A 234,175-nucleotide genomic window follows, 5' to 3' on the forward strand; every position below is an offset into this window, starting at 1 on the left:
AGCTGTAATAATGAAAACAGTTTAGTACTAGAGCATCATCTTAGTTTGCTAGGGCAACACAGTACCACAGCCTGGGAGGAACTTACGGTCTGACAGTCCTGGAGGCCAGAAGTCTGAAATCAAGGTGTTGGGGGGGGGGGAGGGGTCATGCTACCTCTGAAGCCTGTTGGGGGAGGATCCTTCCTCGTCTATTCCCGGCTTCTGATGGTTTGCAGGCAATATTTGGCATTCCCTGGCTCATAGATGCCGCCGATCCTTTCTCCATATGGCTGTCTTCCCTCTGTGCACGTCTGCCTGGGTTGAAATTTCCCCTTTTTATAAGGACACAAGTTGTACTGGATTAAGATCCACCTTAATGACCTCATTTTAACCTGACTACCTCTGAAAACCCCTATGTCAAAATAAATGGGATCACATTGGGAGCTCCTGGGGTTAGGACTGTAACATCTTTTTTGTGGTGCAGTAGGTCAACCCGTAACAACCATGAATGACAAATGGCGTAGAATTTTATCAGAAATTGACCCAAACACATGCAAAAAGAAAATAGACTATGATAAATGTGGCATTTCAAACAAGCCGAGAAAAGATGGATTACTTAATATGTGGTGTTTGAACAACCAGGTCTCTGTCTGCTGTATCAATACTTTATACATTGGACCTGATCACTTTCCAGTACCTGGTTATAGTCCCTGGGGAAGTCTTGCTATCTTTTGGAAAGGATACTTCAGTATCCTTTCAAATAAATTCACTTTTCTTTTAAAACAAAGATTGGTTTGAATTGATTTCTGTAGCTTACAATCACTGCAGAGGCGGGGGACCTCCTAACCGGATAGTCTTTCTCACAGTAGTTTATATGTTCTTCATTTAACAAAGTAACTTTTCGCTCTGTCCCCCTGCCTCCTTCCCAATTACATCTGGTTTCTCACCTCCACCTGGAAGTCGGTTATTTGAAGTCAATTGGTTCCTCCTGCATCGTCCATCATTCTGGGACGTCCAGAAGTGATCAGAGCAGAAGCTGTCCTTTGAGGGCCACTAGGAAGTCTGCAAAGCCAGCTAAGATCGCAGCTATTTAAAAACCCAGACATCAAAGTATGTGGATGGTTTCCAGGGTTTCCTGCCTCCCTGCAACCTCCCTTCCAGAAAAGAATCAAATTGTGGGCAGGAGGGAAAACCACCTTAATTGGGCCTCCCCAAATTTGCTATTGGACTCCTTACTCCAGAAAGGGGGCTCCTTGGAAGCTGGCTTAGTAAAATATTTTTCTGAACATTGGTGAACTGGAAGGCAGTGCTAAACCCAGACAAAGCATACCCGAAGCCAGAGGCTCTCTCTCTTCCAGTTTGCTCTTACCTTGCCCAGTTTTGCTTTTCAAATGGTAACGAAAGCTCCCATGTATTAGGCACTTATTATGTGTCCTACATACGAACAAAAAGACACAATTACTGAATTGGCACATCCCCATAAGATGGGTTCTATTATTATTCCCGCTTTTCAAATGAGGAAAGTGAGGCTCAGGGAAGTTAAGTAAATTGCTCAAGAGCACACAGTTGGGAAGTGACTGAGCTCATATTCGAACCCAGGCTTGTCTGACTCCGGAGTCTGCACGCTGGGAATCCTAACATGTCTAAAGCCGATGGGCAAGCACAGAAATGAGCGGCACCGGTCGGGGGTGAGACCTGGGGAGTGCTGGGCGGAACGGTGAGCTGGAGAGCTTGCAGTCCATTTGAAGAAGCACCGACTTGCAGCAACAGCCCATCACAGCTCCATGGGAACAGAGCCCAGTGTGGCCAGATTTTCCAATTTCAAAGAGAAGCTTGAAATCTGGATTTTATATGAACTCCCCCAACTTTTAAATGTAGGGAACTGACTCAAACTTTTAGGAAAACTTTATGATGGCAGAAAAATTGGCATCTGCAGTCCACTCTTAGGCGGGAACTCTTGCTCTCCACTCCCCACGTTTCCTGTGGGAGGAACTTTAGCAGAGGACGCCCAACCTCCTGTCCTTCTCTGATTGGTGAAACCCAACCTCCCGTCCTTCTCTGATGGGTGACGCTCAACCTCGTGTCCTTCTTTGATTGGGCATTTCGGAGAAGGACCTGGGTGTGCTCAGCTAATCGCCTTCCTGCTCAAGAGCCAGTCTGCCCACCTACCGTGGGAAGTGTCCCCTAAGCCGGGTGGGAAAGTCCCTCTATTCAGGGATGAGGCACCCATAACACCTCTTCTTGCAAACAGAAAGCCACCTCGTCCTTGGTGTGTTCCTTTCCTGTGGCTGCCATACCAAGTGCCATAAAATGGTGGCTGAGAGCAATGGAAATGTATTCTCTCCTGGTGCTGGAGGCTGGACATCTAAAATCAAGGTGTCAACAAGGCCATACGTCTTCTGAAGGTTTTAGGGAAGAATCCTCTTGCCTCTCCTCGACTCGTGTGCCTTCCAACAACCTTGGCCTCCCTTGGCTTGTAACTGCATCACCCCAACGGCTGCCCCGTCTTCACACGGCCTTCGCCCTGGGTGCCTGTGTGTGTCTGTTTCTTCTTCTTATAAGGACATCAGTGACGGTGGATTTAGGGCTCACTTAATCCGGTATGGCCTCATATAAATTAATTACATCTGCAAAGACCCCTTTGTCTCCACTTGACAAATTAGGAAACTGAGACACAGAGAAGGACTTCTCAAGATACACAGGTAATAAGTGTGTATACTAATAATTACAATGTAATAAGCCAGTATATAAACTCCCTGCTATTGTGAGGAAACTGCCGAAGAATCCTGGAATCCCTGTATACAGTCAAGAAAGCAAGATAGGGATTACACGCCCCCGCGATCAAGGAGGAAAAATAGAGCTGCTATTAGAAGCTATTTCCACTAGGGGGCAGTAGACGCATGCATTTTACCCGCACATGATGCTAGCCCGAGGAATTTTTTTTTTTTTTTTTTTTTTTTATGATGTTGAACACTGAAAGTTTTGTCGCATGTTTTGTGCGGATTGTTAAGGAAGAAATCAACCCAAACTACTTTTCTATTTTCCTATTACCTTAAAGTGTAGAGGATTGTTGTGAGGATTAAATGTTATATATGTAAAAGTGGTAAACTGTTGAGTAAATGAAAGGACTTCATTCCACCAACATTCAATAAACCCTTGTTATTCCCTCCGGTGAACCAGACACCGCGCTGTTGCAGGGGGTCAGGTGTACCAGGCACGACGTTCACTGAACAGTGAGAGACAAGGACCCACCACACCACTATTCCACTCTGCACTCACCCGTATTCTGTGTGAAATGTCCAGGCACGACGGTGGCTTGGACTGGAGTGGCGGCAATGGGGACAGAGAGAAGCAGGTTTGGGACACAGCTGGAGCGACCGGATGGAAGCAATTGGGAAAGCAATGTGGTAAGTACTGTGTTCGAGCCAGGTGGTGGCGCGGTGCGGGACAGGCAGTGGCCGACTCTGCCTGGAGGTGACATTGGAACTCAGCTTTAAGACCAGAAAGATCTTGCAAGTCAGATGGAGAGAAATGAAAATATATTCCGAAAAGAAGAACTAGTCTGGACTAAGGTTCCAGAGCATGGAGTGTCCTTTTGCCTGTGGAGCAGGAGAAGAGGACCCCCAGAAAGGCCTGTGGGGCGAGACGGAGGAGAAAGAGAAGTATCCATCCCCAACCCCAAGTATTAAACACCAAAGATGGACGGGAGAATAGCTTGTTCCTAAGGGACAAACCACCTTCGACTACTCCTTCTCAACATACCACCCGTGAGTAGGGAATTTGGAAATCCTGAATTTTAGATTCTATTCTTTAGCTCCAAAGGGAACCCACATCGGTTGAACATATACCTAAGCCAAAAACTGTAATAGACCCAAAGAGGTTTTTTATTTCAACAGACCATCTGCCTAAAACAAAATCAGCATCTCTAGGCTCTCTCCTCTGTGCCCATTGGCTTTGTTTCCATGGGAATCTTGTGCTGGTGAGAGTACAGTTATCCTACCCACTTCCTACTGTATGGCACTTCTCATACAGTCCCCCCTTCAGGGCTCTCTTGTGTGGTTTCCAGGACACCAAACCTTCTTGGTTTTCCTTCCTCTCTCTCTCTAGTCTTCTTTCTCTCTGGCTACTCCTTTTCACTCTCCTTCACTGGTCCTTCCTTGTCTTCTGGGCTCCAAACTGAGTGGCCAGGACTCAGCCCTTCAATATCTTCTGCTTCTCACTCTGTTGGTGGTCCCATCACCCTATGGTATAAATACCATCTGTACACCATACACACACACACGCCAGGTTTATATCTTCAGCTCTCACCTCCCTCCTGATATCTTACCTACCTATTCTATGTCTCTGCTTTGAAGCTGAAGAAGCATCACAAAGTTAATGTAGCCAATCACCTGACTACCCATCAAACCTGCTCTTCCCAGTCTCTTCCTTCTCAGCAAGTGGCGACTCCATTCTCCCAGCCAATGTCCTGCGAGTGCTCCTTAGTTCTTTGTTTACTTTCATATCTCATATCAGATGCATCAGCAAGTTCTATTCACTCTGTCTTCAAAAGGTACCCAGAACCCGACCACTTCCAAAGCTCTCACCCTGTTCCAAAGTACCACCTCTCTCCTAGATTACTCTAGCCACCTCCCACTCCATGTCCCTGCTTTCGCCCGCTCCGCACGCCGCACAGCAGCCAGCAATCCTGTTTAACTGAGAGGACGTGACTCCTCTCCTTCAAATCGCCCCAGGGCGTCCCACCTCACAGAGCCAGAGCCAGTGGTCCACGCGCAGGCGCAGAAGCAAAATCAGACAGATGGGACTGCATCACGCTGAGCGGCCTCTGCACAGCAAAGGAGACCATCACTGAGTGCACAGAACACACAGGACGGGAGAAAGTACTTATGAACCACACATCTGATAAGGGGGTTAATATCCAAAATATATGAGGAACTCAAACAACTCAGTGAAACAAATAGCTCAATTTAAAAATGGGCAAAGAACCTTTAGAGACATTTCTCAAAAGGAGACATATGGAAAGATGCTCATCTTCATCAAGGAGATGCAAATCAAAACCACAATGAGATACCACCTCACACGTGTTTAAATGGCTATTTTCAAACAGATCAAAGGTAACAAGTGTTGGAGAGGATGCAGAGAAAAGGGGGCCCTCATACACTGTTGATGGGAATGTAAGTTAGTGGAGCCATTATGGGAAACAGCATGGAGACTCCTTGAAAAACTAAAAATAGAACTCCCATATGATCCAGCATTCCAACTTCTGGGTCTATGGCCAAAGGAAATAAAATCAGAATCTCAAAGAGATATCTGCACCCCTGTGTTCATTACAGCATCACTCACAACAGCCGCGATATGGAAGCAATCCAAATGTCCCTCAATGGGTGAATGCACAAATAAAAAGATACAGAGTAATACACTATATATAGTACAATAGAATATTCCATTATTATGAAAAAGAAGGAAATCCTTCCATTTATGACGACATGAATGAAACTGGAAGACATTTTGCTAAGTAAAATAAGCCAAAGAAAGACAAGTACTGTATGACATCTCAGGTGTGAAATCTTAAAAAATAGTGAGACTCCGAGGAGCAGCATGGAATGGTGATCCCCAGGGGCTGGGAAAGTGGGGGGACGGGGAGATATTGGGCAAAAGATACCAAGTTGCAGTTAGAGAGGCGAATAAGTCTGGAGATCTAATGTACACCATAGGGCTATGGTTAATACTCCTGCACTGGTTACTGGAAATTGCTAAGAGAATAGATGTCAAGTGGTCTCATCATGTAAAAAGGGAACTAGTGAGATGATGTGTCAATTAGCTTTACTGCAGTAATCATGTCACTAGGTACATGTGTGTCAAATCATCATGTTGTTTGTGTACCTTAAATATATAAACATTGATGTTTAAATATAGTAATTAATTAAAAAGTTGGCGGTCGACAACAGACCTAACCCTCCCAGCACACCTCTAGCCTCTCCTGTTACCTGCCATTTGTAACCTTTGCCCAGCCACACTGAATCCTTTGCTCTTCTTCTGTCATATCAGACACACTCCTGCATGGGGCATTTTAACGTGTCCCCTCTCCTTACAATGTTCCTCCGCGGGTACCCACATGGTCCCTTCTTCCTCCAGTCTTCACCTTCAAATGTCATCTTTTCAATGAGTGATTCCCTGACCATCCCGTTTAGGATTAAAATTGTAATACCCACTCGCTCTCTAGTCCTTCTTCTCCGGTATAGTTTTCCCCACAGAACTTAGTACTTTGACAGCTACTCAGGTACTAGTTGTTTAGTGTGACTCTCCTCGGTAAAACGTAGGCCCCATGACGTCGAGGACTCTTTCCTGGTTTGCTCATTGCTACATCTCCAAGCCTAAAGCAATAAGTAGACACTCAGGAAACCATTGTTGGATAATGAGTCAACAAATGAATGATTTCTGCTAACAATCTCAGAAGAGAACTAGATTTTTTCTCATTCATTGAAAATTTCTAAGGTGCACAAAAGCCAAATGACTCACCGAAGGCCTTAAAGGTTGCCCCAAAGATATGACTGCTCCAGAGAAGATACCCCGGTGGCCCCAGAAGCCTGTCCCACTCTGGGAGTCACAGATTTCTTTGCTTTCATAACAACCTAAGGCCACATCTCCGCCGTGGATCCCTGGGACCCAATTCTAAGAATGGAAAAGAATACATAAGACACCTGCCTTGTAAGGAGCCTGCAGGACTTTAGCAGTAAATATTTAGAGAATAAACAAAATGTGTAACTGAGTGCTCAATTAGCTAAGTGTTAGAGACTCCCCTGGAGAAAGAAGTTTGTCTTCATTTAGTGGAATCGTTTTGTGGAGAAAGAAATAGGGGGAACATGGGAAAGCACGGGGGTGCCACAAATCATCACGAACTAATTCCTCAGCTCCCGTCACAGCTGCTCCGGGAGAGGCCGCCCTGGGGGAAGGTTTCTCAGATCCCTAAGGGAATGTTTTGTTTGGAACACCGGTCTCCATTCCTTCCTTTTCCTCGACTCTGTGTCAGTCTCCACGTGTTAGAGAAAACAGACAGCTCTCCCGTCTCGAAGGCATGCTGTCATGGAGATGAACCGGTTGTCATTCGACTCCACCAAAGTTCTGGGCTGTTTCTCCAACCTTTCACAGACGGCACTGTGTCTGAACCCTCCGGAGATTACATGGGAAAGCTACACCTGCAGGAAACACACCTGCACCAGCCGTGCCTCCTCCGGAGGCCCCCACACCAGGAGTCAGGAGAGACCTGCTGGCGGCCCCAGGTGGCGGGTGCACGGGGAGACCCGAGGCTCCACAACGGCGTCTCTCCCCCCTCCCCCCCCCCCCCCCCCCCCGCCCATGGCTCCCACCACCTGCAGGTCAGCAGGCCCATGAAGTTCCTCACAAGCTCACCTTGCCCCCCTCTGACACCCCATTCCCATTGCCTCCGGTCCTGCCTAGATGAATTCCTAAGCTCCCAGGGTATGCCAAGGGCCCGGGCTCTTTGTACCTGCAGTTCTCTGCCCAAAGCTTAGCTCCCCCTGCTGGCGAGCTCACACTCCCCTTTGATTCTGTAGGGACTGCGCTGGGAGTCTTTCCTAACCCGCCGGTAGGTCGTAGGTGCCCGGTTAAGCTCCCAGAGTAATCCATGCCAACCTTGGGCAGTGCCAGGTTCATTTCAGGCTACCCCTGCTGTTCTAAGAGCCTCAAATGCAGGTCTTTCAGGCGTCCCCACAGTCATTAATGCCCATCTGGGCAGAGCAGGAACTCAACTGGTCACGGTGGGAAAATGACCGAAAATCAGAGCTGGGTGTTACCATCTATGGGAAAGCGCCCGTTCTGTACTGGTTATCACACATGTTAAGTTAAAATAACCAAATAAAATGTAAACTATCTTCCTGGGAAGATAGTTTTTCACTCCTGAAATCCTTCCCCTGGGTATGGATACAATATGACTACACAAAGCTCTCCTTTCCAAAAATGAACCTGTTTTCTCTCCCTCCTCAAGCTCTCACCAACTCCAAAGCCCAGAGGGACAACTTCCCCATTGTATTAACTGAGCACCTTCTATCACTCTATCACCCGCCTCTCCACAGCCTACTCCAGACCGCTTTGGGGGAAAACTCAGCTCACTGGGCCAGCCAGTCTTCAATTTGTAAAACCCCAGAGGTTGGTTGTACATGCCAAAACCAGATTTCTACATTTTAGAGATTCCAATATTCTCCCCAAACTAAACTCTAGCAGTATCCTTTAACTAAGTCTAGGAATAAATGTCTCCTAGCTTAGGTTTCTTAAAACCTTTTCTAATAAGGCAATTGTGTTTGTCAGGAAGTCTCTGAAAATCGTCTTTTCCTTATTTACTTTTTAATAATAATCTTGCCTAAGGACCAAAATTTGTTGTCTGAAAATATATTAACTCTGAAATTTCAGGAGTTTTTAAGCCTTCACCCGTCTCTCCCTCTCCTTTCGAAAGATCTTTGTGTTAATAGTTGTTCTGTCTTTCCCTCAAAATTCCGCATTCTTCATAGACTATAATCATTAGTCTTCAGATGGGTGGGTGGTGAGTATGATTAACCTACAATAATCACTAGGTTCTAAATTTAAATAATGTCTAGTTGAAGGAAAACATGAAGGCTTGTCATAATATGGAAAACACTTCATTTATAAAGAGATTTGGTGAAGTTTTAGGAATGTTTCAGTTGACTTTTGAATTGGAATTTTATTCCATAGGCCTGCTTGTTATTAAAAGTCTACCTAAGGGCCCAGCTGGTGTGGCTCAGTAGTTGAGCACCGACCCAAGCACCAAGAGGTCGCTGGCTCAATTCCCAGTCAGGGCACGTGCCCAGGTTGTTGGCCTGATCCCCAGTGGGGGGCATGCGGGAGGCGGCCAATCGATGTTCTCTCTCATCGATGTTTCTATCTCTCTCCCCCTCTCCCTTCCTCTCTAACATCAACAACAACAAAAAATTTTTAATAAAATAAAAGTCGATCTAAGGGTGAAAAAAGGATGGGGTTTGTCAAGAACCAACCTGAAAAAATTACCAATGGTCAGAGCTCTAACAATTTGAACAATAAAATAGTGATAGCGATAAAATGGTGACTACATTTTAACCTAAAAAACAAAATGAATACCTATGAGTTCATACAGATATAAATGATTGACTAAATAAACAAATAGGGAAAAGGAACAAATAAATATTCCCTAGAGAAGAATTCCAAGTCATACGCATGGAAAAGAGGAAAGTACAAAATCACCACTGGAACGCCGCTGTACATTGCTGCACCTGAGGACAAGTGCTAACGTTACCCGGCAAACCTTAAAGAGAAACAGGACGTTTGCAGACTCTCGAAGTATCTCTTCCAAAATACTTGCTAATTACTGATGTGCTTTTAACCAATGTCCACAAATTCCATGATATGCTTTGCTTCAAGAGTGTGGTCTAAACTTAATGACTCGTTCAAAAGGAACAAAGGATGTAAAAAGAAAAACAGAACCTTACAGTAGAGAAACCTGGCAGACGCCCCCTACCCAGTGATCATGTTAATATCACCAGTAAAAGTCATGTTGATATCATATTATGATATAATGTGATGAGAACATTCTTCCCAAAAATCTATAACCCCTGTCCAATCACAAGAAAACATCAGGCAAGTCCAAATTGAGGGAAACACTTCAAAATATCAAGTAGTAGGCTTCGAAAGTGTCAAAGCTATGAAAAAAAAAGACTGAAAAAAATGCTAGGAAGAGGAGACTACAGAGACAGGATGGCCCAATGCAACAGAAAGCAATGGAATCCTGCCCTGGATCCGGGGACAGGAAAAGGATGTCAATGAAAAATCCAACAGAGCCCTGGCTGGTTTGGCTCAGCAGTCAGGGGGTAGGGCAGGGGCCACCCAGTCAATGGGTCTCTCTCGCATCAGTGTTTCTCTCCCTCCCTCCCTCCTTTCCTCTCTCTCTAAAAATCAATGGAAAAATACCTTCGCGTGAGGATGAACAAAGATAAAAAATAACAAAATCCAAGTAAAGGCTGTAGTTTAGTTTATAGCACTATACTAATATCCAATTTCTTACTTTTGACAAATGTACTGTGTTTATGTAAGATGTTAAGATTAGGGGAAGTTGGGTGAAGGGTATACAGGAACTCTCTGTGCTACCTTTTTCCTCGTCTGTAAATCTAAAATTATTTTAAAATTAAAAGTTTTCAAAAAGTGACTCTATCCGATATCCCTAGTGGAATAAACCTGACTACCATTATGGACTTGTGGATATGAGGTAGGCATACATGTATTATAATCATTTCTTAGTGATTCTTACCTTCGATTTTTTTTTTTTTTAGATTTTGTGGGGTTTTTTTATCCTCACCTGAGGACATTTTGCATGTATCTTCAGATAGAGTGAGAGGGAGAGAGGGAAGAAGAAAGAGAGAGAAACATCAATGTGAGAGACACACATTAAGTGGTTGCCACTCACATGACCCCAACCAGGGCCGAAGACAAACTGCAAACGAGGTACATGCCCCTAGCAGGAACCGAACCCGGGACTCTCTGGACCGCGGGCCGACGCTCTAACCGCTGAGCCAAACCGGCCAGGGCACCTTCGATATTTTTTAAAAATCAATTTGATGACCCTATGGTTCTCATGTGGACCAAATATGTAAGATAACGCTTTTCTTCTTGGGAAAAATGTTGGTTTATCATGGTAATCTATTTATACATTATCTATACATATGATATATTGTATCTATATATCACAATGCCATGGATGACTTGCTTGAAAGTGTTCTTTTGAAAATAATTCAGAAATCCAGGTAAAGAGGGATAAAAATGTTTTAATTATTGAAATATACTGGTAAATTGAGTAATGTACACGGCAATACCGAGTGGATATACATGGTCGTTATCAAACTGAAACCTTCTGAAATACCCCACTAACCCAGGTCCCTGACACAGTATAGAATTAACAGGACGAGACGCCGACATGGCTCGAAGGTCCAGCAGGAGCCCAGAGGCTCTGCGTTCGCAGGTTCGAAGCCCTGGACTACAGGAAACAGGGAGGTAATAAAAATGTGCATAAGACATGCCAGTTTCCGTCATTTATTCTCAAATACCGCCATGTCATACATTGTTCCTCATAAAGGACATTTTCTGACATTTAAATAAAGCTCAACACCAAAGAGTAAAAAAGGGAGTAAGAATCCATAACACTACAGCTAAAAAGGAATGCGAAGTAGAAATAGTGAAAGAGAACAAACAAATATATTACTTTGGAGAGTTCATTTAGAGTGCCTTGTTATCTTAACTTACAAATAGGATAAGGATTTCCTTATATAAAAACTATCAAAAGAGCATCCGCGAAAAGACGTCATCCCGGGAACGGCGTGGAGGGCGGGTCGCGTGCTGGAGCAAGCAGGCTGGCGGGGGACAGCAGCCCGCCGGCCTCTCGTCGCTGGACCACGGCGAGTCCCACACAGGCGTGCGGTTAACCACTTCCTCTCTAGGACGTCGTTCACTAGGCACCACGGTTTTAACCATCGGCCTAAGAACTGTGGGGAGGCGGGGGGGCAGGTGACTGTTAAGAATTTCCTTGGAAACGTCTGTGCACATTATGACGTCTCTAAATCTTGATGAGCAAGCTACGAAGGTAACAGACAAAGGGAAAATAATTAGCAAGCTGGAAAGCTCACATGTCAATAAAAGTCTATCAGCTTTAAGCCTATACATTATTTACTGATCTTGTTTTAAGGAAAACACACATTCCACATTCACTTACTATTTATTTAAGACTTCATGCGTGGCCAGCCCAGCGCTCACCACTGACTTTTATAAAAAGACAAAGTCAGGGAGAAAAAGAGACATACAAACTTGTAGTTAAAAGGCAACATAATGATGCATGTCAGCGTCACCCAAGTGAAAGGTACAGACTGCTCAGCCACAGCTCCATCCCCTCCCTACTTGGGCGACTCTCCCGGGAGGGGTCTAGCCATCACACCATGTCGCGGGGGATTCTGATGTAGCTAGTCCATCCACTGGCATGTGAGAGCCACCCCTTAAGCCCCTCCATGCTGACAGTACTCCTCACATCTAAATAAGCATAACTTTCACCCTCGAGTCATCAGTAGAAGAACTACACATTCGTATTGTGATATAAGTGATTTTAAAAGATTCTGAAATCAGCCCTGGGTGGTTTAGCTCAGTGGTGAGCACGCTGGCCCGAGGACCAAGGGTTTGGGGTTCAATTCCTGGTCAAGGGCATGGACTTGGGATGCAGGCTGATTGATTCCTTGGCCCCAGTCAGGGTCAGGCGGGAGGCAACCAATCGATGTGTCTCTCTCACGTTGATGTTTCTCTCTCTCTCTCCCCCCCCCCTCTCTTTCCATCCCTCCCTTCCACTCAGGTGAGGATTAACAACCAAAAAAAAGATTCTGAAATCATTCCCCAATTTACTTCAAAAAGTACCCAAGTCAACCTTGAACTCTGGTCATCAGTAACATGGCTAAATTATCATCAGGGAATTTTAGATCCACATACAAAATCTAGCAATCATCTTTTCTCCCACGAGAAAACTAAAACCGAGAGAAGGTCAAGAATTCATCTAAGGCCCCACGTCAATAGGACTACCAAGCCTCCTGACAGCTGTCCATGTGGCACTGTTTTCCACACCATTCCCATACTTTTTTGGAACACCTGTTTTCAGGAAGGTAAACAGTAACATATGCTCTCTCTTCAACTACATTATCTTTTTGATGTGATGTGAATAATAAACGTACTACTGCAACAGGGGAAAACTGGCAGGGACTTTAGAAATCTCCATGGAGGGGCAGAACTCTATTAAAAATACTAGAGACTGGCCCTGGCCAGTTTGGCTCAGCAGTTAGAGCGTCGGCCCGCAGACCAGAGAGTCCTGGGTTCAGTTCCCACTAAGGGCACGTACCTCAGTTGCAGTTTGTCCCCGGCTCCGGATGGGGTCGTGTGGGTGGCAGCCAGTCGATGTGTCTCTCTCATATTGATGTTTTTCTCTCTTCCTCCCTGTCTCCCTCCTGCTCTATCTGAAGATAAATGCAAAAATGTCCTCGGGGTGAGGATAAAATAAATAAAATTACAAGAAATCGGAAATCTCCATCAAACTCCCAGAGAAACTCAGCACCCTAATGGGGTCATGGGCACTAGGGAACAAATCCCCATGATGCTGTTGCCTTGATGAAAAAAATCTTCAAAGAAGTGGCTGCCCAGGACTGTTGCGTTTCTTATAGAAAGAAACTGGTTACAGCTTCTGTGTGCACGTCCCCCAGGGGGGAAGCTTATCTGTCTCCACTGTGAGCTTATCCTGCGACCCCCCAAACACCAAACCCAGTCCTGTCCTTCAGCAAGAAGTTGGTTCGCTATCAAATCGGTCTTGCTCTGGGTGTGCCAATGGCTGGTGCTGGTTCAAAAGGGGTATTATAATAACAATAACAGTGACGATGATGATGATGACAATGATGACAGCAGAAACCATTTATTTCCCAGTTAATACTAACAACAACCCTTCCAGCTAAGCATTCGTTCCATTTCATAGTTTAAAAAAAGGAGGCAACAAAGGGGAAGTAGCCCTGGTCGGGTGGCTCAGTTGGTTGGAGTGTCGTCCCATACACCAAAAGGTTGTGGGTTCGATTCCCAGTCAGGGCACATACTTAGATTACAGGTTGGATCCCCAGTCAGGGTACATATGGGAGGCAACCCATCGATGTTTCTCTCACATCAATATTTTTTTCTCTCTCCCTCCCTCCCTCCCTCCCTCCATCTCTCTAAAAATCAATAAAAACATATTTTTGGGTGTGGATTTTTAAAAAGTTGGTGGGGGGTGATAATTTGCCCAGCTCATCGGTGAAAGAGCCTGCAAATCCAAGTCTGCAAGGCTCCTGAAGGAGAGTGGGCGGGCTGTCTCGGGAATCTCGGGCGACAGCATTCCTGATCGCTGCCGGTTCCAACGAGGCAACACGTCATTCAGCAGGACTGGAAGACAGGGGGATCCAAGCATCAAACGTGCTCCGGACCAGGGGAACCGAGGCTCTTGGCCTCTACAAAAACGCTACTTAGTATCTTCTAGAGACCCGGGGTAGGTGATAAATGAAAGCTATTTTCACCTGTTCTTGTTCATCTTCTTATAACTCTAACTCCAAGCTCTTCACCGGGATCCCAGGTCCACAGTGCATCTTTTAGACAATGTTTTCTTCTGTCCATGTTTACATCCAACCAGCAAACCGGGCCTATGAGTTGACTATTCCTTCCTGCACAACTGGGCACTAATGTATTGCCCATTCCCATGGGAGTTTGGTGCTGATACATCTCCTCCATGTGTATTAACTAATTCCTGCTGCTGTCAAACAGCGTTGATCCTAATCTAATCCCAGCCCCAGCCTCTCTCGTCTCTCCTTGTTATCTCCAAGGTCCCAGCCCCTTGAAGAGTTTGGAAATAAAGAGTGAAACCTCATTGTTTTTGGTAAACATTCAGCTTGCTCTTATTAAATGAATGATCTGATCATTAAAGATCTCTTTATAATAAAACATGTTCGGTTTCCATAGGTATAAGCACAAAATGAAACCCCCTCCTAATCTTGAAGTCCAAGATTTCTTAAAAATACATAGCAAAATAATATCTACAGTTCATTCATCATCAAGGCTAAACAAATCCAAATATTTAGAAAAATATACAGTACCTCTTGATTATTGAGTCATGGCACTTTCTTCTAATCTTAAAGAAAAAAGAAAAGTGAAATGTTCAGATTGTAAAGAACCTATTCTAGTTGCTTATACAACCACAAATAGTTAGGACATACATTATTTGCTCATTCAAACCATGAAGTAGAGAAATAGCAATGAGGAACAAATAAGTAAAGTATGCTAAAAGTAATGTCACACAGCCCTGTGGGCACATTAGACACAGTAACAGTTCTTTAGAACTATACATGAGACAACTGTACAGAGCTCAGTAAACCAGCATTCTCTACCAAGCCCTCACTTACAAACTTACCTAAGCCAGAAGCTATCTATAAGGTTGCAGTCACACCTGTTATCGAAAGGACTTCATTCACCCCCAGTTACTGTTAAAACGCAGAAAAAGGAGCCTCACCTCATTTAATTATACAATAGGCAGTTGCCTTTCTGCTCCTCACCCGACTGATGATCAGCCAGTCATCTTTATGACGTACTACAGAAACTTACCTTTATGTTCTATAAAACCCCGTAAACTGACCGACACATTAGCTTCCGTTTCCACACTGATCACCACTGAACTTAATAAAACATTTTAAATACCAATACCCATGGAGCATAATCACAAACTGAAGCTAAATTACGACTCTCATCATATGGGGGGTAATTTCAACAAATGATGACAAAGAACAGATACATGTTCCCTACTACTCAGTAACATGTAGGTTCAGTCAAGCAAGCTGAAATATAAATTTCGTATTTTTTCACAACACATAAAATAGATCCTTAGAGAAAATACAAAGCGCATGATTTTACTTACTTTTTCGAACAGTCTTTGTTTGACTGGATACCATACTGACAGCTTCGGATGGGAGACCCACGTACACTCCTCCGTAGTTTCTTCAAGAAGCAGACACAGAAAATCAGAGCAGTTTCCATGGTGCCATATATTCGAAGAAAGCAATGGAAGCACGGAGTACTCCAGACAATTACAGAATTATTCATTCTAATTATAATTAATGCCAATTCATGATTTTTCAAAAGTAGAATTCAGAATAGTATTGCCCTTGGAAATTTACGTTTTTTTCTGTTAAAAAGAAGATATATATGAAAACTATATTGAGGTAGTAGAAATTTAGATATTTTACTTACAATAAGAAAGAAGAAGTTAGAATTTAGTATGGACATAAATATCAGTGACGTGACATGCAACATTAATCAAGAATTCAGAGTGGCCAGAGTCAAGGTCAATGCTAGGGACACACAGACACATCTCATCCATAGTTCATATAAATATAAAGTTCAGAGCGAGCGAGCTAAGGAGTAAGGGGAGCGGGGAGCAGGACCCAGAGGAGCAATGGGGGTGGACAAGGCTGAGAGAAAGGAGGGATGTCACCCAGTGAGGGAGAACAGCACCCTCAAAGGCCACAGGAGGAAAACTTCCAACGGCCACATGCACAGGACAGAGACCAAACTTGCTTGAAAGAACAAACATAATGAACCCTGGGCAAGTTCTTTTTCAGATCACATACTCCACGCCCGAAGTTTGGCTGGTGTTGTCTCTATTGAATTGGTAGTGTGCTACAGTGTTCAATTGAATTTGTGGGTTAGATTAAGCCGTGTTAAATTAAATCCATGAGATGTGGCAAAAAAAAAAGTATTCAAATTAAAGCCAGCTTCAATATCAAACATACCTCCTCTTGTCATCTTCTGTTAACGAGTCTTCTGTTCTGAAAGGTCAAAAACATTTGCAATGACCCGTTTGGTGACACAGTCAGAGACTTCATTTTTGGTTATGGGACAAGGTCTATTTTATTTCACGTTCTTCCATCGAGTATTTCTGTAACACTGTTCTGTCTCTACCTCAATCATTCATACACTAAAAAACTGGTAATTTTCTTACTTAACAAAATATGCAAACACAGCAAATGCTAAAAGGCCCACCTACAAACAAGATTAAAGATTGCGGGCGACCAAAATTAGGCAGAACACGGAAATCAGGAGTCAGGGAGCCCGGGTTTTTCTCGCGGCTGTGCCACCACCTCCCTGTGTGACAGACAAGCTGTGGGCAAATGGCCCACCTGTATCTCATTTGTAAAGTCAGGGGGTCGACCAGATGACTTTGAAGGTCCTCTCCAGGGTCTAATGCACTATGTATGCTCTTGTGTCTCATCAGTTCAGTGGCACAACTCCATGTATGAACGATTTCTTTAGTGCGAAAATAACTTAATGTCAATTAGATTTTTTTTCATCTAAAAAAAAAAAAAAAACTCCAACCATTTCATACATGATCTACTGCAAAGAGAAGGAGGAGATGTTTAAAGGGCAGTCTGTGGAGGGAACCACTAGTGTAAAATGCACAACCCTTTCCTTGTAAGAGGAGCCCACATACTGCTAGGACTCGGGGCGCGTTTCTGAGACGGTCCAAGCTTCCTTCTAGCACTCGTCAGCACACATAAGTTACTTTTCCGAAAGAAAATACAAGCTCAACGAGATCCCAATAGATCTGGCTGAACTCAACTTGCACTTTTTCAGTCAAGAAGAAAAACAACTTGAAAACAGCTCCAGCTTCACCGCATCGTCTCATCGTAGGGACTATGTGTGGGTTCGCCCATTTCAAAGCTGTCAATATTTCAAATGTACATATGATTTTTGCCTCATCGCCACACCCAGGAAGTCCCAAGTCTATGAAGGAGGGGAGAACAAAGGTGGGGGCCACCTGCTGAACCCTGGCCTTGCGCACGGCTAATACTCCAATAGCGGGCGAAACCCCCTGGAGATCTAATTGATCCAGCTGAGCACATAACTGACACTGGCCAGATCATTATCAACTTCATTTCTCTCTTGCTAACGTCGGGTCGTTTTTTAATTCATAGGTGTCAAAGTCATACTCTATTAAAAATGGTGTTATGCTTACTGAAGTGGTATAACAAAGTGTTGTTTACGCCTTGTAATTAAAATGGATTATAACCTGTTAGTAGGTAACAGGAAAATGATGGTGACAACTCGTTCAAGATTATCAGGTGGGTTTGCTTCGGTCATGAGTGACTAACGTTATCATGAAATTGTTTTTGAAGCTGTAAATAACTAGCAGATTTGGACATATACAAAGTCTCATGTTTTCTGCCACAGCTAATCTTTTCATACCCAATTACATATCTGTTTATTTTCATTCCTTCCCTTTTTAATTCTGCTTAAGGATATAGTCAAGGTTTTATTTATTTATTTATTTTTATTATCCTCAACCGAGGACATTTTTGCATTTATCTTCAGATAGAGCGGGAGGGAGAAAGGGGGGAAGAGAGAGAAACATCGATGTGAGAGAGACAAATCAACTGGCTGCCACCCACACGACTCCAACCAGGGCCAGGGACAAACCGCAACCGAGGTACGTGCCCTTAGTGGGAACCGAACCCACAGTCTCTGGTCCGCAGGCCAACGCTCCAACCACTGAGCCAAACCGGCCAGGGCAACATAGTCAAGGTTTTAAAATATATTTTAACTTTCCCAAACATAAGAAAACCGTAAGTTATTTTAATCTATTATAAATCTTATTAATTATTCAATATCCTAGAACCCAATCTGTGTTCATAAGTGTCAACAGTTTGTAATAGTATTCAAATAAAAGTTTTATTCATTCTAAAAAAAAAAGTAATCAACAATCTTACACATCTACCTGGTAGGAAATGATAATGTAGCTGCTGCCATATTTACTAGATAATAAGCTAAGCTTCAGATATAATACAAAATGTTAAACATGCCATTTATATAGACTTATAAGCCTGGCTGGTGTGGCTCAGTGGACTGAGCATCGTCCCATGGACTGAGAGGTTCGATTTCCAGTCAGGGCTCATGCCCAGGTTGCGGGCTCAAGGCAGCTGATCGATGTCTCTCACATCAATGTTTCTCTCTCTCTCTCTCCCTTCCTCTCTCTCTAAAAAAAAATCAATAAAAACATATTTTTTTTAAAAAAGACTTATGTCTATTCTTTTAAACCTTCACATCATTTATAGTGCCTGCCTTTGCACATATGCCCCACGTATGAGACTGCTGCTTCCACAATTGATTACTCTGTAACACGACTGGAGATTGAAGACGTGGGTACAAACGGTGTCATCAGTGAGTCCCTCTGGTGTGTCAGGTACAGTGCGGGGTTGGGGGAGGGGCACTTCACACCATCAGTGCTATTCTGGAGTACAGAGCCTTCCTTGTCACCAGACTATAATTTCCTGTTTTGTTGCCTTTTACTTTTTTAATGATTTTTTCTTTTTCAATTACAGTTGACACATATTATTTTCATTTCAGACGTACAAGCCTGTGATTCAGACATCTATGTAATTTATGAAGTGATCACATCAATAAATCTAGTACCCACCTGACACCGTACAAAGGTATTACAGTATTATTGACTATATTCCCTGTGCTGTACCTTACATCTTTTTTTTTTTAATCCTCATCCAAGGACATTTTTGCATTCATCTTCAGATAGAGCAGGAAGGAGGAAGAGAGAGAGAGAAACATCGATGTGAGTGACACATCGACTGGCTGCCACCCACACGACCCAACCGGGGCTGGGAACAAACTGCAACCGAGGTACGTGCTCTTAGCAGGAACCGAACCCGGGTCTCTCTGGTCCACAGGCCGATGCTCTAACCACTGAGAAAAGCTGGCCAGGGCTGTACCTTACATCTTTGTGATGATTTTGTAACCACCAATCTCAATCCCTTTCCCCAAAAGATTATTTCTTGTTGATAAGAGACATTACCTTGGAGCAGTGGACAAAACTGGGGTGTGAAGTTCATCTGACCACTAAGCAACTTAGCAAGAAACCTAAGTCTTTGGGATTCTAATCCCTCGGAGAGTCTCCCGTTTGGAAGGATGCCCTGGCGGTCCGGACACTGGGGCTGCCCGTCTGGACACCACCTTAAGATATCATCGCTCTTGTTTCCTCACACAAAACGCATTTGAAAGATTTTGTTATCAACCGGCCTTAACAGCTAATTTGCTGATAGTTTCTTAGACATACAGGTGCCACCAGGAGCTCCTGATGCGCATGGCAGAGCCAAGGTCCCCTGATGTCACCGGAACTGGAGGCCAATCAGTTCTGCCTTTGGGGTGCCAGCGCGGCCTCACTGTGGGCACATGCAGATCCCCACCCAGTTTCTGAAGGAATGAAATTAGTCCCTGGTCCTTCTTCTGCCCCACAGACCCGGGACGTCCAGGTGAGAACCACGGAGCCCTGGGGTGACCAGTCTGTGTTTCACTGAGGACTTGATTATTTTTCTTTTCTGGTCGCTACTGCTTAAGTGGCAGAAAAGAGGCTACTGGGTGGCCTGCAGCTGTGGCAGCTGATGTGTGCATGATAACGTGTGTCCCCCGGCACCAGTGAAGGGGGGGGACAGAACGCAAGGCCACACCTCCCCGCTCGGGGAGAACAGTGGTCAGAGACCGTCTAGAAGGCCCATCGGTCCTCTATGTTCTGCTGGTGCTGAGACAGAGAGTGAGATGGCTTCACCCTCGAGTCTCCCCTAGAGAGGAGAGCCCGGAGACTGGATTATTCCGCGTGGAAAACAGAACGTGAGAACGGGGCCAGCTCACAGCGGAGGAACTAGAGAAGAGGCCAGACTGCTCTGCTGTTCTTGATAACACTGCTCGGGGCTCCACGGGTCCCAGTGCCGCTAGGACAGCCAGCCCACGGCCCTGCCTCGGGAAAGGAGCACGCGGCCACCGTCAGCCAGGACGGGGTCCCCGGGCGGCCCGCCCCTACACAACAGTTCTGGAACCGGGTTCGGGAGTCAAGCCCCCGACACCTGCAAGCAGAGGTGCTGAGAAGTGGGAAATGCGAGAGAAATTCGGGGACAACCTGAGCACCCCTTAACCTACCATACACGGGGGAGACACCCTGAGAATAAGGCTTTTACCAAGAGAACTAAAAACACAGGGTTATAGGCAGTAAGAGACCTGGTACCGTAAACCAAACAACCTCAAGACAAAAAGCGAAGGTAGCTTTTACCAGTTTCCCTCCCTGCCCCCCCTGCCGTGGCCTCAGTGTCACCATTAGGGAGCCAAAGGCCAGGTTCAGTGAGGGGAAAGGGACTTGGCACCAAATACCAAAGGGCCACGGGCGATCCAGGAACAACACGTGGCGAATCTTGCTGGGGGACCTTGAGTTCCTGTCCCTCCTCCAAATCCCGCCCTGCTCCGTGCTGCTGGGGCCAGGACTGAACACACGTTCTCCTTTGACACCTGGCTCCCTGTCGGGTCTCCCAACAAGATGCCAGAGACAAAGCGCCGAAGGAGGAGAAGAGCTCCCCTTTCCATGTGTGGGCACCCCAGCAGCTGGTCCCGGTGTCCAGAACAGGACCCATTACTCTCCTTTCCTGGTCACCACAGCTCAAGTGGGCGGCCAGGGGCAGTGGCTACTGAGTGGCCTGCAGCTGTATCACTGATGGGCTTCAAAAGTCAGATGTGCCGGTTCCAGCCTGGTAGTGCCGTCTTCCAAAACCCTGGGATACCAGCAGCTGCCAGGCAACACGCTCCCCTCAGAAGTCTGGGCCCCAGCCCCACAGAACCCCTCTTCCTCCAGCTCGTAGATTTTGATAACCCCAACCTCTTTCCTTGGTCACTCTGCCCAGGTGGCCACTTCCCACTATTACCAGTTCTGTCCATCCCTGCCTTCCCTTTTCACATTCTCAATCCTCCAACACCTGCTTAACCGAGTCCTAAGGGTAAATTCTCTCTGCTGAAATAGTTCGTGTGCGTTCCTTCACCCTGACTGGACGTTAACTGCACACTGCCTGGCAGCAAGAATGGGGTTTATCTCACCCCTGAACACGTCTTTCTGAAGTACTTGTTTTCCGTTCAGCAGGTCCAACCACTACAATGTCATCAACACACTGGACCAGGGTGATGTGCTGTGGGATAGCGACAAGATCAAGATACTGCAGAACAGAGGACACGAGAAAGCGGGGCATCTATACGACACGGAGGCAGGGCTGCGAGGTATTACTGCCGGCCTTGCCAGGACCAGTCACAGCCCCTTGTAATCCCTGCAAACTGGCCCAGGGGTGAGGTGGGGCGAGGGTTACGTTGCTTATTGTCAATAAAGAGAATACGTCTTGAACCGCGGCTAAAATTGGAATCACCTTTTCGTGAGGTTTACAATAATCCAAAGTCACTCTCTAAAATAAATCTGCCTTCTGCCAGGCCAAACAGGCAAGTGCAAGAGGACATGAGAGGTATTCGCATGTCTTCATCTTCTCAAGTCTTTTGTGAGGACACTGATTTCTGAAATTCCCCCAGGGATGCAATATTCTTTTGTTCATTATCCTGGTAGGGAGGGGAAATTCCATTGGCTTCCGCTTGGCCCTTCCTCCCAAGATGGCCTTACTTCACAGGTCAGAGGGCCAGCCTGGGAACCCAGCCAGCTGCCAAATGTCTACTCCAATTACAAATTCAAGAACCAAGAAAGCAACCAGAGCACGGGTCTGCAGACGACCGGACCCACAGGAATTCTGAACATTAGTCAAAATTCCATTTTTACCTGACTACCAGAAGCCCACACATGGACTGGCGGACCACAGTGGCATTTCTGGGTCCTCAGGTACTAGCATCAACCCAGAGCCAGCGTCTAGAAATCTCTAAGAAGTCCAGGCTCTTCCTTTAGCTCTGGGCACAGCTCTGGGGAAGACCTGGAGGATGACCTGCAGCACACGCCTGTGGCCACGTTGAATGTTCCCTCGGGGAGCATGGCCTCCCCTTCAATCAAGGGGCTCGCAAACTAACTTGGGTCTGGAAACGGAGTTTTCCACTGTGATGACTATTACCAGTTCTGTCCAGCCCTGCCTTCCTTTTTCACATTCTCAATCCTCCAACACCTGCTTAACCGAGTCCTAAGGGTAAATTCTCTCTGCTAAAATAGTTCGTGTGAGTTCCTTCACCCTGACTGGACGTTAACTGGCACACTACCTGGCAGCAAGAGTCCCAGACCAGAAGTCTTCCTCTTGTAGAAATATACAGAGGGAGAATATGAACCTTTAGAAGCCTGTCCATCAATCAGATTCATCCCTGGGGAGGCTGTGATCAACCAGCCATGATCAAAGATCCTTCCGGGATAAAACGTTTCATTTGCCCCTTCGCCTCGCTGTCCATGATGGTAAGTGTGCCCACCTTGTCTCGGGGGCTAGGTTCTGGGTCTCTGCCCGGAGGAGCCATCTCAGGGACAGTTCCTCTTGCTGCCTCCTGGAGCTCGTGGGGATACTCCCCGCACTGTCAGTTGCGTTGACAGCTCAGTGGAGGGGCATCCTCTGAGGTGCGGAGCAGGTCACGCTTCAGAAATGCACAGCGACATCTCTGTCCTTAAGCCTTTGGAGTCTTTCCTCTCTGCCGTACCAGGGAAGTTCCAGCATCCCCTCCCCTGGCTGGAGGGCAAGCTCATCCTGTTTCATCAGCCAAGTTAACTGAACCGCTGGAGTCCCGGCCACGCACCTAAATGATCAAATCTAGAATCTCTGTGAACTGTAACAACGAATTCAGTCTAACTCGATATATCCTCCTTCCTCCTTGGTCTCACACCCGTAGAATCAATTCCCACACACGCTCCCTAGGTGTCTGGTAATACAAACTACAAAGTCCTGCGATCACTTTGTAGTATACGCTCTCTCCTCCCAGGTCAGGTGTACACTTGTCCCTTTGGGACACACTGGGATCTGACCCAATCTCTGGGTCTAGCAGCAATCAGGGGTGGCTAGAGCAGGTCCTGAGGAGGACAACCATCCCCTAGCAAGGCAACCACCGTCCATCAAGTAGCTTCATCCCTGAGGAGGCTGCGATCAACCAGCCATGATCAGAGATCCTGCCGGGATAGAGCATTTTCATTGCCCCGTCGCCCCATTACAGGAGGGGTGCCCACCCCGCTTCCGTGCCTCCCACCCAGCGGGCCCCCTCCTTTCTCAACGGCACCGCCAGGAAAACAGAGGGCACCTGGCTGGCAAAGCAAGTCCGCTCTCCGTCACTGGTTTCCCCTCAGTCCGATTCGGGCCAGTCTAGTGCTCTTGAGAGAGGAAATGGGAAACAGCAGAGGCAACAACAGCTGTCCCTGCGCTACCCAGGGACCAACAGCCACAAAACTCTCCCTGCAACGTGGGGCTGAAGCTAAAACTAGCAGAGACCGCGCCTCCATTCACCGCCGTTAACGCGCGGACAGCAGAAGTCACGGCCCACCTCGACCTCTGGCCTCCCCGGTGAATCCAGGAAAGAGTAAAGGGAGGTAAGGACGGTGTGAAGAGGCAGGTAGGTTGGCTTTTTGAATTCAAAGTTATAAGCAACCAAGTAGATGAGTAATTTTAAGGGTCTGGAAAGGACACGATTTAAGTCTAGTTTAACCGTACCTGCTGGCTAAAGTCACAAATTCAATTTCTCTGTTATCAGTCATGTGTGCCTCAGTGCCGAAGTGGGGACCCCAGGGAAGGGGCTAGAACTAAGGCTGTGGCCAGGATCAAGCTCAGAAGGAAGACTTACTTCTGAAGTCCAGAAAGCACAGGAGCAAAGCATCACTGAAGGACTTAGGTTAGTGTTCCCGCGTAGTTATTCCGTTTTCTGGTTGTGTGTGATCCACTGCTCTGCAGAGTAGGCACGTGTGACGGGTATGTTTGGACCAGAGGGCACACGACCGACAGTCTGGTGGTAGTCTGCTTTCTCTGAAATCAAGGCAGTGTTTTCCTTCTGACCATACACATCATTTGAAAAGTTGTGGAAAGTGATGTAGTATTTGAAAAAAAAAAAAAAAAAAGTGTAATGGTGCAGTTACTTTTTAATCATAAGCTCACATCCCATCTTACAAAGAAAACCTTTGAAACCAAAGGAACATTTCCTAAGAACCATGAAACATGTATTAACTATTTTGGACCAGGTTTAAAAAATACACTGGGCATTTAATTAAAAGTGGGTCTCTTTCTGTTAGCAAAGAAATTAGCTTCTTTTATCAAAGAACGGGTGTTCAAGGAGAAAGACTGTGTCAAGGTTAAAGCCGCCCACTGTTTACCACCTTCTAGAGGAAGAGCCCATGCTCACGGCTCTGACTCAAGTTCGCGGTCACAGCATCAATAAAATGTTTGACAGTGGACCGCCAGTCATTAATATTTTCCTCACTTTAGAGATTGTTAAAAAGATAAGTCATCAGTTGACATTTTACAAATGACACACCCTTGCAGACTGATATACTGGTGAGTGATATCTATCTTAGCCAAAATGGCCCAACACTTGGCCCTCACACACACGTCAGAAGAAGAAAAAAGAAACCAACCATCGGCAACCATAACAAAGCTTACAGACAGATAGCTTCAAGTTTCCAAGCTGCTTTCTTGTATCTCAGTTCCCACCAAGTGCCCGGAGCCTACTTCCTGGAACTTGCTATTGATCAGCATGGGGCTCTTCTCAACCCTTCTCAGACTGCACATGGGCACTGACCCAGATTCCCAGGTACCTGCGCTCCATCTGCTCCACACCAGCTTTGCAGACCTTTCCAAACGAACCAGAGACTGAATCTCTCTCTAACCATGACTCTGCCGTTTTATTTTTTTAATTTAATTCTCACCCGAGGACATTTTTGCATTTATCATCAGAGAGAGCTCGAAGGAGAGAGGGAGGAAGAGAGAGACATCAATGTGAGAGAGGCACATCGACTGGTTGCCACCCACACAACACCATGGGGCCGGGGACTAACTGCAACAGAGGTATGTGCCCTTAGCGGGACCCGAACCTGGGACTCTCTGGTCCGCGGGCCGACGCTCTAACCGCTGAGCCAAACCGGCCAGGGCAACTCTGACTTCTTTTAAGTCAAGGTTCCAGGAGGTAGGCTGCCTCAGAACCAGTTATGTGTCTGTGGTTGCCCGTTGGGGTAGGATGGCTTTCCTTTGCCTATCCTATTTATCACCATATTGTGTACATGCCGATTTAAAACCAAATATCCATACAGAACACCTAAGCTTTTCAATCGGTTTATACCGCTAGGATCTCTGTTATCAATAACTATCACCTTAATTGAAAGAAATCTATCCAGCCCTGGCAGGGTGGCTCGGTTGGTTGGAGCATCGTCCTGAACACCAAAATGGTTGCAGGTTCAATTCCCCAGTCAGGGCATTAACCTAGGTTGTGGGTTCAATCCCCTGTTAGAGTGAGTATGGGAGGCAACCAATCGATGTTCCTCTTTCACACTGATGTTTATCTCTCTGTATCGCTCCCTCTCTCTAGAATCAATGAAAACAAATCCTTAGGTGAGGATTTAAAAAAATAACATAGCCCTGCTGGTGTGGCTCAGTGGTTGAGCGCTATCCCATGCACCAAGAGGTCACCGGTTCAACTCCCGTCAGGGCACATGCTCAGGTTGCAAGCTCAATCCCAGTAGGGGGCGTGCAGGAGGCAGCTAACAGAAGTTTCTATCTCTCCCCCTCCCTCCCTCTTACTCTAAAAATCAGTAAAAACATATTTTAAAAGAATATCCTTGGGTTGGGGTTTAAACAAATGAAAAGAAACCTTATCCAGAGTTACTGTATCAAATACAAACCACTATGTTTTTTCTTCCTCAGTAATACATGGTGGTCAAAATAGTTTCATCACTATATTTGCTTAGTTTCTGGGTTGTATAAAATAGCTATCTGAAGTGACCCACACAAGGGTTTTGAAGGTAAAATAACGGAACCACAGCATGGATACATTATGTGCACTCTCAGGAACAAAGATAGAGGCCAAATGTTAGACACTGGCCACCCCGCCCCCAGTTACCATCTCCTAACTCATCCTGGCTGTAGCCTGCCCTGAAATGCACAAGGTCCTCACTCCCCTAGCTTTCCAGACTAACATAGTTATGTGGCAAAAAAAAAAAAAAAAAAAAAGGAGAGAGATTTATTTTTCACTTATTCATCAAGAAAAATGTCCTAACTCTAGAACTATTCTTATTAGTGATGATCTAAGAGGCTGAAAAACAGACTGCAGTCTTTTCTTTTTCCATATTTGCAGTGCCACGAACTTAATTTGATTTGTAAAAGTAAAAATTTAATACGGAAGCCTCTGGAGACCTTTCATGGAGCTGACTAGCTACTTTTACCATTCACCGTCATCTTTCGGAATAAGTTTATTGTATTGACAATGTTGACTTCCGGTCACACCGCATTCTCCAGAGAAAGTATAATTATTTAATTTTCTTTACAATGTCTTTACGATGGCTCCTGCTTTTTAGGGTGGCTCCAGCAAAGTCTACCAAACAATTACATTTGATGTAGGGCAAAATTAATGTTTTGCCATGGCCTGTTTGGGCCTATGGGCAATCTCATTCATTTCTTCCTGATTTCAAAACGTCTTTGGCCCTGGCTGGTTTGGCTCAGCGGTTACAGCGTTGGCCTGGGGTCCAGAGAGACCTGGGTTCGGTCCCCGCTAAGGGCACATACCTCGGTTGCAGTTTGTCCCTGGCCCTGGTTGGGTCGTGCAGGAGGCAGCCACTCGATGTGTCCCTTCACATCAATGTTTCTCTCTCTCTCTCTCCCCCCCCCCTCCCTCCCACTGTATCTGAACAAAAAATAGAAAAATGTCCTCGGATGAGGATTAAAAAAAAAAACAAAAACGTCTTTGGACAGTTATCTTTAAATCTCCCTCCTTGGAAGAGCCCTTTGGCCAATATCGGTCCCTTTCTTTCTCCCAGAATGTATTACTGGAGAACCTGAGTAACATTCACTCTTTGCATGGGGCTAATGGATCAAGAGCTAGATTATAATTTCACTACCTCTCTACTGTTCTAAGAAGCACATGCTATTGGGGGTTACTGCATCATTGGCTGCAAAAGTTAGCAGTTTCCTTAAGTCAGAAATGTTCTTTCCACCTCCTTACCTAAAGAAATCTTGCTTTTCCCTGATGGTATCACTTTTCCAAAACCAGCAGCAGATGCAGCTTGTCTTCTCTTATCCCAGAGACTCCAAACAGGAGATGGAGCCAGCATGCTCCCAACCTCCCCACTGAGCTTCCACGCAGGCCAAGTCCACCTCCACCCAAACCCTGCCCTCTGGCGTCAGAGCCCTGCTATGCAGGCCCCATGCACTGAAGATGCTGGCTTGCTTTCTTAAGCATCACGATCTCGGATGATTTTAAAATCCACAAGAATCACCTGACCAACCTCTTGCTTCACATTTCGCTGACTTCCTCTATCCCAACAATGTTAAATGCTGCTCTGATAACTCACTCCCACGGCTGCTCAGTGGAGCTTAGTTCCTGGAACTACTTCACCTCTGACATTTCGGAGCAGAAAACCCCACTCCCTAAGAGGGGAAAAGTCTTCCTTCCGCCGTTCCCATTCCCAAGACGCCTGCTTTCTTGTTGCGCCTTCACCTCCAGTCCATCCACCCCCACCCCACCATCAGCCCTGTGAGATTCCCTCCCCCTCTCTTAGCATGTGCCTTGCAGTCAAGCATCTCAGCAACACTTGCGGGTCACCACCTCTCCCGCTCTACCCCTGAGGAACCCACCATCTACTTTCTCTCTTCCTGCTCTGAAAATCTAACCATGCGTTGATGGGCACTCACCCGGACTATGTGACTTCTGTGAAGGCAAAGCCCTCAATGCAGCAGGTCTTTGCCATCAGGTATTCACGACAGAGGCTCTGCTAAATCTTTTCAACAACCCTTAAACCACCTAATAATCCCATGGCGTTTACAAGGGGCAGCAGAGCATATACCAGGTACTATCCTAGGATACTGAAGCTATTGTACCAATAACCACCGTAAGCCTTGAGCAGTTACTCAAGCACTCTATGCCTCATTTCTCACGTGTAAAACGAAACAGCATTACGGTCCCCATCAGACTGTCACGGGTCCAGAATGAGATAATGCACCTGAAATGCCAGAATCACTATATAGCTGGATCCTCAATCAAGAGGAGCCACTAACTCAGAATGATGATGATGATGAAGGTGGTCACCCTGCACAGTTACCACTATCCCAGTTTTGCAGATAAGAATACTAAGGACAGATATCACACAGCTCGTAAATGGTGGCAGGTCTCTGCTTCCAAAATGCATGCCACCCCCACCCCATCCTCCGCCCTACCCGCTACTTCACAGAGGAGAAATGAGTCCCTCAGACACCCTCAGGTTTGACACAAGGAAGGGAGGGCTCAGAGAAAACATGTGCTTTAGCCACGAAAACTGATAAAGGACTGCAAGGAAACTCAAGTTTAGAGATTCGTAATTTCTTTTTATTTTAAAGAAAGAGCTTCACCGCCATCAACAAATCATCAAACAACAAGTGTTGGCGAGGGTGTGGAGAAAAGGGGACTCTAGTACACTGCTGGTGGGAATGCAGACTGGTGCAGCCACTATGGAAAACAATATGGTGTTACCTCAAAAAGTTAAAAATTGAACTTCCATTTGACCCAGTGATCCCACTTCTAGGAATATACCCTAAGAAGCTTGAAACACCAACCAGAAAGAATACATGTACCCCCATGTTTGTAGCAGCACTATTTACAATAGCTAAGATCTGGAAATAGCCCCAGTTAGACGAATGGATAAAAAAGCTGTGGTACATATACACAATGGAGTACTACGCAGCTGTAAGAAGGAAAGACCTCTGATCCTTTGAGACTACATGGAGGGACCTGGAAAGTATCATCCTAAGTGAAACAAGCCAAACAGAGAAAGACAAGTATCATATGATCTCACTTATTTGTGGAATATAATGAACATAACAGTCTGAGGAAGGGGGTAGTCCCAGAGACGCGGAAATGGGATACAGACTGACAATCCCCTAAATAGGGGTGGGGTGGGGAAGAGATAAACCACAGAACTTATATGCATGTGTGCATGAACAGTGGACATGGACAACAAACTGGGGAAAGGGCAGGGAGGGGGGGAGGGAGAAATCAGTGGGGGGAAAAGGAGAAACATCTGTAACAAAAATTAATTAATAAAAAAATAAAAAGAAAAAGAAAAAAAAGAAAAATTGTGGGCAAAATAAAAACTAAAGAATAATCAACTAAAAAAAAAAAAAGAGCTTCAACGTGTTTTATGTTACCTCATTCCAAGATAATGTTTTCTCTAGCTGCCACCTTCCATAACAATAAAAGTGCTTTGTCAATTTACAGGTTTTATTTATTTATTTTTTTATTTATTTATTTTTTTGGTATGTGCCCCTAGCGGGAACCAAACCCAGGACCCTCTGGTCCACAGACCGATGCTCCAACCACTAAGCCAAACTGGCCAGGGCTCACTTTACAGGTTTTAAATGAAAGAAGTACTTGAATTATCTTGCTTACATTGAGTGCCTATGGTCTTTTATTTTTAACAGCAAATATTCAATTTGAGCCCTGGTCAGTTTGGCTCACCAGTTAGAGCAACAGTCTAGGGACCAAAGGGCCTCGGGTTCAATTGCTGGTCAAGGGCATGTACCTGGGTAGCAGGTTCAATCCCGGGCCCTAGTGGGAGTTGTACAGGAGGCAACAGATCAATGTGTCTCTCTTGCATCAATGTTTCTATCTCTTCCTCCCTCCCTCCCTCCCATCCAGTCTATCTAAAAAACTAAATGGATAAGTATCTTCGGGTGAGGATTAACCAAAAAAAATAATTTTTTTGAGTCAAATTGTTTAATGTTTCTCATTTGAAACATATTTATAATATTCATATAAATATTGCTTAAAATTTTAAGTTGAGATTTTTTTTTTTCTTTTTTTTTTTTTTATCCTCACCCGAGGACATTTTTCCATTTTTTGTTCAGGTAGAGTGGGAGGGAGAGAGAGGAAGAGAGAGAGAGAGAAACATCGATGTGAAGAACACATCGAGTGGCTGCCACCCGCACGACCAACCAGGGCCGGGGACAAACCGCAACCGAGGTACACGCCCTTAGCGGGAACCGAACCCGGGTCTCTCCGGACCGCAGGCCGACACTCTAACCGCTGAACCAAACCGGCCAGGGCAAGAGATTTTTTTTTTTAATAATGTGAAAATTGACCTCCACAGGGAGAACACGCTTTGAGTCTGCCTGCCCAGTTATAACTGCCCCTGTTCTGGTAAGTGCATCCCAATTTTTCTTTGGTGTGGAAACCAGCCCCTCCCACCTTTTGGCCATATGATCATGTGGAGCTAATGGTACCGATTGGCTCCAGCAGTGAGCACATGACCTAGGCCTGGCCAATGAGACGCTCACGGTTCCCCCTGCCCACTGGCTAATCCAGAAAGAGGCATAAGAGCCCATGTCCTGGCCAGGGAGAGCCTCACACTAGGACTTTTAATCAAACCTTCTGGAAAAAAAGCCCTCCCCCCACAGGAATGATTAAGCTGATAAGATACAAACTGGCATTTGCTTCACCACTTGGGGAAAGTTGCCTACGAATGGAGCCAACAGCAGGAAGGCAGAGATGAGAGCTTCTTCCTGTCATTTGATTACCTGGACCCGGCCAAGCTGAGGCCCAAGCCCCCGAGCTTTTCCGTTACACGTGCCAGTAAATTCCTTCTCGTTTGTTTGTTTAAGCCACTTTAAGCTGGACTTCTGCCATTTCCAACCAAAAATATCCCAACACAACCTACTTGTGCCAAAGAGCTAAGATCATTCACTGAAATTAAAAATAAAAAAAGCATGGCTGATCTTTGCAAGTTTGTGAAAGCAGCCAAATGTCATCACGTGGAAGCCACATCTAGCTTGTTCTGCATGTCCCTGCGCTGGGATTTCATTTCGAAGAGACAGGGAGCGAGAGAAAAAGAAAGGTGCACCCCCTGATATGCACACGAGTCTGTCTTGATGCCACTGAACTTCTACATATCCTCACCCATGCGTTCCTCCTTATCTCAAGTTTCTAAGGTTAATCTACATTTTTAATCTTTGTCGCCTGTTCTAATATCTATTTCCATCAGTAGTTTCTCCCTCACCACAGGTAACTCCTTCCCCAAACCACCCTCAGCTTTTCCGACTCTACTGGCTTCTACCCTTTATCCTGTAAGTACATCTACATCTCCTCTGTGCAAAAATTAAATAAAAGAGTAACAGACTTCAATGCACACAATCAGGCAGAAGTAATCAGAAAAAAATGGAATAGGGTAATCGATCAATGATGGCTGCTGCTGGCAGGATAACAGCTGCTTTTTTCTCTTTTATAAAAAAAAATACTTTTCTGTACTTTCCAAATTTTTTTGGTATCCCTTTTATAAAAGAAGTATATATGTTTTTAAAAGATGCTTCCTCTTTCAGCTACCAACACCTTTCCATCCCTTCCCGCCAGACATGAAATGAAAGACCACACACAGTTCCCGGCCCCTCGCTCGCTTCCACTTTGGCTCATGCCACTCAACTGAAGGTACAGCTCCCCGGTGACCAGTGTGGCCATCATGCCACATCCAATGGCTTCTCTTTTCCCTTTAGCCTACTTCATCTCTATGGATTATCAGCCATCCCTTCCCCTGGCTCAAGTCTGAAACTGCGGAGTCATCCTCAGATGTTCCTTTCCTTTCCTCATTCAGTCATTCAACAGATCTTGTCAATTCTATTTCCAAGTGCACCTTGACCACATCTCCTCCTTTCCCATGGTGACTGTCTCCTGTCTGACCCTCCTGTGGCCTCACCCCCGTCACTCTGTGCCTCCAACCCTCCAAGACCCAGACTAGCATTAAAGTCTTACTATTTTAGCCCTGGCTGGTTTGGCTCAGCGGTTAGAGTGTCAGCCTGTGGTCCAGAGAGACTGGGGTTCGGTTCCCGCTAAGGGCATGTACCTCAGTTGCAGTTTGTCCCCGGCCCTGGTTGGGTTGTGTGGGTGGCAGCCACTTGATGTGTCTCTTTCACGTCAATGTTTCTCTCTCTCTCTCTCCCTCCCACTCTATCTGAGCAAAAAATGGAAAAGTGTCCTCGGATGAGGATTAAAAAAAAAAAAAGTCTTACTATTTTAATAATTAGCATTTATCACAGTGCACTTTAGTCCCCAGGAGACAACAGCCTACTTAAGGGAAGAAATATCACTTTATTTGTTATTATATCCTGGCTTCTTGCCTATGAATAAATAGAAAAGGGGAGATATAGTAAAAATTGCAGACTTTTCTAAAGAATTGATTTTTTAAAATTATTATTAAGGGAGTAATTCTAGTCTTTCTGACTCCTAAAAATAACCATAATTATTCTAAAAGCCCTTCTGTGGTCTGTTTAACCTGGCGGGTGCCCTGTTGGAAGTTCTGTGCCCTTCGCACCCGCTGTTGTGACTTTGGTTACTCCTGTTGGTTTGAGATCAAGCTCTATTTTTTAATCTTCATAATAAAAAGTTTAAATTGTCTCACTTTCTCAGCTCCTGATTCATTCATGGCATCACCTGTTATAGTCAAGATGCATAAATCTGTAGTTTCTACTTTTAGAAACAGAACGTGTTTGAATATAACTTTGTGCATGGAAAAGTAATACTATAATACTCTAACTTTTTCCAATTAAATTTACTACATTTATTTTTAAAAGGGTCATTTATTCAATAAAATTATATCTAGATCTAGATGTTACAGGACATACAATGAGCTACATATAGCCACAGGAAAATTATATCTGGGGAATTCAGACTTTTTTTTAAAGAGAATTCAGGATTTTAAAAAGTAGTTAAATGGCATCTCACATCCTGGAATAGTGAAATTTTGTTGACAAAAAGTCCACAAGGCATCCATGAATTTTATTAGAAATTTCCGTGCCTCTAAAAGAAAGAGGAAGTCATGAAATCAGTCTCTGCTTAGAGAGAATTGATGCAATTCATTCTCTGTGTATTCAATCAGCACTGCGTTCAAAGCACAATACTAATAACTACAGGGGACGCTGAGATGGGCAAGACATTTCCCTTCCCTCGATTTCCAAGGGGACAAGATAAATAACAATATAAGCCCAACATGATGTATCATAAGAGAGGCCCAAACTGCTATAAAAGTTCAGAAGAGAACTTCTATCCAGTTGATTATATGAAATTCTTTTCACATGAAAGCCCTGAAAAACAGACAGAATTTTTACAAACAGAACTGGGGGAAATGCAAGTCCATGAAGAGGAAATGGCAAAAAACTAAGAACCGAGACAGAAAGCGTGAGGCCAGTCGGGCCCCTGAGGGTCTCACTGAGCGAATGTCAGTACATCCCTCTGACCTTGACCTTGCTCAGTCCCTGGGTGCCGTGTTCCCTTCCACCTCGTGCAGTCGGTCAGCTAAAGCATAAGTGGACTTCCTATTCCCAAAGGACTCTGTGCTGAATCCAGCGAGCCATGAAAAATAATTGCGAGTTTCTGAGCAGGGGTCCTAAAAGAGCAGGAGAGTGTTTGAGAAAATTAATCTGGCAACAACATATAAACATGGAAAGGAGAGACCAAGACACTGCACTAGCAAGAATAAGGTAAGGATGCTGAACTCACTGTGGCTAAAGGTTTTCATAACACACCCAAACACGGCAACCAGGAGTTCGAGGCCACCTATATTGCTTCCTTTGCACCGTATAAAATGCAGTTACTTCCCAAGAAACTATACAACCCCATTCTAATCTCTGAATTTTTCCTTATAACTAAAGAAGTCTATGTCTGGTGTCTGACCACTGACGGCTCTCAAGCCCCCCACTCCCCTTATGCCCCACGTGTGTGCACACTGGCAGAGGGCCGGGCACGCCTTCCTCGTGCTGGCAGGGAGAGCACACCGTGCGAACCTCTGCCCACACACAGGAGCCCGCATCCCAGCTCCGCACCCCAACCCCCAAAACCAAAGCCGCGCAGCCCTTCTTCCTTCACCCGAGCTGAATGGACCAGTTTGGGTGCCTATCCTGCCCACACCCCCGAAAAGCCTCATTACGTAATAAATCTTCCCATATCCTCTTGGTGTACGTGTGGCACCATCAGCCTTGAAATCAGACCAGTTTGGGGTGAGTGGGACAGGGGTTGATCCCGCCCTCCATGGAGTACAACTAATGCAAAGGCCTCACTATACTTAGACTGGAGATAGGAAGGTGTGAAAAGGGGCATATGGAGGACCGAATGGGTTCCTGAGCTCCGGATGCCTCTCAAAAAGGGAAGCTCATATATATAATTTTTAGAGAGAGGGAGAGGGAGAGGGAGAGGGAGAGGGAGAGGGAGAGGGAGACATCGATGTGAGAATGAGACCATCACCTGCCTCCTGCACGCCCCCTACAGGGGATCGAACCTGAAACCCGGTATGTGCCCTGATCAGGAATTGAACCAGCAACTTTTCAGCGCACTGGACAACACCCAACCAACTGAGCCACGCCGGCCAGGGCAAGAGAAGCTTTTTTATTAACTGTTCTGTGGTCTAAAGATCAACTCAGCATTGACTGGCTGGGCTGATATACACTCATTCAAATATTTTCAACGTTACCACCATTCACTGTGCACATGGCAGTGCTGGGCCCAGCCTCTCCCCACGGCTGCCTGCACGACCCTGCACAGTCCCAGGAGCTAGGAGGCTCACAGTCACTTGCTTTTAACTACAAGAAATCTCTACAGAAGTTGGGATGGAGACACAGCATTTCCCTTTAAATTCCGAGTTAAAGGCCTAGGGCCACTGAAAGGCTAAAGTCAAGTCACAAATAATCACATTCTTCAAATAGCACTTTAGTCATAAACCAAATGATAATGTCGATTTGTACATAGTACAGAAAGTATTTCCATGTTTCTGGCCATACCTACATATATCTAAAGATCATAATCATGAAAAATAGTGTCTTCCTCCGAAAGTTCAGCAAATCATATTAACACATCTTTAATACTTACACATCTTTAGCTGCTCCTGCCGGGCCTAAGAAAAAAGAAAAATAGGTTTGTATTAGTGTGATAGTATTGCTACAAAATGTTAAGCCCCTTTCCTCCCAAATACCCAAATAATATCGTTCAAGACAACTTGACAATATGTTGTTTTAAAAGATTATTTCAGAAAAAGGAAAGCAAAACAATCATAAAATTCGAATCTTGAATTTACAATTTCTTCTGCCCATTTTTAAAATTCCCACATAATACAAGGGGCTTTTTCAGATCATCTGATCCAACGTTCTCATTTTACAGATAAAAGAACTGATGTATTTGAGAAATATTTTCTTTTCCAAGCCACACCCCTCCTAAGCTGCACCGTCGCAAAGCAAAGTCACAACACAGAAAGGTGATGTCCTAGGTGAATGAGGAAGTGTCAAGGATGCCAGCCTAGCTCTAAAAGGAGTTACACACATCTATGACCGTGCTCCTATGTGCGGTGGAACCCTCTCCTTTCTGCTTCCCACTCACGTGCCAGAAACAACCCCTCTCTTCTGGACCCCGACTTGTCACCCATCACAGGCTCTCTGCCCTCACACAGCCGATCCCCACCCTGCTCTCAACCAGCATCCTCAGCTGGCGACACGGAGCTGGTTCCAAACTGACCATCCACATCACATTAAGTGTCCTTGAACCTCTTAAAACCTCACTTCCCTCCTGTGTCAAATGAGGGTAATGAAAGTCACTTTCTCAAAGGTAAGGATCTTTTTTGAAACCATACATGTAAACAGAGCACAAAGTCTGGTTATAAAAATAGCTCAGCTGTTACTATCAACTGTCACATTTAACTTAGTATCTTGATTTCCAGACCTACGAAATTAAAACAACTTCTGCACACGTCCCAGAAGTGGGAAAATAAAGGAGGGTGTGCTGTAAAGCAAGCAAGTCTGCAGGCAGCGTGCTGGTCACGACGGCAGAGCGCTGCCCCGGCGACACTAATTTAGGGTCTGCCGTACTGCAACTTCACAGCAGAGCACACGGATCATCAAGACTGTCTCTCAAACAAATACTTGGAAGGACAGGACCAAACCTGAATTTTGTAACAGATGTAGTTCCTGTCTTCAGGGAAGAGTAATATTTCTGTGCCAACCAGCATTTCTATTATATAAATAAAAACGGCTTTGGAATCTGAGATCATAAAACCAAAAAATCCTTAGACGAAAAAAAACCTTAACATAAAAACTGCCCACAGGGCAGTATCTTCATAGAAAAAATAAACAAAAGATTAGTGCCACCAAAAACCCATGAAAATGAACATTTCAAAGTCAAAACAATTAAGAGAAGACGGTCTAGAATGAAAAGAATACTCTCTTTTTCTCGGGAAAGGATAGAGAACGTTTGAGGACTTTGTGGTGGGCAGGGGAGGAAAGAACCACGCGGATCAGAAACTTGGATTCTGTGACACGTTACAGGGAAAGAAAGCGGAGACCACAGTGTGGATCATGAGTCCTCTCAGCATTGAAGGGCCACCCAGGAGCCCCCACAGAGAGCAGAGGGGACAGAAGCCAGCCCACTCCATCTCAGGACGGCAGCAGGGTGGAGGGAAATGACACCGTGGACTTGGAAGGCAGAAGGCCCCAGTCTAGTCCTGGCTTGGATATTTGTCCAACAGCTCATAAATCAGTGCTTCAGTTTCTAACACGGGGCCAATTAAGGCAGCTGAGAAGACAAAACACAATAATGTGTGTGAAATTAGTTTCAAAACAGCACCATGTTGTCTAATCAGTACTTATTTTAATCAGCCGGAACCCTCCATCCACTTTACCTAGATTGCACCAGGCCCGGCACCCACGGGGACTCTCGCCAGCTGGCTTTACCATCTAACATCCCAGCAGGCCCTAGGCAGAGGGCTGGCGTTACCTCCCAGAAAGAGGTCAGAGATTATTTCTTTGTTCTCAAATGCCCCTTATTTATGTCCCCATCCATTTAACAATGGAGAGGACCACAAAGAAGTCAGAAACACTACATCAAGCGCATACATACGATTGTAATATGTGCTCTATTGTTTTTAAGGGAAGAAAATATGCATCTTTGAAACAAGGTAATACAGTATCAGTGATAAGTTACATGGGCAGGTGGAACATGACTCTCAACATAAAATTTCTCAGAGTAAAAAAAAAAAAAATTGTAATTGTTGGAAACCCTCAGAATAACTAGGCATATAAACTGTAAACCATCTTTGTTCAGCAAAAGTGTAAAATCATAAAACTATTATAAAGAGAGGAAAAACATTACCTTCACTGCAACATTTTAATCACACTTCACCTAAATATTGATCATAATTAACTAGATAAAGGTCTCTAATTTATGCAAAAAATACTTTGTTTACAGCTATTCAGATGGTGGCAAAATCCCATTTGCATGGAATTGTGTTTATGGTTCCCGTGATTTGTCATTTATTAAACAAATATTTATAGTGGTGTATCTACCTCTTTCCAGGCCCTGGGGACAGAGCAGTCATCCCTGTCGCACCAGTTCATTTCCTGCCAAAAGGACTACTTTTTTGTTGTTGTTCAGTTAGAGTGGGAGGGGGAGAGAGAGAGAAACATCGAACAGCTGCCACCCACACGACCCCAACCTGGCCAGGGACAAACTGCAACCGAGGTACGTGCCCTTAGCGGGAACCGAACCCGGGTCTCTCTGGACCGCAGGCCAACGCTCTAACCTCTGAGCCAAACTGGCCAGGGCCAAAAGGACTACTTTTTAAACAGAGCCTTGGTGCATTAACATGATGGCCTTAGAAGAAATAGAGAGGACAAAAAGGTAACAATGTTTCTTGTAAAATAAAAGCACCACAAAATACACAAACCATTAGAATTTTTGTGGATCAAAAGAATTAATGACTATTTTCCAACTGTATAAATGATCATCGTAATTTTAAATTATCTTCCTAAAAAGTAGAAAAGGGGGAGGGGTTTGCTTTCATAAAAGTAGCAGTGACCCGGAAGCAGTTCTAGGGACAACAAGTAATTGAAAAGGGTTAGGGTATGTAAGGAAGAACATCTCCTTCCAAGAGTGAGGAAATGTTCCGCTTCTTGAACAAGTGTGTGTGTAAACACGGCTGGTTGTTCACAGTATCACTCCATTTCACCGTGACTGTGTTCACCCTTTACAACTTCAAAAGACTTTCATATTTTATTCATGAGTCTCAAAGTCATGGTCTCAGTTACTTAAAAACACATAGCAAATCCAATGTATTCAAACATTCAAAAAACTTAATCTGATATTGTGGAATCATACAAAGACATTTGGTCTTTATCCCCCATTCCCGGCTCAGAGCTTCTAAAACTCTTAGAATTTCCTGAATGATAAGAGTGACAGGAGCCTTTTTCCTTATAATGAGGTGAGTCTTGGCAAGAACTCAAATAGCTTTAGGATGGGGGGTGGTCATCAGAAAAGCCAACACTCTATTAGAAGCTTGGAACTTTCAGCCCCACTCCCCAACCTCCAGGGAGGAGATGGGCTGAAGACTGAATGAATTACCAGTGACCACTGATTTAATTAATCAGCTGTGCCTACCTAATAAAACTTCCATAAAAACCACTAGCTGACAGGGTCTGGATTGCTTCAGAGGGTGGCACCTATCAGCTCATGGGAACAAACTCCAGCACTCGGGATCCTTCCAGACCTCACTCTGAACTCTCCATCGGATGTTCGTTTGTGTCCTTTACAGTAAACCATTCGTTTTAAACTAGAAAGTAAAATACCTTTCTGAGTGCAGTGAGCCTTTCTAGTAAATTATGAAATCTGGGGAAGGGGGCTGTGGAAACCCCCCAAAAGAGCAAGTAACCTGGACACCTAACACTTGTGTCTGAAGTATGGGTGTCCTGTGGCACTGAGCCCCCCCTGTGGGACGGACATGGCATGGAGTCGGTGTCAGACCTGAGCGGAACTGCAGGACACCCAGCCGGCGCCGGAGAAGCGGAGAACTGGCCGGTATCAGGAGGAAAAAACCTCTGGGATATTCACGTTTTATGAAAATGTCGTATCCTAATAAGCGAGGCTCTGAACCACCTTGAAGCACTGAATGAATCACACCAAGATGGAACTGTGTTGTATGTACTTCAACAAATAACTATTTACATTCCAGGTACAGAGTTTTTAACGACATTTTCTTATTTTCTATTTTGTCTCTGGTCCCATTCCCAAACAACGGCAGAAAAACCTCCTGTATTCGCTTCCGATAGTTGCTGTCACAAACCGCCACAGACCGGGTGGTCACAGTTATGTTCTCGAAGTTCTGGAGGCCAGCGGGTCAAAGCCAAGGCATCGGTGGGCCCACACTCCCTCCGGAGGTGTAGGGAAGGCTCCAGTCCCGCCCCGAGGCGGTGGGCACCCGGCCCCCCCTCCCCCCCCCCCGTAGGCGCCCCGCCCCGAGGCGGTGGGCACCCCTGGCAGGTGCCCCATCCCAAGGCAGTGGGCACCCCCGGCAGTCTTTCCGGACACCTCACTCTGCTCCTCCTCACACCACCTTCTCCTGTTTCTATCTCCTCTTCGGTTTCTCGGTTTCTCGTAAGAACACTTATCAATGGATGTAGGGCCTACCCAGACCATCTAAGATGACTCCTCATCTCAAAATCGTGAACCTAATTACACCTCAAAGGCCCTTTTTCCAAATAAGGTAACATTCACACATTCGAAGATTAGGACATGGGTGTAACTTTTTAGAGGTTCTCATTCAACCCCCTGTGCCTTCTTAGCCCTGTCCACCCCACCATCCCCAGACAGAAATTCTCTTCTGAACAGAAATATGTAGCAAAGTTAATGGGGGGGGGGGGGGTTAAATTCTACATAACTTATCATACACTCCACAGAGACAAATTTATATTCCTAATGTAAGGTAAAGCAAGCCAGCTATAAGATAATACATCAATTCAGTAATATTATCCATGATTTCTATCTAATCTAATCTAATCTAATCTATAAATTAAGAAGAGTGAGCCATACTTCCCAGTATATTTTTAATATTTTCCAGATTCATATACTTATTGTTATGAGTTCTTCACACATGCCAAGTTCTAATATAAAGAAAATATTAAGCTTATTTTAAAAATATGTTTTTATTGGTTTTTTAGAGACAGAGGAAGGGAGAGAGAGAAACATCAATATGAGAAACACTGTTCGGTTGCCTCCTGCACACCCCCTAGTGGGATTCAAGCCCATGACCCAGGCGTGTGTGTCCTGACCTGGAATCGAACTGGGACCTCTCGGTCCATGGGATGACTCTCAATCCACTGAGCCACACTGGCTGGGAATATTTACCTTTTTTAAAGAAAGATCATATACATATTTACTTACATTTGAAAAAATAGTCTATTGATGTCTTTTTTCATCACTACTCTATATGGATTTTATAGCGTTGATGTAATATACTAGAAATAGTCACATAAGTAAATGAACTGTTAAATTACATATTAAATCATATTTCTTTCTTCAGACTATGTGGTGATCATTTAAACACACACAACAAAAAAATAAAATTAGATACATAAAGAATTTCTAAAATGTACTAAAGACTTATAAATCAGCCTTCTCTCACCATAAATGATAAGAAACAAGTGATTATGGTTCTTATGGGAAATAATAAAAATTCGCAGAAATGTTTTACTCTTTATTTGCTTTAAAAGAGCCCCCCTGAGAACTGCAGAAGCATGACTACAGAAAAATAAACAAAATTCTCTTTAATTCTGATGGCTTGCTAGGTGTCCTCTGACCCATAATAGTTCTAAAACTATGTCACAGTCTCAGTTTGGTCCAAAGAAGTAAAACAACAGCTCTTCACTTCATCCAAGGCAATGTTTACTTTTCAAGAAGCCAACAAAAGACACAGATGCATAAGTCATTTCTTCAATAGTGGAGAAAAAACATTCAGGTCACCGTGTCCTAGAAATACGACATTATGTTAATGAATGTGGAAGCTCTTACAGAAAATCTCTTGCTTACAGGTTTTCCTGGTTGAGTAGCTACACCTTAGGTAGATAAAAATAAAGAAAGAAAGGCAGCCATATCATTGAAGTCATGTCTATATTGAGCTATAAGTGGCTCATGGCAGAACTGAATACTTTACTGAAGTCACCTTGTGAGCCAGTCACGTGGTTGCAAGGTCAATGCTGGGAGTTGGAACAAGTGAACTTCCTGATCTGTCGGACCAGTGGTGATGCCTGAGCGAGGTATTTCCACATCTCTTAGCGTTCACCATCACTTCAAAGGAGGTACATCCAAGAGGATACTGATCGCCTGCATCTTCCTACCTCCCCTTTAGAGGTAGTAGCATCTCCTTCCACTTACCCAGGCGTTAAGAGCTTGGGTTCATTTTCACTTCCTCGTCTCCATCCTCCCTGACATGAAGTCCACCCTCAGCCTGGCTGTCTTCCAGGCGTCCTGACACCAACCCTCCACCCTCCAGCCCTCGTCACTTCACTGACCCCAGACAGCAGCGTTCATTTGTCACCCTATATGCTCGCTCTCTCCTTCTACACCAGCTCTGAATGTCTTCCCCTATATTCATAATTAGTATTATTAGTTATACAAAGCACTCTTCTAAGCACTTCACATACATGAACTCAGTTCATCTTGAGTCTGTTCTATAATTACTGCCCCATTTTATAGTTGAGGAAAGTAAGGTACTGACAGTTTAAGCGAGTTGCCCAAGTCATGCTGCTGATCAATGATAAAGGCAGGATTTGCTAGGACAAAATGACAAAAGCCTCTCAGTCCTCCTCGCCCCCATCCTGACCTCCTTCCGAACACCCTGGAACCAGGGAGCCCTGCTAAAACCAGGAGACCAGATTTCTCACTGCTTGGAAGTGCCCCAGGCCCTTTTCCGTCCCTCTGATTTCACAGAGCGCTAAAAATGCCCCTACTTCTGGTTCTGCTTATCCAAGGCTTACCTTTTCTTCAAAGTCAAATCAAGTCCAACTTCTTCCAAGGAGGTTTCCCAGACTGCCCGAGGTTTTATTTTGTTCTCTCAATTGCTACATGAGTCAGCATCCCCACGCAATTTAGGACTTAATTTTTGTATCCTCTCCCCCCCACCCCCAATATACTCACTCATTCAACAAAATGTTTATTTCCGAGGGTCAAAAAATTCCTTTGAAAATGTGGATGCTGGTCTAGAGGCTGAGGGTACGGCTGTGAACACGAGGCATGAGGCCCTCAGAAGGCCTACATTTGGCGGAGGGGAGCGAGAGAGACAATAAATCTCAGCTCTCCAGTACAGCCTTTCAGAGAGGAAACGAGAGTTCAGCAGGTTTACAGACAAGAAAGGAAGACGGTGGGGCTGGGGCCTAAGTGAGCTGAGCAGCACAAGATAGCAGGACTTCTTGATGATATCAACAAAAACATATAGTATTTCCAGCACTCTTCGCCTGGGCTGATGCTAACCAAGCACAGTTGGCAGCATTTCGGCCCTAGATGTAAATTAAGGCTGGACCATACAGCTACACCACAAGAAAATGCAATTAGCTATCTAATTAGGGGTGAGGATAACTAATCTAAATCACTGGACCCAAGAGAATGATAGTAACTCCCTGGGTACAATGATAAAATGGAATAAATAAGTATTAAATGCCTCCTCCTCAGACCATTGTTAGAACCATGATAGAAACATTCTGGTAGTAAACTGCCCACAAAGTTATGGTTACATAGTTACCAGTTACATCCTTCTGGTAGAAAAATGACAGCTAATCGATTCAATCAACTATCATGAGCAGAAAACTTCTGAATTAAGTGCTGCTGCAAATAATTTCTACAGCCTTCGCCTGCACTGAAATAGGCTACTGCAGATACCTGGAACCATCCAAGCTTATAAGGGGCTTTCTGGTTTACATTACAGACTCACTTAACAATCTATATGTATAATTGTATAAGAGGGAAGGACTGACCTTATAAATCATTAGCTCAAATGCAGGCTTGCTCATTTCTCTGCCTGGTTAGGGACCATATTGAAAGGAAAACAAAGGGATAGAGAATCTGATGGCTGAGACAGAGAGGTGGGGCTGGGAGACAGAGAAACAGAGCAGAAGCTACCTGCCTTATAGTAAAGGCAACCCCTCAGAAATGGACTATTTAATCCAAACACCAGCTCAAAAAAGGTGTCTCTCTCTACTTTAGGGTCTAGACTCTAGACCAGGGGTGGGGAACACCTGGCCTGCCGGTTGTATAAGGCCTGCAAAATCAATACCAGTTAACATCACAGGCCTCACCAAAGTACCCTGACCAAATAAGGCAGGCTAATTGTTAAGCTGATAATTTTGTCTGGCCCTCGAATGGTGTTTTCTGGCCCTTGGTAGAAAAAGGTTCCCCACCCCTGCTCTGGACGATGCGGGAAAATGTCCTGAATCCTCACTGACTGGAAAATACAAGAAGTCTTCCCACTATAGCTCTTGGTAGGGAAAAATCAAAGTTCTCCATTGAGAGAATGATCTTACTAAATAATTAAAATGGAGAGAACTCTTGTGTAATCAAAATGGCTCTCATGATCCCATCTAGACTGACAGCTGAACCCCTCCCAGAAGCCTTCTCTGATGGAACTATATTATTCAACATCTCCTGGCCACATGGATGTCCAACGTGTATTCTATTTGCTTTACAAGTGGTCTCTAATGGTTAATCTTCCTACCTGGACTATTAATTTCTCAAGAGCAAGAATTGATTTCATTCTACAACCATCATTGCCCTGACCCTCGCCCTAAATTCCTAGTAGAGTACAGTGCTCTGCACATAGAGGGTGGGTTTAGGTTTAGGGTTAGAAATCTCCTGTAAAGAACATCTAACCTGGATGGTCTAGAGCCTGCCTGATCTAGGGGCTGATTTCTTCTGGCCATTGACCCTTTTACTGCATATCCATTTCTCCACAGTGGACATACAGAATCAAATTTACTCAAGTACACTACTAAATACCGATGTGTCATATTAACCAATTCCACCAGATAAAAGCCAAGAAAGGAAGTTGTCCAGATAGCTCAGGGAAAGGAGAAACAATGACCTGGTTTTCCCTGAATTACTTACGGAGTAAAATAGGGCTTATAATGGAGATTTCAGGTTCGGGAGCATTATTATAATGTGCTAATGCTTCCTTTGAAAGTAGATTTCCCATGTTCTGACAGAAAAATTTCAGGGAAAGCCATTTCACCTTCAATGGGGTACTTACTATTCCACTGCTCTATAATAATTACAGGACAGAGTGCTTTCAATCTGGAGCTCAAAAAAGGTGAAATGAAATGGCCATAGTAACACAACCAGCACAGTGACAAAGTCAAGCTTAACCCTCACTCTCCAGGCTCAAGTTCAGCATCCTTTCCACCATCTCTCTATACTTTTTTTTTTTTTTTTTGGCTGAAAAACTGAAGTGTGGCTATTGAATTGCACGATCCTGGGACATTTCAGAAGTTGTACATTGTAAGGACCACATCTATTTAATGCATTTCATTGTGCATGGGTTCAGTGCTACAAGTCTGCAGCTAGGTCAACAGCATATTTGATAATGATGTCGAAATTCACAACTGAAGGAAATGTAAATACCTTTGCACTCTGGTCTATTTTTTTTTAACCTGACATCTCTCACTCTGATGCATTTCCTTTCTGAAACTCGAGTCTTACCACCAGCTAACAGAAATATTTAAAATAACAATGAGCAAATCCCCAAGCAAGCCAGCTGGATTCACCAGCGGGGAACTGTTTGGGGAATGACTTCTCAAAGACAAGGGCAGATCCCTCGAAGAGGTGATGCAATAACTCCCTTTCACGATGTTTTCTTCTCCTTCATGTTTCACAGTCTGCACTCATTATCTTGCCTTCTCTGAACATAGAGTAATTTTTAGCAAAGACCAAGCTAGAGGAGAGAATAACATGCTCTTGCATGAGCTGTCCATCATAAACAAAAGTAAAGCTACTCATCAAGAAGACATGAGTTTTTCCAACATAACTAGATGACACTTTATATAATAAGGAACGTACTCCTAGTGGGGGAAAATTTCAACCAGATATGTATAAGGAGGGTCATATTTTCCCATATTCTTACATTATTATTGCAAAGCTACCTTATCATTATTCTGTCTTAGCCATGGAACTCCTGCCTCTATCCTCACACCTGATAAGCAGTTTAGTAATAAAAATGTAAATGAACTAAGCTGGCTCCACTTTAAAGGAAATCTGTTACAAATCCTTCTGCGATGTTTTTTTTTTTTTAATGTGGCTAAAACTACGGTGGGTGCACATGCAGTGGATAGCATTGGGCCACAGGGCATGCTGGACTGAGAGACGGTGAGGGATGAGGCCCTGACACTGTTCCAGGTCTCCATGCAGAGTTCTCTGGCCACTCTCAGGTCAGAATCCTGTTCTTGCGTCCTTAGCACAAGGCGCTAACCTATGCCACTGACACATGAATCAAAAATGTGTTCCCTGATGGCTCGCTCTGCATGTCACAAGGATAGCAACTTAATTCAAGATAATAAAGGTTACCTGTAACAGAGAAACTTTTCAGTAAATCATTACCTGGGTTCATTCACAGCTCCAGGACTAGAATTCCACGTTTTAGCAACTTCTCTTAAAATATTCCACATGTGTGGTCACAGACAACAAACAGGAAAAACTAAGGGGCCAATTAACTGAGCAGACTTCCATATCGATCCCAGTACATAAGCCTCAAAATAAACTTTAAAATAAATAAACAAATAAGGCTTGGATTTTAAACTGCATCTTCCACCAAGTTCTGAGTTAAGGGAAGTGACAGACCCAAGGTCACAAAGTCATTGACAGGACATCCACATAGGCGCACACACCCGAGGAAATACTGCAGCATCAGACCGCTGTTTACATTTGCTGGTTGGGAGAGGATGTGGCATCTGATTGATCTCAGTTGGAGGAGATACAAGTTCTTTATCCTAACGGACACTAAAATAAGTCAGTAATTATTACTCAAAACAGATCCAGACTCTTAAATCGGGAGGCACTAGCTGGATTAAAGGGAAGAGCTGAATTAACAGAACCTGGTGATTGGGGGAATCTAGGAGACCTCGCATGCCAATCAACAAAACGAAGTGTGTAAAAAGAAGTTTCAGGATGTTTTTACTTTTTAATGAAAAACACAGGAACAGATCACTGCTAATATTAAAACTGTCACGTATCTAAAGCTTCCTTTGTACTGCAGTCTCTCAGAGAAATCTTACAAAGAGTAGGTCTTCAGCATCAAGACCGACTCGGGTGAATTTTTGAGACCTGCTTGCAGTTCTCAAACCCACTCGCATCCCCCCAGCACCACCACCAGGAAAGTCCTGAATTGGTCCGCACACTTTTCCAGGTGCAGCTTCTGGGTTCCGAGGGCCAGGGGCGAGGCCTGGGAGGCCGATTGCTGGAGCGCAGGGCAAGGTCACAGACCACCACTAGGATCCGTGCCCCCGGAGAACGCCCAGCCCACCCACCGCGGGGAGCCCCGCCGCCGGTCCTCCCGCGCGCCCTCCGCAGGATCCCCTGCAGGCTCTCCTCGTCCAGGCGTGACCGCCCCCGCGCGGGGGAAATGCTCTGCTTTCAGCGGTTCCGAAAGCGGGCGGTCTGCTCCTGTCCGGAAAATGGGGACGGGCACCGGGGGCTGCACGACCTCCCTCCCCGGCTCCCTGCACCCTCCCTCCCCGCTGCCTTTCTCCCGGCCAGAGGCCGAGGTGGCCCCCTGCCCGCAGTGTCGCGGTCCCCACGCCCTCGGCCGCCCGCTGCGCTCACCTCGGCCCGCGCCCGCGCTGGTGGCGGTGGAGTTCCCGCAGCCCATCGCGCCGCCGGCCGGAGAAGCGGCGCGCTCAGCGGTCGGCCGCAGGTCCTGGGGGCGGAGACGGAGGCGGAGGGCGGCGCGTCCCGAGCGAGAGGACGGCGGGGGGCGCGCGGGGCCGGGGGGCGCGCGGGGGCCGCTCCCTCCCGCCGCCGGACGCGAGCCAGGGCGCGGCGGAAACCGCGGGGCAACCTGCCCCAGCCCGGCTCGGGGACCCCGCCGAGCCCACCCCTCACCTCGGCAACCGCGGCGCCGGCCAATCCACAGCCTCCGGCAGGCTCCCCGGCCGGGCACTGGTCGTCAGTAAGAGGGGGCGGGAGTTTAAAGTGGGTTTGGGGGCGAGGGCGAGGCTGAGGGGCGTGGCCGCCGCGGGCTCCGGCTGTGGGGAAGGAGCCAGGGATGCTCACCTGCCCACCTTGCACAACCTCTTTACCTTCTCTTTTCCTCCCCCATTTCCCCTCCCTCCTCCGGGCTGTGGGGAGCAGAGGAAGTGGCAGGGAACACCTGTTTTGCTCACAGTGGGAGCCCAATAAAATGTTATTGACTGAATGATGCTCAGATCTGAAGCCAAACCGAAATTCATTTCTGCTTTAACAGAAAGCTAATGCATTTCTGTTCCCCCCATCCACACTGGCTAATAAAGAACATAAATATTTCCCAAGTTGGTCATACTAATTTATTTCACTTTAAAATAAAGGCCATGATTTCGATAACCTGGATACAGGGCCTCCACTCTGAGTAAAAGACAGAACTGTGGATTTATGTGGCACATTTCAACCTAACAGTTGAGCAAGTGTTGCTGGAGTTGGGTTGTCTGAGCTAAACCGCCCCCCCCCCCCCTTCACTTCAGCAAAGTTACTTAACTCATTAGTGTATTGTTGTTGTACCTGTAAAATTGCAATAATAACTCATGTACACTTGTAAAGCACCTAACACAGTGCCTGATCCTAAAAATAAAAGAGGTTTTAACTCCAGCTGGTCTTCTTTTCCTTAAATCTCTTAGAAGTGAATACTAATTCTCTGAAGGTAAGGACTGGCTGATTTATCATAATGTCCTGGCTCATAGTACAGACTCGGTAAATGTTTTGTGAGATGAATTCAAGCCAGGAATTAAATCTCCATTTTAAACCCATTTAATATTTATAGAGAGCCTCGCCTGTGCCAAGTCTTTCGCTAAAATTAAGGATACAAACATGTGGGAGCCAGTCTAACCAGGCAGACTGATTATAAACAAATTAATTGCAATATAGCAGGGATGCTACCAGAGGAATACGGAGTGCTAAGGGAGCCCAGAAGGGATACTGGTTAAAAGACTTTCCTAAAACCATCTAGTTGTGTTTAGAGAAAACCTTGAAGCAGAACCGAGACCCTAGTGGATCGTTCAACATGGCCTTCAAGGCAATGGTGAGGACTGGGTAATCCTATCACTCGGGACACAAAAGAACACCATCCACCATTTGAAAATTAGATATACTTGGGCATGTGCTAAGATGGTAATTAATTCTTGGACAAATAAGGGTGTTTTGAGTTGTTTGATTTCTAGAAGCAGTTTCTCTACCTTGGCCTCCACTATATTGGTTCAGTGGGTACCCCCATGCAAAACCAGAATTAGCAGGGAGGAAGGAGGGGACTATCAAATGGCCAAAATAGATACTTTTGCTTATTTCTGGACTGTTCGACACTGGACTGCAGCCCTAGGACACATAAGAAAGAGGAAAACAGACTCTGACATCCAGAAACTGGCCTCATACAACTAGGTCTTCCTGCTCTCCCGCTAAACACAGTTGCACAGATACCAATATCAGACAAAGCCCCTCTATAATCGGGCTGAAGTGAGTTCAAAAATAAAATGACTCGGTAATCTTGTCTAAGTATGACAAAAACAAGGTCACTGGTAAACCGCAAAAAACACCAAACATCCAAACTTCATCCAATCCTGGCTAATATGAGTGACGGCTACTTGCTTACCAGCTACACTTTTAGGCCCATTCCAGTCTTCCTACCATAGAGATAAGATTTATTAAGAATACTCCATCACAGAATTGCCCCTGCTTCCAAAAAAACAAGACCTGCTTTCTTAAACCCCAACCAAAATCACCACACTCGAACCCCAAACTAAAAGTTCCTTTCTAACACCCTGTAACTGAAATACCTCATGGTCCCCCATGGTGTGCCTTCTCTTTTACTGCAATGAGGAATACACCCGACTTGTTCAACTACTAATATGTTCTTAGTGGGCCCAGCTAGTGTGGCTCAGTGGCTGAGCATTGACCCATGCACCAAGAGGTCACCGATCTCCAGTGGTGGGGCATGCAGGAGGTGGCCAATGGATGTTCTCTCGCATCGATGTTTCTGTCTCTCTCTCTCCCTCTCCCTTTCTCTTGCTCTAAAAATCAATAAAGGAAAAATAAATTTTTTTAATGATAATAATATGTTCTTGGTGGTCTTTGCCTGGAGGACGTTGACCCTTGTAAATAAGGTTACAGTGTTATCTCTCCATTCTTCCAACACTGTTGATCACCTCCTTTGTGCCAGCCACTTGTCCAAATGTTTGCAATATTGCAGTGAACAAGCCACAGGGGGGAAGTCAAGTGGGAGCAGACAGATCAAAATCAAACAGAAGATAATTTCAGACACTATAAGCTCAATGGGAAGAAGAAGAAAAAAAAACTAAGGTAGGGCACTACAATAGGTGACTGGGGTAGAGGGAGAGATGCTATTTTAGGCAAGATGGTCAAGGAAGGCTTCTCAGAGGAAGGGGCATCTTAGCTGAGATCGGATTGATGAGAACAAATCAGACACGTGAAAACCAAGGAAAGAGCATTTCAAGCAGAGGTAATGGCAAGTGCAAGAGCCCCGAGGCAGGAACGTTCCGGGTATGTTTCCTAAACAGGAAAAGGTCAGGATGGCTAGGCTAACGCAGAGATGGAGAGGGGTAGTTAGAGAGGCAGGCCTGATCACACTGCATATGATGGACTTTGTAAGAAGTTAAATTTTCATTCAAAAGACATTGCAAAGTCATTTGATGAGACACTATATAATAAGTTTCAAATAAAGTCAGGCATAGAGTAAGTGCCCCATAAATGTCAGTCCTCTCCCCCATGGGGAGTGAAAGCATAGTCCAGTGTTTCCTTTTTCCTTTTTAGGAATTTGTTTTATTTTATAGACAACAGTTAATTGCATTTGGATGTTTTCAAAACCAGTGATGTAAAAGAAAATTATTAATGCGTGCCTCATTTCCTGACTGGTCAATTTTAGTTCCTTTCTCTGTGCCAGTTGAATCATACTGTTCAGCTATTGTTTTCATTCTTCAAACGAAAGCCGACGTGGTGTGAAGGAGAGAGAAGAGGTGTGTGGCTGAACCGGGTCTGATAAGAAAAAGAACGCAAGAGGCAGGAGAACAAGGGGCTGAATAAATCTCCATTTTCATGGTGTTTCTTTCCATGAAAGGCTCCCCACAAAAGTTTGCCAGCCTGAGTTTTATTTTTCTTTTACTCTTTTTCCCTGTTGACAGACAGAGTTGATTGCCTCAGCTCTGAGTAACATATCCACACTTAACAATCTCAGGGACAAAAGCCCCCCCCCCCACACACACACACACACACATCCTGTTCCTTTTTAAAGCCAGGACACTTCTTCTTTCATTTCATTGGCCAGAATTGGGTCACACCCCCCATCCTGATCCAACCACTGAGCAGGTAAATAGGATGGTTGTAATTGGCTGTGGTAGCTACAATTTACCCCAAGTCATGAGAGGGAGTGCAGGATAGACTCCTGAACAAAACTGGGGCTTTGCTCAAAAAGAGAGAAGACAAGAAGGAGGGGGAGGAAGAGGAATTAATATCTGTTTAATCAGTAGTTTAATAGATATACAAATGTATTGCAATATCTAGTTGTGTTCTGGATTAGGCTTTCTAACCCCTTGAAGATAGGCATGGACATTCGTATGACTTGCTTTGGCCAATGAAATGTGAGTAAAAGTGAAATATGACAGAGTCTCTGGGAGTCAGGAGTTGGGAATGCAAGGGATTTATTGTGGTGGATGCTTGAAAGATGCAGGGAAAGGGATCAGAAGCAGGCAGGGAAAGCCTTCAGGCTGCATTGCAGGTCTGACACCCTTGGGGCAAATAGGAAGAGAAATACACAAGGAGGACCCGATAGGAAGAAGCCCTGACCAGGGTGCAGCTCTGAGAAAGTCTTGGCCAAGGCCAATGGGAACTTCAAATGCAGATTGCCTGCAAGGGTAAGGGTAGTCCCCGGTTGGGCAGAGGTAGCCAAGCCCTAGGAACCACTCTGGGCTGCTGGCTGCCCAGAGAGATCTTGACCTGGATTAAACACAGCAGCAGATCCTGCAAGTTCCAATAGCTGGGGGCTGCCAGCCAACTCCACTGCTCTCAGCAGGTTCTGTCCTGAAGGGAGATCTGAGCAGCACATCTCCCAGCCAGCTGTGATAACCCTGGAAGCACATGTGCGGAGTTGCGTCCTCCTTCAGCCTGAATTCCGAAATCACTACATCAGGCAGGTCCCCACCCACACCCACACTGGTCCTGCAACATGAGCAAGAAGAAACTTTGGTTGTGGTTAAGCCACTGGATGTTAAGATTGTGTTATCATACCATACCATATCCTGTCGAATCAGAACACAACATGTCATAATGTATCATAACACAGATACGGCATCCACCTGTATCTGCTACAGTCGGTCTTTATGTACAAATGCATGGGTATAAAATCGACCACGGTATTATCTTGTGGCAGTTTTTATCTCTTTAATCTGGGACTGTGCCCCGTCTCGTCTTCCCAGAGTGTTTATCTGCACTTTTTCTTTCTTTATTTCTTGGTTAGTCTTGCTATAGATTTGGCCATTTCATTGGAGTTTTCAGAGTCCAATTTTAATTTTTTTACTATCTTTTTTTGTTTTGATTTCAATTCATGTATTTCCAGGCCTCATCTTCATTTTCTTCTTTCTAATGTCTTTGCGTTTACTCTATTATTTTTATAATTTCTTGAGTTAAACACCAAACTCATTTAAATCTTTCTTTCTTCTAAATATCATTTGTACTGCATCCCAAAAGTTTTGATATTTTATATTTTCCCTGTTGCTCAGTTATACTTTGTAACGTCCGTTACCTATTAGTACAGGAACCATTGAGAACGTTTTTGTTTCCAAATGCCGTTCTTTTAAAAATGTATTAATATTTTTTGTTACTGATTTTTTTTTATCCTCACCTGAGGACATTTTTCCATTTTTTGTTTAGACAGAGTGGGAGGGAGAGAGAGGAAGAGAGAGAGAGAGAGAGAGAGAGAGAGAGAGAGAGAAACATTGATGTGAAAGGGACACATCGAGTGGCTGCCACCCGCTCAACCAACCAGGGCCAGGGACAAACTGCAACCAAAATACACACCCTTAGCAGGAACTAAACCTGGGTCTCTCTGGACTGCAGGCTGATGCTCTAACAGCTGAACCAAACCGGCCAGGGCTATTTTTTGTTATTGATTTTAATTTGTCTTAAAAGTAGTGATTTGAAATATATAAGGACTTCCTTATAATTCTCCTTATTTAATATTTGAACCTGTTTCAAAACATGTTCTTATGGAATATGCTACTTATTAAGCCCATAAATGGCATTTTTAAAGTGTTGAATATATATTTCATATCTGTGTAATTAAACTGTTAGCTCCTTGAGGACAGAGATGATGTCTCAGACTTTTTATTTCCTCACTGCACTATGAGAAAAGGTAAAATGTCTCTGTGTGAGCGTAAATGGAAGGGGGTGAGGGGAAGAGAAAGAAAATTGTTGTAAAAACATTTCTAAAGTTCAACTGCCATTATTAACCCTAGGGCTGGTTTTTCAAAACAACTTACATCATCTTTCTGAAAACAGTAATAATAAATGGCTTAGTTCTTACTGTGAGTCAGGCACAATGCCAAGTACTTTGCACGGATTATCTCATTTAACCCTCATGAAAACCTTAAGGGGCAGATTCTGTTGGGTGGTTCACAGACTTAATAGGAAGGCTGGGAACCCAACCTGGGAAGCAGTCAAGAAGCAAGGGAGGCTGGGCAGTGAGGACCGATGCAGCCACGGTGCACTGTGCCTGTCCACCTGTCCCTATCTACCCACTGCTGCTGCCATCGCAAACCCAACCCTACCCTCTCCTGCCTACGCGCCACTCTGTCTACATGCAAAGCCCCAGGAGGGACTACCCAAGGTCAAACGCTCTGCAGGCTCAGAGAGAGAAAGAAGCTGTCTCCTCTTCAGTTGAGAGAGGGGTGGGGGACCTCCCAGCATGACTTAAACAGCAGGTGATTTTCCCAAAACTTGAGAGACGGTTCATTTTCCAAGTAGTTTAAAGAGACAGTTATCCTCTATAACATGTGTAGCATTTGATTTAAGGACACCGAATCCAATGCTCTCGCCTGAGAGCGAGGAACAGAGCAGAGGGGTCTAGCTCACCGTTGCTTTATTAGTTAGCAGAGCAAGAACTGAACCCACCGCTTCTCATTTCCTGTCCAACCCTCTCGATGACACTGTTCTGCCTCTGTCATCCTGAAAGACAGACTGGAGAGATGGCACCTCTCTGGCAGATCCTCCTTTGTGGATATTATTCCTCCTCTGGGAGAACGAGAAGTGTCAACTTTGGGGGCCTCAAATAATCATCAGATTTGGAGAGGCGGCTTTGGGTCTGAAAACAGAGTGTTTGCTGAGGCTCCCAGAGTTGCTGGCTGGGGAGGCTGGGTTGGATGGGACTTAGCAGGGACTCATCGTGGGTAGGAGAGGACAGTCACATGTTTTTCTGGCACCTGGCCATAGGCACACTCCCTGGAGCTGAAGCTTGGCCTCAGTGGTTGCCACCACCCCCCTTCTCCACCCTACAGCTTCCAGAACATTCTGACCTCTCTGGCCCCCTGGTTCTCTCCCTTTCTTGTTCAGAGCAACCAAGAGCAGACCTAAGCTTCCAAGAGGAACTTGAGTAGGAAACCAAGAGACAATAGCACCCACACAGTCATTTTTCAGCATAGACAAAGATAACTTTACACAAGCTATTCTAAGTAGATGAGATTACCAGAACCCAAAACTACATCTTCCCAGGCCGATGGCCATTTCCCTCCTGCACCCCTACCCTCACCCCACCCCTGGTGCCCTTCTGCTGGGCAGGAGTAGCTGAAACAGGAGTCCCTGTCCTCCGCTACCCTAATGCAGTAGATGGGCATACCCAGATGGAGGCTTTTTCCAGGCTCTCCCGTTGCCCATCAGCCCTCCCACTATTGGGTGAGATTTGGCAAAAGCAAAACAAAAGCATGGACTCACAGGGCTGAAAGGTACATAAGCCAGGACTGCGCTTCGACAAGATACTGAATGGCATCAGGACTCAGCTTTGCACCATCCCTCAGCTCAGCCCTGTTTTGGGGCCCCACTTGCTGACTCCTGGAGCATCAGACTCTCCTCATCATGGAGGCAAGACGGCTACAGCAGCTCCTCGTGTGTGCTCAAGTTCAAAGCCAAAGAGAAAGCCCATGCATCTTTTCTAGCAACTGCTGCTGAATTCTCAAGAGTCACTCGGACAGAGCCAGCTTTCCATCACGTGCTCATCAAGGAACCAGTCACGGAGGACGAGAGGGTGCAGCAATATGACGGGCCAGGCGTGGTCCACCCGATCGCTCCGTCCACACCGCAGGGACTACGAGAGGAAGGGGGAGAGCAGAGTTTGGTGAGGCATCGAGGCCAGATTCCCTTTCCATTCCCTGCACCAAAGAGTGCCTTTTCAGAATGTAGATCTGATCAGATCACCCCGCTCACCTCCCCGAGGATCTTCAATAGCTTTCCATTACTCCCACAACAAAGACAAAAGCCCCAACCTCGGCTGGCATGGTCTGACCTCCATCCACCTCTCTTCTGGTCTCTCGTTCCTGTCGGGTCCCTCCCACCATGACACCGTTGCACTAGCTGCCCTCCGCCTGGAACACGCTGTGCTCTCCTCTTTGCCTAATTAATCCCTGCTTGGCTTTCCAACTTGACAAAGCATTTATTACTTCTTCAGAGAAGCCTTGTCTCACCTCCCTGACGAGGTAAATTTCCCTATTACACAGCCTCTCGGTCCTCAAAGCCGTTGTCACGGTTGCAGTTCTGGGTTTCTGTGTGATTCTTAGCTTAACATCTGTCTCTCCTACTGGACGACCCGCTCATTAACACAGAGATCAGGCCTGGTTTGGCTTCATCGATGTTTGTCTGGCCCCTGGCTCCGTGTTTGGACCAGAGCAGGAGCCCAGGAATGTGCATGGCATCCATCTGTGCCACTGTGTTGCTGACCTTCTAGAGAAGGAGACAGCCAAAAAAAAAAAAAAGCCCCAAAACACCAGTTTGGGTAAGTGCAATGAAGGTAGATAGTCAACCAACATAACAGGTTGAGATCAAAAACACGAGTGGAGAAACTACTTAGCTGGTGATGGACATTTTGGGTAACACTGGGTAGGAAGATGCTGGGCTCCTAACGCTTCTTGGCTTTGTGTTTCAGACTCAGCCACTTCGGGGCACCAAGACCCAGGACCTAAAACGATGAACAAGTGGAGCCCCAAGAGTGGAGAGAGAAGTTTACTAAGCAAATTTCCTAGGATTTCAGAGCAAGAAGGGGTCCCAGGAAATGTGGTCTAGTGCCCCGCCATCAGGCATCTGGTGGGACCCCACTGTAGAGCTCCTACGATGTATCTATTTTATTTCCTCTAGGCTGATGTCTAATTAGTTTGCCATTTTTAAAGAGGGAGTCAGGCCAAGGCCAAAAAGAGGCACATGACTTCAACCTCCTCCTCAAGCCTCCTTTTCCCTCACCACTGCCAGCCCTCACCATTTGATGTTCTTACATTTTTTAAATTGACATAAAATTCACATAACATAAACATGCAATTTTAAACTGCATGATCCAGTGGCACTGAGTGTTCACAGTGTGGTGCGGCCGCCTCCACCATCTAGATCCAAATCATTTTCATCAGTCAGAGGAAACTTCCCAGTCACTCCCCTTCCCCAGCCTCGTTCTCAGTCCCTGCCGACCACTACTCGGCCTTCTGTCTCCACGGGTTTGCCTATTCTGGGCAGTTCATATAAATGGAGATATTGGTACATTTTATGTGACTTATTATTATTTGTTGCCGTTAGGATAAAATATCACCCAAGGATATTTTCCCACTGATTTTTTTTAGAGTGGAAGAAAGAAAGGGAAGGAGAGAGAGAGAGAGAGAGGGAGAGAGAGAGAGAGAGAGAGAGAGAGAGGTGAGAGACACACATCAATTGGTCGCCTCCTGCAGGACCCCACCTGGGGCTGGGGATTGAACCTCCAACCCAGGTACATCCCCTTGATCAGGAATCAAACCCAAGACCCCTGACACTCTAACCACTGATCCAAACCAGCCAGGGTGATATTGGTGCATTTTAAATTGAGGTCTATTCCACTCTCGAAGTCGTACATTGTTTTGTGCTCCCATGAATTTATGTACTGAATAGGTCCCACTGAGATTCAGAAGGAAAGGTTTCACTCAGAGTCAGCAGTTATTTACAACAACGCGGAGAAACTAGGGACAGATTTCCAGCAGGTGACAATCTGCTGCAGGGACGATGAACATTTGATGCACAGGTAAAACAATAATGTCATGTCCTTTTCTCTGAAGCAAGCTATTAAGTAAATATCCTCATTTCCTTCAGGGAACTGTGAGCATTTTCCTTGGGTAGCTGAACATTCAGAAGCTGAAAAACATCTATTATCCTGAGCAGAGTGGACAAGCTGGCCCTGATGAATTAAAAGAGAGATCAAGCTAGAATTCTAACCATAAGCAGGAAGTAACTTGCCTGAAATTCTTTTTTGTTTATGTGGGTTATTTCACATATTATTTTTGACGATTTGAAACATGGTTGAATCATCTTTGATGGTTTCAAAAAAACACACAGACTCTTTCAATGTGGCATATTCATTTAAAATTTTAATGTTAAACTTGTAAATGCCCTTTTACTTGAATCACATTTAAGATCACATATTTTAAATTATAAAACATGGCCTTGGCCAGGTAGCTCAGTTGGTTAGAGCGTCATCCCAATATGCCAAGGTTGTTTAGTCTCCAGTCAAGGCACAAACAAGAATCAACCAATGAACATATAAATAAATGGAACAACAAATCAAATTTTTCTCTCTCTCTCTCTCTCAAATCCATCAATAAATTTTTTAAAAAATTATAAAACACTATCAAACCTTAGGGAAAACTGGGAGTGGCGATTCAGATGTATATATTTGAAGTCTTCATTGCAATAGACTTTTATTCTATAAATTTATTTTATTTATTTATTTATTTATTTTTGTGGTACGTGCCCCTAGTAGGAACCAAACCCAGGACTCTCTGGTCCACAGGCTGACGCTCAACCGCTGAGCCAAACTAGCCAGGGCTATAAAGTTAATTTTTAAAGATGTAATTTTAATAATTACATACTTGTTTCTCTAAACAGGAAAACAAAAGGAAGCTTGATAGTGAAATTCTGAAATCCACATTTCTCCCCCAAAAGTCCTTTTCCTCCAAAGGAATTCCTCTCCCACTGGATTATAGTTTTTTGTAGGCTGCTTTAAATGAAACAAAATGAGCCAAATTCTCACCCTCATGATAGCTTTGCAAATGTATCTGAAAGCCAAAACAATATATTCTAACATGCTAAGGAAACTTTTTCTTTAGTTACACCAACATTTCCAATTTATGGAGATCAGTCGAGCCTTTATGCTAGAATCTCAAAAATTTGGCTAATACAGCTGGACTGTCAATAGCGTGTCTAAATTTAGTTGCTAATTGGCCTATCAATGGCTTCGTTGCCATGACTAACTAAACAATATACAGAACTGGTTAAGATTAAATTGCTTGGAAAAGAGGGAGGAAACTGGAAGGTGAAAAGGAGACATTTAATCATTAGCTAAAGCACAAGGAATTTGGGCACTCTCTCTGGACTCAACGGGATTTCTAAAGGAAGTGATTTCCAAATTCAAGCCCTTTAATAGAGAAAAATCTGCCAGGATTCAAGGAGATAACGAGGGATATCATTTTCTGATTTTAAATGTTTTAATAGGTGACAAAATAAAATGGTGTATAAAATTACCACTGTGGTTCCTGGCTTGAAGATCTTACAATATAATTTTAGATACAGTGTCTCAGGCTGGAAATCATAGATTAAGGCTGCATTGTGAATCCCAATCTCTTACACATTCTCAATCACCCACCTTGAGTTTCTCCAGCCTCCCCCATAACTGACTGCCTCTAACCCCACCAGGAATCAGAGGTCTCTCTCCTATGCTTTGTTTAACTCTGTAGAAGTTCAGTTTTCTGAATGTCTTCATGATAACCCTGGCGAACACTCATATTATATTTAAGATGGAACAGGGCAGGAAAGGGAAGGTTTAGGACTTTGGAGACAGGCAGATATGGTGTCAACTCCTGACATTTATAACTGAATATTCTAAAGCCCCCCTAACCTCTTCAAAGTTATGATATGGGCAAAATCTAACCTCTTCAAAGTTATGATATGGGCAAAATCTAAACACCAGACAGCATAGATTCTAGAGCTAGATAGCCTGGGTGCAAATCTGAATTTACCACTTACTACCAAGTTACTTAGTCACTCTCTCTGTCTCAGTTTCCTTAATAGTACTGTAACCAGAACCAAGGTTTGGCTGTCTGCCATCACAAAAGCCAAACTTGTGAGATAAATGCTGGTGAAAAGGAAAGAGATTTATTCAAGTGCCAGACACCCATGAAGATGGGGAACTCTTGTTGCAAAGCCCATCTCCACATCTCAGTGCAGGCAGAGGTTTTTATAAGGAGGGAGAGGGAAAACAGAACAAAGAGATCAAGGGGAGGGGGTTGAAAAGTTCTCTACATACAGGCCAGCACAGTCCATTCCAATAAGGATCTCAAAACTGGTCAAGTGGTGGTCTGGTGTGCATCACCCTGGTCTTCATCATCTTGGTTCTGTGTCATCCTGGTTCTGTGGTTGAAAGTCAGCCAATTTCCCAGAACTGGGATAAATGGAAGTGAGAATATGTATCTTCTGAATTAGTTCCTAGGATTCTTACACAAACATGCTGTTTATCTACAGGCTACATTTTAGTCAGAGTCAGCATTTATGAAAACAATGTCAAAAGAATGGTGCAGTGGTTTATAATTCCCCACTGTTACAGTACCTACATCAGAAGGTTGCCATGAGAATTAAATGAGTTAATATATGTAAATCACTTCAGTGACAACAGGACACAGAGAAGACTGATCTCCAGGCTCTGTCTAGCTCCCCCAGCCCATACTCTTAGTAGTTATCTCTGGTGACAGTTTTCTTCCTGGGCCAGGCCCTCTATCTGAATTATTTTAGACAGTTAAAGGGGAGGTAATAAGCTCTTCCTGAGTTTTTTGGGGGGTCTTGATGATCTTCAGCTCAAAACAGTCAGCAAGCCAAAGTGACACCTTCTGGGGAGGCTTGTTCTGAACCCCGTCACCTCCTTGGCAAGTCTTCTCTCTTATGGGGAAAAAATAATTCCTCCTCCCTCTATACTTTAGACACATTTTTTACCACATTGAATCATCATATCTTGTTTATCTCCCTGCTCCACCCCCAACACCACGACCACTAAAATACAAATACCACAAGGTCAAGGTTTTATTCAACTTTGCATTCCCAGAGCTTAGCCTAACACCTGGTAAGCTCTCAGTAAACTTGAGCTATTCTTTCCCTGAGGGATGCTGAGCAAATGTTCACTGAGTCATAGAGTTGGTGTAACTTAAAGGAGTCAACCAGCTAGATCAGAGAGTAATCCCAGCAATTTTGTGCAGGGAAAATCAAGCAGCATTTCCTGACGTTCTCAATCCTCAGTCTCCCGAGGACTTGCTTTTGAAATGTGCAGCCAACAAGAAAAAGTCATTGGAAGAAATTACAGCTTTGGAGTCCCAGTTCCCCGCGAAACACACAGCCTTGGTATTTGAGTTTCTCTTGCCACCCAGTACGTTCTCATCAGCCACGAGAGACCATGACCCAGATGTCCCTGCACAATAAATTGGAAGTAATTCCCACCTATTGGCCTAGAATTAAATTCTAATCCTCCATAGCTTGCCAGGGACATACATGAAACCAATTCAGGCTCTGCAAATAGAAGAAGAGACTGCCCTGGTCAGGCAGCTCCATTGGTTAGAGCATCATCCTGATATGCAAAGGTTGAGGGTTCAATCCTTGGTGAGGGCACATACAAAAATCAACCAATAAATACATAAATAAGTGAAACAACAAATCAGTCTCTTTTCTCTCTGATAGATAGATAGATAGATAGATAGATAGATAGATAGATAAAAAAAATTTAAGTGGGGACTTGGCCCTCAGATTCACCCACTGAATGTGCTGAGAAGAGCTTCACTAGCATCACTGGGAATGAACCACAGTTAACAGGAGAAGGCCAAATATGGGCATGTAAAATCAGCAAATCTCTTAATTTGCCATGTCAACAGAGTTGGGCTGCTGGGGTAGTCACAAAATGTAGCCTGCTCATCAAAAATTGAGATAGACCCTGGCTGGTTTGGGTCAGTAGTTAGAGCATTGGCCTGTGGACTGAAGGGTCAAGGGTTCGATTCCTAGTCAAGGGCCAGTATCTGGGTTGCAGCTTTGAACCCTGGCTCTGGTCAGGTTCCTGAAAGAGGCAACCAATTGATGTGTCTCTCTCACATCGATGTTTCTCTCTCTCCCTTCCAGTCTACCTAAAAATCAATGGGAAAATATCCTCAAGTGAGGATTAACCAAAGACAAAGTTTGTCATTTTAATGACTTTGCCATTCTATATTTATCTGTGACAAATTTCTCCTTTGATTGTGTAAAATTGTTATTTTTCTTTCAACCCATCCCATTTTTTCTTAAGTTAACCTGATTTGGTTTTTAACTGTAACCAAAGGGCTATAAGTGATATAGTGACTAATAAATAGTTTAACCAATAAATGTGTCTTCAGAAACCAATCTAGGACAAGCTAAAACATGCTTCCATAATTTTCATAGTTATAATACAAATTCTCATTCTGTTTTGACTTTTTCAAGTGGTAATTTCAAAAATGAGATAGTCCTGTGGCTGATAAAATCCAATATGGAATCTCTGAGAATGTTCTTTGAAAGTGTTCAGCTTCTGCCCTGGCCGGTTTGGCTCGGCGGTTAGAGCATTGGCCTGCGGTCCAGAGAGACCCGGGTTTGGTTCCCGCTAAGGGCACGTACCTCAGTTGCAGTTTGTCCCTGGCCCTGGTTGGGTCATGTGGGTGGCGACCACTCATTGTGTCCCTTTCACATCGATGTTTCTCTCTCTCTCTCTCCCTCCCTCTCTATCTGAACAAAATATCAAAAACTGTCCTCGGGTGAGGATAAAAAAAAAAGTATTCAGCTTCTATTCCCATTTTTCCTGTACACACACACACATACACACAAACACACACACACGGCCAAAAAAATCATGCTTAAAAGATCTTTTGAGTTTTGTTCTTTTGGCGTGGGTTTTTTTTGTTTGTTTGTTTTTTGTTTTTTTTTTTAAATAAAATATGATTTGGTTAAAATAAAGCTTGATCTTTATGCCTTGGAAACATCATTTCTGCTACTTGTCACAAGCTGGGGAGATGTTCACATTGCAGGGGCAGGTGTCTTCCTCTAAGCTAAGAAATTTAATAGAGTCAATATTTTCAAGTCCCTTCCCCCACACCATTTATTTTCCTAAGGGAGAAAATGGACTCCAACTTATACTACTTTAATTAGGGTTCTTGGAAAGTCTTAATTTGACCAGCTATGACTCACCCCACAGAAAGTCACATTTCATTGCTGGTGGATGACAAGCTTCCAATACTGGGGAGCCCAAGAAAAGCTCCTTGGCAGGCTTATTGACTTCCACTTGTTTTTTAGAAGACTATTCAAAAGCCCCACCCATGGCTTTGGATAGCATTTTTCAAAAGTGAAGTCTGTATCTCTTGATAGGGGAAAGTAGTTAAGGCAATTCACCAGGACCCAAGTTCAAGGTAAAGATGATTTTGAAACACACTGTATACTTTTAGCTTTAAAAATGGGGGAGAGGGTATAAAATAAAAATTTTTTTAATTAAAAAGAAAACAAAATGGGGAAGTAGCCTAGCCAGTGTGTCTCAGTGGTTGAGTGTCGACCCACGCATCAGGAGGTCACCAGATTGATTCCCAGTCAGGGCACAAGTCCAGTTTGTGGACCAAATTCCCAGTGAGGGGCATGCAGGAGGTGGCTGAGCGATATTCTCTCTCATCGATGTTTCTATCTTTCTCTTCCTCTCCCTTCCTCTCTCTCTAGAATCAATAAAGAAAAAAATATTTTTTTTAATGGGGGGGTATTTAATTTTAACTACTTTGCCATTGTCATCTATTTATCTATGAACATCAGGAGTTTATTCTCCTCTCTGCAGCAGACTGGTGAGCAGCACACTTAGATTGCTTCTCTCCAACACTCTCTCAGTAGAAATGGTGCCTTATTCTTATAATAAATTCTACCTATTATCTTCCATACTTGCTACTAGTTGCCAAGGAAACTTTTCTTCCTTGTGTGTATAGGAGAATTTTATTGTCATTTTAAAAAATATCTCTTTGGGGGCAGTTATATATTGCATTTCTTCTTCTTATCAAGCAACAAGAAGGAAAATATAGTGTCTAACCCTGATGAAGAGAAGTTTCAGCCAAACATGGAAATGATATGTCTTCAAACACGTTTTGCCCCATGAGCTAAGACAGTGGTTTCAAAATGTTAGTTTGTGGACTGGCTTACATCAGAAATAATGGAGGAGCTTCTTTGAAAATCTTAACTTCCTGGGCCTCACCTGATCCAATGAATCAGAACCATTTTAATGAAAAACATGCATTTGAAAAGTTGAAGTGGGGTTGCATATGCTCCATAAAAAAGGTGTTCATGAGCCCTGGGGGTTTTGCTCAGTGGTTAGAGCATCGGCCCGTGGACCAAAGAGTCCCAGGTTCAATTCCGGCCAAGGGCACATACCTCGGGTGCAGTTTGTACCCAGCCCGGTTGGGGCTGTGCAGGTGGCAACCACTCGATGTGTTTCTCTCACATCAATGTTTCTCTCTCTCTCTTCTTTCCTCTGTCCCTCCCCTTCTATCTGAAGATAAATGTAAAAATTTCCTCCGGTGAGGATAAAAAAAAATTTTTCATGAGACAGGGGCCTGGAAAAGCAAGTTATGGAATGCAGATGTAGAATGATCACATTTGGGGAGCAGGGAATGTAAATGAGCATATGATTGTATTATGTACAAAAAGTTTTTGGAAGGCAATACCCAGTGGAGTTATTCTAGGAAGTACAAAGTGGAGGAGAGGGCATTTACTTTTTTTTTTAGGTTTCATGGTATTTTTAAATTTTTTTCAACTACAGTTTACAGTCAGTATTATTCTGTATTAGTTTCATGTGTATAGCATAGTGATTAGAAAATCATGTACTTTACAGAGTGATCCCTTGATGTTTCAAGTACCCACCTGGCCCCAAACATAGTTATTACAATATAATTGACTGTATTCCCTATGCTGTAATCTTCCTCTCTGTGACTACTCTGTAACTGTTAGTGGCGATGTTGGACCTCAGTTCTTGAGTTTGGCAAAGAAAGAATTCAGAGCCCAGAACTCTATCAGAAGAGCAAGTCTATTTAGCATGCAAAGCGAAAGTACGCTCAACGGGAAGATTCAAGTTGGCTGCTCAGAGAGCTGTCTTGACCTTTTAGAAAGAAAGACACAGGTTCAAGTGGGCTGCATGGACTCAGGAAACAAGCTACAGAGGCAAAAGAAGGGCCCTTGGAGACAGGTTCAGGGGGTTAGCCCAGGACGAGCTGCTGCTGCCCGCTGCTCCCCTGGTTGCCAGTCTCATGGGGACCCTTAGAGCTTAAGAGAAAGCAAAGACACAAGCCGGAAGAAAGAAGATGCAGGCATACTCTATGAGAGCATGCACACTGGGTCCTTTGTTGTAAGGGTCTTTATCTGTTTTCTAAAGTTGGAAAATTTAAGGGAGATCTCAGTGTCTCTTCCATTTGGCTATTCTTGAGTTATATCCTTTTACAATAAACCAGTGATCTAGCAAATAAACTGTTTCTCTGAGTTCTATAAGCTGGTCTAGCAAATTAATCAAACCCAATGAGGAGATTGTGGGAACCTCTGATGTTTAGTCAATCTTGGTCAGAAGTACGGGTAATAACCTGGACTCGAACTGGTGTCTGAAGTCCAAGGAGGGGTCGTTGGAACCTCCAATCTATAGCTGGTCAGTCAGAAGTACAGGTGATAACTGGCATCTGAAGTTGGGGGTGGAGTACTCTTGTAGGATTGAATGATTAACCTGTGGGATCTGATGCTATTTCCAGGTAGATAGCGTCAGAACTGAGTTGAACACTCCGCTGGCGTCTGAAGGATTACTTGGTACTGCATGAGAATCCCCTACACACACCACACACACACACACGCACACACACACACACACACACACACACACACTGGAAGTTGAGTCTCAGATCCCTATTACCCCTTTACCTTCGTGCAAATGTCATGACTGATCATCACCAGCCTCTCTAAAAAAACTTCCTTTTCTTTTTTTTCCACCCTTATTCCCAAAGATTCTTCACATTATCACACTTTTCACTTTGGGGACCATCTCTCCCTCGCCCCAGATATTTGTCCTGCCCTTTTCTGTTATCAATGATGACATTTGGGGATCATTTCAAAATGTAAATGTGCCTAAAGATGAGAAGCCTACTTATAGATCGCTTTATTATAAAACAAACTATAATATAATCCACAATATATTGAAAAGGAGGCTTACAGACAGCTTCAAAATCGTTACGCTTTTAGTAGTCATTAATTCATCCACTTATTCACTCATTTAGCTAACGCTTGTTGCATATATATTATATATGTGCTCAGCATTGAAGGATATGCAAAAAGAATAAAACCCACCTTTACCTCTGGAGTTAGGAGATAAAAGATATAATAAACCTGAAACAGTTATGTAATAACACAAAGACAGCAGGTGATCAAGTGGTGAAAAGGAGGTTTTGCCGAAACTTTATCATTTAGAGAGGATGAAAACTACACTGGCTGGAACAATTTTCTAGACAATTTTTTTTTCTAAAGAAAATGTTTGCTTCTGCAAATCAAGTTTTACAGACAAAATATTTTTTTTCAAGGGCAAAACAGTGTCTGTTTTGAAACAAGAAGAGTTACTTATTTTTTTTTAAAGGAGAGTCAGAAAGTATTTGTAGAAGAAAGCAGTATTTCCATGGCCATTCCTCAGTTCCAAAAGTCTCCTTATTTTTCTCAAGGGACCCATTAAACTCTCAAGTAAATATGAAGCTGGGTTCCAAATTGTTTCTGCAAACTAGAATACCAAAATGGTGATGTAAATGATTTCCTTATCATGACCGCTTTGTGTATGCACAGTGTCCCCTCACCAATGAGACTGACCACATCGAATGCAGACTGGACCAGTCCCCACAGGGTAAGCACTATGTTAGCCTCCTCCAGTCTGGAACAAGAGAAAACCTTTCGGGTTTTCTTTTAATCCTCACCTTACATTTATCTTCAGACAGAGTGGGAGGGAGAGAGAGAAACATCGATGTGAGAGAGACACATCTACTCGATGCCACCCGCACGACCCCAACTGAGTAGAGGACAAACCGCAACCAAAGTATGTGCCCTTGACCAGAATCGAACCTGGGATTCTTTGGTCTGCAGGCCAATGCTCTAACCGCTGAGCCAAACTAGCCAGGGTGAGAAAACCTTTTGAATTAAATTACCAAGAAATAATGTATGTAAAACCATGTTAAAGGCAGAGAAGTTAATATAGAAATAAAACTGCAATTTATCAGATAAATAAGGAAATAGAACCCAGTAAAAAAGTTTCATGAGGCCCTGGCCAGTTTGGCTCAGCGGTTAGAGCGTTGGCCTGCGGTCCGGAGAGACCCGGGTTCGGTTCCCGCTAAGGGCACGTACTTCGGTTGCAGTTTGTCCCCGGCCCTGGTTGGTCGTGCGGGTGGCAGCCACTCGATGTGTCCCTTCACGTCGATGTTTCTCTCTCTCTCTCTCCCTTCCTCTCTCTCCCTCCCACTCTATCTGTACAAAAAATGGAAAAATATCCTCGGGTGAGGATTAAAAAAAAAAAAAAAAGTTTCATGAGCATGTATTCCCTTCAATGTGTCATGGAAACCAAACCTAGAAGTTATAGGCTGAGAGGGAAATATGAAATAATCAAGTATCCAAGAACTCTACTTTGCAAAAGGTCACTTTCCTTGAGTAGTAGAAAACATTGTCTTTTGTTAAATAAATGAACAAATGTATATTAAAAAAAAAACAAAAACATTAGCTTTATCAAATGTTCTTCTTTATTTAATAGCCATAATTCTATCATAAAATAAGTTGGTTTGTCCACAATAAATAAATAAATAAATAAGCTGATTTTAGAGTTGAAATTGACAGCTTCACAAATGTGTTTATTTCTTCCACAAATGCCAATAATAAACACCTTTGAGAGCAGGAAGGAAAAGCTGATGTACAGATTTGCTTGAGGTGACCCCTGGACTTCCCAGAACATCCTAATGCTCATTATTCTGTACCACGTCTCTGTTTATATCCTTGGGCTGATGAAACTGAGCATCTTCTTAATGAGCATTTGCCCTTGTTGCTCCTTAGGTCTCCTGCTTTGAAGACCTGCTTCCACCCCTATTCCAACCAGGTTGCTTTGTTGGTGGCTCCCAATTAGAATATCAGGAACAGGCATATGACCCTTAAAAACATGTAAGATTATTATGTCCTCTTGATTAATTAACCTCTTTATTATAAAATGACCTTTAGCTTTCCCTATCCCTGGTAATACAATCTTTGATCAGAAGTCTACTTGGTTGGGTATCCATAACAAAATCTTATATGAAGTTTTGCACATCAGAGCTTATCTGGCTTACTTATTTCAGGATTCTGATGGAGAACAATGTTAAGGAACAACAGATTCTAGATATGTTCTTTCTATATCCTAAAACTTTGGTCAATATCAAAAGGCATTTTCATGGAAAAAGACCATATTTATTTCCACTGGTTCTCACTTTGCTTCATTGAGAAGTAGAAGGTTTAAAATTTTCAGATGATCATTTCGGAGGGCCTTACCACACATGGTCATTAAATATTAGGAAGGCTTTTTATCTAAATTTTGGCTTCATTCCAATGGTGAGTTAAATTCTGCCTCTTGAAATGTCAAAAAAAAAAAATTCCTTTACGGTACCTTTTTTAAATTTGTGGTAAAATACACATAACATAAAATTTACCATATTAACTATTTTCAAGTGTCCAGTTCAGTAGAATTAAGTATATTCACAACCATTCTCCAAAACTTTTCTTCTTACAAAACTCTATACCCATTAAACAACTGCCCCCCCCCCCTGCCCTTGGCAGCCACCATTCTACTTTCTGTCTCTATAAATTTACCTTCCCTTTACTTTTGAAACCGTGTTTTACCTCATCAGTATCAAAGCATTAAATGTTTTGGAAGAAAAAAAAAATGTGAACAATTTAGAAATGTACCAAAGTAGAAAATTAAATTCTTTCCTTTCCCAGTCTCACAGCCCAGAGGTAACGACTATTAAAAGTTCCGTGTAGATGAAGCTGACCTTTTTTCTATGCGGCTATGTAGAAAGGGGTGGGGGAGAAGAGGTGAATCACACCCCCTCCAAGGGAATCTGATGCCCGTGTCTCCATTTCACGGCCCTCTTCTGCCCATGTCCCACTGGCCAGAACTCAGTCACCAGGCCCTAAGAACTAGACAGGGAGGGTGGCAAATTTAGCATAGCTGTGTCCCCGGAGGTCAAGGAAATGGGTTTTGTGGAAACACGGCAGGCTCTGCCACAACTCCACCCTCTCAGTGTGAGCACTCCGCCCTTTCCCTGATGACCACTTCCCATTTCCAGCTCGTTTTCCCAAGCACAGCAACGCTGTCTCCCCCAGTCATGGACCCCATCATCTCTTCCCCCTCTCTTGTCCCACTTCCCGTATCTTTATTTACCTTTTCACTGGGCTTGGATGCAAAGTCCCGCTATTGTAAGCACCCGTCTTGTAGACTTTAGCTCTTCCTCTCTCTGTCTCTGTCTCTTTTTCTCTGTGTCTTAGAATGTCTATTGGTTGCCGAAAATCACCTCAGTGAGCTTGAGCCCATGTGACTAGGGATGTGCAACATACCAAGAGCAACTACGCAGAAACCTCTACCACAATACCTGGTCCGGGGCCTTGTTCTCCGCTCATTGGTGTTACGGCCTCCTTTCTCTTCTGGTTCTTAGAGAGGCTAACTCTCAACTCTGTGAGCATTTGACTTGGGACTGATTAGTGATAGTTTGCTAAGTACAAAACAATCTTCAGAAGTCGAGAAAAGGTTAGTAAATTTTATGTTTTAAAATATGTGTTTTGCCCTGGCTGGTTTGGCTCAGCGGTTAGAGCGTCCACCCAAGGACCAAAGAGTCCCAGGTTCGATTCTGGTCAAGGGCACATACCTTGGTTGCAGTTCGTCTCTGGCCCTGGTCCGGGTTGTGCAGGAGACAACCAGTCAATGTGTCCCTCTCACTTCGATGTTTCCCTCTCTCTCCCACTCTGTCTGAAGATAAATAGAAAAGTATCCTCAGGTGAGGATTAAAATAAATAAATTAATAAAATGTTTTTATTGATATTTTTAGAGAGAGAGGAAGGGAGAGAAAGAGATAGAAACATCGATATGAGAGAGAAATATTGATTGAGTGCCTCCTGCATGTTCCCCACTGGGGACCGAGCCCAAAACCTGGGCATGTGCCCTGACCAGGGATCACACCAGGACCACTCAGTCCATGGGACAACGCTCAATCCTCTGAGCTACACTGGCCGGGCGTAAATTTCATTTTTAAAAAAAGACAAACAACAAGTTAGTGAGAAATATTTGAAACTTTAGAGTGAAAGCTAATTTTCCTAAATATAAATATCTCCTCAAATCTATAAGAACAATCTCATGACTCAATGGAACACATGAGACATTGCCAAAAAGAAAATGCAAATGGCCCTTAAACATATAAAAATAGGCTCAATCGTATTTGTAACAAGAAAAATGTAAAATTATATCCACACTGAGATATACTGTTCCCTCTATCAGATTAGTAAACTATGTTAGTGAGGGTTTGAGGGAATAGGAATTTTCTCACACAACACTGGGGAGAATATAAATTGATAAATCTTTCTGGAAGTTGATCTGGCAATATCAAAATGACCAGTCCAGCCTGGCCGGTTTGGCTCAGCGGTTGGAGCGTCGGCCTGCGGTACAGAGAGACCCGGGTTCGGTTCCCGCTAAGGGCACATACCTCGGTTGCAGTTTGTCCCCGGCCCTGGTTGGTCGTGCGGGTGGCAGCCACTCGATGTGTCCCTTCACATCGACGTTTCTCTTTCTCTCACTTCCTCTCTCTCCCTCCCGCTCTATCTGAACAAAAAATGGAAAAATGTCCTCGGGTGAGGATTAAAAAAAAAAAAAAAAAATGACCAGTCCACATAGCCTTTGACTATCTCACTTCTAAGCCCAGGCATCTCACGTCTAAGGAGTCTTCCTACAGACACACTCACAAGTGTAAAATAACCTATGTAGAGAATGATTCATTATAGAATTGTCAGTAATCGCAAAAGATTGAGAACCACCTCAAAGCCTAGCAACATAGATCTGGTTAAATTGATTTTCCATTCAGGTACCCTACAATCTTCTTCTTCTTTTTTTTTTTTTTTAATGTTTTTATTGATATTTTAGAGAGAAGGGAAGGGAGACAGAGAGAGAAACATCGATGTGAGAGAGAAACACCATCAGCGGCTTCCTGCACGCCCCCTACTGGGAATCAAGCCTGCAACCCGGACACGTGCCCTGGCCGGGAATCAAACCAGGACCTCTCAGTCCGTAGGACGATGCTCAACCCACTGAGCCACACTGGCTGGGACCCTACAATCTTTTTTTTTTTTTAATGAAGAAGAGCTTTATGTGTTGATATGAGATGATTTCCAAGTTATATTGTTAAATGGGGAAAAAAAGCAAGGCGCTGAACAGAAGTTAATGTGCTATAATGCTAATATGCTATATTGTAAAACGCTATCATAATATGCTATTATATAAAATTAGGATGAATAAAAACGAATGGATGGAATAAGATCTGTGTTTGAGTTGGTAGTATACCAGTGATGCTAATGTCATTTTCCTTGGTTTTGAGAATGTGCTATGCTTATGCAAGATGTTATCTTCGGGGGAAGCTATATAAAGGGTACACAGAAACTCTCTGCAATGTTTTTACAGCTTCTTATGATTCATAAACTAGTTCAAAATATAAAGTTATTTTTAAAAGTTGATAAATGTACACATGTGTAACGTAATTGCATGTGAATTTATAAAATCTCTGAAGGGAGGGCTCTACAACCAACTAAACACATTGATCGACTCCAGGAAGGGGAATTAAGTGTCTGGGGACCGAGGAGAGGGCATTTCTCAGTATACCCTTTTGTTCTTTATAAATTTTAAATCTTGGTTTAAAAAAAAAAAAAATACAGCTTTTCAAGCAAGGTTTTGGGCAGGGAAGATACATGATGAAAATGAAGGAAGACAAGTAGAAATCACAAATGAACAGTAGGTTACAGCCCTGGGTTTCTCAGGATAGGATCACCCACAGTGAGAAGACTCTTCCTCTTTAGTTTCAGGAAAGAAATGCCCACCTTTTCCAGTGTTTGCTTTGCTCCTTCTTTAAAAATCGATGTACTGAAGTGAGCGCTTTTATCACAGCTTAGTAAAAACAAGTAACACCTAGAACCAGAATGTTAGAGAAATTTGCAGTCATCAATTTCATCAGCAAAGTCTAATTTTATTTTCCTTTCCAGGGATAATGATAATTTCTTAAAATAATTCTTTTTAAAAATATATATTTTTATTGATTGTTTTAGAGAGAGAGGAAGAGAGAAGGAGAGAGAGAAATGTTGATGTGAGACAAAAACAACCATCAATCCGCTGCCTCCCACACGTCCCATAGTGGGGATCAAGCCTACAACCCGGGCATGCGCCCTGATGAGGACTTGAACCGGTGACCTCTTGGTGTATGAGTCGACACTCAACCACTGAGCCACACTGGCCAGACTTAAAATATTCTTTCTACTTTATAACATTATGCAGAGAAAGCATTGATGATTATTTTTAAATTGTTTCCTAGCTTTTTAAACAAAGTCAGTTCATATTCATCTCCTTTATTATATAGACTAATGTGTTTTAAACGCAAGAAATCTGTAGTATTTAGAAGCAGGGAATATGAAATTGGTAAAGTAATCTCAAAATTTTGGGGAAAGGGTGTTCTTCATATGTATTTTTCCAATTAAAAATGATCATAGAAGTGAATTTTTCTTTTTTCTGGCTGAAGTTTTAAAAATCAACTTCTATTTCATGACTTCACTATCTTTAATACCTTATTTGGATTAGTAAGTGATCCTGGAATAATTCCCACAACTGAGTGTATAAACAGAGGCTAATTTGTTTGAACACTGAAAGCAGCATATGCTAATTGCTATTTTCTAAATAAAATCAAAAGAAAGCTGCTGGCAGTAGAGAGTATTTGCTAATAAATAAGAAATGGCTTCTCCAGACGCCAGAAGAGATCTACAGCACAGCAGATCTGAGAGCCAATGTTTCCTCTCTTAGATTTTAAAGACACACAGCTAGTTAAAAACCTGTGTGTACGTTATTGGGCATGTAAGTGGGTTTCTAGTGAAATTAATCTTGGTTAGTTAATGACCAAGTACCTTAGCTCACCCACAGGAAGGAGCCTTCAGTTCAGGCACATTCCAAACAGCCTGTGCCGATGTGGAGTTGAAGAACAGCACCCATCCCTCCCACTCCCCCACCCCTGTCTCCCAACATCCTGAACCAACAATCCAGCTTCTGAGACCGGCACCTCCATCCACCCAGTTGTACAGCCATAGCCATGGGAGTCGCTTTTGGTATCTCTCTTCTTTTTACCCTCCATTCAATCAAGCACAAAACCCCTCTCAGTAAAGTTTCTATACAGACCTGTTCATATTCTATGTCCTCACTTGCTCTCCTTCTTTGATCCATCCAGGCCGGTTGGGCTGTCATCTCTACCACTCCTGCAGTATCAAGGTCACGGGTGCTCTCCGCCTAGCCAAAGCCAGTGGTCCCTTGTCCATTTCCCTCTTACTCAACCTCCTGGAAACATTTACAACAGCTGACCGTGCCCTCATTCCCCAAGTCTTCTCAGAGCTCCTCGTGAGAGCGGAGCCCCCTGGATTTTCTCCTAACTCAGGGGCCACTCTTTCTCAGTCTTGTTCTATTGCTTCTCCCCTCTACATCTTAGGTGGCCCAAGGCTCTGTCTGTGGCCTTCTCTCTTTTCTACTTCCTCTCCAATCTCTTGACTTCAGATACAATCTCTATGTGTATGATTCTCAACTCCCACCCCACCCCCCAAGCTCCAGAATCAGATATCAACTTGGAATTTCAACAGGCATCCCAAATTTTACAGTCATTACCTTGCTGCACACACCCCCCCCCCCAGCCCCTACCTGCCTCCTCACTAAACTTTCTCCCTTTCAGTAAATTGCACCATCACACTCTCAGTTGCTCAGACCAAAAGCCTAGGGGTTGGTTATTCTCATTTTCCTCTCCCTGAAATGTTTTATTCAGGCCAGCAGTGGATATTGCCAATTCTACCTCCAAAATATAACCACGGCTGTGTGTCCTACCACCTCCCACTTGTACCGCCCCAGTTGAAGCCAAAATGTCTGGCCTGGTTGGTCCAACTGGTCCCCCTGCCTCCTCTCTCACCTGCACACCGTCCGTCCTGCACACAGCACCCGGAGCAAAGATCAGACTCCTTCGCTCCTCTTCCTGGAAACTGTGCTTTAACACTACCCTAGGATCAAAAAAAACCCTAACCAAGGCCTACAAGGCCCTACAAGATCTCCAACCTCACCTCTGACCACCTCCACCCTCACCCCCCGCATCCGCCTTCCTGCCACCCCTCAAACACTCCAAGCTCGTCTACACCTTGGAGCTGTGTGCTTGCTGTCCGTCTGCCTGGAGCAATCATTCAGCTGGTCTGTGCAGGACTCCTTCTCATCGTCCCAGCCCCTACCTGGATGTCTTAAAGAGTTCCTCCCAGTCTGCTCTACCTAAAAACAACCTTTCCACTCACTCTCTGTCATACTGTGTTATTTTGTTCTCATTACCCAAAATCATCTTATTGTTCAGTCACATGATTATTTCTCATCTAGAAACTCAATTCCTGGAGGGCAGTCTGTCTTATTCTCTCCTGTATTCCCACATGGAAGGTGGTCAAAGGCAATGTGCCCCTTGATTGACTCAAGGTCAGAATCAGTCCTCCTCTGGCCAGGAAGAGAAATCTGGAACCAGGGCCCTGGACCATAGATTGGGGTTCTGAGGGGTGCCTATGAGGATAACTTCTCTGAGAATGGGGAACTCCTCCAAGCAAAGCTTGTTATCATTGGTTCAGGGACAAGAAGGGGCTTAGCCTGGGAATGCTAGGACTTCAGTCCTCAATGCTGGAAGGGCGGGACACAGAAGGGCAGGATACTTAGGGACAAGTTACAAGGACTGTAATGATAATATTAATAACAGCATGGGTTGAGTGTGGCCTGCACGTTAAGCACTAGGCCTAGTGCTTTATGGGAGTTACCTCATTTAATGCTCACAACTTCCCTGAGGGACTGGTACTATTTTTTAAATTGTGAGTTAGCCCTGGCCAGTTTGGCTCAGCGGTTAGAGCGTCGGCCCATGGACCAGAGAGTCCTGGGTTTGGTTCCTGCTAAGGGCACGTGCTTGGTTGCGGTTTGTCCCTGGCCCTGGTTGGGGTCGTGTGGGTGGCAACCAGTATAATGTGTCTCTCTCACATCAATGTTTCTCTCTCTGTCTTCCTCCCTCTGTCCCTCCTGCTCTATCTGAAGATAAATGCAAAAATGTCCTCTGATGAGGATAAAAAAATAAAAATAAATAAATTGCGAGTGAATTTTTGCATATGGTATAAAGAAAGGATATACCTTCATCCTTTTGCACTTGGATATCTGGTTTTCCCAGCACTTATTGTTGACAAGTTTATCCTTTCTCTATGGATTGGTCTTGGCATCCTTATCAAAAATTATTTGACCATATATGTGAGAGTTTGTTTTTGGGCTCAATACTCGATTCCATGGGTCTATATCTTTGTCTTTATGTGAGTACTACACTGTTTTGATTACTATACTTTGTAGTAAGTTTTTAAATTAGGAAGTGTCAGACTTCCAGCTTTCTTCTTGCTCAAGATTGTTCTATTTGGGGTCCCTTGAAATTCCATATGAATTGTAGAACGGAATTTACTATTTTTGCAAAAAAAAACTGTCATTGGGAGTTTGGTAGGGATTGACTGTATCTGTAGATTGCCTTGGGTAGTATTAACATCTTAACAATATTAAGTCTTCTAATCCTAGAATACAGGATGTCTTTCCATTTATTTAGGTGTTCTTTAATTTCTTTCAGCAATGTTTTATAGTGTCAGTGTACAAGTATTTCACCTCTTTGGATAAGCTTAGCCCTAACTATTTTATTCTTTTTGATGCTATTATAAATAAAATTGTTTTGTTAGTACCGTTTTCAAATTGCTCATTGTTAATGTAAAGAAGCATAACTAATTTGTGTGTATTGACTTTGTTTCCTGAGACTTTGCTGAATTTGTTTATTAGTTCTAACAGATTTTTTTCAAGGAATTTTTAGGATTTTCTACATATAAGACCATGTTATGGACAAACAGAGATAACTTTATTTCTTTCTTTTCAGTTGGTTTTATTTTTATCCTTGCTTTATAAGTTAGAAACTGAGTATATCAGATAAGAATGCATTCTGAAAGTCACATAATCTACTGGGGCTTGACAAATGAATTGTTTGTTTTTCTCACTGAATAAGAAGTCCAAAGTCCAGAGCTGGTGCAGAGACTCCATAACACAATTAAACTACTAATCTCTTTCTGTTTTTCACTTCTCTCTTCTTAACATGTTGACTCTCCTTTCCAAGCCACAGGATATTTGCTTCACCTCGAGGATCATGTCAGGACCCAGGCAAGAAGGGCAAGGAAGAATTTTCTCCTCTCAAGGATGTGTCTTATATTTGGGATGGATTCTGCCCCCACCTCACCCATCAGCTGATTTGCCTTTACATCTCTCTAGCCATAACTGGGTCACAGTCCACCTTTAAATCAATCCCTGGCCAAAGGGAAGAGATTTCTATGACCATTTTTGACCAATCATGATTCATACCCTGGGGCTGGGATAGGACATGGGCCTACCTGAGGTCAGGGATGTCTGAATAGATTCATGTTCTATCGGCAGACAGAAAGGAAGAGATGGCTCTTGGCAGCCGATGGTATCAGTGAAACTGAGGTTAAGTGGCAGAACCAAGATTTTAATCCCGACAGTCTAACCCTGAAGACTGCTCTCCTAACCAAACAAACAGAGGAACGGGAGGTCTGGTGCTCAGTAAGCCAAACCAAGTCAATGACTGAGTAGACCTTTATATCTTAGAGCACAAATGAGAACACAGCGAGAGGTAATGGTACCAGAATCCACTGAAGGGCTTTCTCTGAACGATAGCTCTCCCCAGACATTCTACTGTGACCTCCAAGTACACACGTGGCCCGTGGCCATCTTCCATGGGCATCAGTGTGTTTGTGCACCATTGTTACCAATAGCTTAGTTGAATCAGGGAAAAGGTTAAGAACCACTGTGATAAGGAATATGCAAACTATGCATACGTTCAGTGTTACGCTTTTTGGTTGATTTTGAGAGATTTGCTTTTGCTTTTTCACATCGGGTCCTGATAATATTTCTTTATTTTTTTAATCCTCACCCAAGGACATTTTTGCATTTATCTTCAAATAGAGAGGGAGGGAGAGAGGGAGGAAGAGAGAGAGAAACATCGACATGAGAGAGACACATCGAGTGGTTGCCACTCACACAACCCCATCCGGGGCTGGGGACAAACTGCAACACAGGTATGTGCCCTTAGTGAGAACCGAACCCGGGACTCTCTGATCTGTGGGCCAGTGCTCTAACCACTGAGCAAAACTGGCCAGAGCTAATAGTATTTCTTTTTAAAAATTCAGAAACCTTGTTGAATTAAGTGAGAAAAAGATTTGTCTTTACAGAGGCCAACGAACTAAGGAAAATGCTTTAAAGAAGCAAATGTCTAAACTTTAACCACTTAAGAGCCTTTTTTGGAACAAATATATAAACCTAACTGTTTCTGCATTTTAAATTATTAAATTGATACTTAGTTCATGTAATTCAGTTCAACAAATATTTACTGAGCACCACATAGGAGCTACTATACTGCATACAAAAATGAGTTGTTCTGTAAAAAAAAAAAAAAAAAATACTTCAGGGCCCTGGCCGGTTTGGTTCAGCAGTTAGAGCACCAGCCCTCGGACCAATGTGTCTCGGGTTCAATTGCAGTCAAGGGCACGTACCTCGGTTGCAGTTCCTCCTGTCCTTGGTCAGGGTCGTGCAGGAGGCAGCCAGTAGATGTTTCTCTCTCACATCAACGTTTCTCTCTTTCTCCCTCCTTCCCACTCTATCTGAACAAAAATGGAAAAATATCCTTGGGTGAGGATTTGAAAATACTTCAGGGAAATCTGCAGACTCCTAAAATCCTTCCAAAATTTAAGGATATTTACTTAAGTGACACATGTTTTTGTAAAGATTTTTTCAAATTAAAGTATAGTTGACATACAATATTATATTAGTTTCAGGTGTGCAGCATAATACCTTATGATGTGATCACAATAAGTCCAGTAAGCATCTGTCATCAACGTATGAAGTTATTATGATATTATTGACTATATTTCTTGTGCTTTATATTCTTTTTATATCCGTGCCCGAGGACATCTTTTCATTTTTTGCACAGATAGAGTGGGAGGGAGAGAGAGAAAGAGAGAGAAACATCGACGTGAAAGGGACACATCGAGTAGTTGCCACCCGCAGTTGACCCAACCGGGGCCAAGGACAAACTGCAACCAAGGTACATGCCCTTAGCGGGAACCGAACCCTGGTCTCTCTGGACTGCAGGCTGACATTCTAACCGCTGAGCCAAACTGGCCAGGGCTATATTCTTTATATTGTGTCCCCATGACATTTATTTTATAACTGGAAGTTTGTACCTTTTATTCCCCCTTACCTTTTTCACCCATCTCTCCAGCCCTCTCTTTTCTAGCAATCAGCAATTTGTTCCCTGTATCTATTGATCTGTTCCTGTTTTGTTTGTTGGTTTGTTTTGTTTTAAGAGTCCACATATAAGTGAAATCATACAGTATTTGTCTTTCTTGGTAACTTATTTTACTTAACAGGATATCATCTCGGTCCATCGATGTTGTTGCAAATGGCAGGATTTCTTTATTATTATTATTATTATTATTATTATTATTATTGCAGAGTAATATTCCATTGTGTATATGTACCACGTCTTCTTTATCCACTCATCTATTGATGGATACCTAGGTTGCTTTTATATCTTGGCTGTTGTATAAAGAGGTACTTTTAACCTTCATCAGATTCTCAAGTGTGTCCATGACACAAAAAGTTGATTCCCTGATCAGAGCAGCCCATGCTCATAGGTAGGGTGTGACCACAGTGTTCTTTAGGCAGACATAAGATGCATCACAAGGTGGGTGACTTTATTTTGTTTCCAGGAGAAACTACACCAGGGATGGAGGAAAATTCCAGCCAGTGGACAGAGATGAGAACATGGTTTAGTCCCCGGAAATAGAAGGCTGGCAAGAGTCCTAGCCATACAAGTCATGATTTAGCTCTGCCAATCAGACCAGACACAGTGTGGGTGAGAGAGGAAGGCTGGAGTTAGTGGCTCCATTGGTATCAGATTCAATAAATACCCATCTTGGGGAGTGGCAGAAATTCCAAATTCCTACTTGCTGTGCATATGGGGAATTTTACATGCTCTCAGGCTTGGTAAACATTGACTTAGGAGCTGAGCCTATAAGTTGAAAATCTTAGATAGAATATACCCTTGGCATTCATGGATTTTTAGAGGTGGTTAGCTTGTAGTACAGGGAAATGCAAAGAAAATCAAATAACTCAGTTACAAATAACAATAGCTTTATCTTCCTGATAAGAGCAAGGAAGAGGTCAGGTAAGTACAGAGAAATTTGGGGTAAAAAGGATAGGAGTTGATGAAACTAGTTTTGGGAGTAAAGAGTTCCTTACAGGCACTGATCCAAGCAGGTTTATAAAATATTCTGTAACCATAGTCATCAGTGAAGAAGAGATGGCTGTAGCCTGGCCGATGTAGCTCAGTGGTTGAGAGTCAACCCATGCACCAAGAGGTTACTGGTTCAACTCCTGCTCAGGGCATATGCCCAGGTTGTGGGCCAAATCCCCAGTGGGGGGCATGCAGGAGGCGGCCAATTGATGTTCTCTCTTATCAATGTTTCTAACTCTCCCTTCCTCTCTCTCTCTAAAAACCAATAAAGAAAAAAATTTTTTTTTTAAAGAAGAGATGGCTGTCAGCAGAGCACAATAGTTAAGACAGTTCCGCATAAATGATCACCAGCATGAACTCTGCAACAAGACAACCTGGGTTCAAATCATGGCTCTGCCACCTACTGGCTGTTTGACCTCGGGCAAGAACTAACTCAGTTTTCTTATTTGAGGAAGAGGGTAGTATTAGCTCATAGAATCATTGTGATAATTAGATGGGTTAAAATTTGAAAAGAACTGGGAACAATGTCTGACACAGTAAAAGTTCAGAATCATCATTAAGGCAGGGGAGAGAACCATCAGAAGGTCGAGGAGGAGAGAGTATTTCAGGATCCAGTGACTTAATTCATGAAGCACGTGGCACGAGACAGAAAAAGGAAAGAAAATACATGACGCCGGGCTGGGGAGATAGGCTTAGGGTACAGGGATGGTCAAAAAGAGAAGAGTGAGGATGATGAACGCAAGATAATCGGAGAGGTAGACCAATATGTGAATTTTGCAATTTTAACTTCTAGAGACGACCCGTTTTAGAGAAATGGCAAGTCCCAAGATTCGAAGAGGCAAGAAGAGGTGGCCAAATGGATTAGAGATGAGTATTATTGAAGCAGCAGAGCTGAGGGTGGGGGTAGGGGTCAGGAACCTGGGAGGACAGGGATGTTAGGTGGCTGATCTAAGGTCTCAGAGACAGAAAAGGCAGGAAAACAGAAAGCCAAATGCCAAGATCCTGTAGTCTAACTTGCTTTTCCCACACACACGTGTCCTTTGTTCTTCCCTCATTTCTAAGGCACCCGAGGATCACACATGTGACATGTTAATAGTGTGTGTGAGCTTTGGAGTCAGGCTCGGGTCAGTCCTGGCTCTGGCTGCTACCTACTCACCGCTCACGTTAACTTCTTCTCATCTCTGTTGTCTCACTTGTAAAACGGGACTCGCACTAGCTGCCTAAGAGAATTGGAAAGATTAAATGAAGCAATGTGTGCAAACACTTAGGGCATGGTTAGTGCTGAGCAAGCAGGAATGCTCCGTTGTTCTCATGCTGAACACGAAGAAGCTCACAGGACGCTGACCCTGGACAAGGCCACGCTGAGACCATGATAAAGTGTGACAAAGGTCACAGCACAGCCCACAAAAGACCAACATCCCCCTCTCTCTGCTAAAACGAGTGCCTGCTACTTCATTACCAATTATAGCTTTATACCCTACTTTAGTCTACCTCCCTGGGCTAAGATTGATTGAGATGCCCAATGATAGCACTGCCCCCGCTTTCTGACAACATCCAATCTAGAATGGGCCCTTGTTTCATTAGACCCTCCCCAAGATTACCCAGCCAAAGCCCAAATCCGAAAACAGGTTCCTTCTAACACCCCCTGACTAGGAAGCCCGTGGTTCCGCTCCGTGTGTGTTCTCCAGGACCGCAATGAGGGATGCGCCCTGATTGTTCGAGCATGGTGTGTTCCTGGTGGTCTGAGCCAGCTCCTTGTGCTGAAGAGCATCAGCAGTGTTCAATTAATGATAGTTATTAAGTGGAGAGTTAGTTGTTGTTTTTTCCCCTCTTGTGCGGTAGAAACCTGTTCACAAAATGTAAACATTGTATTTCTCATGGGTGTTAAACTGGAAAATCCAAGATTAGCCTAGCTCTGTGCTTCTGAAAGTCTGTGATTCTAAATTGACACTCCCAAAGATTAATTGAACTCATTAATTTATTCCATATTAGTTCAGTTACAAGTATATAAAGAGCAAACATCTCACTGATATGCCCCTGGACAGCCACTGTTCTTAGAATCTGCTGTAGTAAAAATAAATTTCAGAAGCATGGTTAAGCCCATGTGCTCTACATTAAACTGATGACATTGTGGATTAGTTTTGCAAAAAATAAAAATAAAAAACCTTGGTGGTATTTTTAATCTCCTCTGGGATCACTGAGTGCTGACTAAAAAAAAATTCAAGGTATTACAGAACTCTTTTCTGTTTACCTAGAATTCCCTCATAGCAAGTGCCAGGTTATTATTTGGTTCATAATTACTCAGCCCTTATCAGTTCAGTACGTCCCAGATTTGAAATGACACAAAGCCTTGTTTGTGTAAAGGCGTATTCTTGATCCCAGTACAGTGAATGCCCATAGGACTGGAGGGACATGTTGGTCCCTTGGAGCAGGAAGGGAGCCAGTGACCTTGGCATTTTGAAAGGACATCTGAAATAACCGTTGATATACTGCTACGACTCCCACTTGATTTTTTCTCTCATCATATCCACTAGAAGATGATTAAGGTTCCTTCTAATTCTAAAATTCCAGCAGCCTCCTACTATATTTTAAGGTCCTTGCTCTAACTGGCTGCCCTTCTATTTTTCTTCACCCTACACTACAAAATAAATTCAGCAACTGAACACCTGCTACATGCAAGGCACAATTTTAGGCAACACAGAGACTCGAAAGATGAAGAAAAACCTGACCTCACTCCAAAAGAGCGAGAGAGTGGGCAGATGCAGGACGGTGAGATACAAGGATACAAACTATTTCATGCAGAATGTGAAATGTGAATCGGTGAACTAGGGAGGTGCCTGGCTGGAGGGAACTTGATGCTGGTTATTATTTAATTCATTGAAAACAATTAACTAGAGCATGGTATCATAAGAAAAATTATAAATGCCTTAGGCATTATTTGAATTTAAAACACGATTGTATATGCAGTCACCGTTCAGTTGACACACCGCAGCCAAGGCCTTTTCTTTGAGATTAGGTCTGTGATTAGAGTTCTGTGGTGTTTCTAGAATAAACCACACTCATAAACCACTGTGTGGGCAGAATCCTTCTAGAGCTTCACTGTTTCCCTCAGTGTATTTTACTAGTTTGCCCACATCTAATTTTGTAATACTTCTTTTTTTTTTTATCCTCACTTGAGGACATTTTTGCATTTATCTTCAGATAGAGCGGGAGGGAGAGAGGGAGGAAGAGAGAGAGAGAAACATCAATGTGAGAGAGACACATCGACTGGTTGCCACCCACACATCCCCAACCGGGGCTGGGGACAAACTGCAACCGAGGTACGTGCCTTTAGCAGGAACCGAACCCGGGACCCTCTGGTCCGTAGGCCAATGCTCTAACCACGGAGCCAAACAGGCCAGGGCTGTAATACTTCTTTTTAGCAATTCACTTTTATCAACTCTTCTCAAAACACTCCCAAGGCATTCAAAAGAGGTTTTGCAGAAACAACTCTCTTTTGGCACTTATATGACATCGGTTTTAGTACTACCTAATTATGTAATCATAATAAAAGGCACAATTGAATAAACAGGTCTGGGACCAACTACAACTCAAAGGGTGAAAGCAGAAGTCTCTAGATACTCAACATGCCATAGACGTGGGTGTCTATCTGTATGTTTTAAGAAATAATGGAGAGAGGAGTTCAATCAGATGGATGGGTTAAGTGTGCGGTACTTAGCCTCGCTTCTGTGAAATGTAACATTAGTTGTATTCTTTATTTATTTATTTATTTTGGGTTAAACCTCACCTGAGGATATTTTTCCATTGATTCTTAGATAGAGTGGAAGGGAGGGAGAGAGACACATCGATTGGTTGCCTTCCACAGCATGACCCCAACCAGGGCCTGGGATGGAACCTGTGATTCAGGCATGTGCTCTTGACTGAGAATCAAACCCACACCCTTTGGTCTGTGGGCTGATGCTCCAGCCACTGACTCAAATTAACCAGGGCACTAATTGTATTCTTAATAGGTCTAAGCTTCCAAGTGTTGCTTTAGCTTTACCCCATCTAATCTCAGCAACTAATGAAGTGAATGCTATTATTATCTTTACTTTAGAAATGAGGAACTTGAAGCTCCAAAAGATTAAGTCCTTTGTTCAAGGACCACCGAGTTAGTATATGGCAGTAACAAAATCTTAACACAGAATGTTGTATTCCAAAGCTGGTGTTTTTGACTGCTTCTTTACAATGTTCATTTTTGAGAATTTTGGTGGTAAACCAGAGGAGAGAGGACAGGTAGCCTGAGGGCTGTAATATATACACGGGAATTTTTTTTTTTTTTTGCCTCTTGAGCACCCTGATTTCCCTTTGGGATAACACCCCTTCTTTGTATGTCAAATAGGATTTACGTTCTTCCCACCTTAGCTCCAAGAGTGAACATGTGACCCAGAAATGACCAATGACAGTACTTCATCCCCCTAACCACAGTGATTGGCTGAGAAATGGGCACATGACTCAAGTCAGGCCAATGAGGGTCAAGCTTAGGACTGTTCCTAGCAGTACTGGAAGAGTAGTATTCCATCCCTTCCTCCCCCACCCCTAGGCTCACTAGCTAAGGACACTGGAAAGAAGCCGGTGTCACTGCTGCTGGCAAAATCCTGTCTGCGCATGAAGTCAACACAGGAAAGCAGAGCCTAGAGATGGAAAGAAAGACCAGTAACTCATCAGTCTTTGAGCTTCTGGATCCAGCCATGCCTGAATCTGCTATACCTGTTCCTAATGATGTTCAAAACCCAGCTCCTATCCTCAAGGAGCTGGTGCATGAACTCAGATCTCAGAAATAGTTCAACTTGTAGCAAACAAAAAATGTTGAAATTGAATTGCTCAAATGAGCCTTGTTTTGTTAATCCATCTGTTTCCATTTGCCTCCCTTTTTCTTTATACTTCTCGGCATTCCTATATTACCTTTCTGACCCACTACAAATGGCTAATTTTCTTGTCTGGAAATACTGTGTTTCTTTTCTAAGCCTACATAAAGATGTACATGTCCTAAACCACAAACAGTTTAGCTGTGGAACCTCTTTTCAAATTAAATCTGATCTGGAATTGCAGGATATGAAATTGTAGCTATTCAGGTCGAAGGTGGTACAGGGAACCTGCGGAGCACAGACTGACGATCCCTGCTATGACAATGCTGTTGTCGGACAAGTCCCTAGATTTACAGCACATGATGGTAGGTCTTGACAAAGTACAGAATAAAATTATGACAAACCTAACGATTTTTTTAAACCCTGTCAAATATTACCACATGCTATGAGGATTCATCAAATGATAATTTGCACTTCTGCCAGAGTCATTATTTCTTGAAAACAAGCAGAAAATTTATTACATTAAATGTAAAAAGAAAATGTAAATGTCTAACATCATATCTCTCTCTCTCTCTCTGTTTTAACAATCGTGTGTTTTATAAAATGGAAGGTAGAGCCCGGCCAGTGTGGCTTAGTGGTTGAGCATCAACCAATGCACCAAGAGATCACCAGTTCGATTCCCAGTCAGGGCACATGCACAGGTTGTGGGCCAAATCCCCAGTGGGGGGCATGCAGGAAGCAGCCAGTCAGTGTTCTCTCTGATCGATGTTTCCATCTCTCTCTCCCTCTTCTCTCCTCTCTCTAAAATCAATAAAAATAATAATAATAAAAACTAAATAAATAAAATAAAACAGAAGGTACATATGGAGCCAACACTGTAATTTAACTAGGGCAAAAGTTTCAAAACTACTATATTAGAAAATAGAGAGGGGAACACCTTTGGAAAGCCCAGGTCTGTATTTTAAGCCCCTGTGGTTGTGATGTTTTAGGGCAGACAATTTTAAGCAGTAAATTAACAAAATCGTCACCATCCTCACCATCACCATCATCCTCACCATCACCATCATCTTCACCATCACCACCACCATCATCTCTAATGTTCTGAGCACTGAGCCTGTATTGGATACTGTGCTAAGTGTGTTGTGTACAACATCTCATTTCATCCTCACCATGGTCCTCAGAGGGAAATACTGATTTTATCCCTGAGTGGGTAGGTGACTTGCTCACGGTCATATAGCTGTTAAGTGGCAGAACTGAGACCAGACCTGAAGTCAATCTGTCTCCAAAGGTCTTCGACACAACTGAAGCTTGTGAGTAAATATTGTATTGTGAGGAGCCCAAATATCCCAATGCGGGTCCATCAGCCAATGTAGTTAGGTCTCTGACCCGCTTACTCACCCAAGGAGAGTGAATGCATGCGTAAAGCTGCACAAGGCTGAGATTCATGACATCTTATGCGTGCCATTGTTTAGTTTAAAGAGCTTGAGCAAAGATTCTCTCCTTCATTTTCTCAGTGGTTCTGAGTTGAGGACAGATACTTTTTGAACTCATAGAAATAGAATAGCACTTCCGGCCAAGATGGCAGCGTAAGTAAACGCGGTTTCACCTCCTCCCACATCCGCTTCAAAATTACAACTAAACTACAGAACAACCATCATTCAGAACTGCCTGAAAATGAGCTGAATGGAAGTCCTACAAATACGAAGTTAAAGAAGCAGCCACACTGAGACTGGTAAGAGGGGTGTGGACGGGCTGATCCCACACCCACGTGTGGCGGATAAAAATCAGGAGGACACCTCGGCGGGGAAGGTCCTCCCTGAGGAGTGTGGGGTCCCCGTCCCACACCAGGTGCCCCGCTCAGGGTTCCAGTGCCAGGAAGAGAATCCCCATCACTTCTGATTGTAAAACCAGCGGGAACTGAGGCCAAGGGAGGCTGCGACTGGGGAATCCCCAGGCAGCTCCTTAAAGGGCCCGCGCACGGACTTACTCAGACTTGCTCCCTCTAAGCTTGGAGGGAGGCAGCTTGCGGGGCGCCAGAGACACACAGGGAAGAACTGAGCTGTTTGGCCTCAGGATGAGGGCTGGAAAGGGGACTTTCTTCTGGACACATGTGCTGGCAGAGGCTGATGTTCCTTTGGTGAGCCCTTCCCTGGGGTGGCAAACGGCCACCATATCTGGGACTCTACCAACCTGGCTCACACTGGTAGCCCCGCCCTTGTGATTCCCTGAGGCCCCGCCCCACTTAACTTTCAGGCCCACCCAAGCTGTTTCCAAAGGCTTTACCATAGGATTGGCCTGTCTTGGATCCTGCTTCAGAGTTTCCTAAAATCTCTCAAACAAGCAGCATCTGGTCTCAGCAAGCCCCATGCCTCTCGTTAAGGGGCTCCAGGCCTAGCACTAGGAGCAGCCAGCCTTGGTTCATAACTTGGCTTTTCCTGGGCACCTCCAAGCCCAGCACAAGAAGCAGCCATTGGCAGATCACTCTGTAGCTTATACCTGGTGGCTCCGGGTAGAACACAGGCCATGGCTAACTTTCTCCCAGACTCAGCACACCCAGTGGACAGCTTCAGACCACGTTGAAACACCACCACACAACCACCTCCAAAAGTGACACGCTCAGTGAGAGGACTCAGTGGGTACCAGAGCCCTGATGAAGTAAGTCTTGTTCTGTGTGGTTGGTCCCTACACAGCTGATCCCCCAAGGTAGTCAGAGGTCAGTGGTCAGTGGGCACAACCAGTTCTTGCAACTGATCAGCCTGAGTAAATCCCTCTCATTGACATGACAATAGCAATCAAGACTCAATTACAACAGACAGGTGTACAGTCCACACTAGGGGTGCACCTCGAGAGCCCAGTTGGGGTGATCAGGGAGGCTGCGCCTGGACCCTACAGGACCCCTACAACAAGAGGCCACCCTATGAAGTCTAGGAGACACAGCAACTCTACCTAATACATAAAAACAATCACAGGGAAGCAGCCAAAATGAGGAGGCAAAGAAACATGTCCCAAATGAAGGAACAGAACAAAACTCCAGGAAAAGAACTAAACAAAATGGAGATAAGCAATCAATCAGATACAGAGTACAAAACACTGGTTATAAGGTTGCTTAAGGAACTTGGTGAGACATTCAAAGAACTTAGTGAGACCTTCAAGGAATTTAAGGAGACCTCCAAGGAACTTAGTGAGAACATCAACAACATAAAAAAAGACCAGTCAGAAATGAAGGATGCACTAACTGAAATAAAGAATAATTTACAGCCCTGGCCGGTTTGGCTCAGAGGTTAGAGCATTGGCCTGCGGACCGGAGAGTCCTGGGTTCGGTTCCCGCTAGGGGCATGTACCTCAGTTGCAGTTTGTCTCCGGCCCTGGTTGGGTCATGTGGGAGGCAGCCACTCAATGTGTCCCTTTCACGTTGATGTTTCTCTCTCCCTCCTACTCTATCTGAACAAAAAAAGAAAAGAAAAAAAATGTCCTTGGGTGAGGATTAAAAAAAAAAGAATAATTTACAGCCCTGGCTGGTTTGGCTTAGTAGTTAGAGCATTGGCCTGCAGACCAAGTAATCCCAGGTTTGATTACAGCCAAGGGCATGTACCTAGGTTGCAGTTTGTCCCTGGCCCCGGTTGGGGTTGTGTGGGTGGGAATCAATCAATGTGTCTCTCTCACATCAATGTTTCTCTCTTTCTCTCTCCCTCCCACTCTGTCTGAAGATATATGTTTTAAAAATATATCCTCAGATGAGGATTAAAAAATATTAATAATAAAAAAGAATAATTTACAGGGACTCAATAGTAGAGCAGGTAAAGCTAAGAAGCAAACCATTGATTTGGAATATAAGGAAGCAAAAAAACACCCAATCAGAACAGCAAAAAGAAAAAAAATCCAAAAAATTGAGGATAGTGTAAGGAGCCTCTGGGACAACTTCAAGCATGCCAACATTCACATCATAGGGGTGCCAGAAGAGAGAGAACAAGAAATTTAAAACTTATTTGAAACAATAATGACAGAAAACTTTCCTAACTTGGTGAAGGAAAAAGACATACAAGTCCAGAAAGCACAGAGAGTCCCAAACAAGATGAACCCCAAGAGGCCCACACCAAGACACATCATCATCAAAATGCCAAAGGTTAAATACAAAGAGAGAATCTCTTTTTTTTTTTAACCTCACCCAAGGACATTTTTGCATTTATCCTCAGATAGAGTGGGAGGGAGAGAGGGAGGAAGAGAGAGAGAGAGAGAGAGAAACATCGATGTTAGAGAGACACATCGACTGGCTGCCACCCACACGACCCCAACTGGAGCCAGGGACAAACTGCAGCCAAGGTACGTGCCCTTAGTGGGAACCAAACCCAAGTCTCTCTGGTCCACAGGCCGACGCTCTAACCGCTGAGCCAAACCAGCCAGGGCCAAAGAGAGAATCTTAAAAGCAGCAAGAGCAAAGCAGCTTATAACCTACAAAGGAGCTCCCATAAGAGTGTCAGCTGATTTTTCAAAAGGAACTTTGCAGGCCACAAAAGAGTGGCAAAAGATATTCAAAGTAATGAAAAGCAACGACCTACAACCAAGATTACTCTATCCTGCAAAGCTATAATTTAGAATCGCTGGACATATCAAGAGTTTCCCAGACAAGAAAAAGCTAAAGGAGTTCATCACCACCAAACCAGTATTATATGAAATGTTGAAGAGTCTTCTTGAAGGAGAAGAAGAACAAAAATATGAACAATAAAATGGTAATGGATACATATGTATCAACAATTGAATCTACAAACAAAATGAGCAAGCAGAACAGAAACAGACTCCTAGATAAAGAGAACTTTTTGTTGCTTGCTGATGGGCGGGTGCTGGGGAGAGGGTGAAAAAGATAAAGGAATAAAGAAGTACAAATTGTTTGTTAGACTGATGAACCTCAAAAGGAAGGGGAGAGGGAGGGCAGGATGAGACAAACCAAAGAACCTCTATGTATATATGCATAACCAATGGACACCTACAATAGTGTGGGGAAGGCAGGAGGGGGGCAGGATTGGGGAGGAGGGGGTCAATGAGGAAAAAAAAAGAGGGATATCAGTAATACATTCAACAATAAAGATGAGTTTAAAAAAAGAAAGAAAGAGCCCTGGCCAGTTTGGCTCAGCGGTTAGAGTGTCGGCCTGCGGTCCGGAGAGACCCGGGTTCGGTTCCCACTAAGGGCATGTACTTCGGTTGCAGTTTGTCCCCGGCCCTGGTTGGTCGTGCGGGTGGCAGCCACTCGATGTGTCCCTTCACGCCGATGTTTCTCTCTCTCTCTCCCTTCCTCTCTCTCCCTCCCATTCTATCTGTACAAAAAATGGAAAAATACCCTCAGGTGAGGATTAAAAAAAAAAAAAAGAAAGAAAGAAATAGAATAGAAGGGTGGTTGCCAGGGGTTGGGGGTGGAGGAAATGGGGAGATGGTAAAAAGATACAAAGTATCTTTATAAGATAGCATGGTGACTGTAGCTAACAATACTGTATTATATACTAGAAAGTTGCTAAGAGAGTAGATCTTAAATGTTATCAACACTTAAAAAGTGGAAATTATGTGAGGTGATGGAGGTGTTAATGAACCTTATATGTTAGTCATTTCGCAATCTACGCGTATATCAAATCATCACATTGTACACCTTAAACTTACACAATGTTATATGTCAATATATGTTAATAAAACTGGAGAGAGAGAAAAGAGAGAGGCAAGTTTTATTATTCCTTACACATATTCCAAAGAAGGAAAAATAGAAACACTGGAGATGGTGAAACTTTCTGGGTCATACAAGAAGTTCTTACTCTTGCACGTCTCTCTGTAATAAGCCACTGGGTTCATAAGAAAAAAAAATTACCCTGAGCCCTGATCTTTCTAGTCCCACCTTGTGTAGTCTGGTCAAGGTGATGGCCAGAGGGAAGGGAGACGCAAGGGCTGGCTGGAGGTGGGCAAAGGCGGGGATGGAAGGAGGATAGGAACATCGGTAATAGTGTCAACAATAAAAATAAAATTTTTTAAATTAAGAAATAAAAAAAGAAAAATAAAGAAATAAAGGAGAACATGATCATAATAGCTAATATCTATTGAGCATTTACTATATGTTTTACATACATTACATCATTTATGCCTCACGTCTACCCTCTGCAGTAGGTACCCCATGTTAGAAAAAAGAAAATAGAGGTTCAGAGTGGTTAAGAAATATTCTCTAGCCCTGGACAGTTTGGCTCAGTAGTTGGAGTGTCGGCTTGTGGACCAAAGGGGCGTGGGTTGGATTCTAGTCGAGGGCACGTACCTTGGTTGTAGTTGGGTCCCCGGCCCTGGTCGGGGTTATGCGGGAGGCAACCAATCGATGTGTCTCTCTCACATTGAGGTCTCTCTCTCTCTCCCACTCTATTAAAAAAAAAAGAAAGACATTTGCTCTAAATGATACAGCCAGCTGGAAGCAGAGCCAGGATTTGAATTCCATCCACCTTACTTCCCATTCATGCTCTTAATGTGGTACAAAGCAGCCATGTCCAGTGTACACAAGGATCGTGTTCTCTTTGTTTGTTTTGTATTGGAACATGTTTTTTCACAGAAACAATTACTAAGGGGTAGGGCTCCCAGATCAACCCACAGAGGCCTATTTGTGCTTTGTTGTTGTTTAAATTCTACCTGCAGGAAAAATTGCAGGAACAAGATGTTTCAGTGATGGTAATGAAAGTAAATATAAGGGCAAATGCAAATGCAATAAATAAGGAATTTTTTTATATCTTAAATATCTATGCTGAGGAACTCCAAAATGGCTAGGAACGGTAAAAAAGGAAAATGAAATTTTTTGTTAAGATTATGAAAATTCCTCCCAACCAATTTCAAGCACTTTAGAGGGGCTTAGTGCTGGCTGTTCATTTTGAATTTGATTCCTTGGTCCTCAGGCAGTGGTAGCACTAATCATGTGCCTCAAAATAATAATAATAGTAATAGATCAATAAAGTCTTTTCTTTTTTCTTTTCTTTTTTTTTAGTTTTGCTCCCAACTGGAGATGTGTGTAATATAAGAGAAAATGCATGAACTTTGGAATCAAACACACAAGGATTAAAAGTCAAATTTCTGCCATATAGAGAGGTAGTTAAGAAATCTCAATCCTACTTTAGCAGAGCATGAGTTTGTAAGGGGAAACATTAAACTTGGGGTTTTCTGATCATTTCTCTGAACAGAATAGGGTATGAGAACTTAGGTATCATATGTAATAGATAGTTTGAGTAACTGGATGACTAAAAAGGCTGAAATTAAGAAATAGCATGAGAAAAAGAACATGAAATCTAAGTTAGGAGAAATTAGTATGCAAAAAATATCAGCTCTGGCTCTAGGCTTGAAAGAAATCTGTCTATGAACAAAATGAAAATACTAATGAATGCTGAACTGGGAACTTTCTAAGGTGTTCTTTGCTGCCACGCAGCACCGGATAAGAAGAGATTGTGTGCCAGGCTAGTGTGGCTCAGTGTATTGAGCATCGGCCCATGGTCTGAGAGGTCCTGGTTCAATTCCCCGTAAGGGCACATGCCTGGGTTGTTGCCTCGATCCCCAGTAGGGGTCATGCAGGAGGCAGCAGATCAATGTTTCTCTCTCACATTGATATTTCTATCTCTCTCTCTCTCTCTAAAAAAATCAATAAAAGCATTTAAAACAAAACAAACAAACAGAGAAACTGTGAAGAATGAACCAGTTATATTTTCTAGTTCTGGCTCCGACTACTCTTACATCACACTGGAAAGCAAATCTTGGCCCATGGCTTAAAAATATTAAGAAGATACTGCAAATCCTTTCTCAAGAACAATTACTAGAAAGTAACATTCTTTTGAAAGCTCAATAATCACTTATTTTTATTGACCCTTTTGCCTTTCTTTAGTGTGTACTCTTGCAAAATGGGTCTTCCATAATGTCAGTTGGGAGACTGATTGGCATTAAATTCCAATCAAATTCTCACCCTGAGATTCAAGAACCAATGCAGATATTTGCACCCCCCCTTTTATTTATTTTATTGGTTTATTGATTTGAGAGAGAGAGAGAGAGAGATCAGTTTGTCGTTCCATTTATTTATGAGTTCATTGGTTAATTCTTCTATGTGCCCTGACCGGGGATTGAACCAGTAACCTTGGCATATCAGGACTCTCTAATCAACTGAGCTATCAGGCCAGGGCCTGCAGCCCCCTTTTAAAATAGAAAAACAAAAATAATTTAAAATGCAACAGGACTTTTCTCAGCATGTCAGTAATATCTTAGTGATCTTATTGACAAACAAATAATATTATTGACAAAAAAATAAAAACCTGTCAAATGTCAATATCTTTCATATGAAGGGTCATTTTAGAAAGATATCTTTTTCCATTTGGAAAACAAGCACACAGGCAACTCAACCGTTTATGGTTGGTTCTTTTTAGAGGTTTTGTAAAACAATGATGTTTTCTCTTTTGACAGCATTCTTCTTCCCGTAAGAGAACTATTGTCCAGGAGCAGAGTTTATTATCTAAGAAAGGAGTGACACAGGGTCACAAGCTGAGAAGAGAACGTGGAGGTCTTTCAGGCATCTTGAGAAAAAGGGTTACCTTGGAAACCTGCAACCCCCGACCCCCATCTGTTTTGTCTACTGCCAAGGGGAGGAGGGTCACAACTCAGCAGTGAAGGGCTGGAACTGGGGTTCGCAGTGGGACTAGACCACAGACCTAGGGCAGAGAGCATTCTGAAGTCACCTGCCAGGGCTTTTTTTCAAAAGTTGCTTAAAGCTCTGGGAACAACACTCGAGATTCTGTGTGTGTTGTATACTCAGAATGGGGCACTGATCTGATGTACAAATGGGTCTCTTCTCTCCCAGTGTGGCTGGAATTGGTAACATTCCCAGATCAAAGAAACCCTTATTATACAGTGAATAAGAAGGTAGTTTGCCTGGTCTCACTACCCCCAAGGATTAATAAATACAGGGTGGGGCAAAAATAGGTTTACATATCAGCTAATTTGTGCAGAAAAAAAATTCTTTCAATCTATCCCTAAAAAGAGGCTCTCTGTCCCATTCACTTTATGCTAGATTTGTTCTTCAGCATGAAAAGTAACCAATATTTCAGGGGTAAATAATTGGGCTAAGCCCATTATTTAAGTCTAGACAAGTTTCATCACTGAAAGTAAGGAAAAACTATTGTGTTCCATTCTTTCCTTCTGGTTGCTTAGGGCTCTCCCTCCCCCATTTTCCCCTAATGCTTTGCTTGAATCCACTTATTTGAGCCAAGAATCTCTTGCTTTCAGCTGAGAATGCTCCCAGTAGCTGTTTTTAGCTTGTGTCAGCTCATTTCTAAGAAGATTCTCTTTATCTGCCAAGGTCCCAAACAAGTTGTTCTCAGTGAGGCCTCCTCAGAACATCCCTTTCTTCCAGAAGGTTTAATCATGCCTTCTTCCATGTCTAATAAGACTTTGTAACCACCACTGGTACAGCACATAAAACATTGTTTACTTTTTGAGGAAGAAACCATTCCTTATCTATCTCTATCCCCAGTGCCCAGATTTCTGGTATGTGTGTCAGTGCCAAGCATAATGCTGGGCCCTATTTATTAAATTTAAAAAAATACGGTGACATTTTAGGGACCTTACTTGAGGTCTCTGAGTATAATGAATATCATGAGGAGAAGTGAATGGGTATTTGTGACAGAAACTGTTTTCCTCCTTTGTAATAGAACCCCTGATTTTTGGCTGGGCAGATGGCAATGCAGAATACAGATTGGATCCCTCAGCCTCCTTTGCAGCTAGGTAAGGCCATGTGACTCAGTTTTAGCCAATAGGGGTGTCATGTGGCAGCTTCCAGAATACTCCTTAAAAGAGAGCTGGCATGTACCATACTCTTTTTTCTTAGTGTTTTCTATTTCTTACTGCCTGGAATGTAGATTTTGAAGGCTAAAACTGAGAGGCCCTCTTGAGTCATGAAGTGATCTAGGGAGGTATGTATGGTGAAACATCAAAACAGAGAGAAACAGTCTAAGTGTCCATCAGCAGATGAATGCATAAAGAAAATGTGGTATGGATATAGATTAGATTAGATACAGATATAGATATAGATAGATATAGATATACACATACATATACATATATTATATGTATATATAATAATATATTACTTGGCCATAAAAAAATAATAAAATTCTGCCATTTGCAACAACATGGATGAACCTAGAGAGCATTATGCTAAATGAAATAAGCCAGACAGAAAAAGACAAATACTCATGGTATCATTTATATGTGGAATCTTAAAAGGAAAAAAAACCACACACACAAACAGATGAATAGAAACAGAGTAGAATAATGGTTGCCAAGGGCTGGGGGTGGGGGGTGGAATGAGGTGTGTCAATCAAAGGTATAAACTTTCAATTATAAGATAAATAAGTTCTGAGGATGTAATGTACAGCATGGTGACTACAGTTAATAAGGACGCAGCATGTAATTGAACTTGCTAAGTGAGTAGGCTTCAAGTGTTCTCATGTGCAAAAAAGCTAACAATGTGAGGTGATGAGTGTATTCACAAGATTGTGGCAATCACGCCACAATGTATGTGTATGGCAAATCATCAAGTTGTCAACTCTAAATATACAAAATTTTATTTGTTGATTATCCCTCAATAAAGTTGAGGCAGAGACCCCTGGCCGGTTTGGCTCAGCGGTTAGAGCTTCGGCCTGCGGTCCTGAGAGACCCGGGTTCGGTTCCCGCTAAGGGCATGTACCTCGGTTGCAGTTTGTCCCCGGCCCTGGTTGGTCGTGCGGGTGGCAGCCACTCGATGTGTCCCTTTCACATCGATATTTCTCTCTCTCTCTTCCTCTCTCTCCCTCCCACTCTACCTGAACAAAAAATAGAAAAATGTCCTCAGGTGAGGATAAAAAAAAAAAAAAAAGTTGAGGCAGAGAGAGCCTAGATCCCTAAAGCTCCCAAAGAGTAAAGACACTGTACCAGCCGAGAAGGCTAATTCTGGACTTTTATATAAAGGAGAAACTTCTCTGTTGCTTAAGCCATGATTATTTCAAGTTGCTGTTACTCACAGCTGAACCTAGTCCTGATTCTGTATTGCACTTTGCTATTCCTGGTTGGTGTATCTTGTAATTTCTCATATAAAAAAAAAAGAAACAAACAAACAAAAAAACCTTCCCCAAAGGTTTTGCTGAGTCATATCTGGAATCTCCAGATTGGAAAATTAAATGTGTTAATATCATCAATTCTTCATGCACACAAGCACACACGTTTTAAGCATCAATTAGTAGCTTTTGTTATTGCATGCTTACTGTATACCAGACACTATGCTATACTTTATATGCATTATTTCATTTAATCGTCATAAAAAAAAACCTTATGAAGTAGGGAATTTTATTATCTCTACCTTATCAGTGAGGCAGCTGTAGACTAGGGAAACTAAGTAAACAGCTAGCCAGTAGCCACTGCAGGGTGTCTTCCCTCTAAACCCATGCATCAACTAACCGCTCCTGGGCACCCTCTAAGCCCATGCATCAACTAACCGCTCCTGGGTACCCTCTAAACCCATGCATCAACTAACCGCTCCTGGGCACCCTCTAAGCCCATGCATCAACTAACCGCTCCTGGGTACCCTCTAAGCCCATGCATCAACTAACCGCTCCTGGGTACCCTCTAAGCCCATGCATCAACTAACCGCTCCTGGGTACCCTCTAAGCCCATGCATCAACTAACCGCTCCTGGGTACCCTCTAAGCCCATGCATCAACTAACCGCTCCTGGGTACTTGCTGTAGGAGGGGCTGAGGAGAGGCCCTTCCTCTGACCACCAGAGAGCTTTACTTGTAAATCTATTAAGCTCCATACTGCAAATGCCAAGTTATCCAGGAATAAAATTCTGCTATCAGCAAGGAAACCATTGGGTACACCCAGGGAGAGAGCCAGAAAAAACTGAAGAATCAGGAGCTCCTGCGCTGACCTCTCAATAAAGAGCCAGAGGCCAGAGAGACTCACGTCTTCATGAGTAAGTTGGTGGCGGGAGGTGAGACTGTGGGATGGAGTGGGGTCTCCCTGCACAGACATAGCTGTGGAACTGAAGTCTAAAGTCAGACAAAATGACACAGGCACATGGCAACCATAACATGGGATTTATATATACAGACCAGAGGCTCAAACGCTTGAAATTCATACTTAACAAGAAAGGCATTCAGGAAAAAATGATATATACATTTTGCTATTATGACCTCAATGATAACGCCCCAAACATACTGAAAGATTAATTAATTCCCTTTTATTTTCCAAGGCATAAACACGGATTCATTCATGAAATATGTACTGGGGGCTTCTGTGTGCATGGGCTGTGCTAAGTGGAATGAAAGCCCCCTGGATGGTGAAGTGAGGTTGGGGAGACCTACCTGTAAACAGATCTTTACAGTGCAGGGTGCCACCTGCCCCCACGGAGGTATGTACAGGGCTGTGTGGACCCCAGATGAGACGTCCCAGCTTAGGGAAGGTCTTAGAGATGAGGGAGCAGTTTTGAGGGATGACTGGGTGGCAAGGAGGGGAGAGCATGTTCCTAAGAAAGGGATGTGAGCGCCTGTCACCTTCCAGGAAATCTGCTTCCTTCTAAGGCTAGACCCCAGGGGTGAGGAAAGGAGAAGCAAAGAAGAGAGTGGTTCTTCAAGTGATCAGTTTAATGATAAGCTATATCAAATTTATTTTCATATACCTCACCAGCATTCACAGTCCTGCTCTTTGTTTTCCATTGTCGTTGAAGAGGTCGTGGTTTCAAACTCCAGTCCTCCAAAGAACAATGCCATGAAGCACGCCCATCCCCCTCCTCCCTCACAGAACTCATGCCCCAGTTCTTCACTCACATCCATTCCTACCCAACGTGACTCTGGGGATGCTGGTGCATCTCCAGGTCCAGGGTGGATCCTTGTTAGTCTAGGGCAGAGGTACACCCACAGGACTACCTGTTTTGTAAATAATGTGTATTTGAAAACAACCACACCTATCTTTTCCTGGGCAGCTTTTGTGGTGCAACAGCAGAGTTGGGTGACAGAAACCACATGGCTCCCAAACCTGAAATATTTATTACCTGGTTCTTTCCAGAAGTTTGCTGACCCCTGGTCTAAGCCCATCAGAGCACTGAATTCCCCTGGCAGATCTTATTGGTCCAAAGGTGGGCTTCTTGCTTAAACTGGCCAATCAGATTGAAGGGAAGAACTTATGTTTTATGTTTGCAGCAAGGATTCTCTCATTTCCATCAGATGATGCCCCAGTTGTTGCCATGGTTGTTCTAAAGGTGGCAGATCTGAGAGATGGAAAGATCTTGGTCCCTGATAACACTGTTGAGCCATTAAATCCAGCAACTCAGAAACCTGCCCTATCTCTGGACTTAGTGTGGGTGAGATAATACATTTCCTTGTTTGAGTCAGGCTGCCTCTTGGAAGGAAAAGCATCCGTCATGGCTGTGTAAGTAATGCCATCTTGTTCGGAGGCCAGACGCACAGCAGGCTAAGACACCTAAAACATCGTCTCAAACCCGGAATAAAGCGGGGGGAATAATGGTAAGAGTACGCACCATCATAAGCCCATGCCCATTGCCTACAGGGAAAGAACAGAGGCAACCACACACCCTTACCTCCAGCTGATTGAAATTTTTTGAAAATTAAGTTCCTAATTTTATCAACTCAAGATGGTTTTTTAAGAATGGCAGTTTAGAGATAGTGTATTAAAAACTGGGGGAATAGGGAGGTACATCAGGAAAAGTGACCACTGACTTCTTAAGAGGTAAGAGAAAAACAGAAGAAACAGAACCAAACAAAAAAAGAGAAAAGTAGATCGTGCCAGTTAATTCAGAGGCAAAAACTCCCTGCAAGTAGCCTGCAGTGGCCCGGGGGGTGACACTATTTATGTTAGACAATCACAATCACAAACCATGCTTCTAAAAAATAGCCTTGACACGCCAAGAGTAGAATTAGTCATGTCCAGTCTATTCCGTTTTGTAAAACGAAGAAGAAAGGAGTCTCTTTTGTTCCGAGATTTTTCTGACTCTCCTCAAAAATTTTCCAGTGAATAACAAAGTGACAATTCAATGATAAGGGAAACTCACCCTGTCCCTCAAAGGCTAGATCAGAGGAATCTTTGCAAGAGAAGTCCTGCTTGGCAACCCATTTCCACTGTTCCCTGCACCAGCAGGACGGTACTTTTCTAGCATCAAACGTTGACTCAGTTACATCATGTGCCTGAAAGTGGGATCCAGGTGAGGAGTCGCATTTTTGGTGCAGAGGCCAACACAGCGCAGTGAACAAAGCACGCCCGTGGGGGCAGGGAGACCTGAATCCGAATTCCAATTCCACGTCCAAAGTGGCCATGTGGGCCCCTGTTTCCTCATATAAAAGACAGGAATAATGATACCTATCTTGCTTGATTGTTGTTAAGATTTTATATATATATATACACACACACACATACACACACATATATAAAATCACTTAGCACACCACCTGACATATATTAGACCTCCATTTATGGAAGTTGCCACTGTCTACTATTGTTACTGGTATTATTATTATTATTCTATCCCAAGTATTCTAAAACACTGTATTTGATAGGTAAAGTTGCTATCGAACGAGTTCAAGCTGCAAAGGGACAACCCCACCTGCCTCGCTGAATCTTCAGGGAGCCTCCTCTGGTCTCACTGGCCGTGGAGACGGTGAGGGACCGGAGGAGGAGGCAGGCTGCTCCAGATCGGCAGATGCCGCTTTAATGAGCAGAGGAACTTACTGACTGTCTTGCGGGTGGCGAGAGGAGATCTCCATACTCACCAGCCAGAACCTCGAAGTTTACACAGAGGCCTTCACTGTGTTCAGTCATATATATCATCTCGGTGGTCTTAACAACACCTTGCTCCTCTCAGGGTTGTGTCCTTGAAACAGCTCCCATTTGGGAACAGTGGGCAGAGCATATATTCCAAAGATGTGGAGGGAGTGAGGAGCCTCTGATTGCCCAGGTCCGGCTCTCAGTTCAACCAGTGGTCACATCCTCTTGGGTACCTCCTCCTGCACCTTCCGGGAAAGCACAGTGAGCCAAATGCCGCAACTAAGACCCGAGTCCTTTATAACAGTACTTTATTCGGGGACAAGAATTCCATGAAAACCTATTCATGATTTGGGAATGATTTCAAGTAGTCATTTGACCCAGCAACCTACTCCCCTTTCAATGTGTCATAGGTCAGATGGGGTCATCATTTAAACTAACAAAGTGCAGTGAATGGCTGAGGCAGTTAATGTGGTGGTCAGTCTAGCCTCTAATATGCCCTGAATGATCCCAAAATATTCAACAGTAGAATCTTCAGGGACCCAAACTAGTCAACAGTGACCAGCACTTGACAGAGGCGTGTGAAAGTTAATTATGACCTCAGGAGACTAGGAAGTCCAAGGGTAAAGTGCTGGCTGATTCAGTTCCTGGTAGAGACCTTCTTCCCCTCATGTGGTAGAAAGGAAATCATCTCCCTCTCTTCCTCTTCTTTATAAAGCCACTAAACCCATCATGGGGGTCCCACCCTCAAGAACTCATGTAGTCCTAATTACCTCCCAAAGGCCCATCTCCAAATACCAGCACACTGGGGGTTTGGGCTTCAACATATGAAATTAGTGGGGGGACACAATCCTGTCCATAGTATGACCGTTCTGCAACTTCTTCATCTAAAACATAATTCCATTCTCTAAGACATGAATAGTTTCTGAAGTGAGTTTTCTCAGAATTTCCGAAATGTGTTTTGGTTTTTTTTCTTTTAGCCATGATTACATATAAAGAATTTCATCTCAGCTGGGAGAACATTGGGGAGAATCAGCTCAGTATGAGTAAGAGTGCTTTTGTAAAGGAGGCCTTCACGACATCCTTCTCCACTGAAGAACACTTGGAGGTTGCATGAGGCCCAGGGAAGCTCAGGGGAAGAGAAGGGAGGGTGGAAAACGGGCCTGTGTCAGCAAGAACTCAAGCATTCAGACCACAGTTCCGTTCTCTCTGGTTAGCCTGAGCCGGGCTCTGGAGCCGATGGTGCCCCAGCTGAGACACATGCAGTTTTGATTACCAGAGCGGGTCTGGGTTACAAGGAAACAAACCTCAAGTTTGTGAACGAAACAATTACATGAGGGGAAGAGATTGAAAATGGTAGTCAGCATGGAGTGACTCTCTTAGCCCAAGTGGAGTAATGTAAGGAGAAGGCCTCGGCTGAAGCAGGGGCTAGAGGGCTGGCTTCATGTTCGTTCTGTGTTAACCTCTGCAGTGGTTGAAAACAAAACAAAACAGAACAGGACGACTCTGACAAGATCGAACATCCATCTCTCGGTACCTGAGAATGGAGCAGAGAAAGAGAATCCGGAGCAGAAGGGAAGCAGGGAAAATCTTAAAATATGTATGACTGATCCGGTTACCTCTTGGGAGGCCAGGAAAAGGAGGAGGAAGTGAAATGACATTTACTGAGAGCCAACTAGAGTGTAAGATCTTAGAAGGAAGGGACCCTGTCTGTCTTGTTCCCATCCCAGCTCCTAACAGACGACGTGACATGGGGGAGACACTCACTAAGTACTTGTTGCAGGAGGAACAGACATGGCCCAGAGCCCATTCTATAGTGGGTACTCGGCAGATATTTTTGGAAGAATCAGTTGACTAATGACTGCCTACTGTATGCCAGGCATTGTTTCATTCTTTCATTCAATTCACAAGGATTTTATTGAGCGAGGTCCTATCATTTGCCAGACATTCTGATGGACACTGGGAACTCAAACAGTAAAGGGACAGTTCCCGCCCCCGAAGAGCTTGCAGTGTTGGGGAGACGGACACACGAGCAGTGGAGATGCAATATGTGGTGAGCACGGACTGCATCGGGCGGTAGGGAAGCATAGGAGAAGGGGCTCTCCGTCTCCCCGGGAGAGTCGAGGCAGTCTGTCCAGAGAAGGCAGCCTTTGAACTGAGGCTTTATGATGAACAGAGGATCTCAGACACTTCAGGCAGAGAGACTGACGTGACGGAAGATGACAAGAAGTCCATCCTTGCAGGAGGAAAATCTCAGTGGGGCAAAGACAGTGGAAGAGTACATTGAGAAAGGAAAGAGATAAGCCTGCGCCTCGCTCATCAGAAAGGGTTGGGATTTCATCTGTAGTAGAACACACCCTCTGGAGAGTAGGAAGCAGGACCAGCTTAACGGACACGTGACCTGCTCTGTCCCACAGAACTCCTTGCTCAGGTGGGCCACGTGCTTGGCTTACTGCTCTGCTGTCGGCTGTCTTGAAATTCTTAATAACTTGGTCTTTGAACGTGTGTTTTGTAAGCGAAGTCCAATGGGACGGTGAAGCCAGCGTATGAGCAGAGAAGGTATAAGCAATACGCGTGTCTGCACTGTCTCGCTGCTTCATTCACACGTGGGATTCACGAAGGCCCGAGAGCACAGGATTTCAGTGGACCTGCTATGAGTGGGAGTGTAGCAACACAAAACAAATACAAGGCATGGAGGTCACCAGCTCCTACTGAGTGTTGATAGTAGGTGTGCAAACTAAGAAGTGAGATAAAACAGCTGGGTTTGTTTTATGCACTGGGCTACAAAATATAACCGTATATTTCAGTGATTCCACATGTGAGTGAAAGGCTCTCACGTGTGCATTTAAAACTGGCATCACAGCCCTGGCATCGGCCTGTGGACCAGGGAGTCCCGGGTTCGGTTCCTGCTAGGGGCATGTACCACAAAAAAATAAAACCGGCATTGCACAATATAAAGATGAACAATAAAGTTTGGGCTAATAATGTATAATTTGAATTTTTCTTTACATTAACTGGCAACTAAAAACATCATGCAAGTTGAGAGAGACATTACAGAAAAGAAAAAAAGAAAGAAAAGAAAGGAGAAAACTTTGTATTCTCAATTTTAATACATTTACTGGTACTTTCCCCTTGCTTTCTAAACATTTGGCACTGGGCCCCAGAAATTATGTAGCTGGCTTTGAAGGGCAGCCATTAAAAACAGCTCCAGCCCTGGCCAGTGTGGCTCAGTTGGTTAGAGTGTCTTCCCATACATCAAAATGTTTTGGGTTCGATTCCCAGTCAGGGCACGTACAGGAAGGCAACTGATCAATGTTTTCTCTCACATCGATGTTTCTCTCTTTCTCTCTCCTTCTTTTCTCTCTCCCTTTCTCTCTAAAATCAATAAGCATGTCCTCTGGTGGGGATGAAAAAAAACCTTGAGCAAGGAAAAAACACAAGACTATTATTTTGGAAAACAACTCTCACCAGAGTGTGGAAGTTAGAAGAGAAGGAGATGCAACAAGGAGAAAGACTGAGGAGGGACAGGGTCAGGGGAATGGAGAGAAAGGGACCAAAGTGCAAGGAGTTGGCAGGCAGAGGACCAGGGCGGGTGGTTCATTCCATAGGAGAGGTAAGCAAGGGGGAGGAATGTAGCTTGATTCCCAGATTTCTGGCTTCAGCCCTTGGGTGACATCCACTGAGGTGTGAGGTGGGAGGAAGAGAGAGTGTGGGATGGCTGACGGAGGGGGGATGGGTTGAAGGTGAAGGTTGATCTGAGACCTGGAGGAGGCTTCTCACCCCACTTTCTGGTAAGAGACCCCATCTCCTCTGGCCTCAGGGGTGTAGCTGTTCTCTAGGCTGGGGCTCATCCTGGTAACTGGCCACAGCTAGTGGTCCAAGGAGTGGGCAGGTAAGTTTCCTAAGCCAGAGTAATCAGAGCCCTTTCCTAGGATTTTTCAAACTAAAAGCTGAGAGAGGTGTCCCTTTCCTCTCTGGCACCAGAAGTAAGTCTACAATTGCCAATAAACCTGGTTCTAGTGACCCTGAGACTCAGGTCTGAGAGTGAAGCCAACATAGAGAGGAGGAGCCTCCGTGAGCCTGCCCAGTGGCTGAGTTCCCGATCCCCCGGTTCCCAGCTGCATTCTGCCCTTCCTGGTCACACGGTAAGAAACCAGCCTCCCCACGCTCCCCTCCGCCCTCTCCCAGCCTTTTATGTTTTCCTCCAGCTAACAGGAGTTAGGGCTCTGTCACTTTCAACGGAAGAATCCTGACTAATACAGGACACGTGGCCAGGTGCCCATGGAAACAGCTTGTGAAAGACATCATTCCCATATCATGGAGAAGTGAACTGAGGCTCAGAGAGGCTGGAGAACGGCCCAAAGTCTCATGGCTAACAAGCCGCAATGCCAGGGCTTGAAGGCAGGTGTGTGTAACTCCAAAGTCAGTCGTCTCTCTGTGATGCCACGCTCTGTTCCTAATCTGTTCCTTACCCTTAGCATTCTTTTCTACAAACTCAGGACTTCAAATGTAGGGATATTTATGCTACTGAACTTCCAAGTTCCTTGCTTAATGACCAAAAACCAATGAGGGCCAGACAATGAGTTCTCTGGAGTGTTTCCCAGGCGCTGACTATGTCCACTTTAAAAGTCATTGGCACGCCCTGGCCAGTTTGGCTCAGAGGTTGAGCATCAGCCTGCAGACCAGAGAGTCCCAGGTTCGGTTCCTACTAGGGGCATGTGTCACTAAATAAATAAATAAATAAATAAATAAATAAATAAATAAATAAAATAAAAGTCATTGGTACTAGAAGACCTAGATGCTAATTTTGCAACATAGAAAGTCAGTGACCTGTCACTGCAAACTTGTTTTTCTAAACTTTGTCTTGTTTTATGAGTTCAAACGGAAAGTCAAGTCTTAATTCCCAACAGAGCTACAAGGAGGTGGTGATAAACTCAGCCCAAGGCTCTAGGACTTGAGAAAAGCTCTCTGTGACCTTTTGTCGATCCTGCCTCTGTTTATTGTCACATCCTCTTCTTCATAGAACCTTCTGCTCCTTCTATTCCACTAACCCAAATGGAGTCTAAAGAGAACCTTTTGGGACTAACTCATTCTAGAAAATTGTGGCAGAGACCATTCTTCCCAAATTGTTATTTTCTCCTCTTCCCTCCCAATAGATCCCCACGTTTTAAAAACAACTATTGTAATGGAGATATAATTCACATACCATAAAATTCTTCATTTTAAGGTGTCCAATTCAATGGTTTTTAAGAGATTTACAAAGTTGTACAACTAGCATCACCCCCTAATTCTAGATCATTTCATCCTCCACACAAACCTCATCCAGCCTCTCTGGTTAATCTACTTTCCATCTCTGTGAATTTTTCTATTCTGAACATTTCACATAGTTTGAATTATTTAACACGTGGCCTTTTATGTCTGGCTTCTTCTATTGAGCACGTTGTTTTCAAGGTTCATGCATGTTGTACTTCATTCCTTTTTTATTGCCAAATAACAACAACATTCCATTGTATGGGTATATCATAATACCATATAGTTAATGGACATTTGGGTTGTCTTCCACCTTTTGGTTATTATAAAGAATACTACTATGTATTCATTGCACATTCATGTTTGCATTTTTGTGTGGACAGATGTTTTCCATTCTCTTGGGTATATACTAGGAGTGACTTGCTGGGTCATGTGATAACTTTATGTTTAACATCTCGAGGAGCTGCCAAACGATTTTCCACAGTGGCTGCGCCATCGTACATTCCCATTAGTAGTATATGAGAGGAACCCTTGGTTTTCAGCAGGGCATACTAAGCCTGGTAACAGGTTAACTTTCCAGCTCTGCCATGGCTATAACATTAATCTCTTCTAACAAAGCTAGCAGCACTGGATCTTGTGTTGAAATTGCTAATTTAAGGATGCATTTTTCTTCCCTAACTTGTTCTTTCTTGGAGTACTGCTCAAAAGATTTATAAAATATACTATACATAGAAACTTAACTAATATTTATGTATTTATATATTTACTTGCAAGAATGACTTAACATAAAGACATGGCAATAGCTACCAGCGAGACTGATTGACTAACGGCAGCCACTTTCCTTATCCAAGCTCCTGTCCTGCTTCCCAGCGACGTCACCGTAGCCTTCTGCCACGTGCCCCTGCAGCCTGTGCAGCCCGCAAGAGGCTCATCTCTCTTTTTTTATATTATTAATTAAATTATTTTTGTTACAGATGTGTCTCCTTTTCCCCCCAGACACCCTTCTCCTGATCCTGTCTCCCCTCCCCCCAGACTCATCTCTTCAATGACCTGTTATCATTAGACCAGCAGCTCCCTTGAAGGCGGGAAATCCAGGTCTCTTTTACATTATTAAACTTTCAGTGCCTTGTTTGGGGTTTGGAACAAAGTACATGCTTAATTAATATGCACTGAATTGAATTTCACTGACCACAGAAGTGATATTTAGCTGTGCTTTAGAAGATGAATTTGCTAAGTGGCTCAGGAAGGGAAGGGCATTTGGGGCTGAGGGAAACCATCCCTGCACAGACACAGGTATGCCGAACAGTCTATTTTCAGCGACTACAGTGACCCTCATGTGGCAGGTATGCAAAGGGTCATGGCAGGAGGTGAATCAGGGCTAGATCATGCTGGGGGAGAAGGGAGGGCAGGAGGCTTGTGTCCCTGCTAAAGAACACAGATGAACACAGCCAGTGTGGCTCAGCGGTCAAGCATTGACCCATGCACCAAGAGGTCACAGGTTTGATTCCCAGTCAGGGCATATGCCCAGGTTGTGGGCCAAAGGAGCCAGTCAATTGATGTTCCTATCTCTTCGTCTCCCTTCCTCTCTCTAAAATCAATAAAGAAAAAGAAAGAAAGAAAGAAAGAAAGAAAGAAAGAAAGAAAGAAAGAAAGAAAGAAAGAAAGAAAGAAAGAAAGAATAGTGCGGCCAGTGCGGCTCAGTGGTTGAGCACTGACCCATGCACCTGCACCAAGAGATCGCTGGTTTGATTCCCAGTCAGGGCACATGCCCAGGTTGTGGGCCCGATCCCCAGTGGGGGGCATGGAGGAGATGGCCAATCAATGTTCACTCTCATCGGTGTTTCTATCTCTCTCTCCGTCTCCCTTCCTCTCTCTCTAAAATCAATAAAGGGGGAAAAAATTTTAAAAAAGAATACTGACAGGCAGTGGGGAGCCTCTGAAGAGGGTGGGTAAGAATGTCTTCCGGAGACAGCCTGCATTTGAATGCCACCTCTGAAATGAGCTGATTGTGGGCAGTTCTTTAACCTTCCTAAGCCTCCATTTCCTCTGGTTAACAATAGGGATTATAACAGCAAATAACCAAGGAGCATGTAGATAAGACGCCAGGAGATAATGCAGGTAACGTATTAATGCAGGTGAGATGCAGGCATGGTGCCTGGCACATAGTAATAGCTCAGTAAGTGCCTGTTCGCATTGTTGTTGTTGCTCGTCTTATCAACAAAAGGGTTTTAAACAGCAGAGTGTCATGATCAAATGTGTATCTTGAGTGAAAGTCACAGGCCAATCCCCACCATGAGACAAATTCACAGAACTGACAAGGCTCTTTTCCCCTTTTTTTAAATTGTTTTTCAAGGTGGTCTTTCAGACCTGAAGGACTCCAAACCTCCTTGAGGGTCTCCCGTTTCCTCTCTTAGCATCCATGGACTGGCTGGCTGTAGGGGGGGCAAAGTAGATGAAATGACAGGCAGTGAAGCAATAGCCTGGTGTCACAGCAGTCTGGGGTGGAAAAAACAGGAACAGTCATTCACTCAACAACCATTTAAAAAGTATTTCCTGTAGATCGGACACTATGTAAACACCTGAGAGGCAAGGGAAAAGAGGTTCTAGGGTCAACTAGCCTTAGGCTTCCTACTAAGCAGACTTCCTTTTTCTCTTTGGGGTGGAGTAGGCACAGTCCTGCCCTTTGGAACCTTGTCTCTGTCATGTCATTAGTTTGAGCCTCAGTTTCAGCATCTGTAAAATGGGGATATTAATACTTATGTCTCATCTTCCCCATGCCCCAAGATGACTTCATCATACTCTTTCTCTCTTCTCAAACTTCCATCACCCTCTCACCGTCATTGATTTGAGCTGATGGCCTTGCATCTTATTTTACTGAGAAAGTAAAAGCAATCAGAAAAAAAGAACTCTTTCATCCTCCTTCATCTAATCTACCCACCACTTACTGTTATATGTATCAATCTGAATGCAGTCCCTGCTGTCCTCTTCACGTGTGATTTGGATCCCACTCCTTTTTGTCTACTCAAGGACTGTGCTCCTGCAATTGTAACTTCACTCTCCTGTATCTTTAATCCTCCCCCGCACCCCCCCCCCCCAAACACACTCTACTGGGTCATTCTCATCAGTATACAAATAACCTAAGAAATATAGTCTCCTCACTCCTCAGTCTCTCCCAGATGTTTGTTTTCTTTAAGCTAACTGGAGTTAGGTTTCTGTCATTTGCAACTGTAAAAGTCCTGGTTAATACGGGACATATAGCTAGGTGTCTATGGAAACAGCTCTCATCCTTCTCCCCATTAGTCTTCGATAGGTAAAAAGGTTACGGCTCTGTAGAGTTCATCCCTCCTCTCTCCAAAGGCCACGGCAGCTCTAAATTGCCCATCTTTGTACTTCCTGTCACCGATCTCACAGATGTCCAGCGATTTCAGATACAGTTGTGTGAATGTTTGAAATCCATCCTCACAATAGTTCAGTAGGGACAGGTGTGTGTGTGTGTTTGTATTTATCCTCACCTGAGGACATAGTGATTTTAGAGAGAGGGGAAGAGAGAGAGACAGACAGACAGACAGACAGACATCGATGTAGGAGAGAAACATTGATCGGCTTAGGGATCAAACCCGAAACCTAGGCATGTCCCCTGACCGGAAGCAAATCTGCAACCTTTCAGTGTACGGGACGATGCTCCAACCAACTGATCCACACTGGCCAGGGCAGAACAGTATTTTCCTCTTTTTTTTTAATCCTCATCCAAGGATATTTTTCCATTTAATTTCAGACAGAGTGGGAGGGAGGTAGAGAGAGAGAAACATTGATGTGAGAGAGACATATCAATTGGTTGCCTCCTACACGGTCCCAACCAGGGCCAAGGACCGAACCGCAACTGAGGCATGTGCTCTTGACCTGAATTGTACCCGAGACTCTGGTCCACAGGCCAATGCTCTAACTGCTGAGCCAAACCAGCCAGGGCGGAACAGATGTTTTCTAATGAAACTTTAAAAAAAAATTTTCTTGCTTATATTAAAGTTCCTTTTACATAGTTTTTCACAGATTATCTGTTGAAGAGGAGGATATTTGGCTTCAGATTTTAAATGGGTCATAATAAAGGCAATAAAATAAGTAGGAGACACAGTACTTAACATTGAGCAATCTATATTTATGAGTAAATGACTGGAAGAAGTAATGAATGCAATGAATTAACAATTTGCAAATGTGTTGTAGTCCCAGAATTGGTTTTAGTAACTTAGTTGCTTTGAATTTGGGATGCATATTCCCATAAAACAATGTTATAAGTGACACTCAAGTGCCAAGAAATCCCACTGAGGCTGTTTAGCCCATAATGTAGCAATAAAATGTAAAAAATTAATAATATTGTGTAAAAATAATATTGTGTAAAAAAATGTAAAAAATTAATATTAGTAATATTGTGTAAAAATTAATAATATTGTGTTTTAAACCGTTTTGAATACTGGTGTTTGATGAAAAGTAACTTTGGAGATGAGGTGACCCATGAAAAATATGATTCCCAGGGGACTTCTGAGACCTTTCCAGGGTTCTGGAGGGCACTGTCACCTTTTTATATATACTTTCTTTTTTAAATGTTTTTTATTGATTTTAGAGAGAGAAGAAGGGAGAGGGAGAGGCAGAAACACTGATGAGAGAGAAACATCAATCAGCTGCCTCCTGCACTCCCCCTATTGGGGGTCAAGCCCACAACCCAGATGTATGCCCTGACCAGGAACTGAACTGGCGACCTCTTGGTGCATGGGCCACACCAGCCACGCTCTACTTTCAAAATAAAATGTATGCATTTCTTTCCCAGAGTACAATCATACTATTTGTATCGTCAGCAAGATCACTCTTGTGTACCTGGTATACAATTAATAACTGTTGTGTTTCCAACCGGATGGAAGGGTAGGAACAAAGCAAGATGGAAGGTTGGGGGGATTTCTCTTAAGCACTTGGAAGAGTTTGGAGAGATGAGCATGTCACAAGCACACACATGTATTTGTTACCATGTGCTTCTGTATTCAGAATAAAAGTAACATGACATGCTATGTTCTGAGGCTTACTATTTACAGAGGGAGTAAGACCTACACATAAAAAAGTGCTGGGTAAGACATGTTGGATGACAATCAAATGATGGCTGTTCAGAGGAGGGAGTGCTCTTTGGGGCCAAGAAAGGGGAAGTAAGAGCTTGAGTTTGACCCTGTGGAAGAGGATTTCAGTCCAGAGAAAGTTGGGAGAGTGTATGAGGTAAAATTAATTGAATGATACTTGACAGAAAATACAGGAAAAGGAAGATACTCAATGTGAGCATTATTCTACACAAAAGAAAGAAAGAATATAGTAGGGAAAAGGATGTTGGACTATTTCCCCACGGACACACAATGTCTCAGGAAAGGTTGGTGCTGGCTAGAGCCCACTGGAAATAATGGCCTTGGAGTTTCCAAGTGATCAGGCAGTATACGACCAGACTTTCAGAGGCGTTTGCAAATCAGATTGTGCCTAATGCGTCTAGGCGTTTCCGGAGAATAGAGAATTTGCATAATTTTATCATATTCTGCCTGGTGATTTTGGTGACATACGTCCCATTAGACAAATCCTACTGATTCCAAAGGAAGAAACTCTGAAACCCTTGCCTTTGGTATAAAAAAATTTCAAGTTCCACTTTCCAGTCTTCCCTCGCCTCTCCCTTCCTCCTCCTCTCATAGTTTTCATTAGCTGTTTGGCTCTGCCCAAATCACTCCCCTCTCTGAGTCCCTTTAAAAAAACGTATTTATAAATAATAACTACGAACTAGAATATCTAAACATTCCAATTCTAAAAATTTGATTATGGAATTTTTCAAAATGACAAAACAAAAACCACGAGGATGAGGTCCACCTATATTGCTCAAATCAAGTCGCTGTGGTTTCCGAAGTGCTTCCGTCTGAATATCGCACAAGGTTTAGTGACCCGGTTTTCCCGAAAACTAGACGACCTCTCCGTTCTCAGCGCTGTGTCGGGGGCACTGAGACTTAACTAGAAAAAGTGAAATGTAGGGTTTTCCCTCCGTTAAAAAAAAAGTGGCGAGAGTCACGGCTGCAAAATCTGTCGCTCCCAGCTCCTCCGATTCAAGAGTTTTCTGGGTACCCCCAGCAGATAAACCTTATCTCTGCGCCCTCGGGCTCCCCTGCTTGGGCTTTACAGGCACCGACCGGCCTAAGCACGGGCCCTTAACCGCGGATATCGCCACCCAGGCGTTCAGGAGGCAGCGGGTCCGCGGAGGGGGGAGTCCATAGAGGGGGCGTGGAGGGGGCGCGGGGGTCCGCGGAGGGGGAGTCCGTAGAGGGGGCGCCGGGGGTCCGCGGAGGGGCTCGGGGGTCCGCGGAGGGGGGAGTCCGTAGAGGGGGCGCCGGGGGTCCGCGGAGGGGGAGTCCGTAGAGGGGGCGCCGGGGGTCCGCGGAGGGGGGAGTCCGTAGAGGGGGCGCCGGGGGTCCGCGGAGGGGGGAGTCCATAGAGGGGGCGTGGAGGGGGCGCGGGGGTCCGCGGAGGGGGAGTCCGTAGAGGGGGCGCCGGGGGTCCGCGGAGGGGCTCGGGGGTCCGCGGAGGGGGGAGTCCGTAGAGGGGGCGCCGGGGGTCCGCGGAGGGGGAGTCCGTAGAGGGGGCGCCGGGGGTCCGCGGAGGGGCGCGGGGGTCCGCGGAGGGGGAGTCCGTAGAGGGGGCGCCGGGGGTCCGCGGAGGGGCGCGGGGGTCCGCGGAGGGGGAGTCCGTAGAGGGGGCGCCGGGGGTCCGCGGAGGGGCGCGGGGGGGGGCCGTAGAGGGGGCGTGGAGGGGGCGCCGGGGGTCCGCGGAGGGGGAATCCGTAGAGGGGGCGCCGGGGGTCCGCGGAGGGGGAGTCCGTAGAGGGGGCGTGGAGGGGACGCTGGGGGGTGCAGAGGGGGCGCAGAAGGGGTGCAGAAGGTCTGCTGCATCCCGAGAGGTGCGGGCGCGACGGAAGCGGCCGCCACACTTCCGGCGGCAGGCCGGGCGCTCGCCACGCTTCCTGTTGACCGGGCTCCGCGGAGGGGCGGGGCTCGGGGGGCGGGGCGGCGGGCGGCAGGCGGCGGCGGCCACGGGCCAGGCGTGGGCGCGCGCGGGGCTGCCGCGGCCACAGAGCGTCCGCCTGGTCTCCAGAACCCGGAGCAGCCTCGGCGGCCGCGCCTCCTGCCCTCCGTCCTGCCATCCGGCCCTCAGCCCCGCCGCGCGGCGCCATGCCCGCCGTGGACAAGCTGCTGCTGGAGGAGGCTTTGCAGGACAGCCCCCAGGTACCTCCCGCCGCTCCGGTCGCCCGCGCCCGAGGGCTGAGGCCGAGGAGGCCCCTCCAGCCCGCCCTGGGGTGGAGGCAGGGAGTGCTCGGGGTCCCCTGGGGAGCGAGGGGGCGGGCCCAGCCGTGCGTCCGGAACCCGGGAGACCGGGGGCCCTGGGAGCCCCGGGAGCTCCGGGAGCCCCAGGAGCCGGCTGAGCTGGAGAAGCCGGGCCAGCCCCCCGCGGCCCAGCCTTTGTGTGCAGACCCCCCTCCACAGTCAGCTGCAAGGGTCGCCCGGCCTGCGCTCGGGCTCCACCGCTTGCGAGCTCAGCGCCGCGGACAAGTAACCACCTCTGTGTGCCTCAGTTTTGTCATCTGTGAAATAGGGATAATAATTATACCTGCCTCTCCGAGTTGTTAGAATTAAATAAGGACATGCCTGTAAAGTTGTTAAAGATAATGCCCGGGACATTGTAAGTAGGGAGTCATCGCTATTATTATTATTACTACTATTAGGGCGTCATGGGACTTGGATTTGGGGCCAGAGTGGGAGGCAGCGCCTGGATCTTTCCCCCAGCGGTACCGGGCCTCCCTTTGACATTGTTTTCCCGTTTGTGAAGAGGAGATTCACAATACCAGCCCCAGTTGTCGCGCAGGAGAGCTTCATTAGCATCCTCGAGATGATGAGAGTCAAGTCCTTTGAGCTCTGCAGATGAAAGCTGGTGTGTACACAGAGCAAATCAGTGCAGAATGACTTTAGTTTATCATTCAGTGCACCTTTCCCCCGGGAACTTTTGATCTCCATTAACATTTCCCCAGCTTCATGTCTACTCTCCTGGTTTTGCATCCCTGAATTATTTAAATAACTCTCTTTATTCGGTGGTGTCCCAACTCTTGAAAAATTAGAATGAGATTAACCTCTTTTTCTTTCACAGTTTCTCTTCTCTTTCTGGCTCCTCGCTCTTTCCTTAGCGAATTGTAGTCCTGGGTCATCCTACAGCCCCTCTTCATCTCTCCAGTTCAGAATATGTAATCAGAAGGGCTGCCTGTGGGCTTAGTTGCCTTGTACCCATTTCTTTGTAAGGATTTGTAAGCAAGCTGTGATTTTTGTCTTTTTTAATTGGCATCTGCTGGTCTGATTGACTTTTCAAAAGCTTCTTTGAAGTCTCTATACTTCTGGCATGTTACGGGGACCAGAGCTTTTGGTAGAAGTCATTTTGTCCATCCTCACACATATTGTGTGAAGTCGAAGATAATAACGTAGAATTTCTAACTACATAGTGAGCAAGGATTTCCATTTGCTTTGAAGTTGGAGAAGTGGAAGTGCAAAGATGTATTGCTTTCCTAGCTGAACATGTGATGATGGCTGAGCCAGGCTAGAGAGGTTGCACTGACTGATTCTCCATGTTACCCTCACCAAGAAATCACCTGAATTTTTGGCTCTCACGTAAATGAACATGTACTTTTTCTGTGTGGTTTATAGGATTTGCTTAGCTATGAGGAAATTAGAAAGAGGCCCGGCAAACAAGTCAGGGACCTGGGTCCTAATTCTGGCTCTACCACTAGTTTATGATGTAATTTGAACAAGTCACTTTTCTCCACGTTGGCTCAGTTTTCTCATCTGCAGAACGAGGGACATGGAGCCAGAGGATCTGCTTTAGGAGCTTAAATTTTTATTATATCTGCATGGTTTATAACTCTGAGCTTGTGTGTGGAAGAGGAAGTTTAGAGGCATTGTCATTCCTATTTAATGTTCTTAATGTAGGGAATTTGTCACTGCTTTTGAGACTTGAATGTCACCCTACTAGATTTCTTGGTGATGCTGTTGAATGGATGCTAACTTTCAAGGAGGTCTTTTGTAATCATCAGAGCATATTTATTTAATACTACTGTATGGGGCATGTGCCTAGCGCAGCTTTACTCCCAAGGAAACTCATAAGCTTGACACTGGAAGGAATCTAATTCAGCTCCTTCGTTTTATTTGTAAAGAATAACAACAATAGCAAACACCTATATCACACATGCATTTTATGTGCCAGGCACTGTTCTAAGTGCTTTATTTAGCTTTACTTATATTAACTCACTTAATCCTCCCAACAGTCTTTCGAAGTAGGTGCTTTATTAAAATTACCAAGGAGCAGAGAAGTTAAATAACTTGCACAGGATTATACACTATCAAGTGGCAGAGTCAGGACTGGAACCCAGGCGGTCTGTCTGTATTGTTCAAGTTAGCCCAGCTACCTAATACCTGGCTTTTCTGTCATTGGTGACCTAAATGTTTTGCTAAAAGGAAAAGATCCTGAGAAACCACCTATTGTTTGTTTCTTCTAGTTTCATGTCAAGTAGTTATGAGAGTTGCTCCAGTAACCTGGTTGCACAGGATTCATTAAATGAACACAAAAGCTTTTGTATTTAAACTTAGTACCCAGGAAGTGCTGAATAGCAGTAGCAAGACCTTAGACACATCTATTCATGTCCTCCTTTTTAGTGTTGCAGGATGTCTTATACAACTGGTCTATGTGTGTACACACTGTTTCAGGTTACCTCTGATACATGAGAGGTAGAGTTTTAGGCATTGAGATACTTGTCTCCATTGCTGTTTGCCAGCGAGCCTCTGCTTCTCCCTAGGCGCTGCTGGATGCTGGGGAAGTAGTGACAGATGCGATAAGAGTGCCTGCCCTCAGCTGATTCACAGTCTGTTCCTGGACACAGATAAGGAAAGCAGCAGCTCCAGTCCAGTGTGGATTCTGCTGTGATAGGAACACAAATGCAGCTTTGAGCTGCTGCAGCTCACACTTCTTCAGGGGCTTATTCTCTTTTGTGTAAATAGTCCGCTTTTGAGATAAGGTGAAGACAAAGCACTGTTGCTTGCTTTCTGGTTTTGATTTTTTTATTTGTTTGTTTCCTTTGCAGCTGGCAGAACTGAAGCACAGAGAGATAAAAGACTTAGTTCTGAGATTAAGCAGTGAGTGGTCCAGCTAGGACTAGCCCTGTCTGAACAAACCGGGCCTGTTTTTAGTCTAGCGGGATGCCTCAGAACACAACCTGGTGGTTATGTCTTCATTGTGAAGTTTTTCCTGCTGTTCTCCTTGTTTATAGTACATTTTTTTCTTTCAGTAGACTTAGTTCTACTGAGACATTTCTCTCCCTCTGCCAAATGTTAGGTATAAGAACTTTAATTGTTTTTACCTTATAAAATACTTACATATATAATTTAAATATATATACATTTTATAATCAGAGCTACTAAAATTATGTCATTATACAGTGATATGGTTATTCTTGAGTAAAAAATGTCTAGGACTCTTTTATTAGGTAACCCTAGCTCCTTTAAGGTAGAGGGATGCTGCAGAGCTGGGGCTGTGTCCGTGGGGTGTTTGATTTTGTGTTTCTGGCCATGTATACTCTTGAGAGTGTAAGGTAGTAGAAAAAGGATGGAATTCAGATCCTGATTCTGCCACTATTGCTTTAGGCAAGGTACTCAACCTCTCTTAGTTTATGTTTTGACATCTCTAAAGTTAGAACAAAAATAGGTACTTGCCCTGGCCATTTTGGCTCAGCGATTGGTTGGATCATTGGCCTTTGGACCAAAGAGTCACGGGTTTGATTCCAGTCGAGGGCACATACCTCCATTGCAGTTCAGACCCTGGCCCTGGATGGGGTCATGCAAGAGGCAACCAGTCGATGTGCCTCTCTCACAGTGATTTTTTTTCCCTCTCTCTCCCCCTCCCACTCTATCTCATGACAAATGAAAAAATATCCTCGGGTGAGGATTTTTTAAAAAAATAGATACTTAATGGAATTCTTATGAAGAATAAATAGCATAATGTAAAGTGTCTTCATGCCTGAATGTCATAGGAACTCCAAAATTGATTGCTGTTATTGTCTTTATAAGTAATATGCACCAATATCTGATATTTTTGTAGAATTTTTGAACAACTGGTGTACCTTTTTGCCTGGTTGTTGGTCTCATTCCTTCCTTTTGTCTCAGAACATTCCCGTTGTTCCAAATTTAAGTTTAAGCAGATGTGGAACTGACAGATGATATTATCAGTTTGGCAAAGAAGGAATTCAGAACCAACAACTCTAGTGCAAGTTTATTTAGCCTTTTAGAAAGAAAGTCACAGAGGCAGAAGAAGTGAGTCAGTTAGGCTGCGTGGTCTTGGGAAATAAGTTACAGAGGCAAAAGAAGGGCCCTTGGAGCTTAGGAGAAGGGAAGCAAAGATGCGTGCCTGTCGAAAGAAGGTGGGGAAAGGAGTGGGAGAGAGTGTGCACTGGGTCCTTTGCCTTAAGGGTTTTTATGTGTTTTCTAAAAGAGGAAATTTTAGGAGAGGTCTCAGGGGAGGAGCTCAATGGACTATTCATCAGCTTTCCAGATGTGTCCTTTCAGGGTTGTGGTCTCTATTGATTGGTCAGCACTGGGGTAGGGGGTCATTAGTCATTGCGTCTGGTCTTGATGTCTGGTTTTGCTGCTTTTCTGGGCCTGGACTGAAACATAACTGAGGCCTAGATGTTATCTCTAATTTGACCAAAACTCTGTCCCTATGGTCAACAGACCCGAGGCTTTGTTCCTATTTGAGGCAGGCCAGAAAGTCATTGTTCTGAGGGATTAATGCTTAAGGGAGTAGTTGTGCAAGTTTGACCAAGGCAGGTGAGTCAGGGTGCTGGATGAAGCCTTTGAATCAGCCATCTGTCTCAGTTTCCCCATTTCGCTTGCCAAGGAATTTTCCTAACTTCTTACTATCCTGCTTTAATATCAAAACTGTGTCTGAGATAGCTGGGGATATTTTTTTCAGGGGAGATCATGGCCTAGTTAAACTAGAAAGGGAAGATTGGAGTTTTCCTGTCAATGTTAATGGGTATACATGTCCAAAGAAAGGGAAAAAACAACAACACTTGTGATGTGGTTCTTTGGCAGTTATCATAGGTGAGAGCATGAAAGTAGATGACTAAGAGAAGCCAGCTCCCGGCAGCCTTTATCCTGCCTTCACACTGGGCTGTAGACTGTGGACCAGAGGGCGTGCCTGCTGATAGAACCCACTCTGCTGGGTGACCGTGCAGCCTCCTGCAGAGGAGGAAGCGTGGCCACAGGAGGAAGCGTGGCCGCTGGGGCCAGCCAGATGGGGGTTTACATCTGCCCTGCTGCTTCCCAGCCATAGGAGGTTGAGCAAGTTTATACCTAACCTTGATGAACTTTAGTTTCATTATCTGTTAAAAAAAAAAAAGGTATCTAGCCTGGCTGGTTTGGCTCAGCGGTTAGAGCATCAGCCTGTGGACCGGAGAGTCCCGGGTTCAGTTCCTGCTAAGGGCACATGCTTTGGTTGCAGTTTGTCCCTGGCCCCATTTGAAGTCATGTGGCTGGCAGCTACTCAATGTGTCTCTCTCACATCGATGTTTCTCTCTCTCTCTCTTCCTCCCTCTCTCCCTCCCACTCTATCTGAAGAAGATACATGCAAAAATGTCCTCGGGTGAGGATAAAAAAAAAGGGGGTATCTACCTCATTAAAGTTGTTGGAAGTATTAAATGAAGTAGTAAATATTTAATGCTCAGCACAGTGTCTGACACATAGGTACAGAGTAAATGGTAGTTTTAGTTTTCTTTCTATTCTTTTTGTAGAGGATATTTACACAAGTCCTTTTGTTCCATCTTCTCATTTTCCATTCTATTTTATTCCTAAGAGTATTGAAAACAATAAATAGGGCTCAACTAAATGGATATCAGTAATAGTAAAAAAATTAAATATCCTCGATACAGTTGTATCATTCTCTTTCCTTCTCATTCTCCTAGATACATTGTAGCAAAGAAAGGTGTCAGTGCCCTAACAGTGGTGGGCTCCTACCGCACTAGCACCATGAGTCGGAAAAAGTCTCCTATTAGATGACATTTATGGATAGCTGTGTAGATAACAGTGTTGCTGTAGTGTTGAAATGAAATCATACATGTAAAGCCCTTAGTGTCCAGAGTATAATAAGCAATGAAAGTTCATTATCTTCTGTATAGTCAATAGCATTTGCTATCACTATATATGTCAGGCACTGGTAGGCACTTCATGTATACTCATTATCTCGTTAACTCTGCAAATTTGGATCCAGGGCTGATAGGGTCCCAGGGTGATCCCAGATCCTTTGAGAGGCCCCAGCAGACTGAGCTCCTGGAGAATATAGAAATGGTGATCATCACATTTGAGTGTCAGTTCCCAGCGCGGTGTTTCACCAGATACTGGGTGAAGGCAGCGCCACATGCATACATGAATGAATGGAGAGCGGTAGACCATCCGGTGTAGGTTCTGAGAATGTCTTGTAACAACCTTTTCTTTTTTTCTCCCCCAAATAAAAAGTATATTTTAAAGAAATGGAATGAAAAATTCTAAACCAGTGTTTTTCATCTGCTGGTTGACAACTATTAATGGATGATTAGATCCAGTGGGTCACAACCATAATTTTTATTTACAAATGGAACAGAACAGAATGGAATAGAAAAAAATCAGTGTGTACCCATACTAATGATACTGTTTGGTAAGATGTGTTTTGTACTGTGGATTTTAATTGTAAAAAGTTGGAAGAACTTCATTTTAACACATGAATTACGCACTTCATGCACCTTGTGATGTTTGAGCTCATTGAGACCTTTTTAAAAACCTATATTACATTTTCCTTATTCATTGCATTCTGGCCCTTCTGTGGATAAGAATTGGGACTGAAGAGAGGACAGTGGTCTCAGAGCAGGTATTTTTAGCCTCAAAGACCACGTGGGGCAAAGCCAGAATAAGTGTGTACTGTTGCGAAGTGCACCAGAATTTATGGAACAAGTCATCTAAATGCCTGGGCTCCTGCTCCAGTTTACTGAGGTGTTTTGAGGTCAGTTATTGCTCTCTTACCTGAGATAGGTTAGAAAAAGAAAGGACTCGGAATTTACTTGTAGGGAAATAATAAACTCTAGTGGATTGTTCTTTGTAAAGTGCTCTGATATCACCTCATAAAGGCATTTCCGTAGCTGACTCTTCAGTCTAGGCCTATTTTCTGAAAAAGAAATCCTATGATCATTAATGTAGTATTTTAAGTTCCCACTGTGCTGGGCACATTAACAAAAGTCCCTTGAGCAGATATGGTCTCTTACGCGATGCCTTGATAATTCTTCAGACACCATCCAACAGACATATATTGCCTTAGTGCTCAGCGTGTATCGGATAGGAGCTACCTTTCACCTAGTGACATTGCTCTTCTGCTCTCGGAACACTGAGTAGTTAGTCTTCCCAAAGAAACTGAACTAGATGGAATTCTTGTTAAGTTTCTATTTGAGTTTTGTGCCAAGATGTACCACTGGTGGACCCGGGGTACACAAAATTTCATGAGTTTGAAAATTGTTTGGATAATGTATGATGAAAGACATGGAAATCAACTGTAGTACTATAAGAGGAAAGAATGACACTCTTGCAAGATGTCCAGGATGGCAGAAACCAAACAGATGGTTAGCTGCTAGGATGATGCAGTGCTGGGTGTCCACACCCTGGTGCACAGACAGGCCTGACGTGTTCAGTTTGTGGGCTCAAAGGGAGAGGCTGCCCTTTTAACACTTTTTTTTTTTAATTGGATGGACATACTCTACTGGTGCTGAGTCTGTAGAGGCTAAAGTTGAGACATAATAATCCTGTCTTAATCTTTTAAAAACTGGCTTTCTTTTTCTGGCCCCAATACTCAAATGGTATTGTTTGCCCCATTCTCTAGTCTAAAGGATTAGAAAAGGAATCCTAAGCTACAGCTCTAGGAATCAACCTGTACTTGTACCAATAAAAGAATAAAGCTAGAGAACAAGCACCTTCTCCCTCCATGTCTGTGTGTGTGTTCTCTACCTCCTTTGTAACTTTTCCACTTAGAAATAAAATTGGCCTGTTTTCTTCATTACTTGCAGACTCGCTCTTTGCTGAGTGTATTTGAAGAAGATGCTGGCACCCTCACGGACTACACCAACCAGCTGCTCCAGGCAATGCAGCGTGTCTACGGAGCCCAGGTATCCTGCGGGCCCCTCCCCTGGCGTGGAGCAGAGTACGGGCCTTCTGCCCTCATCTAGAACTTCTTTTAGGAGGTTGAGAAATTTGAGTCAAAACACCATTTAAAACTTTGAAATAAAATCAGAATTATTTTTCTCACTTCTGTGTTCACCTTCAAAAACGGGGGGCAACCTGTTTTCATTGCTGAAGAAAGAGGGCCATTTCCCTGTAACTCGTAGAACCAGTAGAAAGGGACCAACCACATCACTGCTTTTTATTTTTTTTAAAATTCAGCCCCAAAGGGAAACATTTGAGTCTCCTCTTCCTACTTGTGAATGAGTGGGTTCAGTATTCTGAAACTTGCTCTTTGTCTTTCTCATAAATGGGCAGTCTTAGATGTCAGTGAGGGCGGGTAGAGAGGTTTTTTCAAGCGCTCCTCTGAAAAGACTTGAGTCACAGTTTTGAAACTATTGGGTGGCTTCTTTGTTTTGAGGAACAAATATCTCTGGCTTGCAAAATCATGGAAAATAAATCGCTGAGTAGCCAAAGTGAATCTTTTTCAGATCAAGAAGTGCCCATGTATGTTACTTTTCAAGAGAAGACTTGAGAGTTACTTAAAAATGAAATTCATTACGTTACACATGGAAATATTATGGCTGCTCGTGTTTCTGATTATTGATTTTTTTTTGCTGACTTAAACGTGTACATGTTAATATTTCTTTTTCTCATTGCTGAGTTCTAAAGAAATGCCACATTCAGTATATAACAATATATATTAATACTCATGTATAGTCATTACTATATAGCTCTTAATATTCATATATGATAATTTGTTATCATTGTTTTATTGGTCATTTATTCATGTCGTAGATGGAAGAAGACTCAGTCCTTGCCCTCAGGAGCTTCCAGTCGGGCTGAGAGACAGAGCACTTACCCGAGTGTCAGCAGTGCTAGCAGAGGAGGTTGCCTGGGCACCTGAAGGGAGGGTGGTTGTGATAGTTGAGGTTTAATTTATACGTAATGGCTTCAGGCACCGTTTCAGGGGCTTTTACATGGATCCTTTCGTTTAAATTCCCCAAGAACTCTGTGAGGTGGGTATTGTTCTTACCCTCATTTTATATAGGTCAAGAGGCTTAAGGATTCTGATGATGAGTAACTTGTCCAAGTCCATTCATACATGGCAGAGCAAGTCAGCCTGACGTCAAAGCCCAAACCCTTAACGACTAAGCATGGGAATGGTGCCCGAACTAGGCTGGTGGCGGTAGAAATGGAAAGAAGTGGATGAATTTCAGAGGTATTTAGGAGGTGGATCCATGATTGATTGGATGTGAAGGGGTCAGGTGGGTAAAGGGTGAATCAAGAGTGATGCCCAGGTCTTTGACTTGAACATCAGTGTGGGTAGCTGAGCTCACGCGCACCTGTGTGTGAGGTGGCTGGGATATCAGTCATCCAGAGGTCAGGCCTGAGGTAGAGATTTGCAAACTGTACTGTATTATGCAAGTATAGGTTACTAATTGGAACTATTCTAATGACCAGATGAATCCTGCTGATTTGTAATTTTGCTTGCTGCTTTGGTATGATGTTCAGAAACTGAGGACATTGTCAACTTTTTAAAGCCCTATTTATTTATAGTGTATGTCTTTGTAAAATATCCCTAAATATTCAAAATTGAAGAAAATAGAATTTTTTTTTTTTACTGGGCTTATACCTGAATTTGGTTGCTATTCAGCAATTTAAATATTGTCATGAAATGATGTGTTTTCTGTTTAAGGTATAAGAGCACCAAGACTTAGAGGACTGTCTCTCTGCCACTCCCAAGGGTCTGCGCTGTCTTTCCTTATCTGATGTTCAAACACACTCTTAGCGTTTTGTCTTTTGAGTCAGAAAACTACGTTTGCCAAATTTAAGTGGGTCTTGCATTCCAAGAGGCTGTAACTGACTGCTAATTCGTACCACATGATCATCACATGGTTCGCCTCCCGGCCAGAAACCCTTCCTCCTGCCTCGGCATTTCCTGCAGCAGAGGCTAGCGGGGACATCTGGTGAGTGCTGCCAGGCTCAGCGACAGCGTCAAGCAGTGGTCAGTGGCATTCGCATCAGCAGGGTCAGGGCCATTGGTTTCTCAGGTTTATTTGAAGACTTAAGGTGTTTCTGTTTTGTTTTTAATTAGAAAAAGAAAACTTTTCGGACTCCTCTTTGATCGGTATATATATATATATATATATCTGATGTTTTTCTCAATGTTTTCATTCAACTTTTCCCCAAGTTATGTTTTCTTGGTTTATTTAACGTTGTTCCTTAAATATTTTATACCTAGATCTGTTGAATTAGATTAATACAGTTTTGCAATTTTATTTTTAAAAACAGAGGTACCTAGCAAGATGTAGTTTTCATTATGCTGCTGATAAATGATTAATGTTCATACAAGATATTTTAACTCGGACAACAGGGTACATTCCTGTATTCTGATATAGCAGATGCCCTTCATATCTCAGTTTTAGAAAGAGGAGAGGCAAGAAAGACTAGAGGAAAGTTTTGTGAGCAGTTTTGCTGATTGTGGCTGGTTTGGGGAGATTTTAAATTTTATTTGGCGTAGCGCTGGAGAAGCTGTAGTCTGTAAGCTGTCTTCGGCATTACGGCAGCCCCTGGAGTGGCATCTGGTCTTTCACTGTCAGGTGCGCCTTTGCACATGGCGGGAACGGAGTGCTCCATTATGGACCCTTTGCATGAAGGCAGCTGTAAGATTTCTCAGGCATTAACGCAGCAGAGGCAGGTCACTTAGAAAGATCTGCTGGGTTTCAAACTATTGGCTAAAGAAGTTAAAAACCTGCATAGCGTCTGCAACTTTACTCTAGTTTTTCTTGCCTCTTTCTAAGTACCTCTTTTTAAAAATAAAGTTGCAAAACTGTATTAATCTAATCCATAGTGTCTGAATAGATGTCAGTGTATACACATTATCTGGGCTAGCGTAGCATTCTCCTAAGCAGTCTTCCTGTCTTCAAGGAGGTGTCTTCCCCCTTCAGTTGCTCCTCCATCCTAAAGCTAAATGTATCTCATCCAAGCCTCCCTTCCCTCCTGTCTTCAGATGCTTCTGTGGCTCCCTGTAACGGCACAGCAGAGGTTAAACGCAGCAAGGGGCGCAGAGCTCTTCATGGACTGAGTATCGGCCTCGCCTTCGGCTGTTCTAGAATGTGTCCGCCCTCCACACAGCTCTAGATTTCACTCTGCCGTCCCTGCTGCCAGGCATCCCCATCAACCCCTTCCCCTGCCAAATGGTCTTCCTGGCTTTTAAGACTGACCTCGAGTCTGAGATGTGTCTGACTCCTTTCCTTTCTAACTTTTCTCCCTTCCGGGCCAGAATGCACCGTGTGCCCAGCCTCCAGTGTGCTTGGTCAGAGCACTCATGGTGCAGTGCGTAGGGTTTCCGTGTCCCTCGTGGACTGTCAGCTCCCGGAGAGCAGATTCTCTGTCTCCCATGCCCAGCACCATGCCTGGCCCCACTGAGTGTTTGATGCACAGGTGTTGAATGAAGGACTGAATTCAGGACATGCCAGCTGTCCACTTTGCTGTCCACTCCGAAAGCTATCCCCTCCTCGGGTCCTTAGCGGAGGGCACTGCCATCCATCAGACATTCAGACCAGAGCCTGGTTTTCTTTGACGACTCCTCCTTCCTCACTTAGAACCTGCTGCTGTTTTTGCCTCAGAACACCCTGAAGATCTCTGCCACCTTCTCCACTTTCTGGTTTGGGCTCAGACCGTTTCTATCTCTCACTCGAGTTTTTCAAATGGTCTCCTGACCCTCATGCATTGTCTGCCTTCGCTGTTTTTCTCCCACCACAGCCACTCATGATTTTCTTTGGCTTACATCCGACCTTGCCATTCTCTTGCCCAAATCCCTCAGGACTTCCCTGTTGCCTCTAGAATCACGGCCTGCCCCCAAATCAGCCTTCTACCTCCGTTCCTACTGCACTCCTCACGACTACCCGTGTGCCTCCCACCTCCAGGTCTCCTGCACCAGAGGACCCCTGGCCCCAGCTCTGTGGTAAGCACTGGTAGCTGGGCCTTAGGCAACATTTCTGGCTACATACTTGGTATAGGTCAGAGCAGATGCCTCCGCTGTGTCTCTGACTCTAATGGATTTCCTCTGCCCTGCTCCCAGCCTCCCCATTCATACTCGGCTTGGATGTGTCCTCTGCAGAGGCGTTGGGGCTTTTAGGAGACATTTGCAGTTAGGAAGCACTCTGTGCCACCATAAGATAAACATTCCTTTGTCAAAAGCTCAGTTTTCCTTTTGTTCGCTTGCCTTAGCAACAGCCCTGGGAGGTTCTGTTTAACATAGTAGAGCCTGTCAGTAAACCCTTCATCAGATCATCTTTTAAAGGATTCTTAGGAGGCACTAAGCAACGTAGGTAGTAACCAGAGACCTATTCCTGAGTGTCTTACTCACGGAAACCCAGTAAGAATCTAAGTTTGAGGCCACCTCTTTCGCTGGACTATAGCTAGAACGTATGGGATTTATGTTCCTGTCGTAGGCCCTGTGGACCTTGCCCGCCGATTAGCTGCAGTGTGGGGCTTTGGATTAGAACAGTGTGGTGTAAGAACTTGGGCTTTAGATTTCAAGTCCACCAGATCTGAATTGAGTCTTTGCTTTGCCAGATACTAGTTGTGTGATTTTTTATCCTTTGTACAGTCTGCACCTCATAGGTGCATTGTAAAGATTAAATGTGATACTATATGAAAGACACTTAGCATTGTCAGGTGCTAGACTCAATAAATGTCAGCAGCTATGTTTATTATTGTGATTACTAATGTTTACTCACGCAAGCTTCAGTTTTACAAGTCTTGCTGCAGAGATAATTGTGTGGGCTTACCTGATAGGGTGTGGACTAATTAGCATTTCATAAACCTATGTATACAGTACACTAAACTGAGTCAGATTATAATTGGTCCAGTTCAAAGACTTGGAATGTGCCCTGTGCAGGAAAGGTTTGTTTCTTTTCAGGACGGGTGTCGGGCCATTTTGTACTTCTGGTTTGTTCCCAGTGAAATCATGTTGGTAGAACAGAATCTTGCTGCCTGAAATCACACATGTGACTCGTACAGCTGTTGGTACGGGGTTTCCAGGAGAGACGTGCAGGGCCCGCGTGCACAGTCGAGTTGGAGGACAGCTGCTGGATGTTGTGCCCTTCCTGCCTGGCCGCAGCGGGGGGTGCACTCTCCTTTGGCCTGGGTGCGGTCTGATGCCGCCGCTCTGGGCCGCTTCTTCCATCCCATGTGCAGCACTTGCCAGTCAGCTCTAAAGAAGAGAGGAATCCAAGGAACTGTGGCCCTTGCTTGTTTTGAAGGCAGGGAAGGTGGTTGTCGTCTCTGCTGACCAGTCTAAAGGGTAGAGGTTTGGGGGAGTGTATTTTAGACTTAGCCAAAATGTTTACAAAAGAATGAATTAGAAGAATACAAGGTATTTCTTGCATGCGCAGTGTCATAGCTGCATGGAGAGTGGTGGCAGGAGAGCGGGTCTTCTGGCACGTTTGCGGTCTGAAGCAGGATCGGCAGTCTCCTGCCCTTGGGATGGCCTCTCGTTTTGTTTTTGTTTTAATCCTCACCCGAGGATATTTTTCTGTTTATCTTCAGATAGAGTGGGACGGAGGGAGAGAGAGAGAGAGAGAGAGAGAGAGAGAGAGAGAGAGAGAGAGAGAGAGAAACATCGATGTGAGAGGGACACATCTGCTGGTTGCCTCCTGCACGACCCCAACCAGGGCTGGGAACAAACCGCAACCGAGGTACGTGCCCTTGACCAAAATTGAACCCGCAAGTCTTTGATCCTCAAGCCAACGCTCTAACCACTGAGAAAAACTGACCAGGGCTGGCATCTTATTTTTGTAAGTAAAGTTTTACTGGAATGAAGTTACACTCATTCGTTTATGTATTGTTTATGGCTGCTTTCATGCTACAACAGCAGAGCTGAGCAGTTGTGACAGAGACCATATATCTCACAAGCCGAAAAGAATTACTACCTGTCCCTTTACAGGAAAAGTTTGTCAACTCTAGTCTAAAGCAGAGACCTTCTCAGCTATCTCTTAGCAGGACTTGGGATCATAGAGGGTAGTGTTTAAGAATCAAGCAGACTTAGATTCACATCCTAGCCCAGCTGCTGACTAACTGTGTGACCTTGGGCAAGTGACTTAACCTCTCTGTGCCTCCATTTTTTCATCTATAAAACTGAGTTAATAATTAGAACCTGTCTTACAGGGTTGTGGGAATTAAATGAACTAATGACCGGAATGCATGCAGGGTGACCTCTGGCATGAATTAAGTGCCCTATAAATGTTAGCTGCTGCTGTTAGGATGACTCTGTGGGTCTCTGAGGCATAGTCTGCGTGGTGCTGCCCCAGGAAGATGCCAAGGCAGCTTGAACAAATCATCTTAAACCCCTTGCTCCTAGCTCAGAGGAGTAAGGGAGACTCTGGTGAAGCTGAGAATTAGCCCAGTGACTAGGCTAAGACCCTTGTTCCCGTGCACTCTGATCTTCAAACAACACTGTGGAAGGTGGGCAGCAGGGTGTCTCCCAGCTGTTGCTTCATCCCTGTCCAGTCATTTGTTCTGTTTCCTTGTAGGATTAGGAAGTATTCTCCTCCTCACACCATGACTCCTGGGATCGTTTTAAACTTGGAATTTAGATGAATCTTCTAACCTTGTTCACGTATTCATTCGTTCATCAAACATCTGTCGAGTGCCTGCTGTGTGCTGAGAAGTACTGCACAGCCCTGCCTGGAGGCCAGACAGTGCTTGTGCATTTGTTCACCTGCCTTCCTCTTGGCTGCCAGCTCTGACTAGTTTTGAAAGGGGTGGCACCCTAGTAGGATGCCAAAGCCAGGAACTTTCGTTATATTTGCTTGACTTTATTTTGCGAAAAGGGGAGAGAGCCACATTTCAGGGTCCATTAATGCCTGTTCCTCGGGGCAGCTGAAGGAAGTCAGGGAAAAGATTAGCCGGCTGTCTGCAAACAGGATCCAAAAGAGTAGGATTAGGCTCCGCTGGGTCTTGCAAAGGAGGATCGTGAAAAATAAAACAAGCCCCTGCAGAGCTCAGGCCTGACCCCTCATGGAATAGCAAACCCAGGAGAGCCAAGGCCACGGCAGGCCACCACTCCCTCCCACCCATCTGCTCCAGGTCTGACCTGGTGGCTCTGCCCTTCTGTTAGGAACAAGCCCTGCATCTGAAGAGAAGCTTTACCTGAGCTTTGGCAACATAAGACACGTTTTCTAGGCTGGGTGCATTGACGGCGGGGGATAGTTGTAGAGAACTGCTGTGCGGCCAGAGAGTAGAGGGATAGGTAAGAGAAGAAAATGGGCCCCCCTGGGCTTTGCAGCTGTGCTTCTGTGTTACCCCTCATCATTACCAACCCGGAGCTCTGTATTTGGTAGACCATGTGCTAGTGCTGCTTTAATTCCACTCCACTTGGAATAAAGTATAATCTGGGCCTCGGAGTCCTGCGGGCCCTGCGTGCCCTCGCTCTGCCTGCCCTGCCCCCTTGCTCCCGCTGCGCTGCGCTTCATAGCTCTTCCAGCAGGGGTGCCCGTCCCACCTGATGGTCCCTCCTGGAAAGCTGTCCCACGGCGAACTCCTTGTCCTTCTTCAGGGGTCTGCTTCAAACAGCTCTTCCTTAGAGACCCTCTGGTCTTCCTGTCAGAACCTCAGTTCTCATTATGCCTGTAACTATTTTTTTGATGTCTGCTTCCCCAGTAAGCCCTGGGACGACAGGGACCATGTATTTGTTGACCACATTACAGTTGTTTACTACATGCGTTTATTGACTCAATAACGAGGAACAGTAATTTGTAAATGGAGTGGGGTGGGCAAGCTTTAACCTTTAATTTTGTTTTCCAAATAATTTCTGGACAAAATAATTATTTTACACCTATTTCTAAGGATTCTCTGAGGTGCCGTTTTTCAGTGACTGTATGTGCATTGGACAAGTCTGTCTTACTTTTTCTTCTCCGTGCAGAACGAGATGTGCCTGGCCACTCAGCAGCTTTCCAGGCAGCTGCTGGCCTACGAGAAGCAGGTAACTGGATATTCACGTGGCATATGACGCTGTGCTCAGGACTTTCCTCACCGCAGTTCTTTAAAAGAAACCCTCCAAAGGCATTTTTAGAGGCCTTCCATCCTCCCTCCCTCCCTTCCTCTTCCTCTCATTTTTCCATAGCCTATTTTCATTTTTTCTCTTTTCTTGCCCTTTCCCCTGATGAATTCTAACAGGCGATTATCTGAGAGTCTGTATGATGTATTCTCATTAGCCTACAGAAGTAATAGCTGCCCTTGAGGGAGGAGGGTTCACAGGCCCTGAGGGACTACAAGTGAATTGACTCTAAATCTAGGCAATAAATGTGAAGATATCATGATGTCTGAACAGAAGGGCAATGGCCAACAAAGGCCTAGTTTGGGAGGGGGCAGAGCAAGGGGAGAGCCAGTTCTCTGCCCTTAGAGGCTCTGGCGTGACGGCAGAACGGAAGTCCACGTGGAGGGGTGAATCGTGGGGTGATGCTGTGGTGCTGAATTCCCGGGCATTCCATTAACACCTGGCTCTTTTATTCTTCCGTCTTAGAATTTTGCTCTTGGCAAAGGCGATGAAGAAGTAATTTCTACACTTCACTATTTTTCCAAAGTGGTGGATGAGGTAAGATAGCAATGTGGCAAAATAAACATCTGAGATGGTATCTCAACTTGTTGATATTTCAAGGTTTGTTTTGTAAAAGGGGTTGTATACTCTCCTGTTTGTTTCTGGTTTGAGGGGAAGGGCTTGGATATACATGAACAGTCTGTTTCCAAGAATTTAGTTTCCTGACAGGGAGAGGTATTAGTCTCTCAGGACTGCTGTAATAAATGACAAGTAGGTGGCTTAAAACAATAGACATTTATTCTCACACTTCTGGAAGCTAGAAGTGCGAAACGGAGTTGGCAGGGCCATGCTCCCTCCGAAGGACCTCAAGGAAGGGCCGTGATCCTGCCCTTCGGGGGCTCCGGGTGTTCCTTGGCTTGTGGTTGCATCACTCCAGTCTCTGCCCTGCCTCCACGAGGCCTTCTTCCCCCGACACCACCTCACCCCCATGTTTTTTCTCTTCTGCCTGTGTCCTCTCTTCTTATAAGGACACTTATCACTGGCTTTAGGGTCCACCTGGATAACCCAGGATGATCTCATTTCAAGATTCTTTGTTACATCTCTGAAGACCATTTTTTCAAATATTCACGTGATCTGGCTGGACTTTCATTTTGAGGGGAGCACGATTCCACCCACTGCAAAGTTTCATACAACTGCTCTTATAGCTATATTGTATAATCCACTTGGAAGATTTGTGGGAAACAGGTACTGTTGTAAGAAAAGTGCATGAATCCAAATTGCAGACAAAGAACTCAGATGCTACTGATGCTGGGCAGAGCCCTCTGCAAAATCAGGTAGGTATAAACTGTTTCATCCTGCAAGGACTTTGCAGACTTGTCTTAGAAAGTCATGATAAAAAAGAAGCAAAAAAGAGAATATGCAGATGCCACTTAACTGTTGAATCGTTGATATGAAGTAGATACTATCTTCAGTTTATAAAATGATAAACTAACATTCATGTAAAATTGTACTGATGGCATTTTTATTCATCCACCATATCAGTCCAACAAAGTCGTCATTCATTCAGCAAACATGATCGACCCCCTGCTGTTTATCAGATGCCGTTTTGGGGCACTGGGGAGTACCAGAGGTCAAGTTGACTGGTTCTTTTTGAGATTCATTCTCTATCCCACCGCTACAACTTTCTTTAAAATGTGTGTTCAAATGGATGGATAATGTAATTGGAGAGGAGCAAAAAGTAATTTTTTTGGAAAGTGAGGAGAAGAATGTTTATTAATTAACAGTGAATAAATAACCCAGGGGAGAAGCAAAGACTACGCCCACAGAAGCCACGTGTGTTCTTGACTGGAAGAGAAGTGGCTGAGGAAATGTGGTTAGTCGTCAGAACCCCAGACCAGGATTTCCAGTGAGCATATTGACTCGCAGCCGTATTTTCCTGGGCAGGAACGATGATTAATTTAGCGGAGAGTGAATCACTCGCAGGGGATGGAAGCCTGGAAGTGGGGTACCCTGGCCTCCTGGAAGTTCACTCTGTAAGGAGTCTTCAGAGAAGCATGTGAAGGCAGCTAGCTCAGGGAAGGTTGTTTCTCTGCCTGGGCCCACACCAGGTTGGAAAATTTTTAGGTCAAGTAATTTGACTCCAAAGTTAAAGAAAACGCCAACTAAATGTATAGCTTTGTGAGGCTTTGTTTAATGGAACACTTTGGAACCAGAACTTGCATGCAGTGCCGCGCAGAGATGCCTGCGTTGGCGCTTCCCCGGGAGCCAGGCTTCCAGACCGCTTCCTAGGAGCGCCTCTGAGACAGGAAGTCGTCGCTGCAGATTCCTAGGAGCGCCTCTGAGACAGGAAGTCGTTGCAGATTCTGTTCGGAGCATGTGTCAGGCCCTCGACTCTGAATGTTTTCTGTTCACAGTCCTGCCTGATCCTCACAGTCGCCATGCCAGGAAGATGGCTTTGTCCCCGTTTTCTGTGTGATGCTGCAGGCATGCCAAGAGGCCGTCCATGCTCTGCCCACTCTGTCAAGGCACTGTGTTTACAAACGGTGTCCCGTACCTCTCAAAAGCTTGCAGGCACACAGTTTATGACACACACCCTTTGAACCTTAAGAAGTTAGGAAGAAAATAAGTAGCTAGGAAATTTGCCGTCCCTGAAGTGCATAACCATGGGAAAGCTACTTGATTAGTCTCCCTGAGTTTTGGTTTCCTCATCTGTAAATGGCAGTAGTGGGAAAGCCCGCTTAATTGGGCTGTTATAAAGATTAAGTGAAATAACGTATGGCAGAGCATTGAACCCAGAGCCAGGCACACAGTAGGTATACTTGTTGACTGTCATTCAATTAACTTAGTTAAAAACAGTCCATTTCTTATTGAGGTTATTCAGGAAAAATCATTAACACATTCTATCCTGACGTCTTCAGGTATTCTCAGCTGGATAAAGCCGCCTTGCCTTAGCTTGATTGAAAGACAGAACTACCAGCTTGGCCTGTAGTTTCTTGCCTGGCAAATGGTTGACCTTAGGCAAGTCTTTAAACTGATCAAAGCAGCCTCTTGCAGGCGCAACTCTGAAGGACCAGGGGCTGTGCCTGCAGGGGGAAATCTCTGTGCAGAAGGGGGACTCGTATGTTACTAAAGAAACTACCATATGTTTGCCTCAAAAAATGATTGCTGGGCAGTTCACCTACTCAGCCAGCAGGAATCCTGGAACGTCCTCAGGAATCCCTGGAAGCCTGGGGCCCGGGGACGAATCCCTGCCATTGTTGGTTTCTAATCGCTAATGTCTGGCGGCTAATCGATTGAAGTTTTGGCAGCTTTGTGAGCGTGAAAGAAAAACTCTGTATCTCAGACAGAGGAATGGGAAGAGCATGGCCTTTGGATCCCAATAGCCTGGGATTAAAATTCTAGTCATGCCACTAGTTTTTGTTCTCTAGATTTGGAGACTTCCTTGCCTGTCTACAAAATGGGAATAATAAATAGTGCCTAACTCAGAACAGGTGAGAACTGAATGGCGTAAAGCATGTAAAGTTGCCCTTCAGAAAGTCCTCCAGCCCTGGCCAGTTTGGCTCAGCGGTTAGAGCGTCGGCCTGAGGTCCGGAGAGACCGGGTTCGGTTCCCGCTAAGGGCATGTACTTCGGTTGCAGTTTGTCCCCGGCCCTGGTTGGTCGCGCGGGTGGCAGCCACTCAATGTGTCCCTTCACGTCGCTGTTTCTCTCTCTCTCCCTTCCTGTCTCTCCCTCCCACTCTATCTGTACAAAAAATGGAAAAATATCCTCGGGTGAGGATAAAATAAAATAAAATAAAGAGAAAGTCCTCCAAATAGTAGTGCTGATGGGGACCGTTTTTATTTGTCCCTGAGCACTGACAGCGACAGGATTTAGTGAGGCCGTGAAGGAGACGCGGAGAAAACATCGAGAGGTGTAGAAATTACCCGCGTGGAGGATCACGTGTGGATACAGTTGTCGCATTCTTAGAAGGGTTCTTTCCTACAGGGCAGAGGCCTGGGGTCTGGTCGAGCTGTTTCAGAAGGGCGCTTTCTTTCTCCAGAGCATAATTCCCAGGCCCACAGCTGGCTGTGGTTCTAGGGTTAGCAGGCGCCCAGCAGGCCTGCCTTTCAAGTGTGACTTCAGCCCTCTGAGCGAGGGAGCTCACAGTGGCCAGGTGCAGGGGTGACGTGCGCTGGGAAATCCAGGAAGCTGTGTTCGCTGCGAGCACAGGAAAGCGTTCTCCTTCCCCGGGCGGGTGTGGCTTAGCCCGAGAACACTGAGCCAGAGTCTGCCCAGTAAATAAACAACAGCTGTGGATCAGAGACTCCTTGAGCAAACTTAGCTGGTCAGTTAGAACCTCACATTTAGTTTCTAACACCTCTAGGCCTACGTCATTTACTGCTTTTAAGAGGGTATCTATTTGCTGAGGAAGCGTAACTGAGCTCTGACCACTCAGAAGCCTTCATCATGATTCCTCGATGAAATAGTGCCAGTGATAGTGGATATAATTTTCTTCAATAGATTTCTTTTTCTTTCAGCTTAATGTTCTCCATACGGAGCTGGCTAAACAGTTGGCAGACACAATGGTTCTACCCATTGTACAGTTTCGAGAAAAGGATCTCACAGGTAAAGTAACTGAATTCAATGCCAGTTACCTTCAAAATAATCCATTTAATAATAATTTGTACTGCATTAATTTCTTTAAATGTGTGCATCACTGAGAAATGTCCTTTCTTTTCAAGCAGTTCAACTGAACTAACTTTTATTGAATCCCCACTGTGTTCTTAGCTCACCTAAAGGAGGTCACAGGCTAATAAAATAGACTTGGAAACAGACAATTGTAGCATCATGTGATGAGGGCAGCAGGACAGACGGACAAGGAGTAGCAACAGGACACACAAAGACGTCATTACCCTTTTGAGGGCGGGGTGCCAGGGAAGGCCTCCTGGAGAAGATGATCTCCAAGCTGGGTTGTAAGAGATGAGTTAGTGTGTATCGAGGAGACCCAGCGAGCAAGGCTCGTGTGACCGAGCGGGAGCGTTGTAGAGGCGCGTTGTTCTTGGGGAGCTGTGACTGCTTTGGAGTGTAAGGTGGTGGGAGGCTCGGAGAGGAAAAGGGGGTGGGGACCGTGTGTTACCCCTGTGAGACTGAGGGGTGCAACTGTGAACAGGGCAGCTCACTGTGATGATGGGGTATCTGTGACTAGTTCTGAGAGCCTACTTGCCCTTTTGGACTAATTTTGATTCTTCAACTAAAATAAAACTTGAGAATAATTTTATATCTCTTCAAAATCAGGGTAGTCAAAAAATGAATACAAAAAAGAATCCAAATTTTCTGGTCCTTTTGTCATTTCCTTGAAAGTATTTGTTGCTTAGAGATTAAAGAGTTGTATTTTTTACATCAGTATTTCAGAACACCAGTTTAAAAATTATTGACCAAAAATGTCTAAACCTGAGTACTAAAAGGTCTGTTCAGTATAATGTTTCCTCTTTAAAACTATAACACCTTGTCCGGCCAGTGTGGCTCAGTGGTTGAGCATCAACCCATGCACCAAGAGGTCGCCGGTTCAATTCCTGGTCAGGACACATGCTCAGGTTGTGGGCCCAATCCCAGTGCGGGGCATGCAGAAGGCAGTCAGTTGATGTTCTCTCTCATCAATGTTTCCCTCTTTCTCTCTCCCTCTCAGTTCCTCTCTTTAAAAATCAATAAAGGAGCCCTGGCCAGTTTGGCTCAGCGGTTAGAGCGTCCGCCTGTGGTCCGGAGAGACCCGGGTTCGGTTCCCGCTAAGGGCATGTGCCTTGGTTGCAGTTTGTCCCCGGCCCTGGTTGGTCGTGCGGGTGGCAGCCACTCGATGTGTCCCTTTCACATCGATGTTTCCCTCTCTCTCTCTTCCTCTATCTCCCTCCCACTCTGTCTGTACAGAAAATGGAAAAATGTCCTCGGGTGAGGATAAAAAAAATAAATAAATAAAGGGAAAAAAAACTTAAAAAAAAAACAAACCTGTAACACCTTAAAATTTTAAAAAAATTTAGGCAGAAAAGATGCAATAAGTGAAAGGGCAAATTAAAAAAAATAATTTTGTAATTTTCAATTACAGGTGACATACAATATTATATTAATTTTAGGTGTATAACCCAGTGATGAGACATTTATATACTAAGTGATCACCACAATAAATCTAGAACCGATCTGACACATACCTAGTTGTTATATTACTGACTGTGTTTCCTATGCCGTACTCTACTTCCCCATGGCTGTTCTGTAACTACCAATTTGTACTTCTTAATCCCTTCATTCTTTTCTCTCTTGCCCCAACCCCCCTCCCATCTGGCAGCCACTTATATGTTCTCTGTGTCTACGCGTCTGTTTCTGGTCTGCTTGTTCATTTATTTTGTTCTTTAGATTCCAAGTGTAAGTGAAGTCATATGGCATTTGTCTTTGACTTATTTCACTCAGCACTTTCTAGGTCCATCCACGTTGTTGGTAAGGGTAAGATTTCATTTCTTTCTTTTTTTGGCTGAGTTGGATTCTATTGTACATATGCAGAGGGCAGATCTTAAAGATGTTTCCTCCTCTGTCTTTGAGATGCCCAGTGATCATGTCACCTGAGGCTGTGGGGGCAGTGCGGCAGCGGTACTGTCAGTTCGCTTGCAGGAAGGGAAACCTTGACTGAGCCGGGCTTTAGTGTTGCTCATCCGGAATGACACACAGTCCAGACCTGCTGAACATGGGCGTGTGCAGATCAGTACTAACTGAAGGCCTCATTGGGTGCATTTTTTTAGTGTGATGTTCATAAATTTACTTTTAAAAATCTTAAACAGAAAGCTTAATCTGAAATGTATTCAAGGAGCAGGAACTTTTTGACTACGCAATGTTTTCCTTAACAACATTTTGTAGAAACATCCCCACTTATAGTAAAACTTTTACCTTTGTTCCTCTTTTCCTCTCTACAATATGTGCAATAAGAGCAAAGGGGTTCTAGGAAAACCCCGCCCTTTCCAAACTTCCCATAGATTGCTGTCTTCTCCGTCAGCTGAGGCCTTATTCAGACAGCCAGGCTTGTGCTAAAACAGCAGCAGTTTCCCTTAAACTTATTTTTCTCCTGAACAGGTATTCCTCTTTTTCTTTTTCTTTTTCTTTTTGTCATTGGGTGCATTTTTAAAAAAGATCTCCTCTAAATAGAATTATTAGAAGTGGCTGGGGATATCATTTTAAAACAAATCTCCTGGAAAGAAAATAGCGCTGGCCGGTTTGGCTCAGCGGTTAGAGCATCGGCCTGCGGTCCAGAGAGACCTGGGTTCAGTTCCCACTAAGGGCATGTACCCACAGTTTGTCCCCGGCCCTGGTTGGTCGTGCAGGTGGCAGCCACTCGATGTGTCCCTTTCACATCGATGTTTCTCTCTCTCCCTCCTGCTCTATCTGAACAAAAAATGGAAAAATGTCCTCAGGTGAGGATAAAAAAAGAAAAAGAAAATAATCATCCCCCCCCCTCCAAGACCTGTTTTGTCAGGTTTTGTCTTTGGCTTTGTTTTAAGGAGACAAGCCTAGGATTGAGAGTGTTCGCCCCACAGCCTCAGTGACAGTGCTCTCACGAATCCAGGAGAGCTCGGCCTGTGGATTAGAAGTATTTACCCAGGGTGGTGATTTTCTTTTTAAGAGAACCAATGAAAAAAGTTAAAGTGCCCTTTGATGCCACCAAGACACATTTGAAGTGTCAGTGCAGATATACTTGGGTCAGCATCAGCACCAGTTTAGAATCTGGCACCCCCCCTCCTCAGTGGACGGTGGCATTTCATTTTGCTGCCTTACCCACTTGCTCTCTAACACAAGTATGTCATCGGAATGAGGGCAACGCAAGAAATACTGAGAAAGCTATTTAAAGTTGATTAGGAAAAACATCATAACTCGGCTCCAACAGGAAGGAAAAGGGGAGACAGAACTAAAGGAAAATACAAGAAAAGAAAGGCAGAAAGCAGGCTGAGACCAGATCGAGTGTAAGTAACATGAAGGGAAGTTACAGAGTTGGAGGCAGTTCTCAGGTAAACTGAAGAGCAGCATAGAAGGTATGAAAATGCTTTGCTTTGACAAATAAAACTGGAGAGTTTATTATAGGAGGTATCACTTTCTTTTAGGTGTCTGTGTAAGTTTTTAGCCTTGGACTCTTTGTTGCTCTTATTGATCTTTCGGGGGTTTGGTCTTGGACTTGGTTAGCCATCTGTGTGTGTGAGGGGGTTGGTTTGTTGCAAGTACAGTGTGCTAGATTGCTTCAGATTTTTCTGTTAAAACAAGCACCCGATATTCTTTTGTCAGGTGTTAAAATGGCAGTGACAGGAAACGTCGGGGTTTGGGAATAGTGAGGGCCTTCTGAGGAAAGACGTATGAAAGCGCTTGGGAGCTGGAGAATCCGAGATGTGTGCACTCCAGGTCTCCTAAAGAGCACCCGGCCACGGGTACTCCTGCCCTCGCCCCCAAGTGCCCTCCCCTCTGCAGGTCCGCAGAGGCCCTCGGACAGAGCTGGCCCCATGCTCCGCGGGCAGTCAGGGGCCAGGCACAGGCCAGGGCCCCGTGAGGGCAGAGGACCCGAGAGGTGCTGGCAGCGCCTTCCCTACCCTCACGAACACCTTCATTTTCTTGGGCAAGCGCAAAACTCTGCATTGGCTTGTTTTGTCTTTCTTTGCTCTAAGACGTTCTTTTCTCTTGTGCAGAAGTAAGCACTTTAAAGGATCTCTTTGGACTCGCCAGCAATGGTAGGCATCCCCCCGGTCTTGTGTGTGGGTTCAGTGACGCGTGTGGGTTAGAGCGTGTCTGTGGGTAAAGACACTGGGCGCTAACGTGTCTCTACTTTCAGAGCATGACCTCTCGATGGCAAAATACAGCAGGCTTCCTAAGAAAAAGGAGAACGAAAAGGTAAGAATACCTGCCTTACACGTGTTTTGCCTCATTTACTAAAGTTCCTTTTGTGTCTTCCTGTCGTGAGTGTGTTTCCCAGAATTTCTTCTTTTTTCTACATGCAGATTTTACAATTTTTTATTCTGAATCTCCTAAGTAGATTTTTACGGCCCAATTCTAGCTTTAAAAACAGGTCTTCAAACACCAACTTTGAACCACTATAAAATTATAATCACACTGATTTTAACTTAAGCCGGGGACCTCATGATTTCCTGACTCCTGCACTCCTTGCCCTGGGGTTACCGCTGCCTCTTAAACCCAGCGGTATAAATAGTGTCGAGCGGTTCAGGCATGTCCCTTGTATTTCCGTCACGTGATTTCCTTCGCGTAGGCGCACAGTGAACCAGAACGTTCCTGACACGGCCGAGTCACCTAACAGACGGCGGCGCTCTGGCGCGACCTGGTCGGCCTCACCCAGGGCGGCCTCGCGACACTGTCGTGCCTCACTCTGCTCTTTTTCATCTGGACGTTTACAATTAAATGAGCCCTGGCCGGTTTGGCTCGGCGGTTAGAGCGTCGGCCTGCGGCCCGGAGAGACCCGGGTTCGGTTCCCGCTAAGGGCACGTACCTCGGTTGCAGTTTGTCCCCGGCCCTGGTCGGTCGTGCGGGTGGCGGCCACTCGATGTGTCCCTTTCACACCGATGTTCCTCTCTCCCTCCTCCTCTGTCTGAACAAAGGATGGAAAAATGTCCTCGGGTGAGGATAAAAATAAAATGAGGTGGGACCTCACCTGGGTTTTCTCTCTGTCACAAGAGGGAGCTCAGAAGCGAGCGGTTGGACGCGTGCTCAGAATCGCGCGTGCACAGGCCCCTGACCTTCCTTTGCCTCTCCGCAGGCGAAGGCGGAAGTGGTGAAGGAGGTGGCGGCCGCGCGGCGGAAGCAGCACCTTTCGTCCCTGCAGTACTACTGCGCCCTCAACGCGCTGCAGCACCGGAAGCGCGCGGCCATGATGGAGCCCATGCTGGGCTTCGCCCACGGGCAGGTGGGCCTCCTCCTCCCAGGCCCGGCCCCAGGCACGGTGGAGGGTGGGCCCGCTGCGGAGGGAGCACAGGGGCGGCACAGCCCCCTGGAGGCTTCCTGGGGCCTGGCGCCCGGAGAGCGGCAGGTGCTGGGTCGTGGTCCGCGGCCCTGCTGGGCTGTGCCTGCAGGAGTGGTGGCCTTGAGCCCACGCCTCTCGTGGGAGGGGCCGGCGTGGCCGCTGCCTCTGACCCAGGACAGCCCGGCCTGGCCTTGTCGGAGAAGCAGCCGGCTGATCGGCTGCAGAGCCAGGCTCGCCCGCCAGGACTCGGGCTTTCCCCGCCCTCGGGGTGAGCTGCCCTCAGGAGGTCTGCTCCCCGGTCCTATGTGCCGAGGCGAATGCACCCCGCCCCCGGGCTGAGCTGCCCTCAGCAGGTCTGCTCCCCGGTCCTATGTGCCGAGGCGAATGCACCCCGCCCCCGGGGTGAGCTGCCCTCAGCAGGTCTGCTCCCCGGTCCTATGTGCCGAGGCGAATGCACCCCGCCCCCGGGCTGAGCTGCCCTCAGCAGGTCTGCTCCCCGGTCCTATGTGCCGAGGCGAATGCACCCCGCCCCCGGGCTGAGCTGCCCTCAGCAGGTCTGCTCCCCGGTCCTATGTGCCGAGGCGAATGCACCCCGCCCCCGGGGTGAGCTGCCCTCAGCAGGTCTGCTCTCCGGGCCTATGTGCCGAGGCGAATGCCGCCGGCCCGCGGGGCCTGGGGACACGGCGCCAGTGCGTGATGAAGTCTCGGAGTGTTTACTTGGTCCTCGCTCTGGCCTGTGAGAAACGCACCCCAACCTCCTTTCTGTGGACAGTCTAGGAACAGAGAGGGATGGGAGGGAGCAAATGTTAAGAAGGAAAAGTCAGCACCTTTAAAAAAAAAACCACACATGGCCCTGGCCGGTTTGGCTCAGAGGTTAGAGCATCGGCCTGCGGTCCGGAGAGACCCGGGTTCGGTTCCCGCTGAGGGCACGTACCTCGGTTGCAGTATGTCCCAGGCCCTGGTCGGTCGTGCGGGTGGCAGCCACTCGATGTGTCCCTTCACGTCGATGTTTCTCTCTCCCTCCCTCCCCCCCTCCCACTCTAGCTAAACAAAAAATGGAAAAATGTCCTTGGGTGAGGATAAAAAATAAAAATACATCACTTTCAGGGAAAGAGGGAACAAGAGAGGATTTTTAAATATTCAAATCCAGTTGTCTGTCATCCTAATATGGTTGTTACCTTGCTGGATACTGAGGACACTAAAGTCGGCTTCTGCCATCAGTGGTCATATTTAATAGGACAAGACAATCTTTCTGTGTCATCTGAGTAAGCTGGGTTAAGCCGAAAACCAGCACTGCCCAGCTGTGGGTTCCACCCTCGGCAAGTCCGTAGGGGCCGGCCAGCTTCCTCACCGTGGCACTGTGCTCACAAGTGTGTCCTCCTGCTGTCCTCTCTCCTTCCATTAAATGTTGCAGCTCTGCCGGGTGCTTGTCCTGGTTAGAGCAGGCCAGTGCCTCCTGCCAGCCGTCCTCCCGGGACTGACAGCCCTGGCTGGCTCGCACTCCCTGCTGCTTGGAGCCAGGGTCGGGAGTGTCTGGAGCTGGAGTCTCAGAAAGGTGCAGGGCTGCGGCCTGGGCAGTGCCGGGAGCCTGACTGTAGAGGAGGGGCCCTAAAAGGTCCGAAGGATGGGCTGCACCACTTCCCCAGCCTGGACCTTTGACGCTCGTGCTGCTGGCCACGGGGGAAGAGGAGGTGGTGCGCCAGCAAAGCTGTGGCCGGGCCTGGGAGAGCAGAGCAGAGCACACTGTCGTTGCTGGGCGGTGGCTGTACCGTTTTTGAGAACCGAGGATGGTGTTTCCACTTTCATGTGAAATGTAGCCAGATTTCAAGACACAAGACCAATAGTCCCTCTCCCTGCAGACTTTTTAATCCTGGTGAAATTGTAGTTCTTTCCCTTAGACCACATTGTCTACCCCCTGAATCCGGATGATGCCACAGCAGCCCTTTTATGTCCGTGTTCACTGAGCAGCACCTTTGTTAGCCCACGGTCATTTGACCATTGTACTTCCCACTGCTCACGAAGGCACGTGAACTTTGGTCTTTGGATGACGTTCTTGAATTAGACTTCTCATCACCCACCTTAGTGGAGGTTGTTTGACTCTTTCTCTGTCTTCCCTGGCCCGAGTTAAACAGGGTTTCAGGTAAGTCATGAGTCAGTCCTGCACACCCATTGAGGTGTTGGCATTGTGCACAGGCTTCTGAGCACACAGATGAACTCGGTGTGGTTTCGATAGGGTGGTCGTAGGGAACGTGGCTGTAGGCCAGCATCGCATCCCTTCCGTCCACTCCTTCATCGTTCTTGAGGGACTCCGTGAGCCCGCCCTCAGAGCTTAGAGAATGGTGGAGGAGCTCAGACGTGGACCTGAGTATGGAGTCAGGAGTTCAGGGAGCAGAGGGAGAGGAAAAGCCACCATGATGTTGTGCCCTTACAAATGCTCATTTAACAGACTTTGATAAATAACATTTCAAGGATTCAAAATGTTCATCTCTGTATGATTCAAAGATCATGGGGCCAGAACATCTCCCTGCGTAGATCACCTCGCATTAGGGTCACCTGACCATCATTGTGTGTGCTGGGAGAGCTAAGGACATGTGTCCTTACTTCCCCAGGCCTCAGTCATACTGATGCCACCTGCTCGCCTCCTCAGGGTGAGGGGTCAATGTCTGTGCCCACCACCAGGGCTGGGTAGCCTGAGGGAAGACCCATGTCCAGCACATACTGATACTCAGGATTCTAACAGCCTAGCCGTAGAAAGAAATGGAAGCTTGGACTTTTCGGGTGGGATGTCAATGAGGCACAGGGGCGGCCGTCATCCTCTCCCCCATGCGCCTCCCTTCAGGGTCTGCCAGGGGCCCAAAACTTCTGGGAAGTGAATGCCCAGGAATCACAGGAAGTCAGGAATTTCTTCTATTGATTTCCAAAAGCCAGCAACTGCAGTTTCACTTTCAAACTGGTCCTCAGGCCTCCTCAGCCCACTCTTCCTTGGGCAGGGAGAGCATCCATCAGAACACGGGGAGCAGGGGGGCCCCGGCTGCACTGAGCAGCTGTGCAGCGCCAGGGCCTCCTGTGCCCTGCACTACGCCGTCCCCTTGCAGTTGATGTCAGGGTTAGAAGAGCCTTGTAAGGGCCTTCGGCCCAGTTTCCCTCTGGAATTCCGCCGCCATGTCACCATTGTCCAGCCTGTGTTCGGATCTGCACAAGGCCCAGTGAACAGGGCGTCGGCCGGCGCCATCACCTCTGAGAACCTCTCTCAGCTTGTTCCTTGTTGCTCATGTCGTTTGTCACACTGATTTAGCCCCTGCAGGTGCAAAAGACCTAATCCTTGCCCTAAAGAAACCCACTATCTAGAATTCACACAGGAAGAAGGCTGATGGTAATATCAAAGTTAATTATCAGTAGTAATTATTGATGCACCTGGTGCATCCAAGCGTTTAACTTATATGAGCCCCGAGCTTTACAGACTTTGGGTAAGATAGCAGGTTTCACCATCCCCTTTCTACACGTGCACGGGGCTTTGGGAGAACTCCCTGCCGGTGGGGTGTGGGCTCGGACACGTCCCTTGCTGCGAGCAAGGAGGCTGGCCAGCCAGGGCCACTGCCCCCACCGTCAGTTAACAAATTCTTCCATCCCCTTCCCATAATATTGTAATTATGTTTTTCAGATTAACTTTTTTAAGAAGGGAGCAGAGATGTTTTCCCAGAGCATGGACAGCTTTTTATCCTCCGTGGCGGACATGGTGCAGAGGTAAGGCTGCAGGCCGGTGAGGGTCTTCCTGCCTTTTGCTCTCCTGCTGCAGCAGCCCCTCTGGGCATGGGGGTTCTGACGCCGAGGGCCCCTGAACTCTCAGAAGCAGCACCCTCTGCTTAGCTGCCGCCATTTGTGGTTAGTGTGGTTAAGAGTAATGATTTCTGCAGTTCCCAGCCTGTGGAGCCCAGCGTCCTGTCCACTATATTTACAGATTGTATATCAATAAAAGATTAACATGTCTACCAGGGTACTCCCTGTTAAGTCCGAGTGCCTGATCTGAGGGTCTTCTTTTGCTACTGTCCAGTCTTCACGTGGCGGAAGCCTGAGCCTGGCGCAGACTCGCCGTGGGCCGAAGAGCTGCCAGCCTTCGGGAGTGGACAGGTCCGCACCAGAGTGCGGCAGCTTCTCAGGACCTCTGATCATCACATCAACTCATACTAAACAAGGCACTGAGCCTTATCTGAGTCAATTTAACTAACTGTTGTCAGTCTTGCAACTGCTTATTTTAAAAATGCATCATCTCTCCAGACTGCCCTGCCCACTTAATTGATGCGGTGGCCCCTCTGACTCCCTTTGCCTCCTGTCATCAGGGTCCAGTGAGCTAGAGGAGGTTCCCAGGCATATTATGTTAGGAAGTGAGAGTCTTGCCCTGGCCGGTGTGTCTCGGTGGTCGTTTCATGTTCCATTCCTGGCAAGGGCATGTTACCTGGGTTGCAGGCTCAGTCCCTGGCCCCAGTCAGGGTTGTGCAGGAGGCAATCAGTCAGTGTGTGTCTCACATCGATGTTTCTCTCTCTCTCCCTCTCCCTCCTTCTCCCTCCCTCCCTCTCTCCCATGTCTCTGAAAATCAATGGAAAAAATATCCTCAGGTGAGGATTAAGAAAAACAAAAACAAAGTAAGAGTCTAACTGCAGTAAGAAATAAGACTCCAGTGGTTCCTTGAGTCTTTTTCATGACTCCTGGGGTATAGAAGCATGTTTCTGTCTTGTTGGTGTGCATGAGTGTTTTTCTAGGGGAGAAATCCTCATCGGGTCCTCATCCTTTCATCGGGTCCTCTAAGAGTTTTATCACCCACAAAAGCTTAAGAACCTGAGTGGTTTCGTAAAACTGTGGCTCCCTCCCTCCTTCCATCCATCTCTTGTACTGCTGTGTCTCATGTCCCACTCCATCAGCCTTCACGATGACAAGCAGGTGTAGCTAATGAGGTGGTTCTCCAGCCGGCCTGGCCTGGGGCCCCCAGTCATGAGTCCCGTCATCTCACTCAGATGTCAGAGTAGCCAGACCTCACGCAGATGCCCGCTTGCATGAGCTGCACTAACCACGGTGCGGGCAGTGGTGTGATCGCCAGCCGCAGACTCTGCAAACCCACGCTTGCCGTCTGCAGAACCCTTCTGAGAAAAGGTCCGGAGGAACTTCCTTGGTGAAACGCTAGACTGCTGGCCTCCAAGTGTCTTTCTGATGTTAACATTTGTCATGTCTGATCCCCTCGAACACAGTGGAGAAGTGGAACACGCCTGTAAACTTTGTTTTCTCCGGTGGCTGGGCATGTCGGCAGACTGTGTTCAGGCCTTCGTAACCAGTCCTGTCACCAGGCGGCGGGGGTGGGCAGTCCGTGCTGGCTTGAAAGGAAGCGCACTGCCCTGGCTTTGTCGTCGCACCTTGGTACCACTCCTGGTCATTTTCCCATCTCCAGTGACCATCTCCCCAGCTCTTGCCTAAACCCAGGGGCGGGGGAGGAATGACTGCTGTTTCCTCCTGCACATGCCACCCCTGAGAATGGGCTCGGCAAAGCTTTTCTCCCGAAATCTGTACAGCAGTGGTGAGCGTGGATACCACTTTGTCCGCAGAGAAACTGCTTAGCTGGGTTCAGGTACTGCCCAGCGGTACTCCTGTTCTGTTTTGAAACAGCAGCCGTAAAACACTTAGGGCGGCGCAGCCTAAGTGAGCGGGTGGAGCGCTGCAGCTCCTTTGTGAGCAGGAGGCCAGGGGCGCTCCGCCGGCTGCTGCCCAGCAGTGCGGGGTGGGCAGTGATCAGTGACTGACCTGACACCTTCTGTCTGAAGCATCCAGGTGGAACTGGAAGCTGAAGCAGAGAAGATGAGGGTGTCCCAACAAGAACTACTTTCTGTTGATGAATCTGTCTACACTCCAGACTTCGATGTGGCTGCACCACAGATCAACAGGAACCTCATCCAGAAGGCTGGTTACCTGAATCTTAGAAAGTGAGGATGCCATTGCCGCCCCTCGGAGTGCCACAGAGCGTCTGCCGAGTGCCCCGGGGGAGAGGGGGGCTCCGGGGGGGCTCCCACCACAGCAGCCCTCCTGCCTGGGACCCAGGGGCAGATGTGTGAGTAAGAATGCAGCATGTGGACTCCAAAACACCACAGGCCACCGCTGCCCCTGGTCACCGTGGCCGTTTGCAGATAGACTGCTCTTAACTGGCGTCATCCTGGACCACTGGGAGTTGTCATCCCACCTCCCTTCCCCAGCTCCTGACAGGGGAGCAGTGTTCGGGAGACACCGCCGCGGAGAGGCTGGGCCAGAGGCTTTCCATGATCCAGGCTGAACCACAGCTCCAACACTTGGGTCTTTACATGTCCGTTGGGACTTGGAGGGAGAACTGGGTTAAATTGCATCTAAGAGCAGAGAGGCTGTTGTCAGGTGCGGGGAAGACTGACTGGTGTCAGTCAGATGCTGTGGGTCGGTGGGGCCTCGATCATTTCGTCTGTAAAACAGAGCAGATGATTGCGGCTGCTTCAAGAAGTGACACGGGTGGGAGGAGGGGTTTCCTAGCGGGCAGTCAGCCCTCACATGCCAGCTGTTCCCCTTTCGGACATTGTGATGATTGAGGCAGGAGACCTAGTGCCTCACACAGTCATTACCCAGTACCTGCCGAGTCAGGCCAGTGTGCGAGCCCCCCGGAGGGTCTGCAGGAGGAGTTGCCAGCTCTGTTCCTACCGGGAAGAGCTCCTCAAAGGTCTGGAAGCTTCTTGATCACAGGCCAAGGGATAGAAAACTCCACAAGGTCCTAGTGTTATTTGCCAGGAGCTGAATTTTCCTCTTGTAAACAGCCCACGAAACAAGAATGACATCAGGTTGGAACAAAAATGAATCTGGGAAAAGCCCCGAGAATTCTGAGGGGTCAGGGAGGCATGGCCTGAGGTGACCCTGGTGACTAAGTAGCTGTCCAGCAGTTCCGTGCCATGTCTTGAGAAATGACCTTCGGGTTTCAGTTCCTAATGGCGATGGACTAATTCTGCTCCGGATGTCTGGCCGCAGGCGCAGGTGCATCCCACCCACTTACTGGAGCGGCCCTGGGACGCATCCCCATGTGAGCTGGGCCCATAATCTCCCAGGTCCTGTAAGCACAGTTCTACCTCCCCAGCCACTCTTTGCAACAGAATTATTTTCAAAGTGGTTTTGCTTTAATTTAAAGGAACACATTGTTTCTAAACTGTCACTGACACCCGTAAAGGGCAGCAGGACTTCGAGGCGGCTCATGTTCCCTAATACTAATGGGCTTTAAAACACTGTCCTTCCAGTAAAACAGGGCTGGTCACCACCACCTGGGAGAGGCTTTACTTCTTCACCCAGGGCGGGAATCTCCTGTGTCAGCCCAGGGGAGCGGTGGCCGGGGGTCTGATCCAGGACCTGGACAACTGCTCCGTGATGGCGGTGGACTGTGAAGACCGGCGCTACTGCTTCCAGATCACCACTCCCAACGGGAAATCGTATGTCACTCGGGTTGATGTGGGCGGAGAACAATGTGCTGACCCCACCCCTGCGGGGGCCACCCATCCCAGGCAGGGGGCCTTTCGGGAGGATGCTTTCGTGTTCTCTCTCTTTTTTTTTTAAATCCTCATCCGAGGACATTTTTCCATTTTTTGTACAGACAGAGTGGGAGGGAGAGAGAGGAAGAGAGAGAGAGGGAAACATCGATGTGAAAGGGACACATCGAGTGGCTGCCACCCTCACGACCAACCAGGGCCGGGGACAAACTGCAACCGAGGTACGTGCCCTTAGCAGGAACCGAACCCGGGCCTCTCTGGACTGCAGGCCGACGCTCTAACCGCTGAGCCAAACTGGCCAGGGCGCTTTCGTGTTGTCTTTAAGCCCATGCGACCCATGTGGGATGCAGCCTGCCTTATGTAAGGCGTCCCGGTGAGGATTGGCCTGTGGCGTAGAGAAGACCTACGTGTGAGCTAGCAGTGGAGGTGGCTGGCTGTCAGCACGGAGCTCAGACAGGAGGCTGTGGCTGAGCCGTCTGTTCCCAGACGGGCGTTTGTGTTTGTGTTGTGTGGGGCAGGGGTGAGGAGGGCAGTGCGGAAGGAAGGTGCCTGAGAGTCAGTTTTCCCCGCAGAAAGGGGTGTGGACAGGACATTCCGCAGCAGGGGTGCCACTCCTCACACGTCTCCACACAGCATGAGCCCAAAGGGGTCTGACAGGAAGGGCAGCCTTGTAGTTCATGGTAGACCCCATCCCAGGGGGAGCCCCCAGGAGTTCAGAGCCCCAGGAGGTGCGAGGTGTTGGGGTGCCCCTGCCTGGCCGAGCGGTGACCAGTCCTCAGAGCCGCTCTGCTGACACGTGCTCTCCACGGGGTTCCGAGTTGAGGTAGTAGTTGAACACAAGCATGTTTGGGCGGCGTGGGTTGGGCAGTGTGGACGGGCAGAGCATCTTCCTTCCTCCCCGGGGTTGGGCAGCGACCTGAGGGAACATGCCCGGATTCTGGTCATGGTCCCAGGCAGTCACTTAACTCCTCGGGGCCTCGGTTTCCCCAGCTGTGAAATAGGGGTAAGATCCACGCCCCCCACAGATGAGATGAGGGACAGAGGGCTAGCAGAGGTGGGTGCCGTTAGTGAAGCCTCCACAGGCCGGCTTTGCAGTCTTGGGGAGGAGAGGGGCAGCTCCTAGCTCCTCCTTGGGCGTGGTTGGGAGGGCACCTGGGCCAGAGCCCTGGTGGCCTTGGCGCGCCTAGGGGGCCAGCAGGATGGTCCACACTGAGAGTCGCAGGCTGGGCTGTGGGTCTGAGCCCGCCTGCTCATTTTATAGACGAGAAAGCTGCGGCCCAGGGAACGGAAGCGTGTGTCCAGATGGCACAGGGAGTGAGCAGCAGGCCCAGAATCCCATTCCTCTCCTTCCCATTTTGCTGACTTCCTGGCCCTTTCCCTGCGGGACCCAGCAGAGCTCAGGTTTTGAATAGTCCTCAGTCACTGAGACCTGGGAAGCACTTACTCTGATGCCTTCATTTCAGGGGCATAATCCTGCAGGCGGAAAGCAGAAAGGAGAACGAAGAGGTAAAGCTTTCGTTTGTTTCGCTTCCTCCCTGTGTGGTGGGGACTCTGGGACTCAGGGTATTTCATGTCCTCCACAGTGGATATGCGCCATAAACAACATCTCCAGGCAGATCTACCTGACTGATGACCCCGAGGTGAGGCCACCCTTCCCTGCACCCCCACCTGCCGGTGGGCCCCGCCTGCGGGACTGAGCCTGCCCCTGTGATTCCAGGCTGTCGCCATCAAGCTGAATGAGACGGCGCTCCAAGCAGTGACTCCCATTACGAGTTTCAGAAAAAAACAAGAAAGCTCGTGCCCCAGGTAACTGAAGGACGGAGGAAGGCCAGCGTGTGTGGGGCCAGCCTGCCTATTAGGAATCGCACAGGAGGTGTGGCTTCGTCCTCCGAGCCCCAGGGTCTGCAGCCTGTTCGCAGCAGCAGTGACGGGTCAGGAAGGTCCCGTGGTCACAGCACGGATTCGGGCCTGTCTGCCGACGTCAGTGCTCCCGGGGACCGTGCTGCTGCAGCCCACCTGCCGGACCGGAGGTCCCCCCACATCTAGCAGCATCAACAAAGTTATGGAACCAAAACACACGTTTTTGTAAAATAAGGAACAAAATCACTTCTTTGTGTCCCTGTTACTGCTTAGGCCTTATCTGCACATAGATTGTCTCCACATGTGCATTTATTTTGTCTTTACACGTACATTTTTCATATTTTTACTTTTGTTGTTCCTTTTCGTAGCTACACACTGTTCTGTCCCTTTCTGTTAGCTATTGGATATGTAGGCTGCGGCCCGCCCCACGGTTCGGTGCCATTTTCATGCGCAGAGAGGTTCTCGGGTTGAAGGCCGCCTCGGGACTGTTCCAGGAGTTCCACCTTTTTGGCTTAATGGGAGCTTCCATTGGTTAAATAATAGAGACCCCGCAGCATGGCCCCAAGGGATAAATTAAAATTGTGACAGTGCGCAGTTAGTGTCCACCTTTCAGGGGCTGGTAGAAAGTACCCCGCTGTTTACAGAAGAGGGGAAGCTCAGTGGTTCAGTGAGCCTGGGTCTCGGCGCTGTGCAGTGTTCTCACCGCGCTGGGTCAGGAGGAGGAAGTGAGGTCAGAAACAGGTCTGAGCCGGCGGTGACAGAATTAGGTGTCCTGCTTAGGGCTCCCGGGCAGCGGAGCGTAGCTGAAGGCTTTGCGAACCGCGGGGGCATCATCGGAATCAGTGTAGCCCAGGACACAAGGTACAAGACGGTCCCTGTGCCTCCCTGAGAAGCCCCGGAGTGCAGAGGAGGGAGGTCAGCCTGGCTTGGAAGGTCTGGGGACGAGTAGGAATTCGAGCAGGTGTTTGAAGTGCGGAGCTGGGGGAGCGGTGTATTGGATGGGGACAGGACGGCACGTGGTGTGCTCCGGGCCGCTCTGCAGGGGGCGCGGTGAGGGAGTGGAGAAGGAGGCTCCCGGGAGAAAGGAGAGCCGGGTTGTGGTTGAACGCTGGGCCAAGAAGTATTCATTCCGTTAATATTGCTGACTGCCTAGTATGTGCCAAGTAATAAATGCAATTTAGCTACAGCCCCTGCCCTCAAAACCTGTCTCCCAGGGAGACAGATACAAACAGAAAAGCAGTTGTAATGTGATAAGTAAGATAAAGTGTAGAAAGCAGAGCTGCCCGGAGGTAGTGGGGAGAGCTGAAGGGTTTCAAGCAAGAAATGAATTATGTTTTCGGAAGGGTTATTTGTAGAATGGTTTGAAGGCCTGACTGAAGTCTCCATGAGCATTCAGCATGTATTGACTGGACTGTAAAGGCTTACGATGAAAAAGGATGTTCCCCTCTCTCCTTCTCATACTATACCCAGCCAGAACCTGAAAACTTCAGAGATGGAAAATGACAAGACCGTTCCCAAAGCAACAGTCACTGTACCTGAAGCTGAAGAACTAATTGCACCTGGAACACCTATTCAGTTTGATATTGTACTTCCTGCTTCGGAATTCCTTGATCAGAACAGAGGGAGCAGGTAGGGGCTATGGGAGGTCACCTCCGGGAGAGATGAAAATAAATTTGACATCTCTCACGTCCCCCCCTCCAGAATGCTGTGTCTTTTTGGCTGAAGCCGTAGTGATGGTCTGACTCTGGCTCTTCCCCTAGGCGTGTCAACCCTTTCGGGGAGACTGAGGATGACTCGTTTCCAGAGGCAGAGGGTGAGTGGTGCATTTGCTTTGCTCATCTCCCCTGCCCAGAAGGACCAGGGCCACGGACACAGATGTGACATCATGTTCTACAGAGCTGTGCCTTGAAATGTGGATTGAAATTATGACCCACAGACATGTTCTCTGGAAACTCACTAGGATGGTGTGAAAACAGGGGAGCTGACAGGCGTTCTGCAGCCGTTGGCCACCAGCCACATCCATGCCTTTCGTAGCTCCTGCGTAGAAAGTCGCCACATCTCAGTCTGGTGTCCCATTATTGCAGAACAGACGCGGAAGGTAACATGGTCACATTCAAGTGTAGCCCGAGTGAGTCATAGATGTGCTTTTATTTCAGGAAACCAGAAGCACAAATAACTTAAATTTGAAGATCACACGAATGTTACTGTTTTACATTTATGCCTTTGTTCAGTTTACATCCTTATGTACATCAGAACATACTCAGTAGAGCCGACCATCACCTCCTGCTCCACGGAGCAGGGCCCGAGTTCCCAGCCAGCCAAGTGAGTCGCTAGGAGTGCTGCACCCTGGGCCTGAGAAGCCATCACAACGAAATGCTACTTAAGTACACGTAAAAGTACGGCTTGAGAACTGGCATTTCTTGCCTGAAATCTGGCCCCATATGTCCAGCTGACTTCAGTTCAGCCAGTAAACAGTCTAGACAACAACTTTCAAACTTGTGAAAAAAGCTTCATTTATGACATATCAGTTATGTTTTCCTAATACATTTTTAACATGTTATATTTAGGGACTAGGATACTAATGGGAGGGGGCAGTAAGCAAAAAAGCTTAGTTTAAAATGGTAGGTAAATGAACTAATCTTACAGGAAAAAAGGTCTTTTAAACCATCTCCACGGGCTTCCGGTCCTTTGCCGTCATCCAGCGGCCAGTACTGGAAGTTCGCAGGACCGAGTGAGCGAACTTAGTTTGAGATCTCCGTTAGTCACCGTATCGTCACTGCCTTCCGTCATAAATGAATGAGACCCGCCATCAGGTCTTATTTTCTTCGAATAAGTCTTCTTTCATAAGAGGATTTAATCCGTGGGCCAGAGTAACGTGTCTTCTCGTCTAGTGGAAAACCCTCTTCAGAGCAAAGGTGTGGCGCGTGTACTGCCTCCTGCAGGTGGTCCCTAGTCCTGGTGCAGGGGGATTTTATCTGGTGCCGCTGGGATTTTACAGATGAAGAGAAAGTGGGGCTTTTCTAGTCTGAGGTCGTTCTCAACAGAGAAAATGTAGACAGCGGGAGGTGCAGAGCGCTGGCAGTCTGCAGCGTGGAAGGGCGTCGTGCTGAGAGGTTTGGGGAGAAGGCCCCCGCGTAGCCAGACGTGCGGTCTGGCGGCTGGTCTCAGACCAGCACTGGGACGCTGGGTGCAGAGCAGCAGGCAGGGTGTGACTGGGGCCCTGAGCAGAGAATGCTCTCTTGCAGATTCCCTCTTGCAGCAGATGTTTATAGTTCGGTTTCTGGGATCGATGGCAGTTAAAACAGACGGCACTCCAGAAGTGATCTACGAGGCAATGAGACAGGTGTTGGCAGCACGGGCTATTCACAACATCTTCCGGATGACAGAGTCCCATCTGATGGTCACCAGCCAGGCTCTGAGGTACTTCCATCTCGCTTCCACTTCCTTGCAGCTTCGTCTGATCCCCCCCCTAAGGCACATTCGCCGCCTGGAACGTCCATACTGGAACGTTGATCGGACTAAGTGAGGATGCTGCTCTTGTTTCTGCCCTTTTCCTCTTTAGACCTGGATTTTGTAAAGTGTGTTGGCTCGATGTCCCCTTGGTATCTTCAGGAATTTAGCGGTAGGTAAATCCTATTGTTCATAAGGTTGCCACCACTCGAGTTACTCTCTATATCTCAGAACTTGATTTTTTTTTTAATCCTCACCTGAGGATATTTTTCCATTGATTTTCAGACAGAGTGAGAGAAACCTTGATGTGAGAGAGACACATCAATTGGTTGCTCCTGCATGACCCCAACCAGGGCTGGGGATTGAACTGCAACCAAGGTATGTGCCCTTGACCAGAATCAAACCCATGACTCTTTAGTCCACGGGCCAACATTCTAACCCTTGAGCCAGACTGGCCAGGGCTATACCTCAGAACTTGAAAATGGAAGGTGTTGCCCTGGCCGGTTTGGCTCAGCGGTTAGAGCGTCGGCCTGTGGTCCTGAGAGACCCGGGTTCGGTTCCCGCTAAGGGCATGTACCTCGGTTGCAGTTTGTCCCTGGCCCTGGTTGGGTCGTGTGGGTGGCAACCATTCGACGTGTCCCTTTCACATCGATGTTTCTCTCTCTCTCTCTCCCTCCTACACTCTATCTGAACAAAAAATAGAAAAAATGATGTCCTCGGGTGAGGATAAAAAAAAAAAAAAAGAAAATGGAAGGTGTTTTTTTTCTTTTTGTCATTTCTGATAGTACTATTTCTAAAAATTAATAGTGAATACAGGACATAAAACTGTCTGAGAGAACTAGACCACCACAAGGAAAACCTGATCAATGTTTGTTGGGCTGAAAATAAAGAATCCAAGCAATTTCGCTGCATGATCTGGGGGTTCAGGTAGTAAGATCTGTATGAACAATGGCAGACAGTCAGGACATGGTGAGCACCGCTGTGAGAATCGCACTGTCGAGTGCTGTAGCTGCATGCAGCACCTGAGCCAGTCTGAACTGAGATGCAGGGAGGGTGCATGTGCAGGGCACACCAGATGTCTAAGGTCTCGTCCTGCCCCCGTGAGGAAGACAGAGCACCTCATTAATAAGTTAATCTTTTAGCTCTATTAAGTATATTAAATTCACCTTACCTGTTTTTTTAAAATGTGGCTGCTAGAAAAATTTATGTATGAGGCTTACATTTCATTCCTATAGGACGGCAGGATCGCGTTGGAGCCAAAATGTCCAGGTTTTATTCCTGGCTTTGACATTAGTTGTATGACCTTGGGCGAGTTCTTTAACCCCCGTGCCTTGGTTTCTTCAGCTGTTTAATGAAAATAACTGTATCTACGCCCCTTAGTGTTGTCATGAGGAATCAATGAGTCTATACATGTAAAAACGTTTACAACTGTGACTGGCACATAGAAAGGGCTCCATAAATGTTAGCTTCAAAAAAGTTAAGTAGGTCTTTGGCAAAATCAGAATATCATTTTTTCCATTCATTAAAATCAGTCCTTTTCAGCCCTGGCCAGTTTGGCTCATCAGTTAGAGCGTCGGCCCTTGGACCAAAAAGTCACAGGTTTGATTCCAGTCAAGGGCACGTTTCCTGGTTGCCCTCGGTTGCGATTCAAGCCCTGGCCCTGGTGTCTCTCCCTCCCCCCACCCCCTCTATCTGAAGATTAATGGAAAAATATATCCTTGGGTGAGGATTTAAAAAACCCACAAAACAGTCCTTTTCATTTGTTACAAACCTTATACTAAGAATTGGGTTCTTAGGAATAAAACCTTATATTTATTTATAGCTTTTCTCCTAGTATGTCCTGGATCTGTTATAGGCACTGGCTCCTTGTTCTTATCATCTCCACCAGAAAGATCAGAGTAAATATTTGTAAAAGTACTGAAAAAACATAATGCATCAAGTAACACTATCAAAAAAAAAAAAAGTGCAGAGACAGTCCACAAACTCATCTAAGTTTATCCAGCATTTGTGATATAATGTATCTCTTAAAATTTCAGGTTAATAGATCCTCAGACTCAAGTATCCAGAGCCAATGTAAGTATCCTCACACTTACCAATTTTAGTGAGTACTCACTCCTTCCTTCACCTTTGTAACCATCTTAAACACAAATGACTGTCACTAATAGTGCACTTTTTCCATGGAGAATGACCTTTTCTGTTTAATTCCAATTTGTTGTGTGATACTCAGTCTGTTCTTATTTTCTCCAGTTTGAACTTACCAGTGTCACCCAGTTCGCTGCTCATCAAGAAAACAAGAGATTGGTTGGCTTTGTGGTCCGCTTGCCTGAATCCACAGGTGGAGAGTCTCTGAGCACATATGTTTTTGAAAGCAACTCAGAAGGCGAAAAGGTCTTTTTATTATTATTTATTTATTTATTTTTGTTACAGATGTTTCTCCTTTTTCCCCCCACTGATTCTCCCCTCTCCCTCCCTCCCTGCCCTGTCCCCAGCTTTGTTGTCCATGTCCACTGTTCATGCACATAAGTTCTGTGGTTTCTCTCTCCCCCACCACCCCCTCTTCTGGGGATTGTCAGTCTGTACCCCACCTCCACATCTATGGGACTACCCCATTCCTCAGACTGTTATGTTCATTATATTCCACAAATAAGTGAGATCATATGATATTTGTCTTTCTCTATTTGGTTTGTTTCACTTAGGATGATACTTTCCAGGTCCCTCCATGTCGTCTCAAACATAAGAGATCTTTCTTTCTTACAGCTGCATAGTGCTCCATTGTGTATATGTACCACTGCTATTTTATCCACTCATCTACTGACGGACATTTGGGCTAATTTTTTCATTTTAAGATTCTGTAATAGCCCTGGCCGGTTTGTCTCAGCGGTTAGAGTGTCGGCCTGCGGTCCAGAGTCCCAGGTTCGGTTCCCACTAAGGGCATGTACCTCGGTTGCAGTTTGTCCCAGCCCTGGTTGGGGCGTGTGGGTGGCAACCACTCAGTGTGTCCCTTTCACGTTGATGTTTCTCTCTCTCTTCCTCTCTCCTCCTCCCACTCTATCTGAACAAAATATCAAAGAAAAAAAATCCTCGGGTGAGGATAAAAAGAAAAAAAAGGCTCTGTAATATATCTGTACAAAGATGCTTAAAGGGTTTTTGCACCACTGCCTGGATAGTTAGTTGACTGTTCTGCAAATCCCCATTGAGGAGTTTAGGTAACAGTACTTCTAGGAAAGCCCCACTGAAACCGAACCGCCGGGCAATACAACTCCCTGCGGAAAATACTTACTAACCAGAACAGACTGAATGAAGAACTTTAACCGTGAGATATAACTGTTTAGTAGAGCTGTCAGTAAATGTTACAAGCAGTTCCCCTCAAAGCCAAAGTTACAATGGAGGAAATCTAGTCTCTGAGAACAAACCAAGGAAGCAGACATCAAGAAAGTACATCTGAACTGTCCTCGTTTAGTATGAAAAACTTTGTGATTGCATTCACTACTTAATCAAAATTAATCCTTTCAGTATCTGTTTGCCACTGTGTCTATGAACATGCAGTGGCTAAATATGGTCAAGAGAGAAAGGGAACAAGCATCCTATTAAGAATGGCAAACACTGGAGTAACCAGTTTCACTTGAACCTGGATACGTTTTTGTACGCAGACAGGCAGCAGGGACAGCTGGATGCTCGTGTCCAGAGCCCGTGTGGTGAGCCTCCTACAGCCAGGTCCTCGGTCCCCATGTTAACATGAGCAAACAGTGACCTCGTTGTACTTCCATAATCACATTGTTTTTCTAAAATTCATTCTTTTCTACCTTTGCCAAACACCACGTTTCTTGTCTTTTGCAGATATGTTATGCTATTAATTTGGGAAAAGAAATCATTGAGGTTCAAAAGGTAAGGTCCGCTCTAGTGCTGGTGTAGCAGCTACTGAAAAGATACCTACACACATTAGGATTTCTCTCCAAACGACAAACAATGCCCGCTAGGCAGTGTGGCCAAGTTTGGGATTTCCTTTTTAAGCATTCCAACCACATTTTTGATCAGCTACTTCCTCAGTCACTGGTAACACATGTAGAGTTCTTAAAAATGTCACTGCTGTAGCTCTTGATCTTTGTTGTTGTTGTTGTTGTTGCTTGCTGCTGTCGCCTAGACTTCCTGTCTTTCAAATTAGGATGGCACAAACTTAAGCATCTACTATGTCCTCTTAGGCCTTGTCCCTCAGTGGTCACAGGCCCAGCAGCAGCCACACCCCACCCAGAAACTTACTAGAAATGAAGATTCAGACCTCCCTATCTTTCATGCACCCACCAAGTTTTTGAAAGTCAAGTTTGTAACAAGAAAAACCCTGGAGTTATCGCAGTGAGCAAGACAGATACAGTTCCTACCCCGGGGGGCTTCCATTACTTTCTGCAGTAATCGAAAATATGCAGATTGAATGGGGCTAGAGTGACTGAGGAACTGTATTTTTTAATTTAAATTTATATTTAAATATTAACATGTAGCTAGTGAGTACCATATTACTGTGGTTCCAGTCTAGTCTAGGCAGAGGGCAGGAGGGCCAAGGACCAAGACCAACATGCAGGCAGTGACAGGCGCTGTAAGTTAGGATGGTACGGTCTAGATCAGAGGTTGGCAGACCTTTCCTGTAAAGGGCCAGACAGTCCCCTTTTGGGCTTACCACTGCCTCAGTGACTCAGCTCTGCTGTTGGAACACAGCAGCCATGGGTAGTATGGGAATGAATGGACATAGCTATATTCCAAAGAATGTTTATAAGAACAAGTGAGCCAAATGCCTTAGTTTGCAACTCTTAGTATAAATTAAAAGAGACAAAAGACAGGCGTTTAAAGACATAAAAGACAAAGGTATGTAGTCAGGGAAGTCCCTCTTCGGATTCTTTCTGGGAAGATGATTATGTAGTGATATTTTGGGCTAAGATGAAAATCAAGGCCTAGATTCTAGTAGTAGTGCAGTTGAGTTTTTTCAGAGAAGAAGACCCACCTGAAGGCACGCGCGCACACACACACAAAGAAAGAAGGAATGAGACTAGATTACAGAACATAATGAAAGCCAAGCCAAAGGGGTGTTAAGTGCATTTTAAGTGTTTTCTTTTTTCCTTCTTAAACTCCCATAACTTCAGGATCCAGAAGCATTGGCTCAGTTAATGCTGTCCATACCACTAACCACTGATGGGAAATATGTACTGTTAAACGATCAACCAGATGACAGTGACGGAAGTCCAAGTGAAAACAGAGGCGCAGAATCTGAAGCGTAACTCTTGCGCCTCTGGGGGAAGAGCACCCAGGAAGGAGAGCTACCTCCTTAAGGGTTTCCAACTTCTCTGATACACAGGCACACGACCTGGTTTTAGGATGCTGACAGTCGCTTGGGGAATGGACTCTCGATGCCTTGGTACTAAGACTTGGGAGGGAAACAGTAAGAAATGATTGACAACATTCCTACCCATCTACAAATGTTATTTTAGGTGCTTTGTGGTAAGTCCTTTTCTTAGATTGTTATTGTTCAGCGCTCAGAATGAAAATTATGAGAAAATGAATTGTTCACTTTATTTGAATGTCATCTCTCGAGTTTCCAGTATCCTTTTTAAAAAATGGCAAAAGCCTAGATTTATAATTTGATAAACACTAAATATTTCCTATTAATATAATCTATTTTTGTATTTTACTTAATAAGCTTTAAGTGCCTGTCATTCTGAAATTGTGTATTTATAATCAAGCTTGTATCATAATTGGATCTAATAAGCATTAATTTGTGCAGTTAGGTAATGAGCCCTGCTCTGAGGCCCGAGCATTAGCAGAAATGAAGTCTAGTTTTGATCACTGTTCTACGCATCATGAAATAAAGACTAGCAGATGAGCACCACAAAAGATGCTCAGTTTTGCAGTGGATCCTTAATGAACCAGCATTCAGAAGTTTACGACCCTTTAGATATTATTGCCGCTAGTGGTGGGTCACCATAGACAGGTCCTGTTTCTTCTGAGCCAGCCTCTCCTCAAGGAAGGGACCAGTTACTTTTAAAACCCACTTGAACAGCTGGTGGTGGGGCTTGGTATGAAGTTCCTGTTTCCACTCCGGCATCCCAGGCCACTCCACCTTCTCCTACCCATGAAATAAGTGTAATGGTCTTGAATTGGTACAATGTGTTTAATTATAACTAAGTTCAACAGAATGTCATTGTCTTTGTAATAAATTAACCTAGCAGTAAATGCCAGCAAATAAAGTCTATCATTCTGTTTTTTTGCTTATTGTGGTTATTTTCTAGAACATCCCTGGAGGAAAACTAGTCAGTTCTACAGCTTTAACAGTTAACTTGCAGAAAACCAGGGCAGAGTGAATCACCGCAGAGGGAGGACTGTCAAAAATACCTCTACTTACCATGAATAGAATAATGAGACCTCAGTGCCAGTTTTTATTTTTATTTTATTCTTTTTTATCCTCACCTGAGGACATTTTTCCATTTCTTGTTCAGATAGAGTGGGAGGGAGAGAGAGGAAGAAAGAGAAACATCGATGTGAAAGGGACACATCAAGTGGTTGCCACCTGCATGACCCATCCAGGGCCGGGGACAAACTGCAACCGAGGTACATGCCCTTAACGGGAACTGAACCCGGGTCTCTCTGGACTGCAGGCCAATACTCCAACCGCTGAGCCAAACCGGCCAGGGCTCAATGCCAAGTTTTTAAAAGGTGTTGCTTTTTAAATGGTGGATTAATGAGACAATTTCTACAACCCCAAATTAAGTTAATGTTACAGAGGGTCCACCTGAGGAATCCACTCCTATAATGTGTACATTACAGAGACAGTGAGCTGGTCCAAGTCAGTATGAGATTGCACTAATGCTGTACAAATCTGTATCCTGATTAGATCAGAAGTTCTCTGACAGGCTACAAGAGCCACAGTTCCCTGAATTTCTTTTTCTTGCTTAGAACTGTTCAGGGTGGGAGGGGAAGAATCTCAAGTCATGAACAATATTGTTGGAAACGAACAATGTTTAAAAAAATTTTTGTAAAGAATGTGTGGCGTAACTAAGCCACAAAGCATGCAAATCGTCAGAAAAACAAAGACTCAAATTCAGTACATTAAAACTAATCACAAAAACACCAAAGAGAATGAAAACACAAAATTAACTGAGCATATTAGCAAGCATGGCCCATAAAAAATTACTATCCAGTATATACAGTTGGGAAAAGCCAGTTTCTTCAATAAATGGTCTTGGGAAAACTGGACCACTATCTTAAACCAAACATAAAAACTAACTCAAAATGGATTAAAGATTTAATGTACGACCCAAAACCATAAAACTCCTAGAAAACATAAGGTAAGCTCCTTGACATAGGTTAAGTGCTGACTTCTTAAAAATCTAACAAAAGCAAAAATAAACAAAAGGGACTACATCAAACTAAAAAGCTTCTGCATAGCAAAGGAAACCAACAAAATGAGAAGGCAACCTACTGAATGGGAGAAAGTATTTGCAAATCGTATTATCTGTTAAGGGACTAATACCCAAAACATATAAAGAACTCATACAACTCCACAGCAAAAGTCTGATTAAGAAATGGGCCAAAAGGTATGTAAAAAGATGCTCTACATCATTAGTTATCAAGGAAATGCAAATCAAAACCACATTTCACAGCTATTAGCTGTCCTCCAAAAGACAAAAATAAGTGTTGATGAGAATGTGAAGACAAGTGCACTACTGGAGAGAATGTAAACTGGTGTAGCCACTATGGAAAAACAGTATAGAGGTGCCTCAAAAATTAAAAATAGAACAAAGTCCAGCAATTCCACTTTTGGGTTTTTGTCTGAAAAACAAAAAAACACTAACTTGAAAAAAGTATCTGTACTCCCCCCATGTTCACAAAAGCACTATTTACAGCAGCCAAGATATGGAAACAACCTAAGTGTCCATCAATGGATGAACAGAGACAGAAACTGACATGCCTATACAATGGAATATTCTTTAGCCATTAAAATAAAGAAAATGAAGTCTTGCCATTTCCAACCACATGAACAGTCCTTGAGGGAAATCAGAAAGACAAATACCTTATAATCTCTTAGATGTAGAATCTAAAAAAATAAAAAAAATAAAAAAAAAAAAGCTCGCAGATGAAGATTGGTTCCAGGGGGTGGGGTAGTAATGGGTGAGCTGTTTCTGGTTTCTGTTTGTTTACATAAATTGAAATTTTAAAATGTGATATAGATAGGTGCATCCGGGTGTAAAATACTAACTTTTCCCCTCACTTGAATGACGAGAGCACTGCTACAGAATGTTTCACTACATACATATATATGTGTTATAGAGCGTAGTCCTTGAAGATGACCCCAGAATTAGGACAGCAGATCTATACTGACTGGGAAATGAATTTTATTTACTTTCCTGCGTATGTCTCCACTAATGGGAACAACTGGAACTATCAAGTAAATGAGGTGGTAAAGAGCCAAATATTAAAATAGAAAATATCTATAAACTTGCCCATATAGACTTTTATACTATATATAAGCACTTTTTGTATAAGCTAAACTAACTTTGCCATCACCATCTCAGTTCACTGAACAGTCATGTAACTTCACTTAATCTCTAGATTTCAACTTATTCTGGACTTTTTAAAAACTGAAATCTTTGACCACTTGTTAAAACTGTTCCTAACATCTAAAAACGTGTTTTTGTGTGTGTGTTTAATTGTAGCATTTAAACTTCCCTAAGAAAAAGAATACCATCTCTGAAACTTCTGCAACTTTAACTGGAAGAACTATAATTATTAAAATTGGTTCAAGTCTACCTTTTAACACTTAGCCAACCCAATGTAAAAGAGAAACATGATGATGTATGTGATGGTATTATCTTTCCAACAGTCTTAAAAATGTACTACCTCAGAAAAGGAGCATCAGACTTCACCAAAGATAGTTTGTGCTGTTATTTAAAAGTGTGTGTCTTGCCTTGGCCGGTTTGGCTCAGCAGTAGAGCGTTGGCCTGCGGACCAGAGAGACCCGGGTTCAGTTCCCACTAAGGGCATGTACCTCAGTTGCAGTTTGTCCCCGGCCCTGTTTGGGTCGTGCAGGTGGCAGCCACTCGATGCGTCCCTTTCACGTCCATGTTTCTCTCTTTCTCCCTCCCCACTCTATCTGAACAAAAAATGGAAAAATGTCCTTGGGTGAGGATAAAAAATAAATAAATAAAGGCGTGTGTCTCTCGTCTCCAGTGTAATATTTAAAAGGCACTCACTGCCCTGGCCAGGTGACTTGGTTGGAACATCATCACATTCACCAAAGGTTTCAGGTTCAATTCCCAGTTGGGGCACATACAGGAGGCAACCGTTTGATGTCTCTCTCACATTGATGTTTCTCCGTCTCTCTTTCTAAAATTCAATAAAAACATGTCCTCAGTGAGGATAAAAGGCGCTCATTTATTATTGTTTTAGTTTGACTCATGTTTACAAATGGCATCTCAGTTATTTCTAACGTTAAACACTGCAAACTAATTATCCCTTCCCAGGATTAGGATTTTAAATTAAACAATCCTAAAGGTTCTTTTGTGTGTGCTTTTTTAACTTTTTCTTTATTGATTTTAGAGAGAGAGGAAGGGAGAGGGAGAGATAGAAACATTTATGAGAGAGAAAGAACATCGACTGGCCGCCTCCTGCATGCCCCGCACTGGGGATCGGGCCCACAACCTGGGCATGTGCCCTGACTGGGAATCGAACCGATGACCTCTTGGTGCATGGGTCGATGCTCAACCACTGACCCACTGGCCAGGCCTGTAGGTTCTTTTTATATGAAAATATCAAGCAATAGAAAGATCAAAAAGGTACAAAGAAAAGAAAAAAAGTTCTTCATTTGGGATGCACGGAGAGGAACCAAAAACAATCTTATACTTGAAATTCCTTGCCTATATGGATGCAAGTATTGTTTAAAGATGTAGTCCATATAATTGATTACAGGGAACACTAAAAAGGTTAGTGTTTAAATATTGTTTTAAGATACTTAATTCTGAACATAAACATCCAGGGGAAGTAAACTTTTACAACTGTATTTATTAATGTTTTATTATACATATTGTATACTATTAGAACTGAGAGAGCGGGAGGCCCCACTCAAGTAACAAACTTACCATCTTATACAAAATTTAATTGGAACTGACAGTGTTATGGTTAGGATTTAATTCCTGAGAATTTGAACGTTAAGTTTTTTTGTGAATTTACAACAAATGCTCACACTAGTTTTAAATTACAGTATGTCTGAAAAAAGTGAAAATAACATTGATATGTTAGCAAGGAAAACCATCTTCCAAATGTGTATATTAACTTAGATGTGAAACATTCAAGCCCCATTACCTCAGCACTTTAATAACATTTAAATATACTTAATCTTTTCAGAGATTTTATTTCAAATACGTGAACTTACTATAATTTATCCAGACTGTAGTGACATTATTTTGAACTAAAGGCAAAATATAATAACCTATTACGTCACTTTCTTCTCAATTGCAGGTATCCATACAGTCTGCATGTGAACTCTCTTAGTAGCGATAAAATAATTGACCTGTGGGGATAATGAACACAGACATCTGATTCTTCTAATTACATTTTCTATCCCTTTTAAAGGAGATGATTTTAGGGAAGTTAGAAGAAAAACAGAAAAGCAATACTTCGCTATGAAATGGTGACAAATTTGATAGAATCCAATGTCAGACCATTAATATAAACATTTACAATAATGAAAATATAAATTATTAATTATGCAGCATGCTTTAGGGCCATTTCTACAGTTAGAATGAATTACAAATATTAAATGCCTTTAATCCATTCATTGTCCATAATTCAGTAAGCCATGTTCACGTAATTAAAAAAACACATTTCCTACCTATTCCGTTTCTTCTGACTTTTAACAGTGAAAGTGTTTATCTTGGGCTGGGAAAATGACCCTGACTGTAACCAATGACTACAGACAGGGCACTGTGCACCTGTTCCAAAGGCTGGAAATCAAACATCAATGTTAGAATTACTTGCAGGGTTTACCCCCGAGTAAATGCTTAATAGGCAAGTGCAATGGAAAATCAAATATTTCCCAGAATTATGTTAGTATTACATGTCAAGTTTTAAACTTCCTTGTTTTCATTGTAAAGATATCACTGTTTTATATTTAAAGACTATAGACCACGATTAACCATTTATTAACCAACATAAAGCTATACAAAAATAAATCTAGTAGCTTGCTGGGAGCTAAATTTACTCAAAATCTTTCTATACTTTTTAAAAGCTGTTATTTATTAGAACTTTACTAATCACAGTGGTAATTTTTTAAAAGCCTGCACAGTGCTTAATCTGATGTCTTAGATTATACTTGGTTTAAAGAAAAAGTCTGCCCAAACCATCACCAAGATTTCAATTCAACCTAATGAAGAAGAAACCTGAGTTTGGATGTAAAATAAGAATTCATTCAATTTTTTCAAATATCATACATAGTGCCTTCAACCCAAAGTGAAGCTTCAAGCAGGACTCTATGGCTTTATCTGAATTTTCTTTCATCTTGTGTATGAAGTAAATCTTAAATTTAAAGCAGTTGTTGGAGGTTAAATGTTCTCAAAGCAATGTAAACCAGTTACAAAATGTCTCACCAAAGATATCAGCAGCTCTTGTGAGTCCAATGAAATTAACAATGAATCAGTTTATACTGTATATAAAGGGTACAGTATAAAGGGTAAACTGTGCCTCATCTCTAGTATCAAACCCATCTTCATACAGTGCCCTTTTACAAGAATATTGATATGTATGCTTCATGAATTTCAGGCTCAATTCCATTTGTTTAAACATGTATTTACTGGCTGTACATAGTATATCAATGAATTTCCAATGACTGGACAAATATGGATCAAAGACCTATGCAAATACAAATTTTAAACATTCATGTAGATTACAAGAGATCTGAGGTGGCAGTTTAGGAATCTGGATTGGCCCTTTATAACTTCACTTCCTAGGCACATCTTCTCACCAAAAGTCCAGGCAAAAATCCAACTTTAAACTCTCATTCTCAACCTCTGAAAAGTAAAGCCTTTGGAAGAAGAGTGGGCTTCTCTTTAGAGCACTGCCTTACAGAACTCCAGCAGCTACTACTTCCCAGAGACGTGGCCCAGGAAACACTTAATTAGCTTACTAACATCCATGTCACTGGCAACAGTAATGATACATTCTGATGATTTCACAAGGGCACCGCATCCCATCAGTTTCATTTGACAACACGATCTGCAGACGCAGTGCTGTCGGACAGGTCTCCATTGCTTGTTTTAGTCTCTTCTGGAAGTATAAGTGAAAATAACAATGGACACATTTATGTTCATTTTTCAAAAATGAATTAAGACAAATAAAAATTGAGAAGAGCTGTACTGCTATTAAGCAATTAAGAAAATGCTGCATTTAGAAATATTTCTCTAATATCACAAATTATATCTAGACTGCTTAATTTTTTTTAAAAATCCAGCCTGGCCGGTGTGGCTCAGTGGTTGATACTCATGCACCAAAAGGTGGCCGGTTCGATTCCTGGTCAGGGCACATGCCCAGGTTGTGGGCCCAATCCCCAGTGAGGGGGGGCATGCAGGAGGCAGCCAATCAGTGTTCTCTCTCATCGATGTTTCTCTCTCTCTCTCTCCCTCTCCCTTCCTCTCTTTCTCAAACCAGTAAAGGAAAAAAAAAAGAATATTAAAAAAAAAAATCTAGCCCTGGCTGGTTCGGCTCAGTGGTTAGAGTGTTGGCCCATGGACCAGAGTCAAGGACACATACCTCAGCTGTGATTCGTCCCTGACCCTGGTCAGGGTCGTATGGGAGTCAGCCTGTTGATGAAGATTTAAACACACACACACACTCACACTCACACACACACACTCAGCAACTATGACTTTTCATGTGAGCAACCTTCAGCTAAAACAGAGCCCTAATAAGAGAGGAACAATCCAGGCACATGAGTGATCTTCATCAACCACAGAAAACCAAAGTTCCTTAAGTCCAAAGCAAGGTGTTCCAGTGAGAGCAAAAGGTTTGTTTCATATTAATGCTTTAGACCTTAGAGTAGATTAAGGACTGGAGACAAGGTTCTGGCATCAAGAAAAGCCTGAGCAGAACCTACGCAATAACTGAGTTACCTCGTAATTTAGATTATACTGACAACTCTTCCAAATGGCTTTGCTAAACATTATCTTAGCCTTGAAAATGAACCGAAACATTATATATATTTGTATTTAATACTGAGTACATTCCAGGTAACAGCCTGAAAAGATTTTTCAAGCACACAATTATTTACTCAGTCTAGATTCCAAAAATGCCTGCATATGCCCCTTACCAATAAGTAATATTTAATTTATGGAAATAAGATAATTGATGTAAGTGGTCTATTAAATTGTCTCTATTCAATGTAGAAATTTTTTTTATTTGCACATAGATTAAAAACATTTTATGAAATTTAAGATTTTTTAAAAGTTTTCTTTCCCTTTATTGATTACAGAGAGAGGAAGTGAGAGGGAGAAAGACAAAAACATCAATGAGAGAGAACATCAACTGGCTGCTTCCTGCATGCCCCCCACTGGGTGGGGATCAGGCCCACAACCTGGGCATGTGCCCTGACCAGGAATCGAACTGGTGACCCCTTGGTGCATGGGTCAATGCTCAACCATTGAGCCACACCGGCTGGACAAAATTTAAGTTTTATGTTTTAATTATGAAATGAAATACAAGTAAAAAGGAAAAACAAACATGAAAACTTTCAACTCAGTTGCTGTACCTAGTTTTGAGCTTCAAAGTGAAGAGGAAAGAATTACATAATTTCCACGACAGAAAAAAGGAAACATCCATTCCTCAGGGAAATGTTCCTAAATTTAAATCTGAGAGAAATGTATCATGGAGGAGTGGGGAGCCTTAAGTATGACACACTGAGCAATGTTCTTAAACACTGAAATATACAGATAAAGCCTTGCCAGTTGGCTCAGTGGACTGAATGTCATTCCATGCACCAAGAGGTCAGGGCACATGCTAGGGGTGCTGGCTCAATCCCCAGCTGGGGGCGTGCAGGAGGCGGCCTACTGATGTCTCTCTCTCTCTCCCCCTTCCTCTCTCTCTAAAACAGCGGTTCTCAACCTGTGGGTCGCGACCACTTTCGGGGTCAATGACCCTTTCACAGGGGTCGCCTAATACATAAGAGTAGCAAAATTACAGTTACGAAGTAGCAACAAAAATAATTTTATGGTTTGGGGTCACCACAACATGAACTGTATTAAACAGTCGCAGCATTAGGAAGGTTGAGAACCCCTGCTCTAAAAGATCAATAAAAATGTATTTAGATAGATAGATAGATAGATAGATAGATAGATAGATAGATAGATAGATAGATAGATAATAGACAGACAGACAGACAAAGCAAAAAAGAAGAAAAAACTCATGGACTTGGACAACAAGGTGGTGATTGCCATGGGGGAGGGGGGAAGGGAGGTGAAGGAAGGTATAGTGGGGATAAGCTGTGATGGAAGGAGACCTGACTTGGGGTAGTGAACACACAATACAGTGTACAGATGATGTATTGTGAAATTGTACACGAAACCTGTATAATTTTGTTAACCAGTATCATCCCAATAAATTCAATAAAAAGGAAAAAAAAACATTAAAATATATACTTTCCCACTGTCCTACACAGAATAAAATGGACGGAATAATAAGTTTGTTGATACGACTATCGATGTATGGGTATATTACACTCTGACTCTCCAAGGCCTGGCTATGGAGGAGAGCAGGAGGCTATGTCACTAAATGGCCTCTATTATTTTATACCTTTTTAATCACCTGTCCCATCTCAGTCAGTCAACATCTAGTCATCAACAGCTCTAACTACAGTATTCCTCCTCTAAATTGTTACTTCTCTTTTTTTCAATTCCTCACTTGAGGATAGTTTTTCCATTTATCATCAGAGAGAGGGAGGGAGGGAAGGAGGGAGGGAGAGAGAGAGGGAGAGAGAGAAAGAGAGAGAGAGGGGGAAACTTCAACGTGATAGAGCCACATCAACTGGCTGCCTCCCACACAACCTGACCAGGGCCAGGGATGAACTGCAACCAAGGTATGTGCCTTTAAGCAGAATCGAACCGGTGATTCATTGGTCCATGGGCCCACCCTCTAACCACTGAGCAAAACCGGCCAGGGCAATTGTTACTTCTCATCTGAAATAGGGTGAGGGGTGAAAGAAAAACACTAAGCTTGTTAATTTAACTTAAATTTAGAGAAGATGAATGAAACTGAAAGTTACCCTGGAGTGAAATGCATACACTATGTCACTTTCTTTCCAGTTTCACAAACGACCTATGTAGGTTTTATTTTTTTTAAAAACATTTCTAGTCTATTTTATTTTTCCAAAGGAAAGGGAACTGGAAGTCTGACCAGATAAAATGGGGGATTAGTGTCTACTATTAAGGAAAAATTTATTTGTCTTTCCAAATTTAAGCCACTCACTTACCTTCCTTCTCTTTCTTTTCTTGGTTTTCTTCAGCCGCAGTCTTATCAGCTCGGAAGAAAATTCTTGCACTGCTCAGTGAGAAATAGAGCAATTCAAATTCCTAATAAAAAAATTTTGAAATAAAGGCTGAAAATACTTATAAGCAAAATACCAAAATTTATTTAATGTTTCTTTTTTAATTATTTCTAAAAAAATCCAGTGGAAATTATAAATACAGAAAGTGAACTAAGTAATCCAACCATTTTTAAGATCTGAGTCAAATGGCTTCCAAATGCCATTCATTTTAAAATATATTCTAATTTTAAAAATTTTTTTTCAGATATCAAAATGTCAAAGCAGATTTAACTATTACTCTTCTCTGACCTGTAGATAGACATCCAGTCGCTTCTGGGTAAGATTCATAGTTTGCAGCAGTTTTTCGTCTTGACTAGCTGACTGCACATTCTGTTGTTTAGCAACTGCTCTTATCTCCTTCAGGTACTTCTCTCTAACAGACTGGAACCAGTGAAGCGAGTCAAATTCCTGGTACTGATCCAAAAGCTTCAGAATGTAAGCCACACCTGCAGTCATTAGCAAAACCAAAGCAAAATATAATGAGTATAGAAGTTGTGTTCTACCTGACCAGTAACTACTGCTAACATCAAGCTAATTATTTTGAATAATTCTCTTTTCAATTATATTTAGATAGCATAAATGAATAAGTCTAACAATGTGGCTAAATTTCTCCTTTAAAAAATGTGAAAGTATAAAGAAATGAAAAGCATGTCAAGCAAGAAGAAAAAAGAAATGATATGGTTATGAAAATCACCTGGAGGTACCATATGGCTATAAGGGTAGGGAAAAGTTCCACTACTAACTAGACAACAAAGAAAGCTACCGGAAACCAGGAAAACTAAATACAAGATGCTAAAACTGTAAAAGAAAGCCTAACTGTTAGGTCCAACTACACTAAGTGATTAGCAATACCAGGGGAGTATGAATGATAGTTACAAATTACAAAAAACAAGTATCAATCAGATGACCCAGCTAAAAAACATAAATAGTAAACACTGCTCGTGAAAAACAAATCTACAAAGAGAACACAGTAGTAGTCTCAAGCAAATCTCTCTAAAAATCCATCATAAAGACAACATAAAACTAATGGGGAAACAACTCCATTAAGCTTACCCATGGCAAAGCCATCATCAGTAAAAGCAGCTCCAATTTTATTTTTTTTATTCAATTTCTCTTTGCAACTAATGGAATGTTCTACAAAGTTGAGGGTCTAAAAAAACATAACAACATATTAGAAAAACAATTTTGTTAAAAAATCTTCAGAACTTAGTTTCTAAAACAGAGATTTCAAAAATTATGAATAGGATCTTTTTTAGGTTCCTGCCCTTTTGATTTAAAACATTTGCCTCATAAAAAGAGCCTCTTGGAAAGGTCACAATCTGAACAAGTATTTCTCATAGTGGCTCTTTTTTCCAAGTTCTTTAAACTTGGAAGGAGCCCTTCCCCCCTCAATCACTACTTACCCCAAGGGCAGTGCCTTTATAGTCATCATAAAATATCATGCACATGAGGTAGGAGCGCTTCAGTAACCTGTCATACTCTAAGTGAAAGTTGGGGTAAGAAAAGTAGGCCTGCCTTACTTCAAAGCATAAGCACTCCTAAGCATGGCAGTCCTTACTTCTGCCCACCCAGTTCATCCTAAAATGCTATTATCATATTCTTAGTTAAAAAGGATTAATAATCGTTTGGATAAATGAATACCCTAAAAAAAGCACTTCCCTAAAATTCAGCTCCTCCAATGTCTTCTCTAACCATAGCATTTATTCAACAAGATTTACTGATGTTTACTATGTTAATTACGATTAAAAAATTAATACCATCGGAAAGTTCACACTCCACAGCAGCACTCTCAGCAATGACAGACATTCTATATATCTTGACTGTCCAATACAGTAAGCCCCTAGCCACATAGGACCAATGAGCACTTAAAATGTAGTTAGTTAAAACTGAGGAACCAGATTTATTTTATAAAATTTTAATTTAAATTTAAGTAGCCACTTGTGTTTACATATGGTAGCACAGCTATAAAGTAGCAGAGACCTGTTTAAAAATCATGATACAGTGTGATAAGTACTGTAATAGCTTAAACTGGATACAAAATAATCACGTATCACCTTTATTGACTATAAAACTTACTTGGCAATTAATCACATACTTGTGAAACCTTAGCTATCTCATTTATATTTGCCTTTTTTCTGGAATTAGATCATAAACTCAAGTACAGGAAGTGTCCTATACTTCTTTGTAGTGTTCTTAATCCACCTTGTTTTCTCCATCACTAACTGAATTCTGACAGCTGGCCTGAAAAACTCCCTCCTCCTCTTTCTCAAACTCATAATGGCTCCCTACTGCTGTTTACTGCTGTTTACTACAGCTTGAGTATACTGCTCTTCAAATTTAAAAAATAATGGCGTGAACTCACCCTTAGGTAATTACACTGTTATCAAAAGTATAATTAAGACAGGCTTACCTCCAGTTTGACACTAATTTAAGATGAAAAGATTATGCTTATCAGATGAATATGGACATTTTTGCTATATCACAATTACGACAAAATTACTGTGAGAGAGCATTAACAATAAACGTATAAAAAACAGAAAAGAAAATTCATTAAGAAAAAAGCTGTCACTATGCGGGTTTGGCTCAGTAGTTAGAGTGTTGGCACGTGGACCTAAGAGGGTTCGATTCCGGTCAAGGGCACATACCTGGGTTGCAGGTTGATCCCCGGCCCCACTTGGGGTCATGTGGGATCACGTGGGAGGCAAGCAATCAATGTGTCTCTCTCACATCGATCTTTCTCTCTCTCTCTCCCCCTCCCCTTCTCTTCTACTCTCTCTTTAAAAAAAAAAAAAAAGCCATGGAAAAATACCCCTGGGTGAGGATTAACAAACAAAAAAGAAAGAAGAAAAGAAAAAACCTGTCAATAGAGTATCAGCTACTTTCAATGGTTATAATATGCAAGAAGATATGTGTAATACAGGCAGCAATATGAAAGTTATTACTCTTGATCAAAGTTAGATTCATCAAAAGCTACATCCACTCAGTGATATTTAGATTTCAGACCTATCCATTTAAAAAGCAGCTTTATGTCCAGCCAGTGTGGCTCAGTGGGTGAGCATCGACCCATGCAACAAGAGGTCGCCAGTTCCATTCCCCGTCAGGACACATGCCCAGGTTGTGGGCCCGATCCCCAGTGGGGGGCATGCAGGAGACAGCCAGTCAATGTTCTCTCTCATCGATATTTCTAGCTCTCTCTCCCTCTCCCTTACTCAGTCTCTAAAATCAATAAAGAAAAAAAAAATTTTTTTTAAGTAAATAAAAAGCAGGAATATAAAGAAACCTTTAGGGAAAAATAACTCTGCTAGTATATACTTCTCCAATCTCTTAAGTCCGTTTTCCCCACTGTAACAATTTTTTCTATAATCCAATTTTGGGTAGCTTGAAATATTTAGTATGGAAACTTTAGAATTAGAGCAGAACACACTATACACGATAATGAAGAAACACTAAAAATTTAGTCTAGATGCATTTACAATTGAATAGTGGGTTGTCCTCTAACACAATGCTTTTAAGACGTGTTAGAAATAACTTCATGCTGTAGTCTACATTAATCACTTAAAATGATTATGTAGCATAATTCAGCCTCAAAATGATATATATGTAATGGTGTACACGCAAGTAATTTAAATCACACTAGGCTTGCCCTGGCCGGTTTGGCTCAGCGTTAAGAGCATCACCTGTGAACCAAGGAGTCCCTGGTTTGATTCCAGCCAAGGGCATGTACCTCGGTTGCAGTTCGTCCTGGGCCCCGGTTGGGTTGTGCAGATGGCAATCAATCGATGTGTCTCTCTCACATCAATATTTCTTTCTCCCTCCCTCCCTCCCTCCCTCCCTCCCTCCCTCCCTCCCTCCCTCCAGCTCTATCTGAAGATTAATGTAAAAAAAATATCCTTGCGTTGAAGATAAAAAAAAAAATCACACTAGGTTTCTCTAGCAGTTATTAACATATAAGAATCTTTCTTAATTATAAATAAGTCTCATTCTGCATAGCAAATAAGTAAAAATTCTAGGCCACATTCACTGAAATCACATTCAGATTTATCTACAGCCAGAAAGATAGTAATACAGTCTGTGTGCATTCTTTGCTGCAAAGAAACAGATCTATTTATTACTTTTTTCTTTATTCTTTTTATCCTCACCCGAGGACGTTTTTTGCATTTATCTTCAGATAGAGCAGGAGAGAGGGAAGAAGAGAGAAAGAGAGAGACATTGATGTGAAAGAGACACATCGAGTGGCTGCACCCACACGACCCCAACCAGGGCCAGGGGACAAACTGCAACAAAGTCTATGCTTTTAGCAGGAACCGAACCGGGACTCTTCGGTCCACGGGCTGACGCTCTAACTACTGAGCAAAACCAGCTAGGACTATTTATTAATACTTTATTTATTTATTTATTTTTATCCTCACCCGAGGATATTTTTCCATTTTTTGTTCAGATAGAGTGGGAGGGAGAGAGAGGAAGGGAGAGAGAGAGAGAAACATCGACGTGAAGGGACACATCGAGTGGCTGCCACCCGCATGACCAACCAGGGCCGGGGACAAACTGCAACCGAAGTACGTGCCCTTAGCGGGAACCGAACCCGGGTCTCTCCGGACCGCAGGCCGACGCTCTAACCGCTGAGCCAAACTGGCCAGGGCTGTTTATTAATACTTTAAAAAATTTTTTTCCCCTTATTGATTTTAGAGAGAGAGGAGGAAGAGGGAGAGAGTGATAGAAACATCGATGAGAGGGAACATAGATTGGCTGCCTCCTGCATGCCCCCCACTGGGGATCGGGCCCACAACCTGGGCATGTGCCCTGACTAGGAATCGAACCAGCAACCTCTTGGTGCACAACCTGGGCATGTGCCCTGACTGGGAATCGAACCAGCAACCTCTTGGTGCATGAGTCGATGCTCAACCACTGAGCCACACCGGCCAGGCTATTTATTAATACTTTTAACAATTAATTTTGGATTCTAAAAATACTCACCAGAGGGGGAACAATGATATAGAAATTTCGGAGATGTATATTCTTTGGCCTTCGAAATTCTGGTGCAAAAACATCTACAAGCATTTTGAAATACTCTGTGCCTTCGGCAGAATTTCGTGTGTGATCACTGAGGACTGAATCCAAATGCCTAAAATGCAAAAAAAATTATTTACTTGGTTCTTTTCTCAAAAAAAAAAAATAAGGTGTGGCTTTTTAAAAAAATTTATTTATTCTGGAAACAGCCCAAGTGTCCACCAGTAGACGAATGGATAAAAAAGCTGTGGTACATATACACAATGGTATATATACACATATGCAGCGGTAAGAAAGAAAGATGTCTTATCCTTTGAGACGACATGGAGGGACCTGGAAAGTATTATCCTAAGTGAAAGAAGCCAAGCAGAAAAAGACAAATACCACATGATCTCACTTATATACGGAATATAATGAACATAACAGTCTGAGGAATACAGTAGACCCAGAAACATGGAAGTAGGGCACAGACTGACATCCCTCAGAAGAGGGGATGGGGGGGTGGGAAGAGATAAACCACAGAACTTATATGCATGTATGCATGACCAATGGACATGGACAACTAAGCCGGAGACGGGGCGGAGGTGGGGTGGGGGGGGCCAATGGGGTAAAAAGGTAAAATATCTGTAACAAAAAAATAAATAAAAAATTCATTAAAAAAAAAAAAATTATTTATTTATTTTGTTACAGATGTTTCTCCTTTTTCCCCCACTGATTCCCCCTCCCCCTCCCTCCCTGCCCTGTCCCTAGCTTTGTTGTCCATGTCCATTGTTCATGCACATAAGTTCTGTGGTTTCTCTCTCCCCCACCACCCCCTCTTCTGGGGATTGTCAGTCTGTACCCCACTTCCACGTCTCTGGGACTACTCCATTCCTCAGACTGTTATGTTCATTATATTCCACAAATAAGTGAGATCATATGATACTTGTCTTTCTCTGTTTGGCTTGTTTCACTTAGGAGGTGTAGCTTTTTAAATCCATTTCTCATCAGATAAAATGAGAGCATGCAAAAGTACAAAACATTATAAGACATTTCTAAGTAAATTTTCTTGGAGTTCAGAATGAATTCATTTTCTACTGACAGAAGCTGGTCAGTATTGTTTAATTAAACTTAGTCCTTAAAATAGAATATGTTGGACATCTTGCTTGGCACTTAAAATAATATTATGAGTTTTGTATTTCTTCTTCCCTGTAGTCCTGTAGAACTCCATTTAAATAGATTTCTCTTCACCTTAAATCTTTTCACTAACGCTTCATCTCTACACCTCCTTACCTCAACTGAAACCTTACTCTTTTTAAAGAACTTAGAATCTCATTCAACCTTCAGAAACAGCACCTGCTTTTTCTCCTGCATCCCTCATGTATAGCTACTACCACTTTCAAATTATTATTCCCCCACCACTAGAAGGGAGAAATCTCTCCTTTGAGACTCACATAATCCAGTTGCACCCAACTACCTAACCACTTTCTCCTGCAAGTAGGCATCTACTAACCTTTTAACCACCACCCTACATTAATTTATCTTGGACTCTGAAACCTGCTCCAGTTCTCCTTGTCATTCTGGAAGAGCTCACTCTCCACACAGATCATCAATTCATTATTATAACCCCACCCATCCTTGAACTTCCCTTCACTTGATGTTAGTCATCCATTCCTTTGCACAAATCTGGAGATCTTAAAGGACAATATCCCACTCTCTGCCCTCGTTGAACTGCTTCAAAATGTAATCACTGGTCTAAAGAGACAAAGGGCATGGAGTGTGCACATGCTGAGCCCTGAGGGAAGGCCAAGACTCAGACAAATCATAATAATGCCTCTGTATCTCAGCTGAGCAAGAATGGTGGCAATAGACTGTACCCAGTGCCCTGATGTGATATCTGAGTCTTAGAATGTACATTTCATCTCACTTTTCTTTTCTTTTTTTTTTTTTGCCCTCATTGCTCTCAGGTAGCATATACTTTTATAGTTGGACATTGGTGGTGCCCTAATACCAAAACCCTGTCCTTGGAGATTTATATACATAGTCACCCAGCCCCTTGCTTTCTATAATTTTTAAAAGGTCATCAACTTTGAAATGAATGACATTGTTTAAAAAGAGGTAAAATGGCCCTGGTCAGTTTGGCTCAGCGGTTAGAGCGTCGGCCTGCGGTCCGGAGAGACCCGGGTTCGGTTCCCGCTAAGGGCACGTACCTTGGTTGCAGTTTGTCCCCGGCCCTGGTTGGGTCGTGTGGGTGGCAACCACTCGATGTGTCGCTTTCACGTCGATGTTTCTCTCTCTCTCTCTCTCCCTCCCACTCTATCTGAACAAAAATATCGAAAAAAAATATCCTCAGGTGAGGATAAAAAAAAAAAAAAAAGAGGTAAAATGGTCTGATTTTCTTCTTTGACATACAAACCACAAACTCTTAATCATTTTAGGGCATGGGATTTCAAATAGTTTATTAAATGTTCATGGCTCCTTTAATCTTGCAAAGAAGTAAGCTATATAATAGGATATCTCAGAGAAAATCTGTGTTGAGACCTTAATCTCATAAAAATGCACACACGTATTTTCCAGTGTATTTTCTTTTTTCATTTAAAATGACTTTAAGCCTATCAAAAAGTTAAAACATAGTATAATGAACATATGTATACCTTTCAACTAGTTCACCATTTAGCATTTTGTCAATATTTGTTTTCTTTTATTCCTGAAACATTTAAAAGTTGCAGGCCTCACATCACTTAGTCCATAAATACTTAGGTATGAATCTATTAAGAAACAAGACATTTCCTACAAAGCCATAATACATTATTACACCCCAAAATAAAATATGTTAACATAGTACATGTTCAAATTTCCCCAATTATCACTCAAATGTCATTCCTTTATGGCTATTTTTTATTTTTCTAGGATATGATTAAGGATCATCCACTGCATCTGGTCATGAGGTTTATTTTCTTGATCTAGAATAGTCTGCTTGCCTTTTTTGTCTTTCACGACATGTGACTTTTTTTTTTTTAATCCTCACCCAAGGACATTTTTTCCATATTTTGTTCAGATAGAGTGGGAGGGAGAGAGAGAGAGAGAAAGAGAGAAACATCGACGTGAAAGGAACACATCGAGTGGCTGCCACCTGCACAACCCGACCAGGGCCGGGGACAAACTGCAACCAAGGTATGTGCCCTTAGTGGGAACCGAACCCGTGTCTCTCTGGACCACAGGCCAACGCTCTGACCACTGAGCCAAACCGGCCAGGGCGTGACATGTGACATTTTTTAACAGTTGAGGCCAGGCACTGGTTGGTTTGGCTCAGCGGTTAGAGCGTCGGCTCACAGACCAAAGAAGGGTCACAGGTTCAATTCTGGTCAAGGGCACATATCTCAGTTGCAGTTCGGTCCCCAGCCCTAGTCAGGGTCATGAGGGAGGCAGCCAAATTGATTTATCTCTTTTACATTGATCCCCCCCTCCCTGACCCCCCTCACATTCTATCTGAAGAGAAACAGAAAAATATCCTCAGGCAAGGATTTAAAAAAAAAGAGTCGAGGCCAGGTGTTTGGTAGAATGCCCAACATTCTGGATGTCTCCAACGGCTTCCTCATAATAAATTCCGAGTCAACATTTTTGGCAAGGATACAACACAGGTACTTGCTATTACATTTGCATCAAGAGGCCACATAATGTCAGTATGTCCTGTTATTGGTGATGCTAAGTTTGATCACTTGGTTAATGTGAAATATAGCACTCTCTCCACTATAAAGATAGTTTTCCTCTGTTAATAATCAATTTATGGGATAACTTTTTGATGAAAGACTCTATCTTCAAAAATATTTTATTATAGCCCTGGCCGGTTTGGCTCAGCAGTTAGAGCGTGGGCCCGTGGACCAGAGAGACCCGGGTTCAGTTCCCACTAAGGGCACGTACCTTCCTTGCAATTTGTCCCTGGCCCCAGATGGGGTCGTGTGGGTGGCAGCCACTAGATGTCTCTCTCACATCGATGTTTCCCTCTCTTCCTCCCTCTGTCCTTCCTGTTCTATCTGAAGATAAATGCAAAAAAAAAAAAAAGGTCCTCAGGTGAGGATAGAAATATATATACATTTATATTTTATTATTATTATTTTTTTAATCCTCACCCGAAGATATTTTTCCATTTATCTTCAGACAGAGTTTGGGGATGGGGGTAAGAGAAACATCGATGTGAGAGACACATCAACAGGCTGCCTCCCGCACAACCATTACCTAGGCCTGGGACTGAATCACAACCAATGTATGTGCACTTGACCAGATTCTAACCAGCAGTTCTTTGGTCCTTGGGCTGACGCTCCAACCGCTGAGCCAAACCGGCCAGAACTCCAAAAATATTTTAGAATTCACTGATGAATTTTTGTCTGATTTCAAGTATTATAATGATTGCAAAACAGTGATTTTTTGCCCCTAAATTTATCATCCCTTTTTTATTTATTAGTTAGCATTCTTCTGTAAAAAGGAACTTTCCCTCTACTCCTCCAACCTTTCTTATTATCACTATGACTCATGGTTTCTTATTTTTTTCAATGTATTATAATCAATTTCTATCATTATTCTTTCTGATTCAAATTGTCTCCACTTTGCCCTTTCATGTCTGACTCAATAAACTGTTATGATTATTAATAATAAAACTTAGTTTTCTAAAGTATTTCTCAATTCTGCATTCCTCTCTCAAGTTTTAAATTGCAATCCCCAAAATCACTGACTCAAGCCTATAGATCTGCAAAGTCCAATAAGACAGCCATTGGCTATTTAAATGTAAATGAAATAAAATTTAAAATTCAGTTCCCCAGTCCCATTAGCTCTACTTCAAGTGTTCAATAGCTACATGTAATCGTGGCTACTGTACTAGACAGTGCTGATCTAGGTTACACAAAATGAAAGACTGGTATTCTAGAACAGTGTTAGCAAACAGAAATATAAAAAGAGTAAAAAGAGCCCCGCCTGTGTGGCTCAGTGGATTGAGCATCATCTCATGGACTGAGAGGTCCCAGTTTGATCCCTGGTCAGGGCACATGCCCAGGTTGTGGGCTTGATCCCCACTAGGGGGCATGCAGAAGACAGCCGATCAATGTTTCTTTCTCTCTCCCTTATCTCTCTCTCAAAAAAAAAGAAGTAAAAAGAAACAAGTGAAATGAATTTTACTACTAATGAGCTACTTGGCATTTATTATATACTTTAGCACATTTCAATTTGGACTAGCTACACTTCAGGTGTTCAACAGCGGCATGTGGCTAGTGGCTACTATATTAAACAACATGTTCCAAAAGATCTCAGAATACTGTAGCCTTAAAAAAACAAACATGATATTTCATAAACTGAGACTATAACTTGTATAATAAAAACAGTGACACAGAAGTTTATATGTTACCCTCTAGTCTCTTATGTTTTATATAAACATATACTTTAATCTCCAAATATAGATTATTCTAAAATTAGATTACCTTGCTGCTTTTACTGTTTCTTCTGCAAGACCTTCTTCTTTTACTAGTTCTTCAAAATTTATAATATCTTCAAGATCGGGTACAAATCTACATAAGCGTTTGGGAACAAATTTATTAAGGCAAGATAAATAGAAACAACTGAAACATATAAAAGTAGTACTGTGGGACTCTAAATCTTTCAACTATATATCTGAAAAGAACCTTGCATTTCAGGTATATTACTAATATTACCACTTTAACTCCAAAACTGAATTTTATATTTGAATAATCAAACTTTAATCCTTAAAATCATATAATTTTTAGAACCATTCACAAACTGTACTGATAAAATAAACTAACTATAACTTTAAGAGAAATAAAGATTTTTCAAAAGTCTGCTGTTATCTTAAATTTAAAGAAAAATACTTTCACTAGTACAATTAATGGTTTTCTCCTATATTTTATATAAAAATACATCAACAAGAAACAAAAACCTTCTCTATAATCTTACAATAGATTTAAATGACATTAAAATTTTAAATGGAATAAACAAGGCAAAAATTATGTTTTCATCCATACCTAATGGCATTGCTGCTACAATGAAGGCCACCAGATCTTATCATTCGTACATAGCCCATAGCATTACCTTAAAAACCACACAAAAAAATCAGATATTTATACAAGTAACTCTGAACTCGAGTAATCAGGAATATAGTTACATGCAGTACTCAATTACAAGGTGTCCACTCCTTAGCACCAAAAGATTCTTTTATATTTTATTTCAGTTCTTGCTCTATCAAAATAAAACTTACATATTTATGCACCTAAAATATAAATGTACATACTTATATACATCTATATTAAATCCTTTAAAAATGTAACTCATTTGATAAACAAAATACTGACTACATTAAAATAATTTTTTTACTATATTAATAATTTCTTCACTCTTATATTCTCTCTCTCTCTCTCTCTCACACACACGGCTAAAACTGTTACCAGAAAACTTTATCTGATGGTTCCCAAATTTATATCTCCAGCATGAACTACTCCTCTAGGCTTTTTTATCCAATGCCTATAACTATAAGGCTAAGAAGTATTTTTTTTAATCCTCCTCCAAAGAGGTTTTTCCATTTATCTTCGGATAGAGTGGGAGGGAGGAAGGGAGAGAGAGAGAGAAAGAGAGAAACACAGATGTGAGAGAGACATTGCCTTCCACACAACCCTAACCAGAGCCAGGGACAAAAACAACAAACCACAACCGAGGTACGTGCCCTTGACTGGAATCAAACCTGCAACTCTTTGGTCCACGGGCCAAAGCTCTAACCACTGAGTCGAACCAGCCAGGGTTAAGAAGTTGTTTTTTGTTTTTTTTTTAATTCTCACCCGAGGATCTTTTTCCATTTTTTTGTTCAGATAGCTTGGGAGGGAGAGAGAGAGAGAAACATCGACGTGAAAGGGACACATCGAGTGGCTGCCACCCACACAACCCAACCAGGGCCGGGGACAAACTGCAACCGAGATACATGCCCTTAGCAGGAACCGAACCCGGGTCTCTCAGGACTGCAGGCCGATACTCTAACTGCTGAGCCAAACCAGCCAGGGCAGTACTCGTAATTTACTAGTTCAAATCAAACTCAAGGTCTTCACTCCCCAACTACATTTCCTATTTCAGAAATTAACAATTCCATCCTTCTAGTTTCTCAGGCAAAATGCCTTGAAATCATTCCTGATCCCTGTCTTTCTGTCACATTTTATATGTAATCAATGGGCAAATTATCTGGCTCTGTCTTTAAATTTTTTTTTTCATCCTCACCTGAGGACATTTTTTGCATCATCTTCAGATAGAGCGGGAGGGAGAAACATCGATGTGAGAGAGACACATCGAGTTGCCACCACCCACATGACCCCAACGGGGGCCAGGGACAAACTGAACTGCAACCGAGGCACATGCCCTTAGTGGGAACCAAACCCGGGACTCTCTGGTCCATAGGCCGACGCTCTAACTGCTAAGCCAAACTGGCCAGGGCTGGCTCTGCCTTTAAAATGTGGCCAGTATCCAACTACTCTGCACCACCTTCACAGCTATCACCCTGTTACAAAACTACGACTGCTCTTGCCTAGAGCACTGCAATATGCAATGGCCTCCTGATTCCCCTACTTCCACTGTTAACACCACCACCACCCGCCAATCTTTTATCTACATACCAGTCAGTGATTCTGAAAACTAAGTTAGAGCATATTGTTTCTTTTCTGAAAACTCTGTAATGGCTTACCATCTCACAATAAAATCCAAACTGACATCCAAACATAGCCCGGTATGACCTTGTCCCTTGATGCTGTTCTTTATCATGTCCGACCACTCACATCTTCTCTAACTCCTTTCCAGCCCCTGACTATTTCCCAAAAATATTAAGCAGACTCAGGGTTTTTACACTTACTGTCATCTCTGTCTGGTATACTTTTTCCCTCAATATGTACACAGCCTATTCCCGTGAGCTATTTAAATCCCTGTTTAAATGTCACCTCCTTAGAGTTTTCTCTGAACATCACTAAATAGCACTGACCAGGCCCCATTACATCTCCTTACCCAGCACTAATCACTAACATGTGTATCTTTTTGTTTGTGTCTCCCCAAACCAGAGGCAAATCTATGGTACAGCTTTTGTTTTCACCGCTCCACCCCTAAAGCCAATATGTCCTGGCACATAGCAGGAGTTCAATGTCTATTGCGCAACTGAATTTAAATTACTTGGGAAAAGTAACACACGAAAAGGTAAGAAGCAGTTAATTATCTCACAATCATTGCAGTAATATGTGCTCTTTACATACGTTATCTCATCTGATGTTTTTAACAATCCTCAAAATAGGTACCATTGAATCTATTTTAAGGCCTATCCCAATGTGAGAGATGAGGTTAAAATGTTTCAATATGCATCTTAGAAAAAAATCAAATATCTAGTTTCCTCCAAACTGTCAAATTACTGTACTTATTTGACAATGCCTCATTACTAAACTGTTTAAAGTAATAAATTTATGAAGCTAAAATTCTCTAAGTTCTTGTACTAATAGAAAAGTATAAGATGTAAACCAATTAATTTATTAAATTAAGCTGGGCCCTGGCCAGGTAGCTCAGATGGATAGAGCACCGTCCCCATATGGCAAGGTTGCAGATTTGACCCCCTGTCAGGGCACAAACAAGAATAAACCAAAGAATACATAAATAAGTAAAACAACCAAACTGATGTTTCTCTCTCTCTCCCTCTCTCTCTAAAAATCAATCAAAAAAAGAAAAGGTTAAGCTAGTATTCAGTGACTGTGTTCCAGAACTAAATGTTTATAAAATCTACCCAACTAGGAAATTTAAAGGCTCTTGAGAACAAAGGCTATTGGCCTCCTCAACATCTAGAAGAATATTTGGTGTAATAAATTCTTAATAAATGAACAAATAAATCTCAAAAAGCATAATTTTGCTAAGTTATAGTCAATAAGAATTTAACAACTTTGTTTCTACAACTGTAAAAGATATAAAACACCTTTGGAATTACAGCTCAAAAACCCTGATTTAAACCTCATCAATATGGCCCTGACCGGCTTGGCTCAGGTGTTAGAGTGTCAGCCCATGGACCAGAGAGTCCGGGTTCAGTTCCCACTAAGAGCACGTACCTCAGTTGAAGTTTGTTCCCAGCCCCGGTCGGGGTTGTGTGGGTGGCGACCACTCAATGTGTCTCTCTCACATCAATGTTTCTCTCTCTTCCTCCCGCTCTATCTAAAGATAAATGCAAAAATCCCCTCGGGTGAGGATAAAAATCAATCAATCAATCAACCAACCAATCTCATCAATACCACTTATTTATTCCTGAGTTTCTCTTTTTTCATCATTAAAATGGTGATTACATGCATATCTCAAAGAGTTATTGTAAGGATATTAAAGAGATAATATAAGCGAAAAACTCTACATATAAAGTTAGATTAATCTATGATTACTTTTAAATGCAGTTCTTGCTTCTAAATATAATGTAATACACCTCAGAAGACAAGTCTTACATGTAAGGCAGAAAGATAACTCCAGAAATTATACATAAATGTGAAATGGTGTAGAAAAATTATAACATTTAACATTTCATTTTTAAATTTATATGTAACTTATTGCCCTGGCCTGTTTGGTTCAGCGGTTAGAGCATCAGCCAGCGGTCCAGAGAGACCCGGGTTCAGTTCCCGCTAAGGGCACGTATCTTGGTTGCAGTATGGCCCCGGCCCTGGTTGGGTCGTGTGGGTGGCAGCCACTTAATGTGTCCCTTTCACGTCGATGTTTCTTTCTCTTTCTCTCTCTCTCTCTCTCTCTTCTTCTCTCTCCCTCCCACTCCATCTGAACAAAAGATAGAAGAATGTCCTCAGGAGAGGATTAAAAAAAAAATTTATATGTAACTTATTAACATATTAAAAAGTTAACTTTTCACATACTATATATCTTTGCATTTAGGCTATGACCTCTTTTTTTATCCTCACCCGAGGACATTTTTCCATTTTTTGTTCAGGTAGAGTGGGAGGGAGAGAGAGGAACAGAGAGAGAGAGAGAGAAACATCGATGTGAAGGGACACATCGAGTGGCTGCCACCCGCACGACCGACCAGGGCCAGGGACAAACTGCAACTAAGGTATATGCCCTTAGCGGGAACCGAACCCGGGTCTCTCAGGACCGCAGGCTGGCGCTCTAACCGTTGAGCCAAACTGGCCAGGGCTATGACCTCTTTTAAAAGCCAAAACAGCCTGACCAGTGTGGCTCAATGGTTGAGCGTTGACCCACGCACTAAGAGGTCACCAGTTCGATTCCCAGTCAGGGCACATGCCCAGGTTGTGGGCCTGATTCCCAGTTGGGGGGCATGCAGGAGGTAGCCAATCGATGTTCTCTCTCATTGATGTCTCTCTCTTTCTCTCTCAAACCAATAAAGAAAAAGAAAAAAAAAAAAATTAAATAAGTAAAAGCCTAAACAGTGACTTAAACAGAGGATGTACCCAATAAATAGTTGTCAGTTGACCATTATTATATGGACTTTGAAATGAATTAGTTATTCAATATATATATGTATATTTTTTTAAATATGTTTTTATTGATTTTTTAGAGAGAGGAAGGGAGAGAGAGAAATATCAATGTGCTAGAGAAACACAGCCCTGGCCAGCTTGGCTCAGCGGTTAGAGCGTCGGCCTGCGGTCCAAAGGAGAGAAACACAGATCGGCTGCCTCCTGCATGCCTCCCACCGGGGACTCAAGCCTGCAACCCAGTCATATGCCCTGACTGGGAATTGAACTGGGACCTCCCAGTCCATGTGATGATGCTCAATCCACTGAGCCACACTGGCCAGGCCATTAAACATTTTTAATTTAAAATATTTTATTTAAAATATTAGTCCACAGTCTATCAATTATTTCTGTATCAACAGTCTAATCACACTTGAAAACCTTTTGGTAAGAAAAAAAGTTACTCTAATGGAATAAAGCTGAACTCAGACACTCACATATTAAGTTATTTGTATGAGATATTTAATATAGTAGATTCTTGAGATTTGTACTTTATTTCCAACACTGTGATAATAACTTACCAATCTGGCTGATGAGTTGCCTGAACTGATCAAGATAGCTTTGTCCTTCTGGAGTTATTCCAAGTTTTCTGATGCCTCGATTGAATTTTTCTGCTCTTTCAAACGGATACTAGAGAGATAATTTAAAGACTACCCTTATTAATAAAGACCCCTAAAGTATAAAATGCCTACCAAGTCAATCATGCCAATACCACTTTCCTTTCTAGCTTTGTTATTTCCACTGTGCTTAAGAAAAAAATCATTCAAGACTAATAAAAAATTTACAGCACATAAACTACCCATGTTCAAGGTCAGTATAAAATAAAATTGTTTTACCTTAGCTAAGGGGAATAATTATTAATGCTACCAAACTTAAGTTTCCCACCACCATTATTAGTCTCCCAATACAACTACTCTTTTGGACAGATAAATAAAACCAATTCTTTCTAGAAACATTTGTTCAAAGATGTGTGACCGCATTTCTGTGGACTAAATAGGTATTTGGGACTTACATAAACACTCTTCCCAAATAACACATATAGGCCAAGCTAAAATTTCTAATAGTCATCACCAATAAGTAATAATTTTTCAAGTCTTAGGTGATTAAAAGATATAGGAAATGACTCATTTTTATCAATAATAAATGGAAACTATTCTTACACAACACCATGGTTATTTCTCTGAATACTAGTAATTTCTTTCCAATAAAAATGAAACTGTTAATATAATTCTCTGATAACTATAATCTGTAATTTTATTATTTTACTAGAGAGCAATTTTTTTCTGCTCTGACATTAAAGAGAACTACCAACTAGCATACAAGAGAGCTGGAACTAAGTGATGCTTAACAAGAATAACTGATATGGCAAGTCAAATACAAGACCCATCTAGGGCTGCTGGTTCTCTATCCAAGTGGCTATGTGCCTTTGTACTATTACCACCCACAAGTCTTCACCTCATTATGAGAAAACTCAGCCTGGAGGATGAAGAGAAAAGAACATTCTTATAAATTATAGGTTGAAATGTCAATTGGTACAGTATTTTAGAGTGTTTGGCAATATGTATCTGAATTTTAAATACCCATATTGTTTACCCTAGAAATTTCTCTTCAAGGAATCTTTCAGAAATAGTCTCTGAATACACAGAGATTAATGTGTAAGGATGTTACCTGCAGTACTGTTTATAACACTGGAAAATCAGGAAAAAAAAAACAACTCATCAGTAGGAGCTACATAAGTTTCATTATACATCTTTACTATCAACTCTTAAAAAGAACGAGGTGGGCCTGGCTGGTGTGGCTCAGTAGTTGAGTGTTGACCCATGCACCAAGAGGTCGCTGGTTTGATTGCCGGTCAGGCCACATGCCCAGGTTGTGGGTCAAATCCCCAGTGGAGGGCATGCAGGAGGTGGCCAATCGATGTTCTCTCTCATCGATGTTACTCTCTCTCTCTCTCCCCCTTTCCTTTCCTCTCTCTAAAATCAACCTAACGAAAAAAGAACAAGGTGGATTTACATGTGCTGACATGTAATAAGCACAGTGCAAAACAGAACATATAGTATTACTCCATTTTTGGTAACCATTTGCTATACACTCAACAGCTGAACTGAACTACCTTAAAAAGATTATGTAAAATACCTTATGATCATTTTGGTCCTTGATTTCCCTGAAAAACCGAATATCTTTAATCAATCTGGATTTGATATGTTCATCATACATAAACTGGCTAAATATATAAAACTTCTTTTTCAAAAACTGGTAGGTGAAATTAACCTATAAAATTGGAAAAAATAAAAATTAATTTTCAATCAATATTACTGAATAACAGTTTTTTGTATTATACAGTCTAATTTACATGAGATTTTATAAAGTCTAATATTTATAAAGTCTAATCAACAATGGACCTAAAATAAAATTTTGTATTGCCCAACTTTATACAACTTTCTATAAGCTCCCCTTAAATATTTTTAATACAAAAGGAAAAAACGAAATAAATGGAAAATACGTTCATAATAGGTCTAAGAACTGTAGAATCACCAAACTCAACACTCTAGTTTTTAAGTCATAAACCACAGTCAGAAGTTTCTATGTTTCTCCATTACTTATTACTAACATTCATGTCTAGAATGATACTAAAGTAAGAAATACGATGCTCTTCGAACTTTCCTGAAGGAAAATAGTAAACATTCAATTTATCAATAAATATTCTGTGTACTTCTTACATGCAAGGCAATGCGACTGCTCTCATGCTAGACATAGTTCTTGTCATGAAGCTTACTAACAGGTGTAAAAGACATTTTAAACAAGTATACATTGAAGAAGTTATTAAATCTCAATGGCAATAATTTCTAAACTGAGAAGTGTAGGGGCTTTAAGAATGAATACAAGGCCCTGACCTTGACTAAAAACCCTGAAAAGATTGGAGCTGAGATTAAAGTAAAAAAACATGAATAATTCTAACCTACAGATGGAAGCCCTATACTAAATTCCATCCCCATCACCCTCAACTACTACTAATTGTTTATAGAAAATGTATGTCATTTTTAACAGTCTTTATTTACCCTGTTATAGAAATGGGTGCTTTCTCAGAACTTCTCTTATGGCTTCAACATTGCCTTTTTCTTACCACATTAGTAGTTGCAGTCTTAGTAGAAGTAGTCTCTTCTTTACTCTTCCCACTCGTAACAGTGGGTAACTGTGCCAGCCTCTGATCATAATCTTCTATGCTAACTTTATCATTATCAGACACCACAAATTTACTTTCATTAATGTGATTAACTGATTAACAACTAAATCGCCTGCCAGACTGTAATTACTAAGAGAGTAGGAAATATCTATTTTTCTCATCCCAGTGCCCAGCACAGTGCCTTATATATAAAATATGTGCATAACTGTATCTGTTACATGAGTATTTGATAGATAAGGTAAAGAAAAAGTTTATCTATATTTAAACACTCAGACATGACCTTTACATGGATGACCCCTTATTTTAAATGTGAAACTCTTAGTGGTTTCCATACTGGTAACCACTAAAATAAAGCTCTAACTGTATCACTTATCAACTCAAATACTTCAATGCCTTCCCCATTATATACTACAGAGGCTGCTGTGTAACTTTCCAATTACATAACTTCTCCCTATTTTCTAACTCCCAAATATACTTAATAACATTTTACTATTTATACATTCACATTCCTTTTTCCTCAAGGAGAAATTAAGTATGCCCTGAAAACCAGGTAAATTCCAAGACTTCTCTTCTTCCACAGAAGGAAAAATAGCATACAACTGCAGGTCATTTCTTCAAGTGATTGATGCCCATTTCTGAGATTCAAAATATTTTGAGTAAATTGCTATTTTTATGGATATCAAATAATTAGTAAGCCTTCCAAAAAACTCCATGAATGATGCTAAATAAACTGTTATCACTGATTCCCTTTCAAAAGCAACTTTCAGAGGATATCAGACAATCCACACATGTTTACACTGATGATTTCAAATCTCTAATGCTTTTTATAATGATAACCCTGAGATGGTAAGATATTGTAAAGCACATTTTGTATCACAGAACTTCCATCACATCCAAAGCAATTTTAGTGCCATACATTTTAATTACACCAACCAGAAAAATGGGAATTCCAATATAAGTAGTAGTATATACTAACCAGAATATTCTATGAGAAAACTATTTTCCAAAATACCAAATTAAACAGGAATCTATTACCCACCCAACCCCTAAGAAAGATTCTTACTGTTGTATTCATGATTCCCGTGCCATGTGTTCGAATTGAATTAGCAATATGCCGAATATTAATTGTGTTCAAATGTTTGTTATTGCTTGTTCGTTCAATAAAAATCTGCAATGAAACAAATTTATGCTAAATAACAATATAATACATACCAATCACTGGTCAGTTATCCAAAGAAAATTTTAGAATCTATTTCATTAAAGATAATTTAACTGGAAAATCATTCAAGAAGATAATACAATCAAAGCAAAGGAATATACAAGATGATCGTTAAACAATTACTTTTTGCTTCATATTACCTATTTTCACTATTGAGACTCAATTCTTTACCCTTCAGCCTTCCTACTATATATTCACCCACATTAAAAAAAAAATTTCTAAAATCCACTCACCTGATTGTTGAGATTATAGAGGTACCGAGACACAAATATATGAATGTTTCGCATAATTTCTAAAACATCCAGGCCCTGAGAACAATCCACACAGAAGCTCTATTATTATTAATCAGACTTCGATCAATATAGTGACTTACTATTTATATTACATGTCCCAAATATATATATATATTTTTTTTAATTCTCCCCAAAGGATATGCTTATTGAATTTTTTAGGCAGAAGGCAAGATAGAGAAACATCAGTAATGAGAGAGAAACATTAATCAGTAGCCTCCTGTATGCACCCCGACCAGGGAAAGAACCCACAACCTGGATATGTGCCCTGACTGGGAAGCAAACCCAAGACCTTTCAGTGTAAGGGATGATGCTCTGACAGACTGAGCCACACTGGCCAGAGCCCCAATATTTTTAAATTATTTTAAAAAACAACTATGCAAAAAGTATAACCAAAGGTTAAAAAAGCCTCCTAACATATACAATCAGATTATATCCTGAGAGAAACCTGGCTACTTGTTATCTTACCCCTTTTGTATACACAGGAAGAGGTAAGTTTAAACATTCAAATATTCATGATTCACAATCATTTCCCCACCATTCTTGATAATATTTCTGTCTTCCCAGGGATCTTCTCTGTATTTTTTACAAAATAAACTATTGGCTAAATTCTAAAAGGTAGTCATAATATGGTGGTGATATTTATAAAACACATATTATTTCTTAGGTACTATGCAAGGTTCTTTATATGTAATTCTCAAAATGAGGTATTATTCTAAATTCTAAACCTGAAGAAAATGAAGCTAATGAGACCTTCTCCAAGGTCAAATAGCTAGGAAGAAACAGAAGCCAGGGATTTTAGAAAGTCTGATTCCAAATCCTTATGCTTCTTTTAATTACACTAGACCACCTTTAATGAATCTTCATTAAGAATTATTAAGAATCCTTCAGTCTTCAGTTATTACTCTAATATCTAATGGTATATCATAAATTGTTCTATAGACTTATTAGGGCTCAAAATATCCCTTTGATAAAGTTTTCATTATAGCTTTCCTCATTTTTTTAAAAAAAATTTTTTAATCCTCACCTGAGGATATTTTTCCATTGGTTGTTTTGTTTTTTTGTTTTTGTTTTGTTTTTTGAGAGTAGAAAGGGGGTGGAGAGAGAAACATCGATATGAGAGAGACACATAGATTGGTTGTCTCCTGCATGACCCCAAGTGGGGCAAGGGATCAAACCTGCAACCAAAGTACCTGCCCTTGATTGGTAATCAAACCTGAGATCCTTCATTCCATCTGTGGGCTGATGCTCTAACTGCTGAGCCAAACAGGTCAGGGTACTTTTCTCATTTTTTAAGTTAAAACTGTGTTTACACATTCATTTTTTGTTTATTCATTCCTTGTCCCAGTAGGCTGTAAGTACATGAGCTGACACTGTTTCTTTCCTTTTTTTTTAAACCCTTTTTCTTTATTGATTTGAGAGAGGAAGGGAGAGAGAGAGAGAGAAACATCGATGAAAGAGAACATCAACTGGCCACCTCCTGCAAGATCTCACTGGGAATCTGGTCCACAACCTGGGCATGTACCCTGACCAGGAACTGAACTGGCAGCCTCTTGGTATATGGGTCAATGCTCAACCACTTGAACCACACCAGCCGGGCTTGTTTCTTTACTTTACTATCCCTAAATATAATTCAGTGCCCAACACGTTTTCAGTAAATATTAAATGTGAAAATAAATGAGTGAAAAGATATACATGCTGATCCCAGATACAGTTCCTATATGTAGTGGTATAAAGGAAAAAGTATGATCCTTATATTTTAGAACTGAACAAATGTTTTTTGGTAAATATTACTGGGATTATCTCAGAAAGAATTACAAGCAAATTAACTGAAAACAAACTTTTGCACTCATGAGACAACTGCCATATTGTTAATTAGCTCATTAAATCAGGGAAGCTAAATGCTTCTTAGCACTCCTCATTTTAAGAACAAATACATTTGTAATTATTTAAGTTTAAGCATTTTCCCTCAGACATTAAAGTTTACATATTATATCTAGGTTTAAAATCCTTAACTGCGTGACCTCAACTAAACTTTTTATCATTCTGCAGAATCACCTGGCTATCCTAATATGTTTCTGAAAAGCTGTATCAAAACCTATGTGGCCCAGCTAGTATGGCTCAGTGGACTGAGCATCAACCCATGGACTGAGAAGTCCCAGTTCGATTCTGGGTCAGGGCACATGCCTGGGGTTGCAGGTTTGATCCCCCCAGTAGGGGGCGTGGAGGAGGCAGCCAATCAATGTACCTCTCTCACATCGATGTTTCTATATCTCCCCCCTTCCTCTCTCTAAAAAATCAGTAAAAACATATTTAAAAAACAAAACAAAACCTAAGTGCACAGGCATACCCCTCATTTAACTGTGCTTTCCTTTACTGCACTTTGTACATACTGCATTTTTTACAAACTAAAAGTTTGTGGCAACCCTGTTTGGTCAAGCAAGTCTACCAGCACCATTTTTGCAACAAGCTATGATTGTCAGCATATTAGAGCAAAATAATATTTTTAATTAAGGTATGTACATTGTTTTTTTAGACATATGCTATTATACACTTAGTAGAGTACAGTGTAGTGTACTTTTGTAGAACTTTTATATGCACTGGGAAACCAAAAAATTTGTGTGACTTGCTTTATTGTGATTTTCACTTTTACTGCAATGGTCTGGAATCTAACCTGCATATCTCTGAGGTGTGCCTGTATTTCAAATGCTCACCAAAAGTAAAGGAAGGCTATGGTAATTTCTTTCATAAAGCAAATTAGCACCATCTAATTTTTTATTCTGTCAAGTATGAGACTGTAAATTTATTAAAAACCATTTTTTAAAAAATCCTCACCTGCAGTTATTTTTTCCATTGATTTTTAGAGAGTAGAAGGGAGGAAGAGAGGGAGAGATGTGGAGATAAGAAGATGAGAAGAGCCAGGTAGAGAGGGGGAGAGAAAAAAACGACAAAGTGAGAGAGATACATTGACTGGTTGCCTCCTGCAGGCGCTCCAACCAGGGCCAGGGATCAAACCTACACCCAAGTATATGCCCTTGACTGGGAATCAAACCTGTCACTTTTTGGTCCAAGGGCTGATGCTCTAACCACTGTACTACTAGCCAGAGTGCAACTATTTTCTTAAAAAATAAACATGTAATAATAAAGTAAAAAAAAAAGATTTCTTAAAGAAATATTGTTATGCTACACCAGACTATGCTAGAAACATTTTATACCATACCTGTTCCAAAGTTTGACTAGGAAGATGTGCCTCTGTCATGACCAATCCATAACGCTGAGTAGCTAAATTTCTCATTTCACTGTAAGTGGCCCAGTCATGAAGAGCTACTGTTGTAAGATTGTAGAAAGTCTTGTCTAGGTAGTGAGTTACATAAGCTGCAAAAAAATTTTTAAATTTCATATTCATGAAATGGTAGAAAGGAAGAGAAATGAAACTAAAAGAGGAACAACTTGTCTTTGAACACTGAATTTCCTTTTTCTAAATAAGGTAACAGGAAAATAAAAATATACAAACAAAAAGGAATTAAAGAATGGACTAACACTATCAAAGACAACCTCGAAATTTCATTTTTGATTTGTTATTTTATAGTTAGGGCAAAAAGATACAGAATATGACTTTCAGAAGGAAAGCAGAACACTTACCTCGAATGTCAATGAAACGATTGAAAAATCGAATTGGATTCAGAGAGAAAAAAAGGGCCAGGTCTTTCATGCCAACTTTGAAAGGGTTTCGGTCATCCAGCTTTAAATGAGTATGCACAGAAAGTCGCAGATCCTTTTCTATTTCTTTGCACAACCTGTCCAGCAAATGCTATTCAAAAAAGAATACCTTAATTTTTCAAAATGGTATTTCAATTGTACTATTCCACTACATATCTATGCTTTAATCATTAGCATTTTATAATCAGTGCAATGATTATAAAATCAATGATGAAAAATTTGTCAAACTAATTTAAGGGTTCAAATACTCTACAGTAAAATATTATTTTTATGGGGAAAGTACAAATTACTCTGCTATCCATTTTAAACAAATGATTTTCCTGACCAAGAAGGAGCAGTTAGATAAACTCTAAGCTTTTATAGTCATTAATCCTTTAACACCCTTGAAAGAAAATCAAAAGCTAATGCCAATGACTTCATTACAAGAAACATGAATTATACTTAATGTATACTATAAGGCATAAAATTTATGGGAACAAGCAAGAAAAGAAAAATCCTGAGAACATGCAAAAAAGGAAACTTTTTAAAAAGCTTTCTTGTACGCCCGGCCAGTGGGGCTCAGTGGTTGAGCGTCAACCCATGCACCAAGAGGTCACCAGTTCGATTTCCGGTCAGGGCAGCACATGCCCAGATCACGGGGGCAGGGGGGCAGCGGCAGCATGCAGAAAGTGGCTAATAGATGTTCTCTCTCATCGATATTTCCCTCTCTCTCTCTAAAAATTCAGTAAAGAAAAAAAATGGGGGGGGGGGGATTAAATTCAAAATAAATAAATAAATAAAAGCAATAGAAACTAAATAAAATGAAAAGTTTCCTTGTAATAATCATTAGAAATCACAAAATTCATTGAGCTAAAGGTAATAAAATTAACCATCTTTTCTGGTCTACCATGGAGTTCATGTATTTTATTTTCTAAATAAGAATATTTAATAGAAGAAGTTATATAAAATTTTCCATAATTTTATCAAACCTGAATAAGGTTTATATTGTGACATTTACAGATTTTTAATTCCTCCCTCCAAATAAAAATATCACTAGATGGATATTTAATTTTAAAGATATCAGTGTTTATAATAATTTCATTCAAATGGGGTGAGGGCACTACATTTGAATTATTTGTTACCCAAGTAAATCTTTCAAATATATAATTTCCTCCTTTGAGTCAGTAGCTCTCCAAATGAATTTAATAAAATAATGAGTTGTCTTAATTGTATTACCATTTGCAGCATTCAATATTCAAACCAATTTTATATTTGTATTCTAATACACATACATTTAAATATAAATACAAAAATGGTCTCTTTGTTCTAGACAGTGATTTATAAATAATTTTAAATGTGAAAGCCTGCTTCGATCCAAAAAGTTTTTCTGAACACTGCATGCCAAATACATGTTCTAAGTTTTTTATCTCAAATATGATGTTACCTCATTTAAAATTTCCATAATTTCCTTGTCATAGCAATCCAGAAGTATTTCATATGACTCTAAATGTCTTGCATGCATCATAGCGGGTACACAGTCACGTAAAGCACTGAACATGTACTAAGAAGAAAATGAGAATGCACGTGAATTTATAAAAACCAGATCTCTAATCTAAACAACATTACACAGGTTAATTATCTATCTTGAAAAACAAGACCTCAATCTGAAGGTGAACTGCTTTCTTTTTTTTTATGCATCACTGTCTTCCTTTCCTAAATAAGAGAAATCAAGTTTTATTCTCTAAAGTATTTATTTTAAATATACAAAAAAATTCACATTCATTTATTCTTTTCTAACTTGGGCATTTAAATATATTTATTTCCATACAGAAAAAAAAAGATCTGAATAATATATACCTTGCTGACAAATTAATGTCAGACAGTTGTGACATACACTAAAATCAAGGAAATGAGACTGATTAAAAATATAAGGAGAAGAATTAAATATATTAAATTAATTTTGTAAGTATTGATATAAGATTTAACTACAGACTATATAAATGCTATTGAATATGCACAGCATGTATAAAAGCATTAGCAGTCAATTTTAAAATGACTTATTAAATCAAATGATCTATTTTAAAACTAATTAGAATAGTCTGTATAGTAACTAAAAAGTGATTGGTTTCTTCTTTATATTATTCTTTACTTACATGTAATCTGGCTGCATCAACGGCATTTTCATATACGTCATCTAAATAAATTGGGAAGACAGCTCGATGCCAGTATAAAAAACAACAGTCACATTGTGCTTGGACTCTACAATGTAAAGGAGTAATTAGTGATACAAAATTGAAGTAACCCCAAAACACTAACGTTTTACTCATTTTTGCATTCCCTACATCACTTAACCCCAAATGGAAAAGCCACAAAATAAATGTTTCAAATTGAACAAAGTAACAAAATACTCTAATATATGACATTTTCAGAATTCTGCACACATGCTTTAGCTTTAAAGCATATGTGAAAAACAATATAATTTTTAAATACAGAGATTTAAAGTAAATTCATTTTTCAATATCATCCAATATATCAACACTTAACAATATTTGAATCACATGCACCCTTTTATCTGTCTCAAAATTGAACAGCAAAGCCTTTTTAAAAATTGTGATAAAAAACAAAGAAAAGATGGACAAACCTCAGAGGGAAGTGGAGTGGGAAGAGAAAAACCAAAGAACTTATATGCATGTAGGAAAAAACCAACTGACACAGACAACAATGCAGTGAGGGCGGGGTGTAATAAAAAAATAAAGTTATACTTAATCTTTCTAATCTTTGCCAACTAACTCTTTGATACCTTATGGGGCAACAAAATAATCACTGAATATCTTATAAAGAAGACGATTTAGTATTTCTTTATTATCTTAAAGAAATAATTTATTTGAAAAAGATATAAAAATTTCAGCTCTCAGAACAAAAATATTATGAATATGAGCATGAAGTGGAAATTGTGCTATAACCTTAATTTGGATGGGTATTAAAATTCAAAGACTCTTTTTCCCTTCAAGAAACTGCTTACTCTTTAAGTAAAAATAAATCAATAAAGCCACAAGGAGCCTTCCCAGAACTAATTCATCTTAGTGACTGGCTACCAACAATGCAATTCAAATTCAGATCTCAAAATAAAATTACAGAAGGCTATTTGACATGGATTTCTAAGTCTCTCACAGTTTATTAAAGCCTTATGAAAAAGCAACAATTTTAAACATCCACTGGAGATACCCATCACAACAATCACAATGTGCATCAGGATGTGCCAAATACTCTTAGGGCTATATCATGTGGTCTCAAGAGTTCTTTCAGAAGCTATATCCTTACAATAGAAGCAAAGCCAAAAAAATGTGATTCCTAGTAACAGTCTCATTCTGGTCACACTAAAGGAACTACAGGGAGGAACTAATGGGTCTACTATCTGGGTTACATTTCTTCTCTTGCTATGCTAAAAAAGAAAATTGATGTCCCCATTAGAGCCCCACCACCACCTTTTTTAAAAGATTTTTTGAGAGAGGAAAGGAGGAAAGGAAGAGAGAGAGAAACATCAATGTGAGAGTGAAACATGACTGATTGCCTCCGGCACGCCCCCTACCAGGGATCAAGCAAGCCTACAACCCTGGAGTGAGCCCTGACCAGAAATCCAACTGGCACCCTTTCGGTGTACAGCACAAAGACCAACTAGCCAGGGCATTAGCACCACCTTTTGAGCATCATTATATATCCCTACTTACCTTTCTCTAAGTTCACTGATAAGATCCAGCTTTTTCATAACCACCTGAAGTGGAAAAAGTTCTTCATCTTTAAATGTTTTCTATCAGGGAGGGAAAAAAAGAGAAGTTGAAGTCAAGTAAGAATAGGTTTCTTGGGTCAATCAGAAGAAAATTATGAATCTCAGATCTCATTTTTATTACATAACTAAAAGCAATACGCTTACCAACTGTGTGCCAACACTGAGTGCCAAAGAAACAATAAGGCGTCTTTGCTTTGTGCTTGGTCCATTTAGAGTGTTTTCAGCCAAAACTAAAGCAGAGAGCACATCAAGACGCTGTTCACTATATTTTTTGTCAGAAATTACTCTTTTCTTAAAGATAAGAGAAAATAGGACATATTAGTCTTATTTCGGAGGCAATAACAAAAGATTTAGAAGAAAATCTTCTCAACAATCTTTCCTATGATTCACTTTAAGAGGGCTTCAGTACTACGTTCCCTGTTGAGCTTCTTCTGACATTGTTACATGCTTTATTACTTCTGTAATGTTATCGTTTAGCACTGTCAAGAACAGCAAATCCGTATCAGGCATGCTTTAAAATTTCCATTATTAAGTTAATAAAGAAATAATTTATTTTAAAAAGATGCATAGTTTTAAACTGCTTATATCATTTTTTAATGTGTTAATGTATTACACGCTACAAGTTCAGAGAAAGGTAACTCTGAGCACTCTAAGTAAAAATCACAAAACACCATGGAGATAAATAACTAAGAATATTATGTTTGAAGAAATGGAGTAAACAAGCTGAACTAGAAAACACATATAAAGCAACAGAAGAACAAATTAAACAGACAATTATGCTGAATAGTCATAACTTTCATACCTTGGCCACAGAAATAGAATTAAGAGCCTGATGTTGAAGGTGTTGTGTTATATGTGAAACTGAATCAGCCACAACCATGCTTCTCCTATAGAACATATGCTCTATTGCCTAAAAAAGACCAGAGATAATTTTGGAAAAATTAACTTAAAACTTTTAGGCAAAATTACAGATTTTTTTATTACCTTGAGCTAAGTTAAGAACTTGTAAATGAGACACTAAAAGTACTACCATAAAGGATAAGATTGGTAAATTCAACTAGAATAAAATTAAGAATTTCTGTTCATCAAAAGCCACTATAGTCCAGCCATTATGACTCAGAGGCTGAGCATCGACCCATGCACCAGGAGGTCGCCAATTCGATTCCCGGTCAGGACACATGCCCAGGTTGTGGGCCAGATCCCCAGTAAGAAGCATGCAGGAGGTGGCCAATTGATGTTCTCTCTCATTGATGTTTCTCTCTCTCCCTCTCTAAAATCAATAAAGGAAAAAAAAAAAAGCCACTACAAAGGAAAGAAAAAGGCAGCCAAGCCAGTTTGGCTGAGCGGTTAGAGCATTAGCCCATGGAGAGACCCGGGTTCAGTTCCCGCTAAGGGCCCGTACCTTGGTTGCAGTTTGTCCCTGGCCCTGGTTGGGGTCATGTGGGTGGCAGCCACTCGATGTGTCTCTCTCACATCGATGTTTCTCTCTCTCTCTCTCTTCCTCTCTCTCCCCCTCCCGCTCTACCTGTAAATAAATGCAAAAATAAAAAAAATAATGTCCTCAGGTGAGGATTAAAAAAAAAAGGCAAGCCAATGTATGAGAAAATAACTGCCACACACAAGGGATTAGTAGTTAAGATTAAAAACCCCAAATGCATGCAAGAGTTTTTTTGTAAATGGCAAATGGTCCAACAGAAAAACTGAATAAAAGACATGAACCGATTTTTCACAAAAGTTAATAAATTTTGAAAAAATACTATCATTAACAATCAGAAAAATAAACATTAAAAATCATAATCAAAAGCACTTATATCCCCTAATTTGCCAAAAATAAATAAGCCTGATAATACTAATGTTGGCCAGTTGAGGAACAATGGGAAGTCTAACATATTGTGGGAGATATGTAAAACTGATTACTTTGGAAAACAATTTGGCATTATCTTGAAAAGTTGAACATGCACACAACAGCATCCACTCATATATAATTCCTCAGAAAAACTCTGGCATAAGTACACCAAAAGACATATACAATAATGGCAACATTGTTTATAATAGCAAAAACTGAAAACCCAAAAATTCATCCACAGAAAAACTGGAAAGGAAGGAACTACAGCTATTCATCCCAAAGTGGGTAAGTTAAAATACAAAATTTTGAGGGGAAAAAAATCAAGTCAAAGAATACATGAAGTGCCCTAGTCAGTTTGGTTCAGCAGTTAGAGCATTGGCCCGCAGACCAAAGAGTCAAGGACATGTACAGTTTCGGTTCAGTCCCCAGACCTGGCCAGGGTCGTGCAGGAGGCAACCAATCAATGTTTCTCTCTCTCTTCCTGCCTCCCTCCCTCTCTACCTGAAGATAAGCAGAAAAATATCCTCGGGTAAGGATTAAAAAAAAAAGAGGAAGAATATATGAAGTATTACTCCATTAATATAAACTTCAAAAATATATATTAACTAAACAATGAATGGTTTATAGATTCATCCTTATGTGGTAAACTAAAAAGAAAAACAAGGGAATTACAAGCATAAAATTCAGGACAATGGTTTCCTGAGGGGGGCAGGATAAGACGTAATCAGGGAGGGACACCACAGGGGGCTTTGAAAATATAGGTAATATTCTATTTCTTAATTGGGATGGTAGGTTTTTGAGTACTTATTATTTTTTATATTTGATATACATATATCTATATTCATACACACACACACACATATCTATACACACACATTTCTGTATTTATATCTCTTAAAAATTAAATATAGCTGGGAACATATCTTAAAGAAAAAAGGCTAAAAATCAAAAGGCACAATCTCAAAAAAAAAATCTCTATTTCCTAAGAAAATCTAAAGGCTATACTAACTGGTAGCAACTCTTAATTTCAATTTTTAAAAAAGGTTAAATAGGCTCTCCTGCCTAAAGGGTGTTTTTTTTTTTATTTATTTATTTATATGGAGTATGCTAAGAAATATTTTACCATATTTTCAGAAATATACTCTGCTTAATTTTTCTAAATATGCTTTTATTGATTTTAAAGAGAGAGGAACAAAGAGGGAAAGTAGAAACATCAATGAGAATCATCAATTGGTTGCCCCCTGCATGCCTCCTACTGGGGATCAAGCCCGAAACCCGGGCATGTGCTCTGACAGCGTCTGGAACGGAAGACCTCTTGGTGCATGGGACAACACTCAACCAACAGAGCAACACTGGCCGGGCTCTGGTTCTTAATTTATTTGACCATTCATACAAGTAGCCTCCTATTCAAATAACAAGATTACAGCACTTTCTCTAAATTACAAAATAAATAGCCTCATGTTGACTACCCTTATGCACATTTGAACAATACAAAATAATAGATGATACATGGGTATTATTTTTTTTTTAAGTCATACATCATGCTTAAAACTTCCACAAGTAAATCTTGACTAATACTTAGGCTAACTTTTTCATTTTCCTTCTTTTCTGTCTCGTTACCTGTCAACTTTTAATGTAGTTTCAATGTATTGGCCATTAATCATAAATTTCTTTCAATGGCTAGTTCCTTTACCCAACTGAGAGATAAGTACACTTTCCCATCATTTTTTATTCTCATATAATCAGAAAGTCAAATCTTACAGGAGCATCATAATTTAAGCCCAGATTATTTCTAAATTATAATAGCAAGGTAAAATAATCTAAAACCTACCTTGAGAAGTTCAACAAGCCTGCATAATGCCTTAACTGAGGTTTTGGTCATTGGCTTTTGCATGGACATGTAGAGATTCATTGTGGTTTTAATAATGGTACTAATACTATATGCATATAAGAAGCCCTATAAAAAATAAAACAATGATCATAATCAAAGAAAATTTCTTCACAATTTCAATCTGTGTGTAGTAATTATTCCTCAACTTACCAATAACAAGTGTTTCAAAAATACCTCTTAAAATTTTGAAATTCTCTTCTTCACACAATGTTATACATTGTGGTTAAGTTTCAAAACAGACCTTAAAAGTTTTTTTAAAATATCACATACCAGAAGTTTAGTATTGTTGAAATTATAGAGTATAATTATGGTTAAAGAATCCTTACATTAAAAACAAAAACTTCAGAAAAATTATTTAGATATCAGGAGATACCTATTTATCAGTATCTTATCTGCCAAGCAAGAAAATAAAGACTCTTATCTGCCTGCAACTAAAGATAAGAGCCGAGAACTCTAAAGAACTGGGAATTTTAAAATGAGGATAAAGAGAGCTCTTCACTGGTCAATACAGAAATACAAACGTATTTCCCAGTTCCAAGCCAATTCCCCCTTTTCCTTTATACCTAGGCCAACTTCCAAGTCTACTTGCTACCATGTTCCCTGCCTTGCGTGCTAATCAAACTTTCTCTCCTAGCCCAGTAAGAACAGACTCTCTCCTACCCTTCTATCCAAGAAAGCAGCACATGGGTTTTGTAAAGTTTAAAAAAATTTTTTTGTGCTAATAAACCCGGGCAAATAGTAGAGAATAAGAAAACAGCACAAAGAATACTATCTCTCAAATATTTTTTTCATTTTGACCCAAAAAGGACACAGAAACACAAAGATAATAACAGAGACTCTGAGTTTATAAAGGACCAAAAACAAAGACCCACTTATAGGTTAGAGATGAATCTAAAGTATACTATTGTGGACATTTCCAAGGAGCTGGGGCTGAAGCTATATTACCAGTGATTCTCAACCTCTGTCTCCTGCCCTACCATATGTGAGAGATCAAGTACTCTCCTATCAGTAACAGTGACTCACTAAAGGAGTGACACAATGTGGGGTGGGGGATTCTCTGAACCAATAACAGCTCTGTGGTAAAAAAAAAAAAAAAAAAAAAAAAATTTAAATCATGTGCCAAATTAAGAGAATTAAGAAGTGAAAGGGTAATATCCCATGAAGGTTGGCAATAAAACCAAAACTTGGAGCATTCGTGCAGGAAAGAGCCACAATCTTACCTTGTCAGCTACAGGACTATAACACCAGACTGTGCCCTAGCTCAAAGGTTAAAAAGGAGAAACTAGGAACAGCAAAAGTGTAACTCTAAGGCAGGCAGGAAAAGGGGGGCTATCTTTTTAGGGGGAAAGATGTAGAACTCATGGGCTGTTATCACACCATTCCCTGATAGAAGGTAATAATTTGTGAAGGATATACAAAGGATGTATAGTATTTTAAAAATCTAAATGGGGAGAGCGAAGGTCTGGGCTCTGTTTCTGTTAACAGTAGAATTAATCATTTGGATCAACCTCCGTGCTGACAACAACTAGAAAATCCAGGCAAAACATTTTTTAAAACCTCTTGGAAGGTATTAAAGTTATCAAGAAAACAAGGAAATATAAGACCAAGATCTGGGAGAAGACAAAAACGAAGAGAACTGAGCTTGGCATCTGAGGCTGCTTTCCCTTAGAGCAGCGATTTTCAACCAGTGTGCTGCAACAATTTTTAAAACATGCAGTACCTGACTATTTAGTCAAGGGCACTGGCCTCTTTTCCCTTAGATTGTCAAATAAAATAATGACAACAGCCAACACAATAATAGCCATCCAATGTGAATGAATCAAAATTATACCTATTTTTTTGGTATGTCACAGAACTATAATAATTAGTTTGTGTGTCATGAGATGAAAAAGGTTGAAAACCACTTCCTTAGAGGCAGAGGCATCTGCCCATTCCAAAACAGAAAAAAAAAAGACAGAAGTCAAGCGTGCTCGCTTCGGCAACACATATACTAAAATTGGAACGATACAGAGAAGATTAGCATGGCCCCTGCGCAAGGATGACACGCAAATTCGTGAAGCGTTTCATATTAGAAAAAGACAAAAGCCAAGCATATCTTTCAACATCTCATGTGAAAGGAAAGGGAATAAAAATAGAGAAGTTCATGGCCCATAAGGTGGGGAGAGGGTGCCAGTAAACCACTAAACTCTGGGTTGGGATCCTGAAAAACTACCTCCTAAAAGGTAGCAGTGAACTAGAAAAAAACAGCCATCATTGGATTTAGGTCCCACTTCATATCATCTCAATGTATGACTGGGTTGAGACAACTTGAGTGACTATAGTTGTCCTAGACTAAATGTGTAACAGAAGAAATATAACTCCTCTCTGGAGGAATAAGAACAATATATAGATCCTCAAATATAACTATAGTTTTTCATATATAATGTGTTATACTAGAAAATAACCAGGCATACAAATATAGGACAAATCCAAAAATAAGAGAAACAATAACTAACAGAAATATCCAGATAATGCAATTAGTAGACAGCAGCTTTAAAATAATTATGCTGGATATGTTGAAGGAAATAAAACAAAATTATTTCACTAGAGAACTGGAAACTATACAAAAAAGAAACTGGCCCTGGCTGGTTTGGCTCAGCGGTTAGAGCGTCCACCTGCGGTCCAGAGAGGCCCAGGTTCGGTTCCCGCTAAGGGCATGTACCTCGGTTGCAGTTTGTCCCCGGCCCTGGTTGGTCGTGCAGTTGGCAGCCACTCAATGTGTCCCTTTCGCATCGATGTTTCTCTCTCTCTCTCTTCCTCTCTCTCCCTCCCACTCTATCTGTGCAGAAAGTGGAAAAATGTCCTCGGGTGAGGATTAAAAAAAAAAAGAAAGAAAGAAACTGGAAGGTAAAATAATTAAAATTAAGAACTCAGTAGATGAGTTTAATAGCAAAGTAGAAATACCTGGGGGGGGGGGGGGGAGAGAGAGAACAAAGCAGAAAAGTACTTGAAGAATTAATGGCTGAGAAGTTTTTCACAAATTCCAGAAGCTCTACAAATCCTAAGTAGCACAAACACAAAGAAAACCACACCTAAGTGCATTAAAGTAATATTGCTAAAAAACAAAAAGTAAATCTCATAAGCAATTAAAGACATATATTGAAAAAGTAACAAAACTGACAGGTGACTTCTCAACAAAAACAAAGGAAGCCAGAAGACAATAAAATGGTACCTTTAAAAGTGTGTGTATGGCCCTGGCCAGTTTGGCTCAGCGGTTAGAGCGTCGGCCTACAGTTCAGAGAGACCTGGGTTTGGTTCCCGCTAAGGGCACATACCTCGGTTGCAGTTTGTCCCCGCCCCTGGTTTGGTCGTGCGGGTGGCAACCACTTGATGTGTCTCTTTCACATCGATATTTCTCTCTCTCTCTCTCCCTCCCACTCTATCTGAACAAAATATGGAAAACTGTCCTCGGGTGAGGATTAAAAAAAAGTGTGTGTATGGTGGGGAGAATCCTACCAACCTAGAATTTTATACATAGCAAAACTACTTTCAAAAATGAAGTTAAAATAAAGACATTCAGATAAAAACTGTGATAACTCATTAACAGGTATTCCATAAATAGAAGGATGAAGAAAATGCAGGAAGAAAAGCAACAGAATGGATAAAAACGTGGGTAAATCTAAATACTGACTATAAAAACAGCAGCAGCAGTAATACCTTATGAGGTTTAAAATATGCAAAGAAAATACACAGCAACAGCACAGTGAAAGAGGGATAAAGAGAATTAAAGTGGTTTAAGATCCGTAGGCTTTCTGGAAAGTGATAAAACTACTAATTTATGTTGGAGTTGAATGAATAAATTGTGCATATTAAAATCTCTACAGTAACCACTAAAAACCAGAATTCAAATTCAAAAGATAGCAAAAAAGAAAAGGGACCTAGAACAAGTGAGACAAATAGAAAGCAACTAGTTAGGGTGTAGCTTTATTTTTTATTTATTTATTTTATTGTTATAATCCTCACCCGAGGACATTTTTGCATTTATCGTCAGATAGAGGAAGAGAGAGAGAAACATCGACATGAGAGAGACACATCGAGTGGCTGCCACCCACATGACCCAACTAGGGCCAGGGACAAACTGCAACTGAGGTACGGGCCCTTAGTGGGAACCAAACCCAGGACTCTCCATTCCACAGGCCGATACTCTAACCGCTGAGACAAACCAGCCAGAGCTAGGTGGTAGCTCTAAATCCAAATACTTCCGTAGTAACATACACAGAAAACAGTTAAATGAAAAAACAGAGATGATCAGATTGGGGGGAAATGTATGCTGCTTATAAAAGACACACATTAAATATAGGAGCCAAACAGGTTGCAAGTAAAAGGATCAAAAAAGACACCACATAGACCTTAACTAAAAGAAAATTGGTATAGCTATGTTTTAATCATTCAAAACAGACCTACAACTAGAGAAAAGGGGGACATTTCACAATTCAATTCATCAGAAAGATAAAACAATTCTCAATGTTATGCACTTACTTAGTATCAAAATATATAAAACAAAAACTGAGCGACAAGGATGAATGGACAAATCCACAATAACAGTGGAGAGTCTAACCCAATTCTCTCCAAAACTGATGGACTATGCAGACAAAATCATTAATATGACCTACTTGACATATACAGAACACTAAAACCAACATACAAATTATACATTCTTTTCAAGTGTCCATGAACTGTTTACGAAAGCTGTCATAGGTTGGGCCAGAATACAAATCTCAACAAATTTAAAATACAGAAATTATTTTAGTATTGCTAAAATCAATAATAAAAAGATAAATAGGATATTTGCATATATTTAGAAAGTAATAAATCTCTTTCCAAATAAACCACAAATCAAAAAAGAAATCACAATAAAAATTTTAAAATATTTTGGACTAAAGGATAATGGAAATACAATACATCAAAACTTTTGTATACAGGAAAAAAGTCACACTTTGAAGAGAATGTAGAGAATGAAATGCATGTATTAGAAAATCTAAATCAATAAATTACAAAAAATGTTTCACAGATCTAAATATAACCTAATCAATTTCAATTTTTAAAAACTAAAACATATCCTCTCCTTTCAGTTTTTTTGAGGTGTAACTTCTGTACATTAGATTAACAAAGAAACGACACCGAAAATATTCTAAGTAAGAGGATGCACTACCTGTATAAAAACATTACATCTATTGGTGAGATCTTCAGCAAATTTATCCATTCTCTGCTCTTTAGATAAAATAGACTCCATTTTCATCATCCATGAGCTCACAAAGACGTAGTAAGACTGTACATCTCTAACAAAGGAAAATATTGGAGTTACTCAGCACAGAAAAGAAAATTTACTTCCACTTCTTTGTATTGGTAGGTATAAAATGTTTCCTTGAAGCAGCCATTTCATCTTTCTGGTTTTCAAAATACAGTTATCATACATACATGTATAATTTATCCATTCAACAAGTATTTACTGAATGGCTGCCTGTACAGGCCAGGCACTGTTTCTCAGTACTGAGAACAACAATCAGCAGTAAAGAAAATAGACAAAAATCCCCACCCCCATGAAGTTTACATTCTAGAAAGGTGCGTTGTATAATAAAGAAATCAATAATTAAATTATCTAAGATGTCAAATGATATGTGCTATAGAAAATATACAGCAGGGAAAAGGGATAGGGATTGGGATAATAGGCACAATCTTAAATAGTGATCAAAGTAGGTGTACTGAAAAGGTGATTTTGAGCAAGATTTTAAGATGAATGAGTAATCCATGCAAATATATAAGGTTAGAAAATTCTGAAGTAACCAATGCAAAACATTGTAAAACAGGAAGTGTGTCTGGCACATTCAAGTAATATTGAAGAAATCAATGGAACACAGAGAGCAGGGATGAAAACAGAAGAGATCAGAGAGGTATAGGGGTGGGGGTTTGTGGGAGTAGAAAAAGTAGAGAGTGGGGAGGGCCTTGTAGAGAATAAGGACTTCAGTGTAAACTCACTAGAGGATCTGAGCAGAGTGACTTCATTTAACTGTGAAAAGGATCAATAGACAATGGCTGATATGTTGAAAGTAAACTATAGCCCTGGCCAGTTTGGCTCAGCGGTTAGAGTGTTGGCCTGTGGACTGAAGGGTCTCAGGTTCGATTCCCGGTCAAGGGCATGTACCTAAGTTGCAGGTTCGATTCCTGGCTGGGGTAGTATGGGAGACAACCAATCAATGTGTCTCTCTCACATGGATGTTTCTCCCGTGCTCCCCCCTTCCCCCCACTCTCTCTACAAATCAAGGAAAAAATACCCTCGGGTGAGGATAAAAAAAAGTAAACAATAAAGGGGATGATGGTAAAAGCAGGAAAACCACTCAGGATGTTACTGTGATAATGCAGAAGGGGATGATGAAAGCTTGAACCAGAATGGGAGAGCGGAAATGGTCACAATTTGTATATAAAAGCCAATATTTATTGAATGCTTACCATATGCCAGCACTGTTCTAAGCACTTTACAAAAATTAATGAGTTCAATCCTTACATTAACCTTATGAAGTAGGCATTACGATCTCTTTTACAGTAGAGAAAACTGACACACAGAAGTTATAAGCCCAACATCATATAATCAGTATGCGAGTCAAGAGTCAACCCCAAATCTAGGAAGTTTTTCCATCCTGAAAAGACTTAATATAATTATATGCAGGTTGAATACAAACACTAAAGCACTCTACCAATGCATCTTAAACCACACGAGACAGGGACTTTTAGCCCACATGCTGTTTATACTACACTTGATTTTAAAAACTTATTGTGCAAAAAATGGACAATTCCCCTTTGTGGGATCTGACTTTACCAACTCTTTTTAAAAACCACCTAAATAAAAAACATCTATAGTTAAATAAAGTAGAGAAACGTCCGATTACTGCCAGTAAGAATCAGGTAAAGGATAGTACTTCAGGGCAAGAGACTGAAGAGACCCATCTGATTAAGATGAGAATCCCACAGAAGTTGTTGGCTAGCCATACTGCCAAGCAGTCTGATAATCTCAAAAATTCAGTTAGTCTGAAGAGGGATTACACCAAAATTTATAATAAATGTGTTTTAAGGAGGTGAAACACTACCATTAAATCTGAGAAGAGTCATTTCTGCTGAGGATTCCATTAGACAAAAGACACCAATATTGCACTCTTGACTTCACCTCAAATAGTGCTAAAGTATTATTTGACTTGTGGATGATTCAATTTAAAAGTCTAGAACACACAGAAGGAGCAGGGTCCTAGGGCAACGGCTCCCTTTTGAGGAGGCTATGAACAGGACTCAGCAGGGGTAAAATGTACATGAGGGAAAAGAAAGGTTGTGAGCAAAGACAGAAGGAAGGGGCTTAGACTATGGAGCCCTTCCTGACAGCAATCATGTCAATAACATTATGAGGAAGGCCAATACACAGACAAGAGTATTCACTCAGTTTTAGATCAGAGTATGCAGGATAAAGCAGAGGTTCGTCTGTGACTCTGCCCATCATCTCTACATCCAGACACCAAGCTCTGTCTCCTATAAACATATACAAAGGAAACTGCTTCAGGTTTTAAAAAGTTAACAAAAGGAGCCCAAAAAATGGCCAAGGGTCCTTTCAGACTGTCAGCTTCATTTCAAGGTACAAACTTGAAAAAAATAAATCTCCTGCCCCAATATAAAGCACTAAACAGCGTCAACACCTCTAAGTCAACAGGGGGTTTGAAATGAAGGTGAATACCTCTATTCTGTAACATCAGTATTCCCAGTGTCAAAATTGTTGTGAATGAAAAGCAAAATGCAGCAACCTACAAACCTTGAATCTCAGTCAAGAGGTGGCTGGCACACTTGGCCAGTTGAGGTCTAGTGTATAGTGTGGGGCAGCTAAACTGTCTCCAACTGCTTCTTCCTCAATTACATAATGAACTCTGGAGCATGACTGGGACAGCTTTAAGTCACCCCTTCAACTTTTTCTAAAATGTCAGACAAAGCTCATAGCAATCACACCATCTCCCGTCTCCTGGGTTTCATTATAGTGAATTTTCTAAGGCAGAATTGCAAGGACAATGAAAAAACACGTGCCCTCGTCAGCTCCACAGATTTCTATGATGACTGTATCTTCAGAATCAAAGAATTTAGAAACATAAAATTTTATCATGTTGGGGTCTTTGAAAGTCAATTTATTCAACCTTCCACCTAACAAGACTCACTTCCCACAGCACCTTGGACTGATGATCATCTATATTCTGCCCACGTGGGTCTAGTGAAAGCGTACATTACCTCAGAGCAGCCTACACAGTGCTACCTGTTGCAGAGGCTCCAGAACAGGAGTGGCATGGGTTTGCATGCCCTCTCTGACATGTCCCTAGCTGTGTCACCTGGCAAAGTTCATGTCTCTAAGCCTCATTTTTCTTATCTAAAGTGGGATAAAAATACTACTGTTAAGGAATAGTTAACAGCTTATGTTCTAGAGTTGGACTGCTAGGCTCTGCCACCTACTTGTTTAAATTTGGACAAGTATAATCTTTCTGTACTTTAGTTTACTCGAATGTAAAATGGCAGTAACAACCATATCTGCCTCATATCATTTTCTGATGACTAAAGGAGATGATACATATAAAATTCCTGGGATATTCGCTGGCTTATCAAAAGTACTGGATAAATATTAGTTTAACATTTATTTTTCCCCATATAGGATTATTACAGGATTTACATAAAACACTGTGTTTAAAGCCTTTAGCATAATGCCTGCTAAACAGTTAAGAGCTCAATAATGGTGGCAGTTATTATTATGTCATTTTCATCTTTTGGTTGTATTTCAACATTCTGAAGCCAGAGATCAAATCTATTCCTTCCTTAATCTGAATGTTCCTCAAACACTTAACTTAGACACCCACCACATCTTCCTCAGATTTCTTAAATCCTCACATGAGGACATTTTTTCATTTTTGTTCAGATAGAGTGGGAAGGAGAGAGAGACAGAAAGAGGAAGAGAGAGAGAAACATTGATGTGAGAGAGACACACTGACTGGTTGCCTCCTGCACAACCCTGACCAGGGCTGGGGACGAACCGCAACCCAGGTACGTGCCCTTGACTGGAATCAAACCTGCGACTCATCAGTCTTTGGGCCAACGCTCTAACTGCTCAGCCAAACTGGCCAGGGCTCAGATATCTCTTTTAAAGGTCAAACTACATAGAAACTCTTCAATGAGTCTTCAAAGGGCATGGTTCTCAGATCTTCTGACATTCGGTTCAGCGTCATCCAGGAATGCTGCAGTTTATGACCCTCTTTAAAATGTGGCACCACCAAATACCAACTATGACCTGACCAATAAGAATTCAATGGGCCGGGCCAGTGTGGCTCAATGGTTGAGCATTGACCCGAGCACTAAGCAGTTGCTGGTTCCATTTCCAGACCCAGGTTGTGGGTCCGATCCCCAGTGGGGGGCATGCAGGAGGCGGCTAATTGATGTTCTCTCTCACTGATGTTTCTCTCTCTCTCCTTTCCTCTCTAAAATCAATAAAGAAAAAAAAATATTTAAAAAAAAGAATTCAATGTAACTACCAATTCCCATGGTCCAGGTATTATAACTATTAGTTTCCACAACCTGAGTATAGCTATTAATGTATTCTAAGTATGTACTGGCATTTTTAGCAACTGCATCACACTTGTTAAAAAATATTAAGCCTCTAATAAATATCCACATCTTTTTTTTTAATTACTGCTACTAAGCCTGATCCCTGTTCTCTCATTCTTACTGAATTTCTCTCTCTAGTCTAAATCCAAACTTAGGTCTTTTCCCCTTCTCAACTGTTTCACAATGTACTAGAGCTCTGAAATCTCTGCCATAAGTTGTCCTGCCTGAATTGAGTTGTTGTCATTTCCCACTGACTTTAATCACAGATTACGGGAGTACTAAGAGATGCTTTAGGGGCTCTCCTATATTAGACATACTCCTCTTTCCCCCACTGTATAATGGTAGCACAATTTTCTCTCGATAGTCAAAATCAACAGAAAGTGGGTAAGTATCCCTATTATCCTTTAAATATGTCACAGAGAGAAGCTGTGTCCAGCACATGGCCAGTGTCAAAGTCCTGTGTCACTTCACTTAAAATCTTTGCCCAGGTCAACATGTGATTTTAGCACTGCACTCAAGTAAGAATGTGCAGTAAGTTTCACTGTTGATGCTAGGTAATGAGAACAATGAAGTACTCTATAATATTTTCTCTATTTTGTGTATATTTGGAAATTTACAAAATAAGAGTTAAACAAAAAATAAGAGGTAAATATCAGAAAAAACTAAAAGTTAAAAGCATTATTTTAGGGAAGACTAAGGTACAGGGGATAATTATTTTTTCCTTTAAACCATCTGTTTTTAATTTTTAAAATACGTCCATACATTACTTGAATAAAAATAAAGGAGTGTATCGAATTAAAGTCAACTCCTCCAAAAATCATCACTGAATCATTGACAATGTTTTAATGTCATCAAATGACATCTACTGTAGACTTCATTTTAAACAAAAACTATTTAATGCATCTGATAAAAAGTATGTGTACGTGTATGTGTATATATGTACATGTGTATATACATGAATATATGTGTATACACACACATACATCTCTAAAAAGTATAATTTGCCTAAATGTTAAATTGAGTTTAAACCTCAAACAAAAAAAAAAAAAAACTCCTAGAAAATAAACCTCCTAGAGACTGCCTAACCTTTTCTCTGGTAATGCGTATGTTTGATTTTATAATTCAAATGCTTTACATATATTTAGAGTCAGTATAAGATTTGAAAATATAAAATATCTAAATATTTTCATTATGGGTAGTTTTTAACCTACTTGGTAAGTGACTGAGTTTTCTGCTGTAGAAAAGTATCTCTGTGTATTTTAATGGCTTGAAGACTTTTTCTGTCTAGAAGTTTGGCCGCTGCTGGTATTTTCTGGATCAAAAAATTATCAGGAAACCAAATAATATTAGCAGTTAGAGTGATGGCTGGTACCTGAAATAGAAAACACAAGGGGATACAAATCATTAATGCGGCGAAACAACAGTTATTTAATAGTTTACAATACACAATGGAAGACAATTTCAAGGAAAATTAACCATGAAAAATACTTATATCATGTGTCTATTCATTTTACTATTTATCCAATCCCAGAGATTTCCCCCTTCCCTAATCTTTGACCAACAAATTTCCTATAATGAACCCCCTCAAAAAAGGAAAGAAAAATACTCAATATATGATGAGACAAATTATCCTACTATAGCATAGAGTTAAGGCATTCCTATAGCTGGTAAAGAACATGACAAGAATTTAACTTGCCTAAACATTAAACACACACATGCATGTACATACATACACATGCTCTCAAGAATTTTAAGATGAATAAATACATGCAAAAAACAAAACAAAACAAAACAACAAATAAAAGTCCTTATGATCTTCACTTTCACTCTATAATAAATATCAAAGATGACTGGGTTCTTATGGTCACATATTACTCGATTCTTCACACAAACTACATTTTCAATTTTTTTTTTTTTTTAATCCTCATCTGAGGACATTTTTCCATTTTTTGTACAGACAGACTGGGAGGGAGAGAGAGAGGGAAACATCGATGTGAAAGGGACACATCGAGTGGCTGCCACCGGCACGACCAACCAGGGCCGGGGACAAACTGCAACCGAGGTACATGCCCTTAGCGGGAACCGAACCCGGGTCTCTCCGGACCGCAGGCGGATGCTCCAACCGCTGAGCCAAACCGGCCAGGGCACATTTTCAATTTTTAAATCAGGTGCCACATCATGGAAACAGCAAAGATACAGAAAAATTTTTAAATATGTCATTCAATTATGAGAATGAGTGGCAACAAGAGGGGAAGGAGGAAGAAGAAAATAAAAAGTAGTAACAGGAAGTTAATGTACAGGAAAAAAATCTGGAAAGACAAGCACTAATATGTCTTTATGATAAGTGGAATTAGAAGGTATTCTCATTTACTATGCTACTATTTCTGGAATGTTTGGGTTTTTAAAATAAATATATTTTTGTAATAATAATTACAATTATTACTGTAAACAGAAATAGAATATATTTTTAAATATCCACTTTTATCCAAACTCTTTTTAACCTACTCAAATAAAAAAAATAAAAGTTCCAAGTTCTTACCTTCTTACAAATGTCCAATAAAGACTTATAAAACTTTTTATCAATAGTTCGAAAAATTTGAAAGTGTAGTACAAAAAGTCCACAAATTCCAACATACTTGTCTCTCTGGTCAATTTCAGAAGGCTCTCCTTATAAAATGGTAACATAAAAGAGAAACAGAACAACTATATTTAAAATTCTACTTTCAAGAAAATGTAAACTTTATAAACAAAAAACAAAAAATGCACTTTATATTACCAAGTCTGGCTTCCACATTTGCAAAAATGGAGCGAATACTGTGTGCAAATTCTTCTGCAAAAGTGCTATTTTTTGACACAGATACTCCTCCATTGAGCGAATCAAACTGCTGCTCTATACAGGCCTAGAGAGGAGACATTTAAAGAGAAATTTAGACTCTCAATAATAAGTTATTAAACAGATTAAATACAATGTGTGTAATAAACAGTTATATTCATCATTTTAATTTTACTAACAATGAAGTTCAGGTTTTTACCTTAATCTAACAGATCTAAATCCTTCTGAATGAAAAATTCACATGTACTTACATATCTTAGTACCAGTTATACAAAATAAAACTGAACCAAAAATCATAATTTAATATGAAGAGATACACTCAGTAATGTATAAAAAATATATCTGATAAAGCACTGGAAAACATGCTTTATTATTTACTTTGCACTTTTAGAAGTAGAGTTTATTTTTTCTGTTTACAATTACTTTCCTAGCACTTTATTACAGCATGTGTAGAAATGTCTCCGGGAAAAAGAATTAATGACCAAAAAAAATTACCTCCTGAATCTAACGGATTAAAAGTTAAATTGATATAAACAAGAGTTGGAATGGATCTGTTAAAATTGTGATCATGTAAATGACTATAATGCAATTTCTGATAGTATTGCTGTTCAAAAGAACTTTTTGTGATGATGAAAATATTCTACATCTGGTTATTTTTTCTTGCAAACTATTGAGATATTGACATATAACACATGTAAGGTTAAGGTGTACAGTGTATAATTAAATTACATGTGGCTATTAAGCACTTGAGATTGGAAATGTTGTCAGTGCAGGAAAGGAAGTGAATTCTTTATTTTATTTTAATTAATTTAGATTTAAATAGCCACATGTGGTTAGAAGCTAGGTGGACTGTGCAGACCCAAATTATATTTTCTGGGCCTCGGAAGAATTAAACAGACTTTTAAAAGATAGTCTTACACACTTAAATCTAGAGGTTAACAACAAACACAATACTTTAACACAACTGCTTATATCTTAATCCTTAAACAGCTTTATCCTTTTACATACTTAAAAAAGAAACAACCCTCACCCTAAATACAATTAGTACACTAATTTTGTTTGCTATTAGAACCACTAAAATAATTACATTTTAGTCTACTAACAATGTTTTAAGACAAAGCACTTTTAAAGAAAAACATATTCAACAGTATGCTATAGAAGTATCCTACTATACTTCTGAATCAAGTCAACTAATATAACCCCATTTATTCTATTCTAATACAGCTCTCATACCTGAAATATCATTCCATCAAGTAACTGCCCCTCTAGCTTCAGCAAAAACTTTTCAAATGGCTTTAGTTTGTCTTCCTGAATTCCAAATTTTGAAGGATTGTGATGGACAGATTTTAGTAACCTTGTGGAAGATCAGAAGAAGGTCCATAAATTTGTCTAATAAATTATTACATTTAAATTTTTTCCAGACATCAAAATTTTATATTTGTATTTCTTGTTTGGCTCTACACATTTGAAAATCTGATAAAAAAAATCCTAATACATTTAATTTTCTAATCATGCTTTTTTATATCATCTTAAATTCAGATACATGGCTGTCTCTAGATATCAGACATTTAGTAAATGCTTAGAGATTAAATAAAATGCCTTGACTTTAAACAGTGGTTCTCAACCTGTGGGTTGCGACCCCTTTGGGGGTCAAACGACCATTTCACAGGGGTCACCTAAGACATTACAGTAGCAAAATTACAGTTATGAAGTAGCAACGAACATAATTTTATGGTTGGGGTCACCATAACATGAGGAACTGTATTAAAGGGTCCTGGCATTAGGAAGGTTGAGAACCACTGCTTTAAAGTCTTGGAGTATCCAATGACATAAAACCAAACTCAGGAAAAACAACTGTCACTTGAAGAGAACACAAGGCAAATCAATAAAATCAATAAAAACATTATTTATCTAAAATCAATAAAAACATTAAAAAAACAAACAACTTAGGATGCTTTATACAAGTATATCATACTCTCAAAGAAACCCATCCGAAATTAAAGAATGGTTAGTCTCTCATAAAAACATCTGACATGAGCCCTGGCCAGTTTGGCTCAGCGGTTAGAGTGTCAGCCTGCGGTCCAGAGAGTCCCGGGTTCGGTTCCCGCTATGGGCATGTACCTCGGTTGCAGTTTGTCCCCGGCCCTGGTTGGGTCGGGTGGTGGCAACCATTCAATGTGTCCCTTTCACATCAATGTTTCTCTCTCTCTCTCTCTCTTCCTCCCACTCTATCTGAACAAAAAATGAAAAAATGTCCTTGAGTGAGGATAAAAAAAAATCTGACATGAGATCCTTCTAAATATATATCTCCAGGTATTTTAAATAATCTGCACCATTTATATTTATTTACTTTTTACTAATACAAAGAGAATATTTTCATTGGCTCACCTTTTGTACATAGTCCAGTGGTCTTTTAATGTGATATGATTATCAATAATTTCATCCAGGGTAAGCAAAACTGTCAGCAGCTCTCCCAAGTGCTCATACATAGTCTGTCAAAAAACCTTTAATGATTACCATTTAATCACTAGTTAGAAGTTAAGCTTCATGTGGAGTTTTAAAGTTAAACACATTTTAGCTGATTACTTAATTAAAACAGTGAGTAAATCAGTTTATTAAGCTACAGACGAAAGTACAGAATAATTAGACAGAATAATTAGCTTTAAATAGAGAAACACTTTGCCCAGTATTTTATCCTTAATTGTGATGCTGCAGATCTGTTTCTCTCTCCAAATATCCTACCTGAAGATTCTGCATTGGGCCACTACTGGGAAAAACTAAGAGTTACACTGATAATGGGTCAGTAAAGCCTCATCAAGCTTCACAAATGAAAGAGAACAATTCGAAAAGTCTTTTGAGAGTCTTGCTATAATTGTTGTATTCCCCAATCATAAAAACTCCAAAGTAAAATATAGTAAAAACTAGTTTTACAGATCAAGTTAAATTACTTTTACCTGAAAATGAACTCCAGTTGTTTCTATAATCTTGGGTGCAACCCTATAATAAAATAATACCCAAGTTAAAAAAAAAATCCTTTTTTGTCACAATTCATTTTTATTTTAAGGAAAACATAGTAGCAGGACCTCTCGGGATTTTAACAAAAATGTATCTTTATTTAGGCTTTAGTCCATAAAATTTAAAAGATGAAAGAAATTACTACCATTTCCACTTTCCCAAGAAGAGAACTAATTTATACATACAGAGTCTGGGCTACACTCAACTCAATAGGTAGGGATATGACAATATGTGGTTCATGTATAACCTTAACCATTTAAACCTAAAGGACTAGCCTGGAAGGGAGGGATGGAGAGAGGGTGGGAGAGAAATAACAAAACTGAAACTCATTTCTTTCTAAACTACTAGAATTTTCCAATTCCCAACTTGTTATCCTACTGGCATTTGAGAACTAGTCTTCTCTTCAGGCAGGTTTACTTCTGAGTTGTTATTCCTACTCAAAAACAGTGCATATAACTAGGATCATATAAAAATCAAAAGCCCAGATAATTCCATTTTGCTTCCAAGAGATTCAATTTACTCAACACTAAGTAATTTAAAATAGTACTATAGCCCAGGCTGGTGTGGCTCAACTGGTTGGTTTGATTCCCAGTCAAGGTACATACCCGGGTTTTAGGCTCACTCCCCAGTAGGGGGCATGCAGGAGGCAGCCGATTAATGCCTCACTCACACATCGATGTTTCTCTCTCTCTCCCTTCCTCTCTCTAGAAATCAATAAAAAATTTTTAAAATCTTTAAAAAAAAATAGTACTTATATATCAAAGCACATATATTCCACAAGATACAGTATTTTTAAATTACACATACAATCAAATAAATTTCATCTTTCTTGGGCAGGGAGTGGTGGTGGGGAGTTACACACCAGGTGTCGCAGGGGTTGGGGAAGCTATGCTCTCATTCCCTTGTGCCATGAGGAGAGTTTCAATGAAAGGACAGAACATAAATACCTGGCTGAGGGGAAAACATGAGAATGAGAAACAGTTAACACTATCTTCCAGTATATAAGAGTTAGAATGTAGCATGGTATGTAGAAACAATGAATGAATTAGTGAACAAAAGAACAGTACCTAAATAGCTACGTAATCTTAGCAAGTATGTCCTCTAGGCCTCAGTTATCTCTTCTCATAAATGAGACTCCTAGTCATATACCCAAAGTTATTGTAAGGTTTAATTAGATACAGTCATGTGCCTCTTAACCACAGAGACATGGTCTGAGAAATGTGTTGTTAGGCAACTTCGTCACTGTGAGAACATCATAGAGCGCACTTACACAAAACTAGATGGTATAGCTTATTATACATTTAGGCTATATGGGATAGCTTACTTCTCTGTAGGGGAGAAAAAATACTTTCCCTCTATCCTCTGGGTTCTTGGCTGAGACATCCCCATAATAAAAGGTAGATTTTATTTTATACAGGGAGAGAGATACTTTTACAAATGGAGATTTCCCTTACAAATGTAAATGTCTTTTATACAGTAACTTCTACTTGGTTTTCAGTTTCTCCCATGTCTGTTGTTTTTTAAAATTAATGAGCACAAAATAATCCCTATGCCAGACACAGACATATTTTAGAGTAACAAATTCTGTTCCTTTATAGCCCCTCGGCTACAAATCTTGAATGTTACTGTACTGAATACTGTAGGAAACTGTAACACAATGGTAAATATTTGTGTAATGCACTGCACTACAGCTACAACACTACTAGGAATAGACATTTTTCAGCTCCATTATAATCTTATGACAGTCACCATCATATATACAGTCCATCGGTAACAGAAATGACATTATGCAGCACATGACTATAGTAAGTGGGGAAAATTATAAGTATAAATTATTAATCATGCAAGATAATTATTTTACGATAATAACAATGATGAGGACTCCATGAAAATTTAATCGTTTTTCTTGATTTAGGGCAGTGGTCAGCAAACTTGGAAGAACAACAGAATTACTCACAAAAATTTTTCACATACATTCCTTAACCCCACTCCCAAAGATTCTATAGTTTAAGAAAAGTCTCATGTGATTCTAATGAGTCAGGGAATCTTCAATGTAAAGGAGGGAGGAAAAGGATAAGAGAAAACATGGTACATTAGCGTTTTTCCATATAATCAAATTTCTTTATGATTATTCTGTCCACATTTTCATTCAGAAAGATAATGGGTTCATTCACCATGGTAGAAACTGTCCCATTAACCTATCATTTTTTTATTAAACACATCAAGTATTATTTGAAATAGCATGAGTGTTCAAAGAATGCTGAATAAGTGAATGAAGGAATGAATGAGTGAACAAAAAACTATTTCAGATAATTAACTAGTTTTAGAAAAACATTTCCTATATCTCTATTAAAAATGCAAAAATATTTCTAAAATCCATTACTTGTTACTGATATACAGGGCAGCCAACTGATGGACTACATTCATCACCACTTCATAGCACCTCGTAACAAAACAAGACAGTTCCTGAAATGACAAGTTGGGTATACGTTACAAAGATGCTTTTTAAATGTCACCATTTCTGACTGAATTTTAGGGTAACAAAGTTAAACAAAATCAAAATAGTTTTCCAATAAGAACTCCAGTTAACCTGAAACCAACTTAAGCATCCCTCAAGCCATACATTTTTAACTCACCTCCTGAATTCCAAGGTCATTTCTACCTCTCTGACCCCACATTTCATTCATATTTCTATTTAAAGTCTTATGCTTTACTCATGTAATTCCTAACTGACAGAAACTGTCTCATTCCTTCTTTGAATATTCATTGCCTAGCATAGTGACTCTCAACTGTTTCTCAATATATTTCTGCCCTATCAAATGAATAAATGAATGAACATCTGAATGAATGAAGAAGAGCAAAAGAGGCCAGTTTTAGAAAGTATGACAATGAGGGGAAGGGGTCTGCAAAACTCACTCTGACATAACTTCAAATGTTTACCTTTAACCTAAGTTATAAACAGACTTGGCACACAGTAAGTGAAATATTAATTATCCCAGGAATATGTTTGTGATTAAATAACATGTATCTACCATGTTCCACATCTCCTAAAAACTTTTCAGAAGCTCTCAACTTTTAAACCTATAGAAACAATTTATATCCTAACATACTTAAAACCTGATTAAACCTATGGCTGTTCCTTAATTTTACACTCTATGAGGGCAGGAATTCCTGTTGGTTCTGTGCGCTGCTATAGCTGCAGCCCCAAGAATGATTTGTAGCATATGCTACACTCAGAAAACATTTGTTGAATGTTTTAAAATGGAATTTTATATAGCTGTCAGTGAGATCCAAAAATAATTTCTTATTTTTAAAAATAAAAATAATGCATTTCAATTTTACTTAAACAGCTCTAGTTTTACATTTCTTATTAAATTTCTACAAGTTTAGTGAAAGCAGAGAAAATAGAAAATTCAGAATAAGTAGCACAAAATAAAAAGGCAAAAACAAGTCCAGATATATAACAGACCATATTAAGAGAGAAACAGAATAAATTAGCCAATTAAAAGACAATGATTTTCAGACTGTATTAAAAAAAAAAAAAATCAAAATCCAGAGATATGCAGTTTTAAAGAAACACAACTAGCTCTTGGCAGGGTAGGTCAGTTGGTTAGAGCATCATCCCAATACATCAAGGTTGCAGGTTCAATCCCCAGTCAAGGCACATACAAGAATCAACCAATGAATGCATAAATAAGTGGAACAAATCAATGTTTCTCTCTCTCTCTCCCCCTCTAAAATCAATCAGTCAAAAATTTTAATAAACACAACTAAAACATAATAACACTGAAAAATTGAAAGAAACAAGAGTGATAAATCAAGAAAATGTTAACTCTAACAGCTGGGGCAGTGATATTAATATCAGACAAAACAGACTGTTAGCATTACTACAGCTAATTACTACATATAATATATACTTATATAATTAAATGTTTTATACATAATAATTATTATCATAGCTTAAGAGGGTCACTATATGATGATTAAAAATACAAGCTATCAGGAATTATTAACAATTCTAAACTTCTATGCACCAAATAAAATATCTTCAAAATAAAAAATGCAAAATTTGGTAAAACTGGGGGGAGAAACTCACACAATCACTGAGACCCTACGAATTACATTATCTTAGACTCCTGGTCCAGCAGGCTTCCTGTTAGGTTCTGTCAACAGGGGCATTAAAAGGAGACTAGAGGCAGGAAAAGGACATCCTATTTCTTCCTGATTTTATAGATATAACCCAGGCAAGAGCAGTTCATCCCAGCAATGACAGACTGCTCCAGCCTCCAACTTCTTCCACCACTACAGAACCAACCTCGTATTGCCCTCTTAGAGGTACCAGCAACAGCAAAGCAGCACTATTCCCTAAGAAGTATAAGTGCTCATTCCAGGGGGCTCCCACTCCAAGCTCCCAGATTCTAGCAACCCAGACCTTTTTCCTTTCTCTCCCTAGATGTAGGTCATTATCTGCTTCCTCTGGATTACTTCACTGTTCTTTTCTCTTTCAGCCCTCCAACTCTTATGTAACCGTCTACGTTAAATCTCTTTTGAAATATCTTGTGTGAATTGTTTTCTGGACTGGACCTTGACTAAACCATACCATAACAGAATAATTTCAACAAAATGTTCTCAAATTAGGTCAAATACACCAAAAAAAGTAGTAATGACATTAAAGATTTGAACACTATATTAGCATGCTTATTTCAAATTCAAATAATCAAATCTTGGAGCCATCAATCAGAAGGTAGGTGGAATTATGGGTATTTTTACCTCATCTCCAATTTTTGCTTTTGTCATACTGTACAAGCATTGCCCTTATAATGGAGAGGTGAGAAATAGAAGTTATTTCATTCTTTTGAAAAAGGTAAACCAAAAGACCTAGAATAACTAAAACTGCTTTAGTTATAGATAAAAAGCTTATCTAAATTGAAACATTTGGTTAGAAGCATCAAGTGCGGTTGCTCTACACCTCACCATTGCTCAGGTAACAGCTTAACATCTTCATTAACAGCTTTTCCTGACATAAATTATCTTTTCTGACCTGGTGCAAAGTTTAAATAATTTTAAAAGGCACAGTGACAAGTTGTCCATAACTTAAATTATACAAAGAAACTTATTTTGGTCTTTATTTCTCTAAAAATGCTATGAAAATCTTTTCGGAATTACAATCCCCTCAATTATAATCCAATGCCAACTAAGTATCTTACCATCACAGTACAAACTTTTAGCATTTGAAAATTTCAGAAATCTTTTTTAATTATGTGTAATTCACTCAAACTTTTCAAAGAAAAACCTCAATAAAAAGTAAAAATTAGTTACCTGTAAGAATGAAATAAATCTCCCCATTTGAATTTGGCAATCACCTTCCACCATGCTAGAATCTGTGGCTTTGAAAGGTAACATGAAGAACTATATTTCAATTGTTTTTATATAAACTCAATCAATACCAAAAAAATGAAAATATTTTATTCATTAGTACATCTTCTAATCTGAATAGCATTAACAGAATTGTTACACTGAAGAGAAAAATGAGAAAATCATTAATTACACAACTGAAAGTTACCATCTGTTTCATTATTTAACAAATTCAAGGAAAATTCTCATCTAGCTACAATACTTTGCAATTTATAAAAATATCACAAATAAAAAAACATATATCACAAATAGACTTTAGAGAATTTGCTGCTGCTTCATCATTCAGGTTTTTTTTTCCACCTGTTTACCAAACAAACGAACAAACCAAGAAAAAATCTGAATGCTTATTTTCTCACACTAATACATTATGGTAGTCCTAGAATTGTCTGTTAAATTTTGTTAATTTCAACTCAAATAAGTCATCATAACAATACAATGTGAAAATTTAAAACTTACCTCCTTCTCCATAAAACAAGAGACCATTATAAAATTTAGTTTCAGCCTGTTTAAAAAAATTAAAATAATTTTACAAGTTGCTCTTTTGTTTTTTAAATTACTAGACTCTCTTAGTTATCCATATTTAATAATAAGCAGAGGCCTACATCATTTATACACAAATTCATGAAATTCAAAAACTGCTTACAATTCAGATAAATTCAATTTATTTTTAGAGTACCAAAGTATTACTGATTAGTCAAAGTTATTTCTTGATTTCTTTAGCCTTTACTTTGTCTTATCTGACCACTCTAATTGTACCATATCCTCCTATTAGTTCAGGGGAAAACAGAAAGCAAACACATGTATCAAAAAGGCAGGAAAAAAAAAGATGAAAGTTTACCAACTTCTTTCAGAGTTTTGATTGCTTCTGGGTAAGGAAACACAAAATATCTTTAAAATTCAAAGCTTTTTATAAAAAATCAGTTCATCTAGAAAACAACTATGTATGTCAGGTAAGACAGACTTTGAAGGTATGCAGACCCAGACTCAAACTGTTACTACCAGTATAATGTAGGGCAAGTGACACCCTCTTTAAACCTCAGTTTCCTCATCTATTCCTCACATACCACCCTGGGCTGTTAAAAGTGTTAACAGGGCCCTGGCCAGTTTGGCTCAGCGGTTAGGAGTGTCAGCCTGTGGTCCGGAGAGACCCAGGTTCAGTTCCCACTGGGGGCATGTATCCCGGTTGCAGTTTGTCCCTGGCCCTGGTTGGGTTGTGCGGGTGGCAACCACTCGTGTGTCCCTTTCGCGTCAATGTTTCTCTCTCTCTTTCTCTTCTTCCTCTCTCTCCCTCCCACTCTATCTGAACAAAAAAATGTCCTCAGGTGAGGATAAAAAAAAAGTATTCACGAGGTTAGCATGGCATTTGGTATATAGTAACTACTCCATCATTATTACTACTATTACTTTAATTAAATAATTCATTCAACATTCAATAAATATTAATGCACAATATACAAATATAAGCACATATTTGCTTTTAAATCATGTTTCTAACATTTTAAGAATACAAAAATTACCTCATATTTTAATTTCTTGATTTCACAACAAAGTGCAGCATAAACTGTGATGACTTTGTTTAAGACCTGGTTTTATGAGTAAAACACAAAAGAAAAAAAGTAAATTAAAGCAGATAACTAAAGCAGTTTTTAAAAAGATTTTTAGGTTTAGGAATCTGTACCTTGTTTTCTGTCTTTATGAGTTCCAAAAGAGAAGACTGTTCATAAGGCAAAAGCTATATAAACAAGGAAAGGAACATTTATTTTTAATTTGAAAAGAATCACTGAAATCTTAAATACACAAATTAAGACTAGCGCTAGTCTATTTAAACTTGTGTTAGGCCCTATACTCAGCACTAGCACCATACCAGGTGGGGAGTGACTACTAATGGACACAAGATTTCTTTTAGGGGTGGTGAAAATGGCCTAAAATTGGCCCTGGTACTGGTTGCACAATTCTGTGAATACACTAAAAACCAAAGAACTGAATGATACGTGAATTATATCTCAAGAAAGCTGTTATTAAAAGTCAATATGTGACATAGGACAGTGTCTACTACATAATAAATGTGCAATAAATGTTAGTTATTAGGTGGTAACAGGTGATATAGTTTCAAAAATAAAACTACCTCGCCCTGGCCAGTTTGGCTCAGCGTCAGCCCGTGAACCGAAGAGTCCTGGGTTCGGTTCCAACTAAGGGCACATACATCGGTTGCAGTTTGTCTCCGATCCCAGGTGGGGTGGTGTCCATGGCAACCACTCAGTGTGTCTCTCTCACATGGATGTTTTTCTCTCTCTCTTCCTCTCTCTCTCCCTCCCACTCTATCTGTAGATAAATGCAAAAATGTCCTCGGATGAGGATTAAAAAAAACTACCTCAAAATAGAACAGTGCAGGAGTGACCTATTTTATACATTAAAAAATTACTCCCACGTTAATATTCCCTAAATAACATAAAGGAACTTTCAGGAAATGATGAAACTATTCTGTGTCTTGATTGGGTATGAGTTACATGGGTATATGTGTTTGACAAAACTCACTGAAAAGTACATCTTAAATCTATACATTTCACTGTATATAAAATAACTTCGTCTGCACATTCTATTTCAAACCTCTTCATTTTCTTGATGATGAAAAAAATATAAATAAAAGCTAGCTCAAGACTTGGAGTTTGTGTCATTTTTTACAATAAAGGCTTTAAGTTTGTGCCATTCTTTAAAAACACAAAAACATTGAAAAATACCTGTATGGCTTAAGAGAAAAATAAATTAACAATTTTTCTCCACGTTTCTTTTGGTTCTCTAGATCCCAAATATATGTCCCATTTTTAACAAATATGTTTTCAAGATATAGTATGTCCTGCCCTGGCCGGTTTGGCTCAGCGGTTAGAGCGTCGGCCTGTGGTCCAGAGAGACCCGGGTTCAGTTCCCGCTAAGGGCACGTATTTCGGTTGCAGTTTGTCCCCGGCCCTGGTTGGTCGTGCGGGTGGCAGCCGCTCGATGTGTCCCTTCACGTCGATGTTTCTCTCTCTCTCTTGCTCTCTCTCCCTCCCACTCTATCTGTACAAAAAATGGAAAAATATCCTCGGATGAGGATAAAAAAAAAAAAAGATATAGTATGTCCTAAAAATGTATGTATAAGTAAAAAAAAAAAAAAGACAAAAATCAAACCTTTAATGCTATAGGATCAAGATTGAAGTCCCAAACATCTCCAATTGAATCATCTAGCGCATCCTCAATTCTTCTTAATTGAGATGTATACTCCTCCAGAAATTTCCCATAATTCTTAAGCTGAACTTCGGCATGAATTTCTAAATTTAAAATTTAAAACAGTATGTGAGAAGTGCAAAAATTACAGGACATTTACTTCAAATTATCTCAAAAGTCACAGCAAAGTAGATACTAAGCATTGTTAAATGTACTATTCTAGAACACCGTAACTTCTTGGAAATAAAGTTTCAAAGCTAACCAATAATTCAGCTTTCAATATTTTCCAGATAGATAAACTAATTTTAAAAGCAGATTTTGCCATATACAGAGATATATATCATTTTAAAACTAACTTTCAAGTATTATGGAAAAGTCACTACTTCATTTACCCTATAATCAATACAGGGCTTTTAAACATAAAATAATTCCTTAGACAACTCAATGTCCTGATTCTATATTTTAGTCATAAACAACAGTTTTGCAAAACAAAAAAAATTTCATGACCTGAATTAGGTGCAAGATTTAAAAGCATAATTCTTAATTCTATGCACAGTAAACTATTTTAAAACACACCTATATATTGTTTTTTAAGTGCATTTAGACCTGCTTCATCATAATGAATATTATTCCTGTAATGCTCAAATTTATGAAAATGTTTTATTTTACTATCCTAATAGAGTTGGAAAAGCCAGTAAACAACACTAAGTACAGAATATTGGTGTCATATTTACAGAATTTACATACTAATAGATTCTAAAGAGTCACTGGGATAAACTGAACAATAAAGGTATACCAATATTAATGAAAGTAAATATTCCACATTACACATAAGAATTAATTACTTATTACAAAGGCAGCAAATTCAACTCCCACTCAGTATTTTATTAATGTGAACAACTTTATTCAATCTGTCTTCTTATAAAGGTAAAATTTTTCCCTCTTTAAACTCTAAGATAAAGTATCTTCTGATTCATAAAGGATAAAGACCTAGCTCCCCATTTTCTCTTATTTTGCAATGAATGCACTGAATCAAGTGGATCAATTTAGTTCATTAAGGTTCCTATTTCATTATAGCATTAGCCTAGGCAATTTTGAAAAACAGTTAGTCTAGATATGTTTCACAGTCCAAAAATTAATGAAAATCAGACACAGAGATGAGAAGTCATTTCCAGCCCTGGCCGGTTTGGCTCAGCGGTTAGAGCATCCGCCTGCAGTCCGGAGAAGTCATTTCCCTACATCTTAAATTAAAAACTGCATAAAATTCTCAAAATAGCAAGTACACGTCTAATTCTCAGTTACATAGGAAATTACTATAGCTGTATTTAACCAGCAAATGAGTTCTTTTTTTTTTTTTAATTTTTTTTTTTCCTTTATTGATTTTAGAGAGGAAGTGAGAGGGGGAGAGAGAGAGAGAGAAACATTGATGAGCCCTGGCAGGTTTGGCTCAGCGGTTAGGAGTGTCAGCCTGTGGTCCAGAGAGAACCTGGGTTCGGTTTCCGCTAAGGGCACATATCTCGGGCACATATCTCGGTTGCAGTTTGTCCCCGGCCCTGGTTGGGTCGTGTGGCTGGCAACCACTCAATGTGTCCCTTTCACATCGATGTTTCTCTCTCTCCCTCCCACTCTATCTGAACAAAATATCAATAAATGTCCTCGGGTGAGTATAAAAAATAAATAAATAAATAAATAAATAAATAAATAATCAATGAGCGACAACATCGATTGGCCACCTCCTGCATGTTCCCCACTGGGGATCAGGCCCACAACCTGGGCATATACCCTGACTGGGAATTGAACTGGCGACCTCTTGGTGCATGGTCGCTGCTCAACCACTGAGCCACACCAGCCAGACAGCAAATGAGTTCTTAATGACCAACTACAAAAATATGCCAATAAATTACTCATTTAGTCTGTTTTGGCCAAATTCACAAAGTAGCAGGCAACAGAAAACTTGTAATAACATTAAAGTTCCTTGTTGGTAAAATAAGGAATAACTGTAAAAGTAGTAGATGTTAAAAAGATTTGAAGCTCGGCCGGCGTGGATCGGTGGTTGAGCCTCGACCCATACACCAAGAGGTCAGCAGTTTGATTCCTGGTCAGGGCACATGCCCAGGTTGTGGGCCCAATCCCCAGTTGGGGGCATGCAAGAGGTGGCCAATCGATGTTCTCTCACTGATGTTTCTCTCTCTCTCTCCCTCTCCCTTCCTCTCTCTCTAAAATCAGTAAAGAAAAAAAAAATTTTTTAAAGAAATAACCAAGTTTCTTAATAAAAAACATTTGAAGTAAGAATTACATGGTGATTCTTCAGAGTGAAATTCCAAAAACCTACTTACATGCTTATCTCTCCCAAAAGACTACATTCTTCGTTTTATCTTTGTATCCCTAACACTTAGAATAGTGCCTGGTACATAGAAAATGTCTGCTGAGTAAATCTGACCATTCTACTCTAAGGTGAACCATTTTCAAACCCAAGAACATATTTTTACTCCAACTTTTTGAAGATGAAAGTCAAGATTCCACCTTACACATAAGAATTCATTACATATTCCAAAGGCAGAGCAGAGGGTAAAACTTCATACATGACAAGGTGCATTTAATAACAGTAAACACAGTCTCTTCTCCCCGCAAAATTAAAGGATTTTGTTATTACCAGCAAGACTGTTTCTTTTATGCTGCATGAAAGCTAGTATTTTGTGGAATGTTTTGTGAAAAGCTGCAAACCATCCTGAGTTAAACTCGGGTTTCTTTGAGAGAGTAATAAAATATAATTACATCTAAGTTTGTACACGTGAGCCTGTCTTTGTAAAAATTAAGCAAAATTTAACATGTAATTTTTTTTTAATTACATTCACCTTTTGGAAAAACTGCGTGAAAGAACAAAACCACAAGCAGTATGTCTCATTATCACTTATACCATTTATGCAGGTTAATATCACCAAAGGTAAGGAACAGATTACTAACTTTTATTAATGTCAAGTAGAGTTTCACTAAAATAACTGGTTTGGCTTCTAAATTTTGCTGCATGCAAATGATTTGTTAGTTTTTCTGGTTGGACTTCTAAGTTAAATCAGACAATTCGGTTTTCTGAAGCAAATCTGCTGTCCTTTGTGAAACCTTTCTAACTGCAATGGAGACCTGCGGGACATCACTTTCATCTAACGCGAAGGCGTGCAAGAAGATAAATTAGCATTCACGCGTTTGTTTGTTACCATGTGAAGTTCTTATTCGCTATATTCTATCGTTATAATAATGTAATGTAAAAAAAAAAAAAAAACCACACACACTCAAACTTCCAAAAAGTTGGCTGGGAGGAAAAGGAGAAAAACAGGAAACCGAAACAGGAACCCGGACCTCAGCCTCTCCTACAAGTGAACCTCCGAGGATCTGGCGAAAGCCCGAGTCCAGCGAGCGAGCGGGCCAGCCCCCGCCCCCGGGGCTGCAGGGCCTCCGGACCCGCCCGGCTCCCCGGGCTGCAGCAAGTGGACGCCGCTCCCCCAGGGGCACCGCGGGTTCCCAGGACAATCGCCGCCGGAACACCAAACCAAACCCAGGCCGGGCCAGCCTGACCTGCCACCGCGGGAACCCCCAACCCCGAAAGTAACGCTCCAGAGCGCTCCCCTCCCACACGCGAGGGGCAGGAAAGTGCCCCGAATCGGAGCGCTGCGCAGCACCCACGACGCAGAGCCTCCCGCAGGGGCGCCCAGGGCTGAGGCCCGCGCGGGAGCGTCCCCCGCCGCTCTCTTACTCTGGGAGCCGTCGTCAACGCGGTCGAACTCCCAGTCCGGGGACAGAGTCTCCACCGCCATCACCTCGGCGCCTCCCTCAGTCACAGCCCCAACCAGCCTGGGTGACTACGGCCGCCTCACCCCAGCGGCTGTCACGGCACGTGACTTCCGGCCCTGGTCCCGCCCCTGCTCGCGAGGGTCGAGTGGGCTTAATGCCCCTGCGGGCCGCGGGGGCCGCTGGGAAAGCGAGTCCTTCGCGGTGACCGGGGGCGGTTGCCATGGCGGCCGAGGTCTTCATGGTGTCCAGTGTTCACCTGGGCCTCCCTACTCTTCACTGGTCGCTGCACGCCACACCGGTACCTTCCATTTCGCCCTGCTATCTCCCGGCCATTTTTAAGACCCGGGGAGTTGCCCCCTCGATCTACCCTGGAAAGGGCGACATTGATGGGTACGGGGGCTTCACAGGAAGGCGTGGTCCTCTTGGAAGTCGCTATCCATGCGCTTCTTCCAAGAAGTCGGTATTTCCAACCCCCTCCGTGTCGCCACCGTCAGAGAGCTTGCAGCTTTCCTCCTGCACGTCCTGTGCAATTGCTCTTGAGTAAAAACTGCTGTGCGAGAGGAGGAGTGACTTGCCCAACACGAGAGCGGGGACTTTTACTCTCTGCCTACATCGCCTTCTCCCTCCACCCACTCCTCTCAACAAAGTGGAAAAGGGAGGGGGAGAAAAACGCTGTTTATGTGTAATTATTTATTTATTTTAAATGTTTTTTAATTGATTTTTTAGAGAGAGGAAGGGAGAGAGAGAAACATTGATGTGAGAAACATCCATGGGCATGAGAAAATAGTAATATCTTTTTTTTTTTTTCTTTATTGATTTTTAAAGGGAGACAGGGAGAGAGAAACATAGATGAGAGAGGACATCTACTGGCTGCCACCTGCATGCCCCCCACTGGGAATCAGGCCCACAGCCTGGGCATGTGCCCTGACCGGAATGGAACCAGCAACCTCCAGGTGCTTGGGTTGAAGTTCAACCACTGAGCTATACTGGCAAAAATAGCAATTTTTTCAGCCAGTATTTAATCAAGACCTTCTCTGGTTGATATATCACTGTGACCAAAATCCGTCGAAGAGCTCAGTTGTCTGGTAAGGGCAATTGTTAAGATACTTTAACTTAGGGATTGACAAAATACAGTTGGCAGATCTGCAACTTGCTTTTGTAATTAAATTTTATTGGAACACAGTCATGCCATTTATTTGCATATTGTCTATGGCTGCTTCACAATGCAATGGCAGAGTGGAGTTGAAACAGTGACCATATAGCCCACAAGCCTAAAATATTTATCAGGTCCTTTAAGAAAAAGTTTGCCCACCCTTTTAACTTCAAGAGCAAAATGAGGCCCCCTCCCCAAAGAAGCCTTTCTATATAAATTACGGTCTACAAAGTGGGTAGAAATAACCTAATTTAAAAAGCATAACTATCTTAGAAAAATCTTATAAGTAGTATATCAAAGTAATTGAGAAGAATACCTCTGTGTCCTTGTAAGGAGGCAGCGGAAAGGAACTAAAGTAGTCAAGTGGGCCCACTTGCAGTTAATAACTAGAAAAAGTGGACAAAATATTATGAAAATAACTTTTCAAAAATCTGAAAAAGAATAAAAGCAGGCAGAAACCACAGGAAAATTTACTCTGCAACTGGCAATAATTATGTGTTTGTGACTTTTTGCCTGACAGTGCCCCTCACCCCTTCAAATCCAGGAGTGAAACACTGCAGTCTCTTGGCTCAAGGTGGTAGCAAAATATGTTCAGGATTGTTGCAAGAGAAGCTGGAAATTTGTAGGGGAACCCTGAAGCAAGGGACCCACCAAGGGATAGGATCTAAAATCCAAATATAAACTCTGCAGAATCCCTGGCAGACCACTAAAGCACCTGCAGAGGGCCTGCTGAAATAGCAGTCAGGAGTTCTTAAACAATTAACTTGTTGAGAGGTGTGTTTGCTGCTCTTTGACATATATATCCCCCAAAAGGTATGCATCTCAGGTAGCAAAACCTGAAGCCCTGTGGGTTTAAATGAGCAGAAAACAGAAGTTGGACTGGCAGAGTAGCTTGACCTTTAGAAGGAAAAACTGATAAGGGAACTACTACAAAGGGGACAAACCCCAAAATCTGAGTAAAAACACTGGCCAAATCTTTGTCTAAATGAAGAATGAAACATAAATATAAGCTGCTACACTCTACAAGGTTGAAGTCCAATCAAGTTTACTTCTTTCTAAATCAAAACCCAAAAATTTTCCTTAAGAATATAGAATTCAGAGTGTCACTGCATTGGGATTTATTTTTACAGTGAGCAATAAAGTTTAACCCAAATATAAAGAAGAAATAAATGAAATTATAATTATAGTTGTAAATTTAAAAAATTTTTTTTATTGATTTCAGAGAGGAATGGGAAGAAACATCAACCATGAGGGAAACATCTATTGGCTGGCTCCTGCACGCCCCCTACTGGGGATCAAGTCCGCAACCGGGACATGTGCCCTGATTGGGACTAGAAATAGGGAACCTCCTGATTCATAGGTCAATACTCAACCCCTGAGCCACACCAGCCCAGCTATAGTTGTACATTTTAACACTTCTTTCTCAGTATTTGATATAACAAGCAGACAGAATATAGAATTGAATAATACTCTTAATCAATGTCTTTATTGATGTTTAGAAAACATTTTATCTGCCCTGGCCGGTTTGGCTCAGCGGTTAGAGCGTCGGCTTGTGGTCCGGAGAGACCCGGGTTCGGTTGCTAAGGGCACGTACCTTGGTTGCAGTTTGTCCCCAACCCTGGTTGGGTCGTATGGGTGGCAACCACTCGATGTGTCGCTTTCACGTCGATATTTCTCTCTCTCTCTCTCCCTCCCACTCTATCTGAACAAAATATCGAAAAATGTCCTCGGGTGAGGATAAAAAAAAAGAAAACATTTTATCTAAGAACAGTAAAATATTTTTTCAAGCATACAAGAAATAATCAGCAAGATACACAATATGCTATACTGTAAAACAAGTCTCAATACATTTAAATGAACTGAAATGTGATAGTTATATTATCTGACTACAGTCAATTACATTCTAAATCTACGTATAACAGAAGAATCTCAAAATCCCTGGAATTCCCTAAAAATTAATATGAATCTCAAGGGCTTTATGCTGAATGAAGACAACCAGTCTAAAAGGTTACATACTATGTGATTCCATTTATTTGAATTTTTTTTTAAATCTTTAGTGTTGGATATAAAATGTATTACAGATGTTCCACATTTTTCCCCCATTGACCCCCTCCTCCCCACTCCTGCTCCCCTTCGCCTTTTCCCACGCTATTGTCCGTGTCCATTGGTTATGCATATAAGTTCTTTGGTTTATTTCTTCCCACCTCCCAACCCCTTTCCCTTTGAGGTTTGTCAGTCTAGCAATGAATTTGTACTTCTTAATCTCTTCACCTTTTTCACCCATTCTCCCAACCCCCCTCCCAACTGGCAACCAACAAAATGTTCTCTGAATCTATGAGAATGTTTCTGTTCTACCTGTTCATTTTGTTTGTAGATTCCATTGTTGATACATATGTACTCATTCCCATTTTGTTTGTTCATATATTTTATCTTTTTCTTCAAAAAGACCGTTTATCATTTCATATAATAACGGTTTGGTGGTGATGAACTCCTTTAACTTTTTCTTGTCTGGGAAAGTTTTTATATGGCCATCAATTCTAAATGACAGCTTTGCAGGATAGAGTAATCTTGGTTGTAGGTTCTTGCTTTTCATCACTCTGAATATTTCTTGCCACTCCCTTCTGGCCTGCAAAGTTTCTTTTGAGAAATCAGCTGACAGCCTAATGGGAACTCCCTTGTAGGTAACTAGCTGCCTTTCTCTTGCTGCTTTTAAGATTCTCTCTTTGTCTTGAACTTTTTGCATTTTGATGATGATGTGTCTTGGTGTGGGCCTCTTGGGGTTCATCTTGTTTGGGACTCTCTGTGCTTCCTGGACTTATATGTCTGTTTCCTTCACCAAGTTAGGAAAGTTTTCTGCCATTATTGTTTCAAACAGGTTTTCGATTTCTTGTTCTCTCTCTTCTTCCGGCACCCCCAAGATGCGAATGTTGGCATGCTTGAAGTTGTCCCAGAGGCTCCTTACACTATCCTCATTTTTTTGGATTCTTTTTTCTTTTTGTTGTTCTGATTGGGCATTTTTTGCTTCCTTATATTCCAAATCGATGGTTTGCTCCTTGGATTTACATACTCTAGTATTGAAGCTGTGTAAATTATTCTTTATTTCAGTTAATGCCTCCTTCAATTCTAACTGTACATCCATGATTTCTAACTGGTCCTTTTTTATGCTCTTGATGCCCTCCCTAAGTTCACTGAGGTTCTCACTAAGTTCATTCAGCATCCTTATAAGCAGTGTTTTGAACTCAGCATCTGTTAGGTTGCTTATCTCCATTTCGCTTAGTTCTTTTATTGGGGTTTGGTTCTGTTCTTTCATTTGGGACCTGTTTCTTTGTCTCCTCATTTTGGCTGCCTCCCTGTGTTTGTTTCAGTGTATTACTTAATGAGAGGTATGGGGCTCGCTGAGACCAGATGCTGCTCGTTTGAAAGAATTTAGGAAAACCTGAAGCAGGATCCAAGACAGGCCAATCCTATGGTTAAGCAAGTGGCAACAGCTTGGGTGGGCTTGAAAATTGGGTGGGCTTGAAAGTTGGGTGGGGTGGGGCGGGGCCTCAGGGAGTCACCAGGGCGGGGCTACCAGTGTGAGCCAGGTTGCTGGAGTCCCAGAAACGGCGACTGTCTGCCGCCCCAGGAAAGGGCTCACCAAAGAAACAAAGGCCTCTTACAGCACATCTGTCCCGGAGAAAGCCCCCTCTCCAGCCCTCGCTCCAGTGCCAAACAGTTCAGTTCTTCCCTGTATGTCTCTGGTGTCCCTCGAGCTGCCTCCCCTCCAAGCTTAGAGGGAGAGAGTCCGCTAAGTCCGTGCGCGGGCCCTTTAAGGAGCTGCCTGGGGCTCCAGCCACGTCAGCCTCCCTGAGCCTCAGTTCCCGCTGGTTTTCCAGCCAGAAGTTATGGGGACTTCTCTTCCTGGCACTGGAACCCTGAGCGGGGCACCTGGTGTGGGACGAGGACCCCTCAGTCCCCAGGAAGGACTTTCCCAGCGGAGGTGTCCTCCTGATTTTTATCCGCCACACGTGGGTGTGGGACCAGCCCATCGTGCTGCCGCCTCCGCCACCTCAGCCGTCGCCGCCACCACCGCCCCTCGCGCCTCCGCCCCTCCTACAGTCTGGATGTGGCTGCTGCTTTAATTCCGTAGGTGTAGGACTTCTATTCAGCTTGATTTCAGGCGGTTTTGAATGATGGTTGTTCTGTAGTTTAGTTGTAACTTTGATGTCGTTGTGGGAGGACGCAATACCGTGTTTACCTACCCGCCATCTTGACCGGAAGTCTCTGAATTTTTTTTACTCGTCACCTGAGGACATTTTTGCATTTTATCTTGATATAGAGTGGGAGGGAAAGAAGGAGAAAGAGGGAAACATGGATGTGAGAGAGACACATCGAGTGGTTGCCACCCACACAACCCCAACCAGGGTCAGGAACAAACTGCAACCAGGGTACATGCCCTTAACGGGAACCAAACCCGTGCCTTTTTGATCCCCGGGCCAATGCTCTAACTGCTGAACCAAACTGGCCAGGGCTATTTGAAATTCTTAAAGATATAAAATTGCAGTGACAGAGAACATTTCCTTGGATATCAGGGTTAAGGGGTGATTGATTGATAGACCCAACTACAAAGGGATAGGGCAAGGAATTGGGGGGGGGGGGGATTGGAACTCTTCTATATACTGATTGTAGTGTTCCTTACACAATTCTATACATTTGTTAAAATCAGAACTGTTGCCCTCGCTGGTGTGGCTCAGTTGGTTGGTCATCATCCAGTGCTCCAAAAGGTTGCTGGTGCATTGCCAATTGATGTTTTTCTCTCTCTCTCCCACTCCCTTCCTGTATCTCTAAAAATCAATTTTTAAAAAATTATTTTAAAAAAACAACAACTCAGGCCCTAGCCAGTTTGACTCAGCGGTTAGAGCGTCAGCCTGCGGACCTAAGAGTCACAGGTTAGATTCCAGTCAAGGGCACATACCTCAGTTATGGTTTGGTCCCCCGCCCTGGTCGGGTCGTGCGGGAAGCAACCAGTCAATGTGTCTCTCTCGCATCAGTGTTTCTCTTTCTCTCTCTCTCTCTCTTTCTCTCTCTCTCTCTCTCTCTCTCTCCCTCCTCCCTCCTCTGTCTGAAAATAAATGGAAAAAATATCCTCAGGTGAGGATTAAAAAACAAAAAACTCAGAACTATATACCAAAAATAGTCAATTTTACTGTATGTAATTTTCAGTACATCTAGTGGTGAAATTGTCCTTCACATGCATCCAGCTTCAGGATTCAAATGATGTCAGGTCTTGGATTTTTACTGTTTCTTTTCTGTCTCTTCACAGTTTTGCTACATTCTTTAGGTTCTCTATCGTAGCCCTTGGCAGCTTCGGGCTCATCAGCATGCCAAATCTAGCGTAAGAGAAAAAAGGAGCACAATTAACTGATAGCTGAAACAGAAGTCCCAGAATTTCTTGGTTAATTCTGCACACTGTTGAACAAATTATCGTAACTGAAGGAATGGGAGAGATTCACCTGTTGGCTTATTCTAGGCCATGTGCTCCACCCCTGGATCCCAGAGGGGATTGAGGAAGAGGTAACTTCATAGAAACCACAGGGTCTGAGAGAGGGTGAGAAGCAGATCCTCAGATAAAAACCAGGGTACTATTATCTCAAGTAGTGGGCTCGTTTTACAGTAGTTGCCCTACTTGTGTATCACACTCTTTCCTACAGTGATGTGTTTTAAGAGTATCACTTGAGCCCTGGCCGGTTTGGCTCAGTGGTTAGAGCGTCGGCCTGCGGTCCTGAGAGACCCGGGTTCGGTTCCCGCTAAGGGCACGTACCTAGGTTGCAGTTTGTCCCCAGCCCTGGTCGGTTGTGCAGGTGGCAGCCACTCGATGTGTTCCTTTCACATCGATGTTTCTCTCTCTCTCTCTGTTCCTCTCTCTCCCTCCCACTCTACCTGAACAAAAAATGGAAAAATGTCCTCAGATGAGGATAAAAAAAAAAGAGTATCACTTGAGAACCTGGGATGTCGAACTCTTAATTTCTCAGTACTTAAATGAATGAACTATTTTTTTCAGTTTAAATAAACTAAATCAAATTAAAAATGTATATGATATAAAGGCCAATGATAATCCCCAGAATTGCTGAGAAAACGAGCAATTTTTTGGTATCCCACCTTTTAGGTCTAATCTGGTGGTATGAATCTGTGTTTAAACTGCTACTTTTGGGTCAGAAACCAGAACTCTAGATACTCGTGTTAAAGACTTGATTGGATCCTTGGTGAGTATAAGGACAGAGGTCATTTACTGAAGGTTGCCCAGGAAGAGAGATTAGACACAACCTAATGTCCACCAGCAAAGATGGGTTAAGTAAATAACATGTATGACTCTCCGTGGAGTGTGGGGCAGATGTTAAAAATAAGGGTATGGGACTTCATATGAAAAAATTTAAAAATAAAGTATTTAGTACATATCCACAAGATTTTATTATTATTGTTGTACATATGGCCAATAGTCACTTAAATTCACTCGCATATTTGCTTTTTTTTTTTTTTTTTTTTTTGGTCCTCCTTCCTGCATTTCCAGGCTTCATGTGGATAATTTCCTCCTGCTTGAAGGATACTCTTTAATATTTCCTTTACTGTGTGTCTTCTTATGACAAATTCTCTCAAGCTTTGTTTCTAAAAATAACTATTTTATCTCTATTTTTTTCTGAATCTATATATCTAAATTGGAGTGCTTTTTTTGTGAAACTCTATAATTGCATATGGTCTGACCTCCATTTATCAAGAGAACTTCACTTTTGGTTCTTACAGAAGAAAATCTTAAACATCATATTTCATAATATTGGGGTGAGTGTAAACTCATTTTTTCTTTTTTTATGTTTTTATTTTTGAGAGAGAGAGAGAGAGAGAAACATCGATGTGAGAGAGATACATCAATTGACTGCCTCCTGCATGCCCCCTACTTGAGATTGAGCCCAATACCCAGGCATGTGCCCTGACTGGAATTGAATCAGGACCTCTCAGTCCATGGGCTGATGTTCAATTCACTGAGCCACACTGACCAGGCCGTAAACTCATTTTCTGAAGCAAGGAGTTGGAGTATATAACTATGGAACCCCTACTCAGGAAAAACCATACTCCTTGTCCACCCATCCCAGTTTACACAGATCAGAACAAATAAATTTTATTATTTTTTTATCTTCACCTGAGGGCATTTTTCCATTTTTCTTTAGACAGATTAGGAGGGAGAGAGAGAGAGAGAGAAACATAAATGCTAGAGAGAGACATGGACTGGTTGCCCCCCACATGACACCTACCATGGCTGGGACGAACCACAACTGAGGTACGTGCTACTTGGCTGGAATTGAACCCGGGTCTCATTGGTCCGTGGGCTGATGCTCTAACCGCTGAGCCAAAGCAGCCAGGGCAATATTTGTAAGTTTTTAAAAAACAAGAAATCACAAAATACAGTCAGGGAAATGGGTTGAATTGGCAAGGGCCAGTTCTCAAAGCAAATCCCTGGATATTTGCTGTAATTCTCCAACCTTTAAGGCTCATTCTTTTTCTCTCCCTCTTACCTTCTTAAACATATTTATTCATTCATTTATTCTCTCTTTCAACAAATATTTTTAGGGATAGATACTGTAAATTCTTATAAATCAGACATGGACTCAGCCTGCAAGGAGCTTCTGGCAGAGAAGATGACAGGTACATAAATACCAGCAACAGATTGAGATGTCATAAGAGATGCATAGACACCCCTGGCCGTTTTGGCTCATCGTTTAGAGTGTTGGTCTGCAGACCAAAGGGTCGTGGATTCGATGACTGGTCAAGAGCACATACCTGGGTTGCAGGTTTAATCCCCAGCCCCTGTTGGGGTCATGCAGGAGGCAACCAGTCTCTCTCTCTCTCTCTCTCTCTCTCTCTCTGCCTCTCTCTCTCTCTCTCTCTCTCTCTCTCTCTCTCTGCCTCTCTCTCTCTCCCTCTCTCTCCTCCCCCTCTTCCACTCTGTCTAAAAATTTAAAAATCAATGGAAAAATATCTTTGGGTGAGGATTAACAAAAACAAAAAAGAAATACATAGACAAAAATCCTTCCCAGCTCAGAGGAGTAAACAATTACTTTGGTGAAACAAGGACGTTAGGGAGAAAATAATCAGGAAAAATGCCTCTAGGAGGCCGTATTTGAGCTATACCTTTAAAAAGAGAAGGAGTTTGGTCATGCAGAGTTGTTGACAAGTGACAGGTGACAAGCTTTTCTAGGAAGCGTTATCGAGGAAGGAATTGGCAAGTACCACAGTTAGGCTGAATTACATGTGCAAAAGAACAGTGAGAAATAAGAACAACTTTGGATTGCAGATAACCCTTGCAAGCCAGGCTAAGTTCTGTTTGAGAGAGACGAGTGCTCAGCTAAAGCATGTCTGAGCGTTTCTTCTATAAGGTGAAGGAAAAGAATATCTATCTATGTATCTATCTATGTATCTATCTATGTATCTATGTATCTATGTATCTATGTATCTAT

General features: G+C 42.5%; 3 protein-coding genes and 1 non-coding gene across 10 annotated transcripts; 2 read left to right on the forward strand and 2 right to left on the reverse strand.

The window, feature by feature from the left end:
* Positions 1–10,868: 10,868 nt before the first annotated feature.
* CUNH12orf75 (chromosome unknown C12orf75 homolog) lies at positions 10,869–47,229 on the reverse strand. Its single transcript, XM_036252697.1, has 6 exons — positions 47,170–47,229; positions 35,422–35,446; positions 16,362–16,397; positions 15,488–15,567; positions 14,673–14,707; positions 10,869–11,609 (listed from the first exon to the last, which is right to left on the reverse strand). Exons 1-5 carry the CDS (start codon positions 47,213–47,215, stop codon positions 14,703–14,705), a joined length of 192 nt encoding a protein of 63 aa, XP_036108590.1. The 5' UTR covers positions 47,216–47,229; the 3' UTR covers positions 10,869–11,609; positions 14,673–14,702.
* A 63,190-nt stretch (positions 47,230–110,419) lies between these two features.
* Positions 110,420–155,816, forward strand: APPL2 (adaptor protein, phosphotyrosine interacting with PH domain and leucine zipper 2). Of its 2 annotated transcripts, none has more exons than XM_036252515.1 (21): positions 110,420–110,701; positions 118,591–118,689; positions 126,675–126,734; positions 127,275–127,346; positions 131,308–131,395; positions 135,475–135,516; positions 135,618–135,676; positions 136,554–136,700; positions 140,419–140,501; positions 142,566–142,724; positions 144,045–144,233; positions 145,754–145,796; positions 145,874–145,930; positions 146,008–146,096; positions 147,621–147,779; positions 147,911–147,963; positions 149,396–149,570; positions 151,637–151,673; positions 151,848–151,988; positions 153,438–153,485; positions 154,730–155,816. In XM_036252515.1, exons 1-21 carry the CDS (start codon positions 110,648–110,650, stop codon positions 154,862–154,864), a joined length of 1,989 nt encoding a protein of 662 aa, XP_036108408.1. In that variant the 5' UTR covers positions 110,420–110,647; the 3' UTR covers positions 154,865–155,816. The 2 variants fall into 2 exon arrangements, with proteins under 2 accessions (XP_036108408.1, XP_036108409.1); XM_036252516.1 differs by having other exon boundaries at positions 110,607–110,701; positions 154,942–155,816.
* Positions 155,817–159,621: 3,805 nt separating this feature from the next.
* Positions 159,622–224,625, reverse strand: WASHC4 (WASH complex subunit 4). 6 transcript variants are annotated; one of them, XR_004958284.1, is made up of 34 exons: positions 224,499–224,614; positions 220,715–220,854; positions 219,228–219,281; positions 219,067–219,132; positions 218,006–218,051; positions 217,454–217,521; positions 214,518–214,600; positions 212,074–212,116; positions 211,508–211,611; positions 210,353–210,473; positions 209,063–209,186; positions 208,826–208,953; positions 207,498–207,658; positions 201,827–201,953; positions 196,576–196,701; positions 193,701–193,808; positions 193,043–193,189; positions 192,840–192,919; positions 191,265–191,370; positions 190,556–190,672; positions 189,055–189,223; positions 188,633–188,787; positions 185,356–185,430; positions 184,967–185,071; positions 182,856–182,990; positions 181,241–181,349; positions 176,220–176,286; positions 175,662–175,748; positions 170,182–170,329; positions 166,261–166,357; positions 165,457–165,653; positions 165,094–165,193; positions 161,765–161,900; positions 159,725–160,149 (listed from the first exon to the last, which is right to left on the reverse strand). XR_004958284.1 is itself a non-coding variant. In XM_036251042.1 (33 exons), the coding sequence occupies exons 1-33, from the start codon at positions 224,557–224,559 to the stop codon at positions 161,833–161,835; spliced, it is 3,522 nt and encodes a 1,173-aa protein (XP_036106935.1). In that variant the 5' UTR covers positions 224,560–224,625; the 3' UTR covers positions 159,622–161,832. The 6 variants fall into 6 exon arrangements, 5 of the variants coding, with proteins under 5 accessions (XP_036106935.1, XP_036106938.1, XP_036106936.1 ...); XM_036251042.1 differs by having other exon boundaries at positions 159,622–161,900; positions 224,499–224,625; XM_036251045.1 differs by lacking the exons at positions 219,228–219,281; positions 220,715–220,854; positions 224,499–224,614 and having other exon boundaries at positions 159,622–161,900; positions 211,508–211,623; positions 219,067–219,085.
* Positions 198,602–198,708, forward strand: LOC118624762. The gene has a single exon (XR_004958433.1). It is a non-coding gene; the product is annotated as a U6 spliceosomal RNA (small nuclear RNA).
* Positions 224,626–234,175: the final 9,550 nt, after the last annotated feature.

Source organism: Molossus molossus, unplaced genomic scaffold, assembly GCF_014108415.1.
Source record: "Molossus molossus isolate mMolMol1 unplaced genomic scaffold, mMolMol1.p scaffold_m16_p_10, whole genome shotgun sequence".
In the NCBI taxonomy this organism is placed as follows: Eukaryota; Metazoa; Chordata; class Mammalia; order Chiroptera; family Molossidae; genus Molossus; species Molossus molossus.

What these genes read in the sequence shown, in the direction of transcription:
- WASHC4 (XM_036251042.1), bottom strand. Translation starts at nt 224,559, where the DNA reads ATGGCGGTGGAGACTCTGTCCCCGGACTGGGAGTTCGACCGCGTTGAC. An exon ending in CGTTGACGACGGCTCCCAGA is followed by an intron (nt 220,855 to 224,498) that starts GTAAGAGAGCGG and finishes TTTTAAATTTAG; the next exon opens with AAATTCATGCCGAAGTTCAG. An exon ending in GATTTATTTCATTCTTACAG is followed by an intron (nt 214,601 to 217,453) that starts GTAACTAATTTT and finishes TTGTCATTTCAG; the next exon opens with GAACTGTCTTGTTTTGTTAC.
- CUNH12orf75 (XM_036252697.1), bottom strand. Translation starts at nt 47,215, where the DNA reads ATGGGCTGCGGGAACTCCACCGCCACCAGCGCGGGCGCGGGCCGAG. An exon ending in GCAGGAGCAGCTAAAGATGT is followed by an intron (nt 16,398 to 35,421) that starts GTAAGTATTAAA and finishes TTGACCTTTCAG; the next exon opens with AACAGAAGACTCGTTAACAG. An exon ending in ACAGAAGATGACAAGAGGAG is followed by an intron (nt 15,568 to 16,361) that starts GTATGTTTGATA and finishes TGCTTCTTGAAG; the next exon opens with AAACTACGGAGGAGTGTACG.
- APPL2 (XM_036252515.1), top strand. Translation starts at nt 110,648, where the DNA reads ATGCCCGCCGTGGACAAGCTGCTGCTGGAGGAGGCTTTGCAGGACAGC. An exon ending in CAAGAAAGCTCGTGCCCCAG is followed by an intron (nt 146,097 to 147,620) that starts GTAACTGAAGGA and finishes TACTATACCCAG; the next exon opens with CCAGAACCTGAAAACTTCAG. An exon ending in CTCAAGTATCCAGAGCCAAT is followed by an intron (nt 151,674 to 151,847) that starts GTAAGTATCCTC and finishes TATTTTCTCCAG; the next exon opens with TTTGAACTTACCAGTGTCAC.